The following is a 283769-nucleotide window of genomic DNA, read 5'->3' as shown; positions in this document are numbered from 1 at the left end:
ACAAGGCACGAGAAGGATTGCGCGACACAGCGGCAGTGCGATCCAAGAACACAGGAAATATGAATGTACGCCATGCGTAACCCTCTCATTCTTTCCGTAGCAGGATTGTTACTTTTTCCTATTAATTTTGTACAAGAGCTGCACTGCAGTGGTGGCCCACCCAACCTGCACCCTAGCTGGTCTGGTGCCCTATGCTTCCGGCATGGACTCTGGACCACCGGGACCCTGCATTAGAACGAACAGTTATCGATACTGAACCAGCTTCTGCACGCTTTGTTCTATACTGGTTTTATATTCTACGCATGAAGTTAGTTTACATTTAGCTGACAGTTTTCTACAAAGTTACAATGTTAAGGTACTACAGTTACTTTTATTTTCAGCTGGGTAAGTAAGTAGCTCAAGGGTACTACAGCAATAGGCAGGATTTGAACCTACAACCTTTGAATGTGTCAGCAGCAGCTCTAACCATCATGTTATCAGCTGCCTTTATATATGGGGTAGTTGTAGTAATTTAGTATATGGGGTTTTTTTTGGCCAAGAATTTAGAAAACCATCTAATTTCAACTGTAGCACAACGTGATGCTACTAATGCTACCATCCAAAAAAGAAAAAAAAAAAGGTCTCTTATGAGTGCTTTTGTGGAAAAAGTGTGTTGATTTTTATGAAATCGGTGTATTTCCTTTAACTCCGGTTGGCGAAAGGCAGGTGATGCTGGTCATGTTTACTCCTCAACCTATTATTCTCTTGGCTTAATTAATTACAATTTATTTGGTTTCTGTTAGAGTCATACGGACTTTGCCACCGCAAGGTCTGCTGAATTTAGAAGTTCTTCCTTATAAGAGGTTAATAGGTGAAATGTCTAGTTTTTTTTTTTTTTATTAGAAAAGTTCTTTTCCTTCTTCCTTGGTCTGTGGCCCATCGTTCATTTGCCCGTTTCTTGCTTTGGACCACCATGGAGCAGAGATGTCTGGGCATTTTTCTGTTGTCCTGCACACTTCCGGTTCATCTGCCTGCAGTCTTGGGTTTCAGAGCACAGTTTGCTCAAGGGGCACCATGCAAGGAGTGCCATCGTGGGGAGTGGGGGGGCATTCTGTTCAATGAACCTCTTCTATGTGTTTGGATATAACTGTCTAGTATTGATGTGTATCAAAGAATGGCAGAAACGTCCGCTCTCGGGCCGTTCGGTAGATACGAGATTTTTTTTCTTAATCTCGATTTTGAGATTAAGCTCCTCGGCAGCAGTTCCTAGAGATGCGGGACACGGGTTGGTTGCTTTGCTTTCATTGTTCTGTCCGCTTTGTGCCGCACGAATATTTTCCAAGTGTACTCAGACTTCTGACTCGATGCATTTTGCCACTGCTTATTCATATATTGTCTTTAAGGTTGGGAAAAGCGGTTTCAGCCAATGTGTGTGTGTGTGTTCATATTTAACTGCAAATAACAAAACAGAAATTTAGAATTATGCCATCATCTGAGAAATTAATAACCCTTATTGATAGTCATGTATTAACCAGTATTTGTTTTATATGCACTTGTACCAGAATACAAGCAACAGGCCTCGATAACATTTTTGTTTGCTAATGTTCTGAAAGCTTATGACAAACGAAAGAATGTAACGTAACAACACGCCTCAGTGAGGGGGTTGTGTTCGAGCTGGAAAAGATGTTTATTGTAAATAGTTGAGAATTGTGGGTAAATTGTGAAATAGTTGTTAAACCGTGGAGGGGACTCACGGGGAATACGAGGATTCAGTGTCTGCTGAACAGTGTGAGGAAGAAATCTTGAAGAAGGTTAAACAAGCTGTGGTGCAACTCCTGGAGGGAAAGGGCTCGTTGGAGCGAGAGCATTAATTCCTCGTAGGGGCATCTATACCTTTCGCTGTGTCACTGTTCCAGTGAACGCTCGTAATGAACGCTGTCCGCGTGTCCTGCTTGGGCCCATGGAACCCAGAGTGCAGCGCTACGGTATTTGGCTTTTAACGTTTTATATACAGGCGTGATGTTTGCATTTACATTTATTCGCTTAGCAGACGCTTTTCTCCACAGCGACGTACATCTCGGAGAAGTGCGATGACTGCATTACATTAGGAGAAAGAGAGACATGGTTGCAGACGCGTGATTCTTAAGTGACCCTCGGTTGTTACTTTCCACTTTAGTAGGCGCATAAAATGCAGGATAGATGAATTCTGATAACGTTCCTGCGAATTTTTTGTTTTAGTTTTTTTTTTTTGTTAAAACAATGTTGAAGTAAAGCTAATGCAAAACCCCCCACCCCACTCCTTTGAACATCTGTAGCAATATTTGGGGCAGTAGGTAGTGTAGCGGTTACGGCTTCTGCCTTCGGCTCCAACGGTCACAGGTTCAATTCCCGCCTCCAGCTTTAGGATCCTTGAGCGAGGTACTTACCCCAAGTAACTCCAATAAAATTACACAGCTGTGGAAATGGGTAAAAAAGCGGCAGTACCTTTCATTGTAAAATGGGCTTGGAGAGAAAAGCATCAGATAAATGTGAGTATTTCTGGGTTCTCTCAATACCTGAAAAGTTCCTGTACACTAACACACACTTAGTAAAGAGATCACTTATTACCTTTAAAAGGTTTCACTGAAATGTAATAAAGTTACGCGTCATCACTCTGCTTTAGGTGTAACTGCCGCCCTCCTCTACGGTATTTATCCTTAATAAAAACACGAAATCGGGACCGACTCTTTCTTTCTTTCTTTCCCACCGGCTGAGCACCGCCCACCCGGGAGTGGCCTCGCGCCGCGCCCACTAACCCCGCCCCCCCGGAGCGCCTCTAAAGGCCGCAGCTTCTCACACACCTGCGCTGAGGGCCTCGCACCTGGAGCCGAGAGAAGGAGCGGCGCCGAGCGCTTTTACCGAGAGGCCGAGAATCCGCGCTTTCCCCGCACGAGAACGAGCACTGACCTCTTGCGGACGCGCGCACGTGTACTGAGAGCGAGAGCGAGAGCGCGTTCCCCCGCGGGCGAGGACCGTTATTTGGCGCGCGGCGCGGCTCACATCATCATGCGGAGGCTCGCGCTCTGCGCGCTCTGCGCGCTGCTGGGGGTCGTTTCGGGACAGGGGGTGACAGGTAAGGTCCCTCCTCCTTACCACCACTGCACTGGCACGCAAGGTAAAATGTGGTGTAACTTGTCTCTTGTTCTAAGCGGTCCGTTGATTTTTCTTTTTTCCTAAATACATTTTCAGGTATTTATACGAAGCGCAAAGTTTTGCGGCGGTTCTGTCAACTGTCAATTATTATTGTTTTTACTCGTTAGTGTCGTCGCAAACGAAACGGGTCACGTGAGGAGGCACCAACAGCTCCTTAGTCGCTTATTGCATAAACTGGGTGACGATCAAATGCGAAGGGGCTGCAGGGGGTCGCGGGGGTCCGAACAGCTTTCTAACTAAGTTTCTTCACACTTCGCTGACACTAAATCATGTAGAGATTGAGACTGAAAGGTCTCTTGAACTGGAGAAGCAGAAGAGGAGATGAAAAGCGCTCGGATTATTAATTAAAATTATTAATGCGCGACGTCGTGATTGAAAACGGCGATCGTTTATATTTTAAGAGCTGAGTTGTTAGAAAACAAAACTCTTTTGTTCGGTTCTCTAATGCAGCATGGCATCGATCTGAATAGGGAATCGGGTTCTAGACTTGACGGATGATGATGATGATGATGATGATCATGATGAAGATCTTGTTTCTACAAAGATTGTGAGTTGCGGAAGTTGGCTGAAGGTTTGCAGGGACACACCACCAACTTCATATTGTCATTTCATATATGGCTCAGATATAGATCTGTCCTCCTTTTGTCTGGAGGGACATTCATTGTTCACAGGAACTGAGCTGCTCCTCACATATCACACTGTCTTCTGCGCTCACAAAAGCCAAGTCCATCCACAGTTAATGTGTAAAACTTTTTACATTCGCACAGCACACGCAGTGAAGAAACAAAGTAAATATTAACTCCGCTGAGTTTTCCACTTGAACACACTTGGGAGGCCCAGGAATACTAGAAGTGAGCGCTCAGTTGAGTTCCTCACACATACTGGTGGGAAATTGGACTTGTTTGAACACCGGGAGGGACACACCTCTCCCATCTCTCATTTTAAGGTTTTAAGTATCGAACCTGTAACACTGCACCCTACGCATTCCGGTGTGTGTGATGTGTGTGGGTGGGTGGGTGTGTGTGTGATGTGTTATTTTTCTTCTTTCCTGCTCTACAAGGTTTGCCATACAGTGTTATTATGATCCTTCACTGTTGTCCTCTATTTAACTGACACCTCTCTGACAATTTTATAATATCTGAGTAAAACAGTGTGCAATGTTTCAATATTACAATGTTTCAGCGTAATAATATTTCAGCATCACAATGTTATAACAGTGTTGTATTGAAACACTGTTACAATGTTTCAAATATTGAAATACTGTTATGCTAAAACATTCTAACATTGTTATTTTGAAACATTGTAACACTGTTTTATTCAAATATTAAAACATTGTTTCGCTCCAACTTTGTTACAATGTAAAAACAATGTTACATTGTAACAAAGTTGGAGCGAAACTATGTTATGTTGTAGGTGTACAATGTTACTCATATACACACACACACACACACACACACACACACACACACACATTTTCAGAACCGTTTGTCCCATACGGGGGTCACGGGGAACTGGAGTCTACCCGGTAACACAGGGCGTAAGGCCGGAGGGGGAGGGGACACACCCAGGACGGGACGCCAGTCTGTCGCAAGGCACCCCAAGCGGGACTCGAACCACAGACCCACTGAAGAGCAGGACCCGGTCCAACCCACTGCACCACCGCGCCCCCCCAATGTTACTCAATTATATTTATATTTACTCCTTTTTTATAGCTGTGTATTTTCACTGTATCCACTCACAGTAGGTCCCATAAGTGGGACTCGAACAAGCAAACGTACAGCATGAGAACTGTGGCGTGGTGTTCTCTCCAAGAATTTCTCGGTTCTTCCCTCATCTTCCATGTGGCCTCACTTGTTGGCGGTGAACCACATAGTGCTGCTGAATGGGCGAAGGGGGAACTTCCCTTTCTGCTCACATCCGAGGTTATAATAGAAGAGCAAATGTGTTCTGAGTCTTCCGGGCTGCTGCTTCGCCGAGTTGCCGAAATGATGCCTTATGATGTAAGATTTTTCACTGCACAGGAGCCGACTTTCGGGGATGACGCTTTGTGATGGCGTGTGATAGGAAAGATCAGCAAAGCTCTCTTTCCTCCTGCAGTAACACAGAGGTCATTAATCCGGTTAAATTTGACATCCTCACATTTCACAACTCGTGCGACTGTTTCATTCAAATGAGATTTGGAAGCAATTGGTTAATTTTTACTTAACTTCCAGGAAAGATGAAAATGTGCTGTAGGATACTGGCTTACTGTAGGATTGCAAACACATGCAGAGCCCCCCCCCCCTGCAGCTTGTTTCATTTAACAGGTTTGAATCATGTGCTCATTCAGTAACTGCATGAAGAGCCCAGATTTCACACAAAGAGCAGGAAGGCGGAGAGCAACTGCTCTAAGAGAAAGATGTGAAATGAGTCTGTGTGCCCAGAAGTGGCACATTTTCAGATCCTCCACCAAAATGTTCTAAGAACAACGCGAGTGTGTTGAGACGCGTCGATTTCCTGCGGGATGTTTGTTTCGCTCCTGTATTCGGGACTTGTTGAAATGAACTGGAGCAGCAGAAGACACGACCTGTATAAACAGCAGTGTGACTGACAGCCCCATGACTTTCCTCTGAAAGTGTCGCAGCGTAAACATAATTACACTTTAACTCCGCAGCAAAAGTGACTCGTACCATTCAGTTCTTTATTTAACAATTTATTCAGCAGGTTATATGTCTGAAAGCAATTCAAGGTATGATGTTTCTCAGAAGTCCCACAGATGTGCCCTTAACCGGTGTGCCACCCGACACCTTCCCTACCTGCTTCGAGCTGGAACCCGTATTCCCAGACTTCACGGCTCCAGGGGACTTTGAAATGGCCACAGCTGCGTCACTCTTTCCACGAATCGCAGGTGCTCTCGGGAAGACTAGTTTCGCTCGGCGGGCGGCAGCTGTAACAACGCTGATCATGAGCGAGTCGGCTCCTCTCTTTATAACAATATGATCTGTGGTAATTTTAGTTAATGCAAAAGATTGCACATTTTTAATTTCCCGTTTCCACGAGCCCCTCATGCAGTCAGACCCCTTGCTGACATTTCAACTTGGATCAGGCATCACATATATTTTCTTCAAGTTAGACTTGCTTTGTGTGTGAGCGCTGTGGCTCGGTCAGCAGTTTGGGACTTTATCGCCAGTGTTGGGGAAACAAATGAAAGCAATCGGATCCCTTACAACAAAAGTAACAGCTGAGGACTGAGTTTGTGTGGCTGGAGTGTCATCAACAGGTGGGCAGAACATTGAATGTTCTGACCACTGTAGCCGGCGTCGGATTAGGGTTAGGGATGTGATGAGGGTTTAGGGTTGGGGTTCGTGTGTCCCTATGGAGTAGCACTTTGTAAGCAATGAGAAGCGTATGTTTGCAGAGCTCCTGTAGCGTGACGCCGATGCTCTGCGATGCGAAGGAGATTACGAGAAGGAAATAAGTTTGCCGGCTGGTACAGTATGGGTTCGGAGTTAGAGAAGGAAACGGAAACACTAATTTCTCATTAAGTATATAAATGATAGCACATGAACCTTAACCTAACCCTAACCTCAACCCTCACTCGCATGAGTAACCTTAACTCTAACCCTAACTGGTATGAACACATGATCCCCAACCAATAAATAAACCATAAACCCTCAACTGTAACCTTAACACTAAACCATAAAGTGATGAACATTCATGGAAACTATCGCATGTGATGAGATTTTCAGTGAACTATAGCAACAATTTAGGAAACAGGAGTGAACTTTCTGCCTCTTCAAAGCTCCACAAAGACGACAATTAACTTCTGACTTTAGCCAGTTTACCGAAGGGCAGTATGCTGTTCTGATGTCGTTTCACTCAAGTCTGACGGGTGATCAGTCATATTGGGGAAAGAAGAATACAGTGCTCCTGATTTGGTAGAGCAACCTTTATTTCTCTCATGGCGACATTGTAAGAAGGTGGTCGCTATTAGGAAATTGCGGTGAAAGAGGAAGAGCGCAGGTCCCGTCACACCGCTTGTACAGAAGCGGTCGCCCTGGGCAACAAGATCACAACATCCCAAACGCTCAGTCAAACTGGATTAAAAAAGTAGAACTTGGTATTAATGATCATTAACTGAGCGATGTTTAAACATCACACTAACAAACTAAGTTGTCTCACCCATTAAGGGCGTTTCCATGGAAACGCTTTGCAACTAGTCAACTAACTACCAAACAAACACAAAATCCGCCGTGCCCGTCTACTTTCCAAATATGACTGCGTCCGTTACCCGCGAGTAGGGCTCGATCCCTCGGTAATGGCTGTTTTGGGAGGCCTGGCACTGCTCTCGAACCCGGAGGCACGGCACACATTAACCTCTCGCCCCCCGTATCTTCTCGTGTTCTTTAATCAGGACCTCAGCACTTCATGATTGGCGACAAATATTTCAGGAATGCACTCTAATCCTGAGTAAGCAGGACACGTTTCCATAGCAACCCTGGAGTGTGGCAGCAACCCCCTCCCACAATGTATGAATCCTTTAAGAAGACTAAAGACTGATACCTGGGTGCAAAGCTGACCACTTCCACAGTATAAACCCTATTTTGTGCACGATGCTCAGAATTCTACTTTAACCCTAATTTGCAAATAAGTGTGTTGTACTGGGGGGTGCGGTGGCGCAGTGGGTTGGACCGCAGTCCTGCTCTCTGGTGGGTCTGGGGTTCGAGTCCCGCTTGGGGTGCCTTGCGACGGACTGGCGTCCCGTTCTGGGTGTGTCCCCTCCCCCTCCGGCCTTACGCCCTGTGTTGCCGGGTAGGCTCCGGTTCCCCGTGACCCCGTGTGGGACAAGCGGTTCTGAAAATGTGTGTGTGTGTGTGTGTGTGTGTGTGTGTTGTACTGTACCGAGTGACTTAACCAGCATTTACCTTATAAGTGTCACATTGTTTTACCTGTGTTGGTGCGATGCTCTTCATTTCCAGCCTCTGACCGTGCACACTGTAAATGCGGTACTCTCTGTACAGGAAGCTGCAAATACTTGGTTTTCACTGTACGTAGCGACTGAATACAAGAGTTCTCTTTTCAGACTCCATGAGCGAATTTTGATTGGAAAAACCTAAAACGAGGTTTTAGGTTTGTACTATAGCGTGAAGTGGTTGAATCTGACATAACAGGTTGACGGAAGTGAACCCATGAAGCTCTTTTGACCTCAAGGAGACTTTGAGTCCTGCTTTATTTTCCGTGGGGCTGTACGGTACGACAGCTTAATTCTCTAACAGCGTCATCCTTTAATTTTTTCCCTTTTATTTCAAAATATGTGAGCTACCATTAACACTTATATACGTATGTACGTATGCGCACACAGACACACACATACAGTGGTAAAACCAAGCTATTAATTTTCCCCTCGGAGGATGTTTTCTACATGTATCTCCCAAACTTTCCATGCTACAATGTTGACTGCTAATGCATCTGATAGACGACAATCTTTGCTTTTAAATTTCGCCATTTTTGGGTTTTGGGGGGGGGTGCAGCTTCGATAACTTCCTGCATTCCAGCTGTTTTAGGAATACAGAGACCCCTCGACTTACGCAAATAGACTGTTCTTCAACTCTTTATGTAGGTTGAAAGTTACATATGTCAGATTCCCCTTCTCCCCAACCATTTAACATTATAACATTAATAATTTTTCCATCTCAGTTATTGCACCTTGACATTTCTTCATTATTATTGTTGTTTTAGCTGTTCCTTCCGCTGCTCCTTCATACGTGCAGCTCCTTCACTTTCGTATTTATAGTCGATACGACTAAACCTGGTTGCCGTGTTATAGACCGTGATCTTTGTCCACCTTCATACTTCCTTATTATTTTCAATTTCATCCGCAAATCGATTGCTGGACGCTTGCGAGACGCTTCTCGTTTTCCTTCAAGTGCACGTTCACCGCCAGGAACTGTGAATAATGAAGTGGTAAAAAAAAAACCGAAAAAAACACTATGCTAACGGGACGTGATGTGTTCACGACTCAAAACACGTAAGAACTGGGAAGATGGAGTTTCCTGCCTTGTCTGGTTATGCTGACTTGCACTTAATGTATTTCAGATGATTTACGTAAAATAAAAACACTGTCCGTAAATCGTGTGTATCTCAGGAATTTTTTACGTAAATCTGGATTTACTTAAATCAAATTTACTTAAGTAGAAGGGTGGCTGTATATCCAAAAAACCTTTTTTGCTCGTTCTCAGGAGGACTTGAAGTGGCAGTGCTGGTGGTTACACGTTGAAATCAGGTAGTTGAGAGTTAAAAGAGGCAAATAAATTCAGATGTCTTAGTGTCCCTGTGTTACTCTGTCTTTTGTCTTTTGTGTTTTTGCACTTCCTTATATACACACACACATTTTCTGAACCGCTTGTCCCATACGGGGTCGCGGGGAACCGGAGATATACTTCCTTATATAATCAAATTTAATTTTCAGTTTTTTTTTTATTTTAACAGCAACAAAAAAAGAAATTACAATTAGCACCGTCATGTAATTGCCAAAGGAATGACTGTTCAGATGCAAGTGTGGCAGAGAAGCCAGGGCAGAATGAGATGAGATGAGAAGGAATGAATGTCTTAAGGCAGCTGCAGGAGAGAGAAGTTGCGGGTCTCCAAGTCCCACTGGCTGCTTTCCCCCTACAGGACTTGTGAAAGCTACTCATTTAGGGTAAAATGTTTGTTTTTTTGAGCTGCTTCTGTGCTGCTCAAGTGGTCATCGATCCCTTGCCTCTGTTGCCACCAGGGATCTTTCATTGGACGAGGCACAGGGGGTGTAGAGGTCGAGGCCTTACACATCTCAGCACTGGCCTGGTGAAAGTATATTTAATTTACATGTACTCTTTAATTTGACACTTCTCTCCAAAGTGACTTGCAACGTTAAACTGCGTACAGCTATTTACCCATTTATGCAGCTGGGTGAATGGTGGTGCGGTGGCGCAGTGGGTTGGACCACGGTCCTGCTTCCCGGTGGGTCTGGGGTTCGAGTCCTGCTTGGGGTGCCTTGCAATGGACTGGCGTCCCGTCCTGGGTGTGTCCCCTCTGGCCTTATGCCCTGTGTTACCGGGTTAGGCTCCGGTTCCCCGCGACCCCGTAGGGGACAAGCGGTTCAGAAAGTGTGTGTGTGTGTGTGTGTGTGTGTGTGTACAGCTGGGTGATTTTCCTGGAGCAATTTCGTGTAAGCAGTAGGTGAGATTCGAACCCGCGACCTTAGGATCTGAATTCAGCGGCTCTAACCACTACCGACTGGTTATTACATGAGGACATTTTGTCAATAATTATTTCTGAAGGTCGTTTTCTTTCATACTGAGGACATATTTTTTTCCAGGTGAACTTTCAAAGTCAGTCTTTATTAGTGTGACTCAGCTGAATTTCGGTTTCTGACGCTTCTCTATGTCGTAAATCACTCCTGTGTTTCTAAATATAAATTACAGCCCTGCAAAAATGTCTAAATGCTGCCGTTTCTTAACATACATTAACTGTTAAATGACAAAGTGTTCACACTTATCAGAGCACCTCTGGCTGTTTAAGTGACGAACGTTGGTTCCCGAAGTGCGGCAGTGGCGGCGGCGGCGGCGACGGCGGCGCCTTGGTCCTGAACGGGATCCAGCGCCAATGGGTGTGACAGTTATTACCCTGAAACTGAGACTGAACGCTGGTGTACAGTTTACGGTTTGCTGTGAAGTGCCTGAATGGATCTGTCCACATGTTGACTCAAGTCCCGCCTGCAGGACACAATGGAGTTTGAAGAACCTGTTTGTTCCTGGACTCAAGGTATAAATCTTCTCTGGTGCAACGGAGCAAACGGACTGTGTGTGACAGCAACGAAGCGATAAATAAGGAGGCGAAGGGGGAGAGTAAAGAATTTTTTTCTCCTCCGTGTAGTTGGCTGTCGTTCAAGGCGATTCCCACTCAGGAAAACACACCTGTGACAGTGACACCTGCGATCCTGTTAGGACTTGCACGGTTAAGGGCCTGGGCGGCTCCGCTGTGAGACATGTTCTGTGTGCGTGTGTGTGTGGGGGGAGGAGGTGTGGAGCGCCGGTTCGGTGTTCTCCCCACGGGCCTTGGTGACCCAGCGAGGGAGTTTGAATAGGAAGCTACATTCTGTGACAGAGGAGCTGGTCAGCGTTACTCAGCGCCGTGTTCCTGCTCCAGCCACAAAAAGTTCTCTTCCCTTCACATGAGTAATATGCCTCGATATAATTGTTTACAGTTAGAGTTGCCGTTTTCCTCTACTGAGCTCCAATGTCCACTAGAGTCCTAAAAAAATCTTCCTATGCTCTGTCTGTATCTGTAGACGGAAACGGCAGAACTCGGCCGCGTTCCACTGCTGGATCCATGCAGACCGCTGTTACAGCCATAGAGCCCGTATAGGGCCCAACAACAGGCCTTATGGCTGTTGCCTTGGGAAACAGTTTGCAAGCTGGAAGTCTGAAGGCACAGCGTGAGTGCAGGAGGGATAAGTAGAGCAAACACTGTAAAAGTCCAAATAAAACGCTCTTCCTGGTTGTTGACGGCATATCCTGGTGACCTCGCACCCCCCACCCCGCTGCTGTTGCTAAACCTGCCCCTATATCATTGAACAGAATGGGCAGGGCAAGGACTCAGACTAAAAACGGATGCCAGGTGACTCTTGGTCTTGGGTGATTTTGCTTGTCCCGATCTTTTGGGCTGTACTTTTAAGGGCCTCAGCAGGTTGGGTCTAAGATGAGCAGCTGAGGCTGAGGACCGAGAGAGAGCTCATGGTGTCTTTTTTGAATTGGAGTCCCATCCATTTCTGGAGCGGCTCATGCCGGTGTCTCGCAGATTTGGCATCGTTTCAAATGTCGGGCAGGGCAGGGTAGGGTTCGTGGAGTTTGCGTGTTCTCCCCATGTTGGCAATCCGACGACGTGCACCGAAGACTGGTGCCAGTGTTAAACCGCTTCCGTTCCCTCCCTCCTCGAGCACGTGAGCGGTCACTGTGAATTCAGTTCCACTTGACGGCACTCGCTGTCCTTTCCTGCTTCTGCGTGTCAGTGACTGAAAGGAGGACGGGGAAAGTGGCATGAAGGGATTGAGCAGACTCTCCTTTTAAGGTGAACTCGCCTCGATCCTTTCCTCTGGGCCCTCGGTCTGAAGGGCCCCATCTCACATTACAGTGAACCAAATTCCTGGTTAGGCCAAAGATCACGACAGCATTCATTCGGTGAATAAGGAAGACTTACTGTCGAGGGTCTCAAAGGAAACTCCGGCCTTAAAGATGGGCTGGATTTGTGCACAAGGAGCTGGTAGAAGCAGCTCTGCTGCGATTCCTTCTGCCTTCCTCCTTATTTAAAGTTTTCGGCATTGCATGGGTCTCTTAAGGTAAAAGTCGAGGTGAGGAGTATTTGAAGTCAGATCTCATGTCCTGGGAAGATCGCTCAGGCGGGAAGTGGCCCCACCCATTGTCTTCTTCTTTGCTGAAGTAGAGGAGTGGGTCTGCTGGGGTGTGCTGTGTTCTCAAGAACGAGTTTCTAGCAGTCGTTTAAAAAGGTCACTTTTGCGTTCCTTGGAGACAAGGTCACCTGCCCCAGGTGTTGTAAAACGTACTGCTGATTTGCTGTTAAATTAAGAGGTTGGTGTTTCCTCATCTGCCGAGTTGAGGAAGAACTTCCTGTCTTTCTCTGCCTGTAGCCAGTGTCACATTTGACATATTTTTATTCAGATCTTCTCGGGAAAGTTGTGCCTGTGTGCGAGCCCTTCTGTTAACGGGCTTATTCAAGGGAAAATGTTGCAACAAGTTTTCATACGGTAGGTGCTGGCAAATTTTTCTTTGTAGCGTCTCATATTTGGTTACCGGGCGATAAAGCCATTGAGTCACAGCGCCCAAAGTTTGGTAAGTTTCTGTCCGAGGACAGCATGTCTGGGACGTACTTTTTATGTACTGTCAAGAGTATAAATATTTGCCATATAGACCGAACAATGGCCACTGTTTGCCTCTCCGCCACGAGCGATACGCGTAACCGCAGCTTCCGCAAAACCCCAATGCCTCCGATCTGCTTGCGCAGAACGTGAAACACGACCCACATCTCCAACCTCTGTCCTTTGTGGGCCTGTGACCATCTGTAGGTTCGAGACAGATGCTCATTGAGTGGCGGTCGAACCCCCACAAACTGGGATAATGCCTTTTTCTGTGCTGCAGGGATTTCTCTCCCCCCCCCCCCCCCAGTTAATGGGGAGGAGGGGGCTTTGCGTGGGAGGGGTGCCGGTTATCAGTTATCAGTTGGGTATCCAGTTTCTGATTCAGTGGCCTTTGGGGTTGAGCCACAAGGAATTCCACAGCCTGCTCTGATAACGGAGTCTCGGTGTGCGCAGTGTCTTCATCTGACAGTGTGACCCAAAATGCTTATTTATTTGTGCTTATTGTTCAGTAATTTATTCTTAGGAAGGTGGTTTTTTTTTTTTTTTTTTTATTTTTTCCTCCGCTTCAGGTATTCTTGCCTTGAACGAAAAGATCACTTTGCTGAGTTATTTCAGTCAGCTTGTTTTCTTGACCTCCACGTGTCCTGATCCCTTGGTGGAGCTGTGCTTTCGGTTTGGTGTCTCCAAGGCCACAGACAGCAGAGATCCATAGCTCCTATCTTGAGCGGCTCTTATCCGCTGTATTCCAAGACTTTGATAAGACGCTCTTCCCATCGTAGGGGTCTCCTTTCTCGTCTTCTTGAGATGTCCCCGAGATACCAGTTAATGACCCTCATTGTCCATATGTTGTCTTGCATTCTCGTTTTGTGACCTTCTCATACATTGTTTTCACAACAGCTCTAATTCCAGATTCTTCTCCTTATTTCTGGGTGTCCAGTGTGGTTCATTGTGTTTACGTTACAAATTCTGTCTCTCTTGCTTTTTTCTGTTGGGTAGAGCCAACAAGGACCTTTGCCTTCAGGTGACGTTCCATTCCGTGTTTCGCAGCCCGTAGTTCATAGTGTGGAGGATGTGGCTGTTGCACAGATAGGCTCTGGTCTTAATGTCTAGTTTCTGGTTTATTACTGACCCTTTAATTGCATGTGTCCACCATGTGCTACGTACTTTGTGCAGAGCCTTAAATACCATGCTCTTCAAAGTGCTCTCTCCACCCCCGAGCGCAGACACTGTGACTGTATGCGTGCGTTCAACCGAAAGATTAGCCTGTATTTCCACCTTGGAAAAAAACCCAGTTTTAGCCCAAGTTTCCACATACATATGTGTTTTTTTCTGGGAGAGGATCCTGTCTGGATGTGTAGCCTGGGTCTCCATGCCGCCCTGGGTGACGCAAAGCAGTCTTATCTGGAGCTGAAGCTGGGCATGAAGGCCCTTTGTCCAGGGCCGTGTTCCAGAGGTTTCGGAGCTGTACCAGCTGTCCCCGTGATAAGGGCCAGGCTGGGAGGGGCCCTTCTGCAAATTCAGCCAAAGAGCTTAATAAACATATTGTCTCAGCGCTACACTATGGACTCTGTTAGAGAGCTAATTTATTTACACAATGGTTTACCCACCTTTATACTAAGTACTTCTTAAAGACACTGCAACGATATAAAGTGCAAACAGGAGCAGCAGAGTAGCTGACAATACAGTACCCCTGCGCTGTGAACATCCCTGGTTTGTACTTACCTCGGTGCCTTGAGTTTCTGTGGTAAGAGTACCCTGCTGTGCAAACGAGGTAAATGGTGTGTGTGTGGAGCCGAGTGTCAGGCTGTAAGTGAAAGACGGCGAAATACTTACAGGATCATTATTAAAACTGCTGACTGTACCCTTCCTTACGTTTCTCTGACACTTTTCTTGAAAGCAAATTACAGCGTTAATCTACTTACAACTATTTACCCAATTATACGGCTGGGTAATTTTACTGGAGTGATTTAAGGTAAGTACCTTGTTCGGGGGTATTACAATGGGAGGTGGGATTCAAACCTGTGACGTTTGGGTCCAAAGGCAGCAGCTCTACATGCTGCAGTACCAGTTGTCTCTTCTCTTATGTCATTTGTGCTTGTAATGTTCCAGTTATTTTCACTATTTTCAGGTCACTTTCGTTATTTGCCCATGGAGGTTCCTGTTCGCTTGTCAAGTCTTGATTTAAATTTTATTGACCGTAATTCTCACCGCATTACATCACATCTGTTACAGTGTTTAATATCGCTGCACTACAGAGTTTTGTCATTTTTAAAATCCACGGTCTCTGCCCCGTATGTTTGCGATGCGCAACTCATCCTTTTTGTTCTGTTTTGTCAGACATGCTGGCTATTAATGGCGGGGTGGCCAGATGGCAGGGACAGAGGTGCCAGGGCACTCAGGAATGAACCAAACCAAATAAACATAAAATACAGGCCTCTTGCCTTCTGTGACAACTTGCAAGATGAACTAAAATCAATTCCAACTGAAATGGACAGATGTTCATTAACATACAGTCTCCCAGCGACCCTCCTCCCTTCCTCCCTCCCTTCCAGCACCTTATAGTCCTCTGCTCGTCTGCAGTTAGATGGGCATCAGGTCCAAGGGCGCACGGTGAAGATGTTTTCTTCTGCACGTGAAGGTCCCGCTTGATCCCTGGCCCCTGCTGCCGGATGTCCTCCTAACAAAATGTAACACTCCTACATCAATCTCACCGCAGGTACAACAGGAAATGACTTCTCCGCAGTGACTTCATATATGAACGAGACTTTGACCAACACCACTACGATCCATCCAAATGACACAACGCATCCAAATATATCGGCAGAACCCGACTCTACTGTGACACCCAGTACCACGCCTCAGTCCACAAGCAACCACACAGGTGAGTGACAAAATAAATGAGTGAACTTCCGCTCAAGACACAGTTGAGATGGAAACGACAAATCTGTCCATTGGTTTTTCACACAATTTTTACCCCCTTTTTAATATTTACAATTTTAACCTTTTACATGACAATCAAGGCACATCTCCCTCAGGAAATGATTTTTCCTCCACCACACTAGCAATGAACCAGACCACAGCAGCCCCAGAATCAAATATTTCTAGCACTTTCCATCCAGATGACACAGGCACAAAAAAACCAACAACTGCTGCCAGCCCAGACACAATAAAGTCTGACTCAACGAATGCAGCAGGTGGGTGTGTGTTGCGATAGCACCGTTTCCCAAGTGAGTGTGTTCGGACACAGTACACTACAAACCAACATGCTGATTGCACTGTTTGAATTTCGTGAACACATTATTTTAAAATATATGACCAGTCACCCCGGAAAGAATATTGCTGTGTGCAATTTGTCAATGAGCAAATTATTATTTTTTCCCTTCAGAAAATGTAACTTTCACCACAGTGCCAAGCATCAACGAAAGTCTGGCCACTAACGAGCCCAACATCTCCAGCACAACTGACCCAAACGACACAACCCCAACCCTACCAACCACTACCTTGACTAGCAACTCTAGCAACTCCAGCTCCACAGCACCATACGGTATACTACAAGTCAACATTTAGATTTTAATGTTTGAATTTACTGAATACATTATTTTAAAGCATATGACTACTCATATGCTTATGAAAGAATATTGCTGTGTGCAATTTGTTAATCAGCAAATTATTGTTTTTTTCCCTTCAGAAAACGTAACTTTCACCACAGTGCCAAGCATCAACGAAAGTCTGGCCACTGAAGGATCCAACATCTCCAGCACAACTGACCCAAACGACACAACCCCAACCCTACCAACCACTACCTTGACCAGCAACTCTAGCAACTCCAGCTCCACAACACCATACGGTATACTACAAGTCAACATTTACAATTTTATGTTGGAATTTCCTGAATACATTACAGGTGGTCCCCGACTTACGATGGGGTCACATTCCACGAGATCCAGCGTAAGCTGAAAGTGCTTTTAAGACACCTATCCTACCGAACATGATAACCTAGCGTACGTGCGATGGCAATTACGGGCTTGCCACCACTGCCCAGCATCGTGAGAGAGTATCGCACCGCATATCACTTGCCCGGGAAAAGATCGAAATTCAAAATTCGAAGTACAGTTTCTACTGAATGTGTATCGCCAGCTCACCATCGCAAAGTCTAAAAATCTAAAGTCGAACTATTGTAAGTTGAGGAGCATCTGTATTTAAATACATATGACTAGTAACCCTTGAATGAATATTGCTGTGTACAGTTTCTTAATGAGCAAATTATTATTTTTTCCCTTCAGAAAATGTAACTTTCACCACAGTGCCAAGCATCAACGAAAGTCTGGCCACTAATGAGCCCAACATCTCCAGCACAACTGACCCAAACGACACAACCCCAACCCTACCAACCACTACCTTGACCAGCAACTCCAGCTCCACAACACCATACGGTATACTACAAGTCAACATTTAGATTTTAATGTTTGAATTTACTGAATACATTATTTTAAAGCATATGACTACTCATATGCTTATGAAAGAATATTGCTGTGTGCAATTTGTTAATCAGCAAATTATTGTTTTTTTTCCCTTCAGAAAACGTAACTTTCACCACAGTGTCAAGCATCAACGAAAGTCTGGCCACTAACGAGCCCAACATCTCCAGCACGACTCACCCAAACGACACAACCCCAACCCTACCAACTACTACCTTGACCAGCAACTCTAGCAACTCCAACTCCACAACACCACACGGTATAGTACAAGTCAACATTTTTACTGTAGTGTTTGCAGTGTCGTGAATACATTACAGGAGGTCCCCGACTTACGATGTGGTAACGGTCCGCGAGACCCAACATAAGTTGAAACTATTGTAAGTCGAAAATGCTTTGAATACACCTAACCTACTGAACATCATAGCCTAGCATACATGCGATGGCCATTGCGGGTTTACTGCCGCTGCCCAGCATCGTGAGAGAGTATCGCACCGCATATCACATGTCCGAGAAAAAATCTAAATTTTAAAGTTCAAAGTACGGTTTCTGCTCAGTGTCTATTGCCAGCTCACCATCGCAAAGTCTAAAAATCTAAAGTCGAACTATTGTAAGTTGAGGAGCATCTGTATTTAAATACATATGACTAGTAACCCCTGAATGAATATTGCTGTGTACAGTTTCTTAATGAGCAAATTATTCTTTTTTCCCTTCAGAAAATGTAACTTTCACCACAGTGTCAAGCATCAACGAAAGTCTGGCCACTAACGAGCCCAACATCTCCAGCACAACTGACCCAAACGACACAACCCCAACCCTACCAACCACTACCTTGACCAGCAACTCCAACTCCACAACACCATACGGTATACTACAAGTCAACATTTAGATTTTAACGTTTGAATTTACTGAATACATTGTTTTAAAGCATACGACTACTCATATGCTTATGAAAGAATATTGCTGTGTGCAATTTGTTAATCAGCAAATTATTGTTTTTTTCCCTTCAGAAAACGTAACTTTCACCACAGTGCCAAGCATCAACGAAAGTCTGGCCACTGAAGGATCCAACATCTCCAGCACAACTGACCCAAACGACACAACCCCAACCCTACCAACCACTACCTTGACCAGCAACTCTAGCAACTCCAGCTCCACAACACCTTCACCAGGTACTGTGACATCCTGTACTCAGTGTAGAAGGGCTGGAAAGCAGAAAATAATTTGGTAAATGTTTTTTATACATTATTTTCTTTGTCGTTTCCAACATTCAGGTGGCACTCGTACGACGGCCAACGCGGGAAACGAAACTTTGACGACTGGGTCTGGAGCGAACCAGACCACGCCTGCCCCGGAATCCAACACTTCCAGCACGGTCCATCCAAACAGCACCGCAGAACCAAACAGTAACGGCACAGTTACCCCCACACAGCCTCCTCCAGGTATTTGTCCTTTGTGTTCACCTCGTCATGTGACGCTCCGTCTCGGAAATGTCGCATTTTGATGTCAACGGCATATCTCTGGTGTTGACATCCCTTTTAACATTTGACCTTTTATCTGTGGCTTTTAACATTCAGACGCTAATCGCACCACAGTCACGACAGGAAACACAACGTCTGTTACCGCACCGGCACTCAGCGAGACTGCAGCCACCCAGTCCAACGCCTCCGGCACCGTTCGTCCCAACACCACGAGCCAAACGGAACCCCATTCCACTGTCATCTCCACAACAGTGCCTACAGGTGTGTGTGGTTCAGGCACCGTCACCGTGGGGTCTTCAGCAGTACAACTGCATGGCTTTTAATACAAATGTCTTTATGTTCATTCATTTAACTGACGCTTTTCTGCATGAAAAGCGTCAGCTAAATAAATACTTACGACGTTAGGCTACTTACTATTATTTACTCATTTATACAGCTGGGTAGTTTTACTGGCACAATTTAGTGTAAGTACCTTGCTCAAGGGTATTACAGCTGGAGGTGGGGTGCAGTACTGTAGGGGTCATTTTGGCGCCGGAGTGTCTGATACTGGGAGAGTTGTCCCTATCGTGTGTTCTCAGTTTAAACTCAGCGGATGTGGACATTTCATGTAGGGTGTGTTCTTCTCACTTCATGTCAGGGCTCTGCACGCCAAAGTCGTGTCCACCTGGAAGTTTCTGCGTGGAGCTCTACGCAAACTTCACCTGCCAGTGCCGCCCTGGGACCTTCTTTTCCGGGGGCAGCTGTGTACCAGGTATGAGTTTACCCAGCTTTCGCAACAGTTGTTGTCCTTGGATAAGGTGAGCTGTTAATGGGTTCTGAAGGAGTACCGCAAACAAAGAAACATTTACAACATTTTGGCCGTGGCTGTTGTATCGAAATATAGAGAGTGTCCAACCCTTTCTCCGTGTGTGTGTGTGTGTGTGTGTGTGTGCGTGCGCTTCCTTCATTTTCCAGTTAAGGTCTTTCCCGGAGCTCTTCGGCTCACAGCGTTGAATTTTACTTCGGAGATGACTAACACAGCATCAAAAGTGTTTGCAGAGACCTCCGCAATGATCTCACAAACAGTAAGACACTTAACATATCATCTGTTGAAAGACTGTATTTCACTGGTGTCTCCACCTGCATGTATAATGAGCTTTTTTCCCATGTTTTCCCTGCCAAATCATCAGGCTATAATGAAACTAAGGTGTGGCAAATTTTCAAGGACCGCTAGTTTGACTGATCACCTGTGTTCTCAGTTCAGTTCAGTTCAATTCAATTCCTTTTATTTTTAGTGCGTCCTTCTCAGAAAGGGAACGCACGGCCATAGACGCAGAAAGACGGTAACGGAGACGGCAGTAATACATAAGAACCTTATTTGAGTGTGGCAGCTGAGGAGAGGAAAACAATAACTCCCAGTCCAGAAGAAGGTGGGAGAGAAAAAAAGTTTTCAGGGTCCAAGTGCCAGGGGCTGCCAACCCTTCCAGGGCACATTTGCTAAATGTGTTTTCCTTAATGTTTCTCGTGGCATGTGGGGGCATTTTTTGCAGTTGTAGATAAGTATAAACTTTTTTTTTAATTCATACAGCTATTTTCTGGCATTGCAATAAAAGAAAATCTGAGAGAATATGTATGCTGTGTATCTGTGCTTAAATAACGCTCTTGTGCTCAGCGGGGCATTAAGGTGCAAGGAGCTGATGGATTGAACCCGTGTTCTTCTCCTTATTCCTAGTTGAGAAATGCTCTTCGGAACCAGCCGGGATATTTGCGCTCCATCGTCCTGCAGCTCACGTGAGCATCACTGTCCCCTCTCTTATTGATCAAACCCAGTTAAAGCTGTTGACCGTTAACTTGATTATTACAGAACCATGAAAAATTCACGGGAATTTCTGGCTGAAAACATCTTCCTTGACTGTGTTGCTTTGCCCTTAGACGAGGAAGTGTTGTTGCAACTGTGGAGAATTTATTTGAGCGGAGCTCTGCCGTCACCGAGACCATACTGAGCGACGCCATAACTACAGCTATAAACACGTGTGAGAACTGCGAGCTCCTGAAAGGCGCAAACTTCACCAGTAAGGATTATTATTATTTGCCAGGAGGACAAATCATCTGAATGACATTTGGTTAAACCGTAAAAATGAGCCGCTATCTACTCGGAAGGGCAAAGCGCCATAAGCAAAGCGTTACTGAGTTAAAACCAGTAAAGTCTCAGTTGAATTGAATTTGTTGAAAAAATTTTTATAATAAATTCAATTTATTTTTACGGCGCTCTCTTCGCACATGGCGACATAGCAGTCACTGTCACTATTATACTTGCTCTATGGATTCGGTGACGTTTTTGGATGTTCAGTGCTGCATTGTGGGCTCTCGTTGTCTATTAATACCGTGTTAGAAGTAGAAATGCTCCAGATCACTGGTGATGAACCCGTTTCGAACTGGTGCTCCTTGTTTCACTATAGCGAAGGACCCGTGCAGCCTCAATCCAAGTCCATGTGACCTCATGACAGCGCAGTGCTCCTTCAGTGAAGACGGCATTGTGTCCTGCACATGTAACCCCGAATATGTGCCCGACGAGTTCTCTTCCATCAGCTGCACCGGTAATTTCCTTTCTTTGTTATAAACTCGAATGGCTCTGTTCTGTGGAGTTCGTGGTGGAAGGTGTTGCTCTGACCGCGCGTATGGGGCGGATACGGTCGTCTTTATCGTGATCCACTCTTGAGTAATAATTACACGATTGCAGCCTAAACCTGGGGATTGCGCAACGGATTCCTGGGTGCGACGCTGCCGTGGGACCGTTGTGCAAAGGCCTTTCTTGAAATAGCGGCAGTAAAAATTCCAAAGTTACGGAGTTTTAGATTAAAGACTCTTTATGGCCCCTTTCTCCTCGAGTTCCTGCCAAGCAATTAAACAAAGTGATGCAAGACCCATCACGGGATAATTTGGGTGTCGTCAACGGCTTAATGTTCACACCTGAAGGAGGGAGCGGTTTCATATTTCGGGGGGGGGCAGTAAAGCAAGAGTGAGGTCAACTGTGGCTCCGCTTCAACGGTAGTCCCCTACGGCCTTGGCTTACCCACAATCCCTTGCTTATTTACTGGGTCACGGTGCTTTTTGGTGACCTGGCCGTTTCTGTGGATACGGGGAGAAAACGGCTATTTCCTGCCGTTGAATGGGAGGATTTGCATCGGGGGGAGAGGAGCAAACAAAAGGCTCCTTTGGATCAGTGCGGTCCTGCCAGGGCGCACTTCTCCTGCCAAGTTCAGACAGGGACCCCCCCACTGGCACCAAAACTGAGGATCTGAAGTTGTTTTTATTAACCTTTACTTTGAATTAATTATTTCTTCTATATGTGTCACTCCCTTACACTGGTGCGGTAGTTTTTTTTTTTTTTTTGGCGGGGGGGGGGGGGTTACCCATAGTATTGCTTTTTTATTAAAAAATATCTCTGCTCTCCCTTATGATTGCTAAGTTAAAAAACGAGACTAGTGCCATTATCAATGGTAACTGAATACGAATAAGATTTTTATAATCGGTTAATAAAATGGTGTTATCTTCTAATATAGGTCTGAAAATCCTGGTTGGTTGTTTTGTACTTTCATGTATTGTACAGCAGAGTATAAAGTAGGAAAGTACAGTAAAGACCCATCTGGTCCTTCTGGCTGGTTTTCGAGCGCCCGTCATGTCCTGTGCTCTTCTCGTCCACAGCTTGTCCCAGCGGCGAGAAAGCGCAGGACGGAAAGTGTGTTCCGTAAGTAGCTACCGTGTCGTGTGCGATACATTTTGGAAAATGCCCCCCCCCCCCCCATGTGTTCCTGAGGTGTAACTGCTCTATGTATCACGATGGTACACTTTGTGTGCTGGGCCTGAGTCCATACGGACACATGTGGCCGCGGTTACCGCAGTAACGGGCGGAAAATCCAGTGTGATATCGAGGCTCTAGTGTCCCCCGCTGAAGGGTTTTCTCTTTCAGGTGCCCGTTTGGTTACGCTGGATTCAACTGCAATGACTGTAAGTTGGCTCGTCTCTTCCGGCCATTCCTTCCGAAACACTATTGAACATTGAACGTGTTCAGAGGGAGCCCAAGATGTTAAGATGTTGTATAGAATGAGCAGATGCTGGAGTAGAGTGATCTGGACAGAAGAGCCAAAGCAAAGTCACCCAGCAGGGCCCCCTATGTGTCTTGGGCTTGGAGGGCATGTTACTGAAGGGAAAAGTGTGTGTGTGCGCGTGTGTGTGTTCACATGTACTGAGATGTGTTTCGTCTCCATTCCATCTGCAGCTGCCCTGCTGGCCGTAGTAGTCATCTCCTGCGTGCTGGGAGGGTTACTGCTCATCGCCACCATTGCCCTGCTCGCCTGCTGCTGCTGCAGGTGAGAGCCCATGATTGCCCCCACCACACACACACACGCGCTCGCGCACACACACGACTGTGTGATGGATGGGCTGTAACGCTGCAACCGGTTGCTTTTCAGGACGCGGCAGAAGAACCAGGGCTACAGCAGTCCTTACGCCGCCAATGAGCCCGTTGAGCCGCTGCCCAGGCGAACCGTGCCAAAGATCCCGCGGGCCACTGCCAGCAGCCGCTGGGACCCGTCGGAGATGGAAATGAGGGAGAACGGGAACGCCCGGTTGACGCTGGCCAAGGAGCACCCGGGAAACGGCGCGGTAAGGAATGGCCGGCGCGCCTCCGTCCGCCGCTGCTCCTCTTTCACTCTCGCTTTCTCACCTGCTGCTGCGTTTCTTCGGTATCTTTGGAGTAAAACAAAAAGGTTCAAATAAAGGTCTCTTCTTCTAGCGAAGCCATTCAAGGAACCAGCGCAGTATAATGTGAACATATGACATCCAGCTTTACCCCCCAAGGTCATGAGAATAAACTGTTCAGAGCACATCTGAACCTTAAAAATCATTTGCGGTGGGCAAAGCCCTGGCCAGGGTGTACGCTGCTCTGTGTGCTGTGCTTCCCGGACACCCGCTCGACCCCTGCGAGTGTGTATTTTCATGAACGGATGAGTGAATGAATGGAGTGAGTGAACGAATGAATGAAGACTCGTTTTGTGACAAGTCAACTCGTCCGCTAACGTCCCCTTTCCAGCTCTCGTATCTGTGCAGTTTTGCTGAACTAAAGTCCATCTTTTGTCCGTAGGGATTTTATGATATCGGGGACGATGAGCTGAAGACCTTCAGGAATAAGAATCCCAGCCGCTACTCCTACCTTGTTCAAGGCCGGGAGAATCCCTATTTTGTGCCCGATGAAGGTGAAAAGTAGTCCCATCATGCGGACAAACGCGTATGATGGTACGAGCTCCTCATTCGCACACAGTCGACCCGAATGCCAAACGCGTCCAGCATGTGAAGCTGCACCAGGCTTCGAAGGACAGATTGCGCAGGGTCTCGTATCAGCAAATGGATGTTGAAACACGGCCTCGTTGGGTAACGTTTCGAATTTACCAAGTGGAGGATCTTTGTAAATATTTTAAAAATATGACACATTTTTAATAATGAGTGTTTGCTGCAGGAATCCAGGGTCGCCTCTGTTTGGCATTTTTAACTTGATGTCCCGCGGTGCCCCCTCCCGCTCTCACACCCACCGGGAATGGATTTCCCTCTTGGGTTTTTTTTTTTTTTTTAAGCGTTTTTGCATCATTTCTAAGAGCACGTACAAATTAATGAAATTTCACTGCATTTGTTCATTCATTATTGTTTTTTTCTTCTGATTTCTAATGATTTCATTGTTAATTTGTGATTGAAAGTAATAATTCTATTAATATGATGGCAATTTTAGGCAGTAAAGCAACAGAACAGAAAATGACAACTTACATGGCTCTGTAAGAGCTCTACTGAATAATTGTTATATAGTATATATTTTTATTTATGAATGTATATTCAGTTTTTTTATATATCCACAAAGCAATAAACAGATATTTTTGGACAAAATGGGCTGGAACCCAGTGAAATGAATAGATTTTTTTTTTTTTTTTAGGATTAAATAATTCAGGAAGTCTCTATGAAAGTATGTATGTATGTATATATGTTCTGTCCTGTACATTTCCACAGGGTCAAATAATGAGAATGTTGTGTGTTTTTTGTGCGCCAAACTTTTTTTTTTTGTCCATTTTATTAACCACTTTGAACTTAAAGTGAATATATGTAGTTGAATCTTCAGGTTAATAAATTGGTCTCTTACTTATCAGCTCTTTTTATAAAAAAATAAATACTAAACACTTCTCAGAACAGTTTAAATGGATGAAAGGTTTCTTAGTTCATAAGCCGGGGACCAGCTGTACTTGAGATGCTGCAGGTACTTGTACATTCATGCACATACTTTTTCCAGTGTATTGGATTAAATAAATAAAATGTTATAGAAATGTGAGTTGCGTTGATTCAGATAGCATGCAGAGGTAAAATAAAAACATTTTGTAATGTGTGATTGTGTATCTATTGGATATATATGTATATGGTAATGTTGAAAGTGGTAACTGTAAAGGGCATGAAACTTTTACTTGTATTTATTCCATTAATGCTATTTTTCTAAGAAGGGGGGTGCGGTGGCGCAGTGGGTTGGACCGGGTCCTGCTCTCCGGTGGGTCTGGGGTTCGAGTCCCGCTTGGGGTGCCTTGAGACAGATTGGCGTCCCGTCCTGGGTGTGTCCCCTCCCCCTCCGGCCTTACGCCCTGTGTTGCCGGGTAGGCTCCGGTTCCCTGCCATCCTGAATGTGACAAGTGGTTCAGAGAATGTGTGTATTTTTCTAAGAAGCTTTTACCCATTTATATAGATTCAGCTGAGCTTTACCATTTCAGGGTACATACCTTGCTCAGGGATACCACAGGAGGAGGTGGGATTTGAACCTAGTTCCTTCAAGGACAAGGTAGCAGCTTCAATGACTATGTAACCTGCTGCCCCCTTTGTTATGTTGCTCACAGAATGTCGATGTATTTCGTTTAAAGGAGCACAAAGTCACGGGTTTGAGGTCAGTTGCAGTTTGACAGGTATGAATAACTATTTCGTATCGTGGTGCTGAAGACGGATTCCAGATGAATCCGCTGACAGCAGTACAGTGGTGCCGTGTTACAGGTACCTCCTTGACGTCAGTCGTCACGCACGGCATTGGAGGTGTGCGACTGGTACAGGTAAGTCCAAAGAATATGCAGATGTCCATCTTTTCCTGTCTCACGAGATCAATGATCGAGTTCACGGCGCCATTCGGCGCAACCCCACGTAAGGCCGCGATCGGGGCGGGAAACAAAGTTACGGTGGAATCGCCGACAGGAGTCCGATGATCACGCAACAGGCGAAGAAAGACGTCACCGACGAGCGAAGGGACCGGTCCAGCAATTACGTTAACGACTTGGATGAAACGGACCTTGCCGTTGAGGCAGAGCAGCGAGAGGCTTTTTGGAGAACCCTGGGCCAAGGCCTGAAGTCCACAACACACCAGGCACGCGTCCAAAACCGCGAGGACGGAGCAGCAAGCCTCCGAGACCGAACGACCGCAACCTAGTGACCACAAAAAGACTTGAAAACTGTCGAACATCTGGTGCCGAGATGCGCTCTCTCTCTCTCTCTCTCTCTCTCTCTCTCTCTCTCTCTCTGTGTGTGTCAACGGGAGGATGAAAAATTTGTGGCGTTATGATTTTCTTAAGTGAGGTGTTACACCTGTTAAGCCTGAGGCTCTAATATAACTAGAGCATTAATGTTTCAGTGGGTGCAGCGGACAGATTGAAAGGATGCATCGGCGAAGTTGTGTATTGTGAAGTCCAAGAACAGCGGGATGCTGTGTGTTCGGGTGTGTGAAGCTTTAGCGATAGAAAATACATAATTCATAATTCATAGTGTGAGTTGCAAGAGGAAGTAGAGTTGCTAGGACAGCTGGTAATGTCGTGGTTACAGCTGCTGCCTTTGGACCCATAGGCTGCAGGTTTGAATCCCATCTCGGGCTGTAATTCCCTTGAGCAAGGTACTTACCCTAAATTACTCCAGTAAAATGACCCAGCCGTATAAATGAGTTAATAGATGAACGTTGTAAGTCGTTTCGGAGAAAAGCATCAGCTGAATGAATAGATGCGATGAAATATTTTGTTCTGTATCTGCTGGTGCGAATATTTCATGGGTTCAGTTCTGAGTATCTAATTAAGGCAATAAGGTTGTACACAACAATAAGCATTTTGACATTTTGTGTATAAATATAGGGGGTGCGGTGGCGCAGTGGGTTGGCCCACAGTCCTACTCTCCGGTGGGTCTGGGGTTCGAGTCCCGCTTGGGGTGCCTTGCGACGGACTGGCGTCCCGTCCTGGCGTCCCGTCCTGGGTGTGTCCCCTCCCCCTCCGGCCTTGCGCCCTGCGTTGCCGGGTAGGCTCCGGTTCCCCGTGACCCCGTATGGGACAAGCGGTTCTGAAAATGTGTGTGTGTGTGTGTGTGTGTGTGTGTGTGTGTATAAATATATTTTAATATATATATATATATATATATATATATATATAAAAAAATCAATCATTTCTAGTGAAGTGACTTTTTTCTTTTACACCAAAGGCGAAACATGACCCTTCATCACATCACCCTGACTTTATTCCAGCTGAGGCACATGCTGCTCACAGATAGATCCCCTGCTGGTGCATCTGATCCAAAGGCCCCACTGAGAAGTGCAGTGTACTAGTTCGCTCCCTGCCCTTGTCTCGTCTAGAAGACATGAAGAAAACCGTGAAAAAAAATGCGAGACCAGTTCTGAAAGTTTCCATCTGCACTTCTACCCCAATTTGCTTGCTGATGTCCTTGAGATAATTCCAGGGTTCACGCCCAGTGCAACACGTGCCGCGCTCCCCCTCACCCAGCTCAGCTGTGTACACGTGAGGAAGAGTCACCTGCTTGACAAAGCGAACGTGGCCACGCCTGGCAGCTTTGCGGGAATGAGGAGTTCGTGAAAAGATCTGAACTTCTTTCACTCGTTCTGTCCATCTTGAATGGACTTCGCTGTGGTTTGTAACTGTGTTGAAGGGGGTTCTGATGTTACATTTTTTGTTTTGTTTATGTTTAACACGGGCTTCCTACAGCTGCCCGGATCAAATTTAAGACAAATTCTAAGCAGTTGCTAGGAAGTAGAGTAATACATCAAATGCGTCAGTAGAACTGCTCCCAGATACCTACAGGCCTCGATCATCCACTACACCCCGACCAAACCCCTACGCTCTTCCACATCTGCTCGCTTGGTGGTCCCGCGCACGAAAGGTAAAACGCGGAGCTTCTCGGTTCTGGCTCCGTTGTGGCGGAACGACCTCCCCCTCTCACTCGGAACTGCTGAACCTCCGTCCACATTTAAAAAGGGTCTGAAAACTTATCTCTTTCAGACTCACTTCTCCCATCATCTATTAAGTTCACGTAAGGTTTAAATGTTCATGCTCTTTAACTTTAAAATCACGCTCGATAAACCTTTACACAGCTACTCCTGTATTGTAGATGTTTGTGCATCTCGAAAAATTCTCTCTCGGAAGGTGATTTGGAATCCTGGATATTCCGATAAAGTTTTATGCAGCTACTCGTGTGACGAACATTGGTTCGTAGGTGGAAACAAACTAACTGCACTTAAGAATCACGCTTCTGCATCTAAGTGTCTTTCTGTTGATTTAATGAACACATTGTATTTTCTATGAGATGTTTGCTGCTTTGGAGAAAAGTGTCTGATAAATGAACACATGTAAATGTACCTACTTACTATTTCCCATCTACAGCTGTATAATCAACACAGAACCCAAACATTTATGTACATTTACATGATGATAAAATAGACGATTCCTGCTCACCTTTCTCGTCGTCTTTTTTGAGGTATATATACATGTTTACGTTACGTTACAGGAGAAGCTGTGTAAAGGTTTCTCCGGACATCATAAAGTTAGGGTAGGAGTAGGAGGTCGGAACGCTCTCGACCCGGCTCCCGTGAATCATCCAACGGACCGGTTTTGAGGGGTTGGGGCTCTTCTGCGGAGGTTCTTTTTCATAGCTTTGCTTCCTTTCGTTTGGTTTTACGTTGCTCTTTCTTTCCTTAATATGTTTAGGACAAAGGGTCAAGTTTGTTCTTCTAACATCTTTAGTAATTTTGTCACTGGCATTTTCATTTAGAGGAATGTTCTTTTTGCTCAAAGTCCATTCGCTACATTTATCTTAGTCCCCTACACTTTCGTAAGATATTTCTTGGGGACGTCTCAGTTATTTTAAACACGAGAGCATTTTGTTATTTTCATTTCCGGGAATGTGAAGGGAAAAAGGTTACCGGAATATTGCTCACTTAAAGACCTTTAACAGAAACCCTGTTTTGCCCCTGCAGTCCAAGTCATAAGTTCTCTCCAGATGTACATGGTCCAGTCAAGTGTCCACATGTCTCCACTGGAAAAGTGGACACTCAAGCCGTAGGATAACCGTAGGAATGAAACGGGGACGATACGGCCCCGCGTCCGGCTTTTCCTACGCACCACTACGTGACCTTCCTTGTCACAGAACGTAGACTTTCGCTTTTGAGTTGTGTACCGTCAAGCATTTGCGTTTTCTTGGAACCCAGACTGTTTCTGTGTTCTTGAGACTCGGTTTCGTTTTGTTATTAAGCATAATGAAAAGGGGTCGTTCCTATTATTGTTTGTATTGGATCACTTCCGCCAAATTTCTGCTCCTTTCTCATGGTTGGAACCACGTTTCACCCCCTTTCAGTAAAGCGGAGTCGTTTCTAGTCTACTGATGTGTCGTTTCCTCATCTGGCGGATTATCGATTCTGTGTTTTCCACTCTCGCTCCAACCTCCGGTCTGTCCGTCACACCTGCTTCAGCGAGTGGTGTGTCAATAAAGGGCGCCGAGTGACGTTCCAGCCGGAGTGCTCCGTTTACACCATAAATATGGTTTACGTGTCACTCACTTCAACAGAATCCGGTAGAAACTGGGTAGAACTTTATCATTATTGTGCCTTCAGTCTTCCTCGAAGGATGTTTGGAAAAACCTTTCGACGTGTCCCTGCAGGAGGACGTGGCGAAATCGTCCTCAACGGGCTCCGCCGCGCAGCTTGAGGACGTTGAACGGCAAAGGAGAATCGGCCAGATCTCACGTGACTTTCAGCTGCGCGTGCTGCTGTTGTGCAGAAAAAGTGAGCGAGGTCCTTGCCGCCACCTGTCAGCGTTTCACGTATCTGAGCCGAAGCTCAAATTGTCTCAAAGAGCTTCAGACTGGCTGCGTGACACCCAGGCTGCCCACGAGAGGCACACGCTGCCCAGCGCTCAACCTCAAGTTCACGCCTGACTCGTGACCCACACAGGGCTGCGCGTCCAGAACCCGGTTCCCTTTTCTTTACATCATTTGTACGGATTTGGAAGGAAAAAACAGGTCACTTCTGTACTTATGCTTATCAAAGGCTGCTGGTAGCCTCACGGTTAGAGCTGCTGCTTCTTGAGCCGAAGGTCACAGGTTCATATCCCACCTCCAGCTATAGAACCTTTGAGTAAGGGGCTTCCCCTGAATTGCTCCAGATGGATAAATAATTTGAAGTTGCTTTGGAGAAAAGAGTCAGACACATATGAAGTGACCACTTTAAATGCTGCTTTCATCCACCAGGTGGCCCAGGTGGCCCAACAGGCCTCATTCCTGCACGGTGGACGTGGATGACGTTGAAGCTGCTGCTGCCGTCATCGCGACCAAACTGGAGTAGCTCAATTCCCCGACCACTGACTACACCCCCAAGAGAAGCTACACAACTGATCCTCTTCCCAGCCGGCTGGAGTGACTGCTTTACAACTATTTATTTGTTGTGCGATGGACGCGTCCGTCCATGAGTCTTTGGACGGTTTATATAGCTGGGTGTTCCTAGGGTTCTGGGTAAATACTTCCTCAAGGGCACGGACAGCAGTGGAGTGGCAGCAAGCGTCCGAGCGACACCCTTAAGAGCAGCTCGGGTGTAACAAGGGGAACAAAAGAACCGTTTACGGTCACAGAGACACCGGTGCGACTTACTAGCGCTCTGCAGGGTGGTTCAGTCTATTTTGGGAGGACCATGTGTCTCCTCTGCTGGGAATTTGACATCCCTCAGAGTGTGACTCACAGTGCTGCCTCTTGGCTGCTGTTACTGTTTTACCAGGTTTACGTGACACTGTGTGTGTGTGTGGTAAGCTGCTGTCTGAGCTCTGTAAATTACACTGGACGATGAGCAAAGTGACTGAGATGGACGTATACCTGAGATTTCTCTGTTCATTCACCGTACAGCACCCCTGAGGTACAAGTACCCTTTGTGAGCGACGCACCCCCGGAGCGAACGGCATTTCTCCCCAAAGCGACTTCCAACGAACTCTATGTAGTGTTATGAGCCCACACACCTTATTCACACTCCCTCTCTCTCTGTCGCTCACACACTATGAGTGAACCTGAACAGTGTATCTTTGGAGTGTGGGAGGAAACCAGAGCACCCGGAGGAAAGCAAAACAGACGCGGGGAGAACGTGCAAATCAATAATTTAAAAATGCAATTTTATCTAAAGTGAATAATGTGAGATGGTGTTACCGTGGTAAAACAGTTCTTGATTCATTCCCTGCTTTGGCTTTGGTTTGTATTTATCATTGTCTGCATTTCAGTGACAGCAGCTCACAATGAGACAGCGGAAAACCATGTACATGTAATATGTGCTTTGTATTCACTCTTAATGTCTGATCTAAAATGATGCTCTCTAAACTTAAAACTAATTTCAATAAACACACCTCCTGAGAATTCCAACCCCTCTTTGGGCAGAACAAGAACAGTCTGGTGACAGATGACTTTCATTAGTGTGGGTTATTAGCCTAATGGAGGTGGTTCATTTCCAGACATGGTTAATTTGTCATCTGGCTTTTTAAAAATAATTGGTTGGGTTTAACTGTGATGCTTTGAAAGGTCTGAGGTTTTACCCATTTTTGATGGGGTCCCCGTTCATAGCTCACTTTGATTGATTGATGTGGATCTGAAAACACCCATCAAACAGCAGTATCTGCCAACATCTCCACTCACACACATCCTTCTGGGACCTACAAGGCGACGCGATTCCTGCCAACTCTGCTGGGGTTAAGAGTCAGGAGGCAGAAATTAGAATTAGTTTGCGGCACCCCGGCAGGTAAGGAGTGGCGGTGAGAAGATTTGTGCCTCTTCCTATTATTCTTACATTTGGTCCCTAAGGAACCCAATACAAAGAGTCCGGCTTTCATGAAGTTTCAGTCGATGACGGGCCACACCTGGTGCTTGTTCAACTAGCTGCTAGCCTTCACTATTATTTGAATATGAATAACCTGTGAAATTAGTGAAAAACTAAACAAAACAGAGCTGCCCTGCATTCATGCATGTTAAATGTGCATTTACTCTTGTGGTTCCTCTCATGGAGAATAAGGGGATTTTTTTTTTCTCTTCTCACCAGGGCTGTCGGAATGAAGCCCCTTCGTAAGTCGAGGGCCACTTGTGAATCTTTCCATAGTTCCTGACCTGGTTTTGATGACTTTAATTCAAACCTTTTGCCAATGATTAAATGCTGTCATTATTGACCTTGAAAGCTCAAGGCTACTTGTCTCCTTATGAGCATCTTCTAAATGTCCTGAAGCTCTGGAGGTCATTTAAGGTCATCTCTGCAGCAACTGACTGAGTGCAACCTTGATACACGCTGTTGGGCTCGTCTGTCGTTGCTGCCAGCGAAGTGCAGCAGAAACTGTTGAGATGTCTGTGCTGGAGAGCGAAGAGCATCTTTGGCAGGACAGGTTTTGTGCTGATCGTCCCAGTGGATTGTTCTTGGTGGTTCCAGGGGACTCTGCTGTGCTCTTCAGTCTTCGTTCCCAGCGATCGTCACCTGGGCGATACCTCCCGCTTTTACCGCACGCTGTTCTCGAACCAAAGCGATGAGTGCAGGGATGCCAGTGATGAAACCATGGATACCGTTCTTTCGCTCCTCTTCCATCGGTACGTGTTGAATGCAGACCTCGGTCTCTTTCACTAAACACATGCAGCGGTGGGATTCCTCAACCGCAGGCTTGTTTTTATGATCTAGTTTGTACATCTACTGACTGGAATACAAATGTGTTTGGGTGGGCTTTTGTCATGTCTAAAAATAGTGTCTTTTGGCTTTTGTGGGAAAGATGAGAGAAAAAGAATGATCCATATGCATATATTTTGCTGATGCCTTTTCCCTATATCACTTTTACATTATCTTTTTAAAATAATACAGTAGTATAATGTCAGTGTATATATAATTCAGGACATGGAGTGTCATCACCAGAGCATAGAAAAGATGTCTCCCTTTCTCCTCCTGAGGGGAATTTTGTGTGTGTGTGTGTGTGTGTGTGTGTGTGTGTGTGTGTGTGTGGTGTGTGGGGGGGCTTTTTTTTTTTTTAAAATGTAACTTCCATCTTTTTTTTTTTTTTTTTTTTTTTCCAAGATCATACTTATTAGCAAAATCTCTGTGACATGAGGTGTGTAAAGGTTACTTTTGGATGGGTGCCACAACCACAGTCATTCCTTGATTTATTACTTCTTTTTTTGGAAGTTTGGTATAACAACTCTTGGCTTTTGATACCAGGTTTCTGATTTCTGGAAAGAAAATCAGTACAACAAAACTCATCCATGTGTACAAAAACTTGAACATCGTGAAGTGAAAATGCAGTGATGTACTGTAGTTGAGGCTATTGTTTCCTGTTGGTGTAGGGGGGCGCAGTGGGTTGGACCGGGTCCTGCTCTCTGGTGGGTCTGGGGTTCAAGTCCTGCTTGGGGTGCCTTGCGATGGACTGGCGTCCTGTCCTGGGTGTGTCCCCTCCGGCCTTACGCCGTGTGTTACCGGGTTAGGCTCCGGCTACCTGCGACCCCGTATGGAACAAGCGGTTCAGAAAGTGTGTGTGTGTGTGTGTGTGTGTGTTGGTGTTGGTGTTGGTGTTGGTGTTGGGTGCAGAGATGGTGCAAGAATGACTGCCAAGCCTCCTCCCTCCAGCCACCGCAACTCAGTAACAGTTCACGACAGGAAATTCCTGTCTTTGCTCACTGTGGGAATGTAAATAGAAGTTGCATTACTCGTCTTTGTGATTTTCAGAATATACAGAAAAGATAATTAGCTTTCTGAAATGTACTGACTGGAAACTTCCCATTTATGACATCACTTTCTGATTATCAGAAAGTATTTAGTTTGGGTTAAAACTATGGGTTTTATAGCTGTTTTGCAGTGTTCTAGTAATATTTGGAGAAATTGATTGAGGGTTTTTGGAGGGGCAGGTAAGATCACACACAATGTCTACAACCGCTTGTCCTGAGCAGGGTCGCTGCGAGCCGGAGCCGCACCCAACAACACGGGGCAGAATGCTGGAGGGGACCAACCCTGGACGGGACACTAGTCTACTGCATGGTACCCCAAACAGGACTTGAACCCCAGACCCATGCAGGGAACAATGCAAAGAAGTATAAAAGTACAGCAAGAAAGGTGAAAACTGGGTAAAGTGCATTCCACTGGATGATGAAGCATTACAGCGATTCACATTAACTCTTTCATAGTGATGCTCCAGGCAGGTCCTCATCTGTCGCTGGGGATCTGCTGCTGCCCCAGACAGTCTTTCTGCTCTGGGCTTTCCGAAGGCTCCCTCCTCCCTAGTCCTAAGCAGCTGGTCCCCCGGGCCTTGTTCCTCCTCCCTTGTGGTGCTTGTGGCACGTGGCTGCCATGGATGCTGGGATACAAGACTCCACCCGGTAAGGCTGTCCTTAATGCAATGGATGTGCCCATGAGCGCCACCTGCTGGGCATCCAGTGTACGACCTTCTGTGGAGTTCAGTTAAAGGTAGCTGAGGATCTGAATATTATAAATCGCACACCTCAACCCAACCTGATTTCTTACGAGGAGAGGCTTGTATAGGAACAATTACTTACTCGTTTTTACAATAAACCGAGGATGGTGAATAGGTGGCAATTTTAACAGGGTGTTAGCAAGGTACATAAGGAGATGTACCATGAATCGTAAGGTGTGTGTGGCTACAGCCAGTGGTCCCAGACTAGGTCTGACCTAAAATGACTAGATGGCATATTGGCATATGTGTTTGTGGAGAGATGCTCCCCCAGAGCACGACACAGCTGTGCAGATGGCCTCTGGTGGGCACGTGACGGAGAGCAGGACCCGAAGCAGGAAGGTCCATGTTCAATGTGTGACTGGACAACCTGGGTCTTCGAGAGGCTCAACGCCGCACGTTCTGGAGAACGTATTTGAATCCGGTCCGGTGACTTACTACCCGGATAACGCCTCGTGTTAAATGGCAAAGAGAGGAGCTGCCCACGTACCCTGCGGTGCACGGGGACCAGGTTTGGCTCCCTCCGAGGAACCGCATCTTATTGTGCCATTTGTCCGCCTGTCAGGTGCCAGTAGTGGCCTCGCATCATTTGCCTGGATGGTTTTCTCAGCCCATCTGTTCCCTTCTGCCCACTTGGTTCCAGCCGCCGCCGCCGCCACCCCCCCTCCGAGTGCCCCCTTTCCGAGGAACAAAGGGATGCGGCAGCCCTTTGTGAGCGAAGGCGGTGATCCGTGACAATTTGAGAAACAGCTTCAAGACTGCAGTCCAACTGCTCTGTTATCGTTTGCTTCTCGCTATTCGCACTCCTAGACGCTGCCCTTCGGTGTGTATTGTCGTTGCTGTTGGGATCATCTCGTTTAGGGCGTCTTGTCAGGATTTCTCAAACGTACTCTACTCTTGAGTAGATTCTATGGTACGAGCCGTGGCAAAAACAGGACGGCGAGCAGTCAAAGTATTGCACCGATGGAGAATGGGCTCTCGCTCAGTGGGAAAACGCCTCCACCTGGTCCTGGGACGCCTCCAGATCATCAGCGGTGTTTTGATCCTCAGCCGTAGCAAACGTCTCCGCTGAAACTGAAAGACGAAAGGGTTGCCGTTTCGTGATGGGAAGCGTGTACGGTTGCGTTTGGTGCTCCTCCGAGCCCTCTGTCGAATACCTTGGCGCAGTGTTGCACGCTTACAGCGCCGAGGTAAAGGTAAAAAAGGTAAAGAGGGGCTCTGGAGTAGCTGTCAGAGAAAAAGAAAAGAAATCACAGAAAGTGTTAATCACACACAGTGATTTAAGTGTGTGTGTGTGTGTGTGTGTGTGTGTGTGTGTGTGTGTGTGTGTGTGTGTGTGTGTGTGTGTGGGGGGGGGAGAGAAGGGTGTACACTTTAAGGCTGGGGGGGACAGTGAAAAGCAGAACAAAAAAGAACATGGAGCTGATATAAAAAGAAACCATAATGTATTTAAGTAACATAATGTCAAAATATGCAGAGAGCAGGTTGTAAATGTATTTATTTTTTTGGTCAGATTGTTTCCACACATTCCATGAAGCCCATGTAAATATATAAACTTGCAAGTGGGTTAGTAACATCTGCAATACAGTTTCAGATCACCTTCAGCTGTATAATGTCATAAATACTTATAACATTAAGTGTGTGTGTGTGTCTGTCTCCCCACACATACAGGCAATTATATAGGATGGAGTGTGTGTATATAATGGCATCTATTAGATTTTGTTTCAATTATCAAATTAGTTCATTTTCATGTCACTAAATGAGTAATACCTTAATATTTTAAATTTTACTGAGGTTTATTCATAAAGGCATCTTAATGTGTTTCAAATTTGTTTTGCATAACTAATTTTTGTGATTCAAAGAGTAGTTTGTCAGTTTTTTGAAATTATATTTTTTAACTAATGAATATTATGTTACTGTACTGTAACATTTGCCATTTTGATGTAATGATGGGTGTGGGAAGCCGACTGAACCTGAAGAGTGAGGGTAGAAGATGATTTTGGAGGCCGTCCAGGGCAAACCAAATCCAGCACACACGTCCTCTTCATATACACACGCCTAACACTCAAGGTTTGTTTTGCACAAAGTACCATCAATCCGGAAAGATACACGTTTTTAGTAACTCTGGTGGGCCTCTGCAAATTGTAACCTACTCTATTGTCCTTCCATGCTTTTCCAGGGACGCAGACGTCTCCCGGTTGCTCTCTTTGGACGACGAAATGGGGTGGCGAGTTCAGTCATCGCCGCTGCTGTTCTTGTGCTGCACCATGATATCAAACTCCTCATTCTCTCTGTCTATGTCATACAGCCTGAGTATTGCGCTCGCCACATCTGGAACATTCTTGCACTGAGAGAAGGAAACCCGAGAAAAGGAAATATGAAAAAGCACAATTTACATTTATATGTACGGTTATTAATTTATCAGACACTTTTCTCCTGTTTAAAATTTCCATTTTATAGGAAATACTATGTGTTCATTACATTAGCAGGAAGAGACACTTAGATGCAGACGTGTGATTCTAAAGTGACGCAGCGGGTTTGGCCGGGTCCTATTCTCTGGGGGGTCTGGGGTTCGCGTCCCACTTGCGGGGCCTTGGAACAGACTGGCGTCCCATCCTGGCTGTGTCCCGCTCCAGCCTTGCACCCTCTGTTGCCGGGTTAAGCTCCAGTTCTCCGCAACCCCGCTGGGGCCAAGCGGTTTCGGACTCTGTGGGTGTGTGTTAGTTCTTCTTTCCACCATGTGAACCAACATTCATCACACCAGTAGCTGCATAAAACTTTCTCAGAATATTGATGATTCCTGATCACCTTCCTGGTAACTTAGTTTTTTTTTTTTTTTTTGATAAACATTTACGTTACATTACAGGAGTAGTTGCGTAAAGGTTTATCATGATCTTAAAGTTATGGTGCATGAACATTTACACCTTCCATGAACTTAAGGGATGATGGGAGAAGTGAGTCTGGAAGAGGTGAGTTTTCAGACCCTTCTTAAATGTGCACAGAGATTCAGCAGTTCTGAGTGACGGGGGAGGATGGGAGGAGCCGGAACCAAGAACCACGGTGCTTTACCTTTTGTCCATGGGACCACCGAGCGGGCAGATGTGGAAGAGCGTAGCGGTCTGGTTGGGGTGTAGCAGATGATTATATAGCTATAATCAAAATATTTCTGATAGAAAGGAGTTAATTATTCACTGTAGAGGTCTGTACACCGGCTCTTCATCTTACGAGCTTGATAGGGTTTAGATCTCTGTTCGTTAAATCCAGTCACTTTTAACACTATATCACAATAACTGAAATCTGTTATTCAGACATACCTTAATTTATTCATAAGGTTCTTTAAAAACCTCAGGTAAAGAGAAGAAAATACAATTTAAAAAATGTTTGGACCACAACCATTGTAGCATAAGGACCCCATGTACTTAGCATTGTGCAATTATTTATATTATAGTAAATATCTATAAATACTGATACATAGTATGATGCTATTATTTGCCGTAAATGTATAAATTTCGGTCTGCTGAAGACCGAGGCAATAAGAGCCAGTTTTTTTTTAAATTTCCTGTACTGTCCCATCGACTGATACCGATTTTTATTTTTTTTTCTCAAATGGATTTATGTAAACTTTACCGGGTCTAATTACACACTTTGTTGTTTTGATTTCTTAGTGCAGAGTGACAGAATTTCTTTGAAAAATAATAGTTAATAATAACAATTGTGCAAACAGAAATCCTCTGGTTCTCCTTTTCCTGTTAACCTGTGACTGATGTTACATCTATTTCTACTCACATTCATTTTGAGATCCTCGTTTTCAGGCTCGACACAGAAGATGCAACAACACATGACATAAACTGCTACCCCACAGTCACCATCACCAGTTCCTTTGACTTGTTACATCGAAACAGCGGCATTTGTCTCATTTTTAATTATTAATTGGTATTATTTGAACTAATAACAGCACGATGGAAAGTGAACTCCCTGGGCCAACCGTGTCCAACTCTCTTTCCAACTCTCTCTCTCTCTCTCTCTACCGCTACATCACAGCAACGCAGCCATGAAATTCACACCTTTCCATCTTTTTTAAAATTTTTTTAAATCCCATCTGCGGCCAACTACGTTTGCATATTTGTTCCAAGTATATAAATCCAATACTTTTACCGCGTCATTGAGTGTGGCTGTCGGGGTCACGCGAGTGTTATGGGAAAAGAAGGCTGGGTGTGTTTGGTTGGTGAATATGATTAAATGGAGCACTCAGGAAAAACGATTGAGGGAGCAGTAGGAGGGTCAACCGGGTAGGATGTAGAAAAGAGCGTGTGTGTGTGTGCGCGTGTGTGAGCGTGAGCACATCCCCTGCAGGAGGGCCGTGGGGGCTGGGTTGCGTTCAGTGAGCCACACGCATGTATCTTTGATGCAAAATAGTGCCTCTGAGTGCCATCACGAGGGGATTGTTCAGCCACCATTGGTGCGGCTCAGATTGTAGCCGGAGAGCGAGGTGGGGAGGAGGAGGAGGAAGAGGAGGAGGAGGAGGAGGGTGCGAGGGCTTTGGGGGGGGGAGGGAGGCGGTGAGCGAGAGAGAGAGAGAATGAGAGAAACTGAAGCGGCAGCCACAGTAACAGGCAGGCTTGCAGGACGGAGGCAGGAGCGGGAGCCGAAGAGAAGAGGAGAGAGCCGCTGCGTCCAGGAACCGGAAGATGCCGAGGCTGGGAAGGGGAGGTAAGAGCAGCCCAGCAAATTTCCATCTCTGCTCATGTGATTTACGCTCCCCTCTGCTTGATGAAAGCCTTCAGCGAGGGGGGATCTGACATTCGGAGACCGGGAGGACGGAGCTTTTTCTCCCTGGGCGACGGTGCACGTCAGGGATCCGCCAGCCTGCTCGACAGCTGCTGGGGCAGGAGGATGCTGCATCTCTTCATTCCGGTTCAGCCACGTCTCCTGGCTCAGCTGGGCTCCTCTCGCACGTCCCTTAGCCCGGATCCTGCAGTTCATTAGGCGCCGGGCTGCAGGGCGACACGGCCCTCGGTGCTTCCCATCATCTCTGCCACGGTGGTGCGTGCGTGCGTGTTTCTAGGTCCTGACCGAGACTCCGAAAGCCGCGTTTCTGCCTGTGCGTCTCGTGTCGACCTCTGTGTTTAACGGTAATGGAACGAGTGGCAGGAGCCAAATCTTAATGGGAAGAGAGTGATGTGATGCAGCCGGTCAATAAACCCTGGACTCTCTTCCATACACCTCCGATTCCAAGTGCACAGTTCGGGATGAAATGAGTATGAAGCCCAGGTGAGGGAAGGAAACGCATCTTTGCATTTCTGAGCCTTTGGCACATGCAGGGCCACTCGGCATGTTTTGTGTCTCACATTTGAGCTGTGTGTAGAGGATTCCTTCGCTCGACTCCAGATCACAACGTTGTCTTATAGCCTCGAACCCCCTCCACCCCAGGCTTGGCACTTCTGCCCACTTTCCGCTCATCACCACATTGATTAAAAAAAAAAAAAAAAAAAAAAGCCTTTGCTGCCCATTTCAATGCATCTCCCCTGAAGTTGTCCTCCTTTGACCCCTTGGTGACACCTGTACCAGGTGAGCACCTTAATATTATACAATTTGTCTCTACAGTTGTGTCTCTGTCACAAGGTCAAATGATTTTTGATCTGAGTGAACGAACCCACAGAAATGATGCACAAAGTCGCCGTTATTTATGAGGATGATATGACTTACAAAGATTACATTATTATGAGGCTTCATGGTAGAAAAACACATTACTATAAATATACTGACTAGACGTTTAAGTCTTTAAATGTCGGCAGGAACAGTATTGAAAACAGAAACATTATTTTATTGCATATGTAATTTCTGCAGCTACATGCTGGGGTAGCAGATGGAGCCTCACAGTTCCTGAGCTGTGGGTTCAGATGCGGGACTGAATCTGACTCGGTGTGTGTTGAGTTTACATGTTTTAGCAATTTTTGTGTGGGTTTAGTCCAAGTGCTCCAGACCTCCTCCCAAAGTGATTCATAATTGTTGTCCAGTGGGGGTAATGGACTGGTGCCCTGTCCAGCTCTGCCTTGCACCCTTTGCTTCCAGGATTGGCTCTGCACCTCCGCAATCCTGCTTTAGGGTTAGTGGTTATTGACACATAAGGGATGAGTAATTTCCACTGAATTCCATATAGTGCATTCATCTCTGTAAATGTGATTTTTGTGGTGCCCAGTCTAGGATTTCTGAGGGAGTTTTATACTTCTTAACCAACAGCCACAGAGAGCTGATGTATTTTGTTGGATTTTAGTTGAGGCTCCTTGGCGCTAACCCTACTTACCAACTTGCCACATCTCTTAGAGAAGTTATGACACCAGTCATCAACTGCGATGAGATGCGTTGCAGATGGTGGAAAGTCACTGCTTCCCCATCTTTCATGGGCAAACCTCAGCAATGGTTGGAAGAGATTTTTTTTTTTTTTTTGCAAGTCGATTGATACTGTCAGTGTGATGGGGATTACGGTAGATAAAATCAAGGTTTGCTGGAAAATAGGAAGGTTCCTCGTGTTCATGTGGCTCAGGGTCTTCGTGGAGCGACAGCAAAGGTCAAGAGCTTCACCTCATAACATCCAGGCAACCCCTGACAAGCAGAAGGTGGGGGCACAATGGTTGGGCCGGGGGTTGATTGTTGACTGGAAGCAGAGGTTTTCTGATGGCTGAGGTCTGGGTCAAGGCTTCAGCTGGGCAAGTGTGAGGCGTCTGGCATCAGTGCAACATCAGTGCATTCCAGGATTAAGGATGGCCTCTGGGGCTTAAGAGGTCAGTTTTACAGCTTATGTTCTTGTGGCTGTAGAGTGAGTTCTGCAGCTGAATTTAACTCAGAAAAACCCATTTATTTCTTGTCAGCCAAAAGGCAAGAGAGCCGAATAAATCACACGTAGAGTACATGTCTGAGTTTCCATCTTGCTTTTCCTCATGCTAACACTCACGAAATGTTGATCAAAATGGAGTTAAAAGAACTGACTTCTAAGGCTCTGACCTCGGAAAACCTTTTGATTTTTAATTTTAACCATTAAAATATGGATAGTGAGTGTCGCTCATGAGGCTGAGGTGAGACGGACTTTGCAGTGAACAAGAACAAGAGAGATGCAGTGATACTGGAAGAAGTCTATATGGCCAAACCTGATGCTGGAGAGCATTTACCGCGGTCTTATGCCCGTTCCACTGCTCCTCTGACATCGTAGGTTAATTCAGGGTAACTTGTGCCTACAACAACCTGTTGTTTTCTCGACCACTTCTCGTTTTCACTGGTGACACCCAGTGCCAGGTCTACTGTGGCTTTCAGGAATTTTCAGGTGATACAGCCTGTAGTGGCAAATTCAACTTTTTCCAGACCTTGAAGAGCAAATAAAAGTGTTGGATTCTCTTCTGAGCTCAAATGTCAGTCATTACCTGAGATGCAGCCGTTTGAGTTACAGGAATTTGATTTCACCACGACTTACATTTAACGCCCCTACTTGGGCTTACGAGGCGTCCATGAGCTTGACGCTCATACTCTTCCAGAGTAATTGATGGAGGGCAACTGCCTTGTTGTGTTATGATAACTAATGTTGAATATATAAAGTAATTGTGTCCAGTCTGTGGATGGTGATGGAAACTCTTTGATTTCACTCTCAGTGGAACGTTTTTATTCCCGCACCTCGCAGAATTTCTGAGAAATGTAATGGGCTGTGGTATATGGGACAGCTGGTGGTGTACTGGCTAGAGCTGCTGCCTTTGGACCTAAAGATTGTGGGTTCTAATCCCCCTCCACCAATAGTACTGCTGAGGAAGGTACTTACCCTCAGTTGCTCCAGTAAAGTTACCTGGATCTGTAAATATAGTGGATCCTTCATTGAGTTGTGTACAGATGGGCCAGTTTTGAACCAATTTGCTGAAGGAGAACATTTGTGGAACTTTCACCGTTTCAGTGGCAATGCTGGATGTCTGATGGAACATCCGTCACCACCTTACTTCATGTGCCGACTGTCCTTTTCTGATGGCTTCATCCCAGGATGAGGGCAGTGGCTACGGCCAGTTAACCCCTGCTGGAGCTTATTAGGTAGTACTGGAATCTACCCACTGGACCTTGTTAGGGTGCAGAGATCCTCCAGCAGGGTGATGATGATGTTATATGCAACCTGGGAAATTTCCTGTTTAGAAGAGGTTCTTGTATGTCTGAGCGCAACGCATTTATGCACCGTTCTGGGAAATACTGCAGAGCGGAAATGAAAATTCCACCCTCCGGAGCTGAGAAATGCTTGTAGAAATATGAACTACTCCAGCTCGTCAGAGTGTTTGGAGACAATTTGGGATCGTGGCTCCAAACACTTGTGATCGCCGTGTGCGTTGGGACTAGAGCACTCGGGAGGATCTTGACAGCACTCAAGTGGAAATCAGAGGTATGTTTCTACATGAGCTTGTACATGAGCCTACCTCCCAGCCTTGATTAAACCGCCCTGGAATTTCCATTAGGCGAGAGCACTTCTGATGAGCTGTGATATGATGTAGATCGATGTCGAATTCATGGGCGCTGCGAACGTATTCACAAGAAGACACATCTACAGCAAGCAGAAATCTGTCCTCACCTTGTACATTGGACTTATGGAAATACACATATCTCATACACTGACACATTACCACACGGGTTTTTGTAGGGATGTGAATGTGCCCAAATACAGAGTATGCATTCAAAATAACATGGCATTTTTTTGATACCATTACTAGTGTCATCATGAATGGAGTGCGAGTAGAATATCTCTCCACTGGATAATTACAAATAAGGAGTAAAGACTAACAGTAGTAATAATGACGCTCTTTACACCATCAGCACTTGATCAATATTTCCTAATGAAACATTTTTACCTTTCATTTTTAGACAAAAGGAGATTTGATCATCATTCCAGCAATTCTGATAAATGAGGGCGATCTAATTGTCAAACATCCGTTCCATCCAAATATCCATGCAGTCATGGTGAAAAACTTAAATCCGCTCATGGGGTGAACTTGCTTCTTCACAACACACTGTATGTATGAGATGCATTAAGCAAAAATGTGGGAAATACTTTTTCATCATGGGAAATGAAACCTTAGGAGGCGTAAATTGTTCATTAAAGGCATTAAACCAGCTTGTCCATTTTAAATCTTTAATGAGATGAATCCTTTGCCACTCTTCCTCTGTGGAATATCACGATGTATGACGATGTGTATGAAAGAAATATTGCTCATAATACCCATGTTCATAGAATTTCCCGTCATTCCCCTGTAGAACCCTTTAGTCCAGCCAAACAAATTCTTAATGGATTTAATCCAGTGACGCTAGAGCATCGGTTTACTGTATGGAGTGTAGTTATGTTCGGAGCTGATAAAAATGGATTAATTAAAAAAAAATAAAAAATCCATAGTGGGTAATAAGAGGCAGAAATGGATTCATGTTAAAGAAAAAATTGTACTTTTCATTACAGGTTTATAGAGACCTTTTTAAACTGGTCGTTTTGAGCTCATCGCATCTGCTGTTTCCACAAGCAGCACCGTTGTGCTGTTGAGCTCTGTGTGTTGGTGCTGCTCAGAATACACACTGCCTCTGATTTACAGCTAAGGGCAGTGTCAGTCACAGTTTCACAACGCCCTCATATCATGTGTCTGGAGCATCCGTCTTTGGTGCGGTTGTCACACCACTGAGCGTGTCCCCACTGTCACTCTCGACCAGGTTAATAAGCGTCAAGTGTAAACGGCGTCCCGTGTGTGTTGGCCTGAATGAGCCAACATACCAACTAAGCTCTGGAGGGGATCCACCGCCGACTCTTTCACGCTTGATCGGGGCGAGAGAGTTAATTCACTTGAAGAGGAGCACAAATCGAAACTTCCACTGTTGTATTAATTACATTGATTGCTGTATTGCAATGTATACCTGGCGGTGGGAGGGGGCGGGGTGGCGCATGGCGTTGTAGCCCCTCGTGACGGAAACTGGCTCTTGGTACATGGAATGTCGCTTCACTTCGGGGCAAGAAGCTGGAACTGGTGTGGGAGGTCGAGAAATACCAACTAGATATAGTTTGGCTCACCTCTACTCACAGTGCTGGCTCTGGAACCAAACTCCTCAATAAGGGGTGGTCCCACTCCTACTCAGGAGTTGCACGAGGTGAGAGGCGCCGGGCGGGTATGGGTATACTCACAAACCCCTGGCTGGCTGCCATACAGTTGGAGTTTGCTCACTTAGGGTTGCAGAGAGGAAAACTTTGACTGTTGTGTGTGCTTATGCACCAAACAGCAGTTCAGAGTATTTTGCCTTCTTGGAGAAGGTGGGTGGGGTTCTGGACAGGGCCCCACCTACAGACTCCATAGTCCTGCTGGGGGACTTCAATGCTCACGTTGGCAATGACTGGGAAATCTGGCGGGTGGCGATTGGGAAGAACAGCTTGCCCGATCTGAACCTGAATGGTGAAATGTCATTGGACTTCTGTGCTGGTCATGGTTTGTCCATAACAAACACCATGTTCGAACACAAGGATGCTCATAAGTGTACTTGCTACCAGAGCTCCTTAGGCCAGAGGTCAATGATTGACTTTGTAGTCGTTTTATCTGACTTGAGGCCACATGTTCTGGACACTCGGGTGAAGAGAAGTGCTGAGCTGTCAACTGATCACCATCTGGTGGTGAGTTGGATCAGATGGCGGGGAAAACTGATGGACAGACCCGGCAGGCCCAGGTGTTTAATGAGGGTGTGCTGGGAACGACTGTCAGAGGACCTTGTCTGGAATGATTTTAACTCGCACCTCCGAGAGAGCTTCTCCCATGTCCTGGAGGAGATAGGGGACATGGAGTCTGAATGGACCCTGTTCAAAACCTCCATTGTGGAAGCAGCCAGGCACAGCTGAAGCCAAAAGCTTGTTGGCGCTAGCCAGGGCGGCAACCCGAGAACCTGCTGATGGACACCGGTGGTGAGGGAAGCCATCAAGCTGAAGAAGGAGGCCTTTAGAACCTGGTTGGCTCTGGGGACTCCTGACTCAGCAGACAGGTACCAGCAGGTGAAAAAGGCAGCAGTGGCTGCGGTTGCAGAAGCAAAATCCTGGGCATGGGAGGAGTTTGGAGAGGCCATAGAAAACAATTATTGGTCGGCTTCAAAGAGGTTCTGGAGAACCATCCGGCAGCTCAAAAGGGGTCGGAGGAGTTTCGCTCAGGCGCTGTGTTTAGCAGGAGTGGACAAACTCTGACCTCTGATGAGGACATTGTCGGGAGGTGGAAGGAGCTCTTTGAAGAACTCTTAAACCCGAGTGATATGCCTCCCTTACAGGAGTCAGGGCCAGAGGCTTTTGGGCTGTCAGAGTCCATTTCTCTGGTGGAAGTCACTGAAGTAGTTGGTAAGCTCCACAGTGGCAAAGCACCGGGACTGGATGAGATCCCCCGGAAGTGCTTGAGGCCCTGGATGTTGCAGGGTTGTCATGGTTGACATGCCTCTGCAATGTTGCATGAACCTTGGGGACAGTGCCCTTGGATTGGCAAACTGGGATGGTGGTCCCTATCTTTAAGAAAGGGGATCGGAGAGTGTGTGCCAACTATAGGGGCATCACACTTCTCAGCCTCCCTGGGAAAGTGTATGCCCGGGTGCTGGAGAGGAGGCTCCGGCCGATAGTTGAACCTCAGATTGAAGAGGAACAATGCGGATTCCGCCCTGGCCGTGGAACAGTGGACCAGCTTTTTACCCTCTCACAGATCATTGAAGGGGCATGGGAATTTGCTAATCTAGTCTACATGTGTTTTTTGGACATGGAGAAGGCCTATGGCCGTGTTCCCCGGGAAATTCTGTGAGAGGTGCTTTGGGAGTATGGGGTACCGGGGCCACTACTGCGGGCCATTCGGTCCTTGTACATACGGAGCGAAAGCTGTGTCCGCATACTTGGCATTAAGTCAGGCCTGTTCAGTGTGGGTGTTGGACTCCACCAAGGTTGTGCCTTGTCTCCACTCCCGTTTGTGGTTTTCATGGACAGGATATCAAGGCCCAGTCAAGGTCAGGAGGACATTCTGTGTGGGAGGAGGAAGGTGACGTCTCTGCTTTTTGTGGATGGTGATGTCCTTTTGGCACCGTCACATGGTTGCCTCCAGCACGCACTGGAATGGTTTGCAGCCGAGTGTGAAGCGATGGGTATGAGGATCAGCACCTCAAAGTCTGAGTCCATGGTTCTCTCATGGAAAAGGATGGTATGCCCCCTCCAGGTAAAGGGAGAGTTTTTGCCCCAGGTGGAGGAGTTCAAGTATCTTGGGGTCTTGTTCACGAGTGAAGAAGAAGGGAGCGTGAGATCGGCCACAGACTGGGAGCAGCGGCAGCAGTAATGCGGTCGCTGTACCGGACTGTAGTGGTGAAGGGGGAGCTGAGTCATAAGGCGAAGCTCTCCATTTACTGGTCGATCTATGTCCCTACCCTCACCTATGGTCATCAACTCTGGGTGATGACCGAAAGAATAAGATCGCAGATATAAGCGGCCGAAATGAGTTTTCTCCGCGAGGTATTGGGGCTCACTCTCCGTGACAGGGTGAGGAGTTCGGACATCCGGGATGAGCTCAGAGTAGAGCCGCTACTCCTCTATATTGAGAGGAGCCAGTTGAGGTGGTTCGGGCATCTGATAAGGATGCCCTCTGGGCGCCTCCCTTTGGAGGTATACCAGGTATGGCCAACTGGGACAAGGCCCCCAGGTCGGCCCAGGACCCGCTGGAGGGATTATATCTCACAGTTGGCCTGGGAATGGCTAGGGATCCCCCAGGCTGAACTGGAGGAAGTTGCGGGGGACAGGGGTGGCTGGGCCTCTCTGCTCTCCTTGCTGCCACTGCGACCCTTTCAGGACAAGCGGGACAGATGAGATGAGATGATTGCTGTATTGTTGTATTTTTGTTTCATGACTTGACTTTCATCTACATTGAAATATTGACAGGTTTTTGTCAGCACAAGTAAGGATTGAACCAGCATAGCTTTTGGAGCACATGACTTTCCTCATCCATTCTTAATGAATAGAAGTGTCAGCATCAATGAGCAGTTCATATTTCTGCATGTGTCGTTGATGTTCCAGCAGAATCTCTAAATTAACTAATACTCCAGGAGTCTAATAATTATTAAGAAATAATTATTCTTCAACCCAAACTTTCATTTTTTTTAGAATTCCCACGATCTGTCTGACTTTGGACAGTAGGGTGCTGGAAGTTACATCAAGTTGTACTCATGACTCAACAACTTCTATGGTTTCCATGGTAGGAGAGAGAATGGAAGTAGTTTACCATAGTATGTCCTCAGGTTCCCAGTGGGGGGAGAACGCAAACTCCACAAACCTTTAGCTAGATTCAAACATTCTGTTCAGGCAGTGGTTAAGGAGCACACACTCCACGGAAGGAGGCACATGTGCTCAGCAAACCACAGCCTCATGGATTTGGAGCGGAAGCCCAGCGGTGGAGCACGACACAACAGAAGAACACCGTCAGTACAGCATTTTCCCTACGACTGCAGTATGAATTAAAGGCTTTAGCAGTTTATTTACCCAGATCCCCTCGGTGAGCCGATTCTATGGCGTGGAAACACTTTTCCCAGGGATTTACACTTTCACGCTCTTCTGATTTCCTTGCCGAATCGAAATCTGCGAACACACACTTGTGTCTTGTAGTAAAAGTAGAATGCTATGCAGTGATATGAAATAGCGGAAGAGCACAGAACGTGTTCGTAGACTCACTTCATGGAATAGAATATCATTGTTTTATTGATCCCAGCAGCAGCGTCCACTCACTGCCAGGTTCATTGTGTGTTAACTGCAGTTCATTGCCTCATCTTGGATTTTCAGCACGTGTCTTTAGTCATGTAACCTTCTTAGGACTCGATGCTTTCTTCATCCTTTGCGAGTCACCTTGGACAAACGCATAGATTTTTACCAAGGGCAGAGCATTTTTTACAAATAGCTCATTACAAATCCCTGTACAGATGATTTTCTATATGTAATGGGACAATATAAATTTTTAAAAAGTTCCCTTACCTCAACGATCAAGGTGTCAGAGAGATCTCTGGGAGTGTCTTTCCGTCAGAATAAATGTCATTGTCAGGTGTAGGACAAAATGATGAGACGCCTCTTTCTAGGATGGACAGACTCATTTGGCGCAGTGGGTCAGCATGGCCCTCGCCCCTTATCGCGTCCAGATGTTGACATGAGATGGTGACCTAGGAGCTCAGAGCAGACCTTATCTGGAACTTTGGGTATTTCTTTAATTTCATTGCTGAGAACTATTGGACCTCTAGGACAATTCTTACTGTATTCCATCCCTGAAATTTAGTTTTACTGTTTTGTGCTGTTCCTTAATGATATGTAAATATTTACTGAATCATACAAATTAACTGACATGAAAAACTTTCACTGATCTCCTGCTGCAAGGACTATTTCATATGAAAAATAAATCAATTTTTGTGGAGGGGGGACAAGAAGCTTGTTTTGTTTTCATACTTTAGGAAAGTTTGGAAAGTGCATAAAACTGTTTCATATCTTTGGGAGATTTTCAGGACGTAATATTTGTGCTGCTGAGAGATGGTTGTTCATCTGTGGCAGGAACAGCAGGAAGATACTGGGGGGGGGAGGACTGCAGCTATTGCTACCTCCATCCATCCATCCATCTTCCTCCGCTTTTATCCGGGGCCGGATATTGCTATTGCTACCTTCATATTTTAAATAAAATTAATAGATACCAGTTAAATCGAGCTGTGAGGCCGCAGAAATAATTGTGCTACTTTTGCAGTTGTTCATGATGCAGTATTAGAATAATGGCAAGGCCAGTGTGTCTGTGATGAGCAAATGTTCAATAGCGCCGAACACTGAAGAGCTACGTTAAAATATTGATCATAGCTACTTTTACCGCCTTTCCGGCCCATGTGAGAATTTCCCGCTGCTGTTTTCCCTCATTGCAGCGGTCAGGATGGACGGATGAGGAGGATGGATGGGCGACAGCTGAATGGTGTTCATTCACTGCACTGAAAGCTGAATAAAAACAAGAACGATTTAAGTCGCTGTCGATGAAGCGAAAAATAAAAATTGGCCTCTGCCAGATCACTGGGACGCAATGAGCCGCAGCGATGAGCCGCTCCGCTGAACTCGCGACGACGGCCCATCTCATTATCCGTAACTTCCAGAAGTCCGTCTCTGCGCATGTTCCCAGCTTGGAAATAAGTTCTGGGAGATCCGGAAGCTCGCTTTAATCTTATTGCTGATTGTTTCGCAAAGCCGGAAATCCCACGTTAATTTTGAGCCCCGTTTCATTATCGCTCGGAATAAGCTACGGTAGCGCTCTTCACAAAGGGACGTACTGTACTTCAAAGTACTGTTTTTCCAGAGATCATTTTTGCAAGGACATGGCTGGCATTGCAGGTACGAAGCGTAAGGTTTGGGCTGCTAGCCGGAAGAGTCATGGCAACGGCTGAGACCACCAGGGGTTGGACTTGCCAGAATGTGGTGGGACCTTCCACCCATGGAGTCTGAAGGTGTAAAATAAGGGTCGTGGTCAAGAGGCAGAATACATAATCAGTGCGAAAAGCTAATTCTCCCTTTGCTAATTTCCGCAGCTGGTTCACATGTGAGGGCCGCAGCGATGACTTCATAAGCGGGCTGAGAGAAAAGGAAGAGGAGAGCCCTCGGAGACTCTACGCATCGTCCTTTTTACTCTTCATCAGCACTTCGCTTCTCGGCACAGTCCTTCGCTCTCTGCTTTTATTGCTGAGGTGTAGCTGAGCTCATCGACCGCGGAAGACATGCCGGTTCTTTCGGCGGGTGCAGGTAAACACTCCAGCGTTCAGTGTGTCGCTCCGCTGCTCATGTAAATGTGCAGCTCTTAGATGTGCAGGCCTGGGGGGCTTTCATTAATAGACCCTCGAGTACCTCTCGTCAGTCACGCTACTTTGTGGAAATGCACGTGCTCATCAACTTTATGGGCGCCGTGCAGCTTCATCGCTCTTCGGTCACTTAATGGACCGTGGGAGATTAAATGGCTTTTCCACATTTGATAAAAGCGAAACTGCCTCTGCTGCGACTCTCAATCGCAAATGGAGTCGTGTCTGACCCTCGGGTCCTTTTTTTCGCATTGCAAATACAGTGGAGGTACTAAATTTTAACAATATCATGCATCTTATGCCTTTGCAGCCGCCAAGTCCACCCTTGTAGGAAAAAAAAAACATTCAGCTGAATTGACTTGATTTGTGGCATTAAATATCTCCCTCAAATAACAGACGTAGGTAAATCAGAAGGTGGTGCAGCAGCTAAAGCCGTTGCCGTCCACTAGAAGGATCTCAGCTGGAATCCCACCTCCTGCTGTAGTAGCCTCGATCAGGGTCCTTACCCTGAATTGCTGCAGTAAAAATTACCCAGCTGTATACATGAGTAAATGATTGTAAGTTCGCTCTGGAGGAAAGCATCAGGCGAATGAAAAAATTACTACCAGCAGTCTCGTGCTTCCAGCGCATGGGACCATGGTGCACGTTTACCAGTTGCTTTACTCTGTATGATTCAGGTATGTGTTTTGTCGATTTGGCTCGCAAGCCGTTCCCTCCGTTTGTCCAGGACTGCACGAAACGCTGGCCCTGCTGACCTCCCAGCTGCGGCCCGATGCCAACCACAAGGAGGACCTGGTCTTCCTCAAGGACGTCTTCAGCGAGAGGAGCCTCGGCTACCTGATGAAGGTACGATACCATGTGTCACATCTTCCGTCCTGCTCCGGGGTGCAGGATCATGTTGCAGCTTTTAGACTTGTAGTTTATATCTAAACGCGTGACGTTGACTAACACTTTCGGGCAGTACAGAACTCGGCTACATCCTCTAAACGTGTTCTTGTTGCTGGTGCTGCTGCCCGGTGACACTTTTTATATTTACAAATTGCAATATATTATTAATATTGTCCAGGAAAGGTATTTCACTTTGGTTCACGTGGCCTGTGTTGTGCAGATACATGAGAAGCTGCGACAGTACGAGCGGCTGAGCCCGACGCCCATTCTCCACAGCGCCTCCTCCCTGGCAGAGGATGTAAGTGCAGCCTGACGGACGTGTTCGAGGCTCGAAATACTGGAGTTGCAATGTTTTCAGTCATATGTGTTAGAGAGCTGCAGCGATGAGATGTGGAGGAAAGGCGCTGTACGCTCAGTCCTGCTGAACAAAGGATTTTAAGTACGCCGGCAAGATTAAAAAAGAAAACACGATGCACGGGAACTGGCAAACAAGTGTTGTACAGTAGAACCCGACGGGTCACATATCGGAGTCAGAACAGTGTTTGTGAGCACAGCGTTTACCATCTTTCAGGGACACTTTTCTGATTACGTGCAGAGCTTGAGCTTGTTTACTTTCACGCAGATTTTTCGGCACACAAAAAAACACATGGAAGCCCCTGTGACACGGTGGTGGTGATGTTAGGGCTCCCTTTACTGGGATGACTGACTGGACGTGGGCAGAAGCTGAGATGTAGGGTGGGAATACTGATGAGATGCTGGAACACGACCTGTTTGGTCTCCCCGCTGCGGCTGTGGGAGACCAGTGGGTCCAAAGGCTACGCCAGCGGGGAAGCAGCTCATGGCAGGTGACGGGGCTGGGCGATCGTATGCTAATACTCATCTCCACGCGCATGTTAATCGCCCGAATTTTGATTAGCTGTGAACATTATGCACACACTTCCAAATATACCCCATTACGCAAAATGAAGAAAAAAGCATTCAGGTAAATATACAGTAATAAAAAAAACGCTTCTATTTGTCAGTGGATAGCAGTGCAGCGTAACTGGAATATTTGTGTTCATCATGGGCCGGCGGAGTGAAAAGGGCCTCTGTAGCCCAGCTGTAGCAGAGCGGCGCCGTTTTCGTGTGTGTGTGCAGCTAAGACTGTTGGGCTCAGTGTGTTTTTGGTTTCTTTTTTAAATGATATTCTATATCCTGTATGGCTGCATCCATGCCTGCGGAGATGAAAGCATCCCGGATGTGATCCCATTCATATTTTATGTTCTCTGTCCATTGAGCACTATGTGCACTTTCATCTGGTGTAGCACCTTCAAAATCAAGGCAATCCCATCATTTGTCAAGGTGCATATTATTATTATTATTATTATTATTATTATTATTATTATTATTATTATTATTATTATTAAGGGGGGTGCGGTGGCGCAGTGGGTTGGCCCAGGTCCTACTCTCCGGTTCTGTGTTGCCGGGTTGGCTCCGGTTCCCCGTGACCCCGTATGGGACAAGCGGTTCCGAAAATGTGTGTGTGTGTGTGTGTGTGTGTGTGTGTGTGTATTATTATTAATCCTCTCAGTCAAATTTCAACTGGTTCCTCATGAATTCTGATCTCAACAAGGGACCAGAGAAACTCACTCAAGCACTTTGTGTAGGATATGTGTGGTTCCCATCAGTCAGATCTTATGAACTTCAGAGGCATTTGGTTGGTCTGGGAGCATCTCTACTTTGCTATAGAAACCCTTCTTGAGAGATCCTAATGCTCCCACCACTACTGGTACAATGCTGGTCTTGACGTTCCACATTCTTCCTACCTCAATTTCCAGGTCTTTTACCTGCAAAGTTTTTCTGCCTCTTTCAACATCATCATTATTATTATTATTATTATTATTATTATTATTATTATTATTTCTTTTCCAGTTTGCTCAGTATGCAACTGGAGCATCTGGGGTTAAAAACCCTCATGAATGGTCCAAGGTTCACAACTTCAGAAATGAACCACTTTGCAAACGCCTTCCACCCAAAGTTCCTGGGTTGTGTGTAGAGGAGAACCGCTCCTGTGGTGCCTCTATACGTTCGAGGCCCGTGCAGCGAGCTGCTGTGTGCCGTTGGCAGGTGGCCGAGGAGCTGCAGAGCGGACCGATGAGCGGCGATGAGAAGGAGCTCCTGCAGCTGCTGGCGGCTCCACACCTCAAGGTGCTGCTGCGACATGGAGACGCCCCCCCCGTCCTCCCCCTCGCTCACAGCCAATTTCCACAGGCACACACGATGACACGATATGAGCCGCCGGAGCAGTTAAACGAAACGGAGTCTTTAATTGTGTAGCACTGCCAGGGACGGTCTTTGTTTTATCTCCCCGTAAAACTGCTTCTTTTCAGTAGATTAAGCAAAGTGCTGTAATTCAGGAAAGATTAGTCGCTCAGAGCAATTATGCATAATTGTTTGTTTTTTTTAAAGGGACAGGAAGAAGAATTACTTTTTTTTTTACATTAGAGCCTGTTCCTGATGACTGTGCCCTGGAGTGACATTCCAGGAGTTATCACACATCTGTCTTCCTCCTGCTCCTCCTCCTCTCTGCTCTTCTTCCTCCACCGTACAGGCAGTGCTCTCGGTGCACGACACCGTAGCGCAGAAGAACTTTGACCCCGTCTTGCCCCCGCTGCCAGACGAGCTGGATGATGAGCTCGAGGAGGAGTCTGTGAAAATAGTGCGTCTGGTTAAGAATAAGGAGCCCTTGGTGGGTATTGGACTCATTTTGGCTTTTTGAGAAGAAGGGATTTGGAAAGCAGTTCTAGTGCCATCTGTCGCCATTTGTGTTCTCCCAAAGAGCAAGGAAAAGAAATTAGGGTAGAAAGAAAGAAAAGAAACATGGTAGAGCAGCTCCTCAAGTTACAAAAGCAACTTTGGTGGGATGTGAGTTCATAACAGGAGTTTGACACTTTCACCATAGAGCTGTTGCCTTTGCACCTAGAGGTTGCAGGTTCAAATCTCCACCTCTGGCTCTAGTACCCTTGAGCAAGGTACTAACCCTAAATTTCTCTAGCAAAAATTACCCAGATGTATAAATGGACAAATTATTCTGGGTATATTAACATATTTAGTAGCTTTGGGCAAAAGCATCAGAAAAATGAATAAATGTAAATGTAAGTCACAGTCAATGAAAACTACTTATGCAGAGGTCCCTCGGTTATTTGCTAGTTTGCTTCTGCAAAAACCTCAGAAAAATTTAACAACACAAAATACTCAACACAAAAGACTTATTTTATTGTTTTTATTGACTTAAAGCTCCATTAAAATTTAATTTAAAATGACAGAAAAAGAAAATACCATCTCGCACCTGTTGTTCAATAAATCTGTGCAGTGTCTATCATCTTGTTATTGATCACAGACAGACTCTCATGAGCTGCAAACACCACAAAAAGGAATTCCACTGACATTTATTACTTTATTTCACACTTTGTTATTAGAAAAAATAAATTAATTGAACTGATGTAATGAGTAATATTTAATGCAAGGTCAGGGTTACTAGAGCAGGCAGTGCGGGTCCAAAGGCAGCAGCTCTGACCTCAACAGGATTTCCCGGCCTGTGAATGAAGGTAGTTCCCCGTCCTGTTTTGGTTCGTATAGATGTGTCATCTAACCGAGGTCTTTAAAAATGGATAAGCAAAGATAATTTGAGAAAAAAAAAAAAAAATCTGAAAAATGTAGCCTATCCATCAACTGTATCTTTGACAATCAGTAACTCAAAAATTTGAAATGCAAGGATGTTTTAATATATTTACATGTACTAATATATATATATAATATAAATGTATTAATACAATCTTTGAGTGCTCTATTTATTTTTCAACTTAGGTGTGGAATTATTGGCTGAATGCACAGGTACTTTATGCTGGGGAATATAACAACTCAGCAGATGGGGTTTAGTTCTATTTGACAATAGTCCTGCTGTTTAGAGACAAATTTATATTGCAAGAAAACAGAATTTCCATAGCTCATTCCATCCCATTCTAGTAGATGGTTTTGTGACAGAAGGCCCCTTTTATTCCAGGGCGCCACCATCCGTCGAGATGAGTCGACAGGGGCGGTGGTCGTGGCCAGGATCATGAGGGGAGGGGCTGCGGATCGCAGCGGTACGTGACCCTAACGATCCCGTAGTACTACACGTGCTGTTTAATATAAGAACTCTTTTGAAAAAATTACACAACTAAGATTATTAGAGAGGTTCCAGTTGTTTATGTAGATTTCAAGATGATGTTTTCATCTAAAATCAGTAAAGAATTTTTACAAGATACAAGCAGTCTCATGTAAATGTACATGTCCCTCTCACCTTCAAGTGGAATGTATTTCTACCGTAAAGGAAAACAGGAGGAGCAGGGGGTAACTGGTACTTTAGTGGTTGGAGCGTCTGGCTTTGGATGCAAAAGTCACAGGTTCAAAACCCACCTCTAGCTGCAATACCCTTGAGCAGGGTACTTACCCTAAAATGCTTCAGTAAAATTGCCCAGCTGTGTAAGTGGGTGAATTTATTTATAAATAAATTCTATAAATGGTTCAATAACTAAGACCCTTTGGAAAAAAGTTTCAGATAAATGACTATGCGTGGAGAACAAACCCATGTGTAGATCCGTACAGTACGCCGAGTAATAAGTAGGGGGGAGAAAGAAGAAAACAAACAAAATGTGTAGCCACTGGAGAAAACAGATGGCACAGCATCAGAGCAATGAAAAATGCTTTTTAATCTGAGCTTTCCAATCCTGGAAGGGCTGACGTGACTGCCTCTCTGGGCCAATCTCTGCGTAAGTGGCTAACAAAAAAATCTGCCGTGACAAAATGAAATGGTGGCTTGCACAACGAACATATTCCTCGACGCTTCAGAGACATGTTGGCGGACTGGCCGTGGAACTATGACCTCTGCAAAGGGAAAAGAGTTTATGTATGTCTGCTTCTTTTGTTGTATTCCTGTTAGCAAAGTAAAGATGCATTAAGTGCATTTACACTGATTACGGAAAAATTGCTTCTGATGAATACCTGGAACAGTTTGACCGTTGCCCTGTTTACAAGCACACACCACACAGCCAACATATGTGGATACGTCATAAAATACCCTCCATTAAACTTGGTATTTGTAACAAATGGAATAATGTAAATTAATGGAGTAAACAGGAGAACCGAGTCTGAGTCAATGTGTTTTGAGACCCTTTTGAACATTCAGAGGATTCAGCAATTCTGAGTGAAAGAGGGAGATCATTCCACCACAAGGAAGCCAGGAATGGGACCCCCTGAGCTTTTGAATTTGGACTTCTTGTGTGTGGGGCTACCAAGTGTGCAGAGCTGGAGGAGTGTAGTAGTCTGGTTGGAGTGTAACAAGCAATCGAGTCCTGTAGGTATCAGGGCAGAGATCCATCGATAGTCTACTACGCTATAAGCAGAGTCTCAAATTTGATACAGGTAGCTAATGGACAGAGACGAGGGGGGGGGGGGATACATGGGAACATGACTCACACATCAGCTCTCTGTGCCAGCTGGAGAGGTTTGATGGCGGAGGCCGGAAGGACAGCCAGGAAAGAGTCGCAGTCCAGGTGGGATATCAGCGTGGCCTGGACCAGGAGTTACGAAGAGTTTGTTGTGAAATAAGGGCAGAACCTGTGGATGTTATGCAGGAGGAATCTGCAGGAGTGGCCCATGACCCAGTGTGTTCGTAGAAGTGGAAACGTGAGTTGATCGCTGCTCCCAAGCTCTTAGTCAACGAAGTAGGTGAAACAAACAAGTTGTCCAGTTTGATAGAAAGTTCTAGACAGGAGGATGGACCAGCTGGGAGGTGAAGGATCTCTGTTTTGGAGAGGTTGACTTGTAGGTGGTGATTAGTCATCACCGCAGACATGTCTGGTAGGCAGGCAGTGATGTGTGAGCTCTGTAGCTCCAGGGGAAAAGAGAGGAGGAGCTCGGTATCGTTGGCATAGCGGTAGTAGGAGAATCCATGGGAGGCGATGACAGGGCTGATGGAAGAGGTGTAGATGGAGAAGAGTAGAGGGCCCAGTTCTGAGCCCTGTGGAAGTTGAGATAGGCTGAAGAGATGACTGAGAACCACACCAGACCACTTGGAAGCATCTACCTGATGGGTTTCAGTGCAGTTCCTCTGAGGCCAGGCTGCCCAAGAGAGGAGAGTAGAATGCCGTCGCTGTCGAATGCTGCAGACAGGTCGAGGAGGATGAGGACGGAGGATGGCCGACAGCGGAGCGGGAGGAGAGGGAGGTCACTCTAGACGACCGGAGAGCATCTGATACTGCAAGGAAGCCAGTTTTGGCGGAATGTCCAACTTTGAATCCAGACTGAGATAGGCATCGAGGAGATCGTTCTGGGTGAGGAATACAGAAAGCTGGTTGTACGCTGTACCCTCAAGAGGTTTGGACAGAAAGTGAGAAGAAAGACCGGCCTGTAACCCTGGAGCGAATTTGCTTTCCGGGGGAGTCCCTTTAAGAGTCGGTCTTCTCCGTGGTTCCGGTAAATCCGTAGAGATCTCTTCCGTGCTGCGCAGTAAAGGAAAATTAAAGCTCATATTTTATTGATTCTATTGCTCGTCCTCCCCCTTGGCTTTCGCTGTTGTGGTTTTCACTTTCAACGCAGTGGGACAACATTAGGTTTCGTATTCCGCAGGAACATGAACCACGTCGTCATGTAAAGTGGTGGTGATGGAGTATGCAAATATAACACACTGGACTGCGATACTTAATCCGGAGACGACCGGTGCGATGGATTTTTTAACAGGGCCTGTAACCTCAGCAGTGCGTGACTGTTCAGAGCAGTTAACCAATAAATCGCTGTCGGCCACCCGACGACGGCGCGGAAAAGCACACCTGTCGAGGGCCCTCCTGGGTGTGCCCTGTGCTCCCCTTGCAGGCCTGGTGCATGTCGGTGATGAGCTACGAGAAGTGAACGGCATCCCTGTCATCCACAAAAGACCGGATGAAATAAGCCAAATTTTGGTATGAAGGCTTTTTTGCTTGTCATTTATTGCGCTGTTGTTATTGTATCATTAACCATGTATACTTTAATTGAAACATTTCATGGCTTATTAACAACTGTCATCCAAAGCAGATCTCATATTACCTTTTTTCAGTGGTGCAGAATGAAAATATATCGGATTGATTCTACGCCCTGAGTCTAGAGCGCAGAACCAACCACGGTACACTGTGTTTAAACCCACACTGCAAATGTGTGCAGAGCAGTAGTGCTTGTGGTGCGACAGGCATCAACAGAACAAACTGTATGTGAAACAAGTTCTTCATTCTTGATGATATGAATATGCTGTAAAAAGCCCTGTGTGTCTCAGGGTTGATTTTTACCCTGTTTATTCCGAGGCTTCAGTAAAAACACACAGAACTGGTGACACCACAGTAATACTACAGTATAGAGAGGAATAAATAAATGCATAGGAAGGTAAACATACAAACAAGCTGTATATTTGTTGTACATTTTGAATAGAAATGAACTATTTATAAGCACATATCTGTGACCGTGAATATGTACGTGGATATTTATATACGACTAAATATTTACAGCAGTGTGATGTAACGCATACAAATGCAGACGTCCAGCGGAGAAACAATGACATTTGTTCTAGTTTCACCGGGACACAGCGGGTATGGAAAAACACACAGCTACTGTATACCTGCCAAAAAACATGAATATTTTCCTAATGAACACGCTGGTGAATTATCCACCGTGTTTGAGCTCCTTTGTTGTCTCGCTCTTGCAGTCGCAATCCCAGGGTTCCATCACCCTCAAGATAATTCCGGCAATAAAGGAGGAGGACCGGCTGAAGGAGAGCAAGGTACAGCGGATACGGCGCACCTGCTTGGGCTGGACAAAATCCTGTCTTCATGCAGAAAAAATCCATAGCAAACGTATTATAAAATGCATAATGGTTTTATTTCATTTTTTTTTAAAAAAAACATTGATTAATGGATATTTTTTGCCAGGACATACTGTCAGTTTGTCTGCATGTTGCTTCTTAGGTGTACATGAGGGCACTCTTTGACTATGTCCCCACTGAGGACAAGGCCACGCCCTGCCAGGAGGCGGGGCTTCCGTTCTCAAGAGGCGACATCCTGCAGGTTGTGAGTCAGGACGACCCCACCTGGTGGCAAGCCAAGCGGGTGGGCGACAGCAACCTGCGAGCCGGTCTCATCCCCTCCAGACACTTCCAGGAGAAGTAAGACTCTTTCATTGGTTTCATCAGTGTCACGTGATCACTGGTGTAAAACGCTGTATAATAACGTCCCGCTCTTGGCTCTGCTCACCACCGTGACCTCGCGCTAAGGTCATCGCCTATTGATGCTGAGCGAGAGCGTTAACACTAAACCGGTAATTCAGAGATCCTTACTCCGAAATTATTATTATTCTTTTTTATTGATGCTCTATAGATTCACTTGTAGCTACTTGAAACAGCAAGAGATGACTTGCATCACATTTATTTATTTATCAGACGCTTTTCTCCAAAGCGACTTCCAATGAACTCTATGTAGTGTTACCAGCCCACACACCTTATTCACCGCGGTGACTTACACTGCTAGATACGCTACTTACACCGGGTCACTCATTCATACACCAGTGGAATTGAATTGTGACTTGTGGAATCTGAGAGTGATTTGAGAGGACAGAAAAGAAGTGGTGGACCAAGACTGACGTGGTGTGTCTCCAGAACACAGTCGAGGAGGTTACGTGTAAAATTTGCTCTGAATTACTGGAGAAAGACGGGTCAGAAATAACAAGAACGGGCAGTTTTTGTAGAAACCATAAAAACCAATCGGACCATCCTCTACATTTTTCCTTCTTTATAGCTTTGACAAAACTAGTACTTTAAAATCCTTTTTATCGCCTGCTGGATGTTTCATGTTGTACGTGTTGTTGCTGCAGTGTTTGCGCTTTGGGCTCTTTTCTCAGGCGACTCGCTTACAGGATGAAAATGGGGACTCTTCAGAATCCCAGGTCGCCGAAACCACCCATCTGTAAGTTTCCCCCCATATTTAATTATTCATACTGTAAACATGACACACATTCTTTATTTAAAAAAAAAAAAAGAAACAACTCTGGGACATTATTGTAGGGATGTGGGCTTCATTCGGAGTTCTCATACATTAATATTGGCGCAAATCTACAGTAAAAGGAAGCGTGGAAAGAAGGAGGGAAATAGGAATAAATGTTTCGTGTCTCGTCTTTCTGGGCACGAAGTGTAGGAGAGGCTGGAAAAACAGAAAAGAAACGCAGGACAAGATGTTGTACCCATGTGTGTATTCCAACGCCTGTACACAAAGACCCAGTCCAGACCCAGTCCAGACCCAGTCCAACCAACAACATAAAGCCACAGAGAACATCCGGCGCAGCCAACACACATCATGCATCAACATACGTGTCCGTGACCCGAGACCGAGAAGCTTAAGGACCTTCTCCAAGTAACGAACCCAAACAAACCGAACCGAGGCATAATTTAAAGTCAGACAGACGTTCCCTCCTGTGAGCTCATTTTACTACTTCTTTCCTGGGTAGAGAATGGGAGACAAAATGGCTAAGGCCGTGTTTGGGGTTACAGAGCAACACCGTGCTGCTGTAGAGTCGCTTTTCGTCGTGTAATCTGAGGGAAATCCGATAAGAGCGACAACGCGGGTTTAGCGCTGCGCCACATTGCTGCAGATCCGGAATTTTCTCTCTCGTTAATCCCACGTCCGGTGGAGCGCGGCGACGCTCGTGCGACTTAATTCTACGCCACGAGCTGTGACGTCACTGGCGGGTTTGCCTCTTACCGTGTTTTACAGCGATTACTACGGCTCGAAAAAGGGAAAGACGTGGATGAGACGGCCTTTTGACATCTGTCGCAAACTGTCTGCAGTACTCAGTGTGTAGTAATATTATAATAATTATATTCCCATGTCTGCGTGAATATTGCTGTTATACGACAGTGTACATGACAGTGTGTAGTAACGCTATACACTAATGTAGTACCGCTGTACGACACGCTGTGTATATGCCATGGTCGTCGCTCGTCGCCCTTTCTGCTCCAACTAGCTCATCTCTCAGTGGATGCGTGTGTGTTTCAGTCTCTGCTTCTTCTCCCCTCGCTGCCCCCCCCAGACGACCGGGCTCCAGACAGAGGTAGGTGTTTCGCCCACAACAACGAGCTGCCGCTCAACGTTCTAGTAAATACACCATTTTCCTCTCGCACTTTTCCTCTGCTTCGACCCGGCCCTCACGCCGCGAGTGACCCCGGGTCGCTCGGGTTCGATGGGCGGCCGGAGCGCGCGAGACGGGGCCCGCCAACGATCCGGCGAGCCGCGTGTCCCTCGGGTAGAGCGGCCGCGTGCTCGCGCACGGCGACCGCCGTAGGACCCGTCTGCTGCCCCCCTCCCCTCCCCTCCCCGCGCTCTTCCAGGCTCCTGTCGCCCTCCCTCTGCTCAGCCTTCTTCTCCCTGCTTGCCTTCCCACAGAGGACTGTGACTGTGAGGCCTATTTCAATGGACAGTACATAGGTGAGAACACGCATGTCTCCTCCACTTGCACGCAAAGCGCTGCCAGGCTCAGGTGAAGCAGGTGGCAAAACTGTGGGGGGGTAAGGGTGGGGGGGGCATCTCACTGGAGCTGAACACAAATAAGAGCAGAGTGGACAGTTCTGGAAGCTTGGGATGGAATCGCGGTGTCTCTCTCTCTCTCTCTCTCTCTCTCACCTACGATGGGGTTACGTTCTGCGAAACCCATCGGAAGTCAAAAATATCGTAAACGCATTTAATACACCAAATACGCACCTCTGCATCACAGACTGGGAGATGGGGACCGATGACATGTCGCCGCCCAGCATCGCGAGAGAGTATCACGCCACGTATCAGTTGTTCGGGGGGGAAAAAATTCAAAATTCAGAGTACGGTTTCTACCGAATGTCTATCGCCAGCTCACCATCCTAAAGGCAAAAAAAATCGTAAGTCGAACCATCGTAAATCGGGGACCACCTGTATGTGTATATAGAAATATATTATTACATAAATATAAGTATATGTATATGTATGTTTGTGCACCCCCTCTCCCTCACGCCAGGCCCGTTTCTGAACGTAGGGGGCCCTGAGTTACACCTACCTTGCCTCCCCCAACAATACACACTTTCTCACACACACACATTTTCAGAACCGCTCGTCCCATAGGGGGTCACGGGGAACCGGAGCCAACCCGGCAACACAGGGCGCAAGGCCGGAGGGGGAGGGGACACACCCAGGACGGGACGCCAGTCCGTCGCAAGGCACCCCAAGCGGGACTCGAACCCCAGACCCACTGGAGAGCAGGACCCGGTCCAACCCACTGCGCCACCGCTCCCCCTATTACACACTTTCAGTAAAAGTTTAAAAAAAATCAAGAAATAAATACAATACAATTGAATAGCTACATCAATAGAAATGACTGTGGCAAAAATGCCAAACTTCTAAGCACATAGAATAAATAAAAATTCTTTATATAATAACAAAAGTCTGGGAAGCTTTTCTCGGAGCCAGTGTAACCGCTCATGAAGATATACATACAGATACAGACTCTTCTCTCCATAAAAGCCTCATTTCTAATAACTTATTAATTACTCAATATGTGTTCGTTCTACTTCAACAAATGAGCTTTGCTCAACCCTACTTAACAACATGACAAATTCACCCTGTTTTGGTTATGGGTGTACCGTATCTCCTTTTTTTTTTTTTTTTTTTTTTTTTTTTTAACATTATAGGGAGATTTTAAGCACTTGAATATTTATTCCCTGTGTTTTCACAAATACAGGAAAATTGGCGACTTTTACACTTTGTTTTCTGAAATGCTTCTCAAAGTAAATAAGTTGTCTTTGGGAATGAGGAGCAGGTTCTCCCAGCATCCACCGATTCCCTTCTTCATGATGCTTCCTCGTCCCTGCTGCCTTTGGCGGACGGTGACACCGGGGACCGTCCGTCGTCCTGGGCTCGGGTTCAGCGACGTAACCTTCGAATGATTCAAGTACTGCTGGCAGGGCGGGGCAGCACGACATGAGAGCAGGGCGGGTGATGTTTGTGCCTCACCCGGTGCTCGTTTTGCCCGTCGCCGTCAAGCCGGCCTGCGGAGGAGCTTCCGCCTGAGTCGGAAGGAGCGGCAGGGAGACGTGCGCCCGCCGGAGTGCGGCGAACCCGAGTTCCTGACCTACGAAGAAGCGACGCGGTACCAGCAGAGGCATGGCGACAAACCCCGCCTGGTGGTCCTCATCGGTACCGTGTTTTCACCATGTTTACACGTCACACGGGCAAGCCTATGAAAGTGTACACTACTGATGGGGTTAAATAATAATAATAACATATAACACTAATGCTAATAATGAGGACAGCGGGTAGTGTAATGGTGAGCGAATCCTGCCTCTGACTGCAAGGAGCTTACCCTGAATTGCTTCGGTAAAGTTATCCCAGATGTATAAACAGGTAAATTATTGTAGGTAGACTAACATTATGAGTTGCTTTGGAGAAAAGTATTGGCTAAATGAATAAATTGAATGATGAATAATAGAGACAAAGGAGTGCGAAGTAATGAAATGTTCACATCTGTCTCACTTCTCTCCTTTCTTTATAGAAAATATCATCATATCAGAGAACAAATTTTCTGCATCGAATATATCATGTGTTTAGTGAACTGCTCTCTGAAATAATGCGATAAATCCCATATGCGTCATATCTGCCCTCCTCTGCTGTAGAGTGAATGAATGAAAAAACATGAAATCCATGTTAATTTTCACAGTATTTACTCGTTGTACATGTTAATCTCGACCGAACATGTCCATTTTTGTGTGTGTGTGTCAGTAACTTCAGCTCTAGTTGTTCTCTTCGTTTAGACAGACATTTCAAGACTCCGTTTTCAACATCTTTCTCCCCATCAGATCATCACAATTTCTTTGAACATAAGATGATATATATTTAATGTGTTTCTTTTGCCGGTTCTGACAATTTGCGTCAAGCGACAGGAGAGGTTTGTGCCTCTCGGTGTTAGAGTGGAGATTTAGAGTGTATTAGAATGGAGTGGGACGGAGAAGAACGGCAGGTCCCTCTGAAGGCCACGGGCTGCTTCAAGGACAAGCTGCTGGGCAGGATGCAGGGAGCAGATGGTCAGATGGTGAGATGGTGAGATGGTCTGAAGCAGAGTGTGCGGCCCCCTGCAGGTTCCCTGGGCGCCCGGATAAACGAGCTGAAGCAGAAGGTGATCGCCGAGAACCCGCAGCGCTACGGAGTGGCCGTGCCGCGTGAGTCTTGCCTGGGGATGGGGGGGGCTTCACAGCTTCTTTGTTCTTGCTCAGGGTTACAGTTAAGAAATTTAATAGGTTATAATGACAATCCTTTTCACGTTATTTTTTGAATGAAATTGACTTTTTGTAGTTTCCCTAAAAATGTATCTTTTGTCAGAGGACACAAATGATCTGTTGTTTAATGTTCCTGCAGGCGACCGCTGATGGAAAACATTTATGCACGAAAAACGACATTTCTGGGAACGCCGATTCATGTTTCTTCAATAATAAAACATTCACTCACTGGCCACTTTATTAGGTACACCTTGCTAGTACTGGGTTGGACCACCTTTTGCCTTCAGAACTGCCTTAATTCTTCATGGCATAGATTCAACAAGGTGCTGGAAACATTCCTCAGAGATTTTGGTCCATACTGACATGATAGCATCACGCAGTTGCTGCAGATTTGTCTGCTCCACATCCATGATGCGAATCTCCCGTTCAACCACATCCCAAAGGTGCTCTATTGGATTGAGATCTGGTGACTGTGGAGGCCATTTGAGTATAGTGAACTCCTTGTCATGTTCAGGAAACCAGTTTGAGATGATTTGAGCTTTGTGACATGGCGCGTTATCCTGCTGGAAGTAGCCATCAGAAGATGGGTACACTGTGGTCATAAAAGGATGGACATAGTCAGCAGCAATACTCAGGTAGGCTGTGGCAATAAGGGGCCCAAAGTGTGCCAAGAAAATACCCCCCACAACATTACACCACCACCACCAGCCTGAACCATTGATACAAGGCAGGATGGATCCATGCTTTCATGCTGTTTATGCCAAATTCTGACCCTACCATCTGAATGTCGCAGCAGGAATCGAGACTCATCAGACCAGGCAACGTTTTTCCAATCTTCTCTTGCCAATTTTGGTGAGTCTGTGAGAATTGTAGCCTCAGTTTCCTGTTCTTAGCTGACAGGAGTGGCATCCGGTGTGGTCTTCTGCTGCTGTAGCCCATCTGCTTCAAGGTTTGAGATGTTGTGCGTTCAGAGATGGTCTTCTGCATACCTCTGTTGTAACAAGTGGTTATTTGAGTTACTGTTGCCTTTTGCCCACAGAACTGCTGCTCACTGAATATTTTCTCTTTTTCTAACCATTCTCTGTAAACCCTAGGGATGGTGTGCGGTACAATCCCAGCAGATCAGCAGTTTCTGAAATACTCAGACCAGCCCATCTGGCACCAACAACCATGCCATGTTCAAAGTCACTTAAATCACCTTTCTTCCCCATTCTGATGCTCAGTTTGAACTTCAGCAGATCGTCTTGACCATGTCTACATGCCTAAATGCATTGAGATGCTGCCATGTGATTGGCTGATTAGATATTTGCGTTAATGAGCAGTTGAACAAGTGTACCTAATAAAGTGGCTGGTGATTACGTATAAAATGTTGACTGTCCTCTTGCAAAATTAGTAATTAGGGGTGAATAGAAAACACTGTTCTGCTTGTCTTGAGCTTTTCACCATCATGATGACACATTGCTACAGTGAATAAGTGAATAACATGGTAAACTCTCCCCCAGACACCACGAGGCCCAGGAAGAGCCACGAGAAGGAGGGCGTCGAGTATCACTTTGTCTCCAAACAGGCCTTCGAGGCCGACGTGCACGGTAACAAGTGAGTTTACGCTCCCTCCCCGCGCACGGCCGACAGCGTGTCGTCCTCACCTGCGGCTCCTATGCCTTCATCTCAAGTGCGCTATGTTCTCGTCCCTCATCACTCCACACTTTCAACAGCCTACAGCATTTCCAGTACAGTAAAACCTACATGTGTTCAGCGTATTTAAAGACAGTCTGAAGATAGACTCACTCAACAGGGCATTTACACTTATTTCTCAATAAATTTCATTTTCTATTTGGTATTCATATCGCCACACATATTACATTTTCTAGTAAAGTATATAAGCTTTAAAAAAAGATTATATGCTTAAATACATATATTCACAAATATATGTATATATTTGTCTATATACGTATATGTAGAATATATGTATACATGTAGTATGCGTATAATGTATAGATGCATATATGTATGTGTAACTGTGTGTGTGTGTGTATCTAGATATATAAAGTATATGTATGTTGGATATGAAGTGGACTGTGCTCCGCTCTTCCGCCTTAGGTTTATTGAGTACGGGGAGTACAAGGAGAACCAATACGGCACGAGTCTGGAAGCCATACGCAGCGTTCTGGCCAAGAATAAGCTCTGCTTGGTTGACGTGCAGCCAGAGGTAAGAGGAAAACGCGGTAAACAAGGCGTCCCCTCAGCACTTTGTCAAGTTGCCGGGCGGGATTTTTCCTAAAAACACACACATGCAAGCAGGGCCAGTTTTTTAAATAAGGTGAACCTAGGAAATCACTTAGAGGGGAAGGAAAAAAAAAACCAAATTTAATATTGGAAAAAATAATTTAAAAAACATTGCTCAATAATATAGAAACAGTTTTATGATTAATTAATTAGTAACTATAAATATATACATATTATATATGTATAGTATTTATAGATGTGTGTCTGTTATATGCTATATGTTACTCTCATGCATTATATCATTAGCGTGTGTATTTGTATACACACTAACGCACACACAAATTATCTGTGTACGTTATATATTGTACTGTGTGTGCGTGTGATTTGTGAGATGTCATCACACTCAATGTTTTCCCCATCCTACCTCCCAACAACACACTGCGTCACGTATGTCTGCGCGTGTGAGACGAAGCAGCAGCCTTGAGCGGCGTTTCGCCCGGCGCATCGGACGCACATTGCGCTCACTCATTGGGCTGCGAGTCACCACCGAAACACTACCCCCGCAGTGGAGCGCCACGGCTGTGATGTCACGAGCCGCTGCGTGGGCTCTGGTGCTGAGGCGCTACTCAGCGTGAGAGTGTCTGGCCTAGCTGAAGTGGGTCCCTCAGCACACAGCGGTGTCCACTCCTCCCTTGTGTGTGTCTTCATGTCTGTGTGTTCTCCGCGTGGGATTCCTCTGGGTCCTCTGGTTTCCTCCCACAGTCCAACAACATGGATTTGGTGCAGTCAGTGAAGCAGCCCGAGTAATTTTTTTTTCCCCATCGTGAACAATAAAGTATGATCATTATTAATTCCATCATTACCATTTTTAGTGAAATAAAAAGTACCATGTTGACAGGGTGTCCAGGATGGAAGTGGCCACTAACACACCCCTAAAAGTCCAAAAGTTGGGTAGTTCTGAACTGACAGGCCATGAGTCCAGAGCTAAATCTCATGAAGAACATGTGGGGGGCGGGGCAGGGTGGGCCGCCGTTCCTTTCAACTGTTCGAGAGCTGGAGCAGAACATAGGTACGGTAGGTACAGTAACTGGGGTAAATAAGCTGAGGGGGCCTCTTGTCTCTTCTCCTCATTCCCAGGCCCTCAAGATCCTTCGCACTGCAGAGTTCAAGCCCTACGTCATCTTTGTGAAGCCACGCATTGCGGAGAGCAGGAGGCACCGCGGCAACGCCACCTCGCCTGGACCTGGAGAACCCGGTCGCCTCACGGTAAGACCACGGAATCCATGGCCAGAGTCGCGTTAAATCAAAGGTCGAAGACACCGCGGTAAAGAGGCGACATTTACTCGTTTACCTGACGCTTTCCTCCAAAGCAGGTGACAATTATTTACCCATTTATACAGCTGGCTAATTTTACCAGAGTAATCTAAGGTAAGTGCCTTTCTCAAGGCTACTAACAGCACCCGTGACCTGCAGGTTCAGAGGTAGCAGCTTTGATCACTACACTACCAGCAAAGGGACTACAGATTGAAGGGTGCAAGACATTCTTTGTAACACCACTACTGCACTTACTAAACCAGGTTATCGAATTTAATGTTCATTACATAAAAGACTCTCATGCCTCTCGGCTCTTGACTCGGTGGAATGAGCTCCCTTGCCCCTCAGAGCTGCTGAATCCCTTACAGCATTCAGAAAGGGTCTCAAAACCCATCTTTTTCAGATCCAAACAAACAAATTAAAAAGATTATGCCTGAAAAATGCAATATAAACCACTTTAAATGTAAAATTTAATTTTTAATTTTAATAAATTTAAAAAACGAATTTAATTTCTGAAGATGCTAACCTGAAACCGCACACGTTACTTCACGCTGTCATTTTCTAACAAAAATCTTGGCAAAAAAAGACTTTTACATTAAAAGACAAGAACCCGCAGAAGGCCAAAGGTCTCTACAATTTAGCTGTGAACGACTCGGGTGCGAGTGTGTGTGTGTGTGTGCATGTGTGTGTATTGCCAAGAGAGAATGAAAATCAGCCGGTTGCTCAGGTTGGCCCGTTGTAGCGGTCCCACAACTTTCGACCCACTCAGTCGGGAAGAGTCCCAAGTGTCCTGATGGCCACTCCGTTACCATAGCGCTTTGTCATCGAAAACACCGTTTACTCCGAGATGTCCGTTCACTCGCTTTGGACGAAAGCATTCTGACAAACGAATAAATGTAAATGTGCTTTTTTGACTATCTGTTCAATGAAAGTAGAGTTTGTTGAAAAAGTATCAAAACTGGACACAGCGTGGAAAATTTAGACTGAAGTTGGATCTTTGGTCTCGTCCTGCGGTTTGCGTCCAGGAGGACGACCTGCAGGAGATGCGTCAGTCGGCCCAGCTGATCGACCAGCAGTACGGCCACCTGGTGGACCGCGTCCTTGTCAAGGAAGACAGCGCCAGCGCCTGCACGGAGTTGAGGAACATTCTGGAGCGGCTGGAGCGGGAGCCTCATTGGGTGCCCGTTAGCTGGGTGAGGACCTAGACCCCAGTCCTCGGGCCCCCGCATAGACTCCGCCCCCTTTGCGTATTCTCCTTTATCAGCCAAGCCTCCATTGACATTGTTTCTTCTTGAGAAATAAGTGCAAGGAAAAGCAGGTGAGAAGAAAAATGGAAGCCCTCAAGGCCAACCTGAGTACTCAAGCAGGGATTTGGGCAGATAGAGGTTTGAGCAGATAGAGCTCTTGAAGGTTAGCGTTACCTGCTCTTTGGCCGCCCACCACCTGCCTCTCCACTCAGGCAGGTTCAGCCCAGTTGTACGTTGTTCTGAAACTGGAGTCATCATCAGAATGTGTTCAACAGTCACTCCTGTTCCTCATCTTCCTAAAACCCCATCATTCCATGATCATTCATATTCTTTGTTCCATAAGCTGGTCCCCCTTGCTTCTCGTATTGCCATACCTCATTCTATTGGTCCTCCCAGCGATGCTGCTGAACTTGTGCAAAAGAAAAAAAAAATTGGCATAAAAGTTGGAACCTGTTGTGTCCTGGTGTTCCTTTGCTGACCGACGTGAAAGAAAGACCCTGATGATATGAATTTTGGACCTCGCAACACCCATCTGTCTTAGTCCCTGTTGTACACATCAGAGAAGTAATTGAGGCGTTCCGAATAATAATAGTTTTATCTTGACTGTTTGGACATCTTAAATTTTTTTCAAGTGCATGATGGTTCACCAGCAGGGATGTATTGTCTGTCTCATGTGAAAATGTCAATTTTGTATTTTCTGTTCTGATAAGGTGCCCATCATTGTCTGAATGCTGACCTACAAATAAATGTTGAAAAATTATTTTTTAAATGCAGACTAATCATTGTTCCTTTGGCCTGCTGTTCAAAAGTAGACCATTTTCACTCTGCAAATAATTCAGCTAAATACAAACATAGCCTCATTTTAAGCTCAGTGTGTATGTTAATGAATCTGGGTGTGTTCTTACAGTAACATAAGAATGAATGTTTCAGAAGTCACACAGCATGGATTTTCCAGGAAAAAGTGTTTACAAAAAAATCTTACCTTCAACAACTTAAAAGGATATGGATGCATATATCCATCCATCCATCCATCTTCCTCCGCTTTTATCCGGGGCCGGGTCGCGGGGGCAGCAGTCCGAGCAGAGTACTCCAGACCTCCCTCTCCCCGCACACCTCCTCCAGTTCCTCTGGGGGAACCCCAAGGCGTTCCCAGGCCAGCCGGGAGACATAGTCTCTCCAACGTGTCCTGGGTCTGCCCCGAGGCCTCCTCCCAGTGGGACAAGCCCGGAGCACCTCCCCAGGGAGGCGTCCAGGAGGCATCCGGAACAGATGCCCGAGCCACCTCAACTGGCTCCTCTCGATGCGGAGGAGCAGCGGCTCTACTCCGAGCTCCTCCCGGGTGACTGAGCTCCTCACCCTATCCCTAAGGGTGCGCCCAGCCACTCTGCGGAGGAAACTCATTTCTGCCGCTTGTATCCGCGATCTCATTCTTTCGGTCATGATCCAGAGTTCATGACCATAGGTGAGGGTAGGAACGTAGATCGACCGGTAAATTGAGAGCTTCGCCTTACGACTCAGCTCCCTCTTCACCACAACAGACCGGTACAATGACCGCATTACTGCAGACGCCGCACCGATCCGTCTGTCGACCTGCCGCTCCATTTTTCCCTCACTCGTGAACAAGACCCCAAGATACTTAAACTCCTCCACTTGAGGGAGCAACTCCCCCCTAACCCGGAGGGAGCAATCCACCTTTTTCCGACTGAGAACCATGGCCTCGGATTTGGAGGTGCTGATTCTCATCCCCGCCGCTTCGCACACGGCTGCAAACCTCCCCAGTGCACGCTGCAAGTCTTGACTTGATGAAGCCAACAGGACCACATCGTCCGCAAAAAGCAGAGACGAGATCTCGCGGCCACCAAAACAGACACCCTCCGTTCCCTGACTGCGCCTAGAAATTCTGTCCATAAAAATAATGAACAGAATCGGTGACAAAGGGCAGCCCTGGCGGAGTCCAACATGCACCGGGAACAGGTCTGACTTACTGCCGGCAATGCGAACCAAGCTCCTGCTCTGGTCATACAGGGAACGAACAGCCCGTAGCAACGAGCCCCGAACCCCATAATCCCGAAGCACCCCCCACAGGATGCCACAAGGGACATGGTCGAATGCCTTCTCCAGGTCCACAAAACACATATGGACTGGTTGGGCAAACTCCCACGAACCCTCCAACACCCTAGTGAGGGTATAGAGCTGGTCCAGTGTCCCACGGCCAGGGCGAAAACCGCATTGCTCCTCCTGAATCCGAGGTTCGACTATCGGTCGGATTCTCCTTTCCAGTACCCTGGCATAGACTTTCCCAGGGAGGCTAAGGAGTGTGATCCCCCTGTAGTTGGAACACAATCTCCGGTCCCCCTTCTTAAAAAGAGGGACCACCACCCCGGTCTGCCAGTCCAGAGGCACCGTTCCCGAACTCCACGCGATGCTGCAGAGGCGTGTCAGCCAAGACAGCCCCACAACATCCAGAGACTTGAGAAACTCGGGGCGGATCTCATCCACCCCCGGAGCCTTGCCACCGAGGAGTTTTTTGACTACCTCAGCAACTTCAGCCAGGGTAATGGACGAGTCCCCCTCCAAGTCCCCAGCCTCAGCTTCCTCTACGGAAGGCGTGTCGGAGGGATTGAGGAGATCCTCAAAGTACTCCTTCCACCGCCCGAGAACATCCTCAGCTGAGGTCAGCAGCGCACCACTTCCACTGTAAACAGTGTTCGTGGAACACCGCTTCCCCCCTCTGAGTCGCCGGACGGTTTGCCAGAATCTCTTTGAGGCCGACCGAAAGTCTTCCTCCATGGCCTCACCGAACTCCTCCCAAGCCCGAGTTTTTGCCGCGGCGACTGCCAGAGCCGCGCTCCGTTTGGCCCGTCGGTACCTGTCAGCTGCTTCAGGAGTCCCATGAGCCAGCCAGGCCCGATAGAACTCCTTCTTCAGCTTGACGGCATCCCTTACTTCCGGTGTCCACCACCGTGTTCGGGGATTGCCGCCGTGACAGGCACCGGAGACCTTATGGCCGCAGCTCCGAACCGCCGCACCGACAATGGAGGAGCGGAACATAGTCCATTCGGACTCAATGTCCCCCACCTCCCTCGGGACCTGGTTGAAACTCTGTCGGAGGTGGGAGTTGAAGACCTCTCTGACAGGGGCCTCCGCCAAACGTTCCCAACAGACCCTCACTATGCGTTTGGGCCTGCCAGGTCTGTCCAGCTTTTTCCCCCGCCATCGAATCCAACTCACCACCAGGTGGTGATCAGTTGACAGCTCAGCCCCTCTCTTCACCCGAGTGTCCAAAACATATGGCCGAAGGTCAGAAGAAACGACTACAAAGTCGATCATCGACCTCCGACCTAGGGTGTCCTGGTGCCAAGTGCACTGGTGGACACCCTTATGCATGAACATGGTGTTCGTTATGGATAAACCGCGACTAGCACAGAAATCCAATAACAACTCACCGCTCGGGTTCAGATCAGGGAGGCCGTTCCTCCCAATCACGCCCCTCCAGGTATCACAGTCGCTGCCCACGTGGGCGTTAAAGTCCCCCAGTAGAACGACAGAGTCCCCAGTGGGAGCGCTTTCCAGCACGCCCCCCAGGGACTCTAAAAAGGCCGGGTACTCTACACTGCCGCTAGGCGCATAAGCACAAACGACAGTGAGAGACCGTTCCCTGACCCGAAGGCGTAGGGAGATGACCCTCTCATTCACCGGGGTAGACTCCAACACATGGCGGCTGAACTGGGGGGCTATTAATAAGCCCACACCAGCCCGCCGCCTCTCACCTTGGGCAACGCCAGAATAGTGGAGAGTCCACCCTCGATCGAGTAGAGTGGTTCCAGAACCCAAGCTGTGAGTGGAAGTGAGCCCGACTATATCTAGACGGTATCTCTCAACTTCCCGCACCAGCTCAGGCTCCTTCCCCGCCAGTGAGGTGACATTCCAAGTCCCAAAAACCAGAGTTGGCGCCCGAGGTTTGGGTCGGCCGGGCACTCGGCCCCGACCACCGCCCAAATCACAATGCACCGGCCCCTTACGGTTTCTCCGGCAGGTGGTGAGCCCACCGAAGAGCGGCTCCACGTTGTGGCTTCGGGCTGAGCCCGGCCAGGCCCCGTGGGCATAGACCTGGCCACCAGGCGCTCGCATGCGAGCCCCCCCCCCAGGCCTGGCTCCAGGGTGGGGCCCCGGTGACCCCATACCGGGCGGGGTAAACGGACGCCTTGATTTTTTTGTCATAAGGGGTTTTTGAACCGCGCTTTGTCTCGTCTGTCATCCAGGACCTGTCTGCCATGGGAGACCCTACCAGGGGCATGTAGCCCCAGACAACATAGCTCCTGGACTCATTCAGGCACTCAAACCCCTCCACCACGATAAGGTGGCGGTTCACGGAGAAGTGGATGCATATATTGTATTAAAATTAGAAAAATATATTTGTATTATATTCCTTCCAAAATATTTCATTTTTATGCAGATTTGGCATAAACACATCTGAAAATAATCAGGAATATTACTATACTACCAAAGCTCTATGTAGCACACAATCTACAGCATGACAAGTATTTTTAATAATGATGCCATATTCATTTTACACTGCAGTGTCCAGACCATTTTTTCCTTGATCTTACAAAAAAAAGTTCACTAATAAATGCTTGACTTTTAACAATATCAGAATAATCAATGATTTATCATATGAGAATAATACAAAGATGTTTAGGGTATCAAAAATAAACAGCGGTATCTTACATAGACGATACATAAGTATGTTTACTTGAAAAAGATATTCCAGAGACTAAAGGTTAGGCATACACATCATTTATTTCATTAATGGAGAATTACAAACTTTAAAGAAAAAAGTAATATACATGTACGTCTCGTGGTTTGAGCTTTACTTCCAGAGCTTTTTGATGGACATGTTCTTCTCACTGTCCTTCTGCATCACCTGCTCAATTCAAAACAAAAGAAAAAAGAAACCTTTAGTGGAGATACACAGAAACAAACATCATGTTCTTAATGGGGGGAAAAAAAAAAAAAAAACATCCAACACACAAACATGAATTGTGCACAAGCCATAAATCACTCGGTGTATCGTTACCCGGGAAAAGTCCCTTCCAGAAAAACACCAAAGGACGCACCTTTGCAACGGCCATCTCAAAGTCCTCCTGAGTGACGTGCACCCTCCTCTCGCGCAAAGCATACATGCCAGCCTCTGTGCACACACCCTGCAGGATGGACAGACACGTGGGAAAGGAGGGAACCACTGTTAAATTCTCAGCTTCCCATTATGCTGCACATCAATTTTTATATAAAGTGTCCAACCATTTAGTGCATCATGAAAAAATAGCATAAATTGGTTAGAATGTGGAATGACTAGCACTTTGCTTAGGGGGCTTCATGAACACGGTCAAGAAGTGTAGCTGTCATTTCATTTTTAAACCTTTTCCTTTTGCTACACAGAAGTAAGGAGGGTGAACAGGGAAAGTGCGGTTCTGGGACAAAGCGCAGGGACCCCATGGCTGCTCTTCGTCTCACTTGCTCACCTTGACTTCTGCTCCCGAGGCTCCCGGCATCAGCTCAGCAATCTTACGCAAATTGATCCCACGGGTCAGATTCATCTTGCGGGAATGGATCTTCAGGATATCTAAACGGGCCTGAAGAATATAACCAGAATACATTTATAGGCATGGACCTGTTCCTCCTGTAACAGGGTTAATTTCTTCCATGAAATTACCCTGTTAGGCAAAAACCCACTGTGAGGGGATCAGATTACAATTATTATTTATGGGGGAAAAAGAGAGAGAAAAAAATCAGTTCTAAGAAGAAAAATGTCATTTAACACAGTTTAACTTAAATCATTTAAATACCAAAGTAAAAGGTATTTTTGGCTCAGCCTTTCCCATTGGTGTTTTGCTCTTTCTTCTAAACCCAAGACATAGTTTGGATGTTGATGATATGAAGAACATCTGCAAAGCTCAGACACTGCTGTTTCTAAGGTGTGTCTGACACTGTTTCTTTTCATTGCTGGAATAAGACTCTACTTACACTAGTGGAAGAGTATTCATGTTATAGAAGCTGTTTATGTGATAAATGCACATTAATTTCTAAATTAATAAAAAGATATTTAATATATTTAATAAATAGTAATATAAAGAGTTTTAAGTCTCAAAGTTAGTACCGAGCCTACTATTTCAGCTGGGTTGCCACTGCACAAAATGAAAGGCCTGTTGCGTAAGAAGCTCCTATGATACCTTTACATTGTACAGGACACTCCTGTAAAAACTAAGTACACATTAAAGGCAAATTCTATCAAAACCAGCTAATTAAACAACAAGTAAAAAAATATGCAAATTAAATGACAACTAACTTTGGAAATAAGGAAATGTCTGTGTAGGTGATATTCCTAAAAACATTAACAGTGCCTTGAAAATATAACTCAGTAAAAAAGTTTAAATTCTTAATTTCTTATCAATTTATCAAACTAAACTAAGTGATATATTTAAAAATTAAAGTTCCGGAAGTTATAAATATCCTCAATATTTCACATTAATACACCACACAGTGTTTTTGTGAAATCTATATTTAAAACGACAAATATTTCCATTTTTTTCATATCCTAGTTTTTCTTTTCACGAAGATCAAAATGTTGGGCGTACATGAATATTCATTATTGCTCATAATTGCATATTGTGAAAGCAAAAAAAAAAAAAAAAGCAGCTAAAAGATTCCCTCACTTTATACAACTTGCTGCTCCAGTTTAATCTGTTTGTCCAGAGAACAATGTTTGACCAACATGCTATCAAAAAAATGCTGATAAATTCACACAAAAATAGGTATTCAAACGAAATTTTATATATATAATATATATTATATATATTTTAAAAATTGGTAGCTATCAAGTTACTGGACTGAAAGCAGTTACACGAGCTAAAATATCTCAGAAGTCTGGCTTGTGCTCAAAAAATCCTTCTTTTCAGAGAGTTCCTAAGAGTTTTACCAAAAGAACACAAGTGCCACACAGAAAGGACTTATTAAACCGAAAAAGAAAGGAAATGAGATGCTGGTGGTGCTGTGTCGGTAACACTGGTAGGTATCACTGAGCACAGTGTAGCTGACACATTGGCACTGACCTCATGGTCAAAGAGCAGGAGTAGAGTTCAGAAGCAGATTAGAAAATGGAAAAAGGAACTAGATTTACCTCTTCATTGGGGGGAGGGAACTCAATTTTTCTATCAATGCGACCAGGCCTGAGGAGGGCGGAGTCAAGGATGTCGATACGGTTGGTGGCCATGATGACCTTCAGAGTACAATAATAAAACAAAAGATTTTTTAAAAGTCCAACTAACACAAATAGGTAAATACACAGTATGTTTATAAACAAAAAATATTACAAGCAAATAGAGTTAAAAAATACCAGAGCTGTTTTAACTTCTAATCGCTTTTTAAAAGCCATTTTTAATACGAAAATGATCTTTCCCTTTCAAATAGCAAGACTGAAAACTACAAGAAATGTACAAAACTTCATAAAAGCAATTTTTCTCAGGTTATAATCTCAGAACTGAATATGACAGAAGCCCAGTGGCAAAACAATTCTAAACTCCAGGTAGACGAGGAACACGACGAGGAGACAGGAGGACAAGGGCACCTTGATGTTCTTGGTGGCCTCAAAACCATCAAGCTGGTTGAGCAGCTCCAACATGGTGCGCTGCACCTCGCTGTCGCCCCCAGAACCCCCCTCCAGGCGCGAGGAGCCGATGGAATCGATTTCGTCCATGAAGATGATGGAGGGTGCATGTTCTCGGGCCATGACAAACAGCTCACGCACCATGCGGGCTCCTGCGATCACCGAATGGTGTACGGTCACCAGAGTGTACCACTTCACACAGTGTGTGGACGACCAGTTACCACACATTCTACTTGTTGTTACAGGACACAGTAGTCGTCGAGCATAACAGTAACCGAGACAAAGAACATTCCCATAATGGCCAGAAAGAAGCACATCTGTAACACTGAACAAGGACACACACACACTGAGCATTCATTCACTATCAATGTATTAAAAGAACCAAAATAGGAAAGAAAAATCTTGTTTCATTACATTTTCTCTTACAATTAAGGTTAGAAAACAACATCAGCAATCTTAAACAAAGTTCTTAAACAAAAATTAAGTGAAAGATGAATAAAATTTTATTGATCCACTGTCCTAGAGAAAGGCCTTCATAAGATGTGATAAAGACACTGTGGCACAGATTGTGTATCAACGCTTAACTGAATGGTTAAAAAAAAACTTATAACAGGTGGAGCAAAGCAGCATAAGTCATGGGCTGTGCTGGAACAATAACAATAAAAATCTAACGGTTTACATGATACAGGTCACCTTTTCCAGTAAAATAAAGGGTTACAACTCACCTTCCCCAATGAACTTCTGCACGAGCTCAGAGCCAGACACCCTGATGAAGGTGCAGTCGGTGTGGTGGGCTACTGCTCGAGCCAACAAGGTCTTTCCTGTCCCTGGGGGCCCATATAACAGAACACCCTGCAATGCACAGGTCATCATCACTCAAACTGAGAAATAAGTGTTCCGTCAGTTCAATCAGTCAGACAACGAAATAAAGAAACACCGTATCTCTAATTTCTTAACGCTGTGAATCCATTCTTTCTGGTCTAAGGGGTTTGGGCCTTATGGTGCAACGGGCCCCAAAACTACAGGTCGCCCCATTCAGTCACCTTGGGCTGTGCGATGCCAAGTGCTTCAAACAGCTCTGGATGTTTCACTGGCAGCTCGATCACCTCCTTGATCTCCTTGATCTGCTTGTCTAGACCACCAATCATCTCGTAGGTGGAGTCAGGCACCTTTTCCACCATCATCAGTGACACCAAGGGGTCCACCTTGTTGGGAAGGATCTTATGGAGGGTGTAGCTGTCATTGCGCAGGGCAACGCGGCAATTCGGAGTCACCTGGATAAACCACAGTCAGTTAGAAACCAATGTGCTTCACCCATCCTTCACATTATTACATTATTATTAACAAAATACATCCCGTGTAAGAACTGCTTGCCCGGTGCAGTGGCCTGGAGCTCATAAATAACTCTTAGGGGCTCCAGTCCATGGCAGGGCAATCTCACACACTTATTCATTCATTCATTCATTCATTCATTCACTCACACACACATTCAGAAACTAAAGGCAGTTCAGAATCACTAAATCACCTGAAACATCTTCAGACTGTACTAATTTTTGCTTTATATTTGTAACTACTCAGTGGAATCAAATCAATATCAACATTGAAACAAAGTTTAAAAAAAAGAGAACTTACATCATTGATGTCAATGTTCTTATCCACATCCACTACAAACTTTCCCTCTGGGTGAACCTAAGAAGAGCAAAAATGTGGAAACGTGACTCTCAGATGAAACACTGTGCAGCAGGTGCTGGAGAAGAGGTGGAAGGGGGGGTGGGAGTCGCACCTTAACTAGGACCTTCTTCTTGTCCATAGCTCTCACCACCTCACCCACATAGGAGCCCTGTTCCTGTAGTAGCTGCAGCTCCTCGCGCAGAAGACGCACTGGGGAAAAAAACACACACACCTGTAAATATGCAGCGTGGGAGTGAAAACAAGACGACGGCAATCCAAATATAAGAAATATACAGGTATGTCAAGGTGAACACTTTTACCTTTTGCATTCAGCTCATTTCTCTGTGCCTGCAGACGCCTAAGATTCTGACTCTTTTCATTCACTGTCAGCTGGTCAAAAAGATGGGTTATTAGTGACAAATTCAAAAAGCAAAACAAATGTTCCATGAGATCCCTTCTGTTTTTCTCACCTGCAGCTCCTCTATTTTGGACAGGTAATACTGTCTGAGTCCATTTCCTCCTTTGCCATCTTCCATCTCCATCTAGCCATGACACATACAAATAATAACATACATGCAAACAATCAAATATCATGCACACTTATTTTACATATTGTGTACAAGGATAAGACAAAAAGGCACCACGATATCTTTATAAAAACTGCAGAGACTTTTTTCGACATACCACTATAATTTATACGTGTTATCTCTGCTGTGTGTGTGTATGAGAGAGAGAGAGAGAGAGAAGCTATGTAGGAATACAGAGTGGAAACAGTTCAGCTCAATATATTTGGAAAAAAAATTATTTAAACATATCCTGTCTCTCACACACACACACACACACACACACCTGCCATTCACTGTTGAGGAATGACACTCCAAATCAAGTCATCATACATGAAGTAGGAGTTGCACGAGTTTAGATTTTTTAAAGTCGACAGTTATGTGATGAAAGTCGAATCGGCGTCGACTAATCGCTGATGACGTCATGAATAAAAACAGGAGATGGGAACGCTTTGCAACAACCGACAACCTGTATTCTCAAACTGAATGCATACGCTGACAACACACGTCTCATACTTAGGCTGTTGTGTGTGTGTGTGTGTGTGTGTGTGTGTGTGTGTGTATATATATATATATATACACACACACAGACGTGTTGTGTTCTCTTCTCGGAGGCTCCATGCTGTCAGTGTCATAATCACGTGATCAGTGACTAGTCGACGTCCAACTTAAAGCGTCGTCGCGGAGCAGTAAAGTCGACTAGTCTGTGCAACCCCGGCCTAATATAAAGTCCATTACAATATGAATATACAGTTATACAACATATAGCCAACATGTGGCAGTGGTTTCAGTTTGATACATTGTGAGAGCAAAAAGGAAAAGCACATTTCTATTTAAACACTACTACAGTGCGAAGACACTTCTCTCGGTTTGTCCAGCTTCAAGTTCCATTTAACATACATTTACTTACTTGATACGAACAAGACAAGTCAGCTAGTTGAATGTGACCCTAAAAACTTAAAGACGCGAAACAGACAGAGGTAAGTGATGAGCAGTATTTGAGCGTTAGCTTAGCAACCAGCAGCGCCTCCCTAGACGGACCACCAAGCAGTCGCAGCTCCGCTCCTCAGCACGACAGTCTTCTATTCCGACGCGTGTTGTACGAACGAAAGAACAAACAGACAAAGGAAACGTTTCTGAGCGAAACGCACAGCAGACCGAGTCCGGCTGACGACGGTGAGGTACATTGATTGAACGATTGACTCTGGTACAACAATGACTCAGACACAACCGGCTGAGCTCCAACAACAGCGCACCGGCGCACTTCTGTCTCCGCAGCGACACGGACGCGCGTGTACACGGAACGAACTATTATTATGTTTATTATTATTATTACTATTATTACTGTTACTATATATTATTGGGTTTTCGTACACTACCACCAGCCTTACTTGATCAACCCCATCCAGCGCCATCTTACAGCCGTTCTCAGGAACTCACGTCACTTCCGGTGTGTCGCGCGGGTTTCGAACGCACGGCGCCCCCTCGCGAGCAGACGGAACACCTGACGTTTCCTTAACTGAGGCCTTGGGCCGCGCGCGGCCACGTACACCGTTCGGCAGTTAGCTTTACAGTGATTTACCCATCTGTAGGGCAGGGTGTGCTTACGGGGTAGAATGGACACGTGGTAGTGTAGTGGTTAGGGCTTCTGCCTTTAGACCCAAAGGTCACAGGTTCAAAACCCAGCTGTTAGTACCCTTGAGCAAGGTGCTTACCCTAAATTACTCCCATAAGAATGACCCAGTTGTGTAAATGGGTAAATAATTGGGTGGCACAGCATGTAATGCTGCTGTCTCACAGCCCCTGGGTGGGGTGAGAGGACATGGGTTTGACCTCTGCTCAGGCCGGGTGGAGTTTGCATGTTCTCCCTCTGTAGGTTTCCTCTGGGTGCTCCTGTTTCCTCCCATGCTCCAAAGACATGCTGTTCAGGTTTCCCCCATTGTGTGCGTTTTCCACTGATGTATGGATGAGTGACGTAGCGTATCTAGCAGTGCAAGTCACTGCCGTAATAAGGTGTGTGGACTGATAACACTACATAGAGCTCAGTGGAAGTTGCTTTGGGGAAAAAAGCATAAGTAAATAATTGTGACGTTAACATCATTAGCTACTTTGCAGAAATGCGTCAGCTGAATGAGCAAATGTAATTTCACTGCAAGTACTTGGATCCTGGTAGAAAGCGGGACCTGCAGCTCTGACAAGCGCACCACCTGTTGTCCAAACTCACCTGTGCGACACAGGAACTGAGGCTATTGCCGTTTTCGACAATTTGTGATCGTATGACCATAAGCAGCTGGCTTTTGATTTTCTTCCTCCGTTTTTCAGTTTCATTAGCTATCGCTTTCGCCCAGAATGACATTCGGAGTTACAGGCCAAAGCCATTTGGATGCGGTTGCAGCAGTTTGGCTGATGAACCACAACCAAGGCTACATAGAGCGTGGTGTACAAAGCGTAACCTTAACTATGGTACCCCCTACCATAGTAAACTCACTGTACAGTAAGCCCTGTACCTTGCAAAACCACTGACGCCTTAAGAAGATACAGTACACAGGTAAACCCCTTTTTTGTACAGCAGGCCTGTTATTCGGTACAACGGCGTTTTTGTCCTCAATGTAGTCATTTTACTCCCGCGAAAGGCTGCTTTATGCTCCACAAGGGCTTGCTTCACACATTTTGGTACAGAGACACACGCTTTGTGTCCCAGACCTTAGTGGTACTGAATTCACATCTGTTTCAGCCTAGAAACAATAATCACAAGAGTACAAGCAGGGTTTGAATGGTCATGGGTTAGGGTTTTTACAGAAGCACCGGATGGGCACAAATGCTCCTTCAAACAGCTTATTAAGGGTTACACCTCCATGACAAAACCAAAGACTATATAGAGTTTATACTTCCTACTTGGTACCACACTGAGTCTCAACCAATCACAACCACTGATTACGGTAAATATAAACCGCATCTCTAACAGGTCATTCAATATTAGCTTTTACTAATAAACTACAAACATGCCAACATGTACTCAATTATTTCAGTCACATGAATACCTTTACACCTGCATCAGACCAAAAAAAAAAAGGCCAAAAAAATCAGATTTTTTCAGAAATAACAAGTAATGGTCATTCGACTCCCTCGCAATGGGATTTTTCAGAACCGGGCGATTTGCTGGAGCAAAGTAACCTCGGTTACGTGAGGGACAAGTGTACCGTTCAAGTGTTTTGCAGAGGGGATCTCTGTGGATGAAGCAGGAACAAGCAGATTCGAGAAGAAGAAGCCTTGCCTTTGTTTTACGGGAGAGGTGCAGGCCTGGTGCTCCAGAAACAGGTAGAACCGGACGATCCTGTTTGATGAAACTTTCCTTTCCAACGTGAAAGAAACTGAGCACGGGCCCCACCTGGAACATGCGCATCGCAGAATGCTTGTATCCGCCCCATAAGGGCATGAATTCATGCAAAATGCAACACCCAAATATCAGTACAATGATACCTCAAATAGTTTCACATATTTAGCTGTACATCAGCTTCCTGTTATCGTAATTAATTACAGGTAATTTCTGCAGTGCAATGAAACACTGCTGCATGGACAGACCTTTCCCCAGCAGTTTGTACTGTTGCTATGCACACAATATGCAGTTTAGTCAGTTCGTCTTAAAACTACAGGTATCTGACTCACCTTCTTGCCGAACGTTTGTTCAAAGATTTTGTTTTTAATAACTGCGTACACCTGTGTGAAGAAATGTCCTTTATACCGTTAACAAACAGTGCATCCAAAAGGTTTTGGTTGATGCAAGCACCTTTATTTTATAAATGTACCAAAGTAATCCAAAAATACATATGTATAAAAGGTTATAAAATTCAAATGGTGCACAAATCACTTTTTTTTTCCTGAATAAAATAAAGCACCACAGTTCTGCTATACGACGTATAAAACTAAACACAGACAAGGTCAGCACAACCCGCCACCACACCTTGATTTTATTTATTTATTTTTTTGAAAAACGTATAGCAGTGCTGCTCAGGTCAAGTTTCCTGCAACGGTGCCCACTGTTTATTACCGAGTCAGGATCATGAACAGTGCGGGAATTCTATAGGCACGTGGGGAACAACAGCTCTCCTGTTCACACTTTGCAAATAGGCTGCAAAATGTGAAAACATATTTTTCAGAATTTAACAAAGATTGGAAAATTAAAAGGAAACCCTAAACCCCTAAAAAATTAAATCACCCAGTAAGAAGTAACTTTACCACATGTTGCATTACAAAAAAAAAAAAAAAAAAAGTACATCTTCACCCCATAGACGAGCCCACGCAGCAGTTACAAGCACATGTAAACAAACACCGTCTGCGATACTGGAATGTTTATCAAGAGTCGATCTTTGCGGCCTGCAGCGCGATGCGGGACTCGAAGAGGACCGAGCACTGCGACCGTGCTGCCTGCCGAGCGAGAGACGCCTCCACCCCACCTATGGCTTGGATTCCTACCGGAGCAATGTTACATTTCACGTGTCAAAGTCTCCGGACAGAGACTCCGAGTCCCCTCTCCTTCGGCTTCCTAACAGCGCAACACCCTCGCAAGAACAAATGGACCGTAAACACTCAAGCACGGTAAAACGTCCTGAACGAGAACAGCTAGCCTGCGGAGTGCATCTCCCTGGCAGGGGGACAGCGTCATCCGTCGGGCCGAGAGCCACGCCGCATCACACGGGGTTCCTGAGAGTAACATCAAGCTTGAGTTCTGGAACCAGTCAGGACAAATGTCCAAGTGGGCCAAATCTTTTTCAGGCTTCAGCAAATGTCATATTTACAAAAAAAGGGAAGACAGCGCCTTTACGTCCATCACAGAATGACACTAATACTGCACGAGCACCGAAACAGCTTAAGCAATGGCTATGCTCCAAAATTATAGAAAAATAAATTGCATATATCATAATACCTGGCACAGCAAAGAAGAAACTACGTCAAAAATGGAAATTCTATCTATGTTCTATTGTAGAGAATCGAGATGCTCCAAAGTGCGCACTTCCACTCCGTCACATCAAAATAGGCAAAAAGAGTGCAATAAAGAAAAAAAATGAAGGAAAACTGTTTGTTTCATACCAAAATATTACTGAACCAGAAAATTTTTTGCAGGTTTTCTTTTTCTTTTTTAACCTTAGTAATACTTCAGCACGTTAAACTGCAGATACATTTCACTTAGAGAAGAAAACAGTGAATGGATGAAAGAATGAAATAGCAGAGGGATGAATGAATTACAACAGTAGAATGGGAATGATTCCAGTTTGGCCGTCTGACTGCAGAATTTCCAACTTCCACATCCAGTTTTCCACTGTGCCGAGGCCAAGGGAGACTCTGGCCCAGGAGCGCTAGGTGACCCCGACCCCTGGGAGGAACGAGGGCCGTGGCTGGAGGAGGGTCTGCCTGGGACCGAGACCTCAAGTCAGTCGAATGCCTAGGACCTGCTCCAGCTCCTGTCTCCTCTGCTGCACCTGAGGACGACACAGAATAGGATCTTAAGGAGACCGACCCCATTTGACTTTAATGTACCGTGCGTGGCGAGTAGAAGGGTCAGGGAGAACAGTGAAATTCATAGGTGATTTGTGTCCATCTAATGTTACACGTGAACAATGTACTTTGGGAAATGTGATCACGGATTGAAGTTCTTCCCGACATCAGGGGTTTGCCGACCTTGGAAAAGATGTAACGGCCCACAGCTTCTGGAACCCAGGGCGCCTGGTAGAACTCTGAGCATCTTTCCACCTCCGGATTTCCGACCGTGTCGGTCATGAGCTGACACAAAACAGTGGACCAAACCAAGGCGTGACCAGACGTCTCAAATTTCATAGCGCAGCAAGTTAAGATCAAGGGCACATCACGTTCACCAATGTCATTTGTCACATTGCAATATGATCCCCTTAACATGATTTACTGCTGAATGCGCCAAAGTGTGTGTTATACATGGACCCCCCACCCTACCTTCAGATCCCTGCACTGGGACTTGAGCCAGTCCTGGATGAACTCCTGGGGACTGTTGCTGAAGCTGAGCATGAAATCCCTCTGGGTCTTCAGCTGATTGATAGACTCGATCGTCTCATGGATCTGAGAAGGAAATGTTCACTTTGTCCAGATGTGCAGCGCGCACGCACGCACGCCGCATTCTTTGACATCTGCTATGATGGACGTATGTGGGACTCCTGCAACAACCACTGGGCTCAGTGGCCAGGAACTGATGACTGACTGCCTCAACCAACCGCAACAATGAGGGGCCTGGATGCCTACCTTACCTTCCATGGATTGTATGTCTACCTGACATACATACTGGTATTTTGTGCTAGCCAGACCCTCAAAGGTCCCCTTTCACCACAGTAATATGTCCAGGAGGGGTGAGGGACCACTGGTAGCAGACCCCCAGAGCTTTATTTTTCTCCCTTCACAGTGGGAGCTTTTTACTTTCCTCTCCTCAGCTGCCAGCTGCCTTATCCAAATGGATATCTATAAATACTGCTATTCTGAATTGTATCTTTATTGTATTCTGTATTATATGCTGAACTTTATACAGCACTATGAGTAAGAAGACCGCTCTACAAAAATAAACTGAATTGAATGGAAGTTACATAGCAGGGAATTTAGAGAACTGTAATGGATCTAACTTGGAGATGCAAACATTGAAATCACACTGAACTAGTATTATATTTAATGACACTCACTGAACATACCAGTGTACACCATCGTAAATATTTGTACAATATTTTATTAAGTCAACAAGCCCTGACCTTTGCCATTCATATTTGGTATACCCTTTACATGCTTTATTACCTGGAAGTGTAACAAAGCTTTTGAATCTACAAAATGGCCCTTAATAGCTCAGATTCTGCTTTGTTTTGCTGTTTGTTGCTCTAGAAAACAAAGATAATCAGCAAAAATTTGATTACGTTAAGCATTTATATTTGCTTTTGGATATGTTAATAAAATGTTTTATTCATGAACAAACGGTTTCCTTCCTGGTTGGTTCCTGAACATATTTAATAGGTGGGACCCTATTATTATGATCATTATTTTAATTTTATATATACTCACTTCCCATCACTAATTACTGTCCTAATTCAGGGTCCCGGTGGCCCGGAGCCTATCACAGAAACATAGGGTGCTAGACTAGGCAGGGTACACCCTGAATGTAGTATTTAACTGCAGCATTTAATATATATTTTTGAAATTCTGACCATTAACCAGTTTGACCTTTAACATTTCTCATTTTAAATTACCGTCCACTTGAGTGGCACAGCTACACAGAGACTGTCGGGAACCTGAAAACGGCAAAAGTGAAATCTCAGCTGCCTCACTCCTGAGAAGGAAAAGCAAACTGGGAGAGACCTTCATTTCCAAGGCTGCGATCTCCTGCTGGTTCGTTGTGGAGGACAGGAAGCTGTTCATCTGGCCCTTCAAAGGGTCATCCACCTCCACATCAATGTCATAGCAGGCCGTCTTCTTCTGATCATTGGGGTCCACGCTGAAACACATCACACGCCGTGCATACCCACGCCTGGTAAATACACACTACCGACTAGAAAATGCTGCGTTGCAAACACGGGCAGCAGGATTGCGGTGCCACCTGATGACGTGGTTGATGACGATGGGGTCCGGATGCTGCAGCAGGCTAGCGAGCTTCATCGGGATCTCGGAGAACCTCATGCGGGTGCAACCAAAGATCTGCAGCAAAGGCAAGGAAATGACCTTCAGAGCTGCCTTCCGACAAAGCCCTCGTCCTCTCCGGAGAGCCCGTGTCCTAGGGAGGATGCCCACCTGTCGGAAGTATCGGTTGCAGTTGATGTACTCCTTCTCGTGGCTGTCCTGGAGCTTGTTGTTCTTGATGTACAGCCAGAGTGCCTGCATGATGCTGGTGCGGGTCTGCGTGTGGACCCCCAGCAGGCGAGCCAAGCGTGGGTCCAGCTTGTACTGCGGAGGCTGGAAGGACAGAGACGTGCCCAGGCAAGGGCCCTTCTGTTCAGTCCACACTGTCTCCCACAGCCCTCTCTATTACTGTTGTTCAAAGACAAAACCTGCTCTCTACTGTAGTTTCTCCTCTCCCATATTTGCATTCATTCTTTATTTACACTATAGATTTATGATCTATTACAGTATTGCATTTGCATTCATTCATTCAGCTGGTGATTTTGTCCAAAGCAACTTACAATGTTAAACTACTTACAGTTATTTAACCATTTATACAGGGGGCTAATTAATGGTAAGTAGTTTACTAAGGGGTACTACAGCAGGGTAGGTGGGATTCAAACCCATGACCCCTGAGCTCAAAGGTGGCAGCTCTAACCACTACACTTTCCTCTAGAGCAACATACAACTCAGACTGAATAAAAGTGTACTTCACAACAGAGCTTCAGATGCAGACACATGATTGCCAACAGTCTTTTTCCGACACCTGCGTTTTTGATGACGCCCATTCCATGAGCAGTTGCCAACAGAACTGTCTAGAAATACAAAGGTAACTGTGACAGACAGTCTGATGCAAATTTATAGAGCAGCCAGGAAATCGGGAGAGGAATGAGTCAGACTCCTCATGAATGCTGAAAGGGATTCAGCAGCCCCGATGGACAGAGGGAGCTAATTCTACCACCTCCTGACTTCCAGTGTTGGACCTCTGGTGAGTGGGACCACTGAGCGGCCAGATGTGTAAGAGCACAGCACTGTTCAGCACTATTCCTGGGATATAGGGAGTGATCAGGTCCTGTTAGGTATCAGGGAGCAGATTCATCGATGTCCGTGTAGGCCAAGTGCCCTCATATGACCCCCCTTGTTACTTACACTTTATATGCACCAAAACAATTTAGGACAAATATGATGCTGAAAAATACAGCACTGCTTAACTACCTAGAGGTTCATGCCGATGCCAACGGCTCACAAATGTAGCTCCCATGACTCTGTATTGGAAAAAATGCTGTAATGTGCTGCAGTACCTGGTGGTCCAGCATGAGGAGCAGGGTGCACTTCACGCTCACGTCGCCTGGACGCTTCACCTGGAACCCGTCCGTCTCCTGGGTGGTGGGCATTCTGTGCCACTGTGAAGGGTACATGAGCACAGACTCAAAATCGCAATCAAATTCAATGGACAAACAGAGCGAGGAATTTTTCACTGAAGATACATTCCACAGCGAACCCAGCAGGATTCAGCAGGACTGCTCTGTAGGCTCTGAAACATCAAGATCCCGCACCTTCAACCCCTGACTACATGACATACTCTTCAGTCCATTTTGGCACACAAACACACTCAGTGTTTACAGTAAACACTCAAATCTAGACCTGCAATCTGCTTGCAAAGTGAGGAGTTCCTTCCAGGCCACAGGGGCAGCGTCAGGGTTGCGCCTTAAATACGGCATCACAAGACTCGCTAAGAATGCGGAAAATCACTGCATTTCCTCCATTCTAGGACTCAAAACTTTTAAAATTTTAACAACTTCAAAACCAAGATGCGTTGAGCAATTGATATCACACCGTTTCCGTTATGGGTGGTTGTAGCATTGGATCTAACGTCAATTTGGACAAAGTCCCGTTTTAAAGTCTTCGATCTAACAGCGATTCAAAAGTATAAAATATTAAAAAACCTTATAAAATAAATGAATGATTATGATTTACACAGCTGACCTACTGACCTACTTACACAGAGTGCTGCTTCAAAGGACGTAAACCTCACGTCCCTTAATTTTACCACAAAATGGTCATTCAGTGAGAAGCAGCGTTTTTTCCTGTGACATAAGTATGTAATGACCAATTCCATATGTTGTTTAGAGGAAATCATGTAAGTAGTAAAAACACACAAGTAGTGTAAAGGTGTAAAAATAAGCGAAGCCCAAGTATCATTGGTTAAACCAAGTAGGTAAGTAGAGTCAGGGGTGTAAATCAGAGTCATTTATTCATTTAAGATTTTATACAAGAATAATGACCGTCCCTCTAGGGTTCACATGGATTCAAGAAGCTGTAAGCTTCATGATTTGCGCCACGTGTCTGATATGATGCTTTTCCTTTGTTCAGGAAGGTGCTTCTTACAGTGGAGTTAATATGGTATTAACTGCTTTCAGAATTGGTACTTCTTCATGTAAACAAATATAAACCCTTGCAGCGTTGAGAATAAGTGCAGGGATGTTTTACCTCAACGAGGTGGTTGTCTGGCCCGTATAGCTCCTTGTCCAGCTCAATGACCAAGCTTTTGAAGAAGGACGAGAACTTCCTTTTATGCTTCCCGGGCTGAAAGAGGACACAGACACACACGGAGACACACATGACAGTAAGGGCAAACACAGTGAAGAACGCCGCTGTATTTCGTAGTGTTTGCGGTGCAGAATGCTGCTGCATTGTTTGGGCCAGACCACATCTGTGGCAGCTCAGCATTCCGGGGGACCGGCCCTCATCGCTCGCCTCTTCTGCTGCTTGTCCTTGCGCAACGAGGTCTCCTCTGCTCCCCCCCGGCCCAACCCTCCCAGAGCGGCTCGAACCAACGGAGCAAAACAAGTTCCTCTTTTCCGTGAGGGCCTCAGGCTCGGAGCTCTAACGGACACTGCTTTCTCTTCTCTTTTTTTAAACCCGCTTTCTAGAGGAAACACGGGACAAAGAATGCACATCTGGTCCCCCCAGTGTGAGCCAGGGACACGCGCCAAACCTTCTGGAAAGGGCTGGAAGATGCCGTTATAGGGAATGCGTCTGAAACCACCCCCATATTGACACATTTTTGGCGGCCCACTGCCATCACCCCGTATGACCAAAATTACATGAACCATGATCAACTTTATTAATCCAGCTGCCTTAGACTGTCACAAATTCCTGCTCTGTCTAACACAACCACTGGAAAAGGACAGGTCAACAAGTTCAAATGTTTCTACTGTCACCCAGAGCACTTTTATACTTATGTGACATTTTCTGTGAAGCAGCTTACATTTACATTTATTTAGCAGACGCTTTTCTCCAAAGTGACTTCCAATGAACTCTCTGTGCTGTTACCAGCCCACACACCCTGTTCACCGCGGCGACTTACACTGCTAGATACACCACTTACAAAGGGTCACTCATCCATACAACAGCAAAACACACACACTCTCTGCGTCACTCACGTGGAGTGTGGGAGGAAACCCATGCAAACATGGGGAGAACATGCGAACTTCACACCGACTGAGCAGAGATCGAACCCACGGCCTCTCGCACCACCCAGGTGCCGCGACAGACGCAGCACTCGCTGTGGAGCCGTGCCGCACTTACGACATTAAGCTACTTACACTGCTTTACCTGTTGATACAGCCGAGTCATTTTTACTATATCAATTCATCGTGAGTACCTTGACCAAGGGTAGTACAACAGAAGGTGGGATTCGAACCTGCGACCTCCAAGCATAAAGGCAACAGTCCTAACCTTGACCCCACCTGCTGCGACTTAAATGAAATGTGCATAAACCCATGTGCTGGGTTTTCCACCGGAACTCTTTTCAACATCGCACCTCATTCCAGCAAACGTCCTCATTATTCCAGCTCCGTCCGTTAACACTGAGTGTTATTCACACGTCCTGTTCATTAAACTGTTCATTCATTTTGGGGGGGAGGTGGATGGCATTAATATGTCTTTTAACAACAGTACAAGCCTCTCCAAAGCCTCTGACAAAAGAAATATCTAGAACATTTATCCATTATTCATACTCACTGAGACAGTAAGGGTCACAGGGACATCAAAATATGTTAAGACTAAATCAAATTAAAGGAAGTTAAAAGGACAGTCACCCGGTGCTTTCCATCTTTTCTGAAAGTGGAAAGAACTTTTTGCAATTTTAAGGGGAAAAGGATGAAGGAGAAAAGTGATCTACGGCTGCAGGCCCTTAAAAATTATATCTGAATTCATTTTCTCAGCTGTATCACCTTTCTCATACTCACATCTTCCAGCAGCTTGCCCTCGACCCTCAGCTCCCAGGAGGCCACCTTCTCAGCTTCCTCACCCTCGGGCTTTCCGGGCGAATAGGTGTTAGAGATGTAGATGCGCAGCTTGCGCTTTTGCTGAGAGAAAATAGGGAACAGAAAACCTTGAGTCTTTCTCTCCGCTTTCTCCACGGCGACTGCAGTTCACATCGATACGAGTGAAGGGACTTTCATTGCATGAGGGATTCATGAAGCGAGAGGCACTTTTTCGTGATTTAATTCATGACAGCAGACAGACAGAGGCACACAGACACATGTACAAAGATAAATACACAAAGAAAGAGGCACTGATACACACACTGAAATATACACATATGGATATATATTTATATATACACACATATATACATGCACACACAAGTATTTGGACAGTGACACAATCTTCGTTTCTTCATACTAGAGCACTTTGCATCGGTGCTGTACTTGTTGAAATTGTCTCACTGTCCAAATACACAGATATTGTACTGCGAATAAGAACTTAATTAATGCCAAAGGAAGTTGCACGGTGAAGGCTTTTCTGTGCCCTTTTCCAATAAACAGAAACATAAAGTCCTTAAGCGTTGGGATCCTTTGGGATTTGAACCTGGGACCTCTCATACCCAAAGAAAACACCTCCGGACCAATAAGCCACAGCAGCATACTTGTGTTTCTTTATAACCGCTATTCATGAACAAAAAAGAACAAGGTGGATCCGAAAGAGATTTGCAAATGATAATTTTAACATGAAATTGCGTGACACTGCGTCGACAGTTTGTTTCCACCCCGCCTACTAAGAAAAACTTGGCTCTAGAGTTACACGCTATACAAAAAGAGGAAAAAGGGAGAGCGCCAGCGAATCACTACCGTTATTGGTTTTTTAATGGCCTCCTGGATCTCCATGCGCTTGCGGGCGATGGTCTGGTCCAGCTTCCTTTCGAAGGCCAGCAGGTCCATGTATGCCTGGGATTCAGGCACCAGGTCTCGAATCTAAAGAGGGGCGGAGGCACAGAACACGTGGACGTCAGAAGCCTCCGTTCGCTCACGAAAGGTTAGAGCGCGTATCTCGAAGACAACAGTACGTCTCTAAACAAAGTAGGAGTTCATGGTAAAACACTACGTAAAAAAACCCTTCACCACTGATGTGCTGGATAAGGTAACACAAAACTCACCCTCTGTGGAAGCACCTTGTCTGCCATTTTACGCCTTTTCATCCTGAAAGATACGGAGAGCAAGATGACGGAAAACTTAAATACAGCCCCACACAACACAGCAATGACGTCCATTTATTTTGCTGATGCTTTACTCTAAAGCAACTTACATGGTGAAAGTTTCTTTCAGTTACGTGAAATAATGAAACACCTCTACGCTTCATTAACAAAAAAACTAAATTATTTACATGTAATTTAGGAAGGTGGTATACACCTATGTAATTTTATAAACGTGTACATTTTTAAAAATATACATATATACGCAGACATTCATAAATACAACCCATCTTCGAAACAATGGACTGAATGGAGGCAGTGTGTTGCTCTAAAAATATCATATGAAAATGGAAATAAACATGCGCATATATGTATGTTGCTTTAAAAAAAAAAAAAAACATGCAAATAATGTGTGTGTGTTACTTCAAATAAATGAAGTCTTTTAAAAAAAACCACAGTGGATAGTGGGTGTTACAAAACACATGCAAACAAGAACCTGCTTTATACACTTTGGAAGATGAAGCCAACGAACATGGGTCAAGTGCTAGGCTACTCTTCCGAAACGGCGCGCGCGCGCGCACACACACACACACACACACACACACACACACACACACACACACACACACACACACACACACACACACACACACACACACAGGTATGTGCCTATGTACATTTGTATGTATGCGTGTGGGTATTTATACATTTTTAATAGTTTTTGCTTGATAAACATGTTTGTGTTTGCAATTTAATAAACTGACTGTACCCAAAAAATCACGCCTGCATCCAAATCTCTCCTTCTGTTGATGTGATGCACTTTTTGTGTTGTTCTCAGAGATGTATGTATTTTGGAGGAAAGTGTCAGCTAAATGAAAGTAAATGTAAATGACTTTAATGCCTATTTTTGTGCATTATATAATTTGGCATGTGATGCTTTAATATATATTAAACGGTAAAAACTGCCAGAAAGGAAACCAGAACACATTTTTTAGGTCTACAGATTTCAGCCGTAGCCATCAGGCCATCAGTGCTTTTTTTGGTCCCCTCGTGGTTTGAGTGTTGGGAACAGTCATGGGATCTCTTGTGCCTTGAGCTTTCTTTATTCTTGAAATACGTAGACGCCTGTTGTTGAGCCTCTCCTGCAGCCAGAGGCCAAGGCCACAGACGCCTTCTCACAAGGGGCACAAAGACATGTCTGAAACCAAAAACTTGAATGACACAAACACGCTGATGCTGTCCAGTTTATGGAGAAGCCAAGAGACCTGGGCTATGCGCCGTTGAAATAACACACTCGTACCGTTTATCACATACGTGGCCACAATAAGCTGGGGAAAGGCCACAGGAGGACTAAATCGGTCTACTCCCAAGGTAAAATACAGTATATAATAGAGACACAAGAGCTGAACGAACACAGATAGATGAACCATACAGTGTTAAATAGCGAATAATAAGAGGAAACTTCCTTGTTGTGTTGTATTCGGATAAACTAATGTTAACTACCGAAACAACTGTGTCCATTTTAATTGGATTGCGTGATATTTTAGCAGAAGTTGGAATGAATTTTAGGACTCAGGAACGCATAAAAAGTTTTACAGCGAAAACTAATAGTAACTATGTCTTTGATCTACAAAAATTCACCCTACCAAGGGGTTTTTAAGGAATGCGTTTTCTTTGTAAGATGGGGCTGAATATTTATTTACCGCGACAATGTAAAGTGGACTCACACAAGAGCAGAAAGTGAAGCACGTGGGCTCATGCAGCTCAGCCGTACGTGTGACCCTTAACGGCCTTCGCCACGAAGTCGAGAGACCGGTGACCCACACTCACCCACGTCTTTGGCCACTCATAGCCTGCTGTTGCTGCTGCTGCTGCTGGAGGAACCGCTTCCGAGCAGAGTCCATGGCAGCCTGCGGCATCCCGGGCCGCATGGGCATGCCGGAGCCATACGAAGGCCCCGGGACGGGTCCTCCCATCGCCCCCATGCTTCCCACGGGCAACCCTCGGTTGGGGGGCATGCCAGGGCGCTGCGCAGAATCAAAGGATAAAGGCACAGAATTTCATAGAGGACAGGCTGTGAACTAGAATTGCTGCAGTGCTATTAATACTGACTGGCTGAACAATAAGGACAATTTTTCAGCATCATCCTTCTTAGAAACTCTTTTGCATTTACATTTTATTTATTTAGATGGTGCCTTTATCCAAAGGGACTTAAGTGTTAAGGTACTTACAATGGTTTACATATTCATACAGCTGGGTAATTTTTTCTGGGGCAATTTAGAAATATTAGTTTCCACTTTGAAGTATCAGGAAATTAGTCCAGGCAAACAAAAATTCATAGCGTGTGAATCTGCAAATGATTTTTTTTGCTGACCCAAAACCCAAATGATCAGTCACAATACAAACATAAAAGAATTCAATGACTTTAAGTTAGGAAAAATATTTGCTCAGGAACCTGAATTCCAAATACAACAACTTTGTACATTACAATACTGCAAGGATCCCTACAGGCCCATATATATTTTTGGATGAAAAGAAAGTACAGGCATCACGTGATTTACAAAATCTCTTAAAACTTTCACTTTAACAGCTCTTGGATTTTGATCCCCAATTTTTGATTTCCTAATAAGCAAAAACGGTCCAAAATATTTGAAAGTTGTACGTTGCACAAGTGAAGCAGCATCGCATTAACATACTATACCGGTGTACTGTCACCTGGGTAAGGGTGCCATTCCCGTTGGTCTCCTATCTCATGTTCCCTTTCTTTCTGCACACTCGTGCAGAGTCAGCGCAAGAATGACTGCCAAGCCTCTTCCCTTCTCCACCCACCGTAACACACAATCAACTGCTCATCTCTTCCTTTGCTGAGTACACTAACAGTTCATTCGAGCAAATCCCCTTCTTTGTTCTTTTTAAATTGTCTGCACTTTTATTTTTACATAATTTTATTATTGAATGTGGGTTGCTTTCTACTGGATATAAGGAAAACAATTGGTTTCTAAAGCGTAGTGCCTACAAACAGTCATCAACGACCTCACTCGGCGTTTGATAATCACGATACTATTCACGTGTGTGTATCCTGATCTCTGTCTGTCGATGTAGTACGCTGCTGTGTTGTCTCAGATGTACGTCACTTTGGAGAAAAGCACATGCTAAATTAATAAACGTTAAGTGTTTTACATCATGTTGAAATCACGGGCTGACGGTACACACATCGCATACACGCACATTGTCTGAAGCCGCTTGTCCCGAGAGGAGTTGCGGTGAGCCGGAGCCGAGCACCGTAACGCAGGGCTGGGGGACGCCAGCTCGACGCAGGGCGCCCCAAGCGGGGCTCGAACCCCGGCCCCACCGGAGAACGGGACCCGGCCAAACCCGCTGCGCCACCGGGCCCCCCGGATCGTTGATAGTAATACAGGAAAAAGAATGTTCATCTAGGGGAGCAAAACTGTGCTTTTTTTACACCCACGTTCATTCAAATTCAAACCGGAATAAAGTTTTTCCCCTCGGTTCAGCCAGACTGGCAAAGAGCAGGGCCCAGGGGGTGGATGAAGGTCGCTATGCGCTGACAGGTAGGTACGCTGCCTCCCAAGATCCCAGCGATGCGCCTCACCTGAAGGAGCGTGTAGCACGTGTGCGTCTGCATGTATCTACACGTCCGTCGCTTCTTGCGTGTTCATAGCTACACCTCTATTACAGATGTCCGTACTCATCGGCCCGTATGAAGCGTCTGTGCATTTCCGCTAGAAGAAGCATTTCCACAAAAGTGTTTCTGCTTTGTATTTAATTATATTTCTCTACATTGATTGTGTCTCTGTACAACACAACTTAATCAGTTGCCTCCGTACATAATATGCTTCTCCATGTCACATGTTTGTATCAAGCGGCCCTCGGAAGGCACATCTGTACATTTAGTACAACAAGTATTCATTTGACTGCTGCTTTTCTTCAAGTGACTCCCTATTATAATTATTATTTTCCCCAATTACAGCTGAGCTGGGTAATGTTTCGAACCAAGAAGCAGCTCTAACCCGCTGCCCCCAAGTCAAGTGTCATACAAGTGACTTGTTTGTATAAACTTAAGTGTTGCTTTCATACAACAGTCACAGTGCTGTCGGCTGTCCTCTCTCTCTCTCTCACTCACTCACTCACTCACACACACACACACACAGAGAGTTCCTCCTCAACGCGGAAGTCGTGCGAATCCGAAACCGCAGCACTCTGCAGGCCTTTCGGAAAAATTAATCTCTCCTCTCCTTTCGGGCGAACGACGCAAGAATAACGTTACATACACACACCGCTCCAACAATCATGTGTGTGATAAACCAGCTGTGTGTGTGTGTGAGAACCCATCACGTGCTGCCTCAGTCAGCCCGCCCAGCCCTGTTAGCACGTTGCTAACTACACATTCGCATCAAAAACGACACGAAAGCGTCCCGGTGCTGGCGAAACCGTTACAATAACACTGCGCGCAGCCATAAGCGCCACTTTAAACCGCAAAAGTAGCCGGAATGAGGCGAAGCGCGAACTGTACGGCACTGACTGGGTGCGCGTCGTCTCGCGCAAGTTCACACACCGCGCCGCAACGCGCGCGCGAGGCCCGTCTCCCTCCGCCGTGTGATTCGGCTCTTCGGGCGGTACTTCGGCCGCTCACCTGGTGATACTGCGGAGCGCCTCCGCTCATGGACCGGAAGCCCGCGCCGCCGTGCTGCATGGCCGAGGGCATCCTCAGCGCGCCTCCGAGTCCGGCGCTCATGGGGTTAAGGGCCGGGCTCGCCGCGGGGTTCACCGGGCTCGCGGCGCTCCCCGGGTAACCCCCTCTCGAGGACATTAACAAAAAATAAAACAAAAAAAAAAAAAAAAAAGGAGCGAGATGATGGATAAAAACCTAAAACGAGCGTGTCGACAGCGCGAGCGAAGCCCGTCTCGCGTCACCTTTCGAAACGCATCAGACGCGTATCCGCGCGCGCCCGACTCCGCACTTGTTTTGTGTCGCGCTCTTCTCTCAGCGAACGCGCGCTCCCTCGCTTTGCGAGCAAAGGGAGGCAGCCGCGTGCCTCGCCGCGCCCCGCGAGCCCATGACTCTGCTCGAACCCCTGTGTGCGCCTCGGATGGCAGGCAGGCAGGCGCGCGCACACACACACAGATGTTGAGTGTGCAGCCTGACCAATGTCTAAAGATAGCGATCAGAAAGGGGTTTGGCTCCGCGCGCTCTAACAACACGGAACTTGTCTACCGCGGTTGCCAGATGGTGCCGCTCGATCTAAATCATGTGCTTTGGGATGCGAGCCCACGCTCTACTGTATACTGTGCTCTATGTACTGTACACTACATACTCTGAGCTATATATACTGTAGGAACTCTTTGGCACCACAAGGGTTTCTCAAGTGGGAACACACACACATTTCAGAACCACATGTCCCATACAAGGTTGCAGGGAGCCAGAGTCTACCCGGTAACACAGGGCGTAAGGCCAGAGGGGGAAGGGGACACATCCAGGACAGGACGCCAGTCCATCGCAAGGCACCCCAAGCGGGACTCGAACCCCAGACCCACCAGAGAGCAGGACTGTGGTCCAACCCACTGCACCACCACATCCCCTATGTTAAAACACTTACAACTATTTACCCATTTATACAGCTGGGTAATTTTACTGGAGCAATTTAAAGTAAGTACCTTAAGGGCAACCTGCATCTGGAGGTGGGATTCGAACCCGTGACCTTGACAGTAGCGCTAACCGCTATGCTACCAGCTGCCTCTCCCAAGTAAGTGCGTATAGAAATGAGAATCAGATACCAAATGTATAAATGTTCAGAGCAAACTGCAACGTTACAGATTTATAGAGCCTATCAATCGGGAGATCGGGAGACAAGCGGGTCTAGAAGAGATGGGTTCTGAGACCCTTCTTGAACGCTGACAGGGAATCAGCAGTTCTGAGAGGCAGAGGGAGGTTGTTCCACGTCGCTGCTGGCAAAATCGAGAACCGCCCGGCTTTTAGTTACAGTCCCCTTGAGTGGGAGCATCAAGTAGCCAGAGGGGGAGGAGCACAGCTCGCCCTTTAAGGTCAACCGTAGGGATCGAACCCTGGAGGAGGGACCTGGAACAGAGAAGAGTCTCATGAGAGTATCAACCAACCAATGACAACAACCACTCGTCCCGAGCGGGGTCGTGGTGAGCCGGAGCCTATCCCGGAAGCACAGGGCGCAAGGATAAAGGGGAGGGGAAACACCCTGATGGCACCCCAAACAGGACTCGAACCCAGGACTCGCCACACAGTGGGCACCGGCCAAACCTGCCGTGCGTCAGAGTGTCACTGTGCGCTTATCCTAAAGCAGGGTTGTGGAGCTCCGGAGTCCATCCCTGAAGCAGAGCTCCCTAAGCAGAGTACTCCCCAGACAGGGGGCCACTCCCCCACAGGATACACACTCTTACACACACCACGATACATGTGCTTGGCCTATGGGAGGAACACCAAGGTTTATTATTTTTGTTACAGACCTTTTATTTTGCAAAAAAAATGTGTTAACAAAAGTAAATGAGAAACCCATCTAGTGGGGTAATTAATCCCACTGATTTAGAAGAGATTAAATCAGTTGCTGCCAATAATTTCCATCACCATCTGGCAACCCTGTGTGTCACGGCCAGGCTCCTTCAACTAGTTCGCCCCCTGCAGTTAGAACTGGGTGACACATGGACTTTAAAGTTTAATCATAAAATGAGTGTGATAAAACGACAAAGGAACAAGAGAAAATTGCTGCAGTGTGTATATTTAATACTGTAAATATTGAAAACAGGTATTGATTGATTTTATTTTATATTGATTTAATGGAAAACGAAAAGCTGATAGTGATTTGTGTTTCTGGACATCAGAAATGGCTCAGTCTCATGAATTAATGACAAAGTAAATTCGTGCACTTTCAGATATTTTACTGCACTATAATAATAATAATAATAATAATAATATATATATATTTTTTTAAATTTGGAATGAGATCCTCAAATTCCATGCAAAGTATGGAGAGATACCATAGCGGGACCCATTGAAAAGGGTAATAGTCTCTGCTGTATCACAGTGAATCTCAAAGTGCTGTTTGTACATAATCAGGTTGTTTGCTTCCCAGTAATAACTCAACAGTATTTAGCTGCGAACAGGACAGTTCAGATTTGTATAATATTAATAACGTAATTAATTAATTCAGACCATAACTCATGACCGAAACCCTTTGAAGTGAACAGGCCCGACAGTGCAGACCAGTGCAGTTCTGAATGAATTTTGCAAGCACTTAGGAATTAATACTTTATTCACTTAATTCTTAAGGGAATGAACACTTGTGGAGATTCTAGTTTTCAGGACTGTCCTTATATTGCCGAAATGCACAGAATCTTGAAATGGAAGCGAAGAGGATATAAAAACAAATATTAAAATATTTTAAATGCCCCGACGGGAAAATAAATATTTGTAGAGTGTGAGTATTACTGCAGACACACGGCCTAGAAAGCGCAACGTGAAAACACACACACAGCCTCAGCGCTCGGGGATGCTGCTCACGCACGAGTTACTTGCCAGATCTTCTCCAGATCCATTTCACTAACAGCTTCTGAAGCAGGAATCATAATAAAGCAGAGTCTGTGCTGTGGAGGCCCTCTGATACAGTGATCATTGCAATGCACGGTCCAAACTATAGAAATAACAAGTTAACTGGCTGCAGTAATTCACAGCATTGTCAGTAACGGCACAAAACGGGACAGTAAACAAAATCTCCACAACAACATTATGGAAGAAATAGAAAGATTAATGGTCAATATTTACATTTATTTATTTAGCAGACACTTTTCACCAATCAACTCTATGTAATGCTATCAGCCCACAAACCTTATTCACCCGTGACTTACACTGCTAGATACACTACTTACACTGGGTCACTCATCCATACATCAGTGGAACACACACACTCTCTCTGTCACTCAAACGCTATGGGTGGACTTAAACAGCATGTCTTTGGAGTGTGGGAGGAAACCAGAGCACCCAGAGGAAATCCACACAGACATGGGGAGTACATGGAAACTCCACACAGACTGAGTGGGGATCAAACCCACATCCTCTTGCACCACCCAGGGGCTGTGAGACAGCAGTGCTACTCGCTGTGTCACCGTGCTGCCCCAAAAGATACTATACTATATTTAAAGATACTATGATATGCAAAAATGTAGGACATCAAAAAATGCTCTATATTATTAAACACACACACTGTCTAAAACCACTTGTCCCGAGCCTAGCCTGGCAGCACAGGGTGCAAGGCTAGAAAGGGGGGGGGCACACTCAGGACGGGATGCCAGTGCATTGCAAGGCACCCCAAGCAGGAGTTGAACCCTAGACCCACCAGAGACAGGCACAGGCTAAACCCGCTGCGCCACCGCACCCCCATATTACTGCTACTAGTAGTGCCTACTATTCTTATAAATATTGTATTTATGTTTTTATAAATATGGTCTTCTATTACTGTAAATAAAGTATTACTTAATGGGGCAGCTGATAGAGCTGCTGCTTTTGGATGTAAAAGTTGCAGATCTCACATAGTGCTGTAGTACCTCTGAGCAAAGTACACACACACACACACACACATTGCCTGAACCGCTTGTCCCATACAGGGTCGTGGGGAACCGGAGCCTAGTCGGTAACACAGGGTGTAAGGCCGGAGGGGGAGGGGACGCACCCAGGACGGGACGCCAGTCCGTCGCAAGGCACGCCAAGCTGTATAACTGGGTAAATAGTTACTCTGGAGAAAAGCATCAATTAAATGGATATATGTATTTAAAAAAGAATGGAATGATATTATATTATATTATATTGTATTAGATGGGGGGCGTGGTGGTGCAGTGGATTGGACCAGATCCTGCTCTTCAGTGGGTCTGGGGTTCGAGTCTTGCTTGGGGTGCCTTGCGACGGACTGGCGTCCTGTCCTGGGTGTGTCTCCTCCCCCTCCGGCCTTACACCCTGTGTTACTGGGTAGGCTCCGGTTCCCCGTGACCCCGTATGGGATGAGCGGTTCCGAAAGTGTGTGTGTGTGTGTGTATATTATATTATGTTATAATTTAGGTAGCAAATGTTTCTCATGCTTTTGCCAGTAGATGGAAGCAAAACCCAACCATTGAATGAATATGAAAGGAAATGTATGGCTGTGATTGTATATACACAAACACACAAGCACACACACACAAGCACACACACACACACACTTTAATGTATGTGCACACTGTGTTTGGCCAGGGAACTTTTATGTTACTGGCAATACTCAGGCACAGCGGTTACCAGGGGGCAAAACGCATGTTTGTGGATGCAGAGAACCACTTGGTTTGTGTGCTTCGGGTCACGCTCAGGATTACTCTGTCCATCTTCAGCCGTGCCGGGGAAGCGGTCACAGGGTGTTTTTATTTTGCTCTCGGGCAGCGGTGGATCAGATCCCTGCAGATCCTTCCAGTATATATACTGTCTGTGGTAATGAACAAGTTTGGTTAGAAGAAACAGCAGAATGCTGTGGGCCGCTCAGGGGCCGTGGCCAAGAACCACTGTATTTTTGTACCTAATGATAATGGAATGTGATTCGTCCCTATTTGATGTACGACAACGAGCTGGGTTTTATTCGCCATGCTGTTGTAGCTAATTTTCATACCGCAGGCACTCATAGGAACTGTTGTTTTTTTACAGAGGAACACCAAAGGTCATCGTTCCTATGTATGGAAGAGGCATCGACAAAAACGGGTGCAATTTTGCAAACGAGCACTTCATTTAGAAAAAAGCACTCTCCTGTCTATCATCGGGTTCGCGCTGAGCGCTCCGTCTCCCGGACCCTCCTGTCTCGGTAATGTGCCTCTGCTTTCAAGATCATAAATAAAGAACAGACAAGTCGAAAGGTCAGTAGGGCGTGAGCAGGAGGCTTCACTTACTGCATGAACTTCAGTGCGTTTTCGCCAGTTAGTTCAAAAGAGCCAGAATTAGATGCTAACCTGGCAGCACAGGGCGTAAGGCCGGAGGGGGAGGGGACGCACCCAGGACGGGATGCCGGTCCATCGCAAGGCACCCCAAGCGGGACTCGAACCCCAGACCCACCGGAGAGCAGGACCCAGTCAAACCCGCTGCACCGCCACGCCCCCCTACACTAGCAACATAATAATTTTTAAATTAAAATTTAAAAAATCGCACACGGATAGACAGGCAGGCAGACAGACAAGTCATGCGTAGAAATAAACCTTTATCAAGCTTCAGTGAGATAGTTACCACGTTTAATGTATTTCGTATTTATTATTACTTTCTACTGTCACGTTGAATTATTCTCTATCCCTCAAATACTCTCAAAGGTTCTTCACATAACGACTCACAGGCCTTAAGGTTTAAATAATGAAAATAATGAAATCTTCGTCGGGCAGGTACATCAGAGGAAAGCAGAACTGCGAGATGTGTTAATAAATTGGTTTCATTTTCTTTTGACTGAGTGCGGTTATAAGAGCTTAAAAGAAAATAGCCGGGCACCCTGGTGGAGCGACACGCTGCCGCACTGATTTTCCCAGAATATTAAGCGGCGGGTCTCAGCGTGGGGTGGTCGTTTTGCACTGTGCCCCTGCTCGTGAGAAGAGCAGCATAACAAGTCTCTTACGTTCTCCGGCATTGAGCTCGGGGGGTATTTTCAAGTTCTGATTGACCCCGGCGAAGGACCCTACAACAAGCCTGTCTGTCATACTACAGAAATAATGAGCAACCCTTCGTGTTTAGTGGCAGAGAAAAAATATTCCAGACTTTTCCGCGCTCAGTACTCGTACAGCATGACACATCGATTCAGACATTTCTATTAAAAAGAACTTGTTAAGAGGACTTTTCATAAAATACTTGAAGTTATGAAATTGGACATTTAATTCAGCATCCAGTGACATTTTCCACATGAATGGCTCTGTCTAAAAAGCATGAAGAAATGACAACATCTCAATGTAATTCTTTAAATGCATTTTAAATGTATTTTATAGCACTGTATGTATTTCTTATTCATCGCTGTGATGAAATATAAGGAAATTTTTTCCAAATTAGCTGAAATAGTGGAAACGTATTTAAAACGGCTTTGCAAAGAATTTCTACACGAAGAGACTCATGAAAGGCCCTTTTCTTCTTGCGTCCTTAAAACACAGCACCGAGCGGCCGAGTTAAAGCGGCGAATCTGCATTAAGCACTCAAATTGCATCCAGCCATTTGCGCCACTGCCAACAATATCTAAGTAGAAAAAGCATGTTTTAAATCTGCCAGCGACTGTTTTTGTGTTCAGTGCATTTGACATTTTGGGAGGGAAAAAAAATTGGATCAATTTTTGCTTCTCAAGCTCTTCTTCGTCCGAACATAAATAAAACGCACACCAAGCGCTCCGAAATACTTCCTCGATGAGTGGACTTCCAGGAAAGTGTCCCCCGGCATTGAGCCAAACCCAGCTAATGTCTTATTCCCCCTAAATAGCACTATTTTCTTCATCGTGACTTGTGCTCTCGAAGAAGGACCGTCTCACAGCCCCTTCAATTGTGTCGAAGTTCCTCCTAGAAGAACCGAAACTTGTTATTCTTTAAATTCCAAAAGGTTTGTTCAACTGGATTCAGTTCAAACTGTCCACCAGGAACCCATAAAACTGAGGCTGCAAGTGATGCAAATTTTGAACATGGACATTTAATCAATGAATCCAGTTAGAATGTATGAGATTGTGCTCAAGGGACCCCTTGAAGGGTAGCAGCACTTGAAGACGAGTGCTTTCCGTACCATTTCACTTCCTCCCTCTCTCTGTTTGCGTGTTTACTTACAGTATTTAGCTCGCATTTGGGGTTCGTCCAAATGTTGTGCTTGTGCGAAGCAAAAGTGCTCACGATGTCACAAGAGAAAAACCCCGTTATAACATCCGAGATGAAAAATTGCGCTGCTGCTAACAGGAAGTCGCCCCGGCGGGGGGGGGGGGGGGGGGGGGGGGGTGCCGCTAAACTGAATAAAATGAAAGAAAAGCAACAGCAACTTATTCGGAAAATGAAGACGAGAGCGAGAACACAATGAAACCAACATGAAGGCCGCCTCAAGAAGGAATGTTCTTGACAAGTAAGGTGAGGTTGGTGTGGATCCACAAACCTTTATTTTCTTCAGCTAACGCCCCAGTTCTTTATTTACAGATACAAACATCTCCAGAAAGATTATTTACAAACTTAACACATCCACTAGTGAACAACTACAACACCCTTCAGAGCAATTCTCTACCTCCTCTTGTTCCCTCTAAGTCTAAATCTGTTCTTGAACTAAATTGTAGCGTTGATGTGCAATAGGCTCCGCCCTCAGCCATTCCATTCACCAGTATTCATTAAGAAATATGCAGCTTGCATTAAAAGCAAAAGAGAATAACGGTTTGAAAAAATATTGCAGTGCTTGTAAAATTTCACGGAATTTCATACTTTCTTTATCTTTATCTGATTCTGATTCTGATTAACTGAAGTAACCGAAAACAACGTAAATCCGCCACGGACGGTCCCAAGCCTGGCTGAGAAAGGGGGAGGGTTTTGGGCGGAGCTAACTACCCCACACCGTAAAAGCATTTCCAGCTACAGAAACGTCAACGAGGAAACTTCAAGGAGAGCCCTTGCCAGGGTCCTATGCCCCAGGAGGGATGGAAGGCGTAAGGAGGTAAATAAGAAAAGAACATGTCACTTGCAATCATCAGTTTTCAAATGGACTCTTCCTGATCGTACCTAAAGAACTCCAAGTCCCATGATTCCCCTTTTGCCATCTGGGCCACTGCTTCTATTTAACTCAAGGTAAATCATGTGTTTGTGCCTCACTTTCAGAAATTTCTAGACATGTTCATGCACATTACAATACACATATTGCATAACATAGCAGTAAAACAAACACACACACACACTTTCTGAACCGCTTGTCCCATACAGGGTCGCAGGGAACCGGAGCCTAACCCGGCAACTCAGAGCGTAAGGCTGGAGGGGGAGGGGACAAACCCAGGACGGGACGCATTGTTTCGCACACGTGTGGTGTGGGGGTGTGTGCGCGCGCATCGTCAGTCCTGAGATGGTGGACGAACCAGGGTGTGATGTCACCGAAGGTCACTGCACTACAGGCCAAACGGTCTGATCAGCTCACATTGGTACTCGAAATTTACCGGTGTAAACAAAGCGCACACACAAACTGCACATGGAATGCAATTTCTCAGAACTTTACATGTAACGTAGCGCTAATGAAGTTGTTAGTGTACATTTGTACTCGTCTACACATCACGTATCCATGACAGCAAGAGACTCGGCGACATCTCCTCCCTTTCGGTGATGATGCGAATTCTTGGTACCGCTAATTTCTGCAGGCACACGCTGTGTTGTGTGTGCCTTGTCTGTGGGTGTAATGCGTTTGCCGAACATAAGTGCTGTTTTTAGATTGGACCGCCTGGGCGTGAGGGGAGGATGACACTGACTTCCTGTGTACAAGATGCATGTATGCCGCCATGCCCATTTAGAGAGCACAACTCTTACCACGAGTCCCAGTGGAGTGGAGCGGCTGCCGTGTTCACAGCTCGCCCCCCTGGGCGCTACCGCCACCCACCGAGACGACGCAGGCACTTCCTGTGTAAGCGACGAGCCGCACTTCAGAGCGGCAGCCATGACAACGTCTCCGCTTCCCCTTAGCATGCAAGTGCAGCCGGAAGAGGCGCTGCGTACCGACCTGTGCCGGGGTCCTCGTCTCTCGGCACCTCCGGCCGATACTCCCTAACACAGCTGGTAGCGCAGTGGTTAGACCTGCTGCCTTTGGACCAAAAGTTCACACGTTTGAATTTCACATCTGGCTGTAGGACCCTTGAGCGAGGCATTCACCCTAAATTGCTCCAGTAAATTACCCAGCTGTATAAACAGGTAAATAATTGTCACCCTAACACAGCAAGTCGCTTTGGAGAAAAGTGTCCACTAAATGAATAAATGTAAGACGAAGCTTCACAGCACAGACACACAGTAAAATCATCACTTGTATAGCCCTACTCTAAGGACCTGTACCAAAAATACCAGAGGCCACTTGATGTAGAGATGAGCAAAGAAGTGATGAGCTCCACTGAACCCCCTGTGAGCGAAGGACCCTCGGGACGCCAAGCTCACGTTTACGCTTTTTCCACACTCATTTAGCTGATGCTTTTCATTCAGGGTAACTTACTCTGATTTACCCATTTCACAGCTGGGCAGTCGTTACTGGAGCAACTCAGGGTAAGTACCCTGCTCAAGGGTACTGCAGCTACAGGTGGGATTCAAACTTGCGACCACAGCTCTAACCCACTAACCTTGGGATCTCTGCTGCGGAAAGGAGGGGGTGCAAGGCACAGAGACAGTCATCGCGAAAGCAGCGGCACAGTGACCGAGGCAGAGGACGTCTCATAAAGTAAAACTGTGGCACAGGAAGGAAGTGGGGAGAATGCCGAGGGGAGGGGGGGGGGCATTCCTGAAATATCTCCTCGTTCCTGGGGGTGCATGGGAATTCTACAACGGGATGGAGCTCAGGGAAGTACCACCAGTGAGAGCTGGGTTGCTGCTAGCCTGTGTGTGTGTGTGTGTGTGTGTGTGTGTATACAGTGAGGAGAGAGTGAAACCACGGTGAGGAAGTGTGTGGAGGGGATGAGATCGAGGGACACACTGGGACGCACGGGTGGAAGGGGGCATTTACTACACTGAACCACACCCAGATGACCCATGTTAGAAACACACACACACACACACACACACACACACACACACACACACACTACTTACGCACTGCAGTAGGGTTTCTTCTCGAACCCTTTGTAATTCTTCATGTTTAGAGTCATTTTGCAGACCTCGCAGCTGAAGCATCCTTTGTGCCAGAACTGTAGGGAGAGCAGAGCAGGAGAAAGAAGCGTCGTTACACTCAGCACAACTGCTGACCTCTACATAGATAAATGTGTGTGTGTGTGTCGCAGAGCTACACGCACAGAGCAGGGGAAACCCAGTCCTCCTTTTGTTTTATTCATCTCCTCCAAGTGCATTTTCTTGTGTGGCGACACTGCTGTCCGGCAGCGTTTATTACAGCTACCAACCTGCTGCTCCAGGACAGAGACGCATCACCGCAAAACTCGGGTAGAAATGGGTCAAGTCCCATGAGCCGCCCCACCTGCCCTGCGGTGACCTCGCACAGCGCGGCAAAACATCCTGTCCTGGTGGCAAAAAGTGCCTGCGTTCTCAACACGAACATGACACCCTGACCGGTAAGTGCAGAAAAAGCAGCTCAGCCGGGGGTCCAGCACTTCTCCTCCAGGACAGTCCAAAGAACCTGAGCGCCTGTGTGTGCTTCCTTTGTGCACGGACACTGCTCTCAAGGGTCAGGGTTGGGTCAGGCAATCACGGACTGCTCATTTGATGCCTGCAGCTTCTACTGGGCCATCTCTCTCACACACACACACACACACACACACACACACGTGCGCGCTCAGCCCAATGGCGAATCTCACTGCCAGCACATTTCTTAAGTCCACTTTGCCCACCGAGGCCGAGCCCGAGAAAAGCACCGTTTGCTGCCCTGCCCCAGTACAATAAAAAAAGTGAAATATGTGGAATAAGTGGGCAAATGGTGGGAAAGCAGTAAAAAGAGCACACAATGTGGTAAACGGCAGTAGTAAACAACGTTTAGTAGCGAGAGAGAAGTGCTCCCAGAGTTAATGGCTCTGAAGAATGCCATAAAAAATAATTTGAATGAACGGGGCTCCTGTCAACAAACAATGTAACCACATGTGTCCATCCACTCAATCAGCCACTGCAGGGTCCCAGTGGTATGGAGCCTATCCTGGGCAGCAGAGCACACCTGGTAGAGCATGCCTGCACTACAGAAAAACACCGTACATCCCATAATTCTGGCTTTGGGAAGGCACCAAAGTACAGCTGGGGGTAAAACGTTGCGTGACACTCTAGGGACACGAGCCAAGGAGAGTTGTACCTGCAAACGCATTTCCTTCAGCAGATTCCAGAGCCCCTCCAGGCAGCCCAGGGGACTCCATCGACATGTCCTCGCAAAAGAACACACACCCCGCCACTGCCGAGTCACTCACTGCTGCATCCACGGAAAGTAGGTATGGGAGCGCGCGCGCGTGTGTGTGTGTGTGTGTGTCCTGACCGCCCTGGTGCCCCGGGGCGGGCGGGCAGGACGGGGCACATTGGTGCAGTTGACACCACCAGCAGCGAGATCTGTAGCCAACCACTTTGGTCGGTCAGACACACACACACACACACACACACACACACACACCTATGAGGAAATGAGACAGATGGAGAATGTCTCTCTACTTTGAATATGACAATTTATTCCTTTACAAGGGGTGTCACAGCGGCAGAGGGGTAAACACCAGACTTCCGCCCACCTGCTGAGTGTGCATGTGTGTGCGAGTCTCTGGCTCTGTACAACTTTGGGGTGCGTACAGAGTGCACTGTATATACACACACACACACACACACACACACACACACACACACACACACACACACACACACAGAGTCTAAAACCGCTCGTCCCAAGCGAGGTCATGGTGAGCTGGAGCCTAACCCGGCAACACAGGGCGTAAGGCCCGATGGGGAGGGGGACACACCCAGGACAGGACACCAGTCCATCGCAAGGCACCCCAAGCGGGACTCGAACCCCAGACCCACCAGAGAGCAGGACCCGGTCAAACCCGCCGCGCCACCACACCCCCACTGTGCCACTGCCAGAGTGTGCTGCATGCGAGCAAAAGTACAGGACAGGGTAATACTGTAGTACTCCCTGTAGGGGAGTCACACACAGCAGCTCAACACGACACATAATGACAAAGAGCAGCTACAGCGATACAGAAAGACAAAAACTAATGAAAAGAGTAACAATCATGTACAAGTTACTGATACATTAGAGCTGGAGTGAGAACCCTTAAATGAGTACATGACTCTCAGTGCACCGCCTGCATCATCATCCTCATCATCATCCTCAACTCGCTGAGGAGCCAACAGGCCCTTGACTGGCATTTTGGAGGCAGACTGATGTCTGTAAAAACCACCCCCAAAATGTGCCTCTTTGTGCACTGTAACGGAACTATGCGGCGACTAAAGGCGATTGCCTGATGGGGGGGAGGGGGGTCGACTCCAGCTTCCTCCTCATCCTGGACTCTGCCACTGTCTCCACCGAGTCGGGCATCACACCGTGACAGAGTGCGCTTTCTTCATCACAAGCTTGTTGAATATGGGAGTCTTACGAGCAGAGACGGTGTAAAAGATGGTACTGGCCACTATAGTCTGAAAGACACAACAGTGTACAACAATGCTGCACATGTTCAATGACCTCAGCCTTCTAAGAAGGTCCAGACTACACTGTCCCTTCTCATACAGGACATTTGCATGATGGAACCTGTCCAGTTTGTTGCTGATATGGACCCCCAGGTGCCTGTGGGAGCAAACAAACTCCACATCTGTACCCTCAGTGGTAAGTGGGCACAAGGGCTCTAAGTCAAGGCAAAGGTCTTCTTCATATTGAGCTGAAGAGGGTGTACCTCACATCACGAAAAAAAAGTCCTCAGTTCAATGCCTGTACCTCGTGGTGTTACCTTTCTCTACACTGCAGCAAGCGCAGAGACAGAACTTCTGCAACTACCACCACCAAGCCTCTGACGTCGGAGGTGAGGAGGGTGAACAGGAACGGAGACAGCACGCTTCCTTGGGCGCATCTGCGCTGCTCGCCACCACCGTGTGCGAGACAGTCCGGAAACCTGACAAACGGCGCTCAGCCTGTAAGTCCAAAATCCAGGACACCACAGGTGCCTCCTTAGTCACTACGATGAGCGTAACCCTCAACTGGAATGGCTGGATGCTACTGAAAGAACTGGAGAAGTGAGAAAACACGATGCTCACTGCGCTGCCGCCGTTCTCCAGCTGAGAACGAGACCTGCGGAGTACGTAGACACTGCACCATCCATACCGATATGAACCCGAAAAGTAATGCAGGGGGTCCAGATGGTCTCCCGGAAGAGGACTGCCATGATCAAACATGAGCCTCTTGAGGGTCTTCATAACATGCACTGAGAGCGCAGCTGATCTGGCCTGACCCAACCCAGACTCCCATGAGTCACCTCCCCCCCAAGGCTGCTTGTAGCCCATAATCTTTACCAGACCTTTCCAGACCTCTTTCAGGTCATTCTGCTGGAGCTTCTGTTCCATCTTCTCCCCATAGGCACACTTCCCTTTGTGCAAAGCCTTCCCCAGCTCTGAACGCCTCACTTTTCTTGTTCAGGAGTCTCTTCAAGTCTTTTGTGATCCAAGGTTTATTGTTGGGAAAGCAACACACAGTTTGTGTGTCAACAGCAAAACTGATGTAATCCCCAACGCAGTGGTTGAGGCCATCAGCGACCACACCTTGTGAATTACACAATAACCCCAATGCATTTCCTCAAAGCACTTCTGCAGAACCTCTCTGCCCTCCTCTCTCCACTTCCTCAATGTCCTTGTGACCACAGGATGAAGAGCAAACACCGGTCTGTATTTGGCAGGGACATGGACAAGGCTGCGGTCGGATCTGCCAAGTTGCAGTAGTGACGTGTGTAGAAGTGAACATCGTGGCGTTGAACCTGTGACCGAAGAACAAGCTCTCTTTCCTCCATTATCCCGCTGACGAGGATAATGTCCTGTCCCAGTTTCCCGAGCCGCGTCCCTCCCGCAATGCGGTGCAACGCACCCGGGCTCACGTGTTTGCTCCTTTGGTGTCCCGGATGTCTGGACAAACACTTGCACGCGTGTGTGTGCGCGCGTGCATGTGTGATGAGCATCCACACTGCAACTGTGATCAGTGACACACCACTCAAGCAGAGACACACTCCAGGGAGCTGGTGCTCGTCACTCCCTGGGCAAAGTGTGGACAAAGGTGAGCGGAATGGAGTAAATGGACTTGTAGGTCCCTGTAACAAATTAGCCGAGTGGACTTGGTGGTGCTGGAGGACTCGGCGTTCACAGGAAGGAGTCCATTCATTAGCACGTTTGAGTCGCTCAGACACAACTTGCAATTAAACACTCTGACCTGCGGTACATTAACCTCAAGCTTTCCTCCAAAGTGACTTACACTGATTTACCGTCATACAGTCGGGTAATTTTTATTTGAACAATTCGGGACCCTTGATTAAGGTACTTACCCTGAAGAATGATTCAAACCCGGGTCCTTTAAGTGCTCTAACCACTACGGCACCTGCTGCCCCAGTCCTCACCAGTGCACAAGGGGATCAAGCAAAGCAAAGCAAATAAAGTCTGGCTCACTCCTGGATGCTACAGTGGAAGAAGAGTTTAGGGCTAGGGGTTTGGATTAGGGTTCCTGCAGATTAGGGTTAGAGGTTCGGGGTTAGAAGCCTGCTCTTTGCTCTGCGACAGGCTGGAACAGCGAGGGGAAGAAAGACCTGACCCGAAGGCGGCCTCAGACGCAGCAGTGGCCAAATGCACAAGCAGGTGTACAGGCAGGGTGCATGTGCAGAGACCAAGGAGTAGAAGGGCTCCTGTTGCGTGTGAACGTGTTGAAAACAAAACGCACGCTGAAGCGTGTGCATCTGCATGGCTTCAATATCAATAGAAGGGCACAAGTAATGTGGAAACGCTGGTGACACCAGGTGCACGACGTGGAGCTTCACATGCAGCAGCCGTCTAAGACCATCGCAAACACGCGACTACAGCTGCGTGGCCTCAGTCTGGGTTCGACAAAACATCCTGAAGCCTCGCCGCCTTAAGGATGAGAAGAGGACTTGAAGACACCGAGACACTGGCTGCTTTACTGTAGACAGATAAGCCTGTCAGCGGTTACAAACAAATGCAGAAACGTTCTCCAGTGAATTCTCCAAGCAGCAGACGGGACCACCACTCCAGCCACACTGGTGCAGCAAGAACCATGTCTGATCTTCGCGGACCGTTTAGTGCTGGACTTGGGTTTCCGGGCCGGTGCCGCACACCTAACTGCGCTGATCACTTCGAGGGAGACACTATGAAGCCGAGGAGCACTGAGGTACACGGAAAACCTTCTCCATCAGCCTGGACTGGAACAGTCTGGACAGTATCAATCGTGACCAGGTGCTGACTGTGGTTTGGATGCCATCAGCCCTCCACACCTTTCACTTTGGCACTCGCAGACTCGCTCTGGAATGCGATGCTCTCCGCAACGCAGCCCACAGCGTAGGAAGGTTTCTGTTAGGACTTGTCGGTGAAGCAGACCTCGGGGTACGTGAAAAGGAACAAGCCTACCACCACCTGGCATTTGTTCCGAGAAGTTCCGGCGGTCCTTCCTTCCTCCTGCGTCTGTCCACAGCCAGGAGATGAGGACACCACCAAGGAAAGCAACCCACGAGTACCTTTCCCTCAGGGCAGGGAGGCCGATGAAACGCCAGGGTCTTCGGGTTCTCCGGTCTGAAGAGTGACCTCGGGGTTTACAAGCTGCACGTTCTTCACCAGGAGCACGTGACACAGGGAAGTCCTGCAGCTTCAGCTTCCCAGCTGATGAACTGTGAGGAAACGTCCCGGCCTTACTGCCCTGCCCTTACCATCCCGCCCATGACACTGTTGCTGCAGCTGTCTAAAGCCCCAGCCATTTTGCCAAGTTCCTCTTTGCAGTCGAGCATAACCAGGGCACAGTGTGGCTTTTATCTTTCACGTAAACCACTGTGTATTTGTCAGTTCACTAGGGATCGTCTATGATGACTTCTGCCCTAAAGAAGCGCGTTTCCATCGGAGCGGAAGTGTCGGACACCACCACGTCACTTTTTGAAAACATTCCTCTGAATTCATGAAGTGAAACAGGCTGCTGCCTACTGCAGCTTGTTGTGACACAACCAGAGTGACACTGGAGACACAGCCAAATAAACACCACTAACACGGTGGTGGCACAGCGAGTAGTGCTGCTGTCTCACAGCATCTGGGTGGTGCAAGAGGACATGGGTTCAATCCCTGTTCAGTCTGTGTGGAGTTTGCATATTCGCCCCGTGTCTGTGTGGGTTTCTTCTGGGTGCTCTGGTTTCCTCCCACACTCCAAAGACATGCTGTTTGGATTCCCCCATAGCGTGCGAGTGACATAGAGAGTGAGTGTGTTCCACTGATGTATGGATGAGTGACCCATTGTAAGTAGTGTATCTAGCAGTGTAAGTTACCGCAGTGAATAAGGTGTGTGGGCTGATAACTCTACATAGAGTTCAGTGGAAGTCACTTTGGAGAAAAGCATCTGCTAAATAAATAAATGTAAAAGTGACACCAGCACCCTACACACACCCTTTACCAGGCTCTGTCGCCGAACACACATTTTCAATTTAAAACCCTTCAACAGAGACACGCACAATTCTTTCGGTGCACCCAACGTGGTTAAAGGTCTGAAACACACACCCTTCTGGCACTGGAAGTAAACAATGTTTGGGGGGAAAAAAGACACAACCCTAAACCTCAGAATGTGAAAAACAGTGAGCGGTCATGAGGGCTGCAAGGGCCTTACCCCACAGCTATACTGAGAGCTCAGGGAAGAGGAAAGATGAGAAAAATGCAAAGAGCAGCAAAGGCAGGAGGCAAAGAGGTACATGTACTGTTACCTGTAACATACATTTCCAGAGAACTTGTATTTTTTAGAATAAACTGACACTTCTTAAGTAGATGTATATGGGGAAAAAAGTGTATCATCCCCCTTTTCATTACTTATGGAGGCTTCACAATGCTCGTCTTCAATGGATTTCAGCAGCTGCAGGCGGTTGCCGGTCACAGTCCCCTTTATGGCAAACCAATAAAAATGTCGTCGCTTCAGCAGCCTTCTTTTGTTCATTTGCTTGGCCAAATTCGCAGGCAGTGAAAGCGCTCCGAGTTCAGCGCTGACCAATCAGAGCTGAAGTTGAGTTCCATCCCACCTTGATTGACATCGTAATTCATTTGTCCAAAGAAGCGGATTCAGGAAAAAAATGTGTTCAGCGTATTTAATATTTTAATGATTTTTTTTTTTTCCTGAAGCAAAAGAGATGTTCCCCCAGTGCAGTCGCCACCAACATCGTAACTATACTAACCACAGAGTGTGTCACACTTACTGCTGGGGGACTCTGCTGTCACACTGCTCATGTCACTGCTTCTAGTGCACTTTAAAACTTCAACACAACAAGAGGAATTTGGACACAAGTTGGGAGTATCATTCAGTTCAGGCCATAAAAAATAATGTCTACGTTGCTTGGAACGTAGTATTTTGTTCTTGTTGTACTTTACCTGCTATCCAAAGCAATTTCCCCACACACACACACAGAGAGAGAGAGAGGCTGAAACCGCTTGTCCCAAGCCGGGGATGCGCGAACCGGAGCCCAACCCGGCAACATAATTTGACGTAATTAACTTCATAATGATTCAACTATTTATTCAGAAGGGTATTCTCACTGTACCAATTCAGGGTGAGGACCTTAACTGAGTGGGATTCAAACCCATGAACTTCAGATTAGAGGACAACGAACGAGTCTAAAGGCAGGGCTGCCTTCACTTCAGCCCCAAGCACTGCAGGTCACGTAACACCGGCAAACAAAGTAACACTTGCGGAATCAATGATGTGAAGAATTTCCTTCTTCTGCTGTAACTAGCAGTTCAAAGTGTAACCGTTTCGCTGAGGGGTGTGTGTTCACAGGAAGGAAGGAAGGATCCAGGCGAGGCGCACATATATTATATACAGCGGGCAGGCGGGCGGGCAAACCCACTTCCGCTGCTACACGGCGGGGTTCGAATCCCACTCAGTGAGTGCGGAGCTCGCGGGTTCTCCCCGTTTTTTTCACGGAAGTGTCCGGCTCCTGCCGTCCGAAGGCAGGTGTCTCAGGTGGGCGGCTGACGTGCACTGAGTGTGTGCGCGCGCGCGCCACGCACTCTTTCTTTGCTCCGCACTGCATGATTTACTTTATACCTGCTAAACACAACGTATCGCTCACTGTAAATCCCTCTCGCTTTGGACGAAAGCAGAGATGAGGAGACAAACACGAGTAAACAATCATTATTATTTTCATCACCGCGTCACCCGGGAAAAAAAAAAAAAAAAGCGAATGTCGGAGCCACTCACACTCGACTCGCACACTAGACTAGTGAGTCGCACTGACAGCGCACTAGCGAGACGCCCCGGGCCGGCGGGCGGCGTCCGGCGTTGCGCGCCGAAGCGCACACGACACGCGGCGGCGGCGGCGGCGGCATTTCTTCACGCCCGGTTGCCCGTCGCCTCCTACCTTGTCCAGACAGTTGACCTTCTCCGTGGGGTACACCACCTTGTCGCACCTGCTGCACAGCGGGTTCATGGCTGCGGGGGGGGAGGAGGGGGGATCCTCGGGGACGTTCGCGTGCCTGTGAGCGGTGCTGCGCCCGTGCTGCTCGCGCGTCGACTCGCCTGTGCGAGCGAGCTCAGCGCGCGCTCCTGGCGGCGGGGCGGGGCGAGGCGGGGCGGGGCGGGGCAGGGGGGTGGGGTGGAGAGGCGGGGGGCCGCGCTCACGGGCTCGCGCTCCGCTTCGGGCTTGTTTTTAATTCGTCTCTTTCGGTTGTTCTTGTTGTTTTATGGAACGCGAAACAAACAAGTCGAGTTTGCTACCCTGTCGCAGCCTCAGTCCGGAGCGTTTAGCTTCACACACCGCGTGGTGGCAAAACGACCGTTCACAAGTTAAACTGCGCAAGGAAGTTGTGTTAAACGTGAACAGCGATGAGCTTCAATGTTACCGCTCACTTGGTTTCAGTTTCCTCCACCTAACATCATAGAAAATATGTCTTCGAACGCGACAACTTGTCCCCCCGGTTGCCGCATTTTCCACGGAGCGGAGGTTTGCTTCCGGTACAGCGACCCCCCGCGTCGGAAAGGCGCATTTGGCGCCGTTTCCTGCCCTCACTTCCCGTCACGCGCCGCCTTCTCTTCGTCTCTCTGTGCTCGCGCGGCGCCGCAGTTTCCAGTCGAGACGATCCGCTCGATTCGCTGTGAATTAACGCGAAGGCGACTAGAAACGCGCCCGGGCCGTGGAGACGTGTGACGATACGAGCGGAGCGGCTCCGTGTCCGTGTCGGGGGTTTAGCTGACAGCGGTAGAGCAACTGACTGCAAATCAAGCGATCTCCGCTTCAAATCCGGGTGTCCTCTCATTTTCTCTGCTGCAGCAGCAGCAGCGTTCGCCCTCCTTTTACCTCACTGTCCCTGAAGCACGAGCAAATATCTCCGTACGAGGGAATCCCTTCCCTTAATTCCCTTCCCATGATCATGATTGATTTCTGTCGCCTCCGTCCGTCCGTCCGTCTCACGACACGCGCTCCGGTTACCGGTGGCATTTTCTACCTCATTCGTTGAGGTCCGTTTGTGTAAAAGAAGAAGGAAATCGACAAAAAGCTGAAAATTCTGCGTCTCTCGTCGATTTCATTTGAAAAGCAGAACGTTTTTGATTTACTTGCAGTCCTCAAGTCAAGGGTTCCGCTCGTCTTCGAGTATTATATAATACGGACACGTCTGAAACGCTGCGCTTCTTTTTCCTGCTATTTTATAAGTTTGCATCTTCTGGAATTTCATCTCACGTTTCAAGTCGCTCCCTGATCGCGCTTCTCATCAAGTTTCCCTCAGATACCGAAAGTCCACTAGATGTCGCTATATTCCAGCATTTAGCCGCGCAGTCGGACAGCGCCGTACTCTGCCATACTGTACTGCGTTGTACCGTAACGGCCCGCCTTACTGTGTTTGAGCGGGAAACGTGTTTGTTGTAATTGGGTGGCGTTTGGTGACGTACGGGGAATATAAGGGTGTGATTGGAGAAAGGGGAGAGAGCCTGGGGGCGCTAAGCAGTCTGGGAAGGCTGGCGGGACACGAAGGTCCTGGAGAGAACGGGGTCCTCGGCCCGAGAGCCTCGTTTCCCTCCACCGCGTGTTCAAATAAATCGTTCCAAATGAACGCTGCCTCTGCGTCCTTCTTCGCCCCATCGGATCCAAACCCGCGGAGCTGCGCGTCACACTACTCTACTGTACTCTGCCCTACTGTACTGTACTGTACGTGGAAACAGACTCACTCACCCATCGCTTGTTTAGCGGCCTTCATTCCCGCTCTGAGGGTATCCGGTGAACGTTGTTTCTTAGGGAACAAATACATCTCGGTTGATGGATCCAAAATGCGTGACTCGCAATTAATTACATTAACCGAAAAAAAAGGTATTTTAATTTCACGCCTGCCAAGGAAGGAGGGCATCGGAATATTTTATATATCGTCCGTCGGTTGTGTCTTGATGTCGTACTTCTCCTGTCATTTATTTATTATGCAGGGAAATGGTAGAAAAATAGGTTAGCAAAGAAACTATTTGAAAAATAATTATATACAAAAGATTTAATCATGTGTAAAGAAAGAAGCAGAGAATACTTTGTACTTTGTGCAACTTGTAACTTGGCAGTGTGTGCGCTGAGATTGGTACATGAAATAAGGGGTGTGCATATTGTACACAGCAGGGGGTTGAAATAATAGAATCATTTATTCCTTTTGCTTTTTCACCTCTCCTGTTTTACAGAATTTGTACACTGCAAATTGCTGCTCTGCGCCAGTGAGAATGGAGTGAAATATTCTCGAGAGATGGGAGCTGTTTGAGGAACCAAAGATGCCGAAGCGATGGGAAATATTGCGACGGATACCTTTAGTTTTCCTTCCGTGTCGTGGACACGCAGACCTTGGCGCACCGATGATGTATCTTCCGCGCGCTTACCGGGGTACCCTGGTGCCTAACAAGTACGAGATGCTAAATGGCTCGGCGCTAAAGGCTCTGCTCAATAGGTGATGTTACAAAATGCACGTGACGATAATTTTATCAGCTTCGTTAGTGTGTATCCGTGAAATGATGCCTTTCTAAAGAGATACGACGATTATAATGCAGCTAGGTCCGAGTTACTATAAGAAAAGTAATATGAATCATTGATCAACACGACACTTTACAAAATACAGGTTTGTTTTTCTTGAAGACACACGCGCACACACACACGCACACACACACACACAAAATCAAAGCATAAAAAGAATAGCTGTACAGGAATTGCAGTAACAGAGGCTAAACACACTGCACTTTCACACGCTCTTTTGCTCCTTCAAGAGATGATCGACGGCTGACCCGTTAGGCCAGTTCAAGAGTCCCGCGCAGAGCATCCTAAGCTACGGTTTCCCTGATTTCCCGCATGTCGTTCGCTCGTTCGTTCGCTTCCCAAGGAGGACGCGGGAGGGGCGTAGTGGCCTGGCACACACACACACGCACACGCACACACAGAGGTACAGAAAGAAAGCGGACAATATATCTCCCTCCGCTCAGAGTTCTGCTCAGAGACGTCGCCTTCCCCACAGGCGAGTGGTGCTCAGCGCTGCAGCCCCCCCCCCCCCCTCCCGTCCGTCAATCCGGCCGCGACCTCCTCCCTCTGCGTGTTCCAGGGGACTCAGCACTGCTCTGCTTCAATGAAGCCCTCCTTTTCGTGACCCCCAACCTCGACCTCGGCGTAACTGTTGTGACAGCCTTGGTTCCGGAACTTCATGGATGGCCAGTAGTTGTTGGTCCGTCGCTGAAGGAGCAACGAAAACAGAATGGTTCACAGGTGAGTGTCGTATTTCGAGGCTGGAAGTGAGAAGCAGCTGAGTAGGGCTTTAGTGATTCTTAGGGATCACATTGTCAACGCTGACATGGAGGCACCTGGGAAAAGGACATCTGATCGAAGGGTCAATACTTTTTCTGTCATACGCGCTGACATGCTCTCGTACTCTAAGGCGTATTTAAGGCGTGAAACAGCTTTAAGCATCTCTGGAACCACTAAGAGTCGAAGGGCAAAATTACCTGCATGAGGTAGAACGGCGGGGCGACAGTGGGGTGTGTGTTGATGTAGTAAAGAGCCAAGAGTGTGAGGGCCACGAGCAGAACTACAGCAGCCACCACCCCAGCAATGATTCCTGTGTGCTGTGGCGCCCCCTGCTGCCTCGGGGGACCTGTCTGCAGGTCTGAGGAATAAACGAAGAGGACGACAAAGGTGTACCGTGAAACACTTGGTGTCTTTCGACTTCACCATAAAACAGAACAGTGGCCAGAGGTGCTGAGACAGAAGGAAGGGAAGATGAAGGAATGAGGATGCAGAAGAGAACAGTCACAGAGAACACTGTCCTTTTATCATCAAGTGAAAACAAGTGCCAATTATTCTGGCAAACACACGCAGTGAGGAGTGCAGAGAGCGAGTGACACGCAGACTGATCCCTGCGCAGAGCAGGTACGTGTACAGCAGTGGAGGCCTTCAGGTGAGCAGTGCGTTCACATAGAGCCATTCAGTGACACAGCAAATGTCTCTGTGCTGCTATTGTTTAGCTGCTTGACTACACACGCACACACACACACACACACACACAATGGGGTTACTGTGTGTTTGCCTGATGCATAATATCTTGGGGCGGCACCGTGGCGCTGCTGCTTCGCAGGGCTTGGGCTGTTTGGGCGTAGGTTCGAAGCCGTGTGGAGTCTGTAACTCAAGAGCAAGGGTTCAAGACGGCTGTCAAGAAGAAAACGAGAAGTCCAAGGAACATCTGCAAACGGGGAAACCAAAGCGGCCCTGAACAGCCTCCCCCGGTGCTTTTTTTCTTTGTTTCTTCCGTTTTCAGTGTCGTCTCAGTTTGCTGAGGAATCTGAGTGGGAGGATTTGGTTTGATTTCACAGCCACAGTTGTTTACAGTCACACTCTTGCCTGTCGGCCTTTCCTTTCTCAACTGTCATTCTGTGCATGTTCTCCACACACACGCATGCTCCCCAGGCTGTGGTCAGTGGTCCAGGGCTACAGCTGACTGCAAGTAGGTGTTTTTTGGTTTGGCTCTGCACTCTCTTTTGCCAGGTCTGTGACCACAGTGATGGGCACTGATCTGCAACAGGCTGCTCGAGGGGTGCGTGCAGCACTGTCTAATGGTCAACTCACCATTGCCCTTGTTGCGAATAAGAACTTTGGTGTCATCTGTGGATGGAAGAGAGGATTCTTGTGTAATGCAATGGAAAGAGACAAGAGTGAGGGGCGGACAGAGCGTAACGGAGACAACACACAAACGTGTACGAGGACACACGCACGCACACACACATGCACGCGTGCGAGCAGAAACAGCAAAAGCACAGCACCCTGCGAGGTTCCCCCTCTGGAAACATGGCCAGGTTTGGCACGACCACACTGTGACCGTCACTGCGGTGCGGTAAAGGCGACGCCTCGAAAACTTTAGCGTAACAGCAATAATGTGACCTTCTGCCTCTTGCATTGCGTAGCTTTTATTTGCGCCAAGCAGTTTTGTCAGTGTGCAGAAACCCTACTGTTCACTAATGTAAGGGTAATACTGAGAGTACTGAGTACTGAGCGGCCCTGAACTGGAGGACCGGGGGACACGTGATGCCTGATGAGGGGGATGAGAGACACGTGTTGAGAATATTATGAGGAGAATGAATATTGTGAGAGAGGGCTTGCGGTACCACACACTGAGACCTGCGGGTGTGAGCTGCACCAGAGCACATGTGTCTGCACTTTCTGCTTACAGGACCAGTTGTTTCTGGCATGAGTCATACTTTGAAAATTAATAAGTCACTAGCCATGTAAACGAAATGTATTCAATTACTTAAAAAGCTTTTTCCGACATATAAAACACAAACGTCCTTAATGTCTGCCGTGGTAACGGCTCGGCAGTACAGGCACGCCGGCGAGCCCCGCGGCGGAGCCAAGCGGCCGGTTACCTTCCGTCACGGGCATGTCAGGTTGGAGCGCGGGGGAGGGCGTGGGCTGGGGGACAGAGGGGCTGAAGGGCCCGAAGGGCCCCGCCGAACTGTCAGACTCTCCTGGGGTGTAGTCTTCGCAGGTGCTCTCTTTGGCCTGTTGGGGGAGACGGCGTCAAAAAATGCCCAGAAGGCGTGAAAGGAGGCCAGGGGTGAGGGGGGGTCTGCGCTCGTACCTCTGAGCAGCCGTGGTCCAGCCACTCTTGTCTGTGCCGGTCGATTCCATCTGAGCACCTGAGACATACAAGTATGGGTCGACAGCGAAACACCAGTTTAGTCTTTGGTACTTGCAGACATACAGCCATCCACGCTTACTGCTTTATGGGGCACTTTTCTCCAAAAGTAAGGAGCTATTATTATTATTATTATTATTATTATTTACCCTTTATACAGCTGGGTAACTTTTACTGGAGCAATTCATGGTAAGTACCTTACTCAAGGGCATGTCAGTTGGAGGTGGGATTTGAACCTGTGGCCTCTCCCTGCAAACACAGCAGCTGTAACCACTATGTTGACAGCTGCCCACCTAATCCAGGGGAACACAGTCTTTCTATCTGCTGTTACAGATGAATAAAAGTACACTTATGCTCAAAAATTAACACACACACACACACACACACACACACACACACACACACACACACAATTTGTCCCAAGCAGGGTCACAGCAAACCAGAGCCTTATCCAGGACAGGACAAATATAGATATATATTATTCATATGTACATATATACACACACACATTTTCAGAACCGCTTGTCCCATACGGGGTCACAGGGAACCAGAGCCTACCTGGTAACACAGGGCGTAAGGCCAGAGGGGGAGGGGAAACACCCAGGACGGGACGCCAGTCCATCGCAAGGCACCCCAAGCGGGACTCGAACCCCAGACCCACTGGAGAGCAGCACTGTGGTCCAACCCACTGCACCACCGCACCCCCCACATATATATGTATATATACTATATATGTATAGTAGTATGTATGTGTGTGTATATACATATATAAACATATGTAGTATTAGTGTATACACAGCAGTATATTACAGTACATATGCCTGTTAGCACATGCTGCAGCAATTGCTGCTTTTGTTCCAGAACTTTCTCAGTCAGTAACAGTTAGTTTCGGTGCGAGGTACTGCTGCCCCCCCAGGGATTCTTCCGCCCCCAGCTCGTCCAAACGCGGTAAGTAAACAACAGCTTTGCCGCACGCTCGCAGCGCAGGTCGATGTCCTTCGAGCAGAAGCTTCCCGGTGTAAAAGTGAAAAATGTGTCCAACATTGTGCTACACTGGTGCACATTTGGTGCGTACATGAAACACTTCACTTCCCTCATTTTTGCCTCTTCGTCGCACGGCCTTCGTCCCTCTCCATACAGCACAAATACCAGACGAGGTTAAAAAAAGCTTTTTTCAGACCTCGCAGCTATTTCCTGTGTGGGCTACAGGAGACGGCGGCGTCCAGCTGCACTCCTGGGCTGTACGACGCGGCCGCACCGCTGGACGAGAGCAGCGGCGTGCGCCCGCTCAGCCGCAAGACTAGCACTTGGACCCCCGAAGGAGCACGTCGCTCCCGGTTCATCCCCCTCGAAAGGGGGTCCGAAGCCCCTCGGCTCTCGGTCTCGGCCCCGATGCGGCGCTTCGGCTCCCCGCGAGTCCTGGAGCTCCAACGAAAACGGGAGAACGGGGCCCTCCATCGAGTTCGTGCCGCAAACGCGCACGGTGGCCGAGCCGTGGCTCAGAAGAGCACGGGAAGCGCGTCAGACTCCATGAGGTCAGAGGCCCGGCCGGACCCTCGGAAGGAAAACGCACCTTTTAAAAGGAAATGTGTGGTCTTCGAAGGCTCGGAAGCTCATGAAATAACAGAGTCCGGAAGAGGGTTTCTAAGACTAGCTCTGGAACTTGAACGCACGCGACCCTGAAACTTTTTCAGAAACCTTAATTGATCCTGACAGAGGTGAGCACAGTTGGGATCCCATCCCGTGGTTAAGATCCCACGCGCGCTCGTATTATTTTTATTTAAAACAAGTCAGTGTCGTACAGACCGAGTCACGTGTCTCACAACAGCTGTAACACAAACGTGAGGCATCTGCACTTTTCTTGAATGAAGACACACACACACACACACACACACACACGCACAGAGTCTGAAACCGCTCGTCCCAAGCAGCGTCACGGCAACCTGGAGCCTAACCTGGCAGCACAGGGCACAAGGCCGGAGGGGGGAGGGAGCGCACCCAGGACAGGATGCCGGTCGGTCGCGAGGCACCCCAAGCAGGACTCAAACCCCAGACCTACTGGAGAGCAGGACCCGGTCAAACCTGCTGCGCCACCGCGCCACCGTACCCCCGTACCCCCGTACCCCCCTTTTCCTGAACAGAGCAGTTTTTTTTTTCTTTCAAATAGTGATCTGGTCGTATTCATTTTTCTTAAAATTATCACAATTTACTCTGACAGCTGCGTTGGTCTGGATAAACCTTCTCCTAAGCAACTATAGAAATAGGAATAAAATACAGTATTAGTGCTTGGCTATTGTTTATCATACCGAAGCGTGGGTAAAAAACATGGTGATTTTGTCGAATGGAACATCTTGACCTTGATGATCACATAAATACAGACCTTGTTCCTTCTGGAAACAAAAGGGCTGAAGCTGCACGGCTTTACCGTGTTCCAGTTGAGGCTCATTCAGGGGATTACTCACCTCAACATGTTTCCAATTTTGTCAAAGTTCTGCTACATCCTTCTGAGTTGACACACGTCAACTCTCTGTCCAAATTTCCACAACACACACACACAGAGCGAGAGAGATGCGCACGCACATACAGAGGCTCAACCACGCGCACACTCTGCTCTCCACTGTCCTACCGTGGTAAAAGGCGTGGCGTTTCTCACCTCTGGAGGATGTTGCACCATCCGCAGCCGGACGTCACCGTGGACGAGAGGCAGAGCTCACAGCTTCTGTGCTGGAGACAGGCTGTGGAAGACGGGACACACGTAAGAGCGCAAGGGCAGTTCTCTGGGCTCTTTCCTCCAGAGTGGGGCGCAAACCATCGCTCTACTGTTGGGTGTCACCGCTGTCCAGTCACGGTCCTACGGGGCCAAGTCCAACGGGGGACCGTGCCGTAGTGGCCAAGCCTGGCTCTGCCACAGCGCCAACGCGCTTCGCTGCTCTTACTCTTGGGTTCTGACTGGTCCGAATAAGGGACTCGTGAAGTGTGTGGAGGTCCTAACAGCGGGAGCCTCCAGGATCAGGGCTTTCCAGCCCTGGTTCGAGACACAACAGTGATTGTATCAGGTAGTTCGCTGCCCTGCTTGGAAGGAAAAGCTCTTAGGCTTGGCGTTGCGGGATCATGCGGTGTAAAGAGAGTAAGGCAGCGGTGCGGAGAGCACAGAGGAGGAGCTCACTGGGGAGGGGCGAAAACTCAAAGGCAGAGTGGTTGGTGATCTTGGTGGTGTCAACCTCCACGCGATGGTACTCGTAGATTGTCCTCCGCCGTGCCTCTAAGGGGCGAAGAGATCATGTGAGCGCTTCTTCACAAACCACCAGGTGAGCAAAGACAAAAACTGTGTGTGTGTGTGTGTGTGTGTGTGTGTGGGGCGATCTGCTTTGCTTTAAACATTGCTGGCCAGTTGAGTAGGGAACCTGTGAACCACATTGTGTCATGAAGCAAAGTGCCGCAGGTGTGACACACCTGTTCGGGGACAAGTTCCCGAGCGCAAGAGCGCACCCTTTTGACTCACCTGGGCTCCGAGGAGTGTTGACGAGAGCCATGAAAGCGTCCGACAAGCCCACCTTGACCGGATGCTCAGCTGAGTTGATCTCCTCCACTGCTAAAGGCACCTGGTTGGGCAGGAAAAGGGAAAGTGGTGTCTCAATTACCGCAGGACAGCTGTGCTCACACAACAGGAGGGCAAATTCTTAGAGCGGTTGGCCAGAGGCAAGACGTCTACAGACGTCGTCATGGTAACATTACATTTATTTATTTAGCAGACACTTTTCTCTAAAGCGACTTCCAATGAACTCTACGTAGTGTTATCAGCCCACACACCTTACTCACCAGGGTAACTTACACTGCTAGATACACTACTTACACTGGGTCATTCATTCATACATCAGTGGAACACACTTACTCTGTCTGTCACTCACACGCTATGGGGGAACCTGAACAGCATGTCTTTGGAGTGTGGGAGGAAACCAGAGCACCCGGAGAAAATCCACACAGACTGAGTGGGGAGCGAAACTATGTCCCCTCAGCTGTTACACCTGAATGTCTTTGGAATTTTTATTCATGTGCCGTGAAGCAGTTCGTTGTTTTTTCACAGTCCCATTATGACCCATGTTTACACACGTGTACCGTGTGTCCCGTGGTGCTGAATATGACCGTCTTATGGCGGCAGGAAAACGGGAATCGTTATGAACTACGACACAATTGTACCAGGTTTCTACATTTTGTGAAATGGCAGTAAATGAAATGTGTACGAAGAAAAGACACCCCGGGTGCACAATGGGAAAAACGCTAGTATTGAACCCTCTGCTTTGCTTTGTGTGAGTAATGAGTACAAGAAACAAGGACAGTCAAAGAATGAACTGTTCTTAATGGAGACACCGGTGTGTGTGTGTGTGTGTGTGTGTGTGTGTGTGTGTGTGTGTGTGTGTGCGTGTGTTTGTGGAAGGGAACCGCAAGACACTCACATCTCTGTAGTTGAACACGATGGTTCCGGTGCTGTGCAGCACAGCCTGGAAGGTGAAAGGCCCCTCGGCTTCTCGTCCCTGGAGCCGCACCTTGTCCCACTGCACCACGAACATCTCGCCTGCCGGGGGCACGTGAAGAGCTCAGGATAGCCAGTGACCCCCAAGTGACGCCGCGAGCGACGTCCGCAGCGGGCGGGCGGGGAGACCCGGAACCCGGACTCACCGTTGTCCGAGTACTGCACGGTGGAGTTCTTGGAGAAGCTGGGGTCGAAGTTGGCCATGAGCGGTGCGATGTACTGGGTGGCTGTCAGCATGCGGTGCGTCACCTCGCCGGTGAAGATGAACCCTGCGGTCGAGGACTCAGGGTTCAGGGGTCAGAGGTCGGACACCCTTCTACTGTACTCCTTCACTCCCCTCTGCTGCGGGAGCAGACGGGTGCAAATCCCATAGCCAACCCCCCCGCGCTGTCCCCAAAGACTGCCCTTTCATGGCCAACATCAGAGTGAGAAGATGAGAAGCCCCCCAAGTGTTTGAGAGCTATGTGTTGGGGGGGCACTTACTGTGAGCCTGGAGTCAATGGATCTTTAATGAGTGATTCTCTGTGTGGGGATTAACAGTGTGGAGCGTCACTGGTGGGAAAGGGGAGGGGATGGAGACAGAGAAAGAGAGACAGATGGTGAGAAAGGGAGAGAGCGAGAAGAGAGGAGAGAGACAAAATAAAGAGAGTGAGAGAAAAGAGAGAAAGAGAGAGAGAGAAAAGAGAGAGAGAGAGAGAGAGAGGAGAGAGACAAAATAAAGAGAGTGAGAAAGAGAGAGAGAGAAAAGAGAGAGAGAGAGAGAGAGAGAGGAGAGAGACAAAATAGAGAGAGTGAGAAAGAGAGAGAGGTGCCCACAGTGAACAGTCTCTCATGAATGAGAACACAGCCTGAGTTCACAAAGGCCAATGTATCTTCAGGACCTATAGGGAGCTGTCAGTGCGTGTGTGTGTGTGTCTGTGTGTGTGTGTGTGTGTGTGTCTGTGTGTGTGTGTGTGTCTCAGACCCATGTGAGCGCTGCACTCTGTCCTACAGCTCGTCTTTTACTCATGTCTCCACCAGGACTCACTGTGTCCCTCAGCTGCTGTGCAGTGTTTCTACTCGCAGGTGTGCGTCCTTCACACTTCAGGAGCTGCAGTGCTCTTCACCGAGCGCCTCGTTCATCCAGCTGCCACACACACACGGGCCGCTTACGCTGATTTACCTCATTTTTTCCCACAGCAATCAATGTAGCTACAGCAGGAGACGGTTAACGCACTCACGGTTACGGCGCGACCGTACAGCGCTAACGGTTACTTGTGGACGTGTTTCCAACAAACTTGCTCAGTGTTCAAGGATCATGTTTCAGCTCTCGGGGAACTCGGCGTGCCGCTGTACTACGGTACCTCCAGTTGCTATGGTGATTTGCCGCAGAGAGTGTCCGTAGAAGGGGAAGTCGAAGGAGAGGGCCACTCTCTGGGGACGAGACAGCAACACACAAGACATCAGGTCCTCGTTAGAGTGTCGTGTCCGCAGAAGGTTCGTCTTCTCTTTGTGTGGTGTGCGAAAGTACCGCGCTCCGTGTACCGCGCTCACATGGAAGCACGGTGTGCCGTGATGACGGGGAGTGGAACTTGTGTGTGTGTGTGTGTGTGAGCGCAAGTCTCGCCCTCACCGCTGCCTGTCGGTGTGTGTTGGACAGGATGCCGTGGACTCTGACTAGGTTGTGCTGCTCAGTTCCCAGGGTCACCCACAGCTCCTCCGTACGCCTGTGTCCCGGTCCAAAGCTCTGCCAGGAGTAGTACTTCTGAGAGTCCTCCTGCGGGGTGTGTGAGGTCGCCTGTCACCGGCTTGTACACTTACACACACACACACACACACACACACACACACACACACACACACACACATACACACACAGGGCAGTGCTGTATGAGGCAGTCCATTTGGGAGACCCGTGGAGACAGTACATCGTACCGCTGGGCTCTGGGACAAACCCTCAAGGTGTAACGGAGGCACCGACTGGACCTGGACCGGAACCCATACGGCGCAGCCGGAGCTCGACCCGGAGGGGGCGCAGTTCCTCGGCCGTTTTCTGAGCGCGGCTTCGCTTTCAAGGTGACAGTGAGGAATGACTGCGTGGGGGTGGGGGGGAAGTGGGCCAGCTAAAAGCGGCTGTTGCCACTGCAGAGCTGCCCCACATAGAGCCAGCGACCCAGATTCCCGGCACCCCCTTCTGAGGGAATCTCCAGCACCAGGCTGCAGGAGCTATTCTGGGTCTGGCTCAAACGCAGAGCAAAGGCTGCCCCTCCTCCGCCCCCCTCCGCCCCCCTCCGCCCTCCTGGGCTGGGCAGTGCGCTCACAACAGGTGTGATGAGCTGGGTGCAGTGCGGGGAAAAGTGGAAGAGATTTGCACAGAAACACAAACACACTGAGAGAGAGATGGGGGGGTGAGGAACCCCCCCCCCGCAGGTAAAGCAAGGCACAGAGTGAGGACAGTACACAGTACACTGTCACGTGACTCGGTGCGTTAACCACAGGGTCACACTTAACAGATGGTTGGAGCTCAGGGTCACATGGGAGATGTGTGACTGAGACCATTTAGCGACTGGTTTGTGGGATGTGTGTGTGTGTGTGTGTGTTTAAATCCTTTATTCAGTACACCTATAACTTTTGCGTTGTGCAAGGTGGATACATTAACACCAGCAAGTGTCACAAAGACGTTCTGCCCAATAGTAGGAGGGAGCGAGAAAGAGAGAGACAGAGAGAGAGAAAAGATTGTTCGAATGAAACAAATCACTCGCTCAGCCACCCAGAGGTACCAGGCAGCCCAACTCTCCTGTTGGCTCTGCTCATCTGCAGCAGTTGTGTCGCCGTCTTTCCCTCGTTGGAGATGTGTGCGTAATGAGTGTGGCGCGACGGGTCCCGCAGAGCTCAGGTGCTCCTGGAATCCTATTCCCGCGACATTCGGGGATCACGCGCCTGCCTGCGTTCCTTTTCGACGTCATTAAACGTAAAAAAAAAAAATTGAACGTCATGAGGTCAGACTGCAGCCGCTTGTGTAACCAGTTCTCAGTCTGGATTCAAGATCTCCTGCCTCTCCTCGGTCCTCATTCTCCTTGAGCTGTCTGCAGCCTCTGACACAGTCATCACCGGGTTCTACCGTCCTCTCTGGAACAAATGCTCTGACTTGTACCTGTAGGAGTGACCCCCCATCGCCCATCCCTTTTACCTGTACGGACCCCCATCCGTCTTGCCCTCAGCCTCTACGAACCGGTGTTCCTCAGGGCTCGGTGCTGGGAACCGCACCCTTCTCCATCCACACGGCGGCCCTTGGCTCCGCCTTTCGCTTTCGCAGCTTCTCCTCTCCCAGGTGGCAGAGACACGCCGTCACCGTCACCCTCCTGTACGTTTAGTACATCGTACGCAGGCCTCTCGGCCATTCGCTGCTCCTGCAGATATACCCTGTGTGACGCGTGCGGCTTCCGCCCCTTCTTACGACACACGCGGCCATCATTGCCGTGCGCTACGGCAACTGCCACCCGGGCCGACGCAAACGGCGACGTTGGACAAACTGACTGTGGTACGAGAACGCAGTGTCTGCATCTACAGCTCTGTCTGTTGCGATGTGCTCTTCCGTTTTGGACAAAAGTGTCTAGTGAGCGAATCGGTGTAAAAGTGTAAATGTACTGCTGTGAAGAGAGAAGGTGTTAAAGTGCCAACTTGCACTCAGTTACTGGCCAAGGGCACAGCGGCGCAGCGGTCCAGCACTAGAGAACTGCACAGGGGCCCTGTGTGCAGATCACGTGTGTGTGTGTGTGTGTGTGTGTGTGTGTGTGTGTGTGTGTGTGTATGTGTGTGCGCGCGCGCGCATGCAGGCATGTTGGAGTCTCATAAACGGGAAAGGGACACAATGAGGGTGGAGCCCAGAGTCACAAAATCCAAGAGTGATTGATTGATGGATGTTGGAGGGACCCAAGGGGGGGGAGGTGAGGCTTCTGGCCAAAGACTCTCCAGTTGTATCTATAGAGCTCGGAGACCTTTGGAGCTGGACGACGACTTGAACAGCGTGTGCACTGGGCATCGTTCCACACGCTATAACTTTGGAAGTCACTGGTGGAATCAGCTAGATTTGCACTTGAAAGAGGGTTGCATTTAACCCAGGTGTGTATACGGCTGGACCGTTTTCGGAAAGACGTTCCCAAACGCGCTTCGGAACGTGTTGGAGGACAGTAAGTCCTGCAGTGCTGCTAGAATCCCATAAGCTTGCTCAGCAGTGTGGTTCTCCAGTTTTGCGACGCACTGTCGTCATTCTGCAACGAATGAGTCTGGAGAAGAAGCTCTGAAAGGGATGAGCTGCACGTGACACGTGAAGGAGCTCAACGCCCAGCGCACAGCACAGTCAGTGTGACGGCAGGAATGCTTTGTAGTTAAAGGCTTTTCTGCTGATTGAAAACAGAAGAGAGGAGGAGGAGAAGAGAAGAGAAGAGAAGAGAAGAGAAGAGAAGAGAAGAGAAGAGAAGAGAGCAGTACTGGGTCACAGTGTCATGGAGACAGAAGCGGTGAAGCTGGAAATGGGAAAAACATGCAGGGAAACAACATGGGGTCAAAGGTGATGATGTTTCTCAGGGGTGAAACGCAGCTTCTGTCCATTTTTCTCGGGTCATTGATGTGTTTTCTTCTGTCCCCTAAAGGTCTTTACTTTTAGGAGTCAAAGGGTTCTACGGCACAATGGGTGTGTGGCAGAGTTCAGGACTCACGGTGATTTCTGTCACACACACACACACACACACACACACACACACACACACACACCGAATGCAGACAACCATGTACACACATCTTCTACAGCCCCCCCCATGCTCACCACGATACGTGTCATGTTATCAGGCAGCGTGTCTATGATCAGTCCTCCTGCACCTCCACCCCCCATGGACTCCTGGCCATTTCTGCTCAGCACTGACCCAGAGGGCGGCGGCTGGTCTCTGCGTGATCTTCGCGGATCTGCTGCTCTGGCGTCTTTCCACGCAGATGAGCTGTGGACTCCACCTATCCGGCCGAGGAGAAAGTCCACACACACACACACACACACACGCACACACGCACACACACACACACGCACACACACACACACGGTGAGTCGCTGCCACACTGACTCCAGGAAGAAGACTATTGAGCTTTTAATGCTTTTACTCCCGTTTTGTCTCAGAGGCTCGAAACTGAGTTTCGAAACTTCTGAAACATGTTGACAGCAGAGTATATTTCAGAGCCAGAGCTCACAGTGTGTGCGCAGCTTTCAGGCATCTCTGTTAGACAGTGTAGGGCTGCAAAGTCATGTCCACCAAGTGGTCTCAAGGACCATGTCCAGATCAGGTGCTGCGGAGCATTAAGGGAGTCGAGAGGAGATGGGGGTGAGGAGAGCGGTGCTGCCAGGCGAGCAGTGATTTGTGCATATATACGAGCACCTGGTGTGTGTCCAGTCTATGAGCTGTACCTGAGGGCATGTGCGCGCACACACACATACAGACGCACACGGCACGGGGCCTCGGGTCTCGCTGATGCTCCTAACCTCTGCTTTAGTGTGACGAGCGACACCGATGAGCGCACTGCAGTCAACTAAGAACAATGCACTTGTCCCACGTGTGAGATTTACTCTACCCGTGTGTGTGTGTGTGTGTGTGTGTGTGTGTGTGTGTGTGTGTGTGTGCGTGCGCACGCGCGCCTTCTCTTGTACTCACACTGTCGTCTTTCTCGGGGGCTGCGTGAAGGAGCTGAGCGTTCGGTGAGGACGAATTAACACTCGCTATTGGATCCTCAGCCAAATTCCTTTTTAATTCCACAGTAACCTGCAGTTTAATGAGTTTAAACCGCTGGATTCTTCACGGGGCAAATCGAGGTAAAGTACTCTCTCCGCTCAAGGGTACAACAGCTGGGCCCCCCGGATCCAGAAAGTGTAGTAACAGAACTGAGTGATGTTTAGTAACCTGGACACACACACACACACACACACACAGAGTTAAATGTAGCTGTTTTTCTGAACTCTAAATAGAACACACACACACACACACAGAGCCAGACAGAGCAGATATGTAGTAAGAAGAGAGGACAAAACGCAGTGGAAAATACCCTGCTCTGTGCCACGGAGTTTGATTGCGGTTTAGGGAAAAAAAGTTGGAGAAAACAGCGAAAGGCCCTCAAGTCTCTGCTGCTCCGATTCTCTTCCTTCGTTTTTTTCCAGCGACACGCAAGGAATCGCCCAGAAGGGTCCTGTCTCCCCCGATGTCCCCGTGAGGACGCACACCTGGGAGGACATCGGGTGACCTGTTGCTGGGGTGCCTTTCGAATTACCAGCAAAGGAATGCAGTCACAGAGCAACTCGTGAGGACAAAGGGGACGCGACGGGTCCGGCGGCAGTCCACTCTGTCGGTGCGTTCCCTGAAACTCCCAAACGCGCTTCTTATTTCGGAAACGCGGCTGTAACCGCGAGCGGTCGTCGGAGGTGTCCTTCGGCAACGCGCCGAGAGCCGGCACTTCAAAGACAACGAGTTTAGTGCGCGGTACGCAGGTACACTGCCGCGGTGTGGCGCGAACAACCAAACAGCGGTAGAGGCGCTCAAAAGCAGCCCTTGCTGAATGTTCGCTGTCTGCTGTGTTCTTAATTCTATGGTTCTATGGTTAAAACACGGTAACGCACATCTGGCCGCTACACGCTTCCCACTAGTCTACTGCGGAAGTGCAGCCGCGCCAGCGGCGTCGCCATGTCCGGGAACAAAGCGACGTTGGCTCGAGGTTTGGATGGCGAGACGTAGATCTGGGACGTGAATGTCCCTCCGCTCCGCCTCCCTGCGTTAGCGCAACACGCTCGTAAAAGAGTGAGGCCGAAAGTAGAGGCGCTGATGAAAACACCTCAAGAACAACAGCGTCGGGAGACGAGATGCTACAGGGAGCGGAGGCGACGCGCGAAGCTGCTCCGAGCGGCGGGGCGGCACAGGGTGCGAATTGCTGACACGCACCGGGAATGCGTGCACGCGTTTAAGGGCTAAACTTGGCCTGTGAGAAGTTTGTATTTTCCCTCCACGTCCATGTGGGTTTCCTCTCACAGTCCAAACATGTGTTTCAGGTTAATTGCGCGTGGTGTGTGTGTGAGAAACAATGAGTGTGTGCCTTCCTTGCAGTGGACTGGCGTTCCCGTCCAGTGTAGTACCCTGACAGCTCCAGCACCCTCTACTCCCAGGATAGGCTCTGGACCACGGCGACCCCGACTTGGACATAGAGCTAATGGTGAGCGAGTGAGCGAGAGAGCGAGGGAGCGAGCGACAAATTTTATGTGGGAGAACACCCACCGACAGGCGCCCTGGAGCTCAGTCCTTCCCACCTCTTTATATAATGTTTTTTGATCCCAGATATTGAGCCAAAGTATGAAAAAAATCAAAAAGGTCACCGCAACCATGAATACCGTGTTTGTACTGTGACCTTTAGGAGGCTTTGTGTGCAGTTTGTCATCGTTTGTCCTGCGGCGTAACGGGAGCTGGGGCAACGCTGCCGCTCGGAAACATGGGCCGAATGGACAAACGCGTTAGAGAGGAGATGGGAGGAAATGTTGAAGGCGAAAGAGGAGAGGAGGAGAGAACTGGCTGCAATTTCAGACCCTTGTTGGCTGCAGAGAAGACTATTCTTTCTGTCACCGGGTGATCATCGTTTTGTCACAAAGCCGACGCCTTTGACCCTCGACCCACGCTTTCACCTGCTGCACGGCTGGGTCGGCCACTGATACAGTTCACAGTACCGCACCGGATTGGCTCAAAGGTGCCGAGCGAGGGCGTCCCACTCGCTGACGCGCTGCTTGCGATCGCGACGCACCACGATGTTTCCGGTGAGCAATTCCCACGTTTTGACGCTCGCGGGCCAGCGGGTTCCCCTCGTGAGCCGTAAAGCCGCTCGGTGCCGAACAGCCTCGACGAAGAGCGGCTCGTGCCACCTAAGGCCACCTCTACGGTCACCCGCTCCACTCGCTTCGCTGCGGCCCTTGAGATTCTTCGAGCTTCACCCACGAGCCCGGAGCCCGAAGCCCTCGGCTCTTCTCGCTCAGTTCTTGGTACGAGCGGAGCCTCCAGTCGCCAGCGCCCCCCTTCCTCGCATCAGTTGCGGCACGTTGTGCGGAAAGAGGACACACGTCTAAGAAGAGCTTAGAGGTCCAGTCCAGCTGTACTGCAGACAAGCAAGTCCAGGACTTCAGTTTACAGTCCCTCAGTCACAGTTAGTTGAAATTTCACAATAACCCCAAGACACAGAAATCCACCAGTGGGTCCAAAAATTGCGCGGCACGCCGAGTTTACGCTGAAGGAGAACATAACCGGTTTTTCTGCCCTCTTCATCACCGCTTTACCACATGTCGACTGTTGCACTTTTCCCATTGTCTCCTGGTACTTCTGGCTCCATCGTCAGCGTCTGTTCCTGCTGCTGAGCTCCGCAAACACTCCCGAGTCTCCGATAGCTAGCAAGCAAACTTGGAGCGTTCCCAAACAATTGTGGGCGGCAAAGTGTCGAAGTGATGCAAGTTCTGGAGTCATTACACAAGACGCTGGACCGCAGCTGTTCCGAACAAATCCGACGGTTTATACGGGGATCTGGATTTTTGCGACACGCTGACGGTGCAGATGAAACAATATCTGCCCCGTGGAAGAGAAAAACAACGGACCCGAATGGGTGTAAAAAGCTGGCAAGAGAGCAATCGACGAAGAACGCTGCGGGATCTTGACGTTGACAGGAGGGATCCAAATGCGCTCTTTGACGTGAACCGCAACGTCCTCAAAGACTTTGGACGAGGACTCAACCTGACTTTCCGCACAGCCAGACCCGGATTGAAACAGCACATTTTAATCGAATTGAAACCAAGACATTCTGAGTTCAGACGAGTCCAATAATTTCCTCGAGGCGCTGAGTCGTCGCTCTTCAAGTAACCAGGCCGTACAGCTCGCCGCTCGCCCCGCGGCCAGGGCCCAAGAGACGCCTGGGCAAAGCGGACCCGCCTGGCCTCGGTGAGCTGGCTGCGCACATTGCGACCCGACACGCGACAGCACCTTCGCGGCGCCGAATTTGCTTCCTTTCGCAAAGCGGAAAACACGGCGCACGGCGAGGCGCGGGGCGCGGGGCAAGAAGTACGCCGAAAATCACGGTACGGGCGACAAGTGACGTGAGCCGCTGCAATAGATGGTACGAGCTGAGCGACGAGGAGCGACGCACGCACTGGGGGAATCGAGCGCTCCGGCGCGGCGTGGGCCGGAACACGCGGCGCGGGGCGACGCGCGGGCCCAGGCAACACTAGCGAGAGGCGGACCCGAGCGCACTTTGCGTGTTACGCCGCGCCGCGCAGACCTGCCGAAACACGGGATCCGGGTTTCCGCAGGAGAGCAGCACACGTGCACGCTGTTAAGCACGATGCCCTGGACCCGGGTCCCGTGGACCTGCACTGCGGCGAAGGCGCCGGGGGACTGTGCGCGCAGCGAAAAATAGGCCACTCGCACACGTCGTCTGCATTCTTTACTGGAACATCGATTATGTGAGATGATAAATTACGGTAGAGCTGTCAGTGCTCTGAAATCCAACGCAGTGAGTGCAGTGGCGATATCTAGTTAGAGCTGTAAGACACAGCGGACACTGGAGTAGCCACGCAGTGCGAAACAGAGTAACTAGACAGTAATAACTGGTAACTGCACAGTAAATAATGTGGTAACCGCACAAGGTCTAAACTCCGATGTTACTTGTTTGTTATGGGCTCGTGAATATGACACACATGGCGCTACATAATATCTGTCATTATTATATCATTAATGACAGCAGTATGCCAGATGTTTTCATCATTTGCACAAAATGTATTTCAGTTGCAAAGAGGTAAAAATATGTAATATTGCAGTTTTATCTTCAAAATCCTGCTCATAAAACAAAGATGAAAACAAATTAATCTTACAGGTTTCATTTTAAGTCCTTCAGTCGACCATACAGGTCAGCGCTTCCTTTGTGGACGTAAGAATTAAGTTGTTAAAATTACTTATTAATGTGCTTCTGGCCAAACAAGGGGCCAAAAAGAGCCAAAAAGGAGCCCGTATGGCCTCGGACCAGGGTTCCGGTGCACAAGGAGGGACTTTAAAGAAATGTTTCTGTTCACAATGAGCTCTTTTCCCGAGGGGACACAGTGGTACAGAGACAAGGCAGAAGGTTTCCGGGACCCAGCGTGTCTGCAGGCAAACACACGCACATACACACACGCACACACACGCACACACGCACACACACACGCACGCACACACGCACACACGCACGCACACACGCACGCACACACACACACACGCACACACACACACACGCACACACACGCACACACGCACACACGCACGCACACACGCACGCACACACACACACACACACACGCACACACACACACACGCACACACACACGCACACACACACACACGCACACACACACACACACACACACACACACGCACACACACACACTGACAACTGATACTGCATTTTCATACCCTGTTATTGAGACAGAGCAGGTGGGGCTCCGTCAGCTTTCCAGAGGCTGACGGATGCGGTTCTCAGAAGATGGGAGGACTCCTGGGCAGCATTCCTGGACCATGTAATCTTACGTGAAACATGGGATGACCATGTCCGCCATCTCCAACAGGTCCTTCAACTACTTGCTACAGCCGGACTAAGCTTGAAGTTGGGCGAGTGCGAACGGACAAAGATCGAAACCTGCTACCTGGGTTCTGAGCTTAGACGAGGTTTGACACGACCCCAAGTAGAACAAGTAGCTGCCATTAGGGACAGTGTATGTCCACACACCAAAAAGCAAGCGAGGACTGTCCTGGGCCTCACTGATGGTACCAATGCTTCATCCCACAGTTTGCCGAGATCGTAGCCCCCCCGAAGTCGGCCAGAAACCCAGCGCCCTGAGCCACGGACAGGTCGGCAAGCGCAGCCTTTTCGCAGACTCAAAGAAGCCTTGTGTCGTCGACCAGTTTTGGTTAGCACTGATTTCAATAAACTCTTTATAGCCCAGGCTGATGCCTCAGCTGTAGGCATTGAAGCAGGTCTTGCATGAGGAGAAGTGCGAGAAGAACAGAAGACAGTTACCCAGAGATTCACAGAATGAAAGACCAGGAGGTACGGATCACCCGCTTGTATGTTGCCCCACAATAATTCCATTTCAACATCTGTCAGGTCCAACAAATGTTGCTGCTCACTCCCTTTCCTGTTTTCCCATCATGGAGAGACTAGAATGGGGGCAGGGTAGGTCTGTCCCAGTCTGGGGTGAGGAGAAAATCACTCCTTTATTCAGCAGTGGGTGAACACACATTCAGTTGAGTTCATTATATTCTTTATGTCTTACACACTCACACAACTTTCCCCAATACATCTGTCAAACACATGTCATGTTTGTGTATCAGCAATACACCACTTACATTTACTTGATGCTTTTCTCCAAACCCACTTATGATGTTAGTGTACCTACCATTACAGTATTTACCCACTTATACAGCTGGGTAATTTTTAGAAGGAGTACCATGCTCAAGGGTACTACAACCAGAGGGGGGAATCAAACCTGCAACCTTCAGGTCTAAAGGCAGTAGTGCTAACCACTGTCCCACCTCCCCGGTTCGAGAACTGCCAAAAGACCCCAGTAAGGTTCCAGGTGTCCTTAAATACCGCCTTTTCATGAAAAGGAGAAAACTAATTACTGCAGAAGTTTGTCATGAACTGCTTTTCATGAACATTGTATTTTAGGAAAATGACAAAGGGAAATCGTAATCATTCTAACTTGACATCCGTACATCACCTCTGCTGAGTTCGTGGGGTGGAAATGGTGCAGTCCTTCCTCCAAGAAGAAAACAAGGCTATTTAAAGGTCTCTCTCGGAAGGAGAGATGTGGATTTACATGGCGTGTGTTGCTGCTGGCAGTAAATGAGCAATATTGTGGACATGCGTAAACATCTCACCGTTGTCGCGGCGAACCGGAGCCTAACCCGACAATACGGGGCGCAAGGACGACGGGCGAGGAGACGCATCCAGGACGGGACACCGGTCTGCGGCAGGGCATCCCAAGCGGGGCTCAAACCCAAAAGCCACCGCACAGGGGCCCCGGCCAAACCTGTCCCCCCACCACCACCACCACCTGCCTACGTGTAAACGCTGTTCTTACAAACAATTTATTATCTATTTGTAAATACACTTGTTTCTCACTTACTCGGCACTTGAATAAAGACCTTTGGCACTAACCGGGCTTGTTGGGACCTTCTGCTGTTTGAAGGAAAGAAGCAGAGGAAGCACATTGAACCCACACCAAGACGTGAGCACAGTGTATGGAGAATAAGGCCAAATCAAGCCCCTTCCTTCCAGAAGGAGCGACAAGAAGTTACATTTATACAAAGAAGTGTGAGATCATTATTCACGTAATTCCTCCGCTCTGCAGGCAGCCGTGAGGGACCCTTGAGACGCGTTCACAATAAACACTTTTACACCGGTAATGCTGTCATTCTTATATGGAAGCGCAGCGACACAGATGTACTTTTTCCAAAAATATCTTAACGACATCAGTCGCTGTGCTCAAGAAGCTCTTCGATGGTGAGCGTGGCCCAGGTCGGCACGGTAACGCACATCTAGCCCTGCTCCGAGTCTCGGGATCCCACCTGCCGCTCTATGCTACCTTCAGCCGCTGCTACCCGATTGGCCGGAACAGCATTGCGTTAAAGGCACGTTAATTTGTACAAGGAACCCTGGACAGAACTATTATTTCCCCAAAGACCTGAAGTGCCTTGCGGAACAGTGGGATTAATAAGCGGATCGCACTCCGTGTCCATGAGCTCACTGTCTGGGACACATGCGCTCTTACTGGGGGCTCTGCTGAGTCCTGCTGGAGCTCGGTGTGCCGTGTGGCCACGGCGCAGTCGCTATGGAGAACAAATAAGTCCAAAACAATGGCTTCGAGAGCTGCATCCCTGCTCACTTGGGTGTGCAGATACTGTTTCTGTTTTGCTCCGCTGCTCTGGGTGCACAAGGCCCTGTTGGGTTTCTTCTTCACGTTAAATTGTTCTCTTTACCTGGCTTTTCGAGCTCATCTGTAGCATTTAAAGCATTTCTGAAGATGTGGCGCTGAATCGTTTAACGCGTCTGTCCCAGATTGCTTTTCTTGTCCACTGGAACTCTCAGAGTTTTATTCTTTCTGTCACATTTTTGGAATGAATCCGTGTTTTGGGATGCTTTTATCACTTAATGTCACCATTTATACTGGCCAAAACCACAAATGATTAGTATAAATTACAGGCTCAAATATTCTAAATAAGTGTGGTAAAAGTACACCATGCTTCGTAAGTCTGAACACTATCCATCAGCAAGGCCTGTGTACCACCATAGCCAGAACTTCTTGTGCTCTGCCAGCAGACTCTATTTATCTCACTAGGCCTGCTGCAGCTCCACCGTGAGGCCCAGTTCAGCTCCAGCGTAAGGCCCAGTTCAGCTCCACCGTGAGGCTCAGTTCAGCTCCAGCGTAAGGCCCAGTTCAGCTCCACCGTGAGGCTCAGTTCAGCTCCACCGTGAGGCTCAGTTCAGCTCCACCGTGAGGCCCAGTTCAGCTCCACCGTGAGGCCCAGTTCAGCTCCACCGTGAGGCTCAGTTCAGCTCCAGCGTAAGGCCCAGTTCAGCTCCACCGTGAGGCCCAGTTCAGCTCCACCGTGAGGCCCAGTTCAGCTCCACCGTGAGGCTCAGTTCAGCTCCAGCGTAAGGCCCAGTTCAGCTCCACCGTGAGGCTCAGTTCAGCTCCAGCGTAAGGCCCAGTTCAGCTCCACCGTGAGGCTCAGTTCAGCTCCACCGTGAGGCTCAGTTCAGCTCCACCGTGAGGCTCAGTTCAGCTCCAGCGTAAGGCCCAGTTCAGCTCCACCGTGAGGCCCAGTTCAGCTCCACCGTGAGGCCCAGTTCAGCTCCACCGTGAGGCTCAGTTCAGCTCCAGCGTAAGGCCCAGTTCAGCTCCACCATGAGGCTCAGTTCAGCTCCAGCGTAAGGCCCAGTTCAGCTCCACCGTGAGGCTCAGTTCAGCTCCACCGTGAGGCTCAGTTCAGCTCCACCATGAGGCTCAGTTCAGCTCCAGCGTAAGGCCCAGTTCAGCTCCAGCGTAAGGCCCAGTTCAGCTCAACCGTGAGGCCCAGTTCAACTTGAACATGAGGCCCTTTTCTACCTCACCTCAGGCAACTGAAACACCTGTCTTTTGTGATGCTCAGGGAAAGGTGACAAAAACCAGAGAACGGAGAAGTGATACAAGACAGACAGCATCACAGAACTTAATTTTGGAATGAAACGAGGCTCGAGGCTGAACTCTCCTAGCCTCCTTCTAATCGCTTCTGAATTGCAGCGCTCCTCCACCCATTCAATAACACATGGCTGTGTGAAAGACCCAGCGACTAGTCCTTATTTCCAAAAAGGCCTCATAAACTTCGTGGGAAATTCATGCCCACCTGGAGCCCATTTCGAGTCTCGCCGCAGTTGACGGTTCAGGCTCAGACACCGCTCTTCTTTCCAATGCGCGGCGCACAATCGCCAGGACACAGATATGGGGCACGGAGAACCAGAACGGGGCCTGCTGAGGCCGTCAAGGACTCCTGCTGCTAAAATTAGAGTCACTTTTAATATGTCTCCCAATCTGGGAGATCTCGGAGCGACAAGACAGGGCACCAGCTCCCTTTGATGCGTCCGCGACTCCTGCGGCTCCCGCTGGCTGCCTTTCTAGCGCCATCAGCGAGACGCATCCGCTGCACTCCTATATAGGACAGCAGCATGTTGGAGCTTCTGCGACCGTCACGTGTGTTCTTGCAGCAGCTCAGCAACCGGAGGTGCCGTTGAGGCCGCTGGTAGGATTGGACCACTGCCTCTTTGTCGCAGAGTCTTCCCCCAGTTTTCTCCAGGACTCCTTATAAAGGGCATCAGGAGGTTTTGAACCGTGGATCCCCTGGTTGCCATGGATGGCATGCAGGAAGGAGGAGGTTGACAGCTCCTCTCCGTGCGTTGCTGCACCGAAGTCCTCCACGAGAGTACTATCTCCTGCACTTGAGCTCCACGTCACTTTGTGAGTGACAGGAATCTCAGGACAGACTCTCCAGACTCGCTCTCGTACCCGGTAGCTGGTCAGCTGTGAAGGTGCCATCAGGAGCTCTGAGAATGCTTTGGGATCAGCTTTGTGTTGGGCAGCAGCTACCGCACTGGCTAGACCCACCACGTTGTGTCTGAAGGACCGGGTTTGTATCCCAACACCTCCTGCTGTAGCACCCCTGAGCGAGGTGGTTACCCTGAACTGTGCCAGTGAAAATGATTGCGCTGTGTAAATGGGCATGGGTTCAAACGTCTTCAGACCGAGCATAGTTCACACACTCTGCGTTTGTGTACGTTTCCACCGGGGGCTCTGGTTTCCACCCGCAGTCCAAAGACGTGTTTCCGATGGATTGGCGATTCACACCACTGCACTCTACTTCCTGTACCAAGCTGCCGTACCCCGCAAACCCAGTGTCTGGCTGTGCTGATCCGATCTGATCTGGTACATAATTCCTTCCGTGGCGCCGTGCTCCCTGTGACACCATGACACCGCTGGAGGCTGAACTTTTCACACACTGGACAATTGTCACTGTGGACACATCCAGCACATTCTGGGAAGAGGAAAGAAATGGAGGATAGAGAGGAGACACAGTGCTCAACTGGAGTTGTGCATCTCCTGCACTGGAGCTACATTACCATACAACACGTGATACCCCCAGGTGCCCTGTGTGTCTAACACAGCGGAGCTCTTAGCAAGTGAGCCTCTCGCAGGGCCAGAAGGTGGAACCAAGACATCCGAGAGTGGAGCAACTGTATAGAGAGGGTGAAAAAAGGACTTTTTACTGAGACTTTTAGCGGAACTTACACTAAGGGGTCATTGCACCGAGCGAGCACATGCAACACCTACACGGAAACACGTTTGTCCATTTAGCGGAGATTTTTCTCCAATGTAACTTCCAGCGTTGGGCTCCTTGCACCACTCGCTCATTTATACAGCTTGGCAGCCTCACTGGAGCAGTGTAGGAAAAGTCCTTTGCTCAAGGCTACTAGAGCAGTAGGCGGGACTCAAACCAACAACCTTCAAATCCAAAGGTTGTAGCACTAACTGTTATGCTACCAGCTGCCCTACATACAGGTCTATTGGCAAGTTAACCACATCTCCCATGAAGCTTTGCTCGCAGGCAGACTCGGCTGTTGCCTTACACACACTCACCCACACGGACATGTTGAAAAAGTATTATGTCACTAATATTTTTTTTTTTTTTTTCATGTCCCATGCAGTGGGACAGTAGTAGCATAGCGGTTAGAGCTACCGCATTTGGATCCAAAGATCGCAGGTTAAATCCTGACTTGAGAAGCTATTTACCCTAAATTGCTCCAGTAAAATTCCCCAGCGTTATAAATGGGTAAATAATTGTAACCTCAGCATCGTAAATTTCTTTGGAGTAAAGCGTGAGCTAAATGAATAAATGTATGTACTATGTTGAAAGAAACATCGGTAAACACCATCTGGGCTGGAGGCAGAGCAGCTGTTCAGAGCCCCCAATCTGACCACTGGATCAGCAATAAAACAAAATACTGTACTTTACCACGGCTCCTGGAGCGCCTCTCCGTGACTCTCATTGCACAAGAGCTCTTGAGCAGCAGCCTGAGGAAGTTTTTCCCTCTTTTACCACAAATGTTACTTAGATCAGCAGCTCTGGAAAACATAACTCGCAGAGCGGCTTCGAAGCACAAGTTACGGTCCGCAGCCCTGACGAAAGTGAAAAGTTGCTCGATGCACCGCTGTCCGAACAGCTCCTTTCACCTCGTTTAACCCGGAACCGTCCTCGGCAGGAGCGCTCCGCCAGGTCTGGATGCCAGCGTGCGGCAGGCCCCCGCGGGAAGCGCCATCCGAGAGCGCGGCTCCGCTCCGCACCTCCCGCCGAGCCCTCCGGTCTGCCACAGGTGACCAGCGCGGCCCTCGGTGACCGAACCCAAGTAAGGTGCGATCGGGGGGGACCCACAGGCACTCGCGCTCGCTCCTGAGGTGCCATCATGCAAGAGAGAAGGTGCGCGCAAGGGGCCCTTCGGAGGGTTCGACGGCGCAGCGAGCTCTTTACCTGCGGGTTCCTGCGCCCAAACCGTCCCCAAGTGGGCCTGCGAGAGACACATGAGCAGAAGAGGAGCCAGAAGGGCGCAGAGTCCCATGTTGAAGGAGCGCAAAGTGCTCTCCTCCCGTCCTGCGTCTCGTCTTGCCTTAAGCCAGAGGTCTCCGCTGGTCTCTCCGCTGGTCCCTCTGCCCCCTTCTCTCTCTCACTCTTTGTTTTCTTCCCACTCCTCCTTCTCAGTGATGTTCTATTGTTGCCATGGCGATAAGCGTGTTCGGGAACAGCTGCTGAGGCGTTGAGGTTGAACTGAAAACCTCCTTCCTCTCATTTCTCAGCTTTTGTCTTGTCCCACTTGCCTTGCCTCCCTCGCTCTCCACTCCACCCCACCCCCCTCCTGCCCCCTCCCTCTCCACTCCTATTCCCCCACCCCCCGACACCCCCCAGCCCCCCACCTTCTCTAAATATCTTTCACTCAGTCGTCCTCCTGGGTTTTCTGCGCTGCGCTCCAGAATCAAAGCAACGCTCTGACTCGCCCACATTGATATATTTATATCATTTCCCACTTTCTCCCTGAAATAAAAACTACAAACGAAAAGCGTTTCGTAACGAAAAGGATTTGGTGCCCTCCTGTGGGGAAATCGAAGTGAAGCACGAAGGGCAGAGCGCCAGGTAAAGGTGCTCATGCTTTTTGGGGGAAAGTGTGCCGTTCTTACAAATTGCGTCGAATCCCTCTATCACAGCAAGATCCTTTTCCCTCAGCTTTTATAAACAGCCCTGCAGCCAACGGAAACATTTATTCCCGCGGCGACGTGGAGCTGCCGCAAGGTCCGTAAGTGACAGGTGGGCACAGGTGGGCGCAGGTGGCACAGGTGGGTCTCCCAGGACTGTTGACATGCTGCGGAACTGCGGCGCGACGAGACCATAAATTCTCACACGGCTGTGGTTTCTGCTTAACGCCTGCGCTCCCGCCTAAAATCACAGTAAAAACACACACGCGCGCTCTCACAAGCAGTCTGCGCACACGCACGCGGCCCCGCGTTCAGACGCATGCTCGCGCGAACACACACAAAAGCTGGCAACTTGACGGAGGAATGGAACTTCGGAGAGGAGGCCAATGGCACACAGGACGTGTCAGTCCCGCTTCCAAAAGACGATGAAATAATGGAATATATACATTAAAGTTGCGAAAACGCCAAGCAAACTGTGGGATTAGAGAAGGATGAGTCGATACCTTTGGCCATATAATCTGTGGTTGTGTAGCTACTGATAGGTTAATGCCGACAAGAGGAGAGAGCCTGTGTGCTTCCGGGGAGGGGAGAGTCCCGAAGAAAGGGAACGATACCAACGGTACTAACGGTGTTAACAGTATTAACGGTACCGACGGTACCAACGGTACCAAGGCCCAGGCACTCCGATCAGCATGAAAAACAAAGCTGTGAGAGAACGTTTGTGTACCGCTGCCAGGGCGGCTTCTGTACCTGCCAAAAGTGCCCAGACTGGCAGCTGATGCAAAGATGCATGAGGACGGAAAAAGTGGCAGATGGATGGAGGCCCACGGCTTTCGTAGTCCCACACAAAATACCAGCCTCATCGCTCTTTCCTCACAAGGCACGCGAGAGAGACGAAACTGGACCTTTTTCCAAAGGCTGCATTTGATTACAAAAGACACCATGAGTTGCGTTCAAACGGACAAGTGACCCACCTGCCCCCCTCGTCACCTGGCTTTTCGGTCGAAGCAAACGCAGGAGCTCCTGCAGGATGCCGGTCAGTTGTCCTACCGCTGCTGGGTCCCTGTTGCAGGCAGAACCTTCTGTCACGAGGAACCGAGGCCACGGGGAAGGTCGGACTCGAGCGCAGGATCGTTCGGTTAGAACCGAGGGGTCAGGCGAGTTCTCGTTGTCGGGGACGGGCGAAGAGTCGGTCAGTCGGCGGTCAGGGTGGATCCGTAGACGAAGATCCGTGGACGAAGTCAGGGGGCGAAGCGAACGGTTAGAAGCCAGAGAACGAAGACCGGGGATCAAGAACAAGGGCGATCGCGACAGAGGCGCAAAGGGGGACGGTCGTCTCAATGAGATTCCGTGAGTAGGAAGGGGCCGAGGAGGGTCTTTTAAAGCTGAGAGCTCTGACTGTCATCAGGTGCGCGTGAGAACCTGCACGTTGAGCGCGTGCTGGCGACCCTACAGTTGCGGGCCTCATCAGCAACAATGACGAGTCAGCATACAGAGAGGGGGTGACCCAGCTCGCAGAACGGTGCAAAGACAGCAATCTGTCTCTAAATGTTGATGTCACAGACCGAGCTGTGACAGGCGAGCTGGTAGCAAGGAATCGGTGAGATGCCGGCAAAATGCCATCAACGAAGCGCTGAACCTTGTTGCTGCTGTTGCCTGTTCACATGCATTTCGCCTTGTGCTGCTACACGGCTTGTTTTGGTCCAGGATTCCACTTAACACCTTCTGTTTGAACTAGATTGGGTGCCTACAGGCATCTGTCTGTTTGTCATTAACTATTAACATTTCTTTTATAAAAGCATGACAAGGACATGCAATTAGTTGTAAAAAGTGAGTGCATTTATTGTTTTTAGGGGTAATTTCTGTGGGCCTTTTGCTTACCATTCAGCTATCTGGCATTCTGTGGTGTTTGGTACCTTGTATTGCAAAGCGGAGGGGGTGCGGTGGGGCAGCGGGCTCGACCGGTGCCTTGCTGTGTGGCGGGCCTGGGGTTCGAGTCCCGCGTGGGGTGCGACGGCCCTCTCCCTGTGCTTGCCTCCCCAGCCATGCAGGGAAAGGACCTGGCAACCTGCCTCTGTTTCCTCCCTTGCCTTGAAAACCAACCAAATGGTCGCTATGGGTCGGCTTCAACTCGGCACTTGCCGTACCATTGCAAACCGGGTGGAGTGAATCGTTTGGGCTATTTCTAGGCGGGAGTCCTTGGGCACAACTAACTTAACAGGGGTGTTTTACTGTGCAATGGGATAAATGTTTTTATAAGTTGTAACATGAGGATATTTATAGTAGAAGAATGTTTTATATGGCTTGTACGTGTCTGTATTTATCTTGGCTGTTGTTTTTGGGGAAATGCACTTTGGAATAAGTTGAGGCTGTTATGGTGTAGCCAGAAGGGCGGAGTTACTGCTATATAAGCTTGTATTAGGTTACTAGTGCATGGTGGCCAACTGATGCAAACTTATGCAGACAGACTCTCGTACAGCAAACGGGAGAGTTGAGTATTGCTGTTGATGCAAGGGGTTAAGCCCATGGCTCATAGGCCTTATGTTCTTTTATAACTTAATGTTTGTTTTTGTATTTGGCTGGGGTTAATGTGGTTCGAAGAACACCTTTTAGTAAAGAAAAATAAACCTTTTTGGTCCAACTACCTCAGTTCTCCACTGCTACCTCCATCTGTAGTCCATGCCCTCACAGTTGACAAGACCAAAGAGATAATTATTGATTTCAGGAGGACCCAAGTAGACCACTCACCTCTGCACATCAATGAGTCAAAAGCTCCAAGTTTCTTGGTGTGCACATGACAGAGGACCTCTCCTGGACCCTGAACACCACCTGCCTAGCCAAGACGGCCTAGCAGCGTCTCCATTTCTTACGGAGGCTGAAGAGAGCCAAACTCCCCCCTCCCATCCTCACTACGTTCTACAGGGGGACGATAGAGAGAGCCTCGACCAGCTGTCTCTCCGACCGCAAGACCCTACAGCGAGCGGTAAGAACAGCTGAAAAGATCGTCGGAGTTCCTCTTCCAGCCATCGACTCCATATAGAAAAACCGCCTCATCCGCAAGGCCAACGGCATTGTGGGCACTGTGGACGACCCCTCTCACCCCTCTCGTGGACTCTTCGCCCTGTTGCCATCTGGCAGGAGGTACAGGATCATCCGAGCCACCACCAGCAGACTCCGCAACGCTTTCTTCCCTGGGGCAGTTAGACTTGTCAACACCCAGCTACCGCCCAACACTCAACTGGCTCCGTTGACCAATTAACTCAGCACTACACTAATACACAACTGCCTACAGCTCGCAGCCCATGTCCACGTCCACGTCCTGTCCTGAGTATTTACTGTCCTGTGCTCTGTTCCGTGTTGAGCCACCACGGTTTCCGAAGAAACGACATTTTGTTCCAGTGTACACAAGCTGTATAGAGGAATGACAATAAAAACAACTTGAACTTGTACTCCTTATAAATTACACAGTTTTGTGACCATGAAAACGAATGGAAGGATCCAGCTAAATATAAACAGACTGGTGAAAAAATTTTTTAAAAAAAAGAGTTTAATATTTTTGGGGAAATTTTCTCAGAAAGGTAAGTGGGTCAGAAAATAGAAGAATGTTAAATAGCAGGCTGTCAGAGAATAAATTAATATTAATGTGGCTAAATCAGATGAAATAAGAAGAGTTTTAGTCTTCAGTCTGCTACCATATTTTGAAGATAGTGCTGAAGTCACAGCTTCTCTTCTCTTCTCTTCTCTTCTCTTCTCTTCCACACACACACACACACACACACACACACACACACACACACACACACACAAACGCAAAGGCAGAGCTGCTCCACATTAGAGCAGGAATTGCACTCAACTCACTCCCTCCGATTAGAAACAGGTTCAAGGCAAAGGCCCTTTCCGAGAACCCAAACATCTGGGCGCTGCTGCGAGGCAGCTGAACCAAGACGTTCGCATATATCACAGAGCACACAAGATTGGACAAGATTTACGCAGGCAACTCCTTCAAGGATGCAGGAAAAGAAAGGAACGTGTTGTGTGTTTGTGTGTATCCGCGTCTCTAAGGAAAACACGGAGACCAAAACATCTGTGTTTGGCGAGTCTGAAAGAACACGGTGATTCTTACCGCTGCACAGATGCCGAAGAGCCTCTGCGAGTTTGAGTCATAACCGCTGACATTTGCAGATAAACGGTCAAAGAATTATCATTATTACAGCGAAAGAATCTCGCGGCTTCTCCCGCCCATAGTGCTTCCCGTGTGAGACTGGACAGTTGTGTGGCGGAGAACAGATTACAGAAGACGAAGCGCAGAGCTAAATTAGGAGAATAATTTAATATCTCTACGGTATATGTGCACATAAGAAAAGTTCCTGTTTGTTTTCAGCGTCTCTCTCTTCCTCTTGACTTCTTTCCTTTCGGCTGCTGCGAGAAGAGCTGGCGGTGCAGCGTTTCGTGCCGCTGCCTTCGCACCTAAAGGTTGCAGATTTGAATCTCCCTGCAGTTCCCTTGAGCACAGAATCGAAAGTCGCTTTGGAGGAAAATGTCAATGTCATGCAGTCCCTTCAGACTTGCACCTTGTTTTGCTGCGCCACCTAAAGGAAGACGTGCGCTAAATCTGTGTACATTGTGTCCGTAGAGACGCCTGCGCCACATCTGCCGCACCTGTTCCACTGGGTAGCTCAACTAGAGCCACATTTGGCTCCGTTATATTTCTCTGCGGGAGGCACGGTGGTGCAGCGGGTCGAACCGGCTCCTGCTTTCCGGTGAGTCTGGGTTTCGAGTCCCGCTCGGGGTGCCTTGCGGCGGACCGGCGTCCCGTCCCGGGTGTGTCCCCTCCCCCTCCGGCCTTACGCCCTGTGTTGCCGGGTTAGGCTCCGGCCCCCCGCGACCCCGTATGAGACAAGCGGTTCAGACAGTGTGTGTGTGTGTGTGTGTGTGTGTGTGTGTGTGTGTGTGTGTGTGTATTTTCCTTTGTTCGTTTTTCTCGTGTGAATGCAAGCGATCCCTCAGACAGCAGCTCCAAGTGAAATGTCATGGAAGCACAAGCAGAGAGCGGAAAGCATCAGCGACTAAACAAGCACATGCTCTGGGTTTCGGGATCGAACTCTTTTCTGTTACGCTGCCCCTTCCGCATCGGCCCCCGGAAAGCTGGAAAAGATCTCGACCGCAGCTCAGCTTTCGGACGCCGCTGAGGACCGAGGCTGATCTCTCGGCCAGACTTTGGCTGCAAGCGCAAGAGTAGAATTTCTCGCTGCCGCTTTTTCAATCTCCCTTCAAGAGAGCAAAACTCGTCTTCTTCCGCTCAGCCTTTGCGACAAATGTGGCGGATTGCAAAACACGCTTCGTTAGAATCCAGCAAACTGAGTAGAGAGAGAATTAAGGACCCGGCGAGTGCAGTCTTTCCACTCGCTGTCCGCCCCTTTCCTCGTGGGCAACTCTGCTCCAGATGTACTACGGTAATGAGGTAAAACTGCCAACAGTGACAATAAATAAATAAGACGCCCGCACTGCGAGCACAGCGGTAACAATTCGCCACTCGGAGCACGTCGGAGACCCGGGTTTGGACTCAATCGCGGGATCGTTTAGCGTCAAGGCTCTCGGGACAAGGCAGCGCTCCTAGTCGGGGACGGTCGCGGTGAATCCGACGTGGAAACGTCGTACGTGGGGAGAATCCGAGGACGTGGTCGATGAGGACGTCGCGAGGGTCGATGCCGTAGGAGACGGGCGAGGGAACTAGGAGGACAGCAGACAGGGCACCGCACTCGGACCCCCGGAGGTTTTCTTTTTTTTGGATACAGTGTTAGTCTGGCGTACGGTCATTGACCGTCCTCTTTGTTTCTTTGCCTTGTGCTTTTGTTCGGCGCTCTGTCACCGTGTGAGAAGAGCTCATCGAAAATGCACTGAATTGAACTGAATTAATAACAGAACCAGACGTGTACAATCGACGTCTCCCTAAATATTTCAGTCCTCCAGGGCGGTGTTGCTTAGGCAATGTGCTCACACACAGACGCAGGGCCTGTACAAACACTCAGCAAACTGCGTCGCATTAGCAATCGTTTTAAAAACGAAATAAGTGAGAGTACATCTAAAAAAACATCACTTTTATGGCTACATTAATTTTTTATTTTCTTGTTCTTTCATCATTTTCTCCATCTCATGGAGTGACTGTTGCTGCATCTTTTTTCATTTTTATAGCAGATTAAACTTTTTACCGCAGACTCCATGTCTCCACATTAACTATATGCTTGTTGATGTTTTTGAGCTGTTAGACTTCTATAAAGCTGCAGGACGCCAATATCTTTCTTTCTTTGCCGCCTCTCAAGTGATACAGCTTCCTGTTTCCACACTTCCACAAGTTCATATATTCACGCAGAGGAAGTCAACTGGCAGAGGGCGTGGTGGTGGTGCAGTGGGCCGGGCCGGGCCGGGCTGGGCCGGGCCCCCTCTGTGGTGGGTGTGGGGTTCGAACCCTGCTTGGGATGCCTTGAGATGGAACGGTGTCCCGTCCACGGTGTCTCCTGTCCCCCTCCAGCGTTACGCCCTGTGTTGCTGGGTTAAGATCCAGCTTTCCATGACCCTGCTCAGGACAAGGGGTCATAGACTGTCTGTGTGTGTGTGTGTGTGTGTGTGTGTGTGTGTGTGTGTGTGTGTGTGTGTGTGTGTGTGTGTGTCAATAAAAAAAAAAATGCAGCTTCAACACACTGATTATGTGTAAAAGAGGCCACGCCCCCTAATCCGGGAGTCATATGCCACCCTACCATTGCCACTGTGTTGCACGCCCAGGGATGTGACAGTGTGCGTTCTGCAGCCCCTCTGCCACGGAACATATGTGTCCGGTACTGGGCCTTTAGCATGTCCCTCCGTCTGACTGGGGGGGGTAGCTTATCAACTGGCTGCACAGTAATTATGATTACAGGGAATAAAATCCACTGTAAAACTACACTTGTCCTAGAAGACACACCCAGCGATGTGCTGTAAATATTTGCTTTGCCGCCACCGCCGCCGTCATTGAGATCCTGCGTCATTAACGTGTGGCGTGAGTTGCGCTGTCCCTCCTTGTCCTGGTGACACCGGCGCCTTTAGGGGGAGGCACGTGCCGGTGGCGCAGATCGACCAATCCTGGAACAGCCCCAGAATGGCCTGTTCAAGCATGGTTTCCCAGGATGCCCCTGGTATGTGGCAGGTCACAGTGAGGTGTTGAGCAAACAATGATATGAGTGTGTGAGAACAAACACAAAAGAGGCCAGAGGGGGTATAGCTCAGTGGTAGAGCATTTGACTGCAGATCAAGAGGTCCCCGGTTCAAATCCGGGTGCCCCCTTGTTTTCATCCCTCCGAAAAACAAGAACGTGGTTACCATAGTTACACACTAAAAGATGCTTTTATTTTTAGAGCAGCACGCTTCCAGCAGTACTGTGTTTTTACACCGGGGGCTCCTGGTCTCTTCAAGATGCCCTCTGTGAATGTCGTGCTGTAGAATCACTCAGCCTTAGCTGCGCTTCACATTTCAGCGCTCGTACCTGAGCTCTCCGTCTGCTTCCACCTTCTCTGTGCGCGTGTGCGCGTGTGCCTGCTGCCACACGCGCAAAGCCACTGCACGCATGCGCACAGAGAAGCACTCGGACCCTTTTCCCTAAACACTGCCGTGCACCATGAGTCCCGTGGTCTTGCGTGAATCACACCGGCACCGCTAGCAAGTCACTGTTCATGCAGGGCCACAGCGAGTCGGTGGAGCCCCAGGTTTCGCCGTGCGCCTCCGACCGCCTCGTGCGGCACGTGGGACAAATGGACCGATGCGCATCCGTTCGGAATCGTCGTAATCCGGCCTAATAATGAACAAACGTGTCTCGGCGGACCGGAGGCACCCGGTACTGTAGTGGTTAGAGCTGCTTCTTCGAACCAAAAGGTCACAGATTCCCATTCCAGCTGTAAGAGCCTTGAGCAACGTGCTTACCCTATGTTGCTGCAGTAAAATCACCTCGTTGTATAAATGAGTAAGTAAATGTAAGTCGCTTCGGAGAAAACGAATGTGGCGACCAGTAACAATGAAACCTGCGGCTAGAGTTGCGCTATTAAATTGACATCAGTCCTTAGTTGTGATCGGTTGAGTTTGTGCGTAGGAGTACATTTCAGCGTGCAGTTCATCCTAACCCAGTAGATACTATACTCTGCAGACGTACTGGTCCACCGGTCCACCGGTGCACAGATACTGTACTCTGCAGACGCACTGACCCATTCGGTAGCACACCCCGTAGACGTATACGGCCAGCATACGTCTACAGCGCGCTTGCGCTTTTCCCCAAGGTCTGGCGAGAAGGAAGACGTAGGCACACGGACACAAACTGTGGGCAGGGCAGGTTTACTAGAAACGTATTATTACTTGACGATATCCCTTAAAAGAGCACAAGATATTTCAACGAACATTTTTAAATGGATTCAGTACACTAACATCTTTCACATCTTTTCAGGAAGAAAAAAAAGACATTTTTACAAATATCATCGTTTGTTCCTTATTTTCCCTGCAAGAAACAGTGAAAACATGCAAAGTTTCTTTATACGATCAGTAAATACCAATGATCATATTCTGTACAGTTACCAATGAAATAAAACTATTTTACACACACTGAAGTTTCTTCGAACATTCCGAAAGAAAAATGCATTAAAAAGCTATTATTTGTATTTCTCTTGTTTCGAATAAAATCCGTAGTATCTGTTTATACAGTATATCCATACTTACAAAGGAAACTAAGTACTTTACACAATTGACAATAGAAAGTTCGAGTTTGCAAAACATAGACTTGTTGTAAAATCCTGTCCCAGAGTGTTTGTTAAGGGGCTGGAGACTTGACTTTGACCTCAGAACAGTCCTTTGTCTCTGGCTGACAAATTCATAGTAAACATGTCGACAGCAAAGGCAATAGTGGATTCCACGCCCCCCCACCCCCCGCCCCCCCAATGATTGTTATAGCTAAAGAAAAAAAAAAAAAACGCTCGTGCTGAAAATATTAAGGATAGTACGACATTGCAAAAATGAGATACTGGCAGAATAATAGGATATCAAAACAACACACGAAATAAGTACATCTCAATTCCAGCAGAAATGAAGGGAAAATGCTGCGAAATTCCCAAACTGGAGGGCTGAATTGGCATCGGGGCAGGAGAGTCCGGCACACCGCGGTAAGACGTACAGATGGTCCGGCGCAGCAGCAGCAGCAGCAGCAGCAGCAGCAGCAGGTACAACAAGATGAGCCAGCGGATGCAGCCCAGTGGCACTCGGCCCAGTCACCGCACTGCGTTCTCTGCAGAGAACCCGTGAGTCGAGGGAGACCCCGCAGGGCCCCGGCATGACGGCGCGTCGGTCGAGCAAGAGACGCGCGGAGGGCTGTTCTGCGGTCGCGGAGCCCCTCGGCATGAGCTAAAGGTGTGCGGTTCCACCCGTTTGCAGAGGAAGAGCAGCGGGCGGAGTCGGCGGAACGGAGCAAACGGACACATAACGGCTTCTGGGAGAGCTGCGACAAACACGTAGAGCGGTCGGAGGACAAGAGTCGACGAGGCGACAGAAGTGCGCTCTTGTGCGGTCCTCTGCGGTCCTGCGTGCCGGCGCTCTAGGAACAACGTCGAGTAACCGATGCCCGTTCGCCCTTCGGAGGCAGCGTTGCGGCACACGCGTGACACCAAAAGCATTTTTTTTAAACCTGAATTCATGTGCATTACAGCTGAGCCATAAGCATCTTCTCCTCGTGCTCCCAATAAAGCAGAAGAGGGAGCAAATGGAACGCTGCAGCTGTGAGCCAAACTCCCGTGAGTGTGAACGTGTGCGACTTCCCAACCGCAACGTCTTATGGGCTCTTTATCATTTATCGTCAACGTTACCGTTTTCACGGCGACACTAAATGAAAGAGCGCTCTGCGAATACGGCTGCGGGGCTGGGGCTCCGCCGCGAGAAAGCGCCGAAGTTCCCGAAGCGAGCTGCCCGAAACGGTTGCGACGGAACCGCGAGACAGAGATGCTCTTCGACAAATCCGGCATCAACGAGAGCAACGCACCAAGGAAGGGAAGTCCAGTCCACTAGCTCTTCGATTACCTGAAAAGGGTGCGCTTCCACCAGCGTCTGCTCGTCACAATCGGTGCGAAGTAAACATCGTGGTAAACGACAGCTATTCATCAACTGAGAAACAGGCACTTATTCAAGAGACTGCAGACAGTATTTGGATTATGGAAAAACAAAGCATGAAAGAAACTCAGGGTGTGCGTTAAAAGAGCGACACGCTGCGCAAAACAGTGAGAAACATTCCTAAATGCGAGTAAAAGGTGAGGCTGCGATCATGAAAATACACACAACTACGCATAGGTAATTGTGAGATTATAAGAAGGGCCAAACCACGAAGCCTACAGACTGTGTGTGTGCGTGTGTGTGTGTGTGTGTGTGTGCGCATGTGTGAGCGCGCGCAGAGAACAAGACAACTGCTTCCATTTCCACATTGTGACTTGTGACAGACCAGCGGTGACACTCCTCAAAATCAGCGTCTCAGAACAACGCGCAGAGCCCACGGTCCTCAGCTCCCTCGCCCCGGTACTTTACAGCGGTACGCACTGCACGTCTGCCGCGAAGGAAGCTCCCGGAGATACCCGGTGAGCCGAACAGCCACGCGCAGCGCAGCCTCTTGCGCTCAGTGACTTTTCTTACCCCCTCTCTCCACGAGCGTGTCGTGCTCCGCCAACGGGAACACGCACTCTCTTCTTACGTTCCACGCTAAAATCACTGCAAGGAAATACCTTTGACGACTGCCTCGAAGGGTAAGAAGGAACAGCAAAATCATGTCAGCGCACCTCGGCGGCACAAGAGCGCTCACGGCTCTCGTCAAGAGGCCTTTTCCGAACCGGTGATGCCGGACGCTGCCGACGGAAAGCAAAGGTACGAAATGCTGGCACGCCCGAGGCGCGGGTGGCGCTGCGGTTAGAGCTCTCGCCCTGTATTCGGAGGAACCGCATTCAAATCCCACCTCCTGCTGTAGTACCCGCGAGCAGGGCACTTACCCTGAATTGCTCTGGTGAAAAGTACACGGCTGTACGAAAGGGTAAATCGCCGTGGGCTGCTTAACACCGTTAGTCACTTTCAGAGAAAAGCATCAGCAAAGTAAATAAAAGCAAAGTCATCCCCCGTATTAAAAAGGTTTTCATTTATCTGGTGCACCACCATCGATACCACTTATCGTTAATCTGTTCGCATCGTCATTCGCCATCCGGTCTGACCCCGTGACGTTCGGTCCGGTGCGATGGAGGGAAACCGCGTTCGAAAATCGCGTCGAGCGGCCGCGTCAAGGAGACCGTGAGACGCACTGCATTATGGGAACCGTGTACCCACGCTCTCGGCCGTCGCCTCACGTGCGTGTTCACGTGTTTGTGTTTGCGTTCTCTGTTTTGCAGCACCGCACACGCACTATTGCAGTCAGTCCCAAATTTTTTTCATATATTGTTATTATTAATTGTATTTCATTCCATTTTAACGTGCTAAACAACTTTTTCCTTATGATATTAGGCATCATTTAGGATGAATTCTGGGGTGGGCCTGCATTTCAGTCTTTAAGCCATTCTTTTTCATTGCTTTTAAACATTCGGTCCGTTTTCGGGAGCAAATTGGGACTGGATAAGGGGGGTGAGTATCTCCATCCTAAGAGGAGTAACAGTTGCTGTGTGTCCACATCCATCACACAGTCTGGAAAAAAAGACGCATCTCGCAGCTGCTCTCTTGGATAGAAAGGCTCAGCGAGAAAAACACTCGTAAATTCTGTCAGAGAGGGTTTGCCCTGAAAGATCTCCGCTGCCCACACATTTGGCATTTTCGACCGAGGCCTGCGCGCAGGTGCTCTTATGGGTTCGGCAGGCGTCCCTTCCCTTCCCCGCTTCGCGCAGAGCCCTCCCGATTGCGGACTCTGAAAACACGGGTTCGATGTCCCCTTCAACGGTCCCGTCAGTCGCGGTAACGCTGCATTTCCAGTTGAGCGACTAAATGAATGAATCACGTAGAAAAACGACAGGCAGAAACAACGAGGCACCAATTTATAACGAGCTCCGGTTTTACCCAATTCTCAACAAAGACATTCATTAATTGGCGGTGTAAAACGGGGTTTTGCACCCGCAAAGAACAAAGCGGGGCTTCGCCGTACGGTCCATCCTGAATGTGCACCCCGGTTCCTGCTGTGTGTCCAAGTGCAGAAAGAACACAAGTGCCGGTGCGCAAGCTGTGCGGGAGGAAAGCCGGCGCTGGGAGAAGGCGCGGAGAGTGCGAGCGCCGCGCACTCGGCAGCGGGAAGTCGTTACGGAGCAGCAGACTCTGGCAGCGGAGGACGGTTCGCTCCCCGGGATGGGTCCGCGGCGCAGCAAAGGCTGAAACGCTTCGCTCGCAGCTGCTGTGACTTTGACTGCGGTCAAACTAAGACTCTGATGCTCACTCCACACTCGAGGGAGAGAACAGGCGATTACAACGGGGGCGAACGCCAGTCATCGGGCCCCCTAGTGGCAGGGGGTGGAACTGAGAGGTGTGAGCACCGGGAAGAGTCGCTGCTCTGAACATCCAAGAGAACCACCAGGCGGAGTTCGGGAACGATGAGGGAACAGGCAACATAGTGAGGACTGGGAAGTACTGGGAAGGACTGGGGAGGACTGGGGTGCAAGACAGACCCTGAAACGCTGAAGTGCTGCATAATCGTCACAGGACAGGTGTCAATGTGGACAAAACAATGCACCGGTCCTCCATTCTCGGCCGAGTACTCATGCAGTACTAACATGCGGTACGACTGTACTTCTAAGCGCAATTGAGTATCTGGCAGTATTTGTCAAGTACTACGTGTGTAAAGCTGTTTTCTCTCAGCGTTCCCCAACTCCCCAGCCCGCCGGCCGTCACCCCGCTTGCGAGACATTCTCCGAGCCGGAAGCGTGCTCAGCGGACATAGGCGTCCCTTGCCCAGTCCTCCTGGTTCTGGTTGTGACCCAGCGCCGAGCTCGCGCCCTCCGGGTCCTGGCAGTACCTTTCCCTGGGTCTCGTCCGGCCCCGTTTCTCCGGCGCTGGCGCTCGGTTCAGGTTCTCGCGGTCGGGCTCCGCCCCCTCGTCCTCCCAGGAGGCCTGGCGACCGTGGAACTGGCCAGGATGCGGACGTCCGCCGCCCCGACAATAGGGCTCGGGCTCCTCGTAAGGGTCCGTCTCCACGTCCATGCAGGAGTCGCCGGCCTCCGTGTAGGCTGAGTCCCGACTGCCCTGAGTCTCCGAGTCGAAGGTGTCCTGGCGCGAGAGAGCGCGTCCGGCCCGGGCCCGGGTGCGAGCGGAGCGCAGGTGGACCTGCTGCTGCGCGGCCAGCGGCTGCTGATGCTGCTCCCCGCCCGGGTCGGCTCGGAAGTCGTCGAGTCCCGCCCGCTCCGGCAGAGACCCGTCCCGCTCCCGCTCTCCGTGCGCGAGGTACGGACTCTGGTGCCGACCGGCCGGACGCCACACCAAGCCGCCGTGCAGCATGCGGAGAGAAGCAACACACCGAGGTACAGGCAGAGGGTTAACGAGCATGTTAATGACACTTCAACGCACGGCACGGCACGGCACAGGCTCCGTCACCCAGCACGGAGGGCAGAGGGCATCATTTAAGACACGTCTTTCACTCACCCATCGCGTGATTCTGGCATCACAGTTTTGCTACAATCTTTCATTTACCGCCTCCAGAAGCGGATTCGCATTTGACCAGTTGATGCCGCTTAAGACTGAAATCGTGTTTCATTGCCGTGGGAAAGAGGCCCGTATAAACCGTCCCACCCTGAGGATGGCAAATTTGAATAAAGCCGAAAAAGTAAATCACAATGAAATAATACGTCAGCTAACCCAAACCCGAATCCTCGGGAGAGCTGTCGCGTTATCGGAGACGCTTTCCCACGTCTGTGCGCCTGGATGTGACAAAGAGCCTTGGACTCAGTCCCCGAGGAGCACAGGGCGATGAGCCTTGTCGTCATGTATAACTGTAGTTTTCTCGAAATTCTTCTCAGCAGCTTCACATTTGGAGCGGACTCGACCTCGACGTTTTATAAGTACTGTTATTAAAATTTATTTAGTCGTCACCTTTGTCCCACTCAGCTCACGGTGAAAGAGAAGCACCTTTACAATGGTCTAACGTTTAGGTAGGTGGTTAAAGCTGCTGCCTGATTCAGATCCGCCCTCCTGCTCCCGATACAACCAAGGCACTTACGCTGAATTGCTTCAGTAAAATACCCTGCTGTATAAATAAGAATATAACTGTATGGAGCTCGATGTCGTATCGCCCTAACGCTGGCAGCCGCACTGGACAAAGATGTCAGGTTTTAAGATCAGTAACAACATGAATAATTTACATGCAGTGCTGAGAAAACAGCTGTTACAACTTTGGTGGAATCATCTGGATTTTTGCATTAAAGCTCCTAAAAATGTGATCTCACCTTCATCTAAGTGATAATAACAAATAAAGAGAGGCTTTACATGTCATACTTCGCTGACGTTCACTAACCACTTGTCCAGGCTGGGGGTGGGGGGGTGGGGGGGAGGGGCACCCTGGACGGGACGCCAGTCCATTGCAGAGCAGCCACACACACGAATCCTAACCCACTGACACACTAAGGACAATTTAGAGCCACCAGTTCACCTGAACTGTACGTCTTTGGAGGAGACTGCGGGACGAAACCCGCGCAGACACAGCAAGAACGTGCAAACTCCGCAGAGACAGCTGGATTCGAAGCTACGCCCAAACAGCCCAGGCGCTGCGATGCGATGCGGCACTGCCGTGTCGACCCTTTCCGTGTCTTTATTGAATGGATGAAACAGTGAAGGTCGGTGATGGAGAAAATACGTGACTCTTCAGGACAGCGATACCTTGAAAAGAGGGGAACTGGAGCCAGGTGTTCTGGTGAGCTGAGGTGTGGCTTTGAGCCGAGCCGCCCTGTGAAACACCTCAGCGTCTCGGTTCCCTGTTCTTCACACCAGGATTATGCTGAAGAGCAACGTGAGCCAAAGGAACGAGATTGTAGGGGACCTCAGGATGAGAGATGTTGAAGCTCTTCAGACAAAGGGCTACAAAAGCACCAAAGACTCGAGTCTCCATCAGTCCACAGTCAAGCAGACGTTCAAGAAACACACAGTACGTCGGTGTAAAACGTCGCGTGTTTTTGCGTTTGCTGTTGTGACTCGGAGTGGGGGTGCGGTGGCGCAGTGGGTTGGACCGCAGTCCTACTCTCTGGTGGGTCTGGGGTTCGAGTCCCGCTTGGGGTGCCTTGTGACGGACTGGCGTCCCGTCCTGGGTGTGTCCCCTTACGCCCTGTGTTGCCGGGTAGGCTCCGGTTCCCCGTGACCCCGTGAGGGACGAGCGGTTCTGAAAATGTGTGTGTGTGTGTTGTGACTCGGATGAAGATCAGATCACATTTTCAGAGCAATTCGTGCAGAAATCCAGGTAATTCCTAAGGGTTCATGAACTTTCTCTCACAACTCTAGCAGCATATTTTCCTGGAGAAAATAAGCTAATTTAATTTTTCTTCTTTTTCAAAATTTATAATACTATTAGTAGTAGCATTAGTAGCAATGGTATTAGTACGGGTTAATATTTTTTATTCATAATATCTATACATGAGGATTTTACAGAACATCACTCATGAGTAAATTGTGGGGAATCTGTATGATGTCACATCTGTATGATGTCATTGTATCTCCTGAGGAGGTCATTGTATCTCCTGAAGGAGGTCATTGTATCTCCTGAGGAGCACATTGTATCTCCTGAAGGAGGTCATTGTATCTCCTGAGGAGGTCATTGTATCTCCTGAGGAGCACATTGTATCTCCTGAAGGAGGTCATTGTATCTCCTGAGGAGCACATTGTATCTCCTGAGGAGCACATTGTATCTCCTGAGGAGCACATTGTATCTCCTGAGGAGGTCTTTCAGCAGCTCCAAAATGAAGTTCCGTGGCACCTTCCCCTTCATCGGGAACACTGGGTTTGGCTCGACGCTCTTCAGAAGTGCTCGTCTGGCAGACCGTTAAGAGCGCAGCCCACCGTCACATGGACAGCGCGGGCGGCTGAAGGCCTCGCACCCTTTTCAGTTCCGCCCGGTCCAAAAGCAACAGGCTCCGCGGTCGCAACATACGTTTCCCGTATCGCTCATCACTCATCAAACTTTCCCAAGTCATCGGAGGTGCCGCGGGCTCCAGGCATCGAGCGTTCTACTTTTCTGAGAAGCCATGCAAATTTTACGTTTCCGGCAAAATGACCGACCGACAGCGCCGATCTGTTCGAAGCTTTCGACTTCAGCGCGTGCTTTACGTCTGTGTGTCTTTCAGTTGTGTCACTTTGGTTTTACCGCCTGTAATATTAGTAAAAATACATAGAGGTAAGCACAGAGCCTCTAGCTTTGTGCGTGTGTGTGCATGTGCGTGTGCGTGTGCGTGCGCGTGTGCGTGCGTGCGTTTAGCTCGTCACGGGCTGTGCTAGTTGCCCCAGCGCAAACGTGCCCCCTCATAACATAATCGCTGAGCACAGCTCCATTCTCTGGTTACGGGGGCTGGGGAAGTCACGCCTCCCCAGCTCAGGTCCCTACAGCGCGTGTTCCTCCACCTCCTCCTTGAGGGCTCCGGGAACCTCCAGGCCCGGCCACATGTCCAGGTTGCGGCGCAAGGACGTGAGCACCTGTACCTGGAGGTTAGAGACGGGCTCGGGCGAGGCGGCCAGGGCGGCCGTGACCATGGTGCGGCTGAGCAGGGGGTTGGGGGGGGTGCTGCTAGGCGGGTGCGTGGCCCTCCAGTAGGCCTCCAGGTACTCGGCCAGGTGCTCGCAGGCCTCCTCCAACTGGTTCTCATCCAGGATGATGTCAAACATCTCCTGGAAGACGAAGCAGGTGGGGGACAGAAGGCAAGGCCAGCAGCGTAAGTACCGTGTTGGTTCAGCACGCAGGCTGATGTCCCGCGCGTGGGGTCGCTCTGGCGCCGCTCGCCGAGGCTCTCGGAACATCCGGCTGCAGAAAGGGACACGACTTTGGACAAGTGGCTAAGCTGAGGAAGACAAGAACAGTTTGTGTGTTCCGCACACGCGGAGCGAGTACCGCGTGTACCGTGCGTACCGCGTGTCCGCGGACGAGCGAGTAGTAAAGCACGGTCCAGTCCGCCCAGCAAAATTCTGCATTCGTTCTTTCCCGATGTATAGTTGACAGCTGTTTGGGCCGTAGCCGCACCGCCGGAGTGTCCTCCGGGACAATAATGGCACCGGCGGCCCTGGACTGGGTCGAGTTCTGATGGTGCCTTGTGATGCTGCAGCACGTCTTTCGTCCGCAGAGGACAAGCAAGGACGCTAAGGATCCTTTTCGCTGATATTCTACGTTTAATCACTTCTTGCCCTCAGCTTTAAGCGGTTGTTTTCCGCACGGCGCTTTTAAATTGCCGGATCGCACCGCTCCGGTCCGTGGTGCACAGCCCGTCGTGACAATCCGCTCTAGCTCTACTCTGCTTGACCTCTCGCCGCCAAACCAAGTGCACGTAATGAGCGTCTAAAAGCTGACATTCCCCCCCCCCCCGCCCCCAGTGGGTGCGCCAAGAGAGTCGAGACCCTGCTTTGCCTTCGTGCCGGGTGGACGCTCACCGGGGGGCACTGGGCCAGCTTGTCCGCTGCCACCATCTGCACGTTGAGGTGTTTGGCCTGGGACTTTCCTCTGGACTTGATGAGCCTTTGCAGGACCTGGAAACATGAGCAGTTCCTCTCATTAGAAATGAGCGATAACGAACGGAAACGACCGAAAGTAATTTGAGGAGCAACGAAGGCCCAGAACGATGAACAAACACTAATGCCATTATAGCCAGTGTACCTGGCAGGGTGTCGCTCTACAGCTAAGGCTTCGTGACACCTTCATGCGCCGAACGTTAAGTCTTCTCGAGCAGCGCCGAGTACCGCATTCGTGCAGATGTCATTAAGTTTTCCGAATCCCTCGAGAACGACCGGCGCAACTTCGGGGCGCGGGCCACGGGCGATACGAAAGGCCCCCCGCAGGCTCGTCCCCCGCCCCGCAGCAACACCGGCAGGGCGTAGACCGCAAAGGGTGGGCGGGAGCCTGCGGGCTGAGAAGGGCGCGCTACCTTGGGGGAGGAGATCTTGATGTAGACGACGATGGGGGCCAGCGAAGTCTTGGCCAGCTGGGAGGGGTGGTTGATGGTATCGGCATCCAAGGCCACCAGCTGCAGGGTGCGGGCCAGCTCGAAGATGCGCTCGATCTCACTCTGTACCTCTGCTGCAAGGAGGAGGAGGAGGAGGAGCACAGGGAGGTGGGTGCGCCGCTCGCCGAGCCTGCGGCGATGCATCCACGTGCTTTCGGTCGCCGCGCACACTACAGACCGTGCCCTTCTGGTACGGTTGTACCGTTAGTCAAAGGCACAGCTTCTACACAAAGGAAAGGGACGCAGCGTGTAAATAAAAACAAGCGTCGTGAATAAACATCTCGCACGATGGGATAAATCTGTGGCGTGAAATGACCGCAAAGGCAAATTTCCGGAGGAGGCGCAGAAGAGACAGAAACGCGACTCGGACCGGGCGGGGACGCCGGACCGGGACGAGAACACGGAGCGCACGAGCGGACGGGACCGGATCTCGGGACTAGCGAACAGGACTTGAGTGGACAGGTGAGTAAACGGAGCGGGAAGCACTAAGTAATCGGTAGGAGCCGCGGCAAAGAGCCGACGAAGAATCCGGAACGAGATGTTTGTCCGTCGCTCCTTTTACCTTCCTGGGATTTGGTGTCTATCGACTTCACCGCTTTTCGATGAGTCCGATTTTCTGAGCTTGTGACAGTAGCATAAATGAAAAATGAACATTTTTTACGCATGAGAACGACAAGAACACGTTTCATAATATTTGCAGCAAAAATGATTATTCATAGCTTGTCTTCTCCTGTTATATTCGCATTAATGTAATATCAATAAGCACGTGTCCAGTGCGGAGCCACAGAGGTGCAGAGTCTATCGACAGGGAACAGGGAATAAAGAGCAAGAGCACACCTTGGACGGAGACGTGATTGCGGTTCATAGGCTGAACGGCACTGGACGCTGGAACAACGTGCAGCGGTCGAGAAATATTTTTTTGCAAGGAAGAAACAAGAATAATTACAAAAAAGAAAGTAAATAAATGAATAAAATAAGACACGCAAAAAGGTAAATGTAAAATGTAAAAATGTAAAAATGGAATAATACATACATACATGAGGGAAAAATGGAGCGGCAGGTTGACAGGCGGATCGGTGCGGCGTCCGCAGTAATGCGGTCATTGTACCGGTCTGTTGTGGTGAAGAGGGAGCTGAGCCGTAAGGCAAAGCTCTCAATTTACCGGTCGATCTACGTTCCTACCCTCACCTATGGTCATGAACTCTGGATCATGACCGAAAGAATGAGATCGCGGATACAAGCGGCAGAAATGAGTTTCCTCCGCAGAGTGGCTGGGCGCACCCTTAGGGATAGGGTGAGGAGCTCAGTCACCCGGGAGGAGCTCGGAGTAGAGCCGCTGCTCCTCCGCATCGAGAGGAGCCAGTTGAGGTGGCTCGGGCATCTGTTCCGGATGCCTCCTGGACGCCTCCCTGGGGAGGTGTTCCGGGCTTGTCCCACTGGGAGGAGGCCTCGGGGCAGACCCAGGACACGTTGGAGAGACTATGTCTCCCGGCTGGCCTGGGAACGCCTTGGGGTTCCCCCAGAGGAACTGGAGGAGGTGTGCGGGGAGAGGGAAGTCTGGAGTACTCTGCTCGGACTGCTGCCCCCGCGACCCGGCCCCGGATAAAGCGGAGGAAGATGGATGGATGGATGGACATACATACATACATATACACAAAAGTACCTACACACATAGCTGTGTGTGAACGCGAACGCTGCATGTTGGCCAATCACAGCTCATGTCACATATCAGCCAATGAGAGAAAGTGTAACACATCCCAGGCCCAACATGAGCCAAGCAGGCTCTTGTCCGCAGGTGCTTTCATTCTACGGTAATTTAATGTTTTTTTCATTTAACTTGCCTTGTTTGTTTTCGGGAACATATCTGTCCTGTGTGCATAATGACGTTTTCATTGAATAAAACACTGAATATATATCTGTGTATCTGCAAGTGGGTTCCAAAGAGATTCGACCACCCAAAATCCACCATGTGCCCTTCTGCCCACAGCACGCACACACACACACACACTCTTCCAGCTGACACTGTTCTCCACAGGGTTATTGAACCATTTACACGGCTGGGTACATTTACCAGAGCAGCTGAAGGTGGGATTTGAACCTGCAAATGCTGGGTCCAAATGCAGCGGCACTAACCACTACTGACCACACACACACACACACACACACACACACTACGACAGGGGGTAGGTGCTGTGGGGGTGTTTGCCGTTAAACTACGCAGCACTCACTACACAAACATGCCCCCCCCCCCTCCCCGCTGCCATTTGTGCTTTTGGGTTAATCGTTCAATATTATTGATTAGTTCAATCAGGAGAAAAGCAGCCACAGGAAAACAAGGTGTGAGAAATGAACAGGAGTCGAACACAATCGCTACAGTTTCGTCTCACATGCAACAGTAAAGGAGGGAAGGGAGAAACGGAGTGAAAGATGTTATGTGGAACTAAGTGTGGAGAAAAGCGTCTGCCAAAGGAATAAATGCATGCGGTCAGTCATAGTGTTTCTAAAGCACTTCGGCACGAAGAGCAGCAGCGGTTTGCGCTCATCGAAATGAGTCTCGGACCCTTGGCGCCACTCATTATTCCTGCGTCTCTGCCATTCCGTGCACGTCCAAAGAAGGGCGCCACCGAGCGCGCTCGCTATTCATGCGGGAGCGCCGTGCTCAGGAATCCAGGTGCTCTCCCACACGTGCGCCGAACTCCAGGCGCTAAATGGCTCGGCGTCGCACCGTAACCACTGGGAGAAGGGTAAAGGCAGAAAAGTGCCGCTGCCGATGCGTTCAGCAGCACCGAGCGCTTCCCCGGAGGACCTTTTCTCCGGAGTCCTCGCAGCAGACGTTACGATGCGGACGAGCAGCAGGCGCGTTAGGGCTTCGGCACGAGTGCGCGGACAGAGAGCTTAGAGAGAGCGGCGAGCAGGAAGGGCTCCTTTCGGCGGGAGATACATACCCAGTACGTCTGAGCGAAGAGAGGCAGACAGGACAGGAGGGAGGACAGGAAGAGGGAGGAGGGCGAGGAAGGACACCATGAGAGAGAGAACAGAAGCCGTGTGAGACTCAAACAGCTGGAAAGAAGAGCAACGGAAGAGCCGCGTGTTCGTGAGGCCTCGTTACTGCGGAACCTCTGACGCGTCCGAGCGTCCCTACGGCCAACTCGTACTGGAGCGCTCGTTCGGAAACTCTCCACCGCGAGGGGACGGCGTCTGAGCGACACATCGTCACCTCGCTGCGGTGCTTCGCGGTGTCATGTAGCTACTGGTGGAGCTCAGAGCCGGACGTAGGGCCCTTCCTCACGCTGGACCCGACAGCCACCTGGGAAAGTGCGTCAACCCGTCTCCGAAACAGTCCACCAGCGCCGTCCACCTTCTTTACACACCGAGGGACACGACTCAGTGTCTCCCCGCTGCCAACCAGAATCTTATGAGACCATGATTCGATTCCCCCCCCGGAGCTGCTGCTCTATAACCCAGATCACATACCGGGGTGCGTAAAACTGACCCCCCCCCCCCCCCCCAATGGGGACAGTCAGTCATATTGTCCCCGAGGCGACTAACGCCAACGAGGGGAGAATGAACTCGGCAGGCTGAGCTATAGGACAGCGCGCAGAAGGGCTGCTTTGCTGACCGAGCTACGGAGAAGCTTCCGGAAGTCCGACAGCCGCAGCCGCAGAGGCAGCGCAGACACAGTTAAGTAGAGAAAAGGAGAGTAAATGAAGAATAGATGAACAATAACGTGTTCCAGGCCATTAGAATAACACTCATCTACTTTTGAAAAACCAACATTTGTACTACGGTAAGAAGGGAAGAGGCAGTACGCGGAGGACACAAACAGTTGGGGAGTCAGCGCTGGCCATCGAGACGCACATTTTGCCGGGAAGCGGGCAGACAAAGCCAGGGGAACGAAGCAGAATTCCAGAGACGGGGGACAAGTTGGACACCGTGGTCCTGCTGGTCCAACCAGAACTTTCCGGAAACATGAGCAGCCCCAAGGGGCCGAAGTTCGTACAACGAACGCCGTTTTGGGCAACGGAGCGTGACGCCGTGTAGGTGTCAGCTGGACCTTCTCGAGTGAAATACACACGGTACGTAGCGCAACGGAAATACTGCATGTGTGAGAAGAAGTGGTGATGCAGCCAGCGTTGATAACGTACGTGCATTTGTAAATACAGAAGCATACATGTAAATATGTTGCGAAACACACTTAATGGGGGACGTTATTTGAGAAGTTGTTCGCTCGTAACAAGGTCGCCGTCGGTGATGCGTTACAGGTCGGGGAAAGCGGACGCCGGACGCCGGAGCGTCTCTCCTCACCCAGGCTGGAGCGGGCGCTGGAGCGCTCGATGATGGTGTGCTTGCTGGGGTTGTTGAGCACGGAGCGCTTGGCCAGCGAGATGTCAGCCGTGACGCGCGTGATGGATATCCTGCCGGCGACGAGGAGAGGCGCGTTAACGTCGGCCCGAAGCGGAGAAAACGTCCGTCCCCGTCCCCGTCCCCGAGCGGCGCTCGGCGCTCCCACTTGGCGCCAGAACCGTTTCCCGCACTGCGCTCCTGCACCGGCGCTGCGGCACTGACGGGGTACGTCGTCCCGCATGCAGAAGCGGAGGAGCGTCACTACGGTAAAGTGCACTTCGCCATGCTGTGAGCGTCCGCGCCTCCGGGACGGGACGAGCAGCTCTTACAGGTAGGCTCACGAACGTCAGGAAACTGAGAATGGCTTATTAGGCTCGGTTAGCTGGGTAATCGGGTAAAGTGCACCGGGTGATTCCAGAGCGGACATGACCGCCCGCCTCCCGCATGCAGTGAATTACACTGAATTTACCCGGAATTTGCTCCCGTGCCTCACCGGACACTTTCTGCGAAGAGGATAAACGAGCGCTGACGCTCCTGCATGTCGCACTTTACTGCGCACTGAACTTTCCGGAAGGGTTCCCAACATCCGGCGCTCACCTGCCCTCGAACTTGTGCTTGAGGAAGTCGAAGAGCGCCTTCTGCATCATGTCTGTCACCTAAGGGCCAAAAGGGGGAGAAATGGAATGACTTCTGTGCTCCGGGTTACAGCTCAGCATCATGGGAAGAGCGCAGTGGCTTAAAATGATGTCAATGATGTGCTAAGTTTGCCGTGGGGCACGTGAACAATACGCGGTGCGCGCAGCGTGCGCAGTGCGAGCGGTGCGAGCGGCGTGCGAGGTGTTACCTCGTAGCCCTTGAGCGAAGGCCCCACCAGGACGATGGGTCTCATGGAAGGCACCACATCGTAGGGAGGAACATGCTCCATCTGGACCCGGGATGGGGGGAGAGAGAGGGTGGTCGCTCAGAGGGATGGATCCCGACGAGCAGCGCGCAATGTGCCGCGCGCACACGCGCACACACACGCGCACACACGCACACACCTGCACACGCACACAGAGTGAGCAAACGGACAGCGTGCCACTAGCTGCGGTGCGACGGCACTCTCACAGTCAATGAGATGTTTCTCCGAAAGCCCAAAGCTTTTCTTCCACGGCTCAAGAAGTCGTACAGCGTCAGTAGTGGGACCCCACGCCAGTGGCGCGGTGTGGCAAAACAGACATTAGTCACACACGCATCTTCTGCAAAGGAAGCTGCCGCCCGCCGACAGCCCTGCAGTATTTCATAGTATTTCGCGGTATTCTGCAGCGCTGTGAGCCGCACTGTACACAGGGACACCGTCGCTTCGCACGAGGATTTTAAATCCCCGGCGAGAGGAAAGACCTCGGCGCTCGCTTCGGAGCCAGGCTGCCGTGTACCGAAGGCGCGTGCTGTGTGGCACGTCGGCTTCCGCGATGCGGGCGGCCCCTCACGTCGTAGCTGTCGGAGTGATTCGGTTTAATGACAGCGGCGCGCGAAAGGCCAGGAGACGGCTGGAGGGCACGGCCACCCGCGGCGCCGTCCCGCGCTCGCTGTCCGACGCACGTCCCGGCAGAACGCGAGCGCCTGGCGAGGCCAGGCGGCAACACACGAACACGTGTCCTTGATCGACGGTGGGCTGCCGAGGTCCCGCTAACACGTCTCGGTGCCGTTCTTGCGCTCTCCTGCGTTTCCGCGGCTGGGCTGCTGCCCGAGGGCCCCGTTACAGCTGCCAGCTAGAGAGGAATCAATCGGACTTAAACGTGGGCCTTCGGAAGGGAAAGGGGCCACGCGCGTCCCGCTCACGTGGCATCGCGGCGGGATGAAACGGGCTCTCACGGAGGCAACATGACATTCCGATGTGAGAGAGAACAAAGTTGGGAGAGACTCACCGACTTCTGTTTCTGTTTAGCCGGGCCGCCTACCGTCGGGCGCACGCAAGCCCAGCAAAGGGGGAAACCACAGACGGAGGACAAAAAGACAAAGAGAAAACAACAAGAACACAGAGCACAGGTGTTATTGACAGGCGGAGGCGCAGCACAGGGCAGGGGGAGCTGGCAGCACCTGGGGGGGGTGGGGTATCACACTGCAAGTTTTACTGAGGTCCAGGTTCCAAACTCCACATCCTGCTCCGCGATGAAGCCGTGTTATTTCTGCTAACATCTTTCTTCCTCTAGAGTGTGCGCGTGTGTGTGTGTGTGTTTGTGCGCGTGCGTGCGTGTTGGGCCTGCGCAACGGCCAGCCAGCCAGCTCACCCTTCCCAGCAAGCGAGGCACAGGACTCACGGTTACCATGGCAACCACATACGTACGGGGGGGCTGACGGGGGCCAGAGGAGGGAGCAGCAGGAGGCGTCAAGGGAGGTTAATCAGAGAGCCCGCGTTAGAGCGCGACCGGTCGACTAGCAGCAGCAGGAGGATGACGAGTAGGAAGAGGAAGAAGGGAGGAGGAGGAGGAGGAGAAGCGGCCACCGTGTCGCTGGGACCCCACGGGTTACCTTCTTAAAGAAGGGCAGGCGCTGGATGTGGGCCAGCGGGGAGCCGGTGCTGCCTGTGCTCGACCTGGGAGACAGGGGGTCCGCCGGGGACTCGGGGGGCTCTTCCGCGTCCAGCTCAAAGGGGTCAACGTCTGACCCCCCTTTAGAGAGCTCCGCGGCCGCTGAGTGCGTTGTTCGGAAGACGGGGGGGGGTCAGGGTTCACCAGGAGGAAAGGTGGGTGCATCAGTGAGAGTGTGGAGGCGTGGAAGGAAGGAATGAGAAAAAGACAGGAAGGACGGGGGGAGAGGAGGGAGATGAAGGACAGGGAGGGCGGGAGGGACAGGAAGGACAGGAAGGGTCTCAGTCAGGACTGGGACGGTAAGACAAACACCTCGGCTGTACTGCAGGTATGAAGGAGACGAAGGAGGGGGATGAAGGAAGAGCCGAAACCTGCTGATACACGGTTCGGTGACGGGGAAGGCAGGTGAGAGGGGCGGGGTGTGTGCACACACACACACACACACACACACACACACACACACACACACACACACACACACGCACGCGCACACTGGGTGAAGCAGCGGACTGGGCTGGACGGTGGCGGCTGTGTGCAGTGGTGCAGGGGGTCGTGAATATTGGGCAGTTTTAACAGAGATGCCTACAAGGAGCAAGAAAGTGAATAAGGGCGACGTCCAGGTGAGTTTCTCACGCAGCGACAGGCTGTCAAATTTCTCATTTTCACACACACACACACACACACACACACACACACACACACACACACACACACACACACCCCTCTCTCCCCTGCTTAGTGGAGCCAGTAATAACTGCACAAGTTACAAAAGCCAAAAAGGATTTCTGGGAAAGATTTAATACTTTTTCTGCTTTTGTCTCTGCGAGAAAAAACACACCTGACCCAGTAATGATGAGACACGAATACGAAAAAAGACCAAAAGCAGTTTCTAAAAGTGCGTTTGTGTGCAGTGTGTGTCGCTGCTCGCTGTTGCTGTGTTTCTCGCCGCGACGCGAATCTCTTCGATGAACATTCAACGTCCTCGATCCTTGGCACGGGCGCAAACCGATATCTTCGCACCCCGAGCTGCGGCTCCTTCACCCGCGCTCACCTGGACCGGGAGGAGTGGGCCTGCGCGTTCCCGTGGCGACGTCGCCGAGGCTCGAGCTGGAGTTTCCCCCCGACTTGCTGCAAAGGCGACAGGTTCACAAGCACACACCGGTGTGGACACACACACACACACACACACACACACACACAAGAAGAGAGCAGGGTGTAAAAACGGGGGCTCTTACTAGAGCGGCATGCAGGGCCGAGCAGTGGAATGAACCAGTACGGGTTTTGTATAAATATCACCGAAGCATTCATCGAACATTGTGAGATACACACACACACACACACACACACACACACACACACATTTTCAGAACCGCTTGTCCCTTACGGGGTCACGGGGAACCGGAGCCTAACCTGGCAACACAGGGCGTAAGGCCGGAGGGGGAAGGGGACACACCCAGGACGGGACGCCAGTCCGCCGCAAGGCACCCCAAGCAGGATTCGAACCCCAGACCAACTGGAGAGAAGGACTGTGGTCCAACCCACTGCGCCACCGCACTCCCCGTCTTGTGAGATACAGACAAGTGTTAAAGAAAAGTGACGTGTTGCACACTGTACTTTTCTACGTGAACTGCAGCCCCGGAAGGTTTCTTACTGTGTTTTTTACTACGGTTAATGCGTCACAGGAGGTCGCGCGGGTGCTTCACGGACCAGCGCAAACGTGGGTTTGAATCCTGCTCATCGTGCGAGGAGATGTTGACGCACGTTGACTGGCGGCTCCACACTCTCTTTACTCCTTGTGTGTGTGTGTACTGTTTGTACTGCGTGTGTTACACTGCTGTGCTCTACTATACTGGGGGTTTACCGCAGTAAATAACACCGTTCGTCACCTTGGATTGAGGCGTCACATCAACAGCGGCTGATAATCGCTCAACTCGACCGCAGACCAAATTGTCTGCATCTCACCGCGTCCCGTGCAGACGGGGGGCGAGGGGGCGGAACGCACCTGGAAGCCAGGCGGCTCTGCCTCATCCTCTGCTCGTGCTGCAGACGCATGTTCTCCAGCTTGACGGGGCTGGGGATGAACCCCACCTCGCAACCCTCCTTGACCAGGCGCCCGATCCACCAGTCGTTGTTGTACTTCTGCGCGGGGAGGGACGGAGAGCGGGTGAGGACGGCGCGGGACACGTGGAAACGAGCGCGCCACCCTGGTTCTGCGCGACACGGGGAAACGCAGTTCGCTTCTGCGCGGCGCTCCACGTGGGACCGGGGCAGCGGTACACCGTGCGCTTTAACCGCTCTTTTCTTGCCCGGATTCTCGCCCGCACAGTAAGAGTGGAGACGTGGCAACGACCTCGGGGGACCTTCGCGAAGCCACATCTTCACACGCAGACACACGGAGAGTCTCGCGAAACGGGCTCGGGCTCGTTCGGCTCATTTTAACAAAGCGCACGTCTGGGCTGAGGGACACCGAGCCACAGCAGACGCACGCGAGGGAGGGAAGAAACGGAGAAGCACAGATAGAGGGTCACTGACGGTAAGAAAGTCAGCGGCTGCGGAGGGAGGAGAGGAAAAGAAATCCTCGGAGCCCAGAAACCGGGAGACGAATGAGGGTGCGGGGAGCCGGGTACCGGGGGCCGAACGAGGGACGCGGGGTCCCGTGTCTGCAGGGCGAACGCCCGACGCACGCGACGCACCTCTTTGATGTGCAGGAAGTCCTTGGCCTCGAAGGAAATGGCCATGCCCTGGACGGGGACGTCGTCGCCGGGGCCGCAGTTGTAGCTCACGTTGGTGCGGACGGCGAAGGCCACGGGCTTCGTCTGGAGACACAGAGACACGCGCACGCTTCAGCACACGCTCTTTTCCGCTTGCGCTCGAAAGGAGGAACATCGACACGGTGGCTTCCCACCGAGAAAACAGAGCGAGAAGAAGGCTCGAACGCGGTCCAAAGCGAGACGGAAATAGAGCCGTCCGCACTTTCACGGCAGAGCGCGGAAATATCTCACCTTGGCTTTCTCGAGCGTGGCGAGAGCCTGCCTGTCAGCCTCCTTCCTCAGCGCCTCGTGGTCTTCCTCGAGGGACACGTCCGAGTCCGACGGGCGGCTCGTGTAGGAGTCGGCCGAGCCCTGGGACACGGACAACGTGGACAGGGAGCGAGAGGATGCCGAGGTCACAAGTGGACGCGCTAGAGGCGCCCCGAGGACGTTTCCGCCTTCGCAAGAGGCCGCCGGTGCGAAATCGCAAACGTGAACGAGCCCGTCCGTGTGTGCGTTCGCGGAGAAGACGACAGATGGACTCGGACAGCAGGGTTGCATCCTCCCGGTGGCGGCGCCGCGACGAGCGCCAGGTGCCAGGAAACGGGCTCTTTTCCCAGCAGCCGACCGTGGCGCGAGTCCGCTCCTTTGGGGCCCTGGGGACGCGGGCCCGGATCCCCTGCGGGTGGCTGTCCGACCTCCGCCGCCTGCTTTCCTTTGAAGTGGGGGGGGGGGGGGAGATTAACTGTGCGAACGAGGGAAACGAGCTTGAGGGCGAAACCGTATAACCGAAGTGTCGTCCCCGCGGCGTCCACACAGCATCGCCGTTTTCATTCACGCCGTTGCTTAGTGTCCGGACTGACGGTGTGCATCGCGACACTTCGGCTTGACAGTTTTCCGGAGCAGCTGTGCCGCTGCAGCCCCCCCCCCCCCGCAAAGTTTTGGGCAGGAAGTGGCGGACCCCCACCTGGCGTCCCGCAGTCCGCTCGGGTCGAGGAGCCACGGAGCGGCGTCCCGCCGGAGGAAGCGGACGGGGATTATGGCTCCGGTCGGCCGCCCTGCGCTTGCGCCCAACGCCCACCCCAACACCCCGCACCGCACCGCACCGTACCGTACCGTACCCTCCTCGCTCGTCCCTCACCAAGGCGGACGCGCTGCAAAGGGGCTTCAAAGGTGTTACGTAAAGCGAGGCCGTCGATACCTGTTTGCGGAGTAAGCTTTCGAAGTGCTTACATCATGTCACCTGCACGGTACCCTGGGCCCAAAAGCGCTGCTGATGCTTCATTGGGGTACTTCAGGTAAAGTACCTCGCTAGGAGCACGTTAAAAATATCCCACTTGAAGCGTTTTTCACTCCTAAAATCATACCTTTTTCACCAAACTATAAGAGAAGTTACATCACCGAAGCTCAAAACAAATCTCTTATTTTATGGAACGGCTCAACAAGGGATTTCGACGGGTACCACGGTAAAGTGCTTTGGCAAGGGAAGCGAGCGTGCCTTCACGCTTTTGGGAGAAAGTGTGTTTGTTGCTGCCTTTGCCCCGATCCCCGTCGCCGGGATCTGCCCGGCACGCCATCGGGACTACAACTGAAACGAAGCAGCAGTGACGTTGGGACATTTCAGTCTGCACGGGCACTGAGTTCGACGACCTTGTGACACGTGACACGTGGCATCTGGACCGAGGCCTTGTGCCGCGTTCCAGTCGAAGTGTCTCAAGTGTCCGTCTGCACCGGAAAAGGGAATCTGGGGAACGTTGACCTACCTTGTGGATTTCCGGAAGCGTCTGTTCTCTCAGCTGGACGCACAGATGGAGGGGATGAGTGCGGTCCAGCGAGGGGACGAGAGCGTCTCAAGAATATCTCTCTCACACACACACACACACACACAGAAACCACAAACCACCTCCCGTGTTGGAGGCGATTCCAATGTCTTGGAAATTATGACAAGTTATGAGAAAATTGTACAGCCGATGCAGGAACAACACCGGAGCAAATTTATTCAGTTCAGCAGCTGACTGAGTTCATCATGGCAAAAATACAAACCACAAACTAACCCAAAATTACTGACATTAAATATGAACGTGTGATTTTAGTAAATCAAAAGTATGGACACGAACCCATTCAAATCAGTGTTTCGCAGAGAAAACGCATTTTTCAGGGCAGCAAGAGCAGTCGAAGTGCGAGTTTAGGACTCAAAGGTTGCAGGTTCGAATGCCATCGCTGTCTGTCGTACCCTTGATCAAAGGTACTTATACTAATTTGACACAGTAAAAATTACTCAGCCGTATAAATGGGTAAATCGCAGTAAATAGACTCGGAAAGTAAGTCACTTTGGAGAAAACAGTCATAATAATATGTCAGGATCCGCAAAATGAACAAATATAATACTTTCAAAGCAACAGTAAAAAGCGGCCTCTGTTACTGAGAAAGGTTCATAACGCTGGTGTGAAGACTGGAGTGCGGTAACAAAGCCATGCGCGCGGGCGGGCGCGCGTGCGCACACACACACACACACACACACACACACACACACACACACACACACACACACAACCCATATAGGGGAGGCTAAAGGTCACAGTCGGCCCTTCAGCGACGGCCGAAAGAGCGAAGCCACGAAGAACATCGCCCGAGACGCAGCCGCCCGCAGCCCCCAATCTGCCGCGTCGCCACTCTGAGGGCCCCTCTTGGACAACCCTCCGTTCCCTGATCCGAGACCCGTGGGACCACATCCCGCGCTACAGGCCTGCAGGGCGACGGGTCCTGACCCCCGAGACGGGAGAGGGGGCGCCACACGCAGCTACGGCCCGACCCTCACAGCCGCTGTACGGCGATTTCGGGTGCAACTATCGAGCCGGAGTCTGTCACGCACGCAGGGGCTCGGCGCTCATGGAGCTCAAAAGTGTCCCTTGCTGCGGAAAACACCGGTAAACACGGTCGAGCCAGAAGCGCGGCGCCGCAGCACTGGCGCCTGCGGCGGGTTCCCCGCGGGGCGACGGTGCACCTGGGGAGAGCCGCCGCCTCACTCGGCAACGAGGACGGAACCCGGAGGGCGAGTCGCGTCACGTGCGGAAAGAAAGGCCACTCACCGGCTCGGAGTCATCGGGCCCATACAGGTACATCCCAGCATGGACGGCGGGAGGTGAGCGCAGGAGACGCGGAGGAGACGCGGAGGAGACGCGGAGCACGACGGCCGAAGAGAAACGGCACTATGGAAACGGCAGCGGCGTAAAGAAGGGTTCCGCAACAGGTATGGCGCTGGGAACGAAGCGAACGGCTGAGTCACACGCGGCTCTGCCCTGACGCACAGAGGCAGGAGGCAGGAGGCGAGCGGCGCGGTCGGTACTTTCTGGAAAGCACAGTAAACACGGTGCACTGGGCTGCGCTGCACAAAATGTGAGAGGGGCTTCAGAATGGCGGGACTGCACAGCAGACGTGAGACCCAAGTGGGAAGGAGTCACACTGGACAGGAGAGACGTCCGTCCGCCTGTGTCTTTCTCTCTCTGTCTCTCTGCAAACCCCCCCCCGCCGCTCTCTCGCTGTGTCAATGGGATCCGTCTCTAATTTAGACGCCTGCTTCACTTTGCAGCTCTCGTTCAAAATAGCTCACGAGCAGCTGATGCAGACGCAGCTCCCCCATTGGCTGGGCCCGGGTGCGAGGCCCCGGCGCCGTCACTGTAACGGGCGCTAGAAGAGCCACAGAGGAGGGGGAGAGAGTGGGTGTTCTGCACTGATGTCATGGCTCCAGGTAAGAGGCACGTGGAGGAAGAGACAAGCTTTTAATACCATGGCGAAAATGCGGTAACAGCGGCGCTTTACAGCTCCTGGGCTGTGCGACGGGGCGCAGGGTCAACTGTGTGGAGTTCGCGCACACATTCTCCCTGTGTCCATGTGGGTTTCCTCTGGGTGCTCTGGTTTCTTCTCCCAGGGACTCTTAACCGCCCGTAGGTGTTGCTTTCACACATTTTGAGGGAGGGACCAGAACCGGGTCGTTGGCCACGAATGAAGACACAGAACAAGGTGTGAAATGGAAGGACAGGAGGTGTGCAGAAGATCCTGGAACTGAGCCGTTTGCCGCTCGACTTCAGTTGCTCAGCGAAGCAGCGGTGCGAGCAAGAGTCTCGTTCTCGTTGTGCACCTCGACCGAGAGCGGCCCCTCTTGGGTCCCGCGCCTCGTGCAGAGCCAGCGGAGCTCTCGTTTCCCCGGGTGTCAGATATCGGCATCTTCTGTCCATCAGCAGCGTGACGTTCGCTGGCGAGTTTGGCGAATGACCCGAGATCACCGTCGTCCGTCATTCCGAACCGCTGAACCGCCGTCAACCTGGGAACCGTGAGCTGAACGTCCAGACAGTGGCACAACCTGCAGTACCTGACACAGGATTTAGTGGGGTGGGGGCGGAAGGGCAAGACAGCAGCGGTGGGGGGCTAGTGGGCTCCGGGACAGTGCGCGCACGGTGTATACCGCGGTAGGTGCAGAGTAAACGCTGTTTGGCTGGAGTGTGGTGCTGACGAGCCTCCAGCCCACTCGCGGTGCACAACACGCCATCAACGGTGCCCTGGTTACGACTCCAGAGCCTCGCTGTAAATATATCAGCACCCAAGTAACGTTTGTCGTTCCAAACGCACCTCGGTTCTCCCATCAGCCCCGAACGTCCCTCCGGACTGAGGAAACTCCGTTTTTTCCGTTCAGTCCCACGTCACTGTTTTACCTCTGCAGGTATGAGCTGCAGAGCTGCAGAGCTCCAGAGCGTTTCCTGAAAGCACAGGGTGTGAGACAGGACGCAGCCTGGGCAGGAGACCAGTCCATCACACAGCAGCTGTGGACACACATTCGCAGAGATTCACACGCATTTTCACACCAGGGGGAAGGAAACCAGAGCGGCCCACACAAACATGAGGAGAACACGCAAGCTGAGAACAGACTGAGCAGGATCTGAGCCGCGTCGGTGACCGAACGCGGAGCCCAGAGACGTCCTCGCGGACTACGAGCCGTAGGACAGAACGCCGAGAAAGAAGAGCGCGTAACTAGAAGAACCGCTCCTGCTGCAGTGTGGACGAGCGCTCCGTGGGCTCGTGGAGTGTCCACTGCAGCACGACGTAGGAGAGGAGAGAAGAACAGTATCACGCCTTTGCGCTTTCAACAGCGCGCATGTAAATGGGAGCTTTCCGGCTTCATCGGCAGCTACCGAATCACGCGCAGCCGTGAAAAGCTTCTTTCCCTCCAGTTTTGATCATAAAGGTCGAGTTCCTCCCACACCGGGTACTCGGCTCCTTTCTGCCGCCGCAAAGTCCACACTAAAGCGCGCGTTCCGAAAAGTGCCGGGCGCTCACCTTTCTTTCCTCGGAGCCGCCGCCGCGTCACCGTCATCGACACCGCGAGTGACACCGTCACCTTCGCTGTTAGCGTTTGCGTCACCGACATCATCGCTGTCGCTGTAACCTTCGCTGTCACTGTCACCGTCACCATCTGCACAATGGCTGCGGCGGCCTGTGACACATCTCAGGATGCATCTGCTGCTCGGAAGCACTAATGTACCAACAGCGACGGCGCTGTCAGCTAAATGAACAACAGTACATCGATATCAAGAAACGAAACGAACAGAAATGAAGAACAGGAAAAGAAAAATAAAATAACGCAAAGCCAAAATACGTAACATTTCATATGAAAAGGTGCACCAGCAACAGGACAGTTGACGCATTCAGAGCCTCCTTTCTGCAAAGAAAGATGAATGGCAACATGAGTGACGCTGCTGCTTTCGACCATTTCACCGTCCACCGACCGACTCGTGCGTCTTCGGTCGACTGCCCACGACTGCCGTTTCGCACGCTGCTCTCGTACCTCATCGGCACCGACGGGCAGGACGGCAGATCCGCTGTCGAAGGAGGACTCGGGGTCACAGCGCGGCACGGGCTGCCAAAGGCCTCCTTCGGGAAGCAGAGGAGCGGCACGGCGTGGCCCCGGGGGTGCGAAGTGAACGAACGGTGCCGTCCTACGGTACGGTGGCAGGTGCTCCGATGACAACCTCGCAAGATGAAATCGGATACCGCAATAAAAGAGAGCGGATCCGCAGCCGTTGCGAGAGCGCGGACGAGTTCTCCCCCTTTTCTTGTTGGAGTCGCCGTTGACCTGCAGATCTTCAAAAAAGGTGTGTTTGCCACACAGTGCAACGCTAAATGTTCACGTGTCCCCCTGCGACGGAAGAGTGACAGTAAGAGCAAACGTGCCGACGAGGTGCCACCGGCCAGACGTCATCGGCGCCGCCTTCATCTCGTGACCGTGACTGACAGCCAGCAGCCAGCGAAGTGCACAGGAGACACGGCGGGCGGTTCAGGGCACCTCTAACAAAACGCAAACACACCCCTTCTTCCCTCCGTCCCGAGCGTCGCCTTTCTTTCTGGACGTAACAATACGGAGGACCGAACGGCCCGAAGCAAGACCTGCGACCGAGCCCGGTCGGCCCCGGGCTGTCGGCACGACCCTGACGCCACAAAACCGAGCGGCTCCATAACGCTCGATGGGCGACGGTGCTCCATTCTCTCACGCAACACGCTGCGGCTGCGATGTGGGCCTGCAGGGGTCTTCACCGCGACCCCCAGGGAACTCACCCGTACCTGAGCACGTCCTGCTCACACCTCACACCAGTTGCTCCACATCGCACCGATAATCTCAACAGTGCGCTTCCACGTGTCGCCACAAGACCGCCCGCTAACATGCGGCGTCAGATGTAAGAGCCCACTCGTGGTCTACGGCAGCGTGTGGGATTCGAACCTGATGTACCTCATGTACTTGACCATCCGCTACACTCCAACCACACTGCTTCGCTCTTCCACATCTGCCCAGCTGTGGAATTAGTTACCAAATGAGACCTAAGATGCCTGTTCAGTGTTGACCTTAATATCAGGATGACGATTTACTACATTAAATTCGCTTTTAACACCCTGATTATAGCCTACAAATGTATCAATAGAACTGCTGTCAGGTATCTACAGGACTTAATCATTCACCAGACTGCTATATTGTTCGCATCTGCCCGCTTGGCGGTCCTGCGCACGCAAGGTGAAGCGCGGAGCTCCTCGGTTCCGGCTCCGTTGTGGTGGAACGACCTCCCCCTGTCACTCGGAAATGCTGAATCCCTGTCCACATTTAAAAAGGGTCTGAAAACTCACCTCTTCCAGACTCACTTCTCCCATCATCTAAGTTCATGTAAGGTGTAAATGTTCATGCACCATAACTATAAGATCATGATAACCCTTTACACAGCTACTCCTGTAATGTAACATAAATGTTTCTATGTATCTCCAAATAAATAAATAAATAAATAAAATATGACTAGGAAGAGGGGGTCGTGGTGGCACAGCGGGTTTGGCCTGCGCCCGCTCTCCGGTGGGTCTGGGGTTCCAGTCCCAGCGGGGATGCCTTGCGATGGACTGGCGTCCTGTCCTGGGTGCGTCCCCTCCCTCTCCAGTCTTGCGCCCCGTGCTGTTGGGTTAGGCTCCGGTTTGCCGTGACCCCCCTTGGGACGAGCGCTTTCAGTCTGTGTGTGTGATTGTTAGGAAGGTGATCAGGAATCGTCAATATTCTGATAAAGTTTTATGCAGTTACTCGTGTGATGAACATTGGTTCATATGGTGGAAAGAAACTAAGAATCACACGTCTGTATCTGAGTGTCTTTTTCTCCTAATGCAATGAACAGATTGGATTTTCTTTGAGATGTTCGTCACTTTGGGGAAAAGCGTCAGCTAAATGAACACACGTAACTGTACCTACGCACCTACCTAGGGGCTTCTTAGCCATTTTACGTGAAATAAATTAGCTGCGTTTATCGTCTCTTGGACACTCAAGCTGAAAAGCTCTAAAACACTTTCTGAGCTCCAGGCGTGAGAAACAGGTCTCCGGCAGAAGAGGAGGAGGGACAGGAGGGACGTGATCGGGAGCCACTGCCTCTGGCTGGGGGAACAACCGAGCTGAGAACGTTCTTCTTCGCTTGTACTAGACCGCAGGTCAGAAATACGGTATTTCTCCACCATGACCCGCGACGTCTTCACAAAGCTCCACCTCACCTTTCGTGAAAATATTCCAGGATGATGATCACGAGAAGTGCACCGTGATTGTCTGTGTGGTACGGAGTCTGGAGAAGAAGTTCGGAGTGACCTGCATTTCTGTGTCCATCGCTCATCAACGGCGGTGTGATGTTCGGCCGAGCCACAATAAGAGACGAACGATCTGCTCGGACCAACGAGACACCGATACCGAGAGGAACGAGCGCAGCTGTTTTTTACCACACCCGATGGGTAATAAATGGAGAAAAGCAGGTCGTTCCAAAGCAGAGTCACAAACTGCTTCTTGCACATCTACAAAATAGAGAAGTGACACCTTTACCACATTTTGGTGCATCCAAAGTTCCTGCGAATAGCGGAAACTGGCTAAGCATGTTCTTCCAAAAAGGGCTGCACAGTTTCTTCTAGAATTATCCTTTATCAGAAAAGGCTGCTCTTTTATACACTGTTTCACTGTGACTCATCTTCAAGGACTTCTTGTATTTATGAAGCCACACACACACACACACACATCTTCACTTTTATATTGAAAGCATTTGGGTTCACAAATCGATTTGTGGCTCAAATGCCCTTTGACATGTTGACTTGTTGTCTTCTTTCAAAGACCATGAAACTCTTGTTCGCACTGTAATCCATGCAGGGTGTTTTCTACTGTCAGTGAGGGGTGGGGGGGGGGGGGGGGGGGGCAGCTCAGACTGCTGTCTTCTTGGCCATTGCCGCTCACCCTCCCCAGTCCCAACCGCCCCATCCCAGAGGGTGGGCTCGCACCTGCAGTCCGCACCGTCTGTCAGGTACACGTCAGCGGTGCTCATCAGCACGTTCCCACGGACAGGCACCGGCGTCCCACTGAGAGTCATGGCGACACCCCGTGCCGGAGCGGGACTGCAGCCGGGCCCCCGGCCGGGCGTGCAGCGTCCCTCCGGCACGCCTTGCGTCGCGGTGCCAAAGCGACGTCCGCTGTGCGGAGCGAACCAAGCGGCCCCTTCGTGGCCCAACGCCAGGCTCCTAAAGCACATATCACACGGGACGTACACACCGCAGGCGACACTGAAAGGTCCCTCTCGGCAAGTTTTCCACTGCTCTGTAAACGGCAGCAACCTTATTTTTTGAAGAGAATGTTGAATTAGCGACATTCAGTTAATGAGACACTTAAGTGGGGTGTTCATCCAGGTGACTAGTAACAGGAAACTAGTAGAAACTGATTAGTTCCAGATGATTAATAGCAGGTGATCACCACGTTTTGCAGAGAAAGGAGCCCATATGAATTGTTTTTTGCTACTGTAAGGTGTTTTAGACAAAAGGAAATAATGATGTAATAAATGCGACGGACGGATGGACGGATGGACGGATGGACGGATGGACGGACGGACGGACGGACGGACGGTGGGTGGGTGGGTGGGTGTAGTTACAGGGTGTGTCCAGAGAAGTGTGCGCCACGTACCTCTGCGCCGCGCTTCCTGGATTTGTGCTTACATTTATGTTCGGGTGTGTGTGCGTGAGAGACCAACAGATTCCCTGTCCAGCAGTCCCTTGGATATGGAGACACAAGCGGGAGACGGGAAAACGGCGGGGTGCGAACCCGGGGGCGGGCGTGTGTGAACGAGCGAAGACGGCCGAGCCGCAATCGATATGCGAACGGGCCGGTCCCCGACAGCTATCGTCCTCTCGGCGGGGACGGCGCGGCTCAGCTCAGACTCACGAGGTTCCGCGGCTGTCCGAGCGAGACGACCGAGTCGATGGCCCGAATTCGATGGAGGTAAAGACGCCCCGTGCGAATGGGCTCTACGGTACCGGTAAAAACAGGGTGTCTCCTGCATGGATCTGCTGTTCCGGCACGAACGGCTCTGCCTCGCCGGGGCTCCATCTCCCTCCGTCCCGGCGGGACCGACACGTTGACAGTACCCCCCGTTTGCGCGCTGAGCCAACATCCTGATCTCCGGGGCTCACAAGGCTTCGGTGTTTCGCAGAAGGCGGAGCCACGGTAACAGCAAGAGCAACGGCGACGAGACGGTGGCGCTCGGGGGCACGGCGCCCGTCAATCTGGGATCTTGGCCCGGCCGGGGCTCGGCGATCCGCGACACGAAGGGCTCCGAAACGAGCCGTATCGACGAGAGACTCGGAGCGAGCGGAACGCACGGGACGGATGAGCGAAAACGACAGGCAGGTTGTGGCAAAGCTTCGCGTCGCGTGTGAAACGCACGTTTTTACCGTGTTCGTGGAAACGGCTCTGCGAAATAGCGCAGACACGGGCCGAGCACCTTCCGGAACGGCACAGGAAACATCAGCTGAGTCCTCGCAGACACCGAAACGCTTAGAGGAAAGCGGTAACGGAGACGAGTCACGTTACGATGGATATCAGTTTCGTCGATGTGTAAAACAGGGTATAAAAGAGGTTAAAGCACAGGGTTCCCGGAGCAGCTGGATTTAGGGTCTCGATAAACGTTTCAACAAAATGTGTAGCTGCTTCGATGGCCACTCGCAATGGCACCTTTGGCGAGAGCGTGCTGGAGCCACAACGCTGTCACGGGGGGTCGAGGGTGGGGGGGTTAATTAGAACGCCAGCACTGCGACTACGGCCCGCCCCAAAATGGAAGGCGAGGAGTAAGCGAGATGGATGAGATCGAAAGGGAAAAGTGTAAGCGAAGACCAGAAGAGCTCTTAGCACCAAGCAAAAGTGCAGAAATCACCCACATGCAAACACACACACACACACACACACACACTTACCGCAGTGGGCCTGGCGGTCCTCTCGCTCATCTCCATGTCTCACGCCCAACGTTTCGAGTGCAACGGCAAATCAGGCTGCAGCCGTGAAAGGAATGCGTGCGCAGAAGTGGTCAGCAAGAGAGTGTGGCTGTGTGTGTGTGACTTAGCGAGTGTGTGTGAGCGAGAGTAAGAGTAAGAGTGTGTGCGAGAGAAAGAGAGCCCCGTCGAGAGCGCACCACTACGACAGGGAGGATCTCTAGAACCCTGAACCCAAGTACCTCCGTTCCCCCCGGTCTTTTGGGGAAAGGAGGCGAGGGAGGAGGGTGGGGTGGGGTGGGGTGGGCTGGGCTGGGGGACGCAGGTCGGGTTGCAGAACTTGTGCTACATTCGCAAACTGCTGTATTATATTTAGCCCGTGTGAAGCAGAAACAAGGTCTGAGCACAAGGAGCGCAGGGGCCTCGCCACACGACCTGCCCCCCCCCCCCCCCCAACCCCACGCGCACGCACACACACCAGAACCAGCGGCGGAACATTCCGGAGCCACTGGGAGGAGGCTCCAGGAGAACCTTCCGGAGGCCAAGGATTTGTCTGAGAAACGTAAGGCTCTGCGTGCGGCGTGCCGCAGGGATTCAGGTCGGTTCCGTGCGTTTATTCTCACTTATTCTCTCAGCGCGGCGCCTCTCCGAGCGCTCAACATACGTTACAGTGGTAAAAAAAGGGTTAAAAAGTGCAGGAAGCACGGTACAACTGGCAGCGACAAACGGCTAACGAATGGTACACTAATGGTACGCTCGAGCCACAGAAGGGCCCTGCCGTTGTACCCTTGAACGAGGCGCTCGGCCCAAATCGCCTGAGCTCCAGAAGTGCGATTCTTCACGGAAAATGCACCGCGGTACATGTTAAACTAATTCATTGTAACCGGATATGGTAGAGGAGCCACTCGGCACATGGAAAGCCCCCCTCGGAGGGACGAGAGCCCTGCGGTAAAAATGTACCTCTCAATGCTGTGATTGAGAGCGTTTTGGACTTTGGACCTTTGAGGACCAACAGCGCAGCACTGAATCAAGTGAATCACGGAATCCCTGTCGTAAACGGAGCAGACGGAGCAGGTGCCCCGTGCTCAACAGCGCTCGCTAGTAGTCTTAGTCGAAGGCTTACTAGTTACCTTAGATACCGGTGTAACGGTGCACTTCTCAGAGAGCAGTGAAAGCGAGGTGCTCCAGAAAGCACTCCACTAAAGAAGAAGAACGGAAAGGCCTTTTGGAGTAAAGCAATTCGGTTACTTCGTGGAATGAAATAAGCTCATGTGTTGCACTTAGACGTTGAACACACACTCATGTTCCGTTACGCGCTGTTCGTTACTCATCTTCCGATATCATGGCTGCTTTTCATCTACGGATAACAAGGCGGCGTCTATATTTAACCTGTTTCAACGGAAGGGCGAAGCGACGAACGTCTGAGGCTATATGGTCTCTACCGAAGCTCCGGTCCCTTCCGTGAGCAAGGAAGTGAAACGAAAACCTTCTTCCTTCTCACCTACAGGAGGCAGTAGACGCTTCCGCTCTGGCAGCAGTCGAGGCCCATTGTGTCCTGAGCGCAGAGCGCAGCTGGATGGGTTCACACACCTGGGAGGAGCTCCGATGGCTAGTTAAAGAGAGCGCCAGCAGTGAACCGACAGCATATGACACACACGGGCCTTTTCTCCAAAAATCACCGCAACTCTCTCACAGCACATACTGTATATGCTCGAATAATTTACTCAAGACATGCAAACACGAGAAATGCTCTCTCATGCAGCAGTCTGGACGACGGTATTTTTAAAACCTTGGAACGTCTCCAAGTGGTCCATCTTTGTTTATTGTACAGAACACCTGCGGAGCGACTGAGCAGCGGCGCGATGCTCCGCTATATTTATTTTATTCTTTACTGACAGAGCATCACGAGATATTGCCTCACCTAATGTGGAGGACAGAATTTTGTGGTGTATACAAAGTTTCCAGGTTGTCCGCTCGTGTTCACTTGGCACTGCACCGCATTAATCACTTTTTGTCATAATCAACGTTTTCATGACTCAAAAGTCATATTCCTGTCGTCACACGGGACAGAAGATGCGGAAAAGGCTGGACTCGAGCGCAGGATCATTTATTTAGAGATGAGGGATCCGGCGAGGTCTTGGTGTCGGGGACGGGCGAAGGGTCGGTCGATCGGCGGTCAGAGCGGGAGTGAGGATCTATAGTCGAAGTCAGGAGGCGAGACGAGTGGTCAGAAGCCCGGGAGCGAAGAACATGAGTCAGGGACGAAGGAGAACAGGACACGGGACGGTTGTCTTGACCGGTGGTTCTTATAGTCAAGTGTTTAGCTGAAGTCCGGAGCTGCTGGTTGAGGTGCGGACGCGGTCGCGACACCTGTGAGTGACACCTTTGCCAGGGAATTTGCTCTCGAAGTAAGGTATGAACGTACCGTGTCGAACACACGCGATGTGCTCACGTGCTCACAGACTCGCAGTGGTGCGGTTAAGGTACTGGACAATAAAAGGGTGTAAAATGAAATCTCTGCAGAGCCCTGCTATTGTACCTTTGACCACAAATCACACCAAGGGAAAATATGTGATACAGCTGTGCAAACAGATCAAATGTAAAACTCAGGCTGCAGAAGGTAGTTTTTGTTAAGAAATATACAGTGTGCTTTTAAGAAAACAGTAATGTGTTGTACGCTCACTAGTGTAAATATTACATCGGCGTGTCCCACGTGCCCTCTGAGAGTCTGTGTGTTGGGGGGAGGGGATGCCCTCATCGAAAGACCTTCGGCTGCTTGGGTAGCAGATCTTCTAGTGAATTTCCCCCAAAGATGCAGTCTTGGCACTAATAAAATACACTCCGTGTGTGTGTGTGTGTGTGTGTGTGTGTGTATGTGTGTGTGTGTGTATACTTGCGCGCATATCTGCCTTCACCTTCCTCTCGCTCCTGAAACACTTGAGGAGGCCTTTTTACATCAGCGCATGAATGGACACTCATCTCCATCGCCACACAAGCATCCAGTCTTCTTCCCACCATGCTTTGCTCACTGGGAGGGGGAGTCAGAGCCTCGGTTGCTATGGAAACCGGGCTGAATGCCACTTCCACCGTAGCCTGAGGCAGTCTGTAAGGGCACATGGGTGTGTGTGTGTGTGTGTGTTTCTGCAAGTTTGTACGAGTGTGGGAGTGTTCAGAGGAGCATGCATATGTGAGCATGTGTGTGTGTGCGCGCGCGTTTTCGGAGTGCTGTTTCAGGAGGTCACTATCTCGCCGTAGACGACTGTTGTTCTGTCACACAGCAGGCAGCGAATGAAGGAGCAACTTTGATCCGTAAGCCGACAGAGTATCATTTTGAAATAATACTGTGTTCGCCGCCCTGACGCCCAGCGCTAGGTGGGTTCATAACCTCCTTACGGTTGCGTACCCATTTATACCACAGTGTACTCTGGTTTCCATCTCCATGGACCGAGGCGCCCGTTTCCAGCAAGGTTTGCCGGAAGGTTCCCTCGACCCCGGCCGGGCGAGCAGCTGCACATCATCCGCAAACACTTTGTTTTTATCTAATATTTGATCACAATTCTGGCAGATAATCTGATCAAGGAAATGATTCCATCTCTAAGTGTGCATCTCAAAGCAAATCAGTTTCCCTGGACTCACACACACAAGCAGCAGAGGGCGCCTTTGATATTGTGTGTGTGTGTGTGTGTGTGTGTGTGTGTGTTGACGGTACGCGTTCAGTGACGTCAATGCGACTCTGTTCCATTGCTGCGCCTACACATGTGTACAGGCTTTGAGAACATCATGAATTGTGAGCAGAGCGAGGGGGCGGGGGGGGGGGTCACAGACTGGATTTGTTTCCAACAAGCTTTGCTATAAAATCAGTTTTTTTCTTTTGTTTTCTTTCCCCCACTGTGGTGCGCTCAACGGTACACTGTACATCGGTGCGTGTGACGATGCGGCGCTGCTCTTCTCCTCTCTTCCTAAAAGAAGAAGTCGTCCTGCACCACAGAGCCCCCCAGCGCGGAGGTCGTCCCCGTCGCGGGCCGATCATACGGGAGCAGCGTCCGGAGGGGCGGAGAGCGCAGCGGCCTCACGGTCGCACCGAGAAGAGACCGGCCGTAGAGGACCGTCCGCCTAAATGAACGCTTGCGCTCCGTTCTCCCAGGCGCCCCAGAACCCAGGAGGGTGGCGATGGCAGAGAGAGAGGCCGGCGCAGCGCTTCGGCGGTGTAACTGTCTCAAAGACAGGTGTCGTACTGAGAGTTTTGCCTCATTTTTTTTGTTAGAAATGTCTCTCATTCGAGTTTGGTCAGTTTTTCAAATCATTAAAATGTAATAAATGCCCTGTGATGGTAAGAACGTAACTCTTTGGGTTGTTAAATGCAGAGTTTAATGGGTCACGTGATCTGAGTTTACTCGAGAGAGAGCGAACGTTGAATTGCGGGTAAGGCGTTATGGATGCAGAGGAAGGACGCGCAGCAGCGAAGCGCAGCTTCTGAACGACCTTTTCCGCACAAGGCTCAAGGGGCGAACGCGTTTTCACGACATCAGTACGAGGCGTGGCCATCCTTTCACGGAACCGGCGCAGCCGTAGGCGGGGACCTACTTGTCGCACGAAGCTGTTGGACGTGGTGTCAGAGGACGTGCTCCCGTCGGAGCGCTTGAAGCGGCTCTTCCGCTTCCCGTACTTGCCCTGCGGAGAGAAGACACGCCGGTGAGACTGCCGCAAGGAGTCGGCCGGCGGCGCGCGCCTCGGCTGGAGCTTCTTCCCGCTCCCGAGCGGCCATTTCCTGAAAGGCGAGAAAACGACTGGCCCAGAACTAGAATTCAAACATGTATCAGCGTCAAAAAACAAGAAAGCGAAAAAAAAGGAAAAAACTGTTCAACCGCTACAACTTCCGTGAGCGCTTCACGGTCTCCCTCACACACGATTACGTCTCCTACGAGCCGCAAGTTGGGCCGCGTCTTTCGGCGCCGACGAGCCGGACGTGGCGCGTCTCCAGGAAAGCTGCGATGCGCCACATCCATCGCTTCCATTCCTCTTGCGGTGTCACTCGGCACGCTTCATTTCATTAGCCGCTCCTTCATTCGGGGGTTACATTCTACACATGGGCAGCCCACACGTATGAACAGTGGATGAGCGCAGATCGGACACTTGTGGGGACGACAGCAGGTGTCCAGGCGGAAATGGAAAATGTGCAATCCTGTCGCCTCTCTACTGTCTAGAGGACAACCGGAGGACAGGGTGAAGGAGCTAAGACGAACGTTCCTCACAAAAGGGTTCGACACCCCCTTCGCGACATCATCACGGGAGATGACGGCGATGAAGAAACGACGAGTCCGTCGGACTGGAGACGACCGCCGGAACGTCCCTAATTAGGATTTTCTGTGGCCCGTGGCTCGAAGAGGCACCTCCCCGTCGTGCCTGCGTTGCCATGGAGACATACTTCCTATTGATTACATTCGGTGCCAATCGGGAACCGGATGATTAACGCAGTCTGCACCCGTAATAGGTGTGCGAACTCAGAAGCGGGACCACGCCGGCTGCATCCTACGCACATAAACACGGACATCCTGTTCTCTCACCTGCTTCTGCAAACAGCCCCCCCCCCATCGCCACGGGTTTTCCAGCCCCCGTCTCACTGCTGAAAGCCCCTCGCCAGCTATTTATGATTATGGGAATCAGCGGCAAGCACTGGGGCATCTACCACGGCGGTGAGGATCGGCCACAGTTTCCATTTCTTTGCTTGGTCCTAATGGTTCCAGTAGAGGACAAGGCCACGAGGGGCCCCTGTAGAACCGCGCAGGTGCAAATTTATATCGGGGAATGAATGACACTAAAGGAGGTGAAAGCAGAAAGAGAAGCGAGCAGATAACTCCCTTCCTACCAACCCTGATGCTTTTCACATATGCATTGTTTTGATGAATGAATGAATGAATGAATGAATGAATGAATGAATGAAGACACATAGATAAATACGTTAGCTAAATGAATCATCTAGGAACTGCTGAACCTAGTGGGCTCTCGTCGAGGCATCATTTAGAATGAAAAAACATAACTTTACAGAATGGTTTGCCTCTTAATTATACATTTACATTCACATGTATTCATTTATCAGACACTTTTCTCAAAGTGACAAACATCTCATAGAAAATACAATGTGTCCATTACATGAGCAGGAGGAGACACTTAGGTACAGACGTGTGATTCTTAAGTGCATTTACATTTCCATTCATTCATTTAGGAGATGCTTTTGTCCAAAGCGACGTACATCTCAGCAAAAGTGCAATTTCTGCATTACGCTAAGGGAAGGAGACACAGCTGCAGACACGAAAGTCTCAAGGAAACCTAGTTTGTTCCCTACCACCTGCTGCAGTTAGTTTCTTTCCAACTATGAACCCATGTTCACCACACAAGTAGCTGCATAAAACTCACAATATCAATGAACCGTGATCCCCTTCCCAGTAGTTTTTTTTTTGAGATACATACAGCATAAACATTTACGTTACATCGCAGGAGCGGCTCTGTAAAGTATTGATCCGAGCATCATCGTGGACATTTACACCTTACGTGAACTTGAGAGATGATGGGCGAAGCGAGTCTCGAAGAGGTGAGTTTTCAGACCCTTTTTAAATGAGATTCAGCACTTCTGAGCGGGAGGGGCAGGTTGTTCCACCACAACGGAACCAGAACCGAGACGCTCCATGCGAGACCTTTCATGCGCAGGACCACCAAGCGGGCGGAGGTGGAAGAGCGAAGGGGTCTGGTTGACGTTTAGTGAATGATCAGGTCTTGTAGATATCCGGGAGCAGTTCTACCGATGCTTTTGTAGCCGTGACCAGGGTCTTAAATTTGATACAGGCAGCTTTAGGAAGCCAGAGCAGAGAAACAATATAGTTTCTAAAATAAGAAGAAAGCATCTCTTGTGAGCAGAAAGGCACCGTGCAATAAAATACTGGCAAATGAGAGAAGACTGAGCCCTCTGTTAAAGAGAACAGCAGAAGCGGAGCTGCTGAGCGCGACGCAAAGTGGCAGAAATGACTTATCGTAGAGGAAAATGAACGGGCGTGAGCATCTGTCGGGCAAACTTGCAGAGGAAAGGAGAGCAGATACTAGAAGATCTAACCCTCACGATCAACAGCTAATTTCAATGAAAAATCATCTTCGGCTTAGGGAACAAATTTGTATCATGAGCTCATCACCTCAGAAACGTACTGCATATTATCTGAAGGATGAAACGTAAATGAGCTCCCCGCTTGTCGCGGACACCCTCACAGAGCATCCGGGTTTCTCCATGGAAACGCCGAGAGTGAAGAACAAGCTACAGTTATGATAGAGGAGCACCTGCATTGCAATATGGTACTTCCAGGGCTCTGAGGTCTTCTAAAGTGCACCTGGTCAAAATCCACGTACACCTCTTAAGAACATTTTGCCATAAAAAAAAAAATGAAGAACAAATCATAAATGATGACATATAGGCAAAGGAACCAGGACTGTTGTATCATTCTTAAGAGTAGCTGCTGAAAATCAACACACACCTAACCCTAACCCTAACCCTAACCCTAAAGTCAGCTGCCGCGCGCACGTCCCTCGCCATCTGCTCACGCCGCACAACCACCTCACAAAGCACGCTGTATGCTGGCTCCTCAGGCGAGACCTGCCTCGTCGCACGCAGGATCGCCCCCTGCGGCCGATGGCTACGCGCACCCGAGCAGCACAGCGCTAAGCGTGCTGTCGCTGAGCACCTCTTAAATGAGGGTCTTTACAACTCCTGAGCTACCAGCTACCGGCGTGAAATGCAGACAAGTGACGTGCAGCGGAGGTTTCGCCGTCTTCGGCACGGCAACGAAAAACACTGCAAAGTACGCGATCTTCATATATAATGAAACTGTCCACTTGCCTTACTTTAAGCCTTCCAATCGATCCCGTACGTAACGTAGTAAATGTACACGCCTGCATCTATAGCCCTCATATGTGTATAAATACAGTTTATTACACATATCTTGAGATAATATACGTACACGTACGATATCACGTGCACATCTCACGTAGAATATGTACGTACATATATAAGCATAATTAGATACGCACATGTTTACACGCTATTTATGTCTTTGGTTTTCTCTAAAGCGAACATTACGCATCCCTCCCTCCATGTACAGTTCTTCATTTCACTTTGTTCTTCACTGTCAGTGTTTCCATGGAAAAAGCAGGCTGCTGTGCGAGGGTGTGTGCAAGAGCCAGGGGGCTCATTTATGTTTAATGTTTCAAATAATACACGGCGCATAGCAACTGCTAGCTTGCCATTGGTGTGAACAAAAAGTGCTCGGCTCACCGTCGCACATAAAGACCCTTCAAACCATCACGAAACCTCTCAAAAATGTTTTTCTCCAGAGCACTGTGTAAACAAGACAAGCTGGACTTTGCTGAAGCGAACACAAGTACTTGACCCGAACCCTGGCCCTGCCCAGCTGTCGGTCATGTGCGGCACATATAAACTGCCACTAATCGCCACGCCCCCCCCCCCTCCCCCCCATGTGCTGTTTTCCACAAACCTGCCACCTCTTTCCTTCCGCCTCTGTCTAATCCGGCAGGTCCCACACAAGGAGCTCAGAAACCTCGCTCGACGGCAGGTGTGAGGTCCCCAGCGGACTTCAAGTCCCAGTGGAAAATACACAGAGTGCAACTAGTCTAATGCACCAAACTCCTGAAATAACACAGTAAAAGTACTGTCACAATGCATGAGTGCAGCGCTGGATGGAAAAGAATCCTGCAATACACTAAAATAATAACAACTTTAGACATGTTTGGCAAAATATGAACGCAGAGTTTCTCGCAAGTTCTGCCTCGTGCCTCGTGAGTTAAGTTTCCTCCACCTGGTCAACTGGTTACTTAACCCACGAACCCAAGTCGTATTTGGCTACCATAACTGTGTAAGAGATGTGGAGGAATATGGTGTCGGCTGTGTAACAATTATTTTGTCGCTTCCTATAAATACCACCGCAGAAAGGCAAAGACGAGCCCGGACACACTCACATAAGGACAGATATGCCCACGCACACATATATATATATACACACACACACACACACACACACATACACGCACATACATGCACAGACCGCATGCAGTCAGTAGGAGCAGAGAAGACAGGAGGGTCCAGCATTCCGCAGGAGTGCCAGATACACGTTCGGGCTCCAGAGGACACACCGCTAGAGAGAATAACACGTTAAACACGAGAACATAACAGATTCACAAGGAAGCAACAACTGGATGTGCTGTGGAGAAGAAGAGGAAGCTCAAGACGATTCCGACTTGGGCTGCCGGGCTGACCGAAACACACAGGATACTGGGAAAGCAGGGGGCCGAAAGCGGCGAGAGTCGATCGCGCTGGAAACATCATCATGTACTCTATATGTGTACAGTAAGAATGTAACAAATGTACAACAACAGTGTAACAAATGCAGCCTATTGTTTTGCATTTGCTACAAGCGCTTCTCCCAAGGAGGGTCGCGGCGAGCCGGACCCTACCCGGTAACACTGGCCTGGGCACAAAACCACAGCGGGAGGGGTCACACCCTGGCCTGGATGGGATGCCAGTCTGCTGCAAGGAACCCCAGGCGCTGGGGGCTCAAACCCCAGACCCGCCACATAGTGGGCACAGGCAAACCCACTGTACCACCATGGCATGCCCCCCCCCCCGCAATGCAAAAAATTCAAAGTAAGAATGTAACAAATACATAGTAAAATGTTAACAAATGCAGACTGTAAGAATGTAAGAAATACACAGACAGAATGTAACAAATATAAGAACAGAATGTAAAGAAACGTACAGCAACAAGCTGTCAAACGGCGGCAAAGCAAAGAAAAAACATGATGATGCTCATCATCATCATGCTGCTGTTCTCCGCATTTCGATGCAGCAATAATATTTATGAATAAAGCTGTCTGTTAAGAAGAGACACTGAAGAAGAAGACGCTTCCTGCTCATTTGCACTTCGTTTTCCACCCATCATCATCATCATGAATTAGGCGGCACGGGATTCATTCTCGTACCTGTGAAACGGGGTTATCGAAAATGTCCATTTGGATCTCCTGCGTCGAGGTGGAAGGCGTCCGGGACATGCTACCCTTCCGTACCATTGATTTGCTTTTTTCTCTCTTGTTGGCTGCTCTTCTTCTTCTTCTCTTCTTCTTATTCTTATTCTTATTCTTGTCTCTATGCCCCCCGCGGAGCTGCCGCCGTTCGCATGGTAACGACTCAGCCACCACCAGGTGACTAGTGCGCTCCCTCGGACCCGCGGCTCAGCCGAGACCCTCCTTCCATCGACGCCGGGGACCGTCTGCGCAGACCTCCCGCGGCCGCTGCTCTTGCTGACGGACAGGACTCAGCCCGCCTCCCGCGGCGGCTCCCACCCACCGCACCTACGGCCCCCGGCCACCAGGGCGGCGCCACCCACGCGCGCGCGGCCGCCACGTAATTCCCACGGAGCTGTTGAGGTGACGCCTTCGGTGCGCGCACGTTTTTCATGCTCTCTCTGCGTTTCTAATCTAAAGACGCGCGTGGAAAAGGGCAGCGGCAAACCGCTTGTGTTCCCTCTGTTACCAAGGAAACCGTGCAAGTGGTGGCTTTGGTCAAAGTGGTCTTACTTACTACATTAGGCTAGCCTAGCTAGGAGCAAGGGTTCGAACGTGGCTTCTTGATTCCACGGCAAAGGAGCCCACAACTACACCACCCGCTGCCTGTGCACTGCCTCTTTTTACGTCTCTTTTCAATCCCATGATCTATCATCAAGGACAAGACAAGACAAGTGCCCAGGGTGGAACATTTTTTAAAGAGGTCCATCTTTTTTCTCGTCGCCGCGGCTTTTGTGCGAGAGCACAGACCATATATTTTATGAATGAAAAAATAGCAAGGAGCTGAAAAACTTATTAATTTATATTCACTCCAACAAGAGGGGAACTCAGTCATGTGCTTCCAGCAAGTAACGGGGTGCAATATAGGCCCATGCAAATAATGATAATGGACTCAGGTTCACCTGGCAGCTCGTCCTGAAGGTCGTATTAAACTGGTCATTAAAATGATCGTATGTTTTGAGATCTGTTGCTGAACATCATTATGGTACTGGACTCCTAAAAGAACACATTTGGTTCAGAATTCTTGCGGTCAGCGGATTGCGGGAACATCCATCGAGCGGCGAAGCCGCGGCGACACTTCATGAGCTCGTGGGCTCAATATGAGGTCTACGCTCCATTACGTCAGACAGCGATATTGACTGTTTCCCTGGCTCTTCGGTGTATTCGGCTAATCGCATTTCTCACATTGCATAACCACATTTGTTGAGGCAGCAGAGGATGTTGCTTTGAATACCAGAAAGACTGCATTAGTTACATCCTGAAAAGTGTTTATGTATTGGCCTAAATAAAAATATACAACACAAAAGAACACAATTTATTCAGCCATAGCACTGTATTCTGAAGAGGGACACTGAGCGCATTCGGAAGGTTACAGACAAAATAAATAACCGGCCATCACATATAAGACATATTTGGAAGGCATATGTATAAAAGAAACGACAACTGATAAAACAGAAAAAGCAGAAAGTTTGTAAATGCTTCAATAAAGATAAGAAATGCAGTTATCACTAAAGAACTTTATGATGATAAAGTGATTATGACAGCATATACAAATATATGCAGTATTCAGAAAAATCTAAATAATGCATTAATTTTTAAACTATTAATACTGCTGTTGATGATGTTAGGGTGGGGTGGCAACAAATGCACAATTAGAATGTAACAAGTGTACAGTAAGAATGTAACAAATGTATAGCAATAATGTAACAAATGCACAGACGGTGATAAGAAATGACCCATTGTATGCAGTGTATCTATCAGGCCTCATTCGGCTGCGTTAAACTGGTCAAACTCGCCAAAAAGCGCACTTTGCAGGGTTTATCTGGCAGATTTAGCAAACTGCTTTGCTTCAGGATTCTGCTTCTAATCCAGCTCGCTCTCCACGGTTAAACACTTGTAGTCCTCAGTAGGCCACTGGTCTGCGTCACCTTGTTTGTCTCCTCATCACTGTTCAGGGACATTAAAATGCCTTCTTCCTCTCGCATGAGCACATGTTCTTTACACTCCTGTGCGCAACGTATTAGAAGGCAAGAAAAAACAAACGTGTCTTCTTCGAGAAGTCCTCACTGTCATTCTTGTTTAAATTCTGCTCTTAATGGATCGTGTCACCGACACGTGACTCTCGAAGTTCACTCACTCTGTGCAGTGGAACCGTTTTTAACACTGGAGCCACTCATGCTCAGGGAGGGTATAGGAACGACTTGTCGTGACATTCTTCACCTGTGGATCACGAACAGGGTGAAAGCAAAGAAACCCTGGCCGCCCTGAGCTGCTTTCAAACCGAGACGTGAACGAGCAGCTCGGGAGCTCTAAGGAACCCGAGTTACCTGCTGCACCACTGTGTCGCCATCAGTAAGTGGGAAAATGGCCTGCTGGTTGTAACGGCCGACAACTTTTCATTCTGCTCAGTCAAGTAGTACTAGTCTTTTGACCTGAAATGTTTTTGCTTTTACTCCAGTAAATTTTTGGACGAGCACTTTTACTGAAGTTTTTTTTTTTTTTTTTTTTAAATCGAAAGTACTCTTACTTAAGTATTGTTTGCATTGCTTTACTCGCTGCTGGAAATAAATGGTTTCCAGTTCAAAATTAGTGAACCGTCACAGCTCGCTAAACATTAGGTTATATCTCTTTATGAAAGCTCTGGTCCAGCTTCTCTCCAAACATCACACTGCATGTGAATTACAGGCAAAAAAAAAAGACTACACTTCCCATAATCCATCACAGTCCAGCGCTGAATTGTTACGTATTGGACTGTACTGTTTTAAGTAGGGACAGGGCAGGGCTCTATAAAAACTGCTTCATTCCTGTATAGCGTAATGCAATGACGTTAGCATTCAATAACAGAATTTGATGTTTGCTTACATTTGTATAATGTGTATATAATTTTTGGTATGAATAAAATCTGTTTCATGTCGACAGTTTGTTGAGGAAGGCGCAGATGGAACCTCCTGCCCCGATAATGGTACACTCCACGGGCTCCCTGTTTCGTTCTCTTTTCTCAAACAGCAGCAGCAGCAGCCATGAGGTAAGGAGTCGTCAGTCGGTCACGTTAAATTGGTGAAACTCGCTCAAAAGCGCACTTTGCGGGGTTCGTGTGACACATTTAGCAAACCGCGTTGCGTTTTTCAGCACTTATTACGTGAAAAGGGGCTAATGTGTGTAAAACATGGCCCTTGACCCAGCCGTGTCGTGTCTCGACATGTCCCGCTCCCTTCGTCGTCGTCGTCGTCGTGTTCCTGCGTGCGCATGCGCTCTACCAATCCTCTCACTCGACTAGTGGTTAAATCCTCTACGTTTACACTGTTAGTGACTCTGTATACCTCTACGGGCCTGTTTGTGGTTTTGGGAGGTGCGTTTTGTCGCCTGTCATGTAATGTGGAACCTTTTTATGTGTTCATTTCTGTTTTTTGTGCTGTTTTACTCTCACCCAGGACACATTGACTTCACTTACTTCATTTAGCACTTTTCTCCAGAGTAACTTCCAATGAACTCTATTGTAGTGTAATCAGCCCTCACACCTTCACCGTGGTGACTTACACTGCTAGATACACTACTTACACTGATACACTGGGTCACTCATCCATACATCAGTGGAACACACACGCTCTCTCTGTCAGTCACACATTATCATAATGGGGGAACCCGGACAGCATGTCTTTGGAGTGTGGGAGGAAACCAGAGCACCTGGACGAAACCCACACAGACACAGGAAGAACATGCAAACTCCACGCAGACCAACTGGGGATCGAACCCACGTCTTTTCAAACCACCCAGGCTCTGTGAGACAGCAGCGATACTCGCTGTGCCGCCTAACTTGAACCTTTACTACGGTTACAGTGAAGCGTGGCACAGATATGCTGCTCACAACGTCTGTAGTTGTATGTCTGTCGTAGTTCACCCAGCCTTGACACCCTTCCGGTCCTGCTTGTTAGGGGCAGAACCCTTACAAAAGCGAACAGTGTCCTGTGTCCATGTATTTCTTATCAGGGTAATTTTGCGGAAATAGTTGTAGATACAGCTTTAACTCTGACTTCCATACACGCCCTCTGGCAGCGGGTTCATGTACTTCTGCATGCTGTTGCCATGTTCAGCAATGTACTCATCCTTTCCCTGACCTTCCAGCATGCTCAGGCTCCAGAAACGCCTGGCGTCCAGCGTCTTGCGCTGCGGAAAGAAGAAGGTCTGGCTTGACCCCAACGAGACCAATGAAATCGCTAACGCCAACTCCCGTAAGTCCTTGAGACCATAAAGCACCTTCTCTGGGTTTACGCTCAGCAGTGACTCTGACAGTACTTACAGCCCATAAAAAAAAGTATTGGTCTCTCTGGATTCCTGGCACTTTTACTGTTCTTGGCTAATAAAGTGATTGTGATTAATGTGTGCTCTGCAACTCTTGACATCTTTTCCAGCTGCTAAAGCCAAATTTTTCAGTAATGACTCTGACAGGGTATCTAAAATATCAGCTTCCCCCCCTGCGTTGGGGAAATTACACTGGAGTTTAGGTGAGAAAGCCCAGCGTAATGTACCAAACTTTCCCGGCCCAAAAGGCGTTATTCAGATTTCTGCCTCAAGCACACCTGGAATCTTGGAACTTAGACATCAACAGAGTTGCACTATCTTGAGTGAACAACTGAAGGATTTGAGGGAAACTTTCAAGCTCTTTGGTGATGTTACCTGGATTAGTACCAGTATGGGCTTTCTTCAGGAAAAAAGTCCCACCTATTGCCCACCTTACCTTCAGGTTGAGATACTTCTATATACCTATGGTGCACAGATGAGGAAACTGTGCAGGAATGAAAAATTACTTGTGTTGCAGGTATCTGACCTTTTTTTACCATTAATTTTAATAACAAGAACCATGAATTTCATATTGCTTGCTGTGAGTGTAGACATCTATTGTTCATATGTTTGTGTTTAGATATAGATATTTACATTTTAAATGTTATGGTGCGTATGTTTATTTTGCACTTGAATATTAACTTTAAACATGGTTGAATTCCTGTGATGCTCAGGGTTCCTTCCTCAGCAGTATGTGGCTTAACTTGATTTAAACATATTGTCAAATTCTGAGTGCATTAATTTTAATTTCTAAGTTGGTGTTCTTTGAACCCACAGGCCAGCAGATCCGAAAACTGGTGAAGGATGGTCTGATCATCAGGAAACCGGTGACGGTGCACTCCCGCGCCCGCTGCCGCAAGAACACGCTGGCAAGACGCAAGGGCCGTCACATGGGCATCGGTGAGTTGGAGGCACGTAATACATCTGTGGAGGGATCCGTAAATTGATGTCAAACATCTTGATTTGGCTCGACGTATTTAGAAAAGTAACACAAGTTTACTAAAAGAGAAAATTCCAACCAGTGATGCCTTCGTGCCAACTTAAATGAGTGTCCTCTGCAGGTAAGAGGAAGGGTACAGCCAATGCTCGCATGCCAGAGAAGGTGTCCTGGATGCGGCGTATGCGCATCCTGCGTCGTCTGCTGCGCCGCTACAGGGAGTCCAAGAAGATTGACAGGCATATGTGAGTGCGGTGCTACAGCAAACACGTTTTTATGTGGAAAAGTCTGTGTAACAGGTGTGCTAACCATCTCTACACTGTGAATGCAGTGTAGGGGATAAGATCCTCTCCAAGCTGTTTGATGGGATTCCCTCTCTGCTGGCATGTCCTTCAGGTACCACAGCCTCTACCTGAAAGTGAAGGGTAATGTCTTCAAGAACAAGCGCATTCTGATGGAGCACATCCACAAGCTAAAAGCAGACAAGGCCCGCAAGAAGCTCCTTGCGTAAGTCTACACTCGTGCAGCTTCTGACAACAGCAGTGACCAGTTGACAAACTTAACAGCTTGGGTAATGTGTTGAAAATCGAGGACTAAATTCCCAGGGGTGACTTTTCTCCAACTTCTTCTGATTTTTGGAATTTATGGTGGGTAGGTACTCTTTAAGGATGCAATCTTGAAGTTTACAGAAACAGAAGGAATCATGTTGTATGCATGAAAACATGTAATCTTAGTAACCAAACAGAATGCAGTGGTAAGTTTGTATTTATAAAGTCAAAAATCGTGGAAAAAAGTAAAGTTAGAAAATGGAAGACTTTTTTTATTTTTTTATTTTTTTAACGGATTCCACTGATGGAGGGTTAGTATGCTGAGAGCATAAAAAGCTAAATACCTGCTATTTATGGAGTACCTCACCTGTGTCCTCGCATCCCTCCAGTGACCAGGCTGAAGCACGCCGCTCCAAGACAAAGGAGGCTCGCAAGCGCCGAGAGGAGCGTCTCCAGGCCAAGAAGGAGGAGATCATTAAAACCCTTTCTAAAGAGGATGAGACAAAGAAGTGATCATGCCTTATATATGTTCTTTTCAGTGCTAATAAAATGTACAGAAAGACAGGGTCAGTTGCCTGCTGTTTTTTTTTTTTCTTTCCTCCTTTAACTCATTCCACATCAGTTTGCCTTCCTGAGTCTTGTGGTTAGTAAATCCTAGTTAGAATTCCATGCTGGTTCTTTAACTGCCCTGCCTGCTTCCTGGATGATCTTGAAATTTTATCGCGTTCCCTCCCAGTAGATGGCAGTCCACTGATCCTCCAACATGATTGTAGTTTGCATCTTCAGGGCATTCATGCAACCAACCTTCTGCACTTCCAGTGCTCGGACCTCTCTATGTCCCAGTGTTCTGCCACACGCAAGGCCAACAACCATGTCTGCTTTCTTTTCTGGAATTGTGGCATTTGTGTCCTTGCCATCACTCCCTCTTGTCTCAGATCCTTTCTTCATTTCCTTTGTCTTCCATGAACACTGTTGTCTCACTTTCCTGCTCTTGCACCTCTCGCATTCCACCAGACTAAAATCTCTGAGGCTGCTTCTCTGTCATCTGCTGTCTTAACATCCCACCCACAGCAAAATGCGCAGTTGCCCAAAGATGATGCCACCGATGTCCTCCTTTCAATCCTGTTCTGTCAACTGTCCTCTGCTGCACCAGTTCGTCCTTCCTTCAACCCATAGTTATCAGACACACTCGATGCCAACAGAACCAGTCTTTGTGCTGCTGAAGGGAAATGGCAGAAATCTGAATTTCTCACAGACTTAGCTGTTTATATGGAGCTTCTTGCCTCCTTCCAGCACTACAGTGTGCAGCCAAAAATCCAGGCAAATTTCACCACTTTGATTATTCATCCTCTTCCTTCCACCACCCTCACTCCTGATCATTTTGCCTTGCACCACTACTAGGAATTTGTTACTCCTCATCTTAGTCAACTTCTAGATACCAACTATTCATGACAAGAGTAAAGAGGATCTGCTCTTGTGGACCTCAGCCTTATTCAACTTTTGGTAGATTTAATGTCGTCCGAATGAATGTTTTACCTCGCCTGCTATACCTATTCCAAAATATACCCTGCTAGCTGTCGGCTAACTTTTTACATTACATTAAATTAAATCAGACACCTTGGTTTCTTGACTTGTCTGGAACGGTAAAAGACCCAAAATGAAACTCCGAGCTTCGTCAAGTGAAAGCGAAGGCCGGCGCCTCGGTACCGAATATGAGATTTTAAACACGACTGACGGTTCCAGGCCGGAGCGGATTCTCTCCGGGTGGCCGTGGAGTCGGCCTCGCGCTACCCGAGAGCGTTAAGGTCTCCGTCTTTATCCGAAACGTTCGTTGTATTCGACACGTGTAGTTTGGAGATGTGCGATTTGATTTGCGTGACGGCTCTAAGGAATTGCGGAATGGCTGGACAGCCTTCTGGAAGTTACTAGAAAGCGCTACGTGGCCACAGCTGCAGTCCCTCAGTGTACAGTCTCTACCTGTGCGGTGGTGTGACCCTGCGCTGTTCGTGAATTAAGAAAAAGAAGAAAAACGCGGTTAACGTTACCACGCGGCAGGTCTCGTTCGTCCTTAGACGTCACGAGCGAACGTCAAATAGTAAGGTTGATGGTACGGCCAAGTCGCACGTTGAGGACTGCGTGGACGCTTTGTCTCGGAACAGGTCTTACTGACTGCCAAACGGTGCTGTTGCTCTTGGCGCTGCACGCTGTCATCGTTCTGATGAAAGTAGTAAGGCAAATTGTCTTACTTTGCTTTACTCTCCATTTCTTCGACAGATGACGAGGTCATTTGTACAAAGTCTATTTTAAGGTGGTAAGAGGGAGACAAACACTTGTGAACTTTACAACGGTGCCTCTTGCTCCACTGTCCCTCATCACTCGCTCGTTGTTGGACGTCCCACGCAACTTCATTTCCGTAAACCTGCTTTTAGAGGAGGAACATTTTGGCACTGGACCGATGTCCCTCAAACTAACAAGTCCCGCTGCTGCTGCTCTTTAATTTCTTAACCTTTTTGACTCAAGTCAAAGTGTTGATTTTAGAAATTCCTACACTGTCCTCAGTTCCTGAGAGTTGTCCACAGGTGGTAAATTGGGCACACTACCAGGTCTCAATGCGCTGCACCAGCACCGCACACAGGTTTGATCCGAAGGAAACGGCTGGAAATTTTTGACAAGTTTTTCATCACGCGTTCGCACATTTTCGTTGCGCTGAGGGGCCACAGCGCCACCCGCAGGAGCGTCCGTGGAAATGCAGCGTGCGACGTGACACACGGTGTCCGCAGCGCTGATATCACACGGATCTGGAAGCTTTGATCCAGGGGCGCAGTTAATCAATGAGTCAATCAAGTAACGGACTCTTTAGGGAATGAATGAAGAGCACAACTTAGCAGCCACTACGGACAGCTGCTAGCTGAGCGGTTAGAACTAATGCCTTTTGGCCTAAGGTGGCAGGTTCGCATCCCATCTCCAGCCTGGTGTGGTACCCTTCAGCAAGGTACTCGCCCCTGATTGCCGAAGTAAAAATTACCCCGCTGTGTGAATGGATCGGAAAGAGCAGGAAGATGAACACTGTGAGGCCCTTTGAGAAACGCCTCGCAAAATGAATGAATTATGAAGTACGGAGTGAGTGAGTGAATGAAGGCTCCCAATTTCCCTGGAACGATTCTTGTTTCGAGGTGGGAAATCCTTAATATTTGTGTGTGAAGAAATGAGGACTTCACAGTAGGCTGTCATCGTAACCCAAACTTTGCGGATTACGGTTTTTGAGAGATTCTGGATTATTCGCTGTTATCCATGATTCTTGCTGCTACTTTTAATTCGTCAAAGTGCAAAATGCATGATGATGATGAAAGCAAAGTTATGGAATATTTTCAGCAGACTTTTTATTACCCTTGCTTGTGTACCACTGTGCGTCAGTATCTATTTCGGTGTAGCGACAGCGACGGTAAAACTAAGTTCCGAGAAGGAAACCGAGTCCACGTGCGGCCGCGGAGCTGCGCGGACCGACGCGCGCAAGACGTCCGAAGCCTGGACAGCGGCAGTCCGCGCAGTCGCAGTCACTGTCCTCGTCCCGAGTGTGTGTGTGTGTGTGTGTGTGTGTGTGTGTGTGTGTGTCTTCGAGTCCGAGATTGAAGGCGGGCGTTAGAAAGAAGCAGGGCGACGGCCGGGGGCAGGAATGCACGCATCATGGGAGGCGACAGGACGATGTAGAAGCGCTGGGGATGCTGCGGGTCCACTCGGCCGGGACCAGGAGCTGGAGAGGAGAGGAGAGGAGAGGAGAGGTGGGCGGACACGAGCGATGCTGATACGTCGGCGAAAGATGAGCGCTGCTCTTGTTTTTCTCAGCCTGCTGTGGGGGGACACACACACTGATCGATAACTGTTGGGGGGGGGACACACACTGATCGATAACTGTTGGGGGGGGGGGGACACACTGATCGATAACTGTTGGGTTAGGGGACGTGACCCTGAGTGGGCCTGACGTGCCGAGGGCGGATCCCCACACACACACACCACGGGCAGTTCGGGCTTCCCGCAAAGACACATGGGAAGGAGGGCGGTAGCGGAGCCGCTCCGGTTCGGCTCCCCGCGCGCGCTCTGATCCCCCTTACGGAGCGGCTGCACGGTGGAAAACACTTTTTTAAATTACCTTACCTTACCTTGCCTTTGCCTCGGAAGTGTGTGTAAACTGGAGCCGTTTCGGAACAAGTTGGGCTCGGAACCCGTCCTTTGCGCTGGGGGAGAGACTTTCGATTCGGACGGTTGGGGAAACGATCACGTTTTACTATAAATTTACCCCTCGTGGAAGAGTGTTCAGGTCTGAGAGCGACTTGGTGGCGAATCGCTGACTGCTTCTTCCAGCCTTTTCCATGAGCTCCTCACGCGGACGTAGGGCGCCCCGCATGTGCCGCACGCGCAACACCTGATACAAAAAGTAGCGCGCGCACCTGGCTGAGAACTGTAACTTTAACTGTAACATGATCAAGGCTTGTGCATGTGTGTCTTTGGACTCCCATAGGAAACTGGAAACTGTCCTCTTATAACTGGGTGGGGATTGGGTCTAGCAGGTATGTTGCTTAACTGTTTGCTCACTCTAAAGAGGCGCGTGTGTGTGTGTGTGTGTGTGTGTGTGAGTGAGAGGAAGGTGTGGTAAGCAGGGGCAGAGGATGCTGTGTGTGCGTGTGTGTGTAAGTGTGCTCCATTGGGGGGTGTGTTGCTGTGATAACCACCATATCATTTCCAACTCGTAGTCTTTTGCAAATACTCTTTGAATAATCAAGCTCGATGTGGCACATCTCACTGCACCGATACAGATCGGTTTTGTCTTTACGTTTATGTCTCTGTTTCTTTGTAGTGATGATGCAAAGAAAAAGCAACAGAGGAGAGCGCAGGGAATTCTGGGTGGGGTCACTGGAAGGAAAAACTGCTGGCATTTGCGGGAAAGTGGTGAAGTTTAGTAGTTCAAAGTAGGAAGTGTGTTTGAGACCGAAAGGGCAAAGTAGAAAGCAGAAGGTAAAACTTCTTTTAAAAAAGAAGATACTCCGCTTGGGGTTCGACACGGTATCTCCGTAGCGCTCGCCGTGTGTCCCTGCTCGCTCCCATCAGTTTACATTTATTTGTTTAGCTGATGCTTTTCTCCATGATCTTAGGTCCAGTTTGGAGAAGGGTTTAGTGCTTGGTCTACACTGGTAAACTCACTCTATTAGCAGTGTAAGTCACTTTGGTGAATAAGGGGTGTGAGCTGATAACACTGCATAGAGTTCATTGCAAGGCACTTTGGAGAAAAGTGTCTGATTGATAAGTAAATGTACTTGAATCCAAGTTGCCACAGTGGTGCTGTCATTAGAGACACTGCTCTGAGTCCTGCTCCTTGGGCAAAATACTTAGCCTGAATTGTTTGACGAATGTCTCTTTCTCTCAACATATCGAATCCACAACCCGGTCCTGCATAACATCCAGACCTCAGAACTGCTGAATCCTGCTCAACATTTAAGAAGAGTCTCAAAAGACAGCTCGTTCTGACTCGCTTGTTCCCTGATCTTTTAAGTGCTTGATAAATATGTATATGTGGGGTATGTGTTAAAAATGGGGAAAAAAAAACCTCTTGTGATCGACTTGTATGATGCACACTGGTTCACATGGTGAAATGGGACAAATTGACTAGTCAAATCGCATTTATTCATCTAACCCTCTTTCTGTGGATGTGATGCACTTCTTGTATTGTTCTGAGATGTACGTCGCTTTGGAGGAAAGCCTCTGCGAAATGAAATAATGAAAATGTTACAATATTGCATCTAAATGCCTAATTCGTACAATAGACACTTTGCAATCGTTTGTTGCAAGGTAGCGGTTTCCGCTCTGCCCCCTGGGCTCAAAGGCTGTGAATTCAAATTCGACCTCCAGCTGTAGTACTCTTCAACAAGGTACTTACCCCAAATTACCAGGGTATATCAAAGGATAAATGATTGTGTCAGTAACACTGTAAGTTGCTTTTGGGAAAATGAATAAATTTTTTTTCCTGCCTTTTCTGAAGAGACAATATTTACATGTATTCATTTATCAGACACTTGTCTCAAAGTGACGAACATCTCGTAGAAAATACAATGTGTTCATTACATGAGCAGGAAGAGACAATTAGATACAGACTGCCATTGTTCTCGTCCGGAAGTAGGAGACGGACTCAATCGCGGAGCACACAGGAGTTTGCGAGGTAGGACAGGAACCGTGGTCGGGGACAGGCGTGGGTCTTCGTACTGCAAACGTCGTTTATTAGGCAATCCAGAATCGTTGTCGGTAAATACAGGCGATAGGTCAAGACACGAAAACACGGATCAAAACACAGGAAGGTAGGGGTCACGGGAGAGGGAGTTGGGCGGTGGACTGGGGACGAGGATGAAAGCGAGGAGCAGGTTGACTCAAGCAAGTGCGCTGGCTGGGTCGGCGAATCAAGGTTCCACATCCTTCTCGGTTTGTTTTTGCCTTTTATCTTGCCGGGTCCAGGTGTATCTGATTATTGCGATGGCATGGGTGTGGCACAGACATGTGATTAAGTGCATTTACATTTCCATTTATTCATTTAGCAGACACTTTTGTCCAAAGCGACGTACATCTCAGCAAAAGTACAATTTATGCATTACATTGAGAAAAGGAGACATTGCTGCAGACATGAAAGTCTCAAGCAAACCTAGTTTGTTACCTTCCACTTGCTGCACCGAGGTTCATCATTCGAGTAGGTGCGTAAGACACAGGATGGACAAATCCTGCAATTTTTTTTTCTTTTTTTTTTTTTAAATATAAGATTCACAAATGAGCAAGTACAATACCAGAGTAATGGCTAAATAAAGGTTGTATTTGGGGGTGCTTCTGGAGTTACGATGTGTGAACAGTTACACCATAGATAATCTGAGGAGATCTTGGGCAAAGTGGTTTTTGGGTAAAAGGTGGGTTTTCAGACCCTTCTTGAAAACAGAGTTTCCGCAGTTCTGAGTGACAGGGGAAGGTCATTCCACCACAACGGACCCAGAAGCGAGAACCTCCGAGCAATATGTATTAAAAATGATACATTATGTACGTGGGGTACGGTGGCGCAGCAGGCTATGGGGTGGGTCTGGGGTTTGAGCCCGCTTGGGGTACCTTGTGATGGACTGGCATCCCGTCCTGAGTGTGTCCCCTCCCCCCTTGGCCCTGTGCCCTGTGTTGCCAGGCGATGCCTTGGCTCACCGCTACCCCTGCCTGGGACAAGCAGTTGTTGACGATGGATACATGGCCATTACATCTGAATGCTAACCAATCATTACCGCTGATTTCCCCCCCCCCCCGAGATTACAAAGTCCCCCCCATCCACCTCATAAGGGTGCAGAGCCAACCTCACCTGGCAACACCACACTGCACAGGTGAGAATGTGATACATGCAGCGGTGATCACAGATTGCTTCTGGAAACGAGCGATGACACGTAACAGTCTTATTAAAGTCACAGCTGCAAGCGTTTGAAAAAAGCGTTTGAAAAAAGCTGAGGGACATTTCAAGCTCTCGGGAAATTCTTCCTCCTTGGAGATACGAACTGCAGAACCTTTGCGTTTGTTACAGAGGGTCACAGAGCAGCGTAAGGCTACGATCACAGGTTGGTTTGCTCAGTCGCACCACAGTCGCTCATCCTACCGTAGTACTTAGGAGTATTTCGCAACAGGGACACCACAGCAATGACCTATTGTTAGCAACCTAGATCAAGGGAATTACTGTGTTCTTATTTTATTTCATCTTCATTCTCCAGGTTCTTACTTGCAGGCACACACACAGTGCATGGTGCTGAATGCATGATTTGAAAAAAATGAACCTCTTTCGCAGCACGAGGAAATAACCTTTGTGTGTGCAGCCTATTGATCGGGACCAGTTTTATCTATGATTTAACAGCTGTTAGGTAGCCAGAATGACCGCAGGTAACCAGAATGCATTTCACTGTAATGATGCATGTTGCTATTCGGGTCTTTGCTTGTGCAGGGTGGGTGGCATCCGCTGTGCCCGACACCCGTGGCCACAATCGAAACTCGCAAACGTCACAGCTGGACGGGGAACTTGAGCCGAGGTGCAGCTCTCATAGAGGAAACATTAATTTCCGTTTAATTTAGGACTGAGTAAGTATAAAACTTCAGAGGGAGCAGCCACATCTCAGACATCCCTCTATGGGGGGCCCTCCTCGTACCTTCATTTCGGCAGTCGCGGCCCCCGGCCCGAGCCGGACGTGACGTGGTGTGTCTGCTCTGGGGAACGAACACAGTGGTGTTGCGCAGAACGTTGATTAGATTGAAATTTGTTCCATCACTTCGTGAGGTTGTTGTTGTTATAAACGATGGTAAAAGATAGTTTATTTAATGATATTCGCAGTTTTAGGAGGGAACAGGTGGATGCGCCCCGGAAATTGGGGCGTGGCCCACGTTACAGTCCTGCGGCAAAATGCTCATTTGTGTTGCTGTAAAGCAGAGGCGTCCGGCGTGTGTCCGAGGACAGCGGCGCAGTTGCGTTCACTTCCGTTTGCTTCATTTTATTAGAGCGCTCTTCTCACACGCTGACGCAGAGCTTTAAACGACGGATCAGGAGACACGGCAACAAGAAAGTGCAAGTTTAGCGACGCATTAAATTACTGCAAGAACCGTACTAGCTAGTGAAGTTCTAAAGTAAGCCAACTGGCCACAGAGAAAGGAGGTTCCGTACTACACCTTCCGTACGTACTTACTATAAATTCTGTTGAAACACGTGATAATGTGACTATGACTAGACACAAGCTGAACACACCCCACACCTAAATGAGATACAATAAAATAAATAACGAGTTTTTCAGTGTAGACATTTGAGGTTCTGTACAGTAGTATGTGCCTTAGCATCCCACCTCACAGAATCCTGATACAACACAGAAAGGCGCAACATTTCGCCACAAGTCCTGTTTCGTGTCGCTCTTTTCCTCCCCTCGTCTCTTAACGTGCACCGATGACGCGTGACTGTCACGTGGTTCGCTTTGCTCTCTCCTCCCTTTCTCAGAAGGGCCGCCGTCTCCGACCGTGGCTCATTTCTGAGCTCAAAGTCACGAAGAGGGGAGGACGTGGGGGGGTCGGAGTGACACGCACACCTTGTGCGTTGCCTTTTCTATTCACTGAACTTATAACTGTGCTTCTACAAGTTTATTTGTACTTTTGTCCTTGTTTTTGGTAGTTGGAGGAGCAGGGCGGTCTCCGCTGGGTTGACCGGTGGAGACGATTCTAGGGCTCCACGCCAACGGAGGGCCGCGCCTCCGGTGTCCCTTAAGTTCCGGGAGGTTCCGCGAGCCGCCCAGAAACCAGCACGAGCAAATGATTGAATTATATAGCTGTAGTTTCATTCACAGGGACCCCCCCGGGTTACCCTCACCCGGTCCCCAAGTTGGGATGTCTTCAAACGTACTTTATTTCTAAGGGGGGCGGTGCTCAGTCTTCTTTTATGGGGCCCGCAATTCCTACGCCAGTGGCCTCGTTGTCTAAATGTAGCTCATTTTTAAGGGCTGTGTCATATTTCCGTGGTGAGGACGACAGCGAGGGAACTCATGATGGAAACGGGAGGATGTCGTGAAGCTCCCCGATCAACGATGGTGTCCGTGTCGTAGTTTTGTTCCATTTCGCCACCACACCTGCGTTCGGCGTTTCCACTCACTCCGCACTTGTCACAGTAACCCTTCCTTTGGCATTAAGTAACTTTGTTAGTATTTTCAGGTCATTTTGTGTTTTTCGTACCGAGAAGCATCGGTTATAAGTGTATCGTGATACATTTAACTGAAGCTTTTCTCCAAAGCAAAGTTAAGAAAGTTACAACAGGGTAATTTCACTGGAGTGATTTTAGGATAAGTACCTCCCTCAAGGGTACTACATCTGCAGGTGGACCTCAAACCTACAACCTTTGGGTCTAGAGGCAACAGAGCTACCTGCTACACTACCAGCTGCCCCGTTGTGTCTTTGTAAAGATTTAAAGTTTGGAAATCAATAATTTTACCATTGAAATGAGAGGATTTTCTTTATTTTTATGAAGATGAGATTTACAGAAGCTTCTCAAGAATACCTTAATGTTAGCAAACAACTTTGATGGGAAAACAGTGATAATATCATGAACTCTATAGGAAGAGTTGGATTTTTACTGTTATTTATGGTAAGCAAAAGGAATTCCCTTTTGTGCAGCAGAACGTTACTTAATTCATAACTGCGAATAATGTCTTTTTTTCCACTCTGCTTGTATTCATTCCGCTGCTCTGTTGTGCCGAGGCCAAGCGGAATCCAACACGATTGTGCCTTCAGCCCGGTACCTAGATCACAATGGACAGCTGACTGTACATCAGCTGTGTGCAAACAGTACAGCGCAGTGTGTGTAGACAAACGTGTGCTTTTGGCGCTCTCAGCCAGTTTCCCCCATCCAGCCGAGTGCAGCGCGGGGTTAAAAATGAGGCGATGTATTGCAGAGCGCGCGGACACGCACGCACGTGCGCACGCTAAAGGCAATTTAGAGTGACAGGTTTGCCTGAAACGTTTGTGATTCTGCCTGTTGGGCTGTGAGTGTGATGTCCGGACAGCGGGAGCGCAGACGCCGCGAGGCCTTGTTTCCTGCAGGAGCATCCATTTCCCAGTGTGACTTGGGAGACATGTTCTGTGGTGGGTAACGGAGGCATCCTGCTCAACAGCAGCTGCGGTGAGGCGATCGACTCTGCGCAGCCGGTCCCGAGGTACGGCGCCGTTCCCTTTACCAGACGACAGAGGCGAGCGCAGCAGCCTTTCGATGTCGAAAACGCCGCAGAACAACGGCATCGCTTTCTCGCCTCCCAGGTGCGACCTTCCTCCTGTCGGCGAAGACTATAGGAAAGATGTGGGCAACAAAACAAATATGGTGACGGCCGATCCCAGCATTCTCTTGAACAAGTGAGCGACGCGCATGTGCCGAAGGTGCTTTGGCGCCACGAGCTTTTCGTCGCCTTCGTGCGGTGTCATTCGCAGCATTCGCGGCGGATTCCCGGCCAGACGGGCTGCTGTCCTCGAGCGCTCCGGCCCGCCCTTCACTTGCGCTCTTCTCTTTTTGGTCCCTCCGCTCACAACGAGGTTTCATGGGCTGAAGGATCGCCGACGTCCATTTGTGCTCTACGTGGGACAGCGCGAGGGTTCCTTGCTGCTCCTGCCTGCCTTCTCCTACACGCGGAACTTGCCCGTCTCCTTGCGTGCCGTCTGCGTGCCGTCTACGCGCCGGAGGAGTTTGGGAGCCGTGTCCGGCCGGCCTTCCTCAATCCGGTGTACTTGCGGAGCCCGGCAGAGTTCCGGAAGCACCGCGGCCTGCGGGTCGCACGGCTCAGCACTGGATTTATCCTGGTCAGCTTGGCCCTGGAGCACTGCGCTCAAGTGAACCTCTATGACTTCTGGGCCTACAAGTGGCACCCATACAGCAGCAGCAGGTCCCTCGCCAACCATTACTACGACGACCAGCCATTTATGCCGAACGTGCACGACGGTACCTGCGGAGTTCGGGAACCTTCCGCAGCTGCACAGCCAAGGAGCGCTCAGGTTACACCTAGGCAAGCGTGGAATGGGCTGCGGGCTGAGCGGACGTCAGCCGCTCTGAGCCCTAAAGGCGTTTTTGAAGCCATGCGCCGTCTCCCCACTGGTGCATTTCTCAACTTCCGTGTGCCCAAGCGTCCGTGTCTGAGCCCTTCCCGAGCCGCTTGGCAGCTGTTGTGAGGAGCTTCGGGTCTTGCAACTGGCCCACATTGCCCTGGTTGCGTGTTGTGGCTGGTGGGACCCTCTCTCCTGTGCGCTGGACGTCTTCAGGGCTGCGGGTGAAAGCGCACGAATAGCACTGCCAACAAAATGGGCTGCGACACCGATGGCTCCTGGAAGCGGCAGAGTGAGAAGACATGAGTGGCTCCAAGCTTCTTGATAGGGAGGTATTGTTATGGCTGGGCAAATGGCTATGAGTGAATCAGTTGGAAAGGTTTTTAAAAAATATTCTCTTGTCTCAAGTGTCCTTTGTCATTAGTGTTAGATATTTGAAGGTTATCAAAAGGCTATAAATTTAGTGGATGTTGAAGGGAATTAAATATGGAATGCTATTACTGTGCATTACTTTCTTCTTACGGTGGACTAAGTTTAAAATTATTTTACTGTTTTTAATAAATATTGGAAATTTTCTGAAACCGTTTGCCATGTTTCTTGGTTTTCATTATCATTTCTTAGCTGCCTCTCGTACAGCTTAATGCAACTGATAATTGCTCTCAACGCCCTAATGGAAAACTGCGAAGAACCACAGAAACGATCTGTCATTACGGAAAAGCTTCATTTCTGATCTTTTTCGTTTCTCCACTGAATATTAGATGAGTAAAGAACAGCAGATGCATCTTGTCAAGCGCACGCACAATTTTTTCTATACCATACTATACTACAGTACACTGCGTTTATGCTATACTCTGTTCTATGCTGCACTACACTATGTTGTATGTATGCAGGCAGTCCTCGAGTTACGAACGTCCGACTTGCGTACGACCCGTACTTACGAACCACCTCCTTACTGAGACCGGAAGTTGGAGGGAGGATGGCGTGGACGGTCCAGATGGGTCTTGTAGAAATCAGCGATATGAATGGGGTCCAGAATATCACGCGCAGCCACCCCACGTTGCTCCTCCGAGCCATAATCCTCCCAGTCCACCTGGTACTGCAGGCCCCTTCGCCGCCGTCGGGAGTCCAGGAGCGCCGGGGCCCTGTCGACCTGAATCGGCTCAACCGGTGGGGTCGGCGCTGGGACAACAGAAGTCCCACAGGGCTTGAGCAGGGAAACGTGGAAGGTGGGATGAACACGTAGCGCGGGGGCGATCGAAGCTTGTAGGAGACAGGTATGACCTGGCGGAGGACCTTGATGGTGCCGATGAAGCGGGCACTGAGCTTCTTGGATGGGATGCTCTACCTCAGGTTGGACCAGGGCAGGTATCGGGTCCACCGGTGCTGTCGATGGGCGCAGTAGCTGTGGATCAAACGACTGAGGTCCTGCTGCAGCTGCTCCACCTGCCCGTTGGACCGGTGCTGGTAACCGAAGGTGAGACTCAACGACACCTGCAGCATATTCCAGAACGCCTTCTAAACCCGCGAGGTGAATTGGGGGCCCTGGTCCGACACGATATCCTCAGGTAGGCCGTACAGGCGGAATGCCTGCCGGAATAGTGCCTCCGTCGCCTCCAAGGCCGTGGGTAACCGTGGCGGGGGGTTCAGGGTCAAGCCTTGGAAAATCGCTCACTCAAGGTTAGTACTGTTACGAGTGCCGAGCGTTTCGTTTTTTCTTCCCTTTTGGCAAAAGTTCAGCCCCACTAATACACACATTTTCGTTGCACGTTTTTCATTTTTGTGCTCAGGCCTTTTACACATTGTATTCTCTGTACACACAATGATGGTGGTAATTTATTTTCGTAGTTTGCTGTGAGTTCATAACTAGCATTTCTTCTCAAAGTGTGGTCTGCAAGGCTTTTCCGTTCAGCTGCCAAATGGTGTATCACTTACTATGAAAACAAGATGGTAATTAGATCCTACACTACCAGCTGTCTTTGTAGTGAGCTGAAAATCTCACACTGGATAACTTCATTACTACTTTTTTTATTGACAGCAATTGTATAAATAGTGGGTGTGCAGTTTCCTAATATTAGGGTAATCTGTCACGTGCAGATTCTGAACCCTTGACCTGAAAGGACCAAGTTGTGTGGCAAAACAAACCAAGCCGAACGTAAGCTTGTAGACCAGAGTATGTGTTTAAATGCCTCCGGAGAGCCCAGCGTCCATCCCCTTTGGAGCTCCGCGTTGAAAAGAGCAAAAACACGATTTAATTCCAGCCCCTTTTCAAAAGCAGAGACACTAGAACGGCTGAGCCATCAGTCATTGTGTTACCATTCAAAGCGGACGATGGTGAAGTGCTCTTAGTGAGGAATAAGTCGCCATGTGGGCCGTAGCCATGCCTTTCTTTTTTAGCCAACAGCTTTCTTACCCTTTGTTAACTGTACGTATACAAGTGCGCGTCGCATCGACCGATCTTCGGTATCCGTAGGTCTGTTAGCGGACGCTGTCACCAACAAGAATAATATAGCTTGTCTAATTATCTTATTGACCTTTATGCTTCTTCATAAAGCGTAACTTTTGTGGACACTTTTTATGAACTGCTTTCTGTTTCTGCTCACAGCGTAGCCTTTAGCTTGTAGCCCCGCTTCTTCTTCTTCTTCCTCCTTCGCTTCTGCTCCCGCTGCGTCCGTAAATCATGTCGCTTTCGATGAGTCACCTGTTTGTTTACACGACAGGCCATTGGCCCTGTACCAGCTGGAAGCAGGTACTTTGTTCAAGGCTACTGTAGCGCTCAGAGGACTCAAACCAGCGACCTTCGTCTTATAAGGTTACAGTCACAACCACTGCAACTACGGGCTAAAAATGTTCCACAGGAAACTTCACCCCATCTTAAAATAGGTTTTCGGGGTTCGATTTCGTGCGAATGGCACTGGAAGGAAAGAAATGTATATTTAAGGAGATTCCAGTGAGTGAATTCGTACATTAGAACAATACAACTGAAGTTTTGACAGTTTGGACAGTGTGTCGACAGACGCAACAACTGACAGCGATGCCTCAAGACCTTGTTACTTGCACTACTTTCCAACAAGCCATGACTCCATACACACAACCTCACGCTTACACTTATCTGGGGGTGTAACCGTGATGCTTTGTGCCGTGAACTCGTCTTCGAAAGTAACGCGTGTCTGTTACAGACGTCACGTGGGGCTTGAAAGGCGGGATCAGCTGAAGAAATAGAGAAGAACGGGTGACAACTCTGAACCGCTGAACGCGGTCTCGTTTCTTTCTGTACATTGTAATTTCTCACCTTCTTCTGCAGGACATCTTGCCAGTTGATGGATATGAAGAACCTGAGTCTCATCACTTCTGTAGCATCATCAGGGCTGCTTCCAAGCCTATCAGACAAGGTGTAACAGTCAGTATGAATAAGGTCACACTTGGTTACAATCCTAACCTTAAAAAGACATGCGCTTCACTGTATGCAGGGGCAGAGACCCCCCCCACCCCAAGCAGGACTCGAACCCCAGACCCGCCACACAGCAGGCACCAGCCAAACCCACTGCACCACCCCAAGTATTTTATTTATGCTAAAAGCTACAGTACATCAGTTTCTTTTCTGGGAGAAAAGGCTCCACTCCCTGTCTATGCCCACCTCTGCTTTGGGTCCTTCTTGAGAAGGCCAAGCAGCAGCGCTTGGGCTTCAGCGGACAGGTAGCGTGGGAAGCGGATGTCCTCCACTAGGATCTGCTCAAATAGGCGCTTACGATCTCGGCCACACATCATCTCATACATAGCCACACCTCGCCCCCACCAGTCCGCAGCCCGTCCGTAATCACTGTGCTCCAGCAACTGGGGGGGACAGCAGGTGTAACATGGAAAATCACACTAATGACCATTACATTGCTTACCTGCTACATGGCTCATTTACAGCATCTGTGTATAAGTGATGACAGGTATCACATGGAGTGCGTTCAAAACAAAAAACTGGTACCTCTGGGGGCCACGTATTCTGGAGTTCCACAGAAGGTTTTCATGGTGGCCTCGCCTGTGATGCCCTCTTTACAAAGGCCAAAGTCTGCGATTTTTATGCGGCCATCCTTGTCAAGCATGAGATTCTCCAACTGAAGCACAGGAGAGATAGAATTCAGGGGACTGTGGTTAAAAAAGGACTCAGAACAAGAGGGAAGGCAAAGCTAAAGCCTTGTTTACCCAGATACACAAAACTCACCTTGAGGTCCCTGTAGACGACGTTCCGTGAGTGTAGGCACTCAAGTGCGGACAGGATCTCTGCACCATAAAAACGTGCTCGGTCCTCTGTGAACACCCGCTCTCGTGACGGGTGGAAGAACACACACACACATTTTCAGAACCGCTTGTCCCATACAGGGTCGCGGGGAACCGGAGCCTAACCCGGCAACACAGGGCGCAAGGCCGGAGGGAGAGGAGACACACCCAGGACGGGACGCCAGTCCGTCGCAAGGCACCCCAAGGGGGACTCGAACCCCAGACCCACCGGAGAGCAGGACTGTGGTCCAACCCACTGCGCCACCGCACCCCCTATCAGGTGGAAGAACAGCTGAGGAGAAATTCACTTTTGTTATCTTTTAAATGTGCAGTTTCGGTCTGTGCGCATGTCTGTCAGAGAAACTGAACTAGAGAGACTCACCTCTCCTCCGCTGGCGTACTCCATCACCAAACACAGTCGGTCACGGGTTTGAAAAGCAAACTTGAGCGTCTAAGTGGGAGACAAAACGTGCCGTGATGTCAGTTGCTTCCATTAGTACAAAGACACACGCGGTCTGAAACCGCTTGTCCCAAGAGGGGTTGCGGCAAACCGGAGCCTAACCCGGCAACACTTGCCGTAAGGCTGGAGAGGGAGGGGACACACCCAGGACGGGACGTCAGTCCATCCCAAGGCACCCCTCGCAGGACTCGGACCACACAGCCGCCAGAGAGCAGGACCCGGCCAAACCCGCTGCGCCACCACACTTGCCCGGGAAGGCTATGGTTCAAAAACTGTGTTTAAAAAGGGAACCCAATAAAACACATTATTCTCTACACCTGCTGCAGAAAAGAAGCCTCTTAGCTACAAAGTGCTTTCAGTTTAACAAAGATAAAACAACAATATGTTTGCAGTGGAGCCATGGAAGATATAATGCAGCAATATATGTCCCAGCGCAGAATCAAAAAAACTTGGTAAATTCATGATGTTCCAGACTTTCTTCTCCCACCTTCTCCAACACTTCCTCAGTCCAGTCCAAGAAAAGAAGATATCTGTGTCCTCTAAGTGACTGGGTGTGAGGTTTACCAGGTCCATGTGGAATGTGTGCGCCGACAAGGTTTGTGTCCTGAGTTTTGGGTGGACAAGGCCAGGAAGGCGGTCACAGGGGTAGATGTTCATTGCCATTCCCCAGCCTCCCGAGTGATGGTGATACAAGTGGTATCAAAGCAAGTGGCACAGTGATTAGAGCCACTCACCTTGGACTCAAGAGACCCAGCTTTGAATTCCACCTCCTGCTGTAGTATTTTTTTTTTTTAATTTTTATAGCACACTCTTCTCACAGTACCCGTACATTTACATGGTGCTTTTCTCCAAAGCAACTTACAATGGTAGTCTCCCTACAATTACTTACCCATTTGTGCAGCTGGGTTGTTTTACTGGAGCAATTTAGGGTAAGTTCCTTGTTCAAGGGTAATACAGCCAGAGCTGGGGATCAAACCTGCAACCTTTAGGGCCAAAGGTAGGGGCACGAACCATTACGTTACCAGCTACTGGAAGTTACACAGGAGGAAAGCATCAGCTAAATGAATTAATGTAAATATTACATTTATCTCAGACTGATGTTCTAAACACTTCTGATGTGGGTCCCCTGTGAGTCCCCTGTGCTGCACCAGGGTCCAAGTCTGGGCATTTGGTGATGCTACTGCTGATGAGATGAGTCTGCTGTCGGTGCTCAGGTTCACTTCTACCAACAGGGAGAGAGTGTTCAGGGCACAGAGGCTGGACCTTGATGAGATCCTTCGGGAGATGGAGGTCTGGTTGCCCCGTTCACTGTGAACTGCTCCTATGATGTGCTTTTCTGAGATGAGCAGCAGGGAATACGGTGAAGTTTGAGGCCCCTCACCTTGCTGTCACTGCAGTGTGAGGTTTCATTTGAAGTTTAAACTGTCCAGCTTGAGGGGGACATGGCAACTGTGGAGGGGTGAGGAGAGGAGGCGATGTTCAACGCTCAGGTAGAGGTCTTGCCGTGTTGGTGCAGCAGAACTGTGGGACTGATGGCTTTCACTGAGGATGAATGAGTCCTACTGAAATTCTGGATGTTGTAAGGAATTGAAATGAGGAATTATGAAAACGAGGATAACAGAAAAATAAATAAATAGTATTGGGGTGGGATCACCCATTCTCTGGTATACAAGGTTGTTGCAAAACTGTGTAAAGCTTCTGTGAAGTTCAGCCAAATCCAAGGCTCCACACTCATCGAAGACATTGAAGTGTTCTGTAAAGGGACTCGAGTCAGAGTAAAAATCATTGACAGAACCTCACAAAGTGAGCTTTTTTCCAGCATGAGAAAGGACATGTCTCTGAAGCAGAAGGAGAAAAGGGTGGTTGCTGTACACCTCTGTACTCATGGTGTCTCTGCACATGACAAGGAGGGTCTTGAAGCTGGATGCTGGTGAGTTTGTACTGGACACCATAGTGCTTCCAGGCATGTTGTGTGTTGGAGGAAGGACAGTGGTGGTGGATGTCACTTGTGAGTAGGCAGTGATGGTCTCTGGATCCCATGGGTCTGGCGGCACCAGCGGGAGGGAGGGAGCCCAGGACAACTGGGCAAGAACTCCGGAGAGATCTGCAGACCCGTTGATTCTGTGAGTCGCAAAGGGAGTCTCTCGGGAAGCGGCGCTGTGGACGAGAGTCACGCCAACATTTCGATACGTGTCGCACGTCCTCTTCGCGCTGGGCTGGTCCAGGGTCCACCCGAGCACGGTGATTTTAATGAGACAACCCACAGGAGGAAAGTTTTCGGCTCCACCAGTGACTCCGCAATATGACTGTAAAAGAGCCCAGCAGTGAGCTGCTGTACGCCACTGTCAGCCTCAGGAAGCACTAGATGTCAGCCTTTCACCGTTTGCCCGAACTCCCAGACAAAGAGAATTTTAGGGCCATTTCACAGCAGCGAAGCTCATGATGAAACAATAATCTTTCCCAGCCAACACCTTCCAGGAATACCTCTGGAATGGTCCCTTATGGGCGGCACAGGGCCTGAGCTGTTCGGGCCTGGGTTCGAGCCCGGCTCGGCGTGCATGGAGTTCGGAGTTTGCATGTTCTCCCCGCGCTGGTTCACGAGTCAAAAGGAAACGGGCAGAGATCCACGGTTCCAGCTACTCGTCTGTCCCCAGGTGGGTGCAGAGAATGGCGAGGGACGGCGCATGAGAGCCTTCAGCTTGTTCTTCAGGGTACCAGGGTACAGCTGCCAGGCGGTGAAGCACAACTGGAGGAATCTCTTGAAGCTCTTCTCAGGCCTCCTGCTTTCATTGCTCATAAGTGAAGAGGGTGATGGGCTGTAGTGTTCTAAAGGTGCCAATAGTGACAGTGTACTGTAAAACTAAAAAAAGTGCATGTTTGAATGTCTTAGTGGCTTTACTGTCTATGCCTTAAACTCAAGGCTAATCATCCAACTTTGTCAGTCTCAGGCACGACTCTAGAAGCATGACTGGAAACACAAAAGGACAGTGTTCGGAAAACCAATTGCTCCAGTCTCAAGCTGTGGTTGAAATGGTTCGGCGTCACCCTGTTGCTATCAATCAAATATTGGTTCACCACTCTAGGTAACAGGCAACGGGCCTTTCGCTCTTCTAGGCTCTTCCACGGAGCACCGTGTCTGTACAGTGCACCTTAGCTCTTCTCACACCTTTAGCGTGGAGGTGGGCACCTCACATGCCATCTTCCATGTTCCTACTGTTACATGTACATTGTTGCTCATGGTGGTGCTGTGAAGCAGAGCACAATGACATGCTGGTGGGTCCTGACACCGTCAACCTTTAAATGCAGTATCAAAGCAGTTTGAAACGAGTATTGATTTCGAAGGTCAACCTTCAAAAGTATTGATCTGTATGTGTAAGAATCACATCCTGCTGTGTTGTGGGACGAAGCAGCTGTGATCATCAGCAGTGAGAAGTGAACAGAACATGTTCCTGCCAGATCATGATCATTGTTGCCCTCCCTTCATGCTGAGTGTCATGAATATGTTTTTCACTGTAACTTATTCCACTTGTCAGCTCTTAGGCCTCCTTCTACTGGGGTCTGTTTAAGCTCTCAGAAGTCAGAGTGCACTAGCAGATCTGGGAATGGACAGCATGGTAGGTGAAGGACAGATGTAACCTTCAGGACAAATTCTTTGGGCTGGGCTGGGCTGGGCTGGGCTGGGCGGCTGCTATGATTGCTCCTTCAAAGCGTTGAGTTGAAATAAATATACAGTCGGTTTAGTTGTCTTCTCAGCATGTGCTTCCAAAGATGAGCTCTGAATTGGGTAGGTTGGCTAGTGCACTTCACAGCAGGAGTGTGACTTTTCATCTTGTGTTGTGAGTAGTCTGGCCTGGCCTGGCCTTCCATTCCCCTCTTCCTTCGGTAGCTGATGGCAAAGAAATTTTTATCCTAATCTAGCACCTGTTGAAGCATATGGTCTGCACCTGTGTCTTCATCTGCACCTGTACAAGTTTGAATCTTTACCACGGTCCTTCCTCTGCCAGGTGAGCTGAGCCTACACGAAGATGAACGATGAAGGTAGGTGAGCATTTGAATCCATCTTCAGGCGTAGCCTAAACGTGATGCTAAGATGCATTCAACTATTGTGGAATTGGAAAGAAGGCTTTGTAATATGAACATCTTTCTGCATAATGGCTAATCTAGGTGATGCCATCAAGATTTCTTTACAATCCAAAATTTGGGGTGGTGCTTCTTATAGGGTCTTGATCAGATTTCGATGTTTGAAGTAGCCATTTACTCTCTACTGCAAAGGGTATTCATGTTTGTCCAGTTTGTGGCAGAAGGGGCCCTTCAAGTTGACCAGTTGGATCGTGCTTAAGCTACAATGTCTTTATTGCTTACAGGGATTTCATGCAGCTACAATTTGGTTCCACACTGTTGGAAGCGGAGACTTGAACTTGAACTATTGAAGCAGAAAATTCGAGGCCCAGTTGCACTGGCCTCTAAACTTTGGTTCTGTACAGCAGGAGCACTTTGTTGCACAGCCCACTGGTATCTACACTGTGCTGATTGATAGACCACATGAGCTTTTAATGCAATGTGTTAATTTGAACCAGTCATGGAGCATTACCAGCATTATGGAAATCTTGTCGGTCATGTCTCGGTAGGCGACTGGTTCTTTTCGCCTCTTTATTAGGTGTAACTTGAACAGTTTATGAAATGGCCTGTTCCAGAAATGAAATCTTTTGTTTTAACAAAACTAGTTCAACTTAAACTCAGTAGGTTTTCCTCTCCTGGGACTTGATGGACACTTTGCAGAACCAGGTTTAGATTTTTCCTCAGCTTGTCAACAAATGCTATTTGATAGCTGCATAAATGAGAACCCATTTGAAAGGATTTGGCAGCCTGTTGCAGAGTGTTAGAGCCATTGGGGCTCCTATGCAACAGAAGCAATGGCTGCAGCACCGTTGTCTTTGTCCCTTGTTAGAGGACAGCTTGCGTTGCCTCCGCCGCCTGTCCACCACAGTGAACTTGAAGCAGACATCTGTGCTCTTCAACAAGCACACCATCTGGTGAACCCTCAGATCAACCCACCCAATCTCTTCCATCTAAAGCGACTTCAGCCAAAGGGTCCACATTTGAGGTACCACCATCTGCGTGTTGGATCATAATGGGAAACTGTCCTTTTTTTTTGGTCCCTAGTGATGAGACAGTTCAGGTTAATGGTAAAGCTCTATGGGTTCAGCAACTTAATTCTGTATAAATGTTACTCTTCCATGGAGGGTGTGGCGGCGCAGTGGGTTGGACCGGGTCCTGCTCTCTGGTGGGGGTGGGGTTCAAGTCCCACTTGGGATGCCTTGTGATGGACTGGTGTCTTGTCCTGGGTGTGTCCCCTCCAGCCTTGCGCCCTGAGTTGCTGGGTTAGTATCTGGTTCCCCGTGATCTCGTATGGGACAAGTGGTTCAGAAAGTGTGTGTGTGTTTGTTTGTTTTACTCTTCCAAAATGTTTTGTTACTTGGTTTCTACAAAGTGGGGTCAAAATGGACATTGCTGTGTAAGTCTCATTTGTGCTGAACTTTGATTGAATAGTCCAGTGAATATTCGCACAGCTTCGGTGGCAGAGTAGCGGGTCAGAAGCTGCCTTTGGACCCAAAAAATTGTATGTTTCAATCCCACCTCCAGCTGTAGCACCCTAGAGCAAGGTACTTACCCTGAATTGCCTCGGTAAGTAACTGTAAATAGCTTAACATTGTATGTCACGTAAGAGAGAAGTGCCAGCTAAAGGAATAAAAGTAAATGCTGTAAAAGTAAGTGTTCTTCCTGCTCCACTTCTGGAAGGTAATGTTCTCACATCCAGCACCTTTAGTGCTGCAACGCACATGATTCAAGTAATTAAATGAAGCAGCTGTAGATGTGCACTGGTGCGCAAAATATGTACGTGCTATAAAAATTATTGCTGATCTCCTGGTCTCTGCTGCAGGAGACCTTTGCTTGCTCTGCTTATGAGCAAATTCTTTAGTCTTCAACTTGGCCTCAGCTGCTGACCTGCTGTCCCTGTGGCCTGGGTCTCATGTCCACGGTATCGTAGGGCTTGAAGGAGGGTGCGAGACTTGAAGCCACAGGATAAAGCGGTCTGACTTGAAAAACTGAGAGTGCTCTTTAAACCCACACTAGACACTGATTCCGGATCTTTCCATGCAATATCAAACTCCACTCTTACGTGCTTTGCCCAGAAGTGAACTTTCCCTCGTTATGTAAGGAAGTCCATTACGCTTTAATGTAACAAGGACTCTGCTTAAAGTTGCATGTGTTCCCCATCCTTTCTTGGCTGGTGTGTCAGCGGAGGTCTAGACTGCTCTGCTGGGTCAGGTGGCGGTGTGCTGTGTAAGCTTGTGCTTCCCAGAGCGAACATGCTGACCATAAGCAGAATACGTGCAGGGAAAAAGCCTTTAATATTGCATCAAACTTTGAAGTAGGTTTTAATTTTAATTTTGTTCTTGGGTTTGTAAGTCTCTGGACAGGATGTACTGCCCCCCCCCCATTTGTGTAGTTGTGGTGCTGATTGGTCAAAAGCAGTCGACGGTCTGGTATGGTCAGTCCGGAGACCGATGAGATGATGTGAGGTCATGCTAGCTCTTCTCTCTGACTTAGTTCATCCGCTCAGTGGACTGGATGCTGGTGCATTTGTGTGCTGAGCGTTAAGATGGACAAATGCCATTTGATTTGATGTTTCGGGCCTAGACAGCGTGTCTGACGGAGTCACGTCATGTTTAATTGGGACGTGCTCTCGGCTCTTCTCTTCAGACAGCCAACGTGCCATCGGAAACCTGCACTTAATGAGTTTTTCAATGTGAGTCATCAACATGTGACCCTTGACTTTATTTCACGTCCCTTCTTTTCCCACGTGGGCCAGCGCCTAGATCGTAGCTGGAAGCTGTATAATGCAGTAGAGGAACGTCTGTTGGAGGCTGGTGGAAAATATTTCCAAGATGTCAAAGTTTCAGTGACGTATTCCTTTACCTGACTGGCTGCATTTCCGAGATTTTTCTTTCATTTTTATTTTTCCCTTAACACCAACAGCCTTCACAACACCCAGAGGGATGACTTTCTCATGAGACATGCCCGAGTGACATTCATTCAGGCGGACAGCTCCCCTCCCGCCCCGCTCACCAGCATTCTTGCCAAAGTCTCGAGAATGTGAGACACATTCATGGTGCATAGTTTTTAATCACTGGTAATTATTCATTGACGAAGCTGAATTCGTTCCTACTTCTCTGGGTGCCAACTCTATTACTCAGCTGCGGTCGCTCGCATCTCCGAGGCTTCGGCACTCGTGTTCAAAAAGCACCTCTGCGGCTGCAAGAGCGAAGAAAAGGCGAGGAAATGAGGTGGTTTAGAAAGCCTTACCCTTTAAAATGTATCTTTGCAGGATGCCAGTAAAAGTGTCCTGGACACTGCTGAAGCTGCTTCGATGCCTCCAGGGGCGTCTTCAGTAACAGATGGACACGTTCCAGTGTTGGGAACTGGGCTGTTTGCACATCCCGTCCTCGGAGACGTACGGAGGCGCGGTCACCGGCGGCCGTTACAGGCACCGCGTCGCCAGCCAGGCTTTGGAGCTCAAAGTGTGGGGGATTCAGCGTGGCCACGAGAGTCATGCTTTGCATTGTGGCACAAAACACTAGATGTGGCTCCAGTCCTGCTTCACCTGGGCTAAGATGCCAAGATGTCCAACGGTGGGAGCGAAACTTGAGTTGGTCACGAATGAAAGGAACCATTATTTCGGCTGAATGCTTCACTTTGCAGGTGAAGTGAAATCATGGGTCTTGCAGAGACGTTTCTTATGCTGGACTGTGGCTCCGGGAGATGTGGCCCTTTTAAAAGGGTCTGAAAACTCACGTCTTCCAGACTCACTTCGCCCATCATCTCTTGAATTCGTGTAAGGCGTAAATGTTCACGCACCATAACTTTAAGAGGATGCTTGGATAAACCTTTACACAACTTCTCCTGTAATGCAGTGTAAATGTTTGTGTATCTCAAAAAAAATTAGCAGGAGTGTGATCAGGAATTGTCAGTATTGAGTTTTCTGCAGTTACTCGTGTGATGAACGTCGGTTCGCATGGTGCAAACCAACTAAATTTAATTAAGAGTCACACATCTGCAACTGTCTCTCTTTCTCCTAATGTGATGAACACTGTATTTTCTATGAGATGTTTGCCGCTTTGGAGAAAAGTGTCTGATAAAGGAATAGATGTACATGTAAATGTAAAAATGTCGGGTTCTTCCTCTTTCAGACGGGGGAATAAAACCAAGCCGACGAGGAAGGAGTTGAGAAGCCCGCCATGAGAGCGTGTCCTTGGACGTTACGGCTCACGTTTTGCTGTACCCACATGTTCCCTGCTAATGGGATTAGATGCCGTCTGACATTTTAAAGCTGCTGCTAGGCTTCTCTCCCAGCTGTGCGTCTTTGGACTGTCAGCCACTGTTTCATCGCCCTATTGTTAGTTGTTTTGCCCCAATATTTGTTTTCTTGCGTTTCGATCCCCAGATGCAGCTCTTCTGAGTCCACATGATGGACCTGCAGCTCATGAACCTCACAGCTAAATCCTACTTCAGAATCAGTCCCGGCCTCTTCAGCGGTCACCCAAAGAGGCCCCGGCCATTCGCATGTCTCGTAGGTCTGCCAGAGAAGTTTCCGTCCGCAGTTGCTTGAGATGCTTATCGAAAGACTCAGAATCGAACCCAATTTTTCTGTGCAAATCCAGTTTAATCCTGTTCATTTAGGCACTTCCGGCACTTGAAATGGCAAAGTTTCCATGATGAACTTCAAACTACGACGCCACCCGCTCCCCTTTGCTGGAACTTTCACGATATGAGTAATGAGGTGAGTAAGCGCGCGGTGAACCTCGCTAAGGGCTCTCCGAATGAGGGCATTGACACGCACTCGGTGGTACAACAGGAAGTGAAGTTTTGGCAGCGGAACAAGTCAACAAGAAGCGAAAAACTTGCCAAAGTCAGTAGGCTTGTAGGTGTGTGGGGGAAATGAGCCTTTTATTGTGGCGGGATGGCGGGCTGCTACGGGCACTTATGAGACGCAGAAAGCTGGGAACCTCATCTCCATGCTATTTCTTCTTTCATTACCCCTCCTTGGGCCTGTCAGCAGTGTCCTGGGCATTGCCAACATATTTCATGTCCAAAAACATACTTAATTTATTGGCCTCTTCTGTCAGGTGCAAGACTCGTGTTCTAATTGCCTACGATTTTGTATGACCTGTGGGCGCCTCTCACGTTCTTGTCTTAACGTGTCTGTCCTGGGTCACCTGCAACACTGGGGATTCCAGCTGTCCCCTCTCTCTCCCTCTGTGTGTGTGTGTGTGTGTGTGTGTGTGTGCATGAGAGAGAAAGAGAGAGAGTAGCAGATGCACCCAGTCTCCACTGCCGCCATCATGATCAGGCCTGACTGTAATCGCTGTTGGTGACTATGGATTCAACTGCTCTTTCAAAGACCCACATCTGTTCAGCAGAAGTCTGTGTTTCACCTAAACACACCAGTGTTTACACTCCATTGACTGCAGACCGCAGTTTACTGATAGAAATAATTCTACAGTGCTGTGGGGACAATGTCACGACCGTGCCTGTTGCATAACAATCTCGTAGCGTCCCTCGTAATGCGTCGGACTCAACGTGAAGCCTGTAATTTGCCAAAAGAAGGATGAATTACGTGGAATGCTTTGCGTCTTGCCAAAGAAGTTAAGAGGGCACCTTCCTCTTTGACACCTGAGGAAAGAATGTGAAGCAGAGTAGTAAATTCTCTTTAGCCTGCGATGTGGACTCAAGCTGTGTAATAAGGTAAAGCCTTGTACTTTACTGTGTTCTTCAGCTATAGTCACTCAGCCGTGCTTGTCGGGGGACGCAGGAGCGACTGGGTGCTGCCGACTGCCGCCGAACCCTTTCTTTTTGCAAGCGGAGCTTTCGTCAGACACATTCACTTTTTCAAACATGAATCGGCTTGACAGGTTTACATAAAAACCTGCAGGCACTTACAAGAGCGCCAGACTGGAAGGACCGCATTCCCCATCATCGTCGTTTTATTAAACGGTCCACAGCTACAGCTGTATATTAGAAATGTTTTCCGAACCCCCACGGTCATACGCTCGATAATTTAATCAGCTCTATACCAGCAAACTGTTGTCTCATTTCAACAACTAATAGCTCAACGTTACTTTGTCAGGTGTTACAAGGGGTCCCTTTTCTTGTAGCCTGGAGCATGGTTTGTGAGTTGCCGGTTTTTTAGGTACACCCTTCTAGGTAGCGTGTGGTGCCTCCATTGGACTTCATTGGGCAGCATGGATTTGTCTGGCCATGGATTCTACAAGATGCCGGATGTGTTCTTCAGGAGCACTATATCGTGCCTCATTAATTGTTACGCAATACATTTAGCAGGATGCCTGGTTCCAGTGGTCCGAGACCCAACTGCTTGGTCGCGAGACATCCGGTGAGTGTACTCGTACTCTTCTGTGTACGGCGCCTGGCGTTTCAGGGGAAGAGGGTCACGTCGGGGAGGGTGCTCTTATACTCTAAATTTGGCTGGTGGGGGTGCTGTGCCGGGCAGTGCCTGGCCGTGCCGGGCTGTACTGTCCATCCTCCGTCCCCAGCTCTGTGTTCGGCAGCCCATTGAGTGAAATAGGGTGAGTCATAAGGTCCTTCCTCCTCGCCTCCCTTCCCTCCCGCAGCGCAAGTCTGCCACGAGGGGGAAAAAGGCCCTTTTCTTGTGTGTTTCCCCTCATTTTCGGTGACTTCAGTCAGGTCATCATGCCTTTCCTGCAATTGTGATATCATTTGTTATGCAGCAATTTCTATACTTTAGAAGTGAGAATGTGATTTTGTGGGGGTTAAATGTATTTCTCCACATGGGATTTCCAGTGAGATATGGCTGATGGAAAGGCAGCCATAGAAACACTCGGCTGCACTAGTGTTGGCAATAGAGCATCAAACAGTCCCTGGCTGGAGAGGTCTTGTTAAACTTTGAATGAACTATCCTGAAGGCTGATGGTGAACAAAGTCTGAAAAGGGGAAAAATCCATGTTCTTATTCCTGGTAGAGCATGGTAAACAGCGGTGATACGGCAGTGTCCATGACAGAATTCTTCTGGACACTGGACTACAGCCTGAGAAAAGTGCCAGGGGGCACAAAGAAAGCTTAATGTAAGACACATGCAACGCAGGCCCGCTCGTTCAGGTTTCCCTCTTCACTTTCTGCGGCGGATGGTCTTCACCATACCGTCCGGCTCAACATCAGCACTTTCCGGGTGTGGAGGACAGCATCCGTTGTGAGAGATGAACAAATTTCTGAAACATGCTGCAGCACTCAAGTTTTGCACAAGGACAAAGCGGAAATCTTCCGAGCACTTTGTATTTATGGTTCGGCAACGGAAGAAGCCCAAGGAGCCGATGGAAGCGTCTTTGCATTTATTCGTTTAGCGGATGCTTTTCTCCAAAGTGATTTAGTGTTACCTGCAATTATTTACCTTCTTGTACAGCTGGGTAATTCTACTGCAGAAATTTAGGGCAAGTAACTTGCTCAAGCGTACTGCAGCTGGAGGTGAGATTCAAGCCTGCAACCTTGGGCTCCAAAGGCAACAGCAGGTCTACGAGCTTCCCCGGGATCTTGAAATTCTTACGCAGGCCATGACCAAAAAGATGAGAAAAAATGAAAGAAAACCTTAGTTTGTCTTGATGTCCATTCTGCTGTGACTTTGAACGGATTTGAACTCAATACTTTCTGCTCGAGCAAATTCCAGTGCACTTGGGATGGATGGCAGTGAGGCCACCAAATAGGTCAGAGGAGACGGAGAGCGTCGGTACCTAAAAATTTCTTCCTGCAGTTGAGCCGAGGTAAAAGCCGCGCTCCTCGTGCCGACCGGCTCCGTCGATGAGGTCACGAAGGGGAGGTTCTAAAACTCTGAAACGTAACCCTTGACATTGTGTGCATTTGAGCTTTGGGGGAAGGACCGCAGCAGCAAGCGTACAGGAAGCGTGGCTTTGGGAAAGATGCGGCCTTGGCGGTGGGGGCACGGGGGCACGATGTCCGCTGAGACCAGGGCTCTTGGGGGAGAACAGCTTTGCTCTGCAGCAGACGGGAGCACGGCAGAGCGCAGGGAAGTTCCTCATGTTTCATTAATGCGTCGCGGCGCGGGGTCCCTTTTCTCCTTAATTGCCGGTGAAACGTTGTAATCAGGCCTTGGATTAGAGAGCAAGCTTGACCTTTCACCAGGCCTAATTGGACAGAGGCTTTTTGGGAAGCTTGTGCGCTCTGCCTTCCCCTGCTCAGCCTGGAGGGAGCAGACAGGTGAGCTCATCCGTATTCACGGCAAGGCCACTGCTGCTCCAAGTGCACCGCTTCTAAAAACGTTCCGGGTTACGCGCTCGGCTACAAGACGCCGGGAGCGGTCGGTTTTTTCGCGCAGCGTCCTGCTGGATGAGCTTCGTGTGGAAAATTCAAGCCGAAAACGGTAGAAAATGCAACTTTTTTCTTTTCTACTTCTTTCCCTTGTGTGGGGTGGAGGTGGATCAGGTGTGTCCTGGGCGTTCAGAAGGCGACATCTTCAACGGCACGTTCTCGTGCGTCTGGCGTTGAGCTTCTGCCCAAATTCATTCATGCGTCCAAGCTCTCGCTGGCACGTAACAGCCTGGTTGCTGCGAAGGCGAACCCGTAACAGCAGAAAGGCGGTCGTGGTGCGCTCTTCTTCTTTCTTTTCTTTGCTTTCCATCGGCTGACATTCCCGCAGGGTCTCGCGGCAGCAGCTGCTTTATTGTTCGGCGGCCCCGGGCTACGGCTCGGAGCTGCTCGGGCTCTGCTATCGCCTCGCTTTGACGGCCTTCGTTACACTTTACACTCCAGCCGCGTCCTGCAAAACTCACGTGTGCCCGTTTTCGGTCGACGGGACGTTCTTTCGTGAGTCCAGCTTAGTCCATCTGAGTCCATCTTCTCATTCACTGCTGAGGACTATGAGGATTTAGCAGGAAGGCAGAGTAAAGAAAACCATGTGAAGCTGTGAGCTCTAGTACATGAGACTGGGTTTGTGGTGCTCCTCAGCCTCTCATCCTCCAGCAGCCTTTCCTTGGACTATGGCAGGAAACCAGACGCCTAAACCTACGCCTGTACGAGCAGCACCACCACCCCTTCTACAGCCCTAGGACTTCTTACTTACTTTTAATTATTGAAATGAACGGTTCAGTTGAAGACTTTGTCCAAGGCGACTTACAGTGTCAGGTTTGTCTGCTAAAAGAAACTTATTGATCCATTTATAGAACAGAGAAATTTTTTCATAGCGCAAGGTTACTGCAGCAGGATAGCAGAATGCGTTCAGGACTTGAACGCGGGTCCTTTGATTGTAAGGCAACAGCTCTCAAGTTATACTACCTGTTCCAGCCATTTAAGGCGTTAGAGGGAGTGGGGGTCGGGCCGGGGGTGGGGGGGGTGGTATTCCTCTAAAACGAGACACAACATCTGTTTGCTTTTTAAATGACTATTAGTCCAGTTACGCTGGTGACTGGAACAGAGTCCGAGGAGCAAATAAAATCGGATTTTGCGGAATACGATTCCAACCAGACCATTGCCATGGTTACCAGCACTGCGCACATTTTTTCCTACTTTGTTTACATTGTTATATTTTGCCAACTAGAAAAGAGCAAAAGACAAAGATGAATGAAGAGCGAGACAAACTGTTGAAATGACTCATGCGTTTTCGACGGCAAACTATGTTTCAGATCTGCGAGATCAAGTGACACTTGCTTTTTAATAGCTAGACTTACTTTTGATGAGGCACATGTCTGAAGAGCTGTGGGAACAAAGCTGACAATAAACTGCTCTCAGATGACGTCTCGTGCAGCTTCATCCACCTGATCTTCTGTTTCTCTCTGGTTTCACATGCAAAGTACTTCTTTTCAAGGCAACATTTTTCATGGCTTGATTCCCTTCATTTTGTGGGCTAAAAGTACAGTCCAGTAATCTTTCACTGTTGCATCGATGTTTTTTGCCCGGATATGATGATGGTTTTTCCACTCCGTACACCAGAGTTGTATTATTTATCAGCGTAAACGGGGTCCTGTGAGGTCATTCTGCTTTGCATCCCAGCCAATGTTAGAACAGTTACATTTTCAGAGATGTGTTTGCTTTGAAAAAAAAATGTAAAAAATCAGTTCTGTGATGAAGGGGTGCAGTGGGTTGGACCGGGTCTTGCTCTCCGGTGGGTCTGAGGTTCGAGTCCCGCTTGGGGTGCCTTGCGATGGACTGGCGTCCCGTCCGGGGTGCGTCCCCTCCCCCTCCGGCCTTGTGCCCTGTATTTTCGGGTTGGGCTCCGGCTCCCTGCGACCCCGTATGGGACAAGCGGTTCAGACAGTGTGTGTGTGTGTGAGTCCTGTGATGAACTGAGTGTCACTGTCCGCTGTCTTCAGGAGACCCTGAGCTCCATACAGGCGCTTTAAGTCCCATGAGCTGGAGACTTTCCTCAGTCGGCAAAGACACTACGGAGTGTAGCAACTCCTCTCTCTTCCTGACTCCTTCATTACATCTCTGGCCCAGGGCTCCAGGGACGACAGCAGCCCGGAGCACAATTTGAGTGACCTGCATGGACTGTGAGATCTGTTCAGGCCCACGTGGCAGGAGGGGCAAACAGGAGAACCGCACTCATGTCTGACGCTGAACAGCTGGATCACCTCATAAAGTCCGTTTCGCCAAAGCCTCAAGATGGGCACACGAACTCACCGAGGAACGCGGAGAGAATCCCACGCGCCGCCTCGGCGCTTCTATTCTTATAGAAGCCTAATGAGGCCGGAGGACAAAAAAGTCAATAAAATGTGAAGGAGATGGGGTTATGTCAAACGGGCGTGGTATTTCCACCCTATTGCAACGGCGGGTAGCCGAACGCCTGAGCCCTAACCCAAGAGCAGGGGGTCTAATTCCTCCCCAGAAAAGAAGCGGGTGTAAAAAGCGAGCGTACGGCTTTCCCCGCGCACTTCTGGGGTCGGCGGCCTATTTCTTTCTCCCCTCACGCCCAGTCCATCGAAACGCACTGAAAACGAGCACAGCCCTGGGCTTTGTGTGGCCGCGGGGCCTCCGCCGCGTTCCCTGGACGGACGTCGCTGGAGCAGCTCCCGAGCGAAGCTGCTTGTAAATACGCTTAACTGGCTTTCGCAGCACGGCGGGCCGTAGCCTCCCCTGGGGGCCTCGGGGGCCAGGAAAACTGAAGTTCCACGCGCGCTTTGTCCCCTACGTACCGATCGAATCAGGTTCGGGAGTCGATCGGCTACCGGAAAAATCCACGAGTCGAATGTAACAGGGAGCCGGCGAGGAGCTTGTCATCGGTTCGGCGTGCAGCTACTTGTGTGGCGAGCGCGGGCGACGTCGGACGTTGGACTAAGAGACTGAACTCCGAGAACCGCGCGTCTCTCTCCGCGTCTCTCCGTCTGTTGCCGAAATGCATTTTTGTCTATTATGTTGCAAATCACTTTAAAGGGAAACGCATCTGCTAAGTGAATTGATGTAATTAAACATCTAGAACCCCGAGAGCTTCTGCACGCATCCCAGCGTTTTACTTCCCCGGGCAGAGGTATTTACGGCACATTGTAAATAAGGAAGCGCAATGAAGGACTCTACACAGAGCCGGGCCACGGTGCTTGTGCTCATCTGCTGCTCTGGGGTCCCTTTCTTACCCCACGCAGCACGCAGTACTCACTAATACCAATGCAAGCATAACAATAAGAAATAAAGGCATAATTGTAAGCAATTTAAAAAACAACGTGATTTGCAAATTTACCCGGAATCAGCTTGGAGTCGGAGAGATTACATGGAGGTTTAGGATGATGGGGAGGCGCCGCGGTTCAAAACTGGTCGATGTAGAAGCCATAGGATCTTGTCCAGCTTGTCCAGCCGCAGCGCTTTGTTACGCCCTCGAGCCAAACGGCCGCACCTGCCCCGAATCGGAGCCGCAGGGTATAAAAGACGCATCCCGGCTCACCCGGTCGCGGAACCTCATGGAGCGGAACCGCTTCTCCTGCGATAGCAAGAGAACCCCACTTATGTCCTGGTCCTTCCGGTTCCTCTTCGTTCCCTGTTTGCTGCCTTCCTGCTTTCAGATCCCCTGCCTCCTCAGATCGACTTAGATTCCCGTCTCGTCCCGAGAACAGCATCTGCTCCTCGAACGACCCACCCCCGTCCCCGACTACGAACCCGCGATTGGGTCCGCACACACACACACTGTCCTCAGTCTCCCGCCCTGGTCCTCGTGACTCGCTTACTGTTAGAGATCCCTGTCTGTCAGGGTGACACTTTTTAGTATTTATTTTTTCGTAAGTACTTCTCTTTTTTGAGAAGTAAGAAAACAAGACAAGGGGATTTAGAGACAGTATGAAATTGACACACGTGAGCGGCACGGGTGCCAAACAGTACTATGGTAAAAAAAGCAGCTCTCGCTGTATTCTCCTTTACCTCGGGGTGGGGGGGCAGGCTGAGGGCTACGCTTTCGGATACGAGCCGTGCGAGATGTATACTGAGATACTGGTTGTTGAACTCTCTGCTGCGCTTGGAGAGCACAGCCTTCTGGGACACCTGAAGGGGACAGGTACCTTCTCATGTCTATTAATAACTGCAGTGAGCATATGGCTGTATGGGCCCAAGGGGTTTTCTTCGGGGGGGGCGGTGGGCTTGTGGGCAAGGTTGCAGGTGAGACATAAAAGGGAAAAGAAAGTAGCGTGAGACTCAAGAAAATAGCTACAATATACAGCAGTCACTCTTTGTACCGTTATTTGGCGTGAAAAGCAAACGGGACGGTTTAGAGCAGTGGGGCACGTTTCTGTCCTCGAGTCGATATGAAATATGATAAAGGAAATAATTCTAGTAAATTGCCCTATTGTGTGTTATCGGACATTCCCGAGAGGGTTGGCGTGCATTACGTTTACAATTATAATAACTCATTTAGTATTTAGGGTCGGCGTTTCAGCGGCCGCCTCTGGAATTGATAGAAAACACGGAGGCGATCGTGAAAGAAGGTAAGACGCAAATTTATGGAGGAGTCACGAGTGGCGGTCTGTTTTGAGATCCTTCTTGAATGTCTAACAGGACTCAGCAGTTCTGAGGGACAGAGCTCATTTCACGAGATCAGAGCAAAAACTGAGAACCTGTGGGCTTTAAATCCAAACAAATCTCTCACGTGCGGCACCACCGAACCGCAAGTCGTGGAGGAGCGCAGCGCTCTCACCGGGGCGTAAGGAGCGATCGGGTCCAGCGGGCTTCGGGGTGCGGATCCTTTGACCGTCTGCTGGGTCGTAACCGGAGCGTCGAACCGAACACGGGCGGCGTCAGGAGGCCGGTGGAGAGATAAAGAGGGGAGGTATTGGGTGTTGGTGTGTGTGTCTCGGCGGTGCGGAGCGGGTGTGTGCCAGTGTGTGTCGGTCTGTACAGTTAGGAGTTGAGTCTCTGTCAGTTTGTACCTGTGCTCCACGCAGCAGTGTGTGTGCAGTGTGTGTGCAGTGTGTGTGCAGAGTGTGTGCAGTGTGTGTGAAGACCCCTCCTCTTACCCTGCAACGAGCTGCTATTTACCCTGTACTTTACCGCCCCTCCTTTTGCGCGGTTTAAACGATCCTCTCACTCTGCAGAAGCTTCGTCTTTTTTCGACACAGCATTCGCTTTTCTTTCTTCCTTCCTTCCTTCCGGAATATAAACAGAGTAAATGACAGCGATTTACCATTGTTCCTCAGCCTGCACCTTTTCCATTCAGCCTTTTAGAGACACGCACTCCGTTTCCGTGCCCATACTGTCCCGATGCACAGTTTGCGCTCGACATGTTCCTCAAATGCCGGACTTTCCTGTCTGCCCGCACTTGTCCCGGCAAGAAGACATTTGCAGAAACAGAAATTACTGTAAATAATAGAAAATGCAGCCAGACTTTCATAGTTCAGGCAGAAGCGGTTTCCGGGGCTAAATGACTGTGAAAAAGGGTAAAAAAAAGAGCAGTTACACGATGGATCTCCTCTCTACACCAGAGAGAGACTCGCAGTTTCGGCTCATTTACGCACATTTACACCGATGTGTTTTGCTGAAGCCGGTCGAGTCGAACGTGCTCGTCGTTCGTGTTTCCGGTGGCGTTCGGAGCGGAAACGTTCGGGTTGCGCATCCGGCTTTGTGGCCGTATTGTTGAGCCAAGAACCAAGCGGGTGATGGTTTCGCCGCAGAAATTGCTTGTTGCTGAAAATGGTAAAAGTGAGAGTGAATTGAGAGAAGGAATGGTGATGTTTACATCTTTATGGGGATTATTTTTTCAAATCAAATCAAATCAAATTGCTTTATTGTCATTCACCATAACCACAGGTGTAAAGGTGGTGAGAATCTTAGGTGCTTCTCCGCAGCTGTTCTCCATGTGTAGCACGGAGGGACGGCAGGGCAGCCTTGAGACGCGACACACACACACACACACACACACGGAGCGTGAATAATTCCCGAGTGCGTGACGTAGCTGGAAACACTGTGAAAGGGGCTAATGTGTGACTAAAGGAATTTAATGGGTCGCTAGGAGCCATAAACAATTCTGCGACACCTCGGAAAAATTATTTGCACCTGCAGCTGGCAGAATAACGTTATATGGCAATTATACTGTATTACCGACCATCCACTGCGAGAACCTGATGGATTGAGAATTTAAAGCTACAATGAACGGAAAATGAATTTCAAAAATTAATATCACCGCAGTGTTTAATTTCAGTGTTTAATCGCAAAGTACGGGACTGGTGACTGTGAGTCCGGTCTCCAGATGTTCAGCTGTCAAGTGAATTGATCCACGTCATCTTGTAGTATATCGTGTATCACGTCGGATGTATATGTTTCAAGTTTCAAGTTTATTGCCATAGGTTCAAGTACCGTGTACAAGTACCATGAAATTCACAGTGTAAGTCACCGCGGTGAATAAGGTGCGCGTGGGCCGATAACACCACACACGAGTTCGTTGGAAGTCGCTTTGGAGAAAAGCATTTGATAAATAAATAAATGTAAAATGTGACTTCCTCGTTACTTTGTATCATTCTGCTCCATTGCGACACAAGCTTCAGTGTCGGCGTCTGCTGAGAAAATCGAACAGGGTGTCCACCGGGGACACGTTGGAGCTTCTTGCGATGCCGAGTGGCCCTTCCTTCTTTTCCGGTGGTCATTTGCACGGCACTCGGGACCTCTGGGTATCCGGGTGCGTGGAGCTTTTGTGTTCTGTCTTTAAATCAAACTACAGATGAGCAGAAACCAGCAGGGGACGTGGCTCCGGGGACGTATCGAATCCTTGTCTTGATCCACGGCGTCTGGAGAATGTTTTCTTCAAATACAATCAAGTCTCATGAATTAAAGAAGGACGTCCCACCGTCTTCCTCCCTGGCTTTGGGTGAGCGGCTCATCTTTCGGTTAAGGAAATAATATAACGTGAAGTTTTCGAGGCCCGGGAGGGACGCTGCTGTTGAACCCCTGAGGAAGACACTGAAACTCAAGTGCAACAGTGAAAGTAATCAGTTCACGATGGGTGAAATTACACAATGAAAAAAGAGGTTAATTTAAAGGCATAACGCTACAATCTGCAGTGAATAATTCAATAATCCTGAGCGCAGCAGCATCCAAGTGACAAGACTGTTGAGCGCAGAACCTGAGCGGCCCGTCCCCGTCCCCCTTCCCGAAGTGTTTTCTAAAAGAAATAAAGAGGCAAGAGGCGCCGCGGAGAGCGGTTGGTGACTTGCACCCGAAGGACCCAGGTTTGAATAGCACAAATTAATGCGGTAAAAATGACCCGGCTGTATGAACGGATAAATCAGTGCAAGCTGCTTTGGAGAAAAGTGGTTTCTCAGTCCCTGTTGCACATCTGCCACGAGATAAAACAGCGAAAACAGGAGGTAGGAGGAGTTCTCCGGATATACGTGCGTCTCACTCTCTTAGTCGCCCTCGACCACCGGTGCTGCACCGCAGCCAATTAGTGCGATGAACCATTCGCCTAATCGGGGCCATTAGAATGAAGCAAACGGACTGAGCTTGACGGGTTTCGTGGAAGACGCGGCGCACAACGGCGACGAAGCTTTGTCATTTTGGTGACGGCTGAGTCACCTGCGCGAGCGCCGCCGGAGAAGGCACGGCGTGACCGCTGCTCTTCCGGCGCCGACACGCCGCACCCACTCGGTCTCCTGTCGGTCCTCTTCCCTTCGGGCTCCGCACAGCTCCCGTCCACACCATTGTTCGCAAGTAGAGCTGTCGGGGTGCGTGGCGTTTGCATTCGTGGATGTGCCCACGCGCCGTCTAGGCTCATCCGTCTCTCTCCGGTGCCTCGGGTGAAAGTGTGATAATCATCTTGCCTGGTCCCACCTACAGCAGCCAGGAAAGGATCCAGCTTAGCCAAGCTGCCCCGAGAGACATGCGATGGCTGTGAAGCTGGGAGGCGACTGACACTTGAGCGAAAGGCAAGAGCTCCAGCATCCCAGGCCAAAGCCACACCTTCCCCTCATAATGTGGCATCTTCTTGTGCTTTTCTGCTCTTCACCTCTGTCTTCTTTTTCTGTTTGTCCTTCCCCTGCCTGCGGTGTCTGCCCTTGTTCGCTCGTTTTCACAGAGCCTCAAAGGAACGAACGAACGAACAGGCCTCTTGAAAGCCAGGCTTTCGTTACCAAGGAAGGGAGACAGCAATGTGACAAATGCTGATCGAAGTGCAGCAAGGTACCTCGTGTCGCCCTGCATTTCTGTGGGGGCCTCTTCATTGTGTCATCCTGGCTACGGCTCCAGGCTGCTCTTCATCGCCCCCCAGTCCATTCATTCCTCCGAAGGATGACGATTGAACACACAGATCTCTCGCAAAGTTGCCACTCGCAAGGAAACAAAAGGAGAAGCGGACAACAAGGATCGGTATTTAACTGGACACTTTATTGCTCACTGGACACTCATGTTCTCATTGCTGTTGCATACTGCCCCACACACACACACACACACACACACACGGTGATGTGAGAGCTGGATGTGCTGAAGAAACAGTGTGATGTGGATGGTGTGCAGCTTGGGTTGAGTCCAGTGGCCATCTGGATACACACATACACTCACAGCACTTCAGTAAGTGCAACCGTCATGTCCAGTTGTAGCATCAGCGAAGACCAAACCCTTCCTTTCAAGACAACTAAATATCTAAACGGCGCCTTTGAGAAATAAGGGCAGTTTGCATCTTTCTCATCTATACATGTATGTAGTACTTCTGGAACGCACAGGCCTTAAGCAACAGGAGTCATGCAGCTGGGATTGATTATTTCTGACCATCTCATAAGTCACAAGTGTTAAACCTTCAGATGAAACACCGCTGACCACATTAGAATCGACTTATCCACTCAGCAGTTTTTCCTGAAATGCCGCATTAGGGCGAACACCAGCGCAACATCGAGCCCCCGCTCACGCAGCCAGTGCCATCCCGGTGCTCAGAGGAACCACGTGTCTTGTGCAGGACTTCGGCTTCATCCTGACGGAGGTGCCTTCGCAGCCCAGGCATCAGTGGCTGAACTCACCGGTGAATATTTCAGAGTCACTGTGATTTACTTTCACTTCCATTTATATTACATACAGGAGGGAAGAGGGACACTGTGCAATTACTGCCACAGGTAGCACAGTATGCCGGAAAACAATCAATCATCTGGATGAAATTTGCTCCTCTTGCCATTCCTGACAGGTTCCTAAACTGGCTCACATCTCGTAGAGCGGTAAATGAACCCAGTGCTGAACTGTCTACTGCCGTAATGAGTTATATTTGCAATTTGTGTTCTCTTATTTCGTTCTGGACCTTCTCGTGTAAAGGCTCTTGCAGACCTCCAAACAATTCATAGAGCGTGTTCTGCAGACGTCCACTCGTGTTTGGGAAGCTCAGCAGCAGGAGTGAGCAGCACCATGCTGGACAGATGGAACCTGCCATTTGAACCGTTTAGGCCAAAAATTCTGATACATAATCACTACAATGCTTTCAAAATGATTCTTTATTGTCCAGACAGCAGACGGGCAACTGATATGTGTGCCGTGCTTTCCACCTGAAAGTACAAGCGTTGTGCTCTGCATGTTTTGTGGTGCGCGTCAGGTAACAGTCATCGGTAAACCCTGCGTCACTCCCTAGCACTGTGCTCCATCCCATTGTGAAGTAAATCCGTCTCTGTTTTGTAGGACTTTGTCACAGCCGCAGCAAGTACGGCTTCCAAAGGTGAAGGTAAAACTCGCGAGTCCAAATGAAAAGCGCACCGCCGTACCATGTAAATAGCCACCCTGCTTTTTGTAATCGGTATGATTCAAAGCATGAAATGCACGCTTAATTTGAATTTAAAAATCAACACAAAGACATTTTTGAACGTATGACTTCGGAATGGGATCCAAACTAAGTTATTTTTCAGCTGATACCAGTGAGTAAATAAGCAACTTTTCTAACAAGTTGACATGATAAAAATGCATACTGTATGTTAACGAAAGATTACCGAGTGCTACATTTGCTGCGATAAAGCATGAGCCCGATGAGCCCGATGAACTGGCCAAACTCTTTCTTGTGTAGTGAAGGTTATGGCCGGTACCTCACTGAACAATATTCTTCCTTCTGAACTGCCATCCAGAAACTGAAAATGAGTTTGTTGCATTGAAAATACCAGATGGGAAGCAGAAACCAAGGACCTTTCAAAGCAGCCGTTTAATAACCTTCGATCTATTTACTATGATTAGAGGGGGGTTTAAATCAAGGATCGATTTGCCTACGGCGGTACTTTGACCACGAGATCCCGAACGTTGAGAACCAAAGCTCGCCAGGTGTTCAGCACCACAGACAGCGCCGCACGTCGGCCGGGTCCTGTCCAGGGTGCTGAAGAGAGGGCGCCTGCGCTTCCTCCGCACCGACAGCAGCCGCACCTGGATCTCACCGCACCGCGTTGTGCTTGTTGTTGTGCTCTGTGCCGTCGGGCTGCAGGGCCTGGCACTCGACAAGAGGTAGATGTGTAAAGGTGTACGAGAGGCACGCGCATTTGCTCGTGTCTGCAGAAACGGAGGCCTGTGTAGGGAGAACAACTGCGGCCCAGGGCTGAAGACAGCAGCCTAATCACAGCTGGAGCCACCTGTCTGCTTGCTTTGGCGCTGCCTTCTGCTTTTTCTGCAAAGCCACCCGGAATTTGTCACAGCCAGCCTTTAACGCATCTCGCCAACATGAGCGCTGTAGCTCTGTGCAGTTCGTCTCCAGCCAACCCGCTCAGCATCACAGCACAGAGCTCCCTCACACCGGTTAAGAACCTTAACGGTAGCTTGTAGTAAAAAAGGCGTTTATTTATAACCGTATGTTTCCCGACAGATTCATTAATGTGCCAGTACATCTCGGTTCACATACACACACACACACACACACAAGGTGCTTTTTCAGCTTCATACATTTTGAGTGTCAAGCCACTCAGCATCTACCACCGCAACATGGCCTTTTCACGAGTTTTCTAGTCTACAGCTCTGTTTTCTTTTTTTGCTATGGGCCAGGGGACCTGGACTGATACCAATCGTGATGCCATAATATCATAAGACATACAACTGGCTGGACACTCCGGGACTTGCTCCTTTATGCCTTTCATTCCTAAAAGTGACTTTTTGTATTATGTAAAAATGATGTGGCAAAATTTGACAAAGATTAATTAAAATGCCGGATTACGTGTCCCTTTGACGTTGACATTTCCACGGAAAGGAAACACTTTGAGTTGCCATGGAAACAGGCTACATGAGTTCACAGTTTGGTGGAATCTGTTGAGAATCAAGGCACATTAGTCCAGTTTTTGACAACTTTGACAAACGCCTGTTGAACGCGTTGATTCCGCAAAAATGTTCAGTGACGAATGCCAACAAACAATGACAAGCAAAGAACACGAGTCCACATTTGGTGTTTGTGTCGTGTGTTGGGAAAAGTTTGGGGAGTTTGCAAGAGCCGTACCAGAGTGCGAACATGGATACTAAAGAGCTTCCTCCATCTCCACAGCTGTCTGGAAAACAATGGATTGGGAAAACAACGTAGGTTTCATCTGAAAACCAAACCTCTTTGAGAAAAGTGCAGCACAAGGAGATCAGAGAGAGGGAAGAAGTGCCTGCAGGGACCAGGGGTCTGGACCTCAGAGCAGGAACGTGCCGGAGCTGTGAAATACTTGTGATCCAAAGGGTGCACAGAGGAGAGAGCTGTGTCAGCCAGAGACACCAAGGCCCCGGTGTTCACCATGAGACCCATGTGTTTTTCCTTTGCAAAATGGAAAATTAAAACCTTTTTCTGTTTGCAGTGAGAACACCATCATACATGTCTATAATCATACATTAAATCTACGGTATAACCTCTTCTCAGTAGCTTCTCTTAATAAAGATGAAATATAAACTGATGTGAAGCTCAGTAGGGGAGTTCCCTTTAAAAGTTTCATACAAGTCTTTATTTACTATTACTTGTTTGTGAATTTCAGGGGAAATTATGGAAATTTTGCCCAAGGAAAAGACTTAAAAAAGCAAAGCCAGTTGTTTCAGTGGGGCTCCACTGCAGGCTATTCTAAAAGTCACGGCTGTAATTTATTGATATCCTTTACACTCGCCCTTAAATACCTTGCTGAACGCAAACCGCCAATTTGCTTATGACATCTGACTGCGAGGAAACCCTACTATTAACTCTGGGGGGGTCGGGGGCTCAGGCATCTTTCCACTTAACATAGAAACACATGGTGCTGCAGCAGCTCCAAATGCTGCTTGTTTGCCATAGAGCACCTCTTCATTCCCCAGCAAACAGCTGTGACTTTCCTCCCCAGCCTTTAGCCAACGGTCAGACCTGAAACTCAGCGTGAAGGTGAATCTCTTCCCGTATCTCTTCCCCAACACCTGGCAACCCTAGCCCTGCGTACGCCGCTCCTAATGCCACCGAGGCAGGTGCGTTAAAGAACCTGCTTGCTTGTCATTTTCCACCCCGCTTCCTTCCATTAACTGCAGAGCACAGGAACACAATGCTGGTGTGAGACCAGACGGCTCATCTTCCCCCGCGGGTCGGGAGAAATCAACACTAATCCAGGCAGACTTGTATGCCCTCTTGTGTGTACGCGCTGAAAAAATGTGACTGTGATTGTTCCTCTGGAGAATTTCGCCATCACTCTCTGTGTGTTACCTAATTGTATGCATAATGAATGACTGCCTTACTGAACTTCATACATAATTCAATTTGCGTACGTATTGTAGGAGTACATGCACAGTGCTCAGTTGTGGACTGGCTGTATCGGTGAAATAGTGTTGCCTGAGTGTATGTACAACGTGGGAGTACGTTAGTGTCGTACTGAGAGATTACCTGTGTGCTGTACGACAGCATGACCGTTTGCATCGTAGTGTTTCATCGAATACAAGTGTGGATCTCAGCAGTGAGGAACCTGCCTGCATGTGGAAATGGCCGACAGGGGCGCTGGGATTTGAGCTAGCAAAGCGGGACCCTGTACAACAATCCAGAGCTGATGGGTTAAAAAGCACAGAGCCCCGAAATGTTCGGGCAAATGCACGCAACCACATTCCGGAGTGACTCGCCAAACGCTGCAATCTTAAATCCCACCTCTTGAACTCTTGACCTCACACATTAATGCAGTCGGGTTTCTTCTTCTGTCTTTCCAAGTGCAGCCTCCATAGTCACACTTGTGTCTTCAGCCGGTTTGTTAGTGGTTCACAGGTGAGGCAAGACCTGAGATTCCTGCAAGTTATGAGTCAAATGTTCAACAGTCCAGACATGGTGAGCTACATAGGACCCAGCGCTCTGACACAGATACCTCGTCCCCTTTCCCAAGTCACTGGGCTGCAAAGGAAACCGAACTGGCTGTCTTTGCAGTTGCCCTGCGCTGTCCGCTGGGTTTGGGTAAACTTCTGAAGGTCCCCATCCTCAATCCCTATATTTTGGTGATGTCGTGCAGCTGAGAGCATAACGGTGAAGCCCTAAGATGGACCGACCGCTGCTCCTGCAGGGCCAGGCTTCTGCAAACCCCACTCTCGTCGCACAAGACTCTCACTGCAGGGGTTCGGGGAACAGGTGTGTTCGAGTGCTGAGGTCAGAGACCAGTGGCGGAGCTCAGCAGAACTCTTATTGATGCCAGGCCTCCTGGCAAGTAGTCCCACTCTTTCCTCCCCAGGAGTGTGCTGATGGGGAGGGGGCTCTTTTCCTCTTATTCCTGATCGGGAGTGTGCAGGCCAAGGCTGGAGGTGTTCCAGGCGGGAGAAAGGGCAGCTGGGGAAAGGAAGCCCCTTGGCTGGATCAGATCTCCTCTAGGGAGGTGTAGGGGACCAGACCCCTCTTCTTCCCACTGCTGAGTCTCAAGAAGCCATCGATTATGTCATTCTTCCCCACACAGACCTGAGTAGGACACCGAGACAGAGAAAACTGTCAAAATGCAGCGACCTGAATCCTGAAGAGTTACAACAACAGATGGAAAGCAGGAAACAGCACTGACAAAAAGGGAGAACAGAGCAGTTTCAGATATGAAAAGCGAGATAAAAAAATAGGAGAGAAAAGAGTCCAGGCCACTGCAGGCACAACTGATACATGGCTGATGGGAGGAAAAGATATGGGGACAAGAAATAAACACTGAGAAATGGCCTTCAGTCATGAAGTAAATGAGTGGAACATGATGGACATGAAGAGAGAGCAGGGCTGGGTGGGGGGGAATCGCCACCCTCTACAAAGTCTGTGGATTTTCACTGTGTTCCAGCACTAAATTAAATTCATTAAATTTTTGGGCAACATCAACATCACCTTCCAGATGAGTGAACCTTCACTGATTGTGAAGCTTTCTTGTCAACTGCAAATTTCTGCCTTCACACGTAACCTTCAGGTCAAAATGTTTCCTTTTTTTTTTTCTTTAATTACGACAGCAGCGATACTGGGTCATAACAAAGCTAATAACACATGGACAAAACTGTACTGTTTCAAAAATGTCTTCAGATACCACCAAAGTTTAAAGAGGTGTCCAGCTTTCATATAACTTATCATATAGGGCAACACAGTAGCACAGCGAGCAGCACTGCTGTCTCACAGTGCTTGGGTGGTGCGAGAGGATGTGGGTTTGATCCCCACTCAGTCTGTGTGGAGTCTGTGTGGGTTTCCTCCGGGTGCTCTGGTTTCCTCCCACAGTCCAAAGACATGCTGTGCAGATTCACCCATAGTGTGTGAGTGACAGAGAGAGTGTGTGTATTCCACTGATGTATGGATGAGTGACCCATTGTAAGTAGTATATCTAGCAATGTAAGTCACTGCAATGAATAAGGTGTGTGGGCTGTTAACACTACATAGAGTTCATTGGAAGCCGCTTTGGAGAAAAGTGTCTGCTAAATAAATAAATATCAACTGGATGTTAATTATCCTAGCAAAAAGAAAAAAAGCATCCCTTGTGTCATCCATCTCAAGGTTTCCTGCTTTCCTGAACATATGTGTAAGAACACATGGACCTGCCTTACCTGTGACTCTTTCACAGTCATCTGACCTTTCTCTCGGTTGCCGTGGAAACCCTGGGTGACCCTCCACACCCGCTCGCCAGGTCGCACCCTCTGCACGAAGTTGGCTGGGAAGAAGCCCACCTTGTCCCTGCTCTTCCCCTACAGGGACACGAGGGAACAGGAAGGGACTCGGACAGCTTTGAAAACCGCAACGGGTCTGAAACATGGCAGCCGCGAAAGAAAACAGCCCCTCGAAAAGAGGCAGCACCTGCGCTCATCACCTTAGCCGCTCCCACTAGCCCTCAAGAAGCTGCACACAAAGCAAAGTGTAACCCCGCTGGGACACATGGGTGTGGAACGCAGCAAAGCGGCTCACTGCCAGGCCCGTAAGGGAGCAACATGCGCTTTCGGACCACCTGGGTGCCGGAAGCGGCCGACACCAGCAGGCCTGTGTGCCCAGGGAAGACCAGCTCAGCTTACGCAGCAGCCAGAGGTGCTGAGAAACATGTCCCAAATAAACGAAAATAAAAACACATGTATCAGCATCTCTTTCTGCGAAATGTCCATTGGCAGCACAAGCGGGGGGGGGGTTTACACTGCTCCACCTCCTCCAGAAAAGGGGAGGTCTGCGCCAACGTGCTTTTAAAGGAAAGGAAAAACTGCAGCGTTAATTGATATGTTATGTTCATTTAACATGTCAGCTCAGAAAATGGGTTCAATGTTCCTTCTTTTATTTGAAAGAGTTTCATTTTAAGGAAACTACTGAAATTAACACATCAGTGTGGTTCTTTTGCATCATTACTGAAACAAGGGGCACAATCCACCGTACCGCAGTTACATACTGGATCTGCGCTTCCTCTATCTGTATGCAGTAAAACCCACGTTCCTTGGTTTTCTGCATTTGGCGGGAACTGCACTCTCCGCATGAACACGTTCCTTCCCTGCTGCTGCATCTTCCATCTCAGTTCTCTTTCTTCACTTTTCTTTGGGGAATGCTCCGGAGGACGATGGCCGCACTGCTGAGCACTGAGCCGTTCTGCCTCTCCGCCTTTACGCGCTGAACGGAACCATTAGGACACGAGCGACAGCAACTCATTAAATGTTCATGAAATGTCATCAGAGGTCAGAGCATTTGCTATATTGCACCACTCTGTACGTCTGTCTCAGGCCGGATCCGGGGATGTTGAACTGGGAGCAGTGCGCGGGAGTAAAAACGGGCGTGGAAAAACACACACACACACACACACACACACACACACACACACACACACACACACACACACCACATACCTTCCACCAGTCCTCGTTGGAGTCATCGGTGACCTGCACGCGATCGCCAGGGCTGAAAAGAGAAACAGTGAAGAAGAAGAGACGACATTTGCACAGGGAAGGAGAAACGTCACTAACATGAGAAACAAAGAGGTTCCCCCAGAAAGTCCATGAACCAGTGAGGACTTGAGTAACTAGTTCAGTTCAGCACTTCTACACTGATCATGACTTTGCACCGGCGTGAGGAGGCAAGCGCACGGCTCATGGAAATGGTGCCGCACAGATCTGTCCTCCAGCTGCAGTCTTCCATTCGGTGTGGCACGGTCGAGCGGAGACTTCGGCATTTCAGCGACCCGTTCACCAAAGGACACAAGGTATTGCCTTGAGCTGAGGGGTTCCAGCACTACTGCGCCTTTACTTTGTTCCGGAGCTAAATCTACTGCAGGCCAACAAGGTCTCACCGTTCGTGTCACGTGTCATTGGCCCTGTGAGCAGTGCTGCACTGTCACCTACATGTAGATGTGAAAAGTGCACCAGGAAGCACATTAACACGAACACTCTCTACGTGTGACGTGCGAGTCACTCAGTCCATGTCTTTTTGGAACGAAGCCATCGCCATCGAAGACATCGATGTGCAGGACGCGCTGCTATGTCACGCTAAGCATGTGCACCGTGTGCACAGTAACGTGGAAACCAGGCTGCACTTCGCACTGGCGTGTTTGTTCTACTTGGCGCTCGCTGGACTCATTATGTCCGCAGGAGCCAAACTCGGTCGAGATCCCAGGTGCAGACGCGCTGAAAGGCAACAGAGAACCTCGAGGACACCGAAGCGCCACACTCTATGCCCATTTGCGTCGTGGGTAAAGACATGAGCAGCGAGTGAGCAAGGTGACACTGTGCCGGAGTGGTCGGACGCCTCTCAAACATGTGCAACGACACACTGTGGGCCTCGAGGTGCATCAGCGCAGCACCACCCTGCCAGCGCCACTCGGCAGCACTTACTGGAGCTCCAGGTCGTTCTTCTCCTGGGGGAGAAACTTGTATAGAGCCACGTAAGTGTGGATGGAATGGACCTCAATCCTCTTGGGTGCCTACAGAGAATAACACAGTAAATAACATTGTTCAGCACGGTGTTTCCGTCACTCCCGCTTCAACCCATCTGCTCTTTTGTGTGCTTCGGAAACGTAACGCAGTTCACGAGTAACCTTCAAACTGCAAAGAGAGAAGAGCGAAAGCGGCACAGAGATGAGAAGAGTAAGAATGGAAGGAGGAGGAGGAGGAGGCTGAAAGATGAGTGGCGGCACTGGGGGCAGGCAGGCAGGGCGAGACACTGGCCGACATTCAGCATACAGTTTCCTGAGGAAAAAGGGGCGAAGACGCTGCAGGTGAAGGCGAAGAGGATGGGTAGGAGGCGGAAGAGAGGCTCCGCTCTGCACCTTCACACTGTCTCTGTCCTCTGACTCAGTCTTCTCGCTCTCCAAGGCTGCGCTCAGAGCTGTGAGGAGACAAAGAGGCAAAGAGACCCGTCACTCTGGCAGCTTCGCCACACACAAGGTCACACTGACAGGATCCTCTCTCTCGCTCTCTCTCATCTCGCATCCGACCCGATGGGGAATCCAGAGTGTGTGAGTGTGCGGGGGGCGTAGGGGCGGGGGGACAACGTGAAGGACAAGGACAGAAGAGCGCACTTGCGTACACATACAATATTTCAGAACTATTTCCGTGTAAATTCGTACATCGTGAGACCACACAATACAAAACACCCACACTAACGTCACACGTAACAACAGTCACTGTTTAAAATGCCCAGCACCTCTGTATTTGGTATGAAGCAGCCACTGGTGTAAAGATGGGTGTAGTAATAAGGAGCTCTGCTAGCCCACAGTGATCTGAAATGCTGAGTGCGAGTCAAAGATCTTGAGCTTCTTTAGCTTTTGTAATGGCGCGTCTCACCGGTCTTTTTCCCTGAGGTCCACAGCCCATAACGTAAAGAATGCCAAATACACCATCTTTGGGCTGCGCGGAGACCCCAGGACATGTAGCGATGCCCGTGGGCCTAAAGACGAGGGGAGCTTCCCCGTCACAAGTCACTTCCGGCACTGGTTGGGTGAACTGGGAGGTAGGACACAGGGCCTGGCTAGACCTTACCACCTGTCTCCTGGCTGGGCTGCTTCTCATCCGTCATTGACTGGCTTGACACCTGGTTCTCCCCTTCGTCGCTCTGCAGCAGACAGACAGGAAGGGACAGAGGGACAGAGTCCAGCTCACGAGGAGGAATAAACTCAGTGGAACATGCTCAAAATTCTCAAAAGTCACTTCCCCGCAAAACAAAAGACAGAAAAAACAAAGGGACATTTTTATGTAACAATTTAAATGTACTGAGTGATATTCACATTTATCTATCAGACACTTTTCTCCACAGCGACTTCCAATGAACCAGCCCGCACACCTTATTCACCGTGGTGACTTACGCTGCTAGATATACTACTTACAATGGGTCATTCATCCATACATCAGTGAAACACACACACTCTCTCTGTCACTCACACACTGTGGGGGAACCTGAACAGCATGTCTTTGGACTATGGGAGGAAACCAGAGCACCCAGACACACAGACTGAGTGGGGATCAAACCCACATCCTCTCACACCACCCAGGTACTGAGAGACAGCAGCACTACTCACTGTGCCACCATGCCACCCATGTAGGGCTCCTTACAAAGGAGTGAGAATATCCCCCCCCACAATAATCTCTATTATTATTATGATGTTAAATGGTGATGTGATGTTGCTGAGTATTTTGCATTGTGGTATTTGGAGCGTTTTAATAAGTTTATTGAAAGAAAAATGTGTCTTATGACAGACACTCTTGTACCTTCATTTTACACTTTCATTACAGATGCAACTAATGATGCACCTTGGGACTATAATTTAACAGTAAAATAGCTTTTATTAATGCATCTCTGCTGCTTTCAACTGTATTTAACTTTAATACCGTTTGTTTTTTTCTACGGCGTAGTTTAATATGAATTATGACATTGGGACTGCGATAGCGATTTTCGGCGGAAACGGGGCCACGTGAAGGCCGACACACACGTCCACGTTATGGGCTATAAGCACAAAGCGAAAAAGGCGCTCGTACTACGCTGCGCGTGGGCGACTCAGAGATGCTGCCGAAGCTGGAACGACTCATCTGTGCCAGGGACGTCCCGTAGCGTAGGGCCTCGTACACCGGGTCCACGCCTGGCTTCCCAGACTCTGCCAGGACACACACATTCACACAAGGGTCACAGGTTAATCTTTCACATTTTTGTCATCCTTCTTGTTGGTGAGGTCTTAAGCTGCAAAGTCAGGATGTGACACCATCAACTCAAGTGACATCACATCATTTTTCTCTGCATCTTGGACATGGGCCGCATGACAGTGGCCAGTTTTAATGTTGCAGGCTTGGTTAGGAGTCTATGCCTAAAGCAGGGAGGGAGATCGGTGCATGGAGACCTAGGTACCATACCTAGATTGGAGGAGGCTTCCTTAACCACCCCAAGTTGGTCGTTAACCAACAGTGGGGAGCTGAAGTTCCGTTTGAAGGCCCCCGACTGTTGCCCGTGGTGAGGATGGTGAGAGGGAGGGAAGAGAGAGAGAGAGAGAGAGAGAGAGAGAGAGAGAGAGAAAATTGGAACCATGGAAGACACGATCATGTTATTGATGAGTAAAATGTGCGTCTCGGTGGCTTCCACCACCGGTAAAGTGATGGCCGTGTTTCTGCCACAAGGTTACATGTCACTGACATCAGCTGAAAATGCTGCAGAATTTAAAATAAATGAATTATTAATAATAATAATAAAAACGTTTTTCTGCTGTGCTTCATGATGCAAACAGGAGGCAGCCCTTTACACAGCAGTTAAGTACATGTAACTGTCACCTGAAGGTTGCTGCTTCAAGTCCCACTCCCTGCTACTGTTGAGCTGGGTGTTTGCTTTCCTTAAATGTAAAACACCTGACTATGCAGGTCAGTGCTTCAGGTAAGAAGTGTGAGCCAAGCAGTTACTCAGAACCGTCCTCTTCGTAAAGGTGCGCAGTTACAAGGCGCCCGTCGGCACTCGCGTGGCCTGTATTCCGAAACCATCAGACTGCAATAGTTGGCCTTGGGGACCAAAGAGTGACACCCAAGGAGCCCGTGGAGCATTAGTCACGCATCTGGAGGCGTCGCTGAGCAAAGGAATAGGTGAACGAGCAGTTTTCTGTGTGAGTGACACACCTCAGCGCAGTTACACTTGGAGCTCGGTGCACTTTGGCGATTGTTTCCCTGCTCTCTGCTCACCCTGCATCCATGTGTTCGTATCTCAACAAAGTCTTAATCTCTCCGTGTCAGCGTGTGCACCATGTCTGAAGCCAAAGAAATCGCTGTACATTAAAGGAGTTATACTGGCATTAAAAACAGCTCCGCTCTGATCTCACGCTTCCAAACACAAGCTCAAAGTGATACTGTTCACATGGCCGACGCACAGCACCTAGGATATGTATGTATTCCGAGAACAACAAATTAGATGAGTGCAAGACTTAGAAATGACGCAAAATTAAGTGATACACCAGGTGGGGCGCTTTTCAGTACCATGAGTTTCTTCTCTGCTCTTAATCGGTGACACGTGACGCGGCTTAATGGCAGCAGAGCTGCTTTCTCCTTCCGCGGGGGCCAAAAGAAACATCCCGTCTGGAATAAAGCACAGCCACCGAGGCTGAGCTACCGAGGGCTCGCGGTTCGCTCACAAAGGCCGATCCCACCTCTCGCTGCACTCAGACCATCGACTTCCCACAAGGTCGCGGGGCTGCGCGTCGCACCGTTCACCCGCCGATCGTTCCTCGGCCTTCCTATCCGCTGCCCCACGCTCCTTTTCCCCGACCTCATGTGCAGCCTTATCACAGTGCGCCGATACCGAGGAACCAGAGCCAAAATCACACGGCGGTTCAGCTGCTGCGGCGAAAGCTTCATTCCCCTCCAAGTACTGAACTAGGAGTGCTGACGTGAACAGGGCCGTCCTCATTTCTGCCCCCTGAACAGCTCCTCCTTTCTTCCCCACACAGCCGTGCAGCAGCGTTGCAGAAAACACAGAGACCAATTTTAGCACAGTGTTTTGAAATGAACCGACCGTGCAAATTGATCACCCCCCCCATCCCCCTGTCCCCCGCTTTAAAGTGCGCTGCCGTCTCATAGCTGCATATGCAAATTCAGTAATGCGTCTGGACGCGCAAACGATGGTGCCGTGTGGTATATCTGTCCCCGGCTCTGTACGAGGCGGCGCTCGGGGGGGCTCCGTGTACTCGTGCACACGCTGAAATTTTCACACCAAATTAGCAGCCGTGGCTGGCCCACAGCAGATATCGATTTTCTGCCTATCTTGAGAGGAGAGGCGGAACAAGGGTTCCGGACTGTGACGAGCTTAGGGACAATAACGGAGCCCTCGCTGGAAATACTGGTCTCGGCGCTTGGTGCACCCCACCCCCCACCCCAGCCACACTGGCCTCCTTACTAATAGTGAAGCGCATCAGAGACTATCCTCTTGCCGCTCCACCTCTCTCTCCGCAGCCTCAACAGCTCTCCCTCCCTCCTCTTTTCTCCTGCCCATTTTCATTCTCTTTCAAAGCAACATCATTCTCGTCGTGCTGCTGAAAAGAGCTTTTGACTCGGCTAAATACGTCCATCTCTCCTTCATATGCATTACTTCCCCTTCGGTGCGGTTATTTCTGTGAGGCACACAATCCTCTTGCCGCATCCAGAGCCATCACTGTGAAATCACTTCTTCGACTGCAAATTTCTGCCCTGCGCTGCTTCGCAGTTTTACGAATTTGCCTTTTCCCATGTGTCCAGCTCACGGACCTGAGATCTACTCAATATCTCATCACTGCTGCTTTGCTGCAAGGGTGCAGCATGATTTCATTTCATTGTTACCTTATTAGTATTCAGCAACAAAGGCATAAATAGCTGCAAATTCACTTTAAAATCTTTGTTTTATCTAGAATGCCCAAGAGGGCTGGGGAGCCACTGGCACTCGGACCCCAGAGGTTTTTTTCTGTCCCTTGTCTTTCAGTCGGGGCTTTTTCATCCTTTTCCTGCGTGGCCAGTGGGCAAACTGTACAAATGTAGTGTACAGTCAACTTTTTATTAATATTATGGCTCTCTGTGTGAGAAGAGCTCTAGGAAAATACACCGAATTGAACTGAATTAAGAGATTCGTTCTGTGATGGTTCAGCACTATGCTGACATAGTCTCGCCAGGATTAGTGCCACGACCCAGAATGATTCAGATGCTCACGAGGGACGCCACTCCAGCTCCCCCAGCCCCCTCAGCACATCTGACACTAAATCAATGACCAGCCCTATAAAAGGGCTGAAGGAGTGCTATCAGTTTGCACGATTCATCAGTGCTACTTTGCCTTGCCTGTGTTCAGCAAAAGATCCTTATGTCCCTGTTTTCTCAAAGTCTCCTTCTCCGTGCGTTTCTGTTCCTGTCCCGTGTGCAGCACCAGTCCTTCGTGCCCCTGTCCAGGTTCCGTGTTCCAGCTCTGTCTCCGTCACGCCTCTGTGCACCCGCTCTGGTCTCGCACACCTACGTACAAGAACACTGTGTGCATCCCTTTGTCCCGTGTTTACCGCATCACTCGAGCTCTTCACCCGTTCTTCCGCACAGCGCACTTTTATTTACACTCTGCATTTGAAGTCTTGCTACTTCCGACTGTATCCGGACGTTACAGTTACTACAGCCTAATGCAGAAGTGGGTCCCTGTTTACTCTAATGACCTTTCACTACTCAACTAAACACTTCACTAGCTGACTGGATTAATCTAGACTGGACTGCTTTGACTTTTATGATCATAAAAAAAACTTGGCCACCAACAACACATTGCTCTCACAGAGCTTTTGTAGGAATGAATGAATCAAGAGATGCGATAAACACAATAGCCTGTGGGGATCCGTCTCTGCCAAAAACAACCCACGTTTGGGCCGATGATCCCTGCGGAAAGGATGAGGACGTTGCAGCTCGACTCACCTTGCCATTGCAGGGTTGCTGGGACAGCTCAGATGAACACCACAGGTGGGCCCCCAGCTTGCAAGATTTACAGCGCAGGCCCTGCTTCGAGTTACCTGCATGAGGAAAGGGCAAAGCTATTGCATGTGCTGTGTCTCCACTGGAGACAACGGACAGGGAGAAGAGATGCTGGAAAACTGGACCCGTGTGGGGAGAAAGGTGTAGAACTGTAAACCAGAATAAAAAACAAAACAAAGGAGAAAATAAACGACCCTCAACAAAAAATATACACTGCAAAACTGAACATTGCCTTGTCAGGTTTGAGCTCAACAAAACAGGATGTAGACAGGAGAAGCTAGAGGGACGATAAAAAGCAGGTGAGCCATGAATAGAAACAACAAAGGTGGGAAAATGAAAAAAATAGGTGAGCAAAAAGGAACTTAATAAAAGTGGTATGGAAAAAACAGCAGAATTTAAGAGTATCTGTCATTCTGAGACCACCTGAGTGTTCTGCAGCTTCTGAATTTTTCTTAAATTAGTGTGTGAATTATGAGTGAAGGCTTACTACCCAAATAACTTTACCCAAACTACAGTATGTGAAGCTGATGGAGAACAAATCAAGTACCCCCCCAGGCCTCAAAGGCAGGATTAGCACATCCTCAGACATACAGGCAGTTTATTGGATAACATATTCGCCAATTGCTGTTTCACTGATGAACTGTCTAGAGTGGAACACCCCAGTTCTGCAGAGTTTGTGTGGGCAAAATATTATTATTATAATAATAATAATATTTATGTAGAGCCTTTGAAAGCAGCTTCTCAAAGCACTTTGTTAAAAACAATGACACAGAGTATGATAATAAACCAAAAAAGAAATTATAAAAATCTGCATCGTAAAACAGAAACTAGAACAGAAAGACAGCAAAATAATATTGAAAGAAAACAGTAGTAATGGGGGTGTGGTGGCGCAGCAGGTTTGGCCAGCGCCTGCTCTTTGGTGGGTCTAGGGTTCGAGTCCTGTTCGGGGTGCCTTGCAAATAACTGGTGTCCTGTCTTGGGTGTGTTCTCGCGCCCCGCGTTGTCGGGTTAGGCTCCAGCTTGCCGCGACCCCCGCTTGGGACAAGTGGTTTCAGACTGTGTGTGTGTGTGTGTGTGTGTGTGTGTGTGTGTAAAAACAGTAGTAAAAGAAATGATGAGATGAAGAAAAAAGGATTATACATTTTACTTGAAGGAAATTGTAAACTAAGGTCTTCGGCCTGGATTTATCAGTCTGGTTTCAAAGTTGGTCACTCCACTGAGACCGCCCTTCTGGCGGTATCTGATGCTCTCCAAGCTGCTAGAGCTGCCTCCCTCTCCTTGGTCCTCATCCTCCTCAATCTGTCTGCAGCATTCGACACTGTCAACCACCGGTTTCTACTCTCCTCTCTTAACCAGCTTGGGATCAAAGAAGCGGCACTAACATGGTTTGAGTCCTACCTATCTGACAGATCCTATCAAGTGGTCTGGCAGAGCACTCGTTCTTCCCCTCTGCCTCTCTCAACCGGTGTTCCGCAGGGCTCAGTATTGGATCCTCTTCTTTTCTCCATCTACACTTCCTCTCTTGGTCTGGTCATAGCCTCCCACGGATTCAAATATCACTGCTATGCTGATGATACCCAGCTCTTCCTCTCCTTTCCACCTGGTGCGTCAGACATCTCCGCACGCATTGCTGCCTGCCTGTCGGACATCTCTTCACGAATGTATTAATCACCACCTCCAACTCAACCTCTCCGAAAACAGAGATTCTTTACCTCCCAGCTGGCCTGTCCTCCTATCACGACCTGGAGATCAAGAGTCTGGGAGTAACAACTGATGTGAGTCTGTCATTCTCTCAACATATCAAAGCCACAACCCGGTCCTGCAGATACATCCTGCATAATATTCGTAGGATCTGTACCTACCTCACTACTGACTCCACCCAACTACTTGTCCAGGCCATGGTGACTTCCCATCTGGACTACTGCAACTCTCTCCTGTGTGGCCTTCCTGCTACTGCCATCAAACCTATGCAGCTTCTACAGAATGCTGTTGCACGAGTTGTGTTTGATTTGCCAAAGCGTTCCCATGTATCTCCTCTACTCATTTCTCTGCACTGGCTTCCTATAGCTGCCTGAATCGAATTCAAAATCCTGGCTACTGTGTACAAATGCATCAACAGAATTGCTCCCAGCTATTTACAAGACTTAATCAACCGCTACACCCTAGCCAGACCCGTTCGTTCGGCTACTTCAGCTCGCTTGGTGGTTCCGCGCACAAAAGGTAAAGCTCGGAGGTTCTCGGTTCTGGCTCCATTGTGGTGGAATGACCTTTCCCTGTCACTCAGAACTGCAGAAACTCTGTCTACATTCAAGAAGGGTCTGAAAACTCACTTTTTCCGGATCGACTTCGCCCAAGATCTCTCCAGCTCATTTACGGTGTAATTGTTCACGCGTCATAACTTCATGAGCATACCGATACAACCTTTATTCAGCCACTACGCCAGCATTGTACTTGCTTATTTGTGTATCTTAGAATATTTAAGGGGGGGAAAAAAAAAAAAAAAAAAATGGTGGGAGGGTATCAGGATTTGTCTATCCTATATTTTATGCACCTACTTGAACGATGACCCTCGGTGTAGCAAGTGGTAGGTAACAAACTAGGTTTGCTTGAGACTTTCATGTCTGCAGCTATGTCTCCTTCTCTCAATGTAATGCATAAATTGTACTTTTGCTGAGATGTACGTTGCTTTGGACAAAAGTGTCTGCTAAATGAATAAATGTAAATGTAAAATTTAAAGATGCTTAGACAACAAGAATCACTACTGTCCTTTTGAAAAGGTAATTCCAGAGTTTTAAGTACAGCAGTTGGGAACCCCATCTCTTATAGAATGTGGGCAACCTTGAGGGGTGTGCTGAAGACCAGATTTGGATGAATGAAGGTTCAGAGGTGGGGAACGGACTAATAGAGTGGTACAGAGGTGCCAAGTCATGTAAACTTTAGAGCTTTTAAGCATGAGGATGCTGAACCACGGAAAAGTTCCAGGAACCCAGTGCAAAGATTCTAAAACAGATGCGATATGGTCACTTGCATGAGACACGTTCAGGATTTTAGCTGCTGGATTCTGAACATACTGGAGTTTGTTCAAGGTGGATTTCAAGGCTTCAGTAAGAAGAGCCTTAAAGCAGTCAGTTCTAGAAAAGAAAAATGTGTTTTGTACTTTTTCCAGCAAAAGGAAAAGGTAACATGGGATTCACATTAGCAATGTCCCTCAAGTGAAAAAAGAGGCGTTAAAAAAATGTGACGCCAAGCACAAATAGACAAATTTCTAGTTTTTTTTTTTTTTTTTTTAAATTTAGACACAATCTAAAGTACTATGCTGTCTATACATACAAATCCATGCGCTCAGTCTAATAACAGCTTAGATATATAGTGTTGAGCCATGCAGGATTTTAAAGATCTACACTGTGGCCAGTGAATCCCAGCAGCAGGGAACACCTACCCACGATCATGTGTTTGCACAGCTGGCAATGGGTTGGCCGGCGGAACACATATTCTTGAAAGCAGTGCATCTTCAGGGGGCGGAGCTGAGCAGCCGCTTTGGATGACAAGGAAGGCGAGGGGCTCAGAGACGGTGAGTGTGAGGTAACGGAGGGGTTTGGACTGAGGGAAGGTGAGATGGAAGGGGAGTGGTCAAAGGCCAGGGGAGATTCTTGCAGGAGGGGTGGGGAAGGAGGCGGGGCATCAGTGATAACGTCAGGTGCAAAGCGAGCCTCGCTGTTGGACCGCTGGAAGAAGTTCTCCACACTCTTGCTGCGCATCACGGACTTGAAGGAGAGAGATCGCTTGAGACGCTGCAGCTGAAGGGGAAGAGAGGGAAGCAAGGGAAAAGAAAGCAGCAACATAAGCAGAAGGAAGAAGCATAAACTGTTTGGAGCAATGAGGAAAAGCCACTATGCAGGAAGGTCCAACAGAACCCATCCGCAGAAAAAACAATAACACTGGGCTATGAGGCCAATTGGCTATTAAATCGACTTACTGTACCTTTCTTTTTAGAATGCATAAAGATTTTACATCTACTCTTATTAAATTGATATTGATAATCGTGAAGAGCACTTGAGATTGAAGGATAATATTGTCAAATTTAATTTCCGGGGGCTCGTCCTTTGATAAATGATGGAGTTTGTGCGGCTTTATCTGCAATCAAATCTTCATCTCCAATGGCTTTCAGTTTGACTAAGGATGATGAAAGGCAGTAAAACTACAAAACATGATGTAACACATCCATCATTGCTTTCATTATGATTTTTGTTTATCCTCTCGGTGCAGTAGGCCCCCATGCTGCAGGGGAGGTATGGCTACCGGCCAAGACCACGCAAACCATTATGATAGTAGGATTTTGGCAGGAGCAGAGACGTATCTCTAGAACAGCCCGACATATGTTAGATACTTCATTTAGCCCTTGATACATTATATGCTAATTATAGACTGATGTTATTACTGTTTAAGAATATCAGTAGCAGTGTGTCATTACCCATGGTGCCTACGTACGTACCCTTATGACTCACAGGATAGTCATTCACGGCCCATGGTGAATTACTGTCTTCTCACTGGCAGGAAAAAGCCTGCGAGATATGGCCACTGGGGCACTGCTTACAATGAGGTTTTAAACGAACATCTTACGTCTTATTTCTGTATCGCACTTCCAAAATAAAGGCTCTTAGCGAAATTACCGGGTCAACATTTCAGATGCAGCAGAGTCTCAGGCCAAACGTAGAGAAAAGCATTCCTTCAGAGTCTCAGATTCACAGTTTCATAATTAATAGATTAATAGATCTTCTTCCTCACACTTTCAGTTACATTTATATGAAGTAAATTCCATGAATTTAAGATGAAGCAATTACAGATTTTATTAGCTATACTGGGAAGATAGATTATTATTTGCGACTGGGTTAAGACCTGGTCAGTTTGGCACATAAAACCTATTTTAATTCCGACTTCCTTTTTCATTCCATAATTGTGTCTTTCTCCATTTCGACAAGAAGCTTCCCTATTATGTGTTCCGTAATCAACTTTTGTCTGAAACAATGAATACATACAAATTTCTCCTGACATCTTAGTCAATGTAAAAACACCTTACAACAATTCATGTCCAGGCACGCTGGAGTGTGTCCACGTGTTCAGTCCACCTGAGCATTTCAGCACATGGCACCACTAGTAATCTCTACTAACGGAACTGATTTAGCCTTCGCTCTCGTGGTACCGGGGTAGTTCAGTGATAGCTGGGGGCCCCTGGCGGCGCGGTGTCTGACTGGAAAGGACAGAGTCCTCCTGGAAATGCAGGACCCATTAGCCTTATGGGCGACAATGCTTCCTCGTACGGCTTCATGCACTCGTCCCCCGGGCCTTGCCCTCTGAAGGCTTGCTACTGCCTGTCTCTTCGGCGTTAACTGGATGCTCAAAATGACGACGAATTGGCTGAATTTGAAGGTAACATAATAAGGGCCATCATGTCACACATCACCGTGACCATGTGCAGGGTTTGGGGCGACCTGCAGGATGGCAGGCTGGGCTTCTCGATGCCCAAAGGCCCATCAGTTAATCACAGACATGGGGCCCTTATTTGCACCTCGCTGTCTGCCCTGCTGTTGCGTTGAGCTCATTTACTCCTGCGTTTGTATCACACCTGTGAACACAAGAGAAAACAGGAGTGTGTTTACAGCACTCTCTCAGGTCTGCTTTGTAGAGGCGCTCCAAAGTCACTGAACTGCACGTGTTCTTATTTCCAATGGCAGACCATTGGTGCAATGGGGCTCCATCGTACATAAAGACAGACACCAAACACGGAGCCCAGTTACCTGAGGAGATGGAATGGTCTTTCATTCGTGACACCTCTTAGCCACAGAGCAGCGTTTTCCTGCTGCACCGAACTCTTCGATGGCAACTTTTGTTTTTTTGGAGTGTGTGGCAGCCACTCTGAACCCAGGAGAAATGTTTCCATCTGTCCTCTGACTGTAGTGTGAAAAAATTATGTTTATACCATGTTCAAGAGAAGGGATGTCACGTGATGACGTTTAACATCATGCACAGCTCTTACTGTGAACAGCACCCTGGTACCGTGGTTCAGAATGAGGGCCATTTCGGTCACAAAACAGCTATTCACTCAGCAGTCGCCTGTCGTCTGAGTGATTTCACTGAGCTCTTTCAGTACTGCTGCTCAAATGTGTCCTCTGAGATCCACACTGGAGGAAATCACAAAGCTCCACACTGATTCATCTCTGATGATCTCTGCTGCTTGTGTAAAAATGCTGAAATCCATCCAAAAGTCATTTTGGATATTTCTTTTCTTTACTGTTGTCTACATAAGTGCGAACCGTAGGAGTATTCAAAACTTTTAACGCTTTTTACAGCATCCTTGTGCTCCAGAGCAGCGGGTCATTGCTGCCAATGGTAACAACAATCCATGTACTGTTGATGACACAGCTTGGACACTGTTTGCATTTAGACATACAGCTCTGAGGTGTCACATGGCTGCAGATGCCTCGACCGCATCTATTCACCAGGCAAACAAGTGGAAGAGCGCCGCAAAACAAATGAGGTGCTGGAAACGGGAGCGGGGGGGCGTCAGCGCACAGAGCCAGGAGAAAACACTTCCTTACACAGCTATTACCTCAGCTGCACCGCGTGGCATCTTAACACTGCTGACAAACAATTTGTGTGGTCGTAATTCCACAGCTCCAAACATCCACATGGAAACATCCAGAAGCATCGGTGCCTCTGGGCTCCGTGACCCATCACGGACTCATCCAAGAGACGAGATTGTTTGGATGCTAGGAAGCACAGCACTGACAGCTAAAATTTCAGCCAAAGCAGCTGTGTGCCTCCCGCAGCTGCGCTCACGTCTCGTTTATGGCTGCGGGGTTCGAGGCGCTGTAGCGTAGGGAGCCGTGCGAACGGGGAGAGGTTTGCCATCCTCTTCCATGTCGCCTCTCGTCTCATCCCTCAAAACTCTAGGGGCCGCTGGCAACACGGCGCGTCTCTGTCGTCTTTCCCCCAGGGACCCCGGCGTCTATTAATAACTAAGGGACCGGGGGACTCGGCCCCACGGTGAACAGTCGACCATAATTAACACAATCGTGGCGCGAAGTAGACGAAAGACTCTTTATTCGGCGGCCTTTGAAAATAAGGAAAGAGCGAGTGTTCCCTCTCCCTCCCTTTCTCCTTCTTTATCCAGAGCGGAGACGGTACACGATGCAGCCTTTTTTCGCTCCGTGTTTGAAGTCGAAGGCGCCGGGATATTTGGCAGATGGCTAAAAATAGCTCAGCGAGATGTGTAGATAAATTAATGATGAAGGTGGAGGCATCCGTGCGACACATTCCTGCACAAAGCTGCGCAGAGCGCAGCGGCACCTCAGCACGGGTGGAACTGTGGCACCAGCATTGGCTTTGCGGGAAAATGGAGACGTCCGCACTGTCTTTGTCCCTTAGTTTTGACCTTCTCCGAGAGTCAGCTGATCCCAAACCATGACCAACCGATAGGTCATTTGGGTCGCTTCTGCTCACTCATGTGCCGTTCTTAGCTAAGCGTATCCCACAGCGATGGTATCAAATCCCAGAGTGAGCTGCTCAGTACGCCGAACTCCCTCCCTTTTGATCTGGGCATCTGGGGCGTGTCCGACAGCCCGCACAGCAATTACGAGCACAATGTGGTCACCTCTCCTCTGTTCCCTTCTGCTTCTCCATCTCTCCTCCTTTTGACTTCTTACCCGAAGTAAAACAGAGTCAAATTCCTTCTAAACAGCGGATGAGTTGTGCCCAACAAATGTTACATGTTTTTGAGTGTGGTTTTAACAAAATGACATCAAATTGAACTAATAGACACTATTTTCAGGAGTATGGCTTCTTTGTTTCCTGTCTTGTATAGGAAGAATGTTTTTCTTCACGTCAGGTGCTTCAGGGCAAAGAGCACTTTGCAGAATAAACACGACCAGAGCACTTGTACGGGTTACACTGTAACCTCTCAGAGCTCCTTCCCACTTTGTAAACACGTGCCAACGGAGCATCTCCTGCCGTCCCTGTGTCCTCCATCACTGTGTGCAATGTAGTGTGGTACAGCTCCGGTAGGACTCCGGTACATTTATTTACATTTACATTCATTCATTTAGCAGACGCTCTTCTCCAAAGCGACGTACATCTCAGCAAAAATACAATTTGATACAGTAGAACTCCGGTAGGGTCGCAATGCTGACGCTGCCAGTGCAGCTCCCTGAAAGGCCAGACCTTCGTCTCAGCCCCTCCTCGTCCCTTCGATGTATTACTCAGAGCCGCTGCATCCTCTTCTCCTCAGATGGTCAACTTTTATCTCTCACACACTGAGTCACTGCACAATAACTATCAGTAAAATAATAATTAACAATAAGCACAAAAAGACTGTCTTTACACTAAACTGCTATGTCATATGGTGTATGTTTATGTTAAAAAGTCTAGGGTTACTGTTGAACATTAGACACACTGGCGGCCGATGCAAAGACACTTTGTGCCTTGAGGGCAGACGCAGTGTTGTAGTGAAGGTCCAAAACACGAAGGACTAAAGAGCCCTAGAAGGAAGAGTCGCTCTTCGATAAACGATGGAGCTTCTGCACCTTTACCTGCAACTAAAATCTTCATGTTTATGTCTTTCAGTTTGGCTAGCAATGATGATTTTGAGTAGGCTGCAAACATGGTGGATTGTTCTGAATGTGAATGTTGTTGTTTGAAGCGAAGGACACAGAGCAGCGTGGAACAGCACAGAGCAGAGTGTGAAGGCAACGAAGGGGGTGGGAGGATATACAGCAGAGGTGTAAGGAGCAATACACAAGAATACAAAGTACAAAGGGACACGAAGGGTTACAGACGGCTACGGTGCAGGACCAGAGGGCAGAAAGGGGTAAAGACCCAGATACCTACTCCCCCCCACCTTGATACAGTCAGGAGCTTGAGGTAAAGGTCAACACTGAGCTCACTTGTTCTGAAAGCTGCAAGAGCTGCAGTGCCGCACGCACGCACACAAAATCTCATACAGTTGTAGCTCTCTTAACCTGTCTTTGCCACAATGTTAGCAGAAATGATGATAAACGTCAGTTCCACCACTGACAGGATGATGACTTCTGCAACACAATGAAAATTCCAAGAGCTAAGACGATGTCTCACAAGGCACTGCAGCTAGAAGGTGCTTTCTAAGAATGAAGCTCAGTAACGGGATTGAGACCATGCAAGGGCGGAAAAGGAAAGTCAGACACAAAGAGATAAGCAACTGAGCCCCCTGTCACAAGAAACGCCCCTTGACTTCTAACAGCTTACCCTTTATTAGAGAAAAATTAGACAAGCTCTAATATCAGTACGTAGTGAGATTTGAGACAATGGAGCCATCAGCTAAAGTGGGATGTGCAGAAACAGGAGGGGCTGAAGGCTGCGTTGTTGCTCTCGGTCTCATTTCACTGCTGTAGAATTTGCAGTCTCAAGAATGCAGACAAGTGTCTTTCTGAGATTTCGGATGCAGAGACGCACAGTGGATGGCAGAGTGACGGGAAAGTGGAGCTAATGATGACGGCCAGCTACTTCCTCTTCCCTGTCACTTGTCCCCACGGACCATTACTGGCCAATCACTGTCTGTGCCTCTCTCTACTTTGAGAGTCAAGTACCCAAAGCAGCGTGGAGCTGGAAAAAGGCAAGAAGGTATGAGAGCCACTCAGCAATTGTCCTCAGCAATCCATACACTTCGGGACCTGGTGGTCTGCTTAGATCTAACTAGGGGATCGAACCGCAGACCAAAGAAGAAGCCTGGATGTGTCAGCTGCCCACTGTGACTGGAACATGTGTCACAATATTTCTCATGTTCTTCCCTCTGTGCTGCTGCATGTGACTGGAGTGTGATGCAAGGTAGGCGGTGCAGGTTCGCATCAGGTCAAAGCAGGCTCTTCGGCATGTTCAGAAACCAGCGCTCCCCATCGGCACTCGCGCCCATCGCTGCGTGGCGTTACGTGTCCAAAGATAACCCCCCCCCCCCCCCCACATGCAGGGCCATCGCGGTGGGCACACGAGCCACCGTGCAGGGAACTGAGATATAATGAAACAGAGAATGTATGAGGCTCACTGGGCTCTGGCCGATGCTCTCAGAAGAGAGCCTTGCTGTTTCGCTAAGGTGAACCAGTGCGCCTCCGTGACAAATGCCTGCGTCCAAAGGGCCTTGCAAAATTTGCCATTTTCCACCTCTTTGGCCACACAGCTGGATATCTACTGAGGCATATCATTTAAGTATGACTCTTAGGGGCACAACAGATAAAGTGAGTTGCGCTACGATCACGGTCGCCTTGCCATCTGCCGGAGGTGTTTTGGCCTTAGAGTGCGAGGAGGCAGCGGCGGCTCTCCTGCAGACGGGCAAGTGGCCTCTGGCAAAGGCACGGTGGAAAGGCGTTGCAAGATATTCTCCGAAAGAATATACAGAGAAGGGAAAGCACTGTGCCCAAAAATGAAGGGGCTGAGGGTGAAATGAGAGGGTTTATTAAAAAAAAAAAAAAAAAAAAAAAGGGCAATTTTGAAAGGTATGTAATCATGTAAAATCTAAAATAGTACACCGACCCATCATTTCCTCACTGCTTCCACATACTGCATCAAATAGATCTTTGATTACCATGCTTTTGACTTTAGCTATTACCTCAGTTATTGCTGAAATCCACTCCCTTTCTCAACATTAGCATGTGCGAAGAAAACATCCATTTACCTCGTGCTTCTGGACCAGGAGTGTATGAACCCTTTGAGCTGGAGCGCACATCCCGACTGGACGCCTGTGTGCCTTTTCCCAGAGCAAGTGTTGTGTCCCATGAGCAGGGAGCAAAGACACTACTGTCCGCTAAAATCTGATCCTTTTCCCCAGGGTACAATTCCCTGCGCTGCCCTTCCAAGCAGCAACGCAGATGTTTGCGGCAAACATGTTTCCTGACCAGGCAAGCAGTTCTTCCAGCCGTTCCACTAACAAACGTGTCTCCTTCGGCAATTATAACTTAATATCATTGAACACATTGAAGGTATCCTTTATACTGGAGTATCCTGCCTGGGTAAATTCAGCTCCAGTATGCTGCTCAATAATACACAAGCAGGGCCCCTCCTGGGACACAGATCAGTGCCCTCAGCCGCCAAGATACCTGCTTTCTCAGCCGACAAATTGGTGTCATGCCATGTTCACGGTCTTATTTTGGCCATTCGAGGAACACGCAGGGAGTCCTCCAGGAAAGGCACAAGTGTTGTTTTTGTACTGGTGGGTCGCTGTGACTCAAAAGAGACTAGTGATGAATGGCTGGTAGTAATGAGAACCTGATGAAAAGACAGTCCTCTGACTGTCGTCCTGGAATTGGATGTAACGTGTGGCAATCTACCGCATTTGGAGTGACTCTTGTGATTCTGGAGCAGGGAGAGGGTGGTGCTCCCCATTTTCAGCCATCTCACCATCAACACCGGTCCCTCTTCCTGCACAAATCGGATGCACGTGCTGCTCCACGATCACTGCGTCGCGTGTGCTTTACATGCTGACCGCTGCCAGACCCTTCAAATCACCCCTGGCACATGTACGGATGCTCAGAAGCTGTCCTTCACTGGCTTTACCTTGAAACGTCATGCTGTTGTAACTTGACCGCAGTATAGTCTTGCAGCTAAAAAAAATGTGCAGCTTTGCAAAATCAAAACGAGTCTTTGGTGCACCGAGCGCCCAACAACGAACGCTGATTCGGCACTCCGATGATCACAGAAGGCCTGCTTTGCCGCACTTCAAACATCATTGCCGTGTTGTGCTGAGACATGGTGAAAACTGTAAAAGAGATAAGGCCCCTCTCGCATCAATGGGGCGGAACGACGCGGTTACGTTAGTGGCGAGTGCTAAATCTCCGCTGCGGCTCTACGCAGCTGCATGGGTTACTGGCCTACAAGCCCGACCGTGAGCGTGGACAAACGGGAAAGCAGGAGTCGGGCTCGGCTGAGGATTGCGAGACATGCATTAATCCCACGTTGAGGGGAGGGCCCTTCTAAAAAGGGCATGATGTTTACCTGCGTCTGCGACACAGCAGAGTAAGTACCTCCTCCTGACTTTTAGCACGGTGCCCCTTTCTGTCCCGTCATCTTCAACCAACCGCATCTTTATAGGAAGAAACTTAATACACACATTCTTAGAAGAGAAGGGGCTCCGCATTTAGAGCTGAGCTCCGTCGATCATATGTACAAGCGATTTTGTTGGATGAAAGCCGAAGCGTGTCGGATTCCTTTTCTCAGCCTTTCTGAGCCCTACAGCGTGGTGTCACAAGTCAAGGTCATGGCACTCATGACTACGCTCACGGCGATCAGTGCACTGTTCTTACGGGCTAAAAGTAAGTCTTTCACTCTCTCAATATGCAGATTGACAATTATTGCCAACACACTCAAGAGTAGGTTTCATCAGCAGTGGGGAGGCGGATTTGTAACGAGGATGTTGTTCGCTGGGTCCCAGGGAGCCACTACAGCAGAAAAGGTAGAAATACAACATCCCACTGCGCGAATAGGGCAAATTATGGACAAAGAAGCTTCAGACAAAAGAACTGCCTCAGAACTGAAATAATCGGTAAAGTATTTTATCGGTAACAGTATCTGACAAGTCATGGAATACGACGGAAAGGGTGAATCATTGACAAAAGTCCAAAATTAACTTAGTGGATCAATTCTGTACATTTTAAACCTAAACCTTTCTTTGGCCACTGAAGTTTTCTACAGTGTTGACTATAATGTGTTACCCAGCAAATACACTGTCTGCATCTTTTTATGGTAATAAATATAAAACACGGCAATTTGTCTTAATATGATGTATTCTGAGTAACAATATCAAACATCAAATTTCAAAAATTTGTAACACACTATTTTCTGTTCATTTGGGGGGTGTGGTGGTGCAGCGGGTTTGGCCGGGTCCGCTGGGTCCCGCTTGGGGTGCCTTGTGGTGGACTGGCATCCCGTCCTAGGTGCGTCCCCTCCCCCTCCGGCCTTGCGTCCTGTGTTGCCAGGTTAGGTTCTGGCTCGCTGCGCCCCCCGCCCGGGACAAGCGGTTTCAGATGGTGTGTGCGTGTGTATTTTCTGTTCTCCATGTGATCTGTTTGCTAGTAGGAAATATGTTTACGTTGCTCTAACATCCCAGACTCTAACACGTCAGAGCTGTTTAACTGAGTATGTACAGTATTCAATTTTCCGGTTCTCTGTTGGGATGTAGCAAATAGCTACAAGTAAGAGGATATGTGGAAAAAGCCTTGATGGCTGAAGACAGCTTGCCTACGTGCAGAAACTGTAGTCCAGCTGCATCTGAATGTGTTGCGTTTTACCCTGTTTTTACTTGTCTTCTTGACACTGGGTTATTTCATCAGACATAATCAGAGCCTAATTTCATTATAAGGGGTTTTGCTTTTTTATTCACTTGGCCTCTTTTGTACTTTATATATTTGCTTTTTACAAAAATGAAAGATGCAGGATGTTTATTGATTTCTGAAACAGAGCGACATAATTTGTTGTATCAATCATGAGAACTAAGCCTTGTCCTCCACACATCTGCTGGGACGTAACGCGAAGACTAATTTTACCTCCGAGACGAAGTAAAAACAGAACTTATCATTGTGACACCTTGGGGTGTAAGAGGTTCAGAGAGTGACAAGGTGCTGTGCTAAGTGGACTTATTGACTTTATTGTTTGTGTCCCATATGAAAAATTGACAAGAATGCCACAAATAAACAAAGAGAAGGAAGAAAACCTTTTAGTTCAAGACAAAGGAAAATAAAAATCCTGTGGAGAGACTAGAACACTGAACTCACTAGAATAAAACGAAAAACCAACTCTAGACTCTTCCCGCTATCAAAGACTCATTTATTTTTATTTGGCTGATGCTTTTCTCTCAAACAACTTTAAGCTACTTGACCCATTTCTACAGCTGGGTAATTTTTTTTTTTTTTTTTACTGGAGAAACTTAAAGTTGCAGATGGAGGTGGGATTAAAATTTCTGTCTTTCCATTGCAAGGTGATACCTGCAGCCACTACACTACCTGCTGCTGTTATCGTAGTCGGTCTTGGCCTAGACAATGACATCGCATCGCATTTTTGAAAATTTATTATAGTTTTTTTAAACTAATCATATGTGATCAGTGTATGTTTTTTGTACCCAACACTGTAGTTTTACTGGGGACCCTTTAATCCCTGGTCCTGGCATGCTGCATCCAGCAGGTTTTTCAGGTCTTCTCACACCATTTAATGCTAAGGAACTGAAAAACAAAATTAGTCCAATAAAAGGAGATCACTGTGCATCAGTTTAGATCTATAAGTCACATATTTTACACACACACACACACACACACACACACACACACACACACACACACACACACACACTCTCTGAACCGCTTGTCCCATATGGGGTCACTGGGAACCGGAGCCTAACCTGGCAACACAGGGCATAAGGCTGGAGGGGGAGGGGACACACCCAGGACAGGACGCCAGGCCGTCGCAAGGCACCCCAAGTGGGACGCGAACCCCAGACCCCCCGGAGAGCAGGACCCGGTCCAACCCACTGTGCCACCGCGCCCCCCTCGTCACATATTACAGCGCCACAAAATCAAAAATGCCACCGATGGGCAAAAAAGCTGCTGGAAATCTCTCCCAAAGAGCGTCCATTCAGTAGGTGTTGAGGTCAGGCATTTTTAACCATAAAGTTGCCGGTTCAAGACCCATGCGTTGTAAGTTACATGTTCTAGATCCATGTTGTAACCTACACTTCTGTGCCTTGACAAAGGCACCTCAAACTATGGTAAAGTCTGTTTTAACCAGCTAGAGCAAAGGGTGTGACATAGAAGCCAGCTGGTGGTTCATCACCATCATCATGGCATGGAGAATTCAGCACCACAGACATCAAGTCACCTCACTCCTTGCAATGTGATTCATACCAAGCCCTCGCACATCTGCTCTCAGGTTCCTCAACCAACCTTGGGTTTCAAACGGAGGAGGGTGAAATAACTGAAGAGGATTGGGTCTATGAGTGCTTATTTCTGCTCGCTCCCTCCCAAAATGCACTTGGAAGGCAGGCAGGCAAGAGTCACTTCAATGGCTGTCTAAGCTTGAGTATTTTCCACAGCAAATCTTTCTGGTACTTACAAACTATGAAACATGATGAAATATTTTGGCCACCCATGATGTTGCTATGACGGTCGAGGTGGGCACAGTGTCCATCTCCTGAGCAGCTGCTCGTAGCGATGGAGACCAATTGGCCAAACTGTGACTCTTCGGAAACTCGTACCTCTGCCCTGTGCTAGGAAACATGTGCCGAGGTGTAGTAACACACAAACCAAGTGGATTTATTTTGAATCAATATTTTGAATTTAACTTGATACAATCAGAAGCAAATGGATATATTCCATGTATAAAACGTACAATACCATGGACCATGATGGAATCCATAAGTGCTCTCTCGAGTTACTGATACAGTCTAGTGTATTGTTTAAATGTAAAGAAACCCAGTGTTTGCCTAGATGTCTTAAAATCAGCACCATGTCTGAATAAAATACCTATGGAGTACTGAAATAAATGTCCAGCTTTTTCTGAAGTTCATCCAAACCTCTAAGAATTATCTTTTATGTCCTTAGAACACTTGCTCTGTTTTCTGCAAAGCATCATTAGGGCAGTCCTGCTTTTGGAATTTTATTCCAAGCAATCCCACTGCAGTCCTTCATACATACTGTGCTGCCACATTAACTGTGCTGTCCTTACATCACCTTTGCCTAAGTGTCTTAGTCATGGCCAACACCAAGATGATGAAATCGAAACCCTCTGTCGTCCAAATCCTCTTTCCTGTGCAGGGCCGACTGACTGCAGGCCGTGCACTTCTTAGCAGAGGAGGAGGTAGCCCTTTGCTCCAAGCAATATATTTTCCATCAGTTGATTTTTGCAAGCAAATCTGCACAAAACATGTTCAAAAATTTAAAAATTATTTTACTACAGGGCAGACTTGCTCAAAAAATTACTAAAAAATTGACCACTGATTCAGTGAAGCCATTTTCCCATAAGATCAATATTCTGCAGTCATGTTTTACATTGCATGTATTCATTTTGCAAAAGCTTTTCTCCAAAGCAACACGCACCATAGAGTAAATAAAAGACCATTTCACAACAGGCAAAGAGCTTTCAAAGCTCAGTGTAGCTGGTGCAATACCACCATTGTTGCTGGACCTGGGTGAACTGGGTCTCATAGGACAGGAGGGAGTGGCAGTGGTGCTGCTGGAATGTCTCCATGGCCTGGAGCAGGAGCTGTGCACAAGAACCTCTGTACCGCGTGTTGAGAGACGGGCGGATCGTACAGATGTTATGCAGTAAGCATCTGCAGGACTGGCTCATGGCTTCAATGCCGAGAGACGCAGAGACTTGAGTGTACAGTTAAAAAGCTAACTAAAGGTAAAAAAAATAGCTAAGGGCCTTTGAATCACTTGTACAGCACATAACCTTTCCACATTAAGGCAGCAGAGGCTATATGATCCAGCCTTTATTTGCTTATTTTGCTGACAGTTTTCTCCAAAGTGGCTCATAGTGTTAAGCTATTTTAAGTGATTTACCAGTGTATACAACTTTAGCACAACAATTTAAGGGTAACCACTTTGCTCAACAGTACTAGAGGAGAAGGAGGGATTTGAACCTGGGTCCAAGTGGGAAGCAACACTTGACCCATACACTAACTTGCCTGTTCCAGTGATATCTTTCCATGCACTGAACTCAGATTACTACTTGTAACAAGAATGTGATTCTTAGTTGAAGTCACATCATCACTGTTTGGGGGATGAAACACAATGATGCAGTGGAGGCTGTTAGAGTTTATCAAGTGCTGCACCTCTCTACACTGTTTGTGGTACTCTTTAGAAAAATCAACCTTAAGTCATTCATAGTAAACAGTGGTGATCTTATGAACTGTAGTTAAGGTGATAACACTACTGTTCTCACTGGAAAAAAATCTGGTTGAAAGACCTGCAATTAATCTGTAGCACTATCTTACTGATGGAAGTGAGCTACCCATTGGCTGAGTCTTTCTGAACATCTTCCACCCACTGTAACCAACTGATCGAGTTCCAACCAAACTCAAAGTAAAGGATTTATGCAAAGGTGTCAAAATCTTGACTCAGTGTTATTTAAAATGTGATTTTTCTTTACATTTATTCATTTAGCAGATGCTTTTCTCCAAGAGAAAAATATGAGTGCAGTACATCAACAGGAGAGATTTGGAAGCACACACACAGTTCTAGAGTACAGTCAATGTCACTTTTCCCCATTTCCACCATATGAAGCAGTGTGCACCACATGTAGCTGTATAAAGGTTTTATATATATTAAAAAAAAAAAAAAAAAACTGTTCTAGTAATTCGTCATTAAACAAATCCCTTTTTCCATTATCCCTACTCATCTGTTCATATGTACATTCATATGAAATATCTGTTCATATTATTCTAGTGTAACATACAGCACACAGTGGCACATTAGAACATATATTTGAACATGCCCACAAAACAGAATTAGTGTTAAAACACCAGCAACAAGCAGTGTACTGCATTTAGGAACTGAACTTATTGGCTGCTAGGTCTCCTCTCGTGTGCAGCACCTCCAGGCCTCAGGAGTATCATTGTTTCCACAATGGAGTATGAAGCCTGAAGAGCTCCACAGGACCCAAGTGCCTGCTTTTTGCCCAACTGGCAGACGTGATGACGTACAACCCCCCCCCCCCCAAACAAGTCACTGTTAACACCTTGGATGTTCTTTGGAGCCGGAAAGGGACAAGGGTTTACTCTGTCAATAAATACTGTATCGTTGTCTCGAGAGTGGGAAGACGCGGTTATTCTCCAAAGATGGTGTAGTGTCACAAAAGACTTGAATACGAGAGGGTGGCAGGATGGGGGGGGGGGGGTGGAACACATGAGAGCTCCTCCACTCTAAACACAGTCCATGGCCTTGGCCTTCACTCTCCATCGTTACCGGTGCAAAGTGTTGACTGGTTGTGTCTTCCGATACAACCTTGAATTCTTTGCAAATAGATCCATGCAACTTTGTCCTGAGGATGAACTGAATACTACACCACAGACCATATTGCACCACTCTGTGGATGTACAGGAGACACAGTGGAGATGTTTCTACTGCTATTTTGGGTTATAATTTTGAGAATGGCAGTGCACCACTCTACAGCCACAATCAACTATCAGGTTTATGTAACATTTGTTCTGTAGTTTTAAAAAAAAAAAAAAAAAAAAAAGCAAAAATCAACACTACATTTCAAACACCATCTTAAATGCTTTGAACCAAAAATCAAACCTGATGCCTGTAAAACAAAAATAGATCAAATGAAAGAAATGCATTTTTCAATTTAAAAAAGTTTCATCCATCCATCCATCATCAACAACCAAATGTCCAATGCAGAATCAGAGCAGTCCATTGCTCACCCCAGAAGCACGCGGCAAGGTACAACCCCGGATGGGACAGCAGTCAGGCAATCAGTGTGACATGTACATGGAGGGCTTTAGTAACCCCAGAATCAAAGTGACAGTATCTCCACATAACGTATCTTGCAGCGCGATGAAAGAGCTCCACAAGTGCCAGTCTCTGCTTTCTTTCCAGCTCTCATGCACTGAAGCTTTCATCAAGACACTTCTGCATCCATGCAGAAGCTGGTATGGGGGGGGTTTTACATCCTGTGATGTCCAACCCCCATTGAGCACATCTCCTGCTTTCCATTAAGCTTTACCCTAAATATGCTGGTACATCTGGATCTACATATTCCAGTGACGGTAATGTACACTGCAGCTCGCTCCAAAGAGGTGCCCTCTATGGTTTCAATGAGAGGAGGGGCTCACAAATGGAACCGAAGATATTCTCAGCCAATGGAACCCGATGCAAAAGCGCAGAACGACTTTTTTCTGAAAATGTGCTGTGTGCAGCTATTAATTGTGCGCAGCGCTCCGATTGCCCTCGGGAAAGTACCAGGATTACCATCATATACGGTGCTCCTAGTAACGTTCACAGTCACACAGATGCCACTTATGGCCCTAGAAAAGAAACGACTATTTGTCGCAGATCGCATGAACGGTGACCATAATATCCGGAGTTCCTGGGTTGCTTTCTCTCTTCCGTAGATTCTCAGATGAAGAAAACAGCCAGGAAGCGTACAAGCTGAAACCTTGCGCCGTGAACAGTATGAAAATGTTTTCCTGCTTCATGTTAATTGGGGAAAAAAAAAAATATAACGTGCATGTGAACTTAGGAATGTAAACTAGTCTTCATTGTGCAAATCATAACTTAGACATTGTCCAGTGACTCCTACATTATTCAGAAGTGACACAGAGCTGAAATGATCCTGAATAATTTAGCCAGTGTTGCGATGATGATGCAGAAATATTCGCTGCGCTGGTACAGTTCAGTTAAAGCGGAGCCGTTTTACCGGCGTTTACCGCACAGAGCTCCTCTTTACCTTGTACACTTTTTGTAAGGACACAGCAGTTGAAACTCGAAGACAGAAACCAAAAAGACTCTTGCAATTCTATTTTTCATAAATTCCTCACTTTTCCCTCAAACGTGTGAGAGGAACATGATTATGAAGACGATTTCATTTGTCACAAGCAATGATGAATTCCATTCGTAGGGACAAATGGATTTCCAGCAAACTGTTGACATGATGATGATTCAGTTTGTGCTCAGTCTCAACCCGAGTTCTTCCCTGGTTGGGGCGCTGCACTACACCGTACACCGGCCGGGCACTTTACCACGCTATCCGGGGTAATATACACTGTACTACCCAGGCCAGGGTACTGTACCGTAGTATCCAGGGGCTAGACGAACTGCAACGTGGAAAGAAGAAGCACCGCCGGCAGAACACAAGTTCTATGTATCTTATAATGTGAGGACAGCGCACGCGCAAAGCCGCTAAACGAGTCCCGTCCACCTCTCTCTCACACACACACACACACACACACACACACACACACACACACACACACAGTCCCTTGCTTGTTGCAGTGCGACCGAGTGTCTCTCGTCCTCCTCGTCTCGTGTTGGGTTCTTACCTTGGACTCGGGCTGCACGGACACGGAGCCCAGCGAGCGCAGCGGCTCCAGGCTCTGCGGCTCCAGACTCTGCGGCTCGTTCTCCTTCTCGCTCATCTCCGTCATCTCTTCACTTCAGCGCCCGGCGGCGGCGGGTCACCGCGTGTGAAGGCGGGTCACCGCTTGTGAAGGCGCCTCGCGTGGACGACGTCGCGTGCGCAGGACAGGAGGAAGAGCCGTCGGAGCGACGCTAAGTTCCGCGCATTTATGATGTCGCCTGCTGCTGCTGCTGCTGCTGCTCGTCCTCGTTCGCTGGTCACGCGCGAAACACCTTCGGTTAATCACTTCACGTGGCGCTAACAGCCAGGATAAGGGAACCGTGACGAATCCGTTGTTCCGCGAGCAAGAAAGGAAAACACTTGCACATCATTCGTGGGAAAAAAAAAAAAGTTAACAATAAATAAATACCATTTTAAAAAGCTGCATGGGATGATGACATGACGGCGGGTCAGTTTCGGAGGGAAAAGTCACTTCAGTTCACGAGCGAGACGCTGCGCCGCAATGCAATCCGAACGCGCAGCACGCGGACGGTCGTTAAGAGGTTCTCCTTCTCGTTACAGCGAACTGATGAATGAGAAAACAAAACATCCCTTTCTAACTTAGAACTAACTAACTTACTAAGAGGATACTGTAACGACAATACCACCTTCCGCTGATGCCTTCGCTATCCCCGTCAGCACTCAATAGCGCGAGCCCTCCACCGCGCGCGTCTTGGCACGAGGCTCATTTAACTACACACACCCCCCCGCGCCTGCCCCTCCGCTCAGGGCCGGTCGCTCATTGGACCGACCCTAACCTTCTATGCTAATATTGACGCAGAGCTGCACTTCTATTGGCTAAGGGGGTCAAACGTCAGTGCAAAGGGGCGAATTCAAAGCGCACGTCTCTGTTTTGGTGACAAACTGAGGTAATAAACCTCATCTCAGTGGATATTAAGTATTACGAGCAGTTGTTCAACTTTAAACATGTCATAATCGTCCATGTATATAAATAGCGGTCGTATTACGTTAACTGGAGGCGGACAAGATGCTTTGTGGTAAGTTGGAAGAGAAGCGGGGGGTGGAGTGTAATAAACACCTAAAATAGAGTTCATAAGGAAATATTTCATCACGGGAGAGCCTAAAATAGGACCTATTTATTTTACAACAAGGTGAGCAACAGTAATTTGAAGCACAACAGCGCGCATCACTGAATTGACGCCACCGTCCAAGGCGCCTTACCACTTTTTACCACGTTAGATGACCAGTTTCGCTCGGACATTTACCTAGTATGTAGCAGGGTGTTCTCGCTGAAGTAACTCTGGGTAAGTACCTTGATCCAGGGTACTACACCAGGAGCCTAAATACTGCTGCCGAGCTGGGGGGGGATGCGAGTGGGGGGTGCGGCTGAACAGCAGCGCTGCTTGAACGCAGTTTGTGTGTGGGGGCGTTGTGGGCTCGTGCTCCCCACTCAACCCCGCCCCCCTCGTTATGTCTATGACGCGCAGCGACGCGCTCGGGGGGGTATCTGGGGAGATCGTGAGTCACCCCCCGCGCTGCGCTGCCGCCCACCGGGTTCCGACCCGGTTGCGAATTCGAGCTGCGCTGCTTCTCTCGTCCAAATGTCTCCAAAGTTCCGTCTGCGGCTCCTGGACATAAAGCGCTGCAAAGGACCACACATGGCGATGTGCTCGCGCACCCCGTCTCCAGCCCGTTATGTCACCGCGTTGCCCTTGGCGCCGGACGCGACCGATTCGATGGCAATAATAAGCCGCAGACGATGTGCTCTGTTAATCATCCTGGTCGGAGGTGTGCGAGGTGTGCGAGCGAGGTGCGTGAGGCTGCGATCTCACCTCGCTGTGATTGACAGCCCCCATGAGTTACCACGGAGAATAACCGCGTGCTGAGCGTCCTTCGCAACGCGCTCTGTCTTTGTCCCCACCTGACGCTGCTTTTCCCAAAGCGACTTACAGTTATTTACCCGTTTGTACAGCAGGGTAATGTTACTGGAGCGGTTGAGGGTGAGTACCTTGCTCAAGGGTGCTACAGCTGCAGGTGGGATTTGAACCTGCCACCAGCTCTCACAAGCAGAAGAGTAACAAGATGATGCATTTTGAAACACACGACACGGAGAAGCGAATTCCGTTCAGTGCCCTGTCATTGCTGTATTCTCTCAAGAACTGTCGTTGCTTTCGCTCATGTGTCTCTAGTATGCTTCATTCACATGATATAATAATAATAAAAACAAATGGAAAAAATAAAATGTCACCATCTGTAATGGAACTGCAGGGCACTTACGGGGAAACAAGCTGTCAGCTAAGAAAGAGGAGAAATTAAAACATAAATATCAGCACACTCAGTTCCCATTTGCCTTTGTTTGTTCAATTCTTCTGTCTCTATTCATTCATTCATTTCATTTCATTTCTTTTCATTCCCCCAGATGGTGACGCAGTGGTTTCTAGTCTTTACCTGGCTCACGGGTGGCAGCGCAGCGCACACACCTGCTAGGAGGACAGCGTGAATGGGACAGCGACGTGGAGCGACAAAACGCATGCCAACAACTGCCCCCGAGAAGACGAAGAAGATACTCGGCTGTGAAAAGCATGGTTTCTGCGCTGGAACCCCATTCACTTCATTCTCCGTGCTCATCCATGGCTCCCGTGTGTTTAACATCGGACTTCCTGGTGAAAACAGGCCGCCGCAGGTAACTGGTGCTGGCGTGGTCCCTCGACAATACAGTTGTGGGTCTTTGCTGCTTGGGAGATGTCTGGTCTTGACCGAGCGTATTGAGAGCCCCGAGTCACTGGCAGCCGCACTGGGGTCACAAACACATCCCCCTGTCCCTCTTCGCTATTCCAGGAGCTCCAGGTGCAGCTGCTCGGTGTGTTTTTTCACATGTACTTCATGCGTTGTTTGTGTGTGAGTTGCTGTGGGGCCAGAAGAGAGTGTGTGGCATGGTCGGGGGGGGAGACACGCTCAGCTCGGTCAGCACCAAAAAGTGCTTTTATGAAAAAGGCATCGTTTATCAAAGTGGCGTGAGCTTGTCACTCTTAAGCTTTCCCCACCCCCACCCCACAGCAGCACTTGGTGCGACTGGCACCTCAACTAGGAAACAAAGTGAGAGCTACTGCAAAAACCAGTTGCCTTTTAGGAGAAAATCTTGTAACTTTGAATTATATGTGCCATGTTGCGTGCTGCATGAGTATGTGTGTGTGTGTGTGTGTGTGTTGCGCAACTTTGTCAGATATAGCAGGAGGCTCAGTAAAAAAGCAAAGGATTAGACACCGAGCCCAGGAAAATAAGCAGCCTGGAAGCACTGAAATTTCTCATCTTCTTCTCTACTTCATTACCATAACACTCTTTGTTAGCCCCCCGCCTCAATTCCCTCTCCCTCTTAGACCCCTTATCGCTGCGCTGCTATTCCTCCTGCAGGGCGAGGCACACATACACATAAACAATCAGAGACTCCTCACTCACTCCAGATGCCCCACAATTCCACAGTTTCAGTGTCTTTCCTGTCCTGCATAGTCGTGTGGAGCAGTGTGTGTAGAGCTGCCCTTTACTTTGCCACACTGCCCTTCTCAGCACTATCATTTACTACTGCATGTGGGTAACGTGTACTGTCACCAAAGGCACATATACATTAGATGCTGAGGATCCAGTCATCTGCAGGTGGAACCACCGAGCGGGGCAGGAAGCTCCTAAAGAGGAAGTCCAACCGATTTCCGAAAAACTGTAACGGGGTCAATGGAGCACAACAGCTTCTGCACAACGCTGTGATTGATCGTCCCCGATTTTCAGGGGGTTCAGGGGACAGGAAGGGTCACGGGGAAACCCAAGTCTCAGAAGTGCGGGCAGATCGTGGTACAAGAACTGAGAGGGCATCAAAAGGCATCAGTGAGAGGAGCGTCTGAATGGCCCCCCGCTCTGTAAATGGTGTGTAACCAGCAGGGTGTGTGTGGGGGGGCTGTGGCAGCATGCTGATCGTTTCTTCTCCTCTTTGTGAATTCCCAGCTGACCCCCAGAGTAGAGAGTTGAAGTGGTGGCTGAAGTGCAGCACCTCTGGACCCCCCTTTACTCCCAGGGCAGGAAACTTCAGTGTTCTTCATTCTGACTTTTTGCCAGCCTCTTGCCAACTGTCTAGACCTCCTGCTTCATGTTCCGGAATTCAGCTCTATGTTAGATATGTGGGCCTTTTAAATGACATCTGATAGTGCTTCTGTTCTCCTTGAGCAGCATCACTACTGTATGGTATGAGGGCACACACACCACCACCGTTGCCACAGCTGCCCCACGCGAGCGCTTCAGGAGCGGCTCAGTGTCCGCACCGCTGGGGGCCCCTCAGCAATGGAGCCACTTCTGTGGCACAGGAGTAGAACCCAAAAGGAAGAAGGAATCGGGTCTCTCCCCTCCAGCAGGTCCCCCTGTCTGGTGCTGGGAGGAAGGGGGCATGCACGCACACACACACACACACACACACACACACACAGCATTGGCCTGCTGTTATAATCACCATCATCACGTGGCTTGGCTAACACCTGTACTCAAGTAACACACTGCTGTGTGTAAGTAAAAGGCATTTGTTAGCAAACAGCTGTGTGAATTGCAGGAAGTGTTTAGTCCCCTGGTCCAGCAGCCTTTCCCGTGCTGTTAGAGTAAAAGGGAATGCAGTGCTTAAGGACTCAGACATGTAACCTGAAGGCCCAATATTCAAAACATGCGCGCGCACACAGACACACACACACACACACACACACACACATTTTCTGAGACCCCGGCAACACAGGGCGTGAGGCTGGAGGGGAGGAGACGATGAATGTATAACTGCACATTTAAATGGAAGATGCAGTGGCACAGCTCCAGGACTGCTCAGTAGGTAAGAGGTTTGAGTCCTGCTCTGGAGTCTGCGTGTTTCTTCAAATGAAATTCAAAATTTGAAAATTTCTTGCCTTATGCCTGTGTTAAAGCGCTCCGTGTCACTGTGTGAGAAGAGCGCTCTATAAAAAATAAAATAATAATAATTTTATTTGTCACACAGCCATATACAGTACGACGTGCAGTGGAATGCTTTATACAACTGTCCGACATAAGTTTAAATAAATTAAAAAAAATTAATAGCAAGTAGTAAAACGTAAAAAAAAAAGTATATAAAATGTATGTATGCATATGAAAAAGCAAAATATATGAATATCTAGAAACAGACGTGCAATGAATTAGAAAAATTTGTGCAGCATAAGATGCAGTGCAATATGGTGTGCATCAATGCAATGTAATGTGCAAGATGGCGCAGGTAGTTCAGTTAGAGTTTGTATATATGAAATGGAGTAGCAGAGGTGGAGTGGTTCCTGGAGGTGACTGGTTTCTAGTCCTAGGTGTTGTATCGGTTGAGGGCCCGAACAGCCTGAGGGAAGAAGCTCCTCTTCATCCTCTCCGTTTTGGCCTTTAGGGAGCAGAAACGCTTCCCTGACCGCAACAGAGAGAAGAATCTGTTGCTCGGATGGCTGAGGTTTTTCACTGTTTTCCTGGCCTTGTTCCAGCACTGCTTGCTGTAGATAGACTGCAGGTCAGGGAGCTCCATTCGGATGGTACGTTCAGCTGAGCGCACCACCCTCTGTAGAGCCCGTCTCTCCTGCTGGGCACTGTTCCCAAACCAGGCTGTGATGCTTCCTGTCATGATGCTCTCAATGGGGCAGGTGTAAAAGTTTCTTAGCACCTTAGAGGGCAGTCTGAAGTCTCTCAGGTGTCTAAGGTGGTAGAGACGCTGCTGGGCCTTCTTCACCAAGGTGTTAACATGATAGGACCATGACAAGTCCTGCATGAAGTGAACACCCAGGTACCAGAAACTATCTACTCTCTCCACTGGAGTCCCATTGATCATGAGGGGTTGGTAGTTCCTCTCCTGCTTTGTGCTGAAGTCCACAATTAACTCCTTAGTCTTGCTGACGTTCATGAGAAGGTTGTTCTCCTGGCACCAGTGCTCCAGGCGTGTTATCTCCTCCAGGGAGGCCTTCTCGTTGTTGTCAGAGATCAGGCCCACCACAACAGTGTCGTCAGCAAATTTGATTATGGCAGTGGAGTTGGAAGTGGCCACGCAGTCATATGCGTACAGTGAGTACAGCAGGGGGCTCAGAACACAACCTTGTGGGGCTCCAGTGCTGAGGGTGAGGATGGGTGAGACACGTCCGCCCACCCGAACTGCTTGTGGTCTGTCCGTGAGAAAAGTTGGAGATCCACTGGCACAGAGATGAGCTCAGTCCCAGCTCCTCCAGCTTGGTGGTGAGTTTGGAGGGAATTATGGTGTTAAATGCTGAGCTGTAGTCAACAAACAGCATTTTAACATAATTTCCCTTCCTGGTGTCCAGATGACTCAGTGCTGTGTGAAGGAGGTACACGATGGCATCCTCTGTGGAACGGTTGGAACGGTATGCAAACTGAAGTGGGTCCAGCGTGTCAGGTAATGAAGAGGTGATGAAGTCTCTGACCAGTCTCTCAAAGCACTTCATCACAACTGAAGTCAGGGCTACTGGGCGATAGTCGCTGAGGCAGGCAGGCTGTGGTTTCTTCGGGACGGGAACAATGGTGGACTGCTTGAAGCATGTGGGGATTGTCAACTGCTCCACTTTACATGTTTGCACCCCCCGGGCGGCACCAGCTGACAATTTCCATGTGAGCGCTATGGGTTGGGGTCGACTTGATGGCTCTACCATCCTCCACATTATGAGGCAAAAGGACAAGACACCGTGGTTTTCACCTCTTTCTCAAAGTTGCACCACATGCAGTTTTGAAAGCAGCCTTGCGTAGAGCTGCTCAAAACACTTCAATGTAAATAACACATCTCTCATACCCACCCAAGAGCCAATTCATCTTTCATGTGCTGCTTTGAAGTGCTTTTCATTACCAGGGTTGTACATTTGGGAACCAGCAGCCCCATTTTACCACACCACAGCATGTGTGCATCTGGCTGACAGACACTGATAGGGCACCTCCTGTCTCCAAGTGTCCCTGTGCATTCCTCACCCAGGTTTTGTGCAGCCACAAGGACACCATAAGCAGTGCTGAGATCATGTCTTCCACATTTAACATTTAGCTCATGCTTTTCTCCAAAGCAACTTACAATGTTAAGGTTACAGTTATTTAATCATTTATACAGCTGGGTAATTTTACTGGAGCAACTTAGGATAAATACCTTTCTCAAGGGTACTACAGCCAGAGTGGGGATCAAACATGCAACCTTTGGATCCAGATGTAGTAGCACTAAACACTATGTTACCAGCAGCCCCACATGAGATTCTTTTTATTTTCAAGTGACTCCACAGTCTGTTGTGTTTGCTGTTACACGAAAACTGTTCTGGTTTCATGGAACTCTGCTTCGTGGGGAAGAACAGAGAGAACAGATTCCTTGGGAGGGTCCATCTGTAAATAACATTTGGAAAGAATGTCTGGACTTGTGTCTGTGTGCATGCTATTTACACTCGTGTGTGTGTGTGTGTGTGTGTGTGTGTGTGTGTGTGTGTGTGTGAGAGAGAGAGAGCTTTACGCTTCTCATAGCCAAAGGCCATCATAATGAAGGATGCAATCGGTAAGAAAACATTTCATGGCCGTCGCTCATCAGTAGTGATGTCCTGTTTTATAGAACATGACGTTTTGTCTGTTACTGATACAAATGGAGCAATTAAATGTGCAAAAGTGATGCTCACAGCCACAATTCTGACAGTCCTGCTTCCAAAAGGAGTTCTCTCTCTTTCCTCATGTGCTTTGTTACTGGTCACTTAAGAGCAGAACGTTGCAGAGCAGCGCAGAGACGTTTCCTTGTTCTGGGATCTCGGTGACCCTAAAGCTGCCCGCTGAGCACATGTGGAGAGGGTGCGGTGTGGCAGCTGGAAGGTCCAGTCGGAAAGTTCCCCTCGGACTTGAAGCGAGCCCTCGGGCCTCCGTTCACACAATTCACACGCTCGCCCTGTGCGCCGGTGACACCGCCCAACCGCCCTCCATCGGGCACCTTTGAACCTCTTTGTGACGCCGAATGCTTGTAGCTCGATGGGGCGTTTGCCAAGGGACGCCGGTGCGGTTACCGAAGCAGAAACTTGGGGAAATAACATGTCATATGTCACATGTAGTGTAGTGGTTAGAGCAACTGCCTTTAGACCTAAAGGTTGCGGTTGCAGGTTTGAGCCTCACCTCTGGCTGTAGTATCCTTGAGCAAGGTACTTACCCTGAATTGCTCCAGTAAAATTACCCAGCTGTATAAATAGGTAAATAATAGTAACCTAAACATTGTAAGCTGCTTTGGAGAAAAGCATCAGCTAAATGTAAAAATGTGTGTGATGCAAAAGTGCTGCTGTACTCAGCTCTACTCACATAACTTGCCTCTCTTGACCATAGCACATGATGGACAGATGGACCAGAGTTACTATGCTGCTGGTGTGGGACTTGTATCTGTCAAGATGTTCTTGTGTAGTCTGTGCCTGTTGTGCTCTGTAAACTGTACCCTGGCCCACATCAAATTTACTCCCTAACCTGCCCAGCTACCATGGTACTGTAGCAGTGGGGGTGAGGAGGGACTTCCCATCATCCCTTGGTGCTTAGGGATCTTTTATGTTTTACAAGTGTTCTGCTATGTTTGTGACGGTGTGTTTAACTGTTCATGTTTCGTTACCATTTATATTTATTCTTTTCTTCTCTGACACTTTTCTCCAAAGCGACTTACAGTGTTAAAACTACCAAGTTATACAGCTGGGTAGTTTTAGTGTACTAAAATTTGGGGTAAGTACCTTCCTCAAGGGTAATACAGCCAGAGGTGGGATTCAAACCTGTGACCTTTGGGCGCAAAGGCAGCCGCCCTGTTACCATCCAGTGTCACATGTTTCATTGACTCTCAGAAGTTTCTTGTTCAACAAGGTGCTCGAGACATCTGTGAAAACGACATGTCTCTGATTGTCTGCAAAAGTTCTTCATTTGTTACATTTATAACATGAGCAACAGGCCACGGCTGTGTGTGTCTGCGCGTGTGTCTGTGTGTGCACACGCGTGCCGTTCTAGTGCGCTCATGTTGAATAGCCCTCGACCGCTGCCTGCTCTGCACTTTTCAACAGCAATCGATCGAGGTGCCCCAAAAAGAGAACTTCTCCACAGACCCCTTTAGAGCGTTCAAGAGCCCTTATAGCCGGGGGGGGGGTCAATGAGGACATTCCAGTAGACATCGCTGTGAGGGTGGGGTAGGGTGGGGTGGGGGAATCATGGCAATGATGAGGACAGCAGCGGCAAACAGGGAAGGGTACGTAACAGGGATGAAGTGCAAAAACACCACCCTTCTGATCATGGCACCTCTACAAGGGAGGCCACATGTCCGGTCACATCGTCTGTGTCCACAACTTTCCCCCAGAGGACGCGACCGTCCTTGCTGGAGACACTTGTTCAGAAACCAGCAAAACCCTGCAACGTACAGATGGATGGGGGGGGTTGACAGAGTACGAGGCTGAGCAGCTGTTGTGGATGGATGTAGGAGTCGCTAGCATCCACTTCTTAAACCCCTTTGTCCCTGCTGGGGACATGGGGACATTCGGGACGAGCTTGGCATTTGGAACGGATGCAGGCAACACCAGGGTAATTGGGGTGCACTTATTAAACTGGCTTAGATGTCTTATATAATCTAGAATGTCTGGGGGGAGGGGTTGGGCAGCCACTGGCCCTTGGACCCCCAGAGGTTTTTTTCTCCCTCAGTTTTCAGTTGGGAGTTTTTGTTCCTTCCCTCCGTGGCCAGTAGGCATATTTATAGCTCTATAAAAGTACTGTATTATGGTATTCATTAGTCAGCTGTCTTCTTTGTTTCTTTATCTGATGTATTTGTTTCTTTGCCTTATGCTTGTGTTAAAGTGCTCTGTGTCACTGCGTGAGAAGAGCGCTATAAAAATACATCGAATAAATTGAATTTGTCCCCTTTAAACAGATGGATTGAAGTGAGGAGTCGACTGCTTTTTCACACCCATGATTGCATATTTCATCGTTTCTCACGCAAGGAAACGACATAGAAACAACGCTGGTGTCCGTTTTCCTCTCGTGTTCATGTATGACGACAGCTGGCTAAAACATCCCAACACATTTAATGTGAAGGAGCTGCCAAAAGAGAGGAAACCAGGAAGGGAACAAAAACCGTGGACAAGGGAGACTTTTCTAATGTAAAAGGAGGTGTGAAAAGTTCAGTTCACTCATTTAGCTGACACTTTTTTCCAAAGCAACTTAGAATGTTAACTTTTCGTTATTTACCCATTTATACAGCTGGGTAATTTTACCGGACAAATCGAGGGTAAGTACCTTGCTCAAGGGTACTACAGCTGGAGGTGGGATACAAACCAATAACCTTCGGGTGCAAAGGCAGCAGCTGCAACCATTGGAAACACAAAGGCTGTTTGATACGCAGTGAAGGCTTGTCGAGAGACAGAACGTGATCTTGAGAACATGAACATGGGGATTTGTGTAAGAAGAAGAGGCAGAAGAAGAAGAAGCAGCAGCAGCAGCGCGGCTGGGAGATTACGGTGAAGCCGAGGATGACGGCGTGAGCAGGAGGGACCCACATAGCAGAGTGCGATCCTGTCACACGCGAACACGACAGCGAGCTATATTTAGAGCTGCCGCTGGATTCGCTCGCAGGATGTCGCAGCGAGACGCGTGTAGCTGTGTGCGTTCTCCTCCATCAGCACAGCGCTTCCGTCACCTTCGTAGTCATCAACCACATGTCAGTGTGCGACCTTCCTGGCGCATGGCATTCGGAGCCATTTTCACCCGCTCTTATACACCTTGTGCGTCTCGCTGAAATTCCCAGCGGAACGCAGAAGTGACCTTTGACTTGACCTTTGGGGAGCCCGCACACAGCTCCCCCTCGTCTCTTACCGCAGCAAGAGCGTCGGCGCCGTTGTGTAGCAGCACGGAAGAGCCCCCGAGGAGCCCGGCAGGCGCAACAGACGCGTAGAGAGTCGAACGGAGCTTTATGCGCCTTCAGAGGAAACATTTGTACGCGAAAGAGACCAACAGAGACACTGAAAACCGCAGGGAGTTAATTGAACAGCTCACTTCTACATGAGCCACGCGAGTGGCGGAGTCATTCGGGGGTCACATGACAGGAAACACTTACACTGTTAATTACCCACAATTATTTGCCCATTTATACAGCCGAGCCATTTTACTGCTGCCATTGAGGGTAAGTACCTCGCTCGAGGCCACTGTAACTGCAGGTGAGATTTGAACCTTGAACCTTTGGGTACAAAGGCAGCGGCTCTAAACATCACACTGCCAGCTGTGCTGGTTGCAAGAACAGCAGGACGTGGAGCTATGAGCTGTGAGCCTCTCCCACCCCAGGACTGCTGACTCAGGACAGAATGATTAAGACCCTGGGTCTGCTGACGAACCCCCTTTCTCCACCCCCTTCATCCCCCATGCACCACCGATGAGCCTTTAACAGCCAAGTTCGCAAGAAATGCTGCGGCATCAATACTGGCTACAGAACTGGTGGCCACACCGGACGTGAACCTTGCGGAAACGTGTTCTTCAGTTGTTGTGCGAGCTTGTGTGGTGCGAGAGCTGGGACACACAGCTCGCACACTGAACACACACACACACAAACAACTTTGTGTATTGGAAGTAAAGGCAAGAGAGAGGAGGCCGACAGCCATGTGCAGCGTAGCGCTGCTCACGATACAGTGATGAGTCCATTGAGCTCCTCCTTCTCGGTACCCAGTGGCAAAGAGACTAAAACAGGAAACAACATTTGACCCCAATGATACATCCATCATCTTTCTATTCCTTCTTTTGTGTAGGTTGCATTTCAAGAAAAGGGGGCGCAGTGGCGCAGCGGGTTTGGGCGGAGCCTGCTCTGTGGTGGGTCTGAGGTTCGAGTCCTGCTTGGGGTGCCTTCGGACAGACTGGTGTCCCGTCTGGGGCGTGACCCCTCCCCGCACAGCCTTGCGCCCTGTGTTGCCGGGTTAGGCTCCAGTTCGTTGCGACCTCGCTCGGGACAAGTGGCTGTAGACAGCGTGTGTGATTTCAAGATGAGTTGCAGAAAGCCGTTGAAAGTGCGAGCACCAGGAGAAAGATTTTCAGAAGTGCCAGGAAGGTGGAGACGGGTCCAGCTGTCCTGCTTGAGGGATGAGCAAATGTCCTGACCGGCCCTGTGTGTGTGTGTGTGTGGTGCAGAGGGCCACTGTCTTTCCTCTACATACTGAAATACATTCACATACAGCCACAGAGCAGAAACGAGAGATGGGGAGCTGGACATGATGGAGCCAGCAGGCAACACACACCTGCTTGGCTCTTGTCTGCCAGGAAGCACTTCGCATGTGAGGAGCGGACTCTACTGGAGATGAGCCCCACGCCAGCGTTTAGGGGCTGAAAACCTTGAGTGCGATGAAAGAATGTGGAAGAGCAGCGTCGGCATTTCGCTCCCAGCGACAACAGTGTCCTTCCAGCCCACAGCAGAGCGACACCGAGGGACAGCCCCCTCAGGGGAGCGTGCTGATCTCACGGGCTCAGACAGCACCCACCCGGTTTCCTGATCCGACCCGACACGACCAGCGCCGATCGCCGGTGCTTCCGCTCTCAGGGCGACACGCAATTCTCTTACCGCTGCTTCCTTCCTGAAACAAGGATTCTTCGGCGCTGCTGTTCAGCCACAGTGCAGCGGAAACACTTCACTCAAAGGTACAAGGGATCCTTCTGGGACTCGAACACTTTACTGGTTTGTCAACAACTCTCATCCGCCGCAGCGCTGCCACCTCCTGCCTCACCGTGCAGCGCACCACTCAGGTGCCCAGAGGTCTGTTGGAGTGTGTAGATCACTGAAGGAGATGTTCTACGTTCGGCCTCAAAGAGGTTTTAGAGCTCGGGGGGGGT

General features: G+C 48.9%; 8 protein-coding genes, 1 non-coding gene and 2 pseudogenes across 28 annotated transcripts; 5 read left to right on the top strand and 6 right to left on the bottom strand.

Moving 5' to 3' along the window:
• Window positions 1–2810: 2810 nt before the first annotated feature.
• LOC108919247 (mucin-5AC-like) lies at window positions 2811–25392 on the top strand. 8 transcript variants are annotated; one of them, XM_029246710.1, is made up of 21 exons: window positions 2811–3091; window positions 15780–15944; window positions 16084–16257; window positions 16449–16607; window positions 16752–16910; window positions 17347–17496; window positions 17642–17800; window positions 18255–18404; window positions 18549–18710; window positions 18813–18980; window positions 19116–19280; window positions 19657–19770; window positions 19974–20083; window positions 20731–20789; window positions 20931–21070; window positions 21458–21595; window positions 22704–22746; window positions 22969–23006; window positions 23278–23368; window positions 23471–23663; window positions 24142–25392. In XM_029246710.1, exons 1-21 carry the CDS (start codon window positions 3025–3027, stop codon window positions 24262–24264), a joined length of 2727 nt encoding a protein of 908 aa, XP_029102543.1. In that variant the 5' UTR covers window positions 2811–3024; the 3' UTR covers window positions 24265–25392. The 8 variants fall into 8 exon arrangements, with proteins under 8 accessions (XP_029102543.1, XP_029102545.1, XP_029102546.1 ...); XM_029246711.1 differs by having other exon boundaries at window positions 2812–3091; window positions 16126–16257; XM_029246712.1 differs by lacking the exon at window positions 17347–17496.
• A 13418-nt stretch (window positions 25393–38810) lies between these two features.
• On the top strand, window positions 38811–70504 carry LOC108919275 (MAGUK p55 subfamily member 3-like). Of its 4 annotated transcripts, none has more exons than XM_018727154.2 (19): window positions 38811–39499; window positions 50372–50582; window positions 51363–51481; window positions 51744–51821; window positions 53630–53710; window positions 54114–54251; window positions 55566–55647; window positions 58415–58500; window positions 59274–59348; window positions 59533–59729; window positions 60461–60525; window positions 61646–61666; window positions 61999–62040; window positions 63622–63774; window positions 64713–64793; window positions 66353–66446; window positions 66951–67059; window positions 68214–68342; window positions 69416–70504. In XM_018727154.2, the coding sequence occupies exons 2-19, from the start codon at window positions 50558–50560 to the stop codon at window positions 69593–69595; spliced, it is 1755 nt and encodes a 584-aa protein (XP_018582670.1). In that variant the 5' UTR covers window positions 38811–39499; window positions 50372–50557; the 3' UTR covers window positions 69596–70504. The 4 variants fall into 4 exon arrangements, with proteins under 4 accessions (XP_018582670.1, XP_018582661.1, XP_018582678.1 ...); XM_018727145.2 differs by having other exon boundaries at window positions 51342–51481; XM_018727162.2 differs by lacking the exon at window positions 53630–53710 and having other exon boundaries at window positions 51342–51481.
• A 3900-nt stretch (window positions 70505–74404) lies between these two features.
• psmc5 (proteasome 26S subunit, ATPase 5) lies at window positions 74405–80983 on the bottom strand. The gene is made up of 12 exons (XM_018727332.2): window positions 80926–80983; window positions 79442–79513; window positions 79292–79361; window positions 79084–79181; window positions 78933–78989; window positions 78344–78574; window positions 78026–78152; window positions 77262–77452; window positions 76815–76913; window positions 75160–75270; window positions 74755–74841; window positions 74405–74561 (listed from the first exon to the last, which is right to left on the bottom strand). The coding sequence occupies exons 1-12, from the start codon at window positions 80947–80949 to the stop codon at window positions 74508–74510; spliced, it is 1221 nt and encodes a 406-aa protein (XP_018582848.1). The 5' UTR covers window positions 80950–80983; the 3' UTR covers window positions 74405–74507.
• Window positions 80984–83312: 2329 nt separating this feature from the next.
• smarcd2 (SWI/SNF related BAF chromatin remodeling complex subunit D2) lies at window positions 83313–97844 on the bottom strand. The gene is made up of 13 exons (XM_018727268.2): window positions 97324–97844; window positions 94500–94696; window positions 92634–92676; window positions 92329–92451; window positions 91444–91563; window positions 89681–89776; window positions 88492–88593; window positions 87323–87484; window positions 87132–87229; window positions 86894–87029; window positions 85499–85621; window positions 85211–85312; window positions 83313–85011 (listed from the first exon to the last, which is right to left on the bottom strand). The coding sequence occupies exons 1-13, from the start codon at window positions 97498–97500 to the stop codon at window positions 84958–84960; spliced, it is 1533 nt and encodes a 510-aa protein (XP_018582784.2). The 5' UTR covers window positions 97501–97844; the 3' UTR covers window positions 83313–84957.
• A 20327-nt stretch (window positions 97845–118171) lies between these two features.
• Window positions 118172–143533, bottom strand: plxdc1 (plexin domain containing 1). Its single transcript, XM_029246818.1, has 13 exons — window positions 143370–143533; window positions 131048–131229; window positions 127856–127999; window positions 127587–127656; window positions 126390–126512; window positions 126167–126285; window positions 125215–125314; window positions 124879–124974; window positions 124366–124447; window positions 121656–121713; window positions 121441–121576; window positions 119530–119690; window positions 118172–119260 (listed from the first exon to the last, which is right to left on the bottom strand). Exons 1-13 carry the CDS (start codon window positions 143455–143457, stop codon window positions 119138–119140), a joined length of 1482 nt encoding a protein of 493 aa, XP_029102651.1. The 5' UTR covers window positions 143458–143533; the 3' UTR covers window positions 118172–119137.
• Window positions 143534–151330: 7797 nt separating this feature from the next.
• Window positions 151331–151402, top strand: trnac-gca (transfer RNA cysteine (anticodon GCA)). The gene has a single exon. It is a non-coding gene; the product is annotated as a tRNA-Cys (tRNA).
• A 1068-nt stretch (window positions 151403–152470) lies between these two features.
• Window positions 152471–193320, bottom strand: LOC108919588 (voltage-dependent L-type calcium channel subunit beta-1-like). Of its 10 annotated transcripts, XM_018727716.2 has the most exons (15): window positions 192776–193320; window positions 187325–187411; window positions 172193–172312; window positions 171884–172006; window positions 171193–171329; window positions 170242–170318; window positions 169132–169292; window positions 167465–167545; window positions 167218–167276; window positions 166582–166691; window positions 165222–165230; window positions 162199–162350; window positions 161708–161803; window positions 160769–160954; window positions 152471–157543 (listed from the first exon to the last, which is right to left on the bottom strand). In XM_018727716.2, exons 1-15 carry the CDS (start codon window positions 192860–192862, stop codon window positions 157022–157024), a joined length of 2007 nt encoding a protein of 668 aa, XP_018583232.2. In that variant the 5' UTR covers window positions 192863–193320; the 3' UTR covers window positions 152471–157021. The 10 variants fall into 10 exon arrangements, with proteins under 10 accessions (XP_018583232.2, XP_029102659.1, XP_018583241.2 ...); XM_029246826.1 differs by lacking the exon at window positions 165222–165230 and having other exon boundaries at window positions 192776–193317; XM_018727725.2 differs by lacking the exons at window positions 165222–165230; window positions 169132–169292 and adding an exon at window positions 168528–168556 and having other exon boundaries at window positions 192776–193313.
• Window positions 193321–195813: 2493 nt separating this feature from the next.
• Window positions 195814–199244, top strand: LOC108919493 (60S ribosomal protein L19-like). Its single transcript, XM_018727485.1, has 6 exons — window positions 195814–195881; window positions 196979–197085; window positions 197972–198094; window positions 198256–198376; window positions 198528–198638; window positions 199069–199244. Exons 1-6 carry the CDS (start codon window positions 195877–195879, stop codon window positions 199190–199192), a joined length of 591 nt encoding a protein of 196 aa, XP_018583001.1. The 5' UTR covers window positions 195814–195876; the 3' UTR covers window positions 199193–199244.
• A 9021-nt stretch (window positions 199245–208265) lies between these two features.
• Window positions 208266–210583, top strand: LOC108919091 (alpha-2,8-sialyltransferase 8E-like; annotated as a pseudogene).
• A 1044-nt stretch (window positions 210584–211627) lies between these two features.
• LOC108919099 (RAC-beta serine/threonine-protein kinase-like) lies at window positions 211628–215669 on the bottom strand (annotated as a pseudogene).
• A 20220-nt stretch (window positions 215670–235889) lies between these two features.
• Window positions 235890–271617, bottom strand: LOC108919910 (SH3 and cysteine-rich domain-containing protein 2-like). The gene is made up of 11 exons (XM_018728307.2): window positions 270871–271617; window positions 254260–254617; window positions 250764–250858; window positions 247230–247314; window positions 246861–246976; window positions 245868–245940; window positions 245156–245214; window positions 244722–244810; window positions 243741–243792; window positions 242472–242609; window positions 235890–241371 (listed from the first exon to the last, which is right to left on the bottom strand). Exons 1-11 carry the CDS (start codon window positions 270973–270975, stop codon window positions 241273–241275), a joined length of 1269 nt encoding a protein of 422 aa, XP_018583823.1. The 5' UTR covers window positions 270976–271617; the 3' UTR covers window positions 235890–241272.
• Between the last annotated feature and the right edge of the window lie 12152 nt (window positions 271618–283769).

The sequence above is a fragment of the Scleropages formosus genome, chromosome 20 (assembly GCF_900964775.1).
Source record: "Scleropages formosus chromosome 20, fSclFor1.1, whole genome shotgun sequence".
Classification (NCBI taxonomy): Eukaryota; Metazoa; Chordata; class Actinopteri; order Osteoglossiformes; family Osteoglossidae; genus Scleropages; species Scleropages formosus.
This window is presented reverse-complemented; position numbering and strand designations above follow the sequence as displayed.

What these genes read in the sequence shown, in the direction of transcription:
- LOC108919588 (XM_029246820.1), bottom strand. Translation starts at nt 175,070, where the DNA reads ATGCTGGGATGTACCTGTATGGGCCCGATGACTCCGAGCCG. An exon ending in CTTCGCTCAAGGGCTACGAG is followed by an intron (nt 167,277 to 167,464) that starts GTAACACCTCGC and finishes TTTGGCCCTTAG; the next exon opens with GTGACAGACATGATGCAGAA. An exon ending in TCAAGATCTCCTCCCCCAAG is followed by an intron (nt 161,804 to 162,198) that starts GTAGCGCGCCCT and finishes TCATGTTTCCAG; the next exon opens with GTCCTGCAAAGGCTCATCAA.
- plxdc1 (XM_029246818.1), bottom strand. Translation starts at nt 143,457, where the DNA reads ATGGGACTCTGCGCCCTTCTGGCTCCTCTTCTGCTCATGTGTCTCTCG. An exon ending in AATCACCATAGCAACTGGAG is followed by an intron (nt 126,513 to 127,586) that starts GTACCGTAGTAC and finishes CCTCGACCGCAG; the next exon opens with GGTTCATCTTCACCGGCGAG. An exon ending in TCGTGTTCAACTACAGAGAT is followed by an intron (nt 125,315 to 126,166) that starts GTGAGTGTCTTG and finishes CTGCCCAACCAG; the next exon opens with GTGCCTTTAGCAGTGGAGGA.
- LOC108919275 (XM_018727145.2), top strand. Translation starts at nt 50,558, where the DNA reads ATGCCGGTTCTTTCGGCGGGTGCAG. An exon ending in GGTTCTTTCGGCGGGTGCAG is followed by an intron (nt 50,583 to 51,341) that starts GTAAACACTCCA and finishes TTGGCTCGCAAG; the next exon opens with CCGTTCCCTCCGTTTGTCCA. An exon ending in TTAAGAATAAGGAGCCCTTG is followed by an intron (nt 54,252 to 55,565) that starts GTGGGTATTGGA and finishes CTTTTATTCCAG; the next exon opens with GGCGCCACCATCCGTCGAGA.
- LOC108919247 (XM_029246710.1), top strand. Translation starts at nt 3,025, where the DNA reads ATGCGGAGGCTCGCGCTCTGCGCGCTCTGCGCGCTGCTGGGGGTCGTT. An exon ending in GAAAGGCGCAAACTTCACCA is followed by an intron (nt 21,071 to 21,457) that starts GTAAGGATTATT and finishes GTTTCACTATAG; the next exon opens with CGAAGGACCCGTGCAGCCTC. An exon ending in CTCTTCCATCAGCTGCACCG is followed by an intron (nt 21,596 to 22,703) that starts GTAATTTCCTTT and finishes TCTCGTCCACAG; the next exon opens with CTTGTCCCAGCGGCGAGAAA.
- smarcd2 (XM_018727268.2), bottom strand. Translation starts at nt 97,500, where the DNA reads ATGTCCTCGAGAGGGGGTTACCCGGGGAGCGCCGCGAGCCCGGTGAAC. An exon ending in GCAACCGATACTTCCGACAG is followed by an intron (nt 87,230 to 87,322) that starts GTGGGCATCCTC and finishes CCTTTGCTGCAG; the next exon opens with ATCTTTGGTTGCACCCGCAT. An exon ending in CCCAGTGCAGGGATCTGAAG is followed by an intron (nt 85,313 to 85,498) that starts GTAGGGTGGGGG and finishes GTTTTGTGTCAG; the next exon opens with CTCATGACCGACACGGTCGG.
- LOC108919493 (XM_018727485.1), top strand. An exon ending in AAGAAGATTGACAGGCATAT is followed by an intron (nt 198,377 to 198,527) that starts GTGAGTGCGGTG and finishes CATGTCCTTCAG; the next exon opens with GTACCACAGCCTCTACCTGA. An exon ending in GCCCGCAAGAAGCTCCTTGC is followed by an intron (nt 198,639 to 199,068) that starts GTAAGTCTACAC and finishes GCATCCCTCCAG; the next exon opens with TGACCAGGCTGAAGCACGCC.
- LOC108919910 (XM_018728307.2), bottom strand. Translation starts at nt 270,975, where the DNA reads ATGACGGAGATGAGCGAGAAGGAGAACGAGCCGCAGAGTCTGGAGCCG. An exon ending in GGAAGCCTCCTCCAATCTAG is followed by an intron (nt 246,977 to 247,229) that starts GTATGGTACCTA and finishes GTGTCCTGGCAG; the next exon opens with AGTCTGGGAAGCCAGGCGTG. An exon ending in AAGAACGACCTGGAGCTCCA is followed by an intron (nt 243,793 to 244,721) that starts GTAAGTGCTGCC and finishes TTCTCTTTTCAG; the next exon opens with CCCTGGCGATCGCGTGCAGG.
- psmc5 (XM_018727332.2), bottom strand. Translation starts at nt 80,949, where the DNA reads ATGGCGCTGGATGGGGTTGATCAA. An exon ending in AAATGAGCTGAATGCAAAAG is followed by an intron (nt 79,182 to 79,291) that starts GTAAAAGTGTTC and finishes TTTTTTCCCCAG; the next exon opens with TGCGTCTTCTGCGCGAGGAG. An exon ending in AGAAGAAGGTCCTAGTTAAG is followed by an intron (nt 78,990 to 79,083) that starts GTGCGACTCCCA and finishes TGCTCTTCTTAG; the next exon opens with GTTCACCCAGAGGGAAAGTT.